The sequence below is a fragment of the Podarcis cretensis genome (genome assembly GCF_951804945.1).
Source record: "Podarcis cretensis genome assembly, chromosome: 2".
Classification (NCBI taxonomy): Eukaryota; Metazoa; Chordata; class Lepidosauria; order Squamata; family Lacertidae; genus Podarcis; species Podarcis cretensis.
In genome coordinates, this window is record NC_137171.1 from 18,477,203 (window position 1) to 18,746,929 (window position 269,727).

Sequence of the window (269,727 nt, forward strand, 5' to 3'; positions counted from 1 at the left end):
TAAGCAGCTTAGGGCTTAGGAAAAGGAGGGAAAGGGGGGAAAAACCCCGCAGGAACTCGCAAGACATTTTCGTCTTGCGAAGCAAGCCCATAGGGAAATTCGTTTTGCGAAGCACCTCCAAAACGGAAAACCCTTTCGTCTAGCGGGTTTTCCATCTTGCGAGGCGTTCGTCTTGCGGGGCACCACTGTACAGTGGTACCTCGGATTACATACGCTTCAGGTTACAGACTCCGCTGACCCAGAAATAGTGCTTCAGGTTACGAACTTTGCTTCAGGATGAGAACAAAAATCGTGCTCCGGTTAAGTACTTAACCTGAGGTACCACTGTATATATTGTGGGTGGTGGAGCGTTGAAGCAAACAAGCTTGCACTGCTTTCCTACACAGTAATTACAGAGCGTGGGAGGTTGTGATTTTTCATTTAGTCGTTACTCGTGTCCTGGTGTTATTGGGTTCAGACCCCAAAACTGATTTAAAATTTTCAGCCTGTTGTACGCTGAAAGAAGATTGTATGAAGATGATGTATCGGTGGTATTTGACACCTAGTAAGTTAGCAAAAATGTATAAGACAAGTACAAGTATTTGCTGGAAAGGTAAAGAAGAAGGTACCTTCTATCACAGGGGTCAGCAAACTTTTTCAGCAGGGGGCCGGTCCACTGTCCCTCAGACCTTGTGGGGGGCCAGACTATATTTTGAAAAGAAAAAAAATGAACAAATTCCTATGCCCCACAAATAACCCAGAGATGCATTTTAAATAAAAGCACACATTCTACTCATGTAAAAACACGCTGATTCCTGGAGAAAGGCTTTGCATGTACGCAATGACTGCCGTACAAATGCTACTAGCCCAGAGATGGAAAGAAGATAAAGTCCCTACCACAGAAGAATGGCAAATTAAACTGTTGGACTATGCTGAAATGGCAAAACTGACATGAAAGCTCAGGAACCAAGAAGCCAAATACTTCAAGAAAGAATGGGAAAGATTTGTCATTTATTTAGGAGACCACTGTAAACAAATGAAAACATGAGCAGGATTCTAATGATACTTGGAATGTAACAAATACTATATGGAGAGATTTAAAATATGGAAGATGAAATAATGTGCGGTTGAAAATGTTGACAATAGGATGCATGGAGCGGATAGTGGGAAGTCTAGAGATTCAGAGAAATCTCTAAATAAGAGTATGTATTTGGTATTGTTATAACTATACACTTGTAAAATCAAATACAAATTATTTATTAAGAAAAAGACCCCCAAAGTGGCTTGCAATAGCAGAAGGGGTTAAAGGATGTGTCCATAGTCTGTCCGTCCCCCATCTCAGGTTCAGTCCCCTGATCCTGAGGGTCCCTCAACCATCATGAATAGTTGGGAGCAGGGGGAGTCCAGGGACATGCACCAGGAAGTAGGCAGGAAGGTCCATTCCCCATTCAAAAATCAGGTCTTTGGGATCCAATTCATTTTCTTTAATTTCATATTGTCATATTTTATCTCCAGCTTTTCACTGTACAATCGTCCTCTGCCCTGAGATATGGGATTGGCAGTATGTGGGGAGGAAACCAAATCAATAAATAAGTAACACAATCGGTTATAGGCTAGGAATAGAATTTTAATGTCATTTGAAAATACTTCATTGATTTTAATCTGTATTCAGTTTCCTTTAAAAAAAAGGGTGGTGGAAATGAACTCCAAATACCAAGCAGACTCTGAAATATACTTATTCCTCTTGGAAATGCCTGAAATCTCACCAACAATGCCAAGCCAAGGCATATGAAGTGCAATCGCAAGGATGTTTACTCAGAAGTAAGTCACACCAATTTTAATGGATCTTACTCCCTTGTATCTGTAGATTGGGTTGTTGCCTTAATAATACAGTTTTCATTTTGTCCTTCACCTGTCCCACGTATTGCAGTTGCTCATGCTATAGATTAAATTGTGATTTATTGACACCGTCGCGTCTGCCGGTCTAATCGTGACACAGCTGAAGAACATAATCAACTTTTATGGCAGAGCTTCTACAAGGTGGTTAGCACAGCCTGTCAGCATGGCTGAAACTGTTTTGCTAATGACCAGCCTGGAATTCTTCAACCTACTATGAGACCCAGAGCAGTATCGTGGTTAGAGCAGGCATAGGCAAACTCGGCCCTCCAGATGTTTTGGGACTACAACTCCCATCATCCCTAGCTAACAGGACCAGTGGTCAGGGATGATGGGAATTGTAGTCTCAAAACATCAGGAGGGCCGAGTTTGCCTATGCCTGGGTTACTGTTGGACTGGGACGTGGGAGACCAGGGTTCAAATCCTTGCCCAGCCATGAAACTCAGTGGGTGACTTTGGGCGAGTCACAGTCTCTCAGCTTAGCCTTTCTCTAAGGATTGTTGTGAGGATAAAATAAGGAAGAAGAGAACCATGTGATCCTTGGAGGAAAGATGGGAAATAAATGTAATAATAGCAAAAATGTTAATGATATGGACTGGTAAAAGGGTATTGGGAAATGATCCATAATGAATTGCAAAAAAAAAAAAAAATGTTTAAAGGTACTTTCCCCCCAAAAAACGGAGTCCTTTCTGTTGAGGATAATTCAGACTGAAATTTCCAGATGTCATAAAAGGGTTATTTATGTATGCCACTACTGCGGCCCGTGTTTTGTTAGCCCCCAAATCAAAAACTAGCGAGGTCCCAACCAACGAAGAATGGCAACTTAAGTTGACAGAATATGCACAACTTGCAGACTTAACATATGGAATAAGAGAACAAGAAGAACATACGTTTAGAGAAGATTGGAAAACGTTTATGGAATATATGAAAAATAATTGTGCACAACTGAAAATGCTGGCAGCATTAAGATAAATTCAATGCAATAAGGATGCAATAAGGGAATAGTGAATGGTATAAAAGGTAAAGGTAAAGGTAACCCTGACTGTTAGGTCCAGTGAATGGTATAGTTTTTGTAAAATATGCAGGGATTTATGATATGTAAAATGACTTCCCTCAACTGTCTCCTCTGGTTTGTTGCTGTCAGGGAACTGCCATCAGTGCCGGAGGGAGAGAGCAAAAGCCAGAGGGATTCCAGAGAGTGTCCAGGGATCGGGAGAAGCAGCCCATCTTCTGGGGAAGAGAATCAGCGTAGCACCAGTGGAGAAGTGGGGGAAGTGGTGAGGCGGTCCCATGACTCCTTGCCTGGGACCAGCGGGGAGAGTAGGGGTCCTCCACTGCCCACGCCCTCCTTGAGCAGAAGGCTTTCGCGCAGAGAGAGTAGGAGGAGACTAGGCGTCAAAGAGCTTCTTTGCTGGAAGAAGTTTAAGAAACGCCCACTGACGGATGCTGCCAGCGAATGAGTCAGCCATGGGTGAGTGGCTGTCTGGACAGAAAAGGTTCACTTAGGCAACCCAGCCAGGGAGATAAGCACCGGCTTACGCACGAGCAACCCCTAGAACCATTACAGCAATCCGTCAGTCCCTGACGTTGCTTGTGCGCAGCCCCGGAGAGGCAGCACGATGAGCCAAACAGGGCCGGCTGGAGAGACAGAGCAAGAAGCCATGGTGTGAGGTCTGGTCGAGAGGAACCGAGACCTGGAGGCACATGTCACTACCCTCCAGCGCGGCTGAAGGAGAGGCGGGCTCAGGATGCACAGGTCAGAGCCACCCCGATAGGGAGGAAGGTCCCGGGGCTGGTAAACAAGTTTGGTGGAAAGCCCCAAGACTACAATGCTTTCCGAACGGAAATTCAATACGCTTTGGAATTGCAGAAAAATGACTTTGCTGATGACGGGGAGAGGGTGGCTTACATTGTTGGACATCTGCAGGATGGGGCACGGGAATGGATCAGGCCCTTAATGGCAACGAGGAATGATGCATTGAAAGATCTTAAGAAATTCTATAAGGAAAAATAAGAATATGTATGAAGGGATTGATATAAGATGAAAATTTGAAATTAGAATATGTGAAGATAAATAATTAAGGTTAAATTAAGAGGGTATGAATTTGCTGAATAAATTTTTAAATGGAATACAAAAAAGGGAGGTGTGAGGAAGTCAGGAAAATAAGTAAATGATTGGAAGACATCAGAAAGAAGGATTTTTATTTCTTTTTATTTCTTTTTTCTTTTTATGTTAAATCTTGTTTTTTGTATTGTATTTAGATCTTCTTTATGTGATTTTTGTTAACTGCTTATTCTTTTTCTTCTGTTTGTTAAAAAAAACTTTTAAAATATTATAAAAAAAAGAAAGATCTTAAGAAATTCTACCAGGCAATGGACGCGATGTTCTCCAGCGAGGTTGTGCAAAGCGTGACACAGAGGGAGCTGATGGGGTGCAAGCAGGGGAGCCTGTCCGTCAGAAACTACTGGTCGCGTTTTGCGATGTTAGTCCACAAGCTCGGGTGGGATCTGGACTCTGAACCAGTACAAGTGCTGTTTGAAGCGGGTTTGGACCCCGAAGTAAAAGACGAGCTGTCCAGAGCACCCCGCCCACAGTCGATGGATGAACTCACAAAGACTGTGCTTGCGATCGGTGTACGCTAGGAAGCGCGGGCTCAGGAGAAGTGGGAGATAAGGGCGGAACGTTTCCATGGCAACCGCATTCCTGAGATGCCAAGGGAGCCTTCCCAGGCGGCGGAGCCGATGGAAATTGATGGAGCGCGCACGCGCGAAGTTTCAAATGCCAGTGAAGGCCAGAAAAGGGAGGGGAAGGAGTGGGAAACTACCACGAAGTGTTTCCTCTGTCAGCGGCCAGGACATTTTGCAAAGGTCTGTCCTCAACGAAAAGCCTGGCAAGGCATGATGGGGGCTGCAGGCCACGATGGGAAGGGGGAGGAAGGGCCGGTGCAGGGAAATGACAAAGCCTGGCTGCCAACCAGCAGGGGCAGCAGCCAGGCCAGCAACCAATAGAAGTGCCCCAGCCTGACCCTCCCAAGGCAGCTATAGCCATAAGAAGTGGTGCTAGAACTCCCAAATGGGCACCCAGTCAAAGTGGACGGGCTGCTGGATTCTGGCAGCTCGTGTAATTTCTTCAGCAGAGACTTCGCTCTGGAGCACCAGCTCCACCTGTTGCCACTAGATTTTCCCTTGCAGGTGACCAACATCGATGGCAGGGAACTACTGAGAGGGGAAGTGACACACCAGACACCGCCAATGCGGATGAGTGTTTCCAGGCACACGGAAACCATTGCCTTTCACGAGGCCACGCTGGCAGGACCCCCAATAATACTGGGAATGAGCTGGCTGGCAACACATGACCCAGTGGTGTCATGGCATCAGCGGTCGCTCACCTTTGGGTCAGCTTACTGCTTAGAACACTGTCTGGGAGGGAAGGAACCAAGAATGACTGTGGCCCTGGTGGCTGGGGTGGCCCTGGAGGAAAAAGGGCAGGTGCCACCACAATATGCTGATTTGAAGGAGGTCTTCAGCGAGAGGGAGGCAGACAGACTGCCCCCCCACAGGCCATTTGACTGCCAAATCAACCTGCTTCCAGGGGCTCAGTTACCGGTGGGTAAGCTGTATGCCATGTCCGACCAGGAGATGCAGGAGTTGCGGCAGTTTATTGACAAGAACCTGAAGAGAGGTTTCATAAGGGAATCAAAGGCGGTGGGGGGCAGTCCAGTGTTCTTTGTGGACAAAAAAGAGACTAATCAGCCCAGATTAGTCATGGATTACAGGGCTGTAAATCTGGTGTCAGAACATGGACTTTCCCAATGCCCAGGATTGACGATATTTTGACACGTGTGAGGCAGGGGAAGATTTTTACCAAGCTGGACCTCAGGGGGGCATACAATCTGATTAGGATAAGGGAGGGGGACGAATGGAAAACGACCATGTTCACCCCCTGGGGGCTTTTGAGTACTTAGTCATGCCATTTGGATTACAATCGGGGTCCGCCTGCTTTCAAGCCTTCATGCACCATGTGTTGGGGCCCCTGCTGTACAAGAATTGCGTAGCCTTTTTGGATGACGTCTTAATCTATTCGGACAATGAAACGCAACATGTCAGAGACGTCAGGGAGGTACTACAGAGATTGAAGAAGCATCAGTTGTGGGTCAAGCTGGAAAAATGCCAATTCCACGCCAGGGAGGTCGAGTTCCTGGGGTACAGGTTGTCAGACAAAGGACTGGCCATGGATCCGGGCAAGGTGAAGGCAGTGCTGCAATGGAAGGCCCCCCAAAACAGAAAGGATGTGCAGAGGTTCCTAGGCTTCAGCAACTTCTACAGGAAGTTCATAAAGAACTTCGCTCACTTGACAGCACCCATAACGGATTGTCTTAGTAGCAAAAAGAAGTTCGCATGGACAGAGGATGCACAGCAATCCTTTGAAAAACTGAAGAAGGCGTTCGCCTCAGAAGAGCAGCTCCTGCACGTGGATCCGGAGAAGCCCATGAGACTGGAGACGGACACGTCCGACCGTGCGATTGGAGTGGTACTTTTGCAACCCGGGTCCAAGGAGAACTGGAGACCGTGTGCCTTTTTCTCTAGGAAGCTGAGCAAGTCGGAGCAAAACTACACGGTGTATGACCGAGAACTGCTTGCGATCTATGCGGCATTTTGGCAATGGAGACATCTCTTGATAGGGGCGCGGCACAAGATCCAGGTCTGAACTGACCACAAGAACTTGGAATACTGGCGGACTGCGCGAGTGCTCAACCAGAGACAGATCAGATGGTCCCAGGAGTTCGCCAAGTTCGCCAAACGTAAGGGCAGATGCACTCTCCAGGAAACCGGAGTACATGGAAGGAGAGGGGCCACCAGAGACCAGGCACGTGTTCCCCGAGACTGGTGGGTGTGTGGGGGAGCGTTGGTTGGGAAACGAGAACTGGCAGGGCTCAACAGAGACGATGAGTTTGCTCAGACAAAAATCAGGGAGCTCAGGGACGGAAAGGAAGACAATGGAGGGTTTGAGGAAAAGGAAGGGCTACTGTACTATAAGGGGGCGCTGTATGTACCAGGGGAGACCTTGAGGGGGAAGGTACTTAGACAGCTTCATGACAACCCAACAGCTGGGCACTTTGGACAGCACAAGACCATGCTACTTGTCACCAGGCAGTTCTGGTAGCCAAAGGTGAGGGAAGACGTGCGAGAATATGTACGAGGGTGCGACCAATGCCAGAGGGCAAAGGGGGAAAGGACTGCCCCTGTGGGGCTACTGGAACCCTTACCTACACCAGAAAGGCCCTGGGAGGTGGTGTCCATTGATTTTATGACAGATCTGCCCAAGTCAAGGGGCAAGATAGAGGTCATGGTAGTGGTCAATCTACTGACTAAAATGTGCCATTTCGTAGCTTGCTCGCATGCAGCAACGGCAGAGGAGACAGCCAGGCTGTTTGTGGACCACATTTTTAGACTGCATGGGGCCCCATTGAGGGTAATCTCGGATCGCGGGAAACAATTTACCTCCCGGTTCTGGCGGAGACTCATGAGCTTGCTACAGGTCGAGATGAGCTTCTCGACGGCGAGGCACCCAGAAACCAACGGACAAGCCAAAAGAGCGAACGGTATACTCCAGCAGTACCTACGCTGCTATGTCAGCGAGAGGCAGAACGATTGGGTAGAGAAATTAGCTTTGGCTGAATTTGCGTACAATAACGCTGAACACGTATCCATGGGAATGAGCCCTTTCATGGCCAATTACAGGTGTCACCCCAGGGCCTTCCCGGGGCGGGGGAGGAAGGATGGAGTGTACCTGTGGCTGAGCAATTTGTGGAGGAAATGGAGGCCTTACACCAGCAACTCAGGCTGAACTTGGAGTGGTCCAAGGAAGTTTACAAGAGGCAGGCAGACAGGCACCGTCGGAAGGGGGAGGCCATACGGGTGGGAGACCGGGTGTGGTTGTCATCCCAAGGGTTGCCCCTAAAGGAAGGGTGCAAGAAGTTGCAGCCTAGGCGGCTGGGGCCTTTTGAGGTAATACAGCAGGTCAACCCAGTGGCATTTAAACTCAAGTTGCCTGACAGCATGAAGATACATCCGGTGTTCCATAGGTCCCTACTTTCACCTTACAGGGAGGGGCGGGGATTCCCGGGATGGGAGGGAGGGGTTACCACCCACCTGCGGGTAGAGGAGAGGGAACACTGTAACGAAGCTACGGAAATACTCCATTCGAGGTGGCGAGGTCGCCAGGTAGAGTACTTGGTAGCCTGGGAGGGGGAACCTAGGTCTGAAAACCTAGGGTCCCTGCAGAATCAATCACTGACGGGTATCTGGTGGAAGAGTTTCATGGTTTGTTCCCGGGTAAGCCCAAACCATTAGCTAGATTCTGGGAGGAAGAATTTGGACCCACAGACGACGAAGGGGACTTTGTGGGTTTTCTTGCCTCCGAAGAGGAGGGAGGGGAGGTGTCCGAGGGAGAAGAATCAGACTGGGAGGTTCAACCAGCGGGAAGAGATCCGAGCGGATGGGAGGCTGGTTTTGAATCCTCAGAAGATGATGATGACAGTTCTTTCAGGGGATTCCCCGCATCGTCGGTCGAAGAGAGAGAGGACGATGTATCGGAAGATCGCGCCAGGGGTGGGGGTGGGGGTCCTGAGGAGGAGGTGGATGTCAGGGAACTGCCATCAGTGCCGGAGGGAGAGAGCAAAAGCCAGAGGGATTCCAGAGAGCACCCAGGGATCGGGAGAAGCTGCCCATCTTCTGGGGAAGAGAATCAGCGTAGCACCAGTGGAGAAGGGGGGCAGATGGGGGAAGCGGCGAGGCACTCCCATGACTCCTTGCCTGGGACCAGCGGGGAGAGTAGGGGTCCTCCGCTGCCCACGCCCTCCTTGCGCAGAAGGCTTTCGCGCATAGAGAGTAGGAGGAGACTAGGCGTCAAAGAGCTTCTTTGCTGGAAGTAGTTTAAGAAATGCCCACTGATGGATGCTGCCAGCGATTGAGTCAGCCATGGGTGAGTGGCTGTCCGGACAGAAAAGGTTCACTTGGGCAACCCAGCCAGGTGTTTGCACCCAGCCGGGGAGATAAGCACCGGCTTACGCACGAGCAACCCCTAGAACCATTACAGTTGCATATTAATTTCTCCTGGTTTTTGATTATTCCTTAATATCATATCCTCTAAATTGAGTCCTTTCTATATTCTGTTTGTTAATTGTAAGTTTAGTCAAATCCTGCTAGTGAGTTCATTTCTTTATTTCTGGAGATACATCACAAATGGTTCCCACTCCTTTTTAAAGTCTCTGTTGTCTCTATCTCTTAATCTTTCAGTCAGTTTGGCCATTTTGGCATAGTCTGTAAGTTGTCTTGCTATTCTTCTTTGGTTGGTATTTCATCGCTTTTCCACTTTTGGGCTAGCAGTATCCTAGCTGCCGTTGTACCATACACGAATATTTTCTTCTTCTCTTTCGGCATGTCTTGACCTGTAATGCCTAATAAAAAGGCTTCTGGGCTTTTGACAAAAGTTATCTTAAACATCCTTTTCATTTCATAGGTCTGCCAAGTCTTCTGTCTAGTGTCATTTTGGCTATATAGTATAAGTAATGACATGCACAACTAGAACATAAGAAATAGAGGGAATTATTAAATGAGACTCGCTATTAGGTATGCATGCCAAAGACACAAATCATATTGCTTTACACAAATGGTGATTTGCACTGTGCTGATAACATGATAGGCATGCTATACTTATTCTAAGGCTGTCCTTTAAAAAAAAAATAAGGTTGTTTGTGTTTCCTTCCTTCCCTCTTTTTTAATGTTACTTTGAATTTATCCAGCAGCAGACCTTAAATTTGTGGAGAATCTCCCTCCATCTCACTGAACCCTTCCCCTACTGAAATCTAAAGCTGCCAACTTCAAATTTTTCAGATCCTCCTATCGCTTCCCAGAGCTTCCCACTCATGGAAGTCAAAGAGTTATCAGTCATGTTTACAAAACAGGAGTTGAGTAACTTTTGCCTGTTGTATCTCAGATAGCAAATAAATTACACCAGCAGCAGGTGGCCTGTTTCTGATGCCTTAGGAAAGATGTCATCTGCAGAAGTCAGAAGGTGAAGATTTTGCTGGCATGGACATTTATGTTCTCTGGAAGCCGCTGAGTGCTATGGATCTCCAACAGAGGATTCTAACACCTGCATCAAACAAGTCACAATTCCCAGGATTTTTGGACAGGAAATCCTGGAAATAATAATACAGTCATAGCTTGGATCCTGAATGCCACAAACCCAGAAGTGAGTGTTCCAGTTTGCGAACGTTCTATGGAAGCCGAACGTCCGACGTGGCTTCTGATTGGCTGCAGGAGCTTTCTGCAGCCAATTGGAAGCCATGGCTTGGTTTCCAAATGTTTTGGAAGTCGAATGGACTTCCAGAATGGAATCCGTTTGACTTCTGAGGTACCACTGTAATAATAATAATAATAATAATAATAATAATAATAATAAAAATTTATACCCCTGGGTTGCCCCAGCCACTCTGGGCAGCTTCCAACACATATAACGGTAAAGGGACCCATGACCATTAGGTCCAGTCTTTGGCCGACTCTGGGGTTGTAGCGCTCATCTTGCTTTATTGGCCGAGGGAGCCGGTGTACAGCTTCTGGATCATGTGACCAGCATGAGTAAGCCGCCTCTGGCAAACCAGAGCAGCGCATGGAAACGCCATTTACCTTCCCGCCAGAGCGGTGCCTATTTATCTACTTGCACTTTGACGTGCTTTTGAACTGCTAGGTTGGCAGGAGCAGGGACCGAGCAACGGGAGCTCACCCTGTCACGGGGATTCAAACCATCGACCTTCTGATCGGCAAGTCCTAGGCTCTGTGGTTTAACCCACAGCACCACCCGCGTCCCAATTTCCATATAGTAGGTACGTAATTCAAAGGAATGTTTTCCTTTGAAAATTTAAACTTTTTTCTGCATGGTCATGTTTTTGCAATCTAATACTTTCTCCCAAAATTTAGGAAGTGAAGGACATTGTAAAAACAGGCGTTTCAAAGAAGCATGATCCTTATTGAATCTCCAACATCATGCTGCCTTCGACTGTCCTTTTCTATATAACAGTAATGGAGTCCAGTAAATTCTAAATATTATTTTCTGTTGTAGAAGAAGAAGAAGAAGAAGAGGAGGAGGAGGAGTTTGGATTTGATATCCCGCCTTTCACTCCCTTTAAGGAGTCTCAAAGTGGCTAACATTCTCCTTTCCCTTCCTCCCCCACAACAAACACTCTGTGAGGTGAGTGGGGCTGAGAGACTTCAGAGAAGTGTGACTGGCCCAAGGTCACCCAGCAGCTGCATGTGGAGGAGCGGAGACGCGAACCCGGTTCCCCAGATTACGATACTACCGCTCTTAACCACTACACCACACTAGGAACCTTCAATTCTTTGTTCCAGTCATTTCTTAAAATCTTACACCACTTTAACACCCAAATGATCCTGGGAACTATAGTTTGTAAAGGGAGCTAGGAATTGCAGGTTTTTGAGAGTTCTCCTAACAACTGTCAGGAAGGTTAGCAAACTGCAGTTCCCAGAATTCTTTTGGGGGAAGCCATGGTTGTTCAAAGTAGTGCAAGAATGCTTTAAAGTAACACTGTGGTTGTGACCTAAGATGATATAGAACTGACATAGGTTTGTAACATAGATATAGGTTTGTAACATAGAGGTTTGTAACATAGACATGGGTGGTGCTGTGGTCTAACCACTGAGCTTCTTGGGCTTGCCGATCCGAAGGTCGGCGATTCGAATCCCCGCGACGGGCTGAGCTCCCATTGCTCTGTCCCAGCTCCTGCCAACCTAGCAGTTCAAAAGCACACCAGTGCAAGTAGATAAATAGGTATCACTCTAGCGGGAAGGTAAACAACATTTCCATGCCCTCTGGTTTCCATCATGACACCCCGTTGCGCCAAAAGCGGTTTAGTCATGCTGGCCACATCACCCGGAAAACTGTCTGTGGACAAACGCCGGCTCCCTAGGCCTGAAAGTGAGAGGAGCGCCACAACCCCGTAGTCGCCTTTGACTGGACTGAACTGTCCAGGGGTCCTTTACCTTTACCTATTATGCCTTTTGTCATAGCTTAGGCTGTTTTATCTGATTGTGTTGATGTGATTTGATCATCATAGGTCCAATGTTTGGGTTGCATGTGCTTAAATCAATATTTTTACGGAACTTTTAAAAATAAAACCACTATATTAAATCACAGAAGTCTCATATTTTCCATTGCCTTCCTCCCCTGGTTCCCCAGCATTTGTGGTTCAGATGGAAGCATTCCTGTTGTGCAAACAGCCAAGAATGTGACTAGCAAAAACCGCAACCTCTTAACACACACACACACACTACAGAAAAGGGAAGGGCAGAGGAAGTGTCAACAAAGGAGTGACAGTCAACAAGGAAGAACGAGATGTTTTCCTCATTCATCTCAAATGCATCTCTCTCCTAAAAACCTCATGCTTGGATGAGATCAAGATTCAATAGTCTGCAAGCCTGTGTTTTCTTGACAAGACAGGATGCTTCAACGGTGTGTCACAGTGACATTGTGGTTGTGAGATCACCTTACTGAAGATATTGAAATATCCAGTAAACCCTTCGGCTGTTAGGACAGGGCCATTTGTTCCCCCATCCCCTTGACCTTGACCTTGACCTTGACACAATATTGTGTGTAACACTCCCCTACAGAGCCAGCAGAAAAACAGTTCTAAGCAACTTGCGTGAGCAGAGTTCTACAAGCTTCAAGGGAAGGCCAAGACACATGCTGTTGCCATCTGGAAAGTCTTCTAAAAGTGGATTTCATTAGGAGGAAGTGAATATGTGCAGCTTGCAGACTTAACATATAGAATAAGAGAACAAGAAGAACATATATTTAGAGAAGATTGGAAAATGTTTATTGAATAGATGGGGGAGGGAACTTGTGTACACTTGAAAACGTTGGCAGAATTAAGATAAATTCAACAGTGTAAATAAGTTGTGATGGATGTAATAATGGAATACTGAACGGTTTAGTTTATGTAAAATATGCAGGGATTTATTATATGGAAAATGAACCATGGAAAGAGAAGAAGGGAACAGTGGCGTAGCGTGGGTTGTCAGCACCCGGGGCAAGGCAAGTAATTTGCGCCCCCTAACCCGTGGATTTGCGCCCCCTAACCCTAACCCCCAGATGTTGCGCCCGGTGCGGCCGGCCCCCCCTGCACCCCCCATGCTACGCCACTGGAAGGGAAGTCATAGATATTCTAAGGATGTTTAAATGAGTATTTTAAATTGTAAAACAGAAAATTTAATTAAGAATTATATATTTTTAAAAAGGTGAAACCCAGAGGAGGGAAGAAATCAGAGATTTCCCCCAAGATGTGTTTTTGATGTTGGATGATTACCGAGATATAACATCATGAGCGTAGTCAGGAATTATGTTGCGAGTAACCACGGTTTATTGGGGAGGGGGGGCAGGACACGTCTAAAAGATTCGGAATGAAATGTCTCCACAACAGTTGCTTAAAATTTCTTTCTTTCTTTTGACCCCAAGTGCTCAGAAAAATCTGTCAACATCCTTTCTACAATTTCTACTTTTAGTTACGTATTTTTATTTATTTATCTGATTTATTTACCGCTACACCAATGTTAACATATGTGATGCGCTTCCAACATGCAAGCTGAAGCCTGCCCCGTACGGCGCCGTGAGTTCAAATGCCAGGAATCCATCAAACCAGAGCTAACTTGGAAGCCGTCCGGGAAACTTTGGCCGCCGCTTCGAAAGCATGCAGCGGCACTCCTTTCCCGGAAAGTTGCGTTAAAAGAGGGGTGGAAGCCGCAGAAAGTCCCACCCCTGCCCCTAGACGAATCCCCTCCGAAACGCTTGGCGCATTTGCGCGGAGGTTTGCTCCGGATCCGAGGGCGCCTTCGGGAAAGGACTGAAGATGCGCGTCTGAAGGAGACTCCGCCCAAGGGGAGCGCAGGCTGGCGACCTTCCCCTTTGCGCCTTTGCGCCTTTGCGCGGCGGCACTTTCGCTTCCAAGGCAATTCCCTCCCCGCGCGGCGCGTCATCTCGACGAGGAGCTCGTGGGACGGCGCGGGGCGAGCACCTGGAGGCTGCCGGGCCCCTCCTCCCCTGGCCGGGGAAGGGCGTCCCTCCGGCGCGCTGGCTGGCTGGAGCGCCACAAAGCAGAGAGCTCGCCGGCCGGTTGGTGGGGAGAGCGAGCGCGGATTCTTGCTTGGCGCGCCTGGAGACCCGGCACTCGAGCATGGCTTTTGGCAAGAGTCAGAAGGATCCTTTCGGCACAGCCGTGGGGCATCTGATCGGTAAGAAGCGGCATCTCTTGCCTCCCCTTCCTGCCAGCCTGTGGGTGGCTGCCCCTGAACTGAACGGAGCGCCAAACTTTCCCAAGGCACCGTCCCATTTTCAGACGGGGAGGGCGGGCAGCCGCGCGGTAGCGGAGCCAGCCTTTGCGCGCCGAAGGGCTCAGGTGTCGTCTCCAGGTCTGGAACCGTTGGGGAGACGCTACCTGCCAGTGCCTGCAGTACTAAGCTAGCCTTGCCAGTGGTGTGACTCGGGGCAAGACAGCGTTCCCATATGGATGTAGGCGGAGAAGGGGGGAAAGGATAGTTTCTGCTGAGTTCTGGAAACCTAACAGGCTTCTGGGTCAGCGGGGCAGGTAAGGGGATATTCAGCTCTGTGTTTAATGTTTTTGCACCCCCTCCTAGTGGGCTTAACCAGGGTTTATTTTGGGGGGCAGGCTTTATTTTAGAGGTTCCGGACCTCAGTTAAGTATTTTTATTGATGGGGGGGGGCAATTGCCCCCCTTGGCTACACCCATGCCCCCCTCCTGTAGATGGAATTGTGTATTACCTGCCTGGCTAGATGGCTTTTGGAGTTTCCTTTGGATTCTGCTTCAAATCTGATAGGCCAACTTTGCTGTATTTTTTTATTGGGTGGTGATGGCTTCTGCTCATTTTGCTGAGCTAGTCTCCTGGACTCCTGCCTCAAAGTCCTACTTTAATGGCACTGCTGTACTGGGTGATACACTTGGTTAAACTACAGTACTGTGGTTTTTCAGCTCCTCCAGGCCCATAGAAACCCAAGAGCTACACCAGCTACTCTTGCCCCTCTAGGGGGTTCCAATTCCAGGTCCCTTACCAATTTGTTTGCTGTTGCCATGCTAACTAGTCTCCTCCCACCCACTGTGGGAGCTGTCCCATGAGCAAATATCAAGCAGCTGCATTTTATTTATTGCTATTATTTTTCAGAAAATTTATATGCCGCTCAATTGTAAAGGAAAAACAAGAGCAACCCACCTTAAAGTGATTTACAGAAAAGAACAGAACCATGACATTATCAGTAAAAACTGATATTTGAAACATTCAAACTTGATTAAAACCAACCATAAGCTAAAAAATACTGATTAAAATGCATGTGTTGTTATTGATGAACACTGTATCTTGATGCCAAGATAAGATTCGCCTGCTGAAATTTTGATCACGGAAGGCAGAAAAGCCTCACCAGGAAAGAAAGAGAAATCTTTGATAGCCTTATCTCTGTTTTGGAGGTCAGACATCACTAAGCTTTAGTCAGCCATAGAGGATCAAAAGGTCTCCTTGTTTGGCTCCAGCAGAACAAAACACCACCCAGGTTGCTGTTTGTTCAGAATATTTCTTAACAATCCATTATCAATAGAAGCCAAGCTGGTGTGTGCACTGCATTCACACAACATATACCGTATTTTTCGCTCTATAAGACGCACCAGACCACAAGACGCACCTAGTTTTGGGAGGAGGAAAACAAGAAAAAAATATATTCTGAATCTCAGAAGCCAGAACAGCAAGAGGGATCGCTGTGCAGTGAAAGCAGCAATCCCTCTTGCTGTTCTGGCTTCTGGGATAGCTGCGCAGCCTGCATTCGCTCCATAAGACGCACATACATTCCCCCTTTTTAGGAGGGAAAAAGTGAGTCTTATAGAGCAAAAAATACGGTAAATGCTGTGTAAAGTTGACAGGCGAGCTTTACTGCATCAGAACACAATAAAGTGAAAAGCAGAATGGGACCTGATCCCAACAACCCCCTACAATCTGAAGTGCCAGTAGAAAAGTGTTTCGGCTTTTCTGATACCTGTGGACTGCAGTCCCCAGCCATGGGGTGCTTTTTACTCATGCTTTTCTTAGCCACTCTGTGTGACAAGTGTGGAGGCTGGAAAATGTGGCGGATTCCCTGCCGTTGTTAGACATGTGTGCCTTTCCTTTGAACCAGTGTTCAAAATTAGCCGGGCACCAGGTGCGTTTTGTGACTGGCGCGGGTCCATTTGCTAGCATATTAAGTTGGTGACAGACATCCCCATCTGGCTGGCCCCTCCTCAGTTAACCTCTACAACGACCCTGTGAGGTAGGTGAAGGGGTGGTGACTGGCCCAAGGTCACCCAGTGAGCTTCGTGACGGACTGTGGATTTGGACCCCGATCTCCCAGGTCCAACACTCTAACCACTGCACCATGCTGCCTTCCTTGAGTTCTTCTGCTATATCAATTAAGTAGGCAGATAAATATGGGGAAAGCAAAACGTCACTTAGAGAAGGATCTGAAATATTTTCCTTGAAGCTTGAGTTTGTCTTATTCTGGATTGCTTTATTTGATGTTTTAACGTGTTGTGAACTGCTTTGAGATTTTTTTTTTCTTTACTGTATAAAGTGGTATACTGTAGAAATGAACAATAACAATAATAGCTCTCATTAGGGAGGGGGGATGGCACCTAGACTGTTGTGGCAACCATAGCCTAAGGTTTAAGGTGCCATTTGGCAATTAGCTTATACAGTGGTACTTCGAGTTACAAACACTTCGGGTTACAGACTCCGCTAACCCGGAAGTAATACAGTGGTACCTCTGGTTGCGAACGGGATCCATTCCGGAGGCCCATTCACAACATGAAAAGCCCACAACCTGAAGCGCTGTATCTGCGCAGGTGCGCAGCACGATTTGGCGCTTGTGTGCATGCGTGAAGCGTGATTTAGTTCTGCGCATGTGTGAGCTGCGAAACCCAGAAGTAACCCTTTCCGGTATTTCCGGATCGCCACGGGACGCAACTTGAAAAAACGTAACATGAAGCAAACATAACATGAGGTATGACTGTACTGTACCTTGGGTTAAGAACTTTACCTCAGGATTAGAACAGAACTCACGTGGCGGCAGCGGGAGGCCCCATTAGCTAAAGTGGTACCTCAGGTTAAGAACAGTTTCAGGTTAAGAATGGACCTCCAAAACAAATTAAGTTCAAAACCAGAGGTACCACTGTATATCTGAGTTCCTAACACTGCTTAGGAACCCCTCTTACCTTCTCTCCCTCAGTAACAAGGGAGGAATAACAGTTCTACATCAGGAATGCCTCCTCTTCTCCAAGAGGCTGCTGGAGAGGCGGCGTTGCGGGGGCTGCCCCCAGGAGACATCAACTCCAGCCTCCAAGGAGCACACCGCTGCAGCAGCGGGTCAGCGGGTGATGCTTTCTTTGGAGGCCAGATCTGCTGCCCCTGTGGATTCTGCCTCCCGAGGCAGTAACCCCACCTTGCCTTACGGGTGGGCCGGCTGTGCTTCCTTAACACTGTTGACTTCCAGTTAAGCGCTTGGAACCTATCCGTCAATTCCCCCTTTCCCAAGCCTGTGTGCCTCTCTTCCCTTCATTTGGAGCGACTGCAGCCCATGTTCCCTCCTGCCATGCTCAAAATAATGAATGTTTTGCATGTTGGAATTCCCCGCTTCACCCAGACACATGTGTCGAGTTGGGGGTGGAGAGAAATGCATTCCTTTAGCTGCTCTGGATTGTGAGGATGACGGGAGTGGTTGCAGACTCACTAACTGAGTGACTCATCAAGGTTTAAGTGATGCTAGTCAGTTTCAGTCCATTCTCCCCAGGGAAAAAAAGTGAGTTTTCCCCTTGTACAATGGTACCTCGGGTTACAGACGCTTCAGGTTACAGACACTTCAGGTTACAGACTCCGCTAACCCAGAAATAGTACCTCGGGTTAAGAACTTTGCTTCAGGATGAGAACAGAAATCGTGCTCCGGTGGCGCGGCGGCAGCAGGAGGCCCCATTAGCTAAAGCGGTACCTCAGGTTAAGAATGGTTTCAGGTTCAGAATGGACCTCCAGAACGAATTAACTTCTTAACCCGAGGTAAAGGTAAAGGTAAAGGTAAAGGTACCCCTGCCCGTACGGGCCAGTCTTGACAGACTCTGGGGTGGTGCGCCCATCTCACTTAAGAGGCCAAGGGCCAGCGCTGTCCGGAGACACTTCCGGGTCACGTGGCCAGCGTGACATCGCTGCTCTGGCGAGCCAGAGCCGCACACGGAAACGCCGTTTACCTTCCCGCTGGTAAGCGGTCCCTATTTATCTACTTGCACCCGGAGGTGCTTTCGAACTGCTAGGTTGGCAGGCGCTGGGACCGAGCAGCGGGAGCGCACCCCGCCGCAGGGATTCGAACCGCCAACCTTTCGATCGGCAAGCCCTAGGCGCTGAGGCTTTAACCCACAGCGCCACCTGCGTCCCGTATAACCCGAGGTACCACAGTATTATATAAGGGATAGGGAACTTCAGGCACTCCAGTTGTTTTTAGGGCTAGAGCTGGGCGATATATGAGTAAATTGTCTCAAACCAGTATGCTGTTCAGGTGGCAATACTGGTTTCAGACATTTGGAGCTGGCGATACATCGCTCCAGCTCACATTGCCTGCAGAAGGCAAAGGCACAGGCAGATGGAGCCTGAGAAGGTTCTGGGAAAAGGTAAAAAGGTAAAGGACCCCTGGATGGTTCAGTCCACTCAAAGGCGACTCTGGGGTAGCAGCACTCATCTCGCTTTCAGGCCGAGGGAGCCGGTGTTTGTCCACAGACAGCTTTCCGGGTCATGTGGCCAGCATGACTAAACCGCTTCTGGTGCAATGGAAGACTGTGATGGAAGCCAGAGCGCACGGAAACATCATTTACCTTCCTGCCACAGTGGTACCTATTTATCTCCTTGCACTGGTGTGCTTTTGAACTGCTAGGTTGGCAGGGGCTGGGACAGAGGAATGGGAACTCACCCTGTTGTGGGGATTTGAACCGCCTACCTTCTGATAGGTAAGTACCTTCTCCGGCTCTGCCTGCCTGCTTGCACCGTTGAGGAACCCTGATGCTCCTCCGGCTCGTGCAAGCTGGAGCGGTATTGGGGCTCGCTTAGCTGAGGAGCGAGAGGCCTTCCGTCTCCCAGCTGAGCAGTTCAACATAGCCCCAGTGCCCCACCAGCCTACGGGCTTGCTTGTAGGGCTGGGCAATGTATATCGGCTGCTTCTATGGTGGGGAAGAAGAAGAAGGCGAGATACAGACATTGTGAAACATCAGCATATTGTGGTACAGTCATACCTTGGATCCTGAACGCCTTGCAAGTTGAACGTTTTGGCTCCTGAACGTATCTCCCACACGGATCCAGTTTGAGAATGTTCTTTGGAACCTGAAGGTCCGATGCAGCTTCCGTGGCTTCCGATTGGCTGCAGGAGCTACCTGCAACCAATTGGAAGCTGCGCCTTGGTTTCCGAAAGTCGAATGGACTTCCGGAATGGATTCCGTTCAACTTCCGAGGTTCCACTGTATTTAGCTGTTGATATAAAAGGTAACTCCTGCCAACCTAGCAGTTCGAAAGCACATCAGAGTGCAAGTAGATAAATAGGTACCGCTCCAACGGGAAGGTAAACGGCGTTTCCGTGTGCTGCTCTGGTTCGCCAGAAGCGGCTTCTTCATGCTGGCCACATGACCCGGAAGCTGTACACCGGCTCCCAATAAAGCGAGATGAGCGCCGCAACCCCAGAGTCGGCCACGACTGAACCTAACGGTCAGGGGTCTCTTTACCTTTATAAAAGGTAAAGACTGATGTATCACAATCCCTGGCATATGAAGGGAGCGGGGACCATTTGTGGAAAGGGTGCCATCACGGCCACCCCCTTGGGACGCGCAACCCTGGGACACTTGCCACACTCACATGGGTGACGCCCCACACCCCCAGGACGTACACCATGCGCCCGGGATGTGCGCCAGCCACGCCCCCACCTGTTCTCCCCTCCGGGGGCTGCAGCATGTTGCTCCACCACTGATCAAATGCTGAAAAACAGATCTTGCCCAGCCCTAGTTAAGGCTGATGAGTGTTGAAGTCCAGTGACTTTTAGAGGTCATCTGTGTATTAACAGAGGCAAAGGTGGACAGAGTTTCAGTGTCCTTAGGCAGAGGAGGAAGTTTCAGCGAGGGCAGCTAATGTCACCTTTGCAGGATAAACATCACTTGCTAACATTCATACTTTGCCTAACAGTTATTAATAAAGTTGCAGAAGTCTGGTCCTCCTTTGCAACAGGTCAGCTCAGCCTTCCACAAACTGATGCCCTCTACAGTGGTACCTCTGGTTAAGAACTTAATTCATTCCCGAGGTCCGTGCTTAACCTGAAACTGTTCTTAACCTGAGGTACCACTTTAGCTAATGGGGCCTCCTGCTGCCGCCACGCGATTTCTGTTCTCATCCTGAGGTAAAGTTCTTAACCTGAGGTACTACTTCCGGGTTAGCAGAGTCTGTAACCTGAAGCGTTTGTAACTTGAAGTGTTTGTAACCCGAGGTACCACTGTAGATGTTTTTGACTACCACAGCCCCTGTCAGCTGCAGCCAGTAAGCTGAGTGGTAGCCAAAATATCTGGAGGGCACCAGCTTGGGGGAAGATTGTTCTAGCCCTAAGTCTTTGTTTGTTGATATCTAGTAAGCCACTTTCAAAGCATTTCATAGAATCTGAATGCTGGAAGCTGGATATCCTAGGTGTTTCCTGACATTTGCTAACTGGTTTCTTTTGTCTTTTCTTTTTTATAAAGGAAGGAGATTTAAGACTCAGGGTACTTCAGAGGGAATGACCATTTTAAATCAAAACTCTTTATGCCAGTCATTTGAAACAACCAAAATTATATTTCCTGTTTGTTAGGTGTCTGTATTGTGTCTGCATAGCTATTTTGGATGGGAAGAGGTATAAATAATAAAATTATTATTATTATTATTATTATTATTATTATTATTATTATTTACTGGAAGTAAATATTTGTCTTTGCAGAAAAGGCTACTTTTGGAGCACTGCAGACAGAAGAGTGGGGTCAGTTCATGCACATCTGTGATATTATCAACACAACTGAGGAAGGGTAAGCTGTTTCCTGTTCTGCAGAATTCTCATGGAATTTGGTCTTACTGATAAAACATACTGGCCTTCCATGTTAAAAGTCTAATCCTGTTTGTATGACGATAAAGGCACTCCCTACCCCGGTATAAACCCTTTGTCCTCTGTTGTGCATGCGTATAATTTTATAATTTGATCATCAATAATGCCACATGTGAAGGCAGTAGGGAATCTGATTTCAATGCATATTTGTTGCTACTTTTACATCTAAAGTTCATGTTTACCGATACATGTTTGTTTATTTAACGAAATTTATATGCTGTTTGAGTGTAGCGGTTTTTAGAGTTGCTGACTTTCAAACAGTACCTATAGCTGTGCCTTTAACTGAAGTGTGAACAACAGCAGTTACACAGGGGGTGTATTTATCACCATGCTGTCAAAAGCTTTGCCTGTGAATTCCTGTTAAAGGCACAGCTACAAAGGCTGGTTTAAAAGTTGGCAACTGTACTGCATATGCATCTATAAAACATAACCCATGAAGCAACCCTAGAACGTCTGGTTCATGACTGTGTACAGTAGGTAATGTTAGGACCTTGGTTGAAAGCGAGATGAGCTCCGCAACCCCATAGAGTTGCCTTTGACTGGACCTAACCATCCAGGGGTCCTTTACCTTTTACATTTACCTTTGTTTCTCTCACCTGAATGGGTCTATCTGCCAGCAACTTCTAACGTCAAATTGGTAGATGCTTTTGAAATTTACTGTAACAAAGTAAAGAAACTACAGAATTTAGAGATGGGATCAAGACTGCAATAATGGGAGGCCCATTCGTTCTGCTAAAATCCATGGGATCCTTATTCTGAAAAGGGAGCGTGTAAGTGCCTTTTTTAAAAAGAAAAGAAAAGAAAGAATTCTAAAAGTTCAGTTTCTTTGCCTGGGGGTGGAGCGGAAGACTGTGTTTTTTTCTGATTCTCCCCCTCCCCAGCCTTCACATTTCTATGAGCAGCTGTGCTGCGTGATAAAGGAAGGGGTCATTACAGTTGCAATATTCACATGGGGCAAGCTGGTGGAAGCAGAGCAAGGGTTAACGAACCCTTTGCTTGTGACTCACATCATGAATGATCCAACACCTTGAGCCCTCCAGCTCTTCCCCAGTTCCAAATAGGACCTTATTCAAATTAGTCACTGACCGTATCTTCAGAAACAATATTCGGACGTGGATAGGTGATCTCCACTTTTTGGTTGCAAGCGAAGTGCTGTGCTGTTTTCCCGGAACAGCAGAAAGCATCTAGCTACTGGAATGAAGAAACGACGTAGCCAAAGGCTGGTCACTTACAGTGTAATGATGATGATTGTGTGCGTTCCTTGATCCTAACATTTAATTTGGATGAGCAACAAAGACATCTACTGTAAAGAGAAGAGTCATCATTGGCAGTCGGTTGTGCTCAGTTAGCATGAGCTAAAAGCAACAGGCTTTCTTCCTAGAGAAAACTCAGCCCTTGTAACATGGGAGTCCTTATCTTAAGACAGGGACAGGTGCCTGGAGCCATCAAGGTGTCGCTGGACTACAATTTCCATAATTTCTGAGCAGTGGCCACGTTGGCAGTTGACCCAACGTTTGCTCCTGTAACGCAACATATTGAAAAAAAATGAAGAGCACTGCCAGTGTTAGAAATGCACGTGTTGTGTTAATCTGCTTGGAAAATGTATCCCCAGCATTTATTGTAAAATTCTCATGATGGAGGAGCAAAGGTTTCTCCTTACTTTTCCTCCTTCGCCTCACTCCCATAGCATGGATTTATAATTAAGGTAAAGGTAAAGGACCCCTGGACGGTTAAGTCGAGTCAAAGGTGACTATGGGGATGTGGTGCTCATCTCGCTTTTCAGGCTGAGGGAGCTGGCATTTGTCCGCAGACAGCTTTCCGGGTCATGTGGCCAGCATGACGAAACTGCTTCTGGTGCAACGGGACACTGTGACAAAAGCCAAGTGCATGGAAATGCCGTTTACCTTCCCACTACAGTGGTACCTATTTATCTGCTTGCATTGGTGTGCTTTCGAACTGCTAGGTTGCCAGGAGCTGGGACTGAGCAACGGGAGCTCACTCTGTCACGGGGATTCAAACTGCCGACCTTCCGATCAGCAAGCACAAGAGGCTCAGGGATTTAGGCCACTCGCTCCCATGGATTTATAAATATGGTGGAAAGCAATACCCCACCCCATCACTCAATAGTGCATCCACCTATGAGGTGTACTTGTTTATCTGCTAGCATGTGGGGAAAAAAATATCTAGATTGTTTTGAAGCCTCCTATAATTAGACTGGAAGAGAGCCAAGAAGCTGATGTGAACACCCTTAGTCTTGCACAATTTGCCACAGGATTTTCGATAGGGTAATCTAGTGCTATTAGTGTTTGGGCTCAGATAATGGGTGAGACTATTTAGGCAGTGTCCTCATCTTCTCCTTTTAAGAAAAGGTTTGAGGATCTGACGTGAAAACAGAGGCGGCAGCAATAAAACAATCTCCTTTGAGTCTCTGGCTCCACTGTGCAATATTTAAATACTAAGCTGCTGCTTCTGCTGCTGCTAAATTTTGCTTATAAATGGAGCACATTGAAGTGCTAGATGGGGAAGAAAGAGAGGAATGTTTGGGGGGAATTCAGTTCGGGGTCGGGGGAAGCTTCACATTGTACGATACAAAGAGAATTCTTGTTTGAAAGTTTTGTAACCCGCTCTGAGATCTGTGGATGGGGGGCAGGCTAAAAATGCTTTTAAATAAATGAACAAATCTCTGCGGTTGGTTTATCAGCTGCAGAAATAATATGGCCTGCTGCTTTGTGTGTTTGGGGCCGCATGAAAGGTGAGATTGGTGCTTTCAGGATTCAGTGACTGTAATTTGTTTTTTCTGATTTTAATACCAAATTTAAACTTCTTGTAATTTGCCTTGGGACCTGCTGGTGAAGGGTGGATAATAAACTGAATAATAATAATAGTATCTCCCCAGGTTCCAGCATTCAGTCATACTCAAGCATGACCAAGAGATAGCATGACCATTGATTATGCAGTTGAAGCAGTCAGAGTATGAGGATAGGAGCAGAATCCATTGACCAAGACTGGGGGACACTGGAAGTCACGTGGAACAGAGGGCGTTCCCACTGAAATATGTCTCCCATATAAGTGGGGTTTTACTTTCTCCCATATAAGTGGGATGGAGTTAATTAATTAATTACAGTGGAACTTCGGGTTGCGAACATGATCCATGTGGGAGGCACGTTAACAACCCGCAGCGCCACATCTGCGCATGTGCAGGTTGCAATTTGGCGCTTCTGTGTATGTGCAAAGTGCAATTTAGTGCTTATGCACATGCGCGAGCGCCGAAACCTGGAAGTAACCCTTTCTGGTACTTTTGGGTTCAGCGCGGTGCACAACCCGCAAACATGTAAATTGAAGCGTCTGTAACCTGGGGTACCACTGTACTTGGTTTTATGTCTACCCTGCCCATAATCCAGCCAGGCCACATGGTGGTTTTTCGTGTTTCTAGAGAAAAATACCATATTTTTCACCCTATAGGACGCACTTTTTCCCCTCCAAAAATGAAGGGGAAATCTGTGTGCATCCTATGGGGCGAATGCAGGCTTTCGCTGAAGCGTGGGGAGCGAGAGGGGTTGGTGCGCCTCCCCACGCTTTGGGCAGACATCCGCACACTAGGCTGCAGATAGCAGCCTGCTGCATGGAGCGCGGGGCGCGCTGAAGCAGAGCGCCCCGCGCTTCAGGCAGATATCCGCGGCTGGGGGGGGGAATAATTTTTTCCCCTTTATTTCCCCCCCAAAAAAAACTAGGTGCATCCTATGGGCCGGTGCATCCTATAGGGCGAAAAATACGGTAAAGCATTGCAATTGGGTACCCTCTAGGGACACGGGTGGCACTGTGGGTTAAACCACAGAGCCTAGGACTTGCCAATCAGAAGGTCGGCGGTTCAAATCCCTGCAACGGGGTGAGCTCCTGTTGCTCTGTCCCAGCTCCTGCCAACCTAGCAGTTCGAAAGTGCAAGTAAATAGGTACCGCTCCGGTGGGAAGGTAAACAGCGTTTCCGTGCGCTGCTCTGGTTTGCCAGAAGCGGCTTAGTCATGCTGGCCACATGACCCGGAAGCTGTACACCGGCTCCCTTGGCCAATAAAGCGAGATGAGCGCCGCAACCCCAGAGTCGGCCACGACTGGACCTAATGGTCAGGAGTCCCTTTATCTTTATCTTTTTACCCTCTAGGAAATGTGAGAAAAACCTGCCTACCGCCCTAGATTCTTGGTGACCAAGACTTTCAGATTCTGAACATCCATCTGTTCACACTTTGCAGGGTATCTCTGCACACAGCCCACTTGCCACGAAGACAGTAATCTTGCCGCTGCTGAAATACAGTGCATTATTTCAGTTTTATCTGGATTTTCTTCCACGCAAACAGTGGCTGCAGTCTTTATCTCTCTGGTTGGTGTCGCAGGGAAAACGGCATGTTAAGTCATTGCTTTTATCTGGTTTCCTTTCTTTGAATTGCAGACCCAAGAATGCGATCAGAGCACTAAGGAAAAAGCTTTCCAAAAACTGCAACCATGTTGAGATTCGTCTGACGCTCTCCGTAAGTATGATACTCTTGGTCCTCATAAAAATGAGTCTGCTAAACACAGAAGGGGACACATTGGATTTCTCTGGATCACAGCCCAGGGAGGAACCTGTTTGAGCAGAACATTTTACTAAACAACAGCAACAATTTTCCTGACACACCAAACATGAACTTCGGGGGAAGGCAGTGCTCATTTTCTGGGTCATGTTTAGGTGAATGTCATCTGGATCCTTGTCTGGGGTTTCTGAGCACTATTCTTTATGGACAGAGGTCAATTGTTCTTCACCGTTGGAGATTGTCCAACAGATTCACCTCTGCTTTCCACCTTCAGGGCTTGCCGGGGGGGGGGAGGATTGAGCCAATATTATGAAGAAGACAAGCAATGGCATCTGGACATAAGTTTTTGCTCATCTTCTGTGCCCCACTTGGGTTCTACCAGGGGCCGCCTCCTCCTCCTCCTCCTCCTTCTTCCTTGGTGATCACTCATAGCCAAGTAAGATTGTCTTCCATGAACACGGTCTTAACAGTGAGTCTGTAAGCGACTCTGGAGGCCAATTCTGGATCCACACGTCCTTCCACAGTGGAGACATAGGTTTCCGGGCAGGAGTTGATCCCGGTCAGGGTTTGCCAAGTGTGCCTTCAACTTGGCACGTTTCTCCCTTGCGTCCTGAGTTTTAGCATCTTCAAAGCCCATGACACCTTTGGTCAAGGCTGTTCTCCAATTGGAGCGCTCACAGGCCAGTGTTTCCCAGTTGTTGGTGTTTATGCTACATTATTTATTTTTTTAGATTTGCCTTGAGAGAGCCTTTAAACCTCTTTTGTTGACCACCAGCATTACACTATCCTTTTAAGTTTGGAATAGAGTAGTTGTTTCGGAAGACGATGATCAGGCATCCGCACAACATCACCAGTCCAACGAAGTTGATGTTGAAGAATCATTGCTTCGACGCTGGTGATCTTTGCTTCTTCCAGTACACTGGCATTAGTTTGCCTGTCTTCCCAAGTGATGTGTAAAATTTTTCGGAGACGTAGTTGATGGAATCTTTTGAGGAGTTGGAGATGGCGTTTATAAGTTTATAAACCAGGCACCACCACCATCCCTTCTAAGGTGTGAGCACTGCTTCATTGTAACCTGGGCAGGTGGTGCTGGGTCTAGTTTGGGACCTGAATCTCCCACACTACATGGTTGCTGGACAGGGGAAGGCCTCTCAGCCATGGGCAGTCCTCATAACTCACATCATTACCCACAGGCGCCTCATAAAATGGTGTTTAGCATGTTACTCAGAAAATTGCTTCTTGGTTTTCCTTTTTGAATTAACGCACTCCGGTTAAAGACTGGTTAAGAAGGGAAAGAGTAGCATCTTGTTCAGTGTTGAGTTATTCCAACGGCATTTTCCACTTTTACAAAGTGGAATATGCGATTCCATATTCATTAGTGCAAAATAAAGTCCTTTGTGGCAAATGTTCTTAACCATACACAAACACTGAGGGCTTCTAGCCAGAGGTAGGGGAAGAGGTGTTGAGATCACAAAAGAAAGGTCACTCAATCAGAGCAAGCAAGATACTGTCTTTTATTTTGATTGACAAACTTTGGAGTTGCATAGATCTCTGTTTGTGGTTTGCCATTCAAGAGAGGCTTTGGAAACAACAGCAAAGAGTCTTGTGGTGAAATAAAGGTTCACAAATGTATCATGGAATAAGCTTTTGGAGAGAGAGAGAGAGCGAGAGAGAGAGCGCGTGCGTGCGTGCGTGTTTGAGCCAAGTCACGATGTGTACTTGCTTATCTGCAGTCTTGTGTTGAAGAAAAATGAGTTGTGACAGAGGATTAATGAGAAGGGGATTAAAATGAAACAGTAGACATCATAAATGCTATCACATGAACAATTGTATGTCTTCCTGGTTGCCCCACCTCAAAAAGGAATGAAAGGGCAACTAAAAAAAATAAAGAACAGCATTTTTTTTTAGGAAATAAGAGGATTAAGCAGAGAGAGGGCTTGGTTAACTAATGTAAAAGAGAATGGAGACAGTTGGCATGGAAAGAATGAGTAGGAAACAGTATCTCCTTTTCAAAATACAACTCAGGATTATTTATTGAAGCAGTTAGAGCATTTTATGATGAGCTAAAGGATAAGCTTAGTTATACAATTGGTAGTTAACTTACACCATCGATTGCCCCCAGGGTGTTATAAGGAAATGGCGTGGGATTTCTAAAGGATTAATGGAATGTTTTGGAGAAATGGGAATATTGGGAGGTGCAAACTAACACTGCAACCTGTGTGTTACCAGCCACGGGCAACAAATAACAGGAGATGCCTGTCCCTGTCAGATGTTGGTTATGATTTCTTGGATGGTCAGAAGCGCTTCCAGTTTAGATGGATCATTGTTCTGACCCAGAATCACATTGCTTGTGGGTATGTTGACCTCCCATTTCTGCCCAGGATCTAATCTAGGTCAGTGATGTCAAATGGTGATATGGGTTAGACTGTTTGGTGCTATAGGAAGCAGTCCATTGGTTAAAACTTACATAACTTAATATTTCCAGGGCTTGTAATAAGCAGAAATGTGTGGCTCCTTTTTGTTTTTGTTTTGTTTCCAAACGTCAGCCAGTGCAAAAGTGACTTGGCAGTTCTTGTACACAGAGTTACCTTGTTGGTCACGGTGTATTATGCTGCTGCTGTGGAATTTGTGGAATTCGTTTTGCAAAAACATTATCACCATAAGCTAGGAAGTCATTAGGGCAAACAGGTGATTCACAGTGCTCTGTTATGAGTTAAGCTGCATAAATATGAATCACCCCAAAGTTTTGGTGTTCAGGTTCTTTATCCAGAAGTCGCAGAATGTCAGAGACAGGATGAATTGAGTATGGTTCTGAATGAATACCTCTCCCCTTATTTTGCAGCCATGTTCCTATTTAACTTGAAAACATTCCGAAAGCATGTAAAGGTTTGCTGAAAAGGTTCTGGGCTGGGTCTCATTCTAGTTCCACAGAGCTTTTTATCCTGTTTTCCCTCTGTGTTGATATTGTGGATCTGAGTGATAGAGGATGCATGTTTCAGCAGAGCTCAGCTGCTTAGAGCATGGTGTTAATAACATCAAGGTCGCAGGTTCAGTACCTGTTTGGGGCAGCTGCATATTCCTGTGCAGCAGGGGGTTGGACTAAATGACCCTCAGGGTCCCTTCCAATGCTATGATTCTATGATTTAATTCAGTCTGTTGAAGTCAAAAGGTAAAGGTAAAGGACCCCTGGACGGTTAAGTCCAATCAAAGGCGACTATGGGGTTGTGGCGCTTATCTCACTTTCAGGCTGAGGGAGCTGGCGTTTGTCCACAGACAGCTTTCCGGGTCATGTGGCCAGCATGACTAAACTGCTTCTGGTGCAGGAGGACACCATGATGGAAACCAGAGCACACAGAAACGCCGTTTACCTTCCCGCCACAGTGATACCTATTTATCTACTTGCACAGGCGTGCTTTTGAACTGCTAGGTTGGCAGGAGCTGGGACAGAGCAATGGGAGCTCACCCCATTGAGGGGATTCGAACCACCAACCTTCCGATCGGCAAGCCCAAGAGGCTCCATGGTTTCGACCACAGTGCCACCCATGTCCCTCCTCTGTTGAAGTAGCCAGTGCATCACCTATGAACTGTTCTTTGTGTTAAAGTCAACAGAGGTCTGTTAAGATGTTTTATCTGATGAGAAAATGTAGAGAAAACTCCATTGGCAATTTTTTTGACTCCATGGTAACTGGCACCTCAAAATTAAGTGGAGATATTGGAGCCAACTCCCAGCAGCCTTGGGGGCTTCAGCCCCCACAATAAAATATTTGAGGGGTAGAGTCCAAACAAAGTTGGTGGGCATTTCCATTCAAATGGGGGGGGGGTGCACTGCATCTTGTGATCGATTATTAGGGGCAGGGTTTACCTGGGCTTCCACAATGTTTTATTCAAGTTGCACCCCTGTGTGGACATGCTACAGGTTCATCTACCCTGCTAAAAGTCTCCCATCAGTACGGTCCAGCATGGTCAGTCATGAAATATGTGATGTCCTGTCATCATCCCCAAATAATATTCTGCTGTTGTAAAGACTAGCAGATTTATTGTATCCAAAGCTGTTGTGGAGTGGAGCCTTCAAGGCATGAAGAGTCCATATGAGCTGGGTCTTGCTCATTCGCTGTCTTGACAGCTCTGAGGAGTAAAAAACTGGTGCAGACTAGAGAATGGTCTGCAGGAACATGAGACCAACACCCTGCTGAAGCTAAGCAGGTCTGGATCTGGTCAGGACCTGGCTGGGAGACTGCATGGAAACAACATATAATAGGTAAAGGTAAAGGTACCCCTGCCCGTACGGGCCAGTCTTGACAGACTCTGGGGTTGTGCGCCCATCTCACTTAAGAGGCCAGGGGCCAGTGCTGTCCGGAGACACTTCCGGGTCACGTGGCCAGCGTGACATCGCTGCTCTGGCGAGCCAGAGCCGCACACGGAAACGCCGTTTACCTTCCCGCTGGTAAGCGGTCCCTATTTATCTACTTGCACCCGGAGGTGCTTTCGAACTGCTAGGTTGGCAGGCGCTGGGACCGAGCAGCGGGAGCGCACCCCGCCGCAGGGATTCGAACCGCCGACCTTTCAATCGGCAAGCCCTAGGCGCTGAGGCTTTAACCCACAGCGCCAGCACCACTCTATTCTGCCTCGGTCCGACCACACTTGGAATACTGTGTCCAGTTCTGTGCACCACAATTTAAGAAGGATGTTAAGCTGGAACGTGTACAGAGGAGGGCGACCAAGATGTTCAGGGGTCTGGAAACCAAGCCTTATGAGGAACGCTTGAAGGAGATGGGTATATTTAGCCTGGAAAAGAGGAGATACGATAACCATCTCCAGATATCTCAAGGGCTATCACATGGAAGAGGGAACAAGCTTGTTTTCTCCTGCTCTGGAGGGTAGGACTCGAACCAATGCCTTCAAGTTACAAGAAAGGAGATTCTGACTGAACATATATGGAAAAGCTTTTTGACAGTAAGAGCTGTTTGATGGTGGAACAGTCTCCCTCAGGAGGTTCTGGACTTTCCTTTCTTGGAGTTTTAAAGCAGAGGTTGGACGGCCCTCTGTCATGGATGCTTTTGCTGAGATTCCTGCATTGCAGGGGTTGGACTAGATGACCCTTGGGTCCCTTCCAACTCTTACAATTCTATGTCGCCTTCGGTTCCATGATAAAAAAAAGGCAGGATTCTGCCTGGACACTGAGATCCAGCGCTGAGGGCCTTCTGGCGGTTCCCTCGCTGCGAGAAGCCAAGTTACAGGGAACCAGGCAGAGGGCCTTCTCAGTAGTGGCACCCGCCCTGTGGAACTCCCTCCCACCAGATGTCAAAGAGAAAAACAACTACAGTGGTACCTCAGGTTAAGAACTTAATTCGTTCTGGAGGTCTGTTCTTAACCTGAAACTGTTCTTAACCTGAGGTACCACTTTAGCTAATGGGGCTTCCCACTGCTGGCATGCCGCCGCTGCGCAATTTCTGTTCTCCTCCTGAAGCAAAGTTCTTAACCCGAGGTACTATTTCTGCGTTAGCGGAGTCTGTAATCTGAAGCGTCTGTAACCTGAAGTGTCTGTAACCCAAGGTACCACTGTACCAAACTTTTAGAAGACATCTGAAGGCAGCCTTGTTTAGTGAAGCTTTTAATGTTTAATAGACTATTGCATTTTATTATTATGTTGGAAGCCGCCCAGAATGGCTGAGGAAATCCAGCCAGAAGGGCAGGGTATAAATAATAAATAATAATAATTATTATTATTATTATTATTATTATTATTATTATTATTATTAAATAAAATACAAAGAAAGAAGAAGAAAAAACAAGTTCAGAAAGCCTGATGCTGTGCCCTAGCCCAGAATCCACATTATCACCTTAGCTTTCGGTTGTGTGGAATATAAAAACCAATATAGGTGTAAACAGGATATGTCTGTTAGCCTTCCGGGAGAGTAGACAGTTCCCCTGTGTATTCTGTGCTTAAGCACCTTCTACAGCATAGGCTGATTGTCATGCATGCATGACTGCGATTGCTGTTTGCATATTCTGAGTTGCTTCCTGTATCTTGTTGCGCAAGGCCATTAGCAGCAGAGGTGAGCAGATAAATTAGGCTGATAGGTGACCGACTTTGGTCAGGCATCAGCTAGGTTGCCCTGGGGCTGACAACCTGGGTTGGGGATAGATCAAAAGTTGCTGGAATACTTGTTTCCGGCATGCACACCCCCCCCCCCCGCTCCTTCGCAACCCTGAGTCGCACAGTATTGCATACTTTGGTTCCTTGGTGTGTGTGTTTGCCAAGCAGAAACAGCTCGGGTTTCCACTTGGCATGCAGGTTTTGTGTCAGATTTTTCATTTCATTTCTGTTTACCATCCCTGGGAGCTGAGCGTTCTCTGTTCCAGTCAGTCGGAAAAGCTGTGATAACAGGACACCGGGCTTTGAGGTGTTTTATCTATTAATTCGTTCTGCAAACTTAAGGTTTCTCCGCCGTTCAAGTTTTTTTTTGTTGCTGTTGTGGGGGGAGGCGTCGCTATGCATATGTTCCTGTTGTTACAGGAGTTGCAGATAACATCCCTGACCTTCTGCAAATGGATTCCGTTTGCTTATGGTAAAGAATATTGGCAGCTAACACAAACAGCTAGAAGTATTTTCTTCTCCCGCTCTGCTCCAAGCTTTTTTATTTGTGGATCTGTCAAAGCCAGGAATCTGGAGGCCAGCTGAAAACAGAGGATGAAGTCTGAGGAGATACCATATTTTTCACTCTATAGGACGCACTTTTCCCCCTCCAAAAATGAAGGGGAAATGTGTGTGCGTCCTATGGAGTGAATGCAGGCTTTCGCTGAAGCCTGGAGAGCGAGAGGGGTCGGTGCGCACCTACCCCTCTCGCACTCCAGGCTTCAGGCAGCTATCCGCAAGCCTTCTGAGTGTGGCAGGAGTTCCCGCAGGGCTCCAAAGGCTTGCGGATAGCAGCCTGTTCTGGGGTCAGGGGAAGCTTGGGCTTCCCCCGCCCCAGCCCCATGGCTAAAAACGAAGCCAAGACAGCGAGCGGGATGAATCTTGGCTTCTTTGCTCTTTGGGGCTGGGGGGGGGGAATCATTTTTTCCCTTTATTTTCCCCCCCTAAAACTAGGTGCGCCCTATCGTCTGGTGTGCCCTATGGATCGAAAAATACGGTAGATCTGTGGTGGAACAAAGCCCAGCAAAGGCAAACTGAAGAAGGAAAGTGCAGAGCGATTTGCCAACCAAATGTTTCAGTGCTCACCTGACCTGGAGGGGTTCCAGCCAGGTTGGGGGAAGGTTAGGCTGCAAGCCAGATGAGGGTGCCCTTGGGAGAGAAAACATAAAATGCTCAGTATTTTACAGGCCTCCCAAGCTGTCTGACGGGTTGCAGCCTCTATGCCCAGAAGTAAAGAATGGAAGTTTTATAGCCCTGTAGGGTCTGATCTGCCTTTAGGCAAGGCTGTTGGTGGTGAAACTTGATGTGAAACTGTAATCCACATCCCTTCCTACACTGCACGATGTGTGCAAGAAAAGCAGATTGGTGTCAGAAATTCTGTTCCTGTATGAATACAGTGGTGCCCCGCAAGACGAACGCCTCGCAAGACGGAAAACCCGCTAGACGAAAGGGTTTTCCGTTTTGGAGGCGCTTCGCAAAACGAATTTCCCTATGGGCTTGCTTCACAAGACGAAAATGTCTTGCGAGTTCCTGCGGGTTCCCCCCCCCCTTTTTCCTCCTTTTCCTAAGCCGCTAAGCCGCTTATCAGCTGATCCGCTGATAAGCCGCTTATCAGCTGATCCGCTAAAAGCCGCTAAACCGCTAATAGCGCTAATGCGCTAAGCTGTCAATGGGCTTGCTTCGCAAGACGAAAAAACCGCTATACGAAGAGCCTCACGGAACGGATAAATTTCGTCTTGTGAGGCACCACTGTATATAATAATGGTAATTAATAATAATCATATTTCATTTATACGCCGCCCATCTGGCTGGGTTTCCCAAGCCACTCTTGGCTGTTTCCAAGACATAAAATCATAATAAAACATCAAACATTAACTGCAACAATCTGATCCAATGTAAAAGTCACAATAACTTTAAAATAAACAATTTATATCAAACAAAGCAACATTCAACAATCCATCAGAATCTAGTAGTAAATGGTAAAATTAAACACCAGCTAGTTCAGCCACAATAAAGAATTACCAGTAACAGCAAATCATAATGCATAAAATAAAACATACAAAACCATGTAAAAGAGTCAAATTGAGAAACAAAGAAGCACAGCTTATAAAATATATACAGTGGAACCTTGGTTCTCGAACGCCTTGGTACTCAAACATTTCGGCTCCCGAACGCCGAAAACTCAGAAATAAGTGTTCCTGTTTCTGAACGTTTTTCGGAAGCTGAACATCCAATGCGGCTGTCGGCTGCTGCTTCCGGGGTGCCTGCACCAATCGGAAGCCACACCTTGGTTTTCGAACGTTTCGGAAGTTGAACGGACTTCCAGAACGGATTATGTTTGAGAACCAAGGTACCACTGCATATATATCCCTGAACTTCTCTCTTTCCTCCACCTGCTGCTGCTGCTCTCAAAGTCATAGTCTGGGAAAGGCTAGTTGGGGCAAGGCAGGTGGAAAAGCGCCATTTCCTGATGAGGAACAGAAAGTCTCTCTCCACTTCCCAGTGGTCAAAACAATGAAAGTTTCTTCTCTGGTGGTGGTTCCTGGCACCTACTGGAACCACCTTGTTCTTTTTCTGTCAGGGAACTGCCATAGGCTCAGGGGCGAGAGGGGAAAAGCCAGATGGATTACAGAGAGCCCCGAAAGATCGTGGGAAGCAGCACCTCCTCAGCGGAGGAGAGTAACCACGCCTCCAGTGGAAAGGAGATACAGGGCTCAGAGAAGGCAAGGCAGTGACAGGACACCTTGCCTGAGCAAAGCAGGGAGGAGAGAGGTTCTCCTTTACCCAAGCCGTCCTTGCGCACAGTGGCTTCCACACAGAGAGGGGAGGCGCAGACTGGGGGTCAAGAAACTACTCTGCTGGGGAAGATTTAAGCACCGCCCACTCTCAGATTCTGTCAGTGAATGAGCAAGACACGGAATAGAGGCACTCTGCATTCTAAAGGTTTTTACCTCTAATAAGAAAGCTTTAGAACAGACTATTGAAGCATATTGCCTGATTGCTCTTGAGCAACCAGCCAATACCTCTAACATTTTCCTTGAAATAGAAGGCAGTGTAACCACAACAAAAATGAATAAGTTTTAGGCGGTCTTAGAAACTCAGATATATAAGTTAGGTGCCAAATGGCACCTTAAATCAGGGTTATGGTTGCCACAACGGAATATCTATTCACCAGGGGGTTGTAGTAGATGATCCTCAGGGTCCCTTTCAATGCCAGGGGTGGAGGAAGGGGGGTGCTGTGGGGGCGGGCCACCCCGGGTGTCACCACTAATGGGGTTGACAAAAAGCTGGGTGGCACTCACCATGGGGCCTGCAGCGCGTCTGAGCCACGCGTCTTTCCTGGGAGTAACGCGGTGGCTTGGGTGCTCCAGGCTCAACGTTGCCTCAAACGGTCTGCCCGCTGCCTCCCCCCCCCCCAGCTGTAGGGCGGCTGAGTGGGAAGAGGCAGGCAGACTCCTCGGAGGCCCCACAGAGCGTCCTGCTCCGACTGGCCCTGGCTGGCCCCACCCCAGGCACCCAATCGACTTGCTCCGCCGTTGTTCAATGCTACAGTTCTGTGATTCTATGATCTCGACTACATTGCTTGATTGTCGCTTACTCTCACAACAGTTCACTTGTCCCAGTATGCAAGAAGGAGAAACGCACACAGTGGAAATGGAAATGGAATTACAGTGGTACCTCAGGTTAAGTACTTAATTCGTTCCAGAAGTCCGTGCTTAACCTGAAACTGTTCTTAACCTGAAGCACCACTTTAGCTAATGGGGCCTCCTGCTGCCACTGTGCCGCTGGAGCACGATTTCTGTTCTCATCCTGAAGCAAAGTACTTAACCCGAGGTAATATTTCTAGGTTAGCGGAGTCTGTAACCTGAAGCGTATGTAACCTGAGGTACCACTGTATTCTTATTCTTATAGTTAATACCATTTCCATTTCCACAATCAGAGAATACTTAACAGAGTGGGATGGAGTGAAGGAATACATGAAAAAATACAGTTCCGGAACTGGAATATTAATAGATAATGTGTAAAATGTGCAGGGGTAAGCAAGGAAAAAATAAAAGAATAAACTGAATAATTATTAAAACTACAACAACACAACAAGATGGAAGAAGTTAAAAAAATATTGAGATCACACATGGGTGAAGGGCAGTGAGGGGTATAGGGGAATTTATAAAAATTTCTAATATAATATTTCTAATTGTGTTGCATTTATATATAGCAAGGGACACGGGTGGCGCTGTGGATTACACCACAGAGCCTGCTGATCAGAAGGTTGGCGGTTCGAATCCCCATGACGGGGTGAGCTCCCATTGCTCGGTCCCTGCTCCTGCCAACCTAGCAGTTTGAAAGCACGTCAAAGTACAAGTAAACGACGTTTCCATGCGCTGCTCTGGTTTGCCAGAAGCGGCTTAATCATGCTGGCCACATGACCCGGAAGCTGTACGCCGGCTCCCTTGGCCAATAAAGCGAGATGAGCGCCGCAATCCCAGAGTCGGCCACGACTGGCCCTAACAGTCAGGGGTCCCTTTAACCTTTACCTTATATATAGCAAAGGGAAGTCTATAGCAAGTTGGTATATTTTAATCTAGTCCATTATGTAATAGGTTTATGTTACAAAACGAATATTGATTTTGAATTTGATTTTTGTAATTCTTTTTCAGTTTTGGAATAAAGTTTTTTTAAAAAGGAAATTGTATTAACTATGCACAAAGGCAGAGGTTTTTAAACTGTGGGCACCAACCTGGCACCCAGAAATCTCCGTGTAGTTGAACCCGTGCCAGTAGCAAAATTAGCCAAGCACCTGGAGAACGTCAAACACTGGATGTATGTGCAGATAGCTTAATATGTATACATTTAGTAAACCCCTTCTTGGATGGGGTTTTATAGTTCCCAAGGTCCAGGATCTGTTTTATACAGTATAGATGCAAGAGCTACTCAGTCGAGAAATATCTCTTTTAGACAACGTAAGAAGGAATACAGCTTTTAGGCCACAAGGCAGCTGCTTAATAGTTAACCTCGTTTCGTATTAATCGACTCTGGGTGTGTCAAACCTGTTTTTATGAGAAGCTCCTGGTTTCGTGTGTCGATAAAACAACCTGCCAGGTTTACAGGAGCCTTAATAGTTCCCTGGACTTTGGCCAGTGGGGTTTGTGTGACATCTGCATGGTGGAAATGCAAGAGCTAATTGAAGGGTCAGGGAACTGCTGGTCTTCACGAAGAAGATCTGCAGGAGTTTATCATCTGCCCACACAGATCTGATTTCAGAGATCCGGGTATCAGTACTGTTGCGACTTTCCCAAGAGACGTTGTACAATCTCCATAATTACTGAGTAGTAGGCCCGGCAGAATTACCAGGGCTTTCTGTTGTAGGACATGGGTGGGATAGCAGATTAAGTCACCTTGTAAATCCCACAAATGCATTCCACTCTGGGGAACAGCTGCATATAAAGTGGGGCCCATAACTGCAAGTCTAGGTGTGGGGAAAACATCTTTCAGTTAGCCACACACACTACCCTCTTTTTAATGAGCAGAAGTTTATAGACTCTAAGCCTGCTTCGTTTCCCCCAGATTGAAATGGATGGGGTTTAAGTTTTTAACCTTTAGAAGACATCTGAAGCTTTTGAAGGTTTTGAAGCTTTTGAAGGTGGAACCTTGGTTTTTGATCGTTTCGGAAGTCAAACATTCCGGCTTTTGAATGCCAAAAACCCAGAAGTAACTGCTTCAGTTTTTGAACGATTTTCGGAAGCCGAATATGCTACTCGGCTGCCGTTTTGAGTTTTTGGTTTTTTAACTTTTTGGAAGGGATTATTTTCAAAAACTGAGGTTCCACTGTATTAGTATGTTTCTATATATGTTGGAAGCCACCCAGAGTGGCTGGGTCAATGCAGTCAGATGAGCAGGGTACAAATAATAATAATAATAATAATAATAATAATAATAATAATAATAATAATAATAATACTTTTGCTTGATTTGTTAAGCTTAGCCCTACTCTTGGTCCATTAGGCAGGAATGGGATAGGTCATATGACTGAAACCTTGTTCTCTCTCATCGTTATATGTGTTTATGTGTTCATTTAAAAACTCCCCGCACATCAGCTCTGTATATTGTCTTTTCCGTATGCTGGACCTCCTGTATTTTCTGTGAAATACTAATTAGAAAAGGGGATAGCACAGTACAGTTGGCCAATAGAAGAGCATATCCCTAGGAAGATGTAGAATTGACTCCTTTGGTGAAACCTGTAAACAGACCTCAGGGTTCAGGGTCTACCAGAGCTGTGCAGATCCTTTTCGCTCCTGCCTTAGTGCAGATTGTTAGTAGCCCAGGAGGCTGCTTCTAGCATCTGCAAATCTTGATGGTGCAACCTTAATTTCCTTTTGCAATTTGACCTGCGGGCAAAATGCTCTTTGCTGAATGTTTGCCGTGTTTCCCAAGGTTTCAGCAACTGGGTTGCACAGTTAAAGACTCTGCTTCCTTTCCATAAGCTCCATCCCTCTAAACCCCTGCCTTGCCTGGGGCACAGAAACTGCACCATTTTTTTAAAAAAAAGAACTGTGCAAGGTGCTGCTGAAAGAACCTTTATGGTGCTAAAGAAAATAGGGGTTTATTTATTTATTTATGTTAAAGACTGGTGGTTGCAACCCAGCAAACAAGTGCTGTAACTTTGGAATAAATGACTCAGTTTGCTATTCGGTCATCAGTGGCAGGAGTGGGGGGGGGGACTAGTGGGCTCCGCCGAATGTTCTTGGATTCGAACTCACAACACCACTGACCATCGGCCATGATGGCAGTTGAATCTCACTTTGACGCTGGTCTTCTGTTGCACCTGGCAACAGCAAACTAGCTTAGGGGAGTGCACAGCAGTCTGTGTGGCACACACAGCTCTGACTGCTCCCCTCCCCTCAGTATTTGCCACCCGAGGCGCCTGCCCCCTTTCTCAGGGGACCTTTTCTTCACAAAGCCATTCAGTGTGTAGGACAGTACAGTAACGTGAATGTGTAATTCACATTATACCTGAAGGAGCATCTCCACCCCCATCATTCAGCCTGGACACTGAAGTCCAGCTCCGAGCGCCTTCTGATGATTCCCTCACTGCGAGAAGTGAGGCTACAGGGAACCAGGCAGAGGGCCTTCTCGATAGTGGCGCCCGCCTTGTGGAACGCCCTCCCATCAGATGTCAAGGAAATAAACAACTATCTGACTTTTAGAAGACATCTGAAGGCAGTCCTGTTTAGGGAAGTTTTTAATGTGTGATGTTTTGTTGTGTTTTTAATATTCTGCTGGGAGCCGCTCAGAGTGGCTGGGGAAACCCAGCCAGTTGGGTGAGGTATAATTAATTAATTGCCATGCTTTCATCCTCACATCAAAATGATCTATCCGAAGACCAGGTTTATGGTGCTGGTGTGACCTCTGAAGCCCATCTCTGAGGAACTAGCTCTTCATCCGTATCCCATGGCAGCCTCCATACACACTTGAAAATAGCTTCTTGTTTATTGTACATCTGGGGATGATGATTGCTGACAGCCTTCTGATCCCTGTTCGAAATTAGCCAGGCGCCAGGTGCATTGTGCAAGTAGATAAATAGGTACCGCTCCGGCGGGAAGGTAAACGGCATTTCCGTGCGCTGCTCTGGTTCGCCAGAAACAGCTTAGTCATGCTGGCCACATGACCCGGCTCCCTCGGCCAATAAAGCAAGATGAGCGCCGCAACCCCAGAGTCAGTCACAACTGGACCTAATGGTCAGGGGTCCCTTTACCTTTTTATCAGCCACTTGAGACCAAGTGGAGGTGCCCGAGTGTCAGGATGGTGCCTGACATCTCCACCATCTGGGGATCATTGAATCTTGACTGTTTTCACACACTAATACCATATCCTGTAGAATTCTGTTATATTTTATCTGCACAATCAAAATGAATTTCAGGAACCAAATTGCTTTTCCCCCCGTGCAGCCTGAGCAGGAGCAGTGAACAACATTATAGTTAATTGTTGTCGCTTGTTTTCACTTCCCCCATCCAACTGCCCTGTTCACAGTTGTGAATAATATTCTCACATTATGAATGATCCATCTCACCAGTAAGAAAAAGAGGTTGGAATAGGCCAATATATATGCGGACTGTCCCTGGATCAAGCGACTTTTCTTCTTTAAGTCATCAAAGTTCTTAACTGAGCTCAAGGTTGTCATCTGAACTAGCCAGATGTTTAATAGAGAATCAGTCACAGTCAACCCATCATTTAAAAAAAAGACTTTAGAGCCGTCTTGCCCCAAAATGGTAACTAGACATTCTGTTTTGATGACTGTAATCTTGGAATGAGGAGTCATTTGGCAGCTAGCTTATATACCTGAGTTTCTAGAGGAGAGGTAAAGGTAAAGGGACCCCTGACGGTTAAGTCCAGTTGCAGACGACTCTGGGGTTGTGGCGCTCATCTAACTTTATTGGCCGAGGGAGCCAGTGTACAGCTTCCGGGTCATGTGGCCAGCATGACTAAGCCACTTCTGGCGAACCAGTGCAGCACACGGAAACGCCGTTTACCGTCCCGCCAGAGTGGTACCTATTTATCTACTTGCACTTTGACGTGCTTTCGAACTGCTAGGTTGGCAGCAGCTGGGACCGAGCAATGGGAGCTCACCCCGTTGCGGGGATTCGAATTGCCGACCTTCCGAGCGGCAAGCCCAGTGGTTTAGACCACAGCGCCACCCGCGTCCCCCAGAGGAGGGGTAGCCAATATGAAGCTGTCTAGATGCTGTTATCCTTGTCATGCTGGTTGGGGCTGAGGAGACCTGTGGTCCAACAAGTGGAGGTCTTTACATAGAAATGAGCTGTCGGATAATTACGCTTGTGGGGTCCCCACATTTTGGATCCATCCTGCAGCTTTCTCTGCATGATGGGCATACCAATCTTGGCTTTAAAAATGCAAACGAGTGTAGTTAGCTTTCAGTAGGCTTCTTCCACAGCATGCTGCTGATCTGCTCACTCCTTATAAAAGAGCTTCCATTCCAGGAAGAAGGCCTCTGCCATTAGGCAGCCAGCCAGCTTCCGAAAACGTCGTTGAATGTGCCCGATGAACGTTTACATTTTCCGTGAATTTAACAGTGGCTCCAACTCAGTTGAAGACCTAATTGCAGTCCTGTTCTGCAATCAAAATAATTGTTCCTGTTGGAAGTAACTTTTACCAGTTAGTTCACAAATGGGAGGGACACACACACACACACACACACACACACACACACACACACACACAACTCCATTCAGATGCTTTGCCTAGTTGATATACCTCATTGAAATCAATGACAGGGTTGCACCAATCTAATTGAGTTCAAGATCTGGCCCATTAACTGCATTAGCTCTCTTCAAAATCATAGCTTAACTGTTTAGCCCTCGCTTGTCTAGGGAAAAGGCACTAATCGGAGTTTTGTTCTTAATTCCTTCGCATAATTTAAATAAGACTGTCTTAAGTGGGCAAGATCTCTTTGAAGCGCTCTCTGCAGGCGATGGGGTGAGCTGATTAACATGTCTTTCATGCACTTTGGTTTTTAAAAGGCCCCATTCAAGCCAAGGCTTTTTGGCAGATGTGGGTTGCTTGGTTTCTCAAATGGCAGTATACCCCCCTCCCCATTCCCCCCCTCTTTTTTTAAAAAAAGTGGAAGTTCTGTATCCTGTGAGTGGTTTTCTCCTGCCATCCTTGCACATTTCTTCTCCCAAGAGCCTGCGTACACTGAGGGGAAGCTGCTTTTTAAAACAGTTTTAAAAATGCTGTTTTCAGTTAAGCCTAGGTTAACTTAGTTAGCAGTTAACTTAGAAGAGAAGACTCCCTGGAAAAGACCCTGATGTTGGGAAAGATGGAGGGCACAAGGAGAAGGGGACGGCAGAGGATGAGATGGTTGGACAGTGTTCTCGAAGCTAGCAGCATGAGTTAGACCAAACTGTGGGAGGCAGTGGAAGACAGAAGTGCCTGGCGTGCTCTGGTCCATGGGGTCACGAAGAGTCGGACATGACTAAACGACTAAACAACAACAAAAATAGTTGTTAAAATTCTGTTTTCAGTTAAGCCTAAGTGGTTGGCATGTGCCCAATGCTCCTATAGCTCAAGCTTTTACTACAGTGAATCCACTTTGAAATATTTATTGGCACTTCAATGTAGATGTAGATCACTCTCTTTGTGTTTCTGTTTATCCTAGCTTTGCAATATTGTAATATTGGTACTAGATTTGGGCAACTGCCATAACTGAAGAATCGGAATGATCACTATTTAGCTAGGCTGCTAAATTTGACAGCTCTCAGGCCCCTTGCACCACACTGTATATTTAAAGCCACATCCAACCACATTAAACAGTAATAGCTTCGCCCCAAGAATCTTCACTTGGTCACAAGTGGCTTATAACCAGGTGCAAAATGCACCTGACACCTGGCAAATTGTGAATGCTGCCCTCACAGAACTGCAATTCCCAGAATTCCCTGGGAAAGGTGATTGGCTGTTAAAGCACCCTGGGTACTGTAAGTCTGTGACAGTACTAGGGTGTCTGCTCTCTCAGCACCCTTAACGAAAGGACAGCTCCTATGAGTCTTCGGGGAGAGTCATTATCATTGAAAGTGGTGTGAAACAGCTTTAAATGTGTGGTACAGATGGGACCAGGATGAGAATGCTCAGAGGCCTGATGTGTAATAATAATAATAATAATAATAATAATAATAATATATTATTTATACCCGCCCATCTGGATGGGTTTCCCCAGCCACTCTGGATGGCTCCCAACAGAATATTAATAATAATACAGTGGTACCTCGGGATGCGAACGGGATCCGTTCCGGATCCCGTTTGCATCCTTAAGCGAACGCAACCCATGTCTACACGGGTCGTGTTTCACTGCTTCCGTGCATGCGCATGACGTCATTTTTACTGTCTGCACATGCACACACGGCGAAACCCAGAAGTAACGCGCTCCGTTACCTCCGGGTCGCCGCAGAGCGCAACCCGAAAATATTTAACTTGAAGCACATTTATCCCTGGGTATGGCTGTAATTTAAAAGTGATAAATCATCAAACATTAAAAACTTCCCTAAACAGGGCCGCCTTCAGATGTCTTCTAAAAGTCAAATAGTTGTTTATCTCCTTGACATCAAATGCGAGGGCGTTCCACAGGGAGGGTGCCACTACCAAAAAGGCCCTCTGCCTGGTTCCCTGTAGCCTCACTTCTCGCAGTGAGGGAACCGCCAGAAGGCCCTCGGAACTGGACCTCAGCTTCCAGGCTGAAAGATGGGGGTGGAGACGCTCCTTCAGGTGTACTGGACCGAGGCCGTTTAGGGCTTTAAAGGTCAGCACCAACACTTCGAATTGTGCTCGGAAACATACTGGGAGCCAATGTAGGTCTTTCAGGACTGGTGTTATGTGGTCTCGGTGGCCACTCGCTGACACAGTCTAGCTGCCACTTTCTGGATTAGTTGTAGTTTCCGGGTCACCTTCAAAGATAGCCTAACGTAGAGCGCATTGTAGTAATGGTCATGATGGGGAGAATCTCTCTCTCTTTCTCTTTGCAGCTCCTTGACATGTGCATGCAGAACTGTGGCCCAAGTTTCCAGGCTCTGGTTGTGAGAAGGGATTTCTGCAAAGACAGACTCGTGAAGCTGCTGAATCCAAGGTTCAACCTCCCTGTTGATATGCAGGAGAAAATCCTGACCTTTATCATGGTAAGTGCTTCTTTTCTATCTTTCCCATTTTTCCAGTGTTGCCAGGGTAGTAAATGGTTCGTGAGAGCTGTACTGTGAAGCGAAGTCTCTGCTAGTTCACCTTCCTTTTTATCTTAAGCCATGGTTGGAAAGCAGCAAAGCTATAGGGACCGTAAGAGTAAGTTGGGCAAGAAGATAGCTGGCTATCGGCCTTGCTTTTAAGTCATTCCTTTGTTGTCCTGTCAAGTTCCTTGGCTGCTGCTATTGAGAAAAAGGAGGGCTTTTGCATAGTGTTAGCTCTGTTCTCAGTGTCTCTATTAAAAAAGCAAACAAAAGAATTGCCATCCTGCCAATCAACCAACAAAAAGTTGAGTGTCTTTGCTTTGTGTGGGTGGGAAAGCGAGAGTTTGTTTACACCACCAGTTAGCTTGAAATCACAAACCGGTGAACTCATTTCTGCCCTCGACTTGATCAGCTTCAAACCTGTTTGCATTGTACAGCGGGGCAGCCAGCCTGACTTATCTCCCAGGAATTTTTCCTTTTCCCAGGGATTTTTCCTTTTCCTTTTTTATAATTAGTTTTATTCAATTTTGAAAACTTAAAACACTAACTACAAATTCAATTCAGTGATACCATGGTTCTCAAACTTAATCTGTTCCAGAAGTCTGTTCCAAAACCAAGGCGCGCTTTCCCATAGAAAATAATGGAAAACAAATTAATCCATTCCAGACTTTTAAAAGGAACCCCTAAAACAGCAATCCAACATGAATTTTACTATCTAACGAGATCGTTAATGAATAAAATTAAAGCAATAATCAATGCACTATAAAATAAATAAGACAGTATTGTAGATGATAAAAATTAGAATTAGAATTATTATTTTTTCTGACCCGCACTGATGATAGCCATTGATTGAATGGGGGGAGGTCGCTTTTATCCATTTCCACAGTCACACAATCAATCAATCAGTCGTCGAACTGGGTTCCACACAGTCACAAAAACAGATTAACCAAAAAAGCCTCAAAAACAAAAACTCAAAAAGCGCCAAACTTAATCCGTTCTGGAAGTCTGTTTGACTTCCGAATTGTTCGAAAATCAAGGCGCAGCTTACAAGTTGTGACAATTTGCTATGCAGTACAGTGGTACCTCGAGTTACATACACTTCAGGTTACCTACGCTTCAGGTTACAGGCTCCGCTAACCCAGAAATAGTGCTTCAGGTTAAGAACTTTGCTTCAGGATGAGAACAGAAATCGTGCTCCAGCGGTGCGGCAGCAGCAGGAGGCCCCATTAGCTAAAGTGGTGCTTCAGATTAAGAACAGTTTCAGGTTAAGTATGGACCTCCGGAATGAATTAAGTATACTTAACCCGAGGTACCACTGTAGGCAAAAAACCAAATGGCACCAGCCGATCAGCCAAATAATAAAAATTCCTACCAGGCCCCTGCTCCAAAGCAGACGACCCCATGACAGGCATAGCAAGGTCAGCACGAACAAACCCTAAATATAGGGAGGGTGGGCGGGTAATCCGATGTGCGCAGCGAAAAGAGGAAGCTCAACGCTGCGCACAGGGAATAAATAGCAACCCCACCAATCAAACAATTTTGCAACATCTCTCCAGCAACAATTGGAGGTGCCCTATCAAATTCGTGTCCATTCATACTAAACCTGCCCAGCAACAGGGGATGTCATGGTTGCCCCCACCGCAACATGTGCTCCCCATGAAGGTGAACCCGCTTTGTTCAAACAAGACCTGAGAGACACACACTCTTTAGTTTCAACCCTCCACTAGCTTCTACGGTTTCTTCGCATGCCATCCACCTACTCTAAGTCATACCCGCCTGAGATCCTGTCAAACTAGACAGGCGAATGAGGAATGAGGAAGAGATAGGAGAGTTGCAGAGTAGCAGAGTTGCGCTTTAATGCGTTGTGTCGCCTGAGAATGGGATGAGTTGAGACAGCACCTGTGAATGGATGGGACCAGGTTGTGATACGGGGGGGGGGGGGGAGAGAGATGAAAGAAATGACAGCATTTTCTTTGTTATAGGGTTGCTGTGTAATGCATCTCTCACTGTGTATTCCTACCATTGCTATGCCAACTTTGAAACTATTTATTTCATTGGGTTTCAAACAGGGTAGATTTGATTTAAATCAAATCAATTTAAATCACTAGTCAGCAAGACTTGATTTAAATCTCTTTTTTTGACAGAAAGACTCATTCTTGCTGGTATAATCTTAATATTTACGACCAGATGAAGGTTTCATTTTTGGAATAATAAATTTTCAGAGTAGTTTTTATAGTTCTATCCAAAATTACTGATTTGGTTATACTATTAGAAATACAGTGGTACCTCTGGTTACGTACTTAATTCGTTCCAGAGGTCCGCTCTTAACCTGAAACTGTTCTTAACCTGAAGCACCACTTTAGCTAATGGGGCCTCCTGCAGCTGCTGTGCCGCCGCCGCACGATTTCTGTTCTCATCCTGAAGCAAAGTTCTTAACCCGAGGTAATATTTCTGGGTTAGTAACCTGAAGCATATGTAACCTGAAGCGTATGTAACCCAAGGTACCACTGTACATAGACAGATAATTATGAAATTATGGTGAGGTTTAATAAGTTAACTGTTTATAGTTGACAACCTTTCTACTGTACTTTATTGGAAGGAGAAAAATAAACATGTCCTTAATAACATTTTAAACAATTTATTTAACTAAAACAATAAAATTATAGCATATGCATCCATGTTTGTTAACTGATGTGGTTCATTTTTTTTAAATAAAAAAAACACACCTTAGACTGAGTTTTAGCACACATGAAAAACTTAAAACAAATCCTTATTTCCTGATGAAATATAGCCTTTGGACTATAATGTAACTTAATTAGAAAACTACCTTTCGAAAGATTTTTCCTCCAAAAGCATTTTATTTTAAAAATCCAATTTAAATTTTAAAAAAACCCTGATTTAAATTTTAAAAATCTGATTTTAAAAAAATAATTTATTTTTATCCACCCCGGTTTCAAATTCCATTTTGTGCAGAATTGCCTCCCAAATTGCTTCACAGCCGTATGCAATAATGCAACTATAAAACTTTCTTAAAGGGGGAGGGAAAACCAACTGCAATTGTTTTTGTCTTATCCCCATTCTGTGAAAGAGAAACTGTGTCGAACCTTTGGCGGATCATATCTGTTTCACTGGATCTGTGACAGACCTTGGCAAATGTATCGTTGGACCAAAATATGCTTTTTGTAAATACAGTCGTACCTTGGAAGTTGAACGGAATCCGTTCTGGAAGTCCAATCGACTTCCAAAAGTTTTGCAAACCAAAGCGCGGCTTCTGATTGGCTGCAGGAAGGATCTGCAGCCAATTGGAAGTTGTGGAACCCACGTCAGACGTTTGGGTTCCAAAGAACGTTTGCAAACTGGAACACTCATTTCTGGGTTTGCGGTGTTCAGGAGCCAAGGTATGACTGTATTGGCAGTTGTGGGGGTATATGTGTGTGTGGAAACCTTAATTCTGTTTCAACAGCTTTTCTCCCCCCCCCTTTTTTTTTAAAAAAAATACTTTTAAAAAGACTTGGGCCCGAGGATTTCAAGGAGGTGTGGATGTCAGTGATGTCAAGGAGGTATACTTGGAGCTGCTTAAGAAAGGAGTCGAGTTTCCATCCTTGGGAAGCAACAGTGGGACCAAGAAGGTAGGAATGCTCTTGTGGCACTTCCCCGATTGGAAACAGGATATTATCCTTGCAAAATCTGCATGTGTGGCAGAGTTGTGCCAGTTAATTAAAAAACAATAATGCACATTTGACAGAGTGATTTCCATGCTTAGGAAACCAGTCATACGTTTCTGCCTTGGAGCATTTAAAAATCCTAGAGTGGGAGGAATTGTTTTTTTTGAAACAGGAAATGTCGAGGTTGAGGTGCTTAAAACTGCCCACGAGATCCAGAATCCCAGTTTCATCTCTGTGGGTTAATGCAAATGTAGGCATCCGGATTGCCTTCCGGGCTTTGTAAATTTCCGCCAAAATAAAAACAAATCTCAACACGTGCAGGCAAAGCACAAGGCATATTTTGAAGGTGGGATAGGAAGGAGGGAGGAGTGTAAAATTGGTTATAAAGAACATTATGGACTTAAAAAAAGAAAGTAAGGAGCCTTTTACTTTAAAATGAGGCTGCATTTTAATGTTTTAATGTTGTAGCTCAATCTTGTTTTTTAAGTTGTATTTCAATCAACTTGTTTTTATTATTGGTTGTTAGCCGCCCTTGGGGGGACGTGGGTGGCACTGTGGGTAAAACCTCAGTGCCTAGGGCTTGCCGATCTAATGGTCGGCGGTTCAAATCCCCGCAACTGGGTGAGCTCCCATTGTTCGGTCCCAGCTCCTGCCCACCTAGCAGTTCAAAAGCACGTCAAAGTGCAAGTAGATAAATAGGTACCACTTTCTAGCAGGAAGGTAAACGGCGTTTCCGTGTGCTGTGCTGGTGCTGGCTCGCCAGAGCAGCTTCGTCACGCTGGCCACGTGACCCGGAAGTGTCTCCGGACAGCGCTGGCCCCCGGCCTCTTAAGTGAGATGGGCGCACAACCCTAGAGTCGGACACGACTGGCCCGTATGGGCAGGGGTACCTCTACCTTTAGCTGCCCTGAGCCCGGTCTTGGCTGGGAAGGGCGGGGTATAAATAAATTATTATTATTATTATTATTATTATTATTATTATTATTATTATTATTTTCCAGGCTTCATGGTGGCTGGGAAATACCCTCACACTTTCACCTGATTAACTTAGGCACAGAATAGAATGCAGAATAATATTTATTTGACAAGTGTAGTACTAATTTCTCATTTTAACTATTGTAGAGTATGGAGTTATGTGAGCCCCTGAGCCAAGGCAGCCCTGTAAAGGGAAGGTTTTTTTTAATGTTTAATGTTTCATTATGTTTTTTATATATGTTGGAAGCCGCTCAGGCAGCAGCTCAGCCAGATGGGTGGGGCATAAATAATAAAATAGGAGTAGTAATAATAAGAATTGTTGCTGCTGTTAAATAGGGCGTCCCTATTTTCATCGGAGAGTATGAAACAATATAACGGGTTTATGGTTCCCCAAACAACAACACCCTAATATCTTATTGCATTGTGTATCCACAGCCTTTGCCTCTGGTCTCCACAAAAGCATCATATGGTAGTCCTAGGAGGGGCATTTTAGGATCCCTCCCCCCATCTACAGTCATAACACTGATTCCCGAACAGGTAAAGTGCCACTATTCTTTTTAATATTTTGCAACTCAAAGAGTTCATTGTCATAACCCGCTGGCTTGACAGTAGAGCTTCTAAATCTTTTATTTACTTACAGTAGCTGCATGTTGTCCAATAACAGTGTTTCTCTGGATAGCTTAGAACAATAACCCACCGAAAATGTGATGGCAGTCAGCAGAACAATTAAAAAAAACTACATAAACATATTAACGGCAGCAAGGAAAACAGTACTGAGGGAGCCAGTGTTTGTCCGCAGTCAGTTTTTCCGGGTCATGTGGCCAGCATGACTAAGCTGCTTCTGGCACAATGGAACACCGAAACCAGAGCAGCGCACGGAAACGCCATTTACCTTCCCGCCAGAGTGGTACCTATTTATCTACTTGCACTGGTATGCTTTCGAACTGCTAGGTTGACAGGAACTGGGACAGAGCAACGGGAGCTCACCCTGTCATGGGGATTTGAACCGCCAACCTTCCAATTGGCAAGGCCAAGAGGCTCAGTGGTTTAGACCACAGCGCCACCCGTGTCCCTTATAAGAGGGTGCCACCCCCCAAAAGGCCCTTCGCTCCCTAGCACCTTATCAGACCACTGCTGGCAGAGAAGTAACTCCAGAGATGCTCTCAGAGTCTAAGTAGGTGCAGGAAGATCAAGTTGGACTCCAACTCAAATCACCCCTGACCCTTGCCCATGCTGGCTGGGGCAGATGGGAGTTGGAATCCAACAACATGGGTTCCCTATCCCTTCTTTAAAGTTACAGTCTCAAGGCTTTGAAAGTTGCAACTAGTGAGTTGGGGGTTATTGTTTTGTTGTTTTTGCTTTAAATATTTACTTGTGTTTTTACCTTGTGATGAAGGGTGGTATATGAATCTAATAAATAATAATTATTAATAAAAAAATAAATCATTTACAGCTGAGCTTTTGACAAAGTGGCACTGCTTTGTGTTGATGTTTGGTTGCCATGCATTCTTTCTGCAGTGTCAGCACTCTGCAAAATTTGCATATACAGTGGTACCTCAGGTTACATATGCTTCAGGTTACAGACTCCGCTAACCCAGAAATAGTACCTCATAATAGTACCTCATTTTGACCGTCTGTGCATGCGTGAGCAGCGAAATCCGGAAGTAACAGTCAAAATGACGTCACGCGCATGCGCGGAAGCAGCAAATCGCGACATGCGCAGACACGCAGTTGTGGGTTGCGTTCGCTTCAGAATGCGAACGGGGCTCCGGAACGGATCCCATTCGTATCCTGAGGTACCACTGTATAGCTCTCACTAGATGCCAGCAAAAGCCCTGGGACTGTTAAATTCATTTATGCGCATGTTTGTGTGTGTGATTATTTAATTACTCCTCCTCTGTATTGCTGTCTCCAACCAATCCAACACCGCTCTCTGCCAGGGCAGATGCTGGCGGTAGCTGTTATTATTTTTTACTTTTTGTGTGTGCTGTACCAGCTCCAGGCTAGCACATCGCAGGAGCCTGGGTCATGTCCCTCCCCAAGAAATCACCCGGGTTTTGATCCAGTGAATTTGTTGCCTTCCCTGTAAATACTCCATTCTGGGGGCCTTATGGAGGCTAGTTCTGGCCATCGCTGGTGGTCTGGCATTCTCTGCCACACTCCCAGCCGGGGTCACAGTAGCCTCTGATCTGGGAAAGGAGCATGTTGACTTGACAGCACATTTCTAGGCCTGTTGAAATCAGTCCCAGTGAATTCAGTAGGGCTTACTCCCAAGTAAGCAGGATTAGAATTGTAGCCCTACGGTGCAACGCCAGACCCTCCAAGTGTCCCTATTTTCCAGAGACAGTCCCAGATTTACAGAAGCCGTCCTGGTTTCTAATTTGAACCTGGAATGTCCCGCTTTTCTTTAGGATGTCCCTATTTTCATCAGAGAAATGTTGGAGGGCGTGGAGTTATGTGACCCCTGAGCCAAGGAGATAAGTAACTATATGACCTTGAGAAGAAATCTGAAGGCAGCCCTGTATAGGGAAGCTTTTTAATGTTTAACTACAGTGGTACCTCGGGTTAAGTACTTAATTCCTTCCAGAGGTCCGTTCTTAACCTGAAGCACCACTTTAGATAATGGGTCCTGCTGCTGCTGCCGTCGCGCCGCCGGAGCACGATTTCTGTTCTCATCCTGAAGCAAAGTTTAACCTCAAGCACTATTTCTGGGTTAGCAGAGTCTGTAACCTGAAGCATATGTAACCTAAAGCGTATGTAACCCGAGGTACCACCATATGTTTTTATATATGTTGGAAGCTGCCCAGCGTGGCTGGAGCAACCCAGTCAGATGGGTAGGGTATAAATAGTAAAATTATTACTATTATTATGGAATAGGAAGTTCCTATTCTCACCAGGGAAATGTTGGAGGGTATGCAATGTTTATGCATTCTCACAGAGAATCTGGGTGGCACTTAATCCCTGGTACCATTCATTTAGAATTGCAGCCTTAGTTCAGCATTGAATTTTCTAATAGGGGTAGCCAATGGCCCCTAAGAAACTTACAACCAGATATAATAATAATAGTAATAATAGTAATAATTTTATTATTTATTCCCCATGCATCTGGCTTGGTAAGCCAGCCCTGCAATAAATATGTCTCTGCTGCAAAGCTGGCAGGACTTTCAGAGCCCAAACCACGACATGCAAAATAATTTTTCCCTTGTGTTTTGCTCCATTATGGTCCTGAGCAGATTGGAAAGCTGTACAGCGAGCTGGATATGGTAAAGATGAACGTGAGAGTCATGTCAGCCATCCTGAAGGAAAACGTACCTGGATCAGAAAATCCAGATGATATGGAGCTTCTCCAGGTACAGTACACCCTTTTGCTGGGATAGTTAATGAAAAGCAAAGGTGTGTGTGGATGTGTTACAAGATTGTTATTGTACTTCACCAGATCTTAACCTATTACAGTATTTGTACGAATGGATTCCAAATATCATTGACTTTGTCCATGGAAAGTCTGTGTTTATATGCAAGTTGTTCATATGTTGCAAGTTTGTATAAGTCTTCAATACAGTCGTAGAAGGGAGCTGCGTTTTTATTTTTCCAATTCATCAGTATCAGTCTTTTTGCTGTGATAAGGGCATGGAGAGTCTACTCGTATTGTCCTTTTGTAAGGTTCCATGTGCTGGGTATATAATTCAAGAGGATATTTTGCTCTGTGAATGTAAGGTTGTTCCGTACAGTTCTGTTGATGGTTTCAGTTACCTTCTGCCAAAAACCTTTCAATATAGCACAATGGAAAAACACATATTTTAGAGGAGCATTATCCCACTGCATCTCCAACTGTTAGATACAGTGGTACCTCAGGTTAAGTACTTAATTCATTCTGGAGGTCCATTCTTAACCTGAAACTGTTCTTAACCTGAATCACCACTTTAGCTAATGGGGCCTCCTGCTGCTGCTGTGTTGCCGGAGCACGATTTCTGTTCTCATCCTGAAGCAAAGTTCTTAACCCGAGGTAATATTTCTGGGTTAGTAGAGTCTGTAACCTGAAGCGTATGTAACCTGAAGCGTATGTAACCCGAGGTACCACTGTACCTTAAAGAGCAAAGGGACCCCTGACCATTAGGTCCAGTCGTGGCTGACTCTGGGATTGCGGCGCTCATCTCGCTTTATTGGCCAAGGGAGCCGACGTACATCTTCTGGGTCATATGGCCAGCATGACTAAGCCACTTCTGGCGAACCAGAGCAGTGCACGGAAACACGCTTACCTTCCCGCCGGAGCGGTACCTATTTATCTACTTGCACTTGCTTTCGAACTGCTAGGTTGGCAGGAGCAGGGACGGAGCAACGGGAGCTCACCCTGTCGTGGGGATTCAAACTGCCAACCTTCTGATCGGCAAGTCCTAGGCTCTGTGGTTTAACCCACAGCGCCACCCGTGTCCTGTTAGATAGCTTAGCTAGCCCTTTTTTAAAAACAAATGTAATGGGGTCCAGTATATTCTAAATCGGACGCGGGTGGCGCTGTGGGTAAAACCACAGTGCCTAGGACTTGCCGATTGTATGGTCGGCGGTTCGAATCCCCGCGACGGGGTGAGCTCCCGTCTTTCGGTCCCAGCTCCTGCCCACCTAGCAGTTCGAAAGCACCCTTAAAGTGCAAGTAGATAAATAGGTACCGCTTTATAGCGGGAAGGTAAACGGCGTTCCGTGTGCTGCGCTGGTGCAGGCTCGCCAGAGCAGCGATGTCACACTGGCCACGTGACACGGAAGTGTCTGCGGACGGCGCCGGCTCCTGGCCTCTAGAGTGAGATGAGCGCACAACCCTAGAGTCTGTCAAGACTGGCCCGTACGGGCAGGGGTACCTTTACCTATATTCTAAGTATTATTTTTTTGTTGTATGAGCCTCAGTTTAAGCTCCAGAGACACCCTTGCTATATCAGTTAAAACAGTAGTTAATGAAAAGCAAAGGTGATGGAATATGTGGAATCTCAAGGCATTAATTTGCACTCTGGATTATCAAGGAGCGGGACCCAGAACCAGTGTCTAGTTTCCCTGTCCAGTTCCACCTGATGCGTATACTGGGGTGGAACACTGGGTCCTGCCACCATGGGCAGCTGTGGGGACAGGCAGGGGCAGCCAGTCTAGGACTGTGAGAAAACCCCAGGCAAAGTAACTGCAGCTACCATCTTGATTTCCCCAGAGTTCTATAATGGGGTCCAGATATATTCTAGGAAAATTAAGATGGCAGTGTCTGCAGCCCCTTAGCCCATTCCCGTTCCTTTTAATCTGTGCCAGTTCTAAAATGTAAAAAGAGAAGAAGAAAAAGTTGAAAAGAACCGAAGAGATCCCAGCATCATTAAGCCTATCATCATTAAGCTGATCAAATTTGCAGATGACACAAAACTGGGAGGGGTGGCTAACACCCCAGAGGACAGGATCACACTTCAAAACAACCTTGACAGATTAGAGAACTGGGCCAAAACAAACAAGATGAATTTTAACAGGGAGAAATGTAAAGTATTGCACTTGGGCAAAAAAAAATGAGAGGCACAAATACAAGATGGGTGACAGCTGGCTTGAGAGCAGTACATGTGAAAAGGATCTAGGAGTCTTGGTTGACCACAAACTTGACATGAGCCAACAGTGTGACGCGGCCGCTAAAAAGCCAATGCAATTCTGGGCTGCATCAATAGGAGTATAGCATCTAGATCAAGGGAAGTAATAGTGCCACTGTATTCTGCTCTGGTCAGACCTCACCTGCAGTACTGTGTCCAGTTCTGGGCACCACAGTTCAAGAAGGACACGGACAAACTGGAACGTGTCCAGAGGAGGGCAACCAAAATGGTCAAAGGCCTGGAAACGATGCCTTATGAGGAACGGCTAAGGGAGCTGGGCATGTTTAGCCTGGAGAAGAGGAGGTTAAGGGGTGATATGATAGCCATGTTCAAATATATAAAAGGATGTCACATAGAGGAGGGAGAAAGGTTGTTTTCTGCTGCTCCAGAGAAGCGGACACGGAGCAATGGTTCCAAACTACAAGAAAGAAGATTCCACCTAAACATTAGGAAGAACTTCCTGACAGTAAGAGCTGTTCGACAGTGGAATTTGCTGCCAAGGAGTGTGGTAGAGTCTCCTTCTTTGGAGGTCTTTAAGCAGAGGCTTGACAACCATATGTCAGGAGTGCTCTGATGGTGTTTCCTGCTTGGCAGGGGGTTGGACTCGATGGCCCTTGTGGTCTCTTCCAACTCTATGATTCTATGATTCTATGAGAGAATGAGGTAATCAGGTTTAAAAACAAAGCACAAACCCATTTTAAAACAAACAAATGACAAACTCTTTTTTTTTAAAGCAAATTACATGCCCATTTTTAAACAAACTTTTTGGTTAATAGTTGTATACCCAGACTCCTTTTGCACCTGTCTACCACAGATGGAATCCATAATGAAGAAAACCACGATCCTTGAAGTAGCTTTAAATGTAAACAAATTACTTTGGAGATTTCCTGTAGAACTGATTTCTGTTTTGTAACACAACCTAATCCTTAATAAAAACTTTTTTTTTTTTTTAAGTGAAATTATGGGAGGTAGTCTTGGAAAAGGAAGGGGAAAAGGGAGATTTCCCTAATAACATGTTTCCTTGTCAAGAGAAAATCCCATCCAAGTCTTTTTCTTTGAGTACTTCAGTAATGGGAAAATGTTTTTGCCAAACCCAGTGGCTCTAGATAGTATAATGTGGATTTCCATAAACAGACCAAGCCTTCATACTATTCTCTCCTAATGCCAAGTGCATGTAAAAAAAGTAATTGTTTTCTCAAGAACACTGCATATACGACTAGATTCCACCAATACTGTCTGACTTGGCTTCTTTTTAATAGCTGCCCTTCCTACTTATTTTATTAAGCATTTACAACACGGCACCCCATAAAGATTTGGCCATGTATGGAAATCTAAGAAGCTGTTTTGGGCAATACAAAATATCCATTTCAGAGAAGAAAAACAGACACTTCTCCAAAACACCCCCTCAAGCAAAACACCTAAGACATATATTACCAAGTTGATGGACTATGCTGGAATGGCAAAATTAACTGGGAAGCTCAGAAACCAAGAGGACAAGAACTTTAAAAAAGAATGGGAGAAAATTATAATTTATTTAGGAGACCATTGTAAAGAGATGAAAACATTAGCAGGATTTTAACTGTCCTTGTAAAGTAACAACAACTATGGACAATTTAGATGGGTAAAAAATTTGGTTAACTGATTGATATGCAGTTGTAAATATTGTCACTAGGACCCATGGAGGTGATGGAAGGGAGATTCAGAGATTCAGAGTAATCTCTTTATATGGTTTCTTAATTGACTTTGTTAGCTGTTTATATTCTTTAAAATTAAGTTAAAAATATTAACAAAAAAGAGAAAACCTTAATACACACATGCACACACACAGGGGTTGGGCTATTGACATTCACCGACAAAACCATGGTGAGGAATCCAGATTTACAGCATGAGTCCCTTTTCCCTCCAGCGCCTTTTGATACTTTTTAATGGGATGAATTTTCCACTTTTGTGTGGCTTTTGCTGTGCCCTCATGTGGCAAGATCTGGTACTTGTGGCATGAGGGCATGAGTTTCGCTCTCGTAGTAAAATGCCGGATCTCTCTCGCCACATGAAGGTGCATTTGGAGGAATTAAATCACCACACAAAATCGTTGTGGTAAGCCAACTCATAACAGAAACAGTAGTTGCTCCAGAAAGCCACGTGAGACATGAGACTGAAGAAATGATCTGTGGGAGAGCTGTGTGGCATAAATGCCGTCTCAAGAGCCCAAAGATAACATCATTGGGTTGGATGCAGTCTTAGTCAGAGGGAACCCACTGGAATCATTAGGATGATCTCTAAGTCTGACAAAGGCTAAATCAAACGCATCGTTTCCTTTTTTTTGGTCTGCTATTTTCAGTTTCTTTGTACTTATTTATTTAAAGACTTCGTCTATCGTCTCATCAATATCCAGGAGGCAGGTAGTTAATTTGAAGGTGCTTCCCTTTTCCTCCTGTACACTGTAGACATGAACTGTGTACAACTGAGATGTCTAGAGCAGTGTTTCCCAACCTTGGGCCTCCAGCTGTTTTTGAACTACAATTCCCATCATCCCTGACCACTGGTCTTGCTAGCTAGGGATGATGGGAGTTGTAGTCCAAAAACAGCTGGAGGCCCAAGGTTGGGAAACACTGGTCTAGAGATCTCACATCTTACGGATTTAAAACTCTGAGAAGATATGCTTCACTACTTTGTAAATCTGTGGGAGGTGCTGGGAATCCGTCCATTCACATGGATAAGTTTAGAATCAGCCTTGTTTCTCAAAAATGATTGAGTTTTTTTGCTCTTAGTCAGAGATGGGTGGTTTTTTTATATTATAATTTATGTTGTGAACCGCCCTGAGATTTGCAGGTATAGGGCAGTCTACAAATTTAATAAACAACAACAACATTACTTAGTGTGTTAGGTCGACAACAACAACAACATTAATTAGTGTGTTAGGCTCCCAATATCTGGAAGGCCATCTCCATCCATAGTGACCTTCTCTGGCACTAAGATGTGCAGAGGGGAATATTTTGGTAGCTCCATCACTCTCAGATGTGCGGAGAATGGTGTCCTGGGAAAGAATTTTCTTTGGCAGCCTCTGAATTGTGGAACTATCTCCCCACAGAGATGCATCCCAAATCTTTATTGTACAGATTTCACCGTGTGCCGAAGACGCAACCACTGTATCCTGACCTGCAGCGTGAAAGGGCTGCATCCAATTAAGTCCTACTCAAGAGTAGACCCACTGGAATTAACAAACCGAACTTGGTTGTGACCATTAACCTCAGTAGGGCTCAGGTGCGCCAACTCCATGGGTCTCTGTTGTCATTTAGTCGTGTCTGACTCTTCGTATACCCCATGGACCAGAGCACGCCAGGCACTCCTGTCTTCCACTGCCTCCCGCAGTTTGGTCAAACTCATGTTCGTAGCTTTGAGAACACTGTCCAACCATCTCGTCCTCTGTCGTCCCCTTCTCCTTGTGCCCTCCATCTTTCAAATGTCTGCTAGGACAGGGCTCACCTCTTCCCCAATTTTGAGGGGACACAGGAGGCCGCGCGACATTGGGAGACACTGAGCAAACCTAGTAAGCCTCTCCCGATGTGACAGTTGTCACGCACGCATGATGTCACACAATGTGCGATACACATGATGTCGGCCCCCCAATGTTGGGCGCAACTCAGTGCTTGTGGTAGGGCTACTCTTGAGTGGGACTAGCATTTGATATAACCCAAGGTATTTTGCTGGATTCATACTGTTCTGTTCGATTTAGAATAGCTCTGCTTGTTTTATAATGTTCATGTTTTCATAACTGTATATTTTGTTGTTGTAACCTGGCCTTGTACCTTATGGTGAAGGGCGGTTAGCAAACCTTATAAATGAATAAACAGGCAAGGTCTGCAATCTGGTGAATGGTGATGCTGCCATACGAGTTTTGCAAATGCCCAGAAATGCAAACTCCTCAATTTTTGGTGGACACGCAACGGTGACAGCTTAATTTCTCTTGTGTTTTGGGGCGTTCCCAATTTTGATCTGGGGCTATCATTTCTTCCCCACCATGCAGTTTTAAAATGATATAGAGCAGTGCAATTAACAACATAATGGCGCAGCCACCTCGTAAAAACAGCCATAAAAAAGAGGAAGCCAATTATATGCACTGATTTATTGTAATTTATCTGTAGAAACTCAGTTTCCTCCCACGCATGCATCTTTTATAGGTTGGCTTTTGTTTGTTTGTTCCTTCCGCCAAAGCTGAAGGATTCTTTCTCGGCTATGAATTGCCTGCAGTTTTGTTTTGTTTTTATAAAAACAGCCCATACAACCTTTTCTAAAGCATCTCCAAGCTTCTGGCTTTTGGTGATTTGGAGCTATTTTCTAACCTTGAGGCACACCTCAAGGCTGTTGCAGCATCAGGTGTTGTGATGTCATGTTGTGTTTTGTTTTTAACGATGAGACTCATTAATGGAGGACATGATGACTAAACACGAGAACACCATTAATGGTTACCAAATGCTATGCCATAGCTGTCAACTTTTCCCTTTTCTTGCGAGGAATCCTATTCGGAATAAGGGAATTTCCCTTAAAAAAGGGAAAACGTTGACAGCTATGCTATGCACAAGCAATCAGGGATGGGGATACTGTGACCCTCTCAGATGTTACTGTGCTACAATTTCCACCACCCCACTTGACTACTGACCCTGCTTGTTGGGGCTGATGGGAGTTGGGACTCCAACATCATTTAGGGGGCCACAGGCTCCTTGCTCCTGTGATGAAGGATGGCTGTCCTCATCATGCTTTACTTGTTACTTTTCCAAGAAGATGATGATAGATAGATGAGAGAGAGAGAGAGAGAGAGATAGAGAGAGAGAGAGAGAGAGAGAGAGAGAGAGAGAGATCTGCTAGACATAGAGTGGACATCTCCATGTTCAGAGACTGTATAAGTCACAGTACAGTGGTACCTCTGGTTACATACGCTTCAGGTTACAGACGCTTCAGGTTACAGACTCCGCTAACCCAGAAATAGTACCTCGGGTTAAGAACTTTGCTTCAGGATGAGAACAGAAATTGTACTCCGGCAGCGTGGCGGCAGCGGGAGGCCCCATTAGCTAAAGAGGTGCTTCAGGTTAAGAACAGTTTCAGGTTAAGAATGGACCTCTGGAATGAATTAAGTACTTAACCCGAGGTACCACTGTACTAAATCCTGTTTACTTCTTGTGTTGGGGCTCCTCAGAAGGATCTGGTTGGGCTCCGTAGGGAACAGGATGGTGGTGTAAATGGTCTAGTTAACAAGCTTCCTCTGTTGTGAATGGTCAACGTATATATAATGTCTTATTGAGAAACAAAGTAGGCCTGTGGCAACTCAACTCCAGATAACCCAAGCAGTTGAGTCAATCTGCAGGACACAGTAGCAGAAAACAGATTTGACCAATTGTCCCCAGGCAACTGCTTCAGAAAAAGAAGACTCTGGGAAGACTCACTGAAATCAATGGATACGTTAGTCAGTTGCTGGTTTTACTTCTCCGAGTATGAGAATCCTATGCACACACAGTGGCTTGATTCAGACAGCAACAGTACAATGAAGAAACTCATCTGAAGGATTTCCAGGGCAGATTGTGGAGAGTGCAAAGACTTCTTCCTTCTTTATGGTAGTCGCCGGTATCCAAAAAGAAACCAAGGGAAGAGGATATAGCAGATATAGCCTTCCTTTTTTATTGCATCTGCTTTCAGGGCAGATCAGTGCTGGACCAAGACATTTTGGTGCCCAGGCAAAGACAAAACACTGGGAGCCAGTGTGGTGTAGTGGTTCAGAGCGGTAGTCTCATAGACTCCTTAGGGTAGTGATAAAGTGGGATATCAAATCCATACTACTACTACTACTACTACTACTATTCTTCTTCTTCTTCTTCTTCTTCTTCTTCTTCTTCTTCTTCTTCTTCTTCTTCTTTGCTTTCCCCTTCCTTTCTAAGTCCCAATGAAGGAACCTGCTTCACCTCGCTACATGGAAGGGCTAGCCCTGTATGTGGTCACCAGAACAGTGAAGAGCCTCTGATTGTGTGCCTTGGATACAAACAATGTGTATTTGATGCCTGTTGTTTTTGCCTTTCAAATGCTGATAACAAATGTCTTTCCTTTCATCCCTTGGCAGAAGCTCTATAAGACGTGTCGAGTGATGCAAGAGAGAATTATGGAGCTGCTAGCGACTGTGCAGAATGAAGACGTGATCACAGAACTGATACAAGTGAATGAAAATCTGAATAACGTCCTACTGGGACATGAAAGGTAAAGCTGTTCTATATATGCTGGGGACTCGTTGCTTATATATACACAGGTTATGCCAGTTTCAGGGGTGGGGAAACTGGCCCTTCCAACTCCCATCAGCCCCAGCCAACATTGGCTCAGCGGTCATGGATGATGGGAGTTGTAGTCCAACAATATTTGAAGGGCTTACAGGTTGCCTGCTCCTGCAATAAAAAAGTTGTGATTGAGCTTTATCCCCTTGCAGTGTTCCTTGGGAGTAGGCCTCATGTACACTTTCCCCTTCCCCTTCTGCTTTGGAGAGAAGTGAATGTCTGACCAGTGGAACCTATGCTTGGCTGGTGAGCATAGGATCTCATCCTGACCATGCAATATTTGCATCTCAGCGACTGCAGAGTCTGGCATTCCATTGTTCAGTTCACTTTTCACCCCACAGCAAGGAGTAGGGGAGAAAGCCTCTGATCTACTTTTGATCCCACCCTCGGGAGAGGTCCTTAAGGAGATAATCTCTGAATAGACTAAGTTACAAGTCTCTGTTGTGACGCTTACGTTGTTTTCCGTGTCCGTTTAGGTTTCTTTTGAGACACAATTCTCTGGAGAGAAGTGAACATTGTTGCTTACCTGTTAATCTGAGTGGCACAGTGCAATTCTTTCCCTTGGCACATAAATGCTGTCCAAATGTAATGTTTTCATTATAGAATAAATAAATAAGTAATCAAAAGATAAAATAAAAGATAAATAGAAATTGGCCCCATTACTCAAGCGCCCTAGAATAATGGGACCAATTTCTTTCTTACTGTTTTCTCTTTGGCTTGTTTATTTATTTTGAAACAAGCAAGCACCCATTCTTGAGTGATGGGGCTAATTTCTCTTCCCCCTGGGAGGGTTTTCTTGTAAGAAGAAACACTGGCAAAAGCTGGAAGCAGGCAAGCTAAAAAATATCCATAACTATCTTCCTTGCTAGCTGAGGTTAAAAAAAGAAGGAAGATAACATCCCCTCGAGGTCTGCTCAGAGACTGTGAGCTTTGCCTCCTTGGTGATTCTCAACTGACTGGCCATCTCTGGAATATGGCAAACATTGCACACACATCTTTCCATTGTTCATCGTAACTGCATGGCTTGAAATGCAGGTACTGACCGTACCATTTCATACAGGTTCTCTCGAAACAGAGTACGCTTCTTGGAGAATCAAAGGATTCAGAACGAAGGTGCAGGGGTAAGTAATTAACAGCCCGTCCTCTAGCCTGGAAAGAGCCTTCTTTTGTTAGGAAAAGAATTCTGGAACCTCTGATGCTGTTAGGTTCTTGGGTCTCTTGAGTCGTTTTGCAACGTTTATAGTTCATGCCTTCTAAGTCTAGGCATGTTGACTCAGAAGCAAGTCAGAAGCTAAGCTTGGTGGTGCTTACTCCTATGTAAGTGTGCGTAAGATTGCAGTGCGTAAGATTCAGTGTTCCAAGGAGGACAAAGCATAAATTGCTAGTTCGCCCATTACAGAGCAAGTAGCCAAATATGTCTGGGTGGTGGATGGGGGAGAAATCATTTCATTTTGTGTGTGTGTGTGTGTGTGTGTGTGTGTGTATATATATATATATATATATATTACTCCACTGAAAAACGGCTGCAAAAGAAAAGTGGGGAAGCAGGGAGGAGGAAACCACAATACCATCCCTAGTGCTTCTTACACAATTCTTGCTGAAGATAATTCTCTTAATGAATTTTGGCTGCACTTCGGGATCAATGCAAAATTATATCCTGCTCATTCTATTACTTGATCTGAGAACCTTCAGATTTTACAGATATAGCTGGTGAATCATAGATGGTCACACTGGTGACTTGAGGAGACCCTTACCACCAGCCAAGATCTGCTTCCATAAGAGAGCAAAAAGGACCTTGTTGGCAATTGCTTGTTGCACACTGAATGTTCAACCTACACCTAAGAAGGAACACTAGGTATAACCTCTGATCTCTTTCTTTCCTCTCAAGGTCAATGGCAACCAGCCATCTGCTCCTTCGTGTGATTTGCTTGACCTGTCTTCAAGCGTTTCCACTACTGTGCCAAAGCCTGGGGAAGCTGGCCCTGCACCTCCACAGTTTTCAGAATTGAGTGAGTATGTATGTATGTACGTACGTATGTTTTAATGGAATGCTATGAACCTTGTGGGAAAATATGGAAACAGACTTATCCTTGTACAGGTCCTATGGATTTGGACTGGAGAGCTGCAGTATGGAAGATCTCCAAGGTGTCGCACAGGAGAGATTCTTATATTATTATGGTTATTGTTATTATATTTGTAAAGTGGTACCTCGGGTTACATATGCTTCAGGTTACAAACTCCGCTAACCCAGAAATAGTACCTCGGGTTAAGAACTTTGCTTCAGGATGAGAACAGAAATCGTGCTCCGGCGGCACAGCAACAGCAGGAGGCCCCATTAGCTAAAGTGGTGCTTCAGGTTAAGAACAGTTTCAGGTTAAGAACAGACCTCCGGAACGAATTAAGTACTTAACCCGAGGTACCACTGTATACTGTCCTATACCTGTAACTCTCAGGGTGATTCACAACATAATATAACATTATAAAAACCACAAAATATATGATAAAAACAAATACAGTAATCCCCCCTCCACAACGTATTTTAAAAGGGCATTGGGTCTCATCAGCCAAAGGCCTGGTTGAAGAGGAACGTCTTTGTCTGGTGTATAATGAAGGTGTCAGCCAAACCTCCCTGGGGAGAACATTCCACAAATGGGGAGCCACTACAAAGAAGGCCCTTTCTCGTGTTGCCACCCTCTGGACCTCTTGTGGAGGAGGCACATGAAGAAGGGCCTCAGAAGTCCGGGAAGGTTCATAGAGAGGCAGTCCTTGAGGTCGTGTGGTCCTGAGCCATTTTATAGGTCAAAATCACCACTTCCCTCTTATTAAAGTTAGGGAAGTGTTCAGTGTTAGAAAGTCTCTGCTTTGAAATCAAGAGGCCCCAATTCAATTTCCAGCATCTGCATGCAGGGCCAGGAATATCTCCTGTGTGAAACCTTGGAGGTCTGCCTCCAGTGTAGATGGAGCTAGATGGACCAAGTGGTCTGATTTTACATGTTTTGTTCTCAGATGCATTTCAGACACCATACTTAAGAGATGCAGACTGTGACCCAGAAGCCAGAGGCACATACATGGAGGCAAAGTACAGGCAATTCCACCTTTGGGTGTTTTGGATCACTAGCATTGTTCCTGTACGCATCAGTAGCCAAAATTCTCCACTTCGCATAGGGAACTCTGGCTTAATCAAAGCCAGAATCTTTGCACCAGAGCTGGCATATGAAGGGAAGAAGCGAGGGAGGAGTGCTCAGTCCCAACACGTATTACCAGCTTGGTGAACCGTGGCTTATAAAGCCAGGGAAGATCATCTGAAGAAGGCTGTTGTGAACTGAACTTCACATGAACTCCCAAATGGTGACTGGATAATAGAAGACACACATCCCCACCTTCAGTTTATTTGAAATAATGTGTTGCTGAATTCTGCTTATTGATCTATACCCTGGGCCAATGTCTTGATCAGAGATCACCACAGTGATATCGTACCTTAAAACGTTGCCTATATTTTATTTTTTGTGTTTTAAAGGTCTGCAGAAAAATCACAATCATGCCTGTTTTTCTTTCTTTTTTTTAGATTGCCAGCCACAAAGTGTTGCTGTTCCAAGTCCCTATCCTATTCAGCCACCACTTTACCCTCAACTGAATTCACTCGCAACTACAAATGCTGCACACACTCCGTAAGTAACAGTTTTTGAAGCTATTTAAACCTTTTAAATGGGGTTTAAAGGATGATAGGCAAAGTTGAAAACCAGGACATGGTCATGCAAACGTCCCATCTCTGGAAGCTGGCAAAAATTAAAAAGACAGGCAAACATTTGTCAGATTCTGTCCTTCATTTTGTAAGGTAATTTGTGGAAGGGCAGTACGGACTTTTGTGAACCGAGACAAATTGAGAACGCAGGGGTTTAACAATGCGGCCAGAAGCTTGGATGCTGAAGTTGGAAATTTCATGTATGGTTCCTTGATGGGTTCCCATTCATTCTTTCCTCTCCTAGGTTCACATCAGAAGCACAAAGTACATGCCAAAGCTTTCCAGGTAGCTCCACATACATCAATGTAAGTAGCAAATTGTTTCTCAGTCCTTCTTCAGTAGCAAGTATCACAGAGAGATAGCTTTGCACATGTTTTCTGTTTGCGTAAGTGATGTTGGACCAAAGCTGTCAACTTACAGATTTGAAAATAAGGGACCAGCATCCTCGAAAATAAGGGATCAGCAGCCAAAATAAGGGATTTTCCAAACACAGGTATGTTTGACTTCTGAGCCCCTCCAAGCCAAAGGCAGAAAGCCCAGCCAACAGCCAAACGAAGCCTCAAGCGGTGGTTCCCACAGCGCAGCAACCCGGCAAAGGGGATGCAGCAAAGAAAACCACTGTTACCTCTCCGCTGGGAAGCGCTGAGCAAAGGCGAGTCCCCAGGCAATGCGGCCAATTTGATCGGCACAAGGCATGCAAGCTCCACCCCCCAGTCATTCTTAGACTCCTTATTGGGTGAGCAACACAGCCAAGCAACACAGTTGGAGCCTCCCTCCTCCCTGGCCAGCAGGGAGGGAGGGAGAGGAGCTGCTTCCTTTGAAACTCGGGAAATTTAAGGACATCATCAATAAGGGACAGCAGCGGGACACAGCGCTGGGATAAGGGACTTTCCTGCCAAATAAGGGATGGTTGAATGCTATGTGTTGGACTCTGGGTCCCACCAGCTCCAGTCAGCATGGCCAATGGCAATGTTCAAGGATGATGGGGGTTGTAGTCCCGCAACTTCTGGAGGGCCACAAGTTCCCCATCCCTGTTGGTCCAGCCGCACAGTGTTTATGGTGTTAGTTATAGGAGTTATTCGTCTTAACACTCTTACCAGTGCCAAACTTAACCTGAGTCCTTATGCAGCTGAAGCAATGTCATCCATGAACAAGAGGGAAGGATCTTCTCGCAGGCTTAGGAGAACAAACAAACAAAGATATTTAGGAAATATTTAAAGAAGGGGGAGGTTCCCCAAATGGCCCAGCAAGTACTGAGCAATGGGTGGCTGTGGAATTAAATTGGCTGGAAGAGAATTCCACTGAAGAGGAAGGTGTGGCCGAAGAAGAAGAAGAACAGGAGGAGGAGGAGTTTGGATTTGATATCCCGCTTTATCACTACCTGAAGGAGTCTCAAAGTGGCTAACATTCTCCTTTCCCTTCCTCCCCCACAACAAACACTCTGTGAGGTGAGTGGGGCTGAGAGACTTCAAAGAAGTGTGACTGGCCCAAGGTCACCCAGCAGCTGCATGTGGAGGAGCGGAGACGTCAACCCAGTTCCCCAGATTACGAGTCTACCACTCTTAACCACTACACCACACTGGCTCTCAGAGCCAGAACATGGTACTTCAAAATGTTCACTGATCTGCCGGGAAGCTAGGAGAGAAGGGAAGGAGCCACAGAGCAGAACTGAGGAGAGTGGAAGTTGAGGATTTGTAGCTCTGTCTCAAATTCTTTTCCTTCTCTGGAGGTTATGGGCTCTTCTACCTTGAAGGTTTTAAGGCAGAGTTTGGATAGTCATTTGTCATGGATGCTTGAGCTGAGATTCCTGCATTGCAGGGAATAGGTGATACTTGGGGTCCCTTCCAGCTGTACTATTTAATTATTCTATTGCCCTTTGCTTCATTTCTCCTCTTCATCTATACCGCCCTGCATCTGCAGATCTCAGGAGACTCATAACATAAACATACAAGATACAAAACACATGATGAAAGCAAGAACAAAAACAACAACAAACCAATATCCCCCTCCCACAAGCACATTTAAAAGGGCTATAGGATGTTAGTTCTCATCCTGGGTTTCTCCAGCTGACTTAACTTAAAGAAAACAAAAGAGATTATTGTGGACTTTAGGAAATGTAAACTGACTATTCAGCCACTCATGATTGAGGGGAAGTGCGTGGAACAGGTCTCGGTGTTTTGATTTCTGGGAATGGAGTTGAGAGATGACCTAACCTGGGGAGAAAACAGCAAAGACCTGATGAAAAGAGCACAGCAGAGGTTATATTTTCTGAGAATACTCCGGAAAAAAATAATCTCTCAAAGGACCTGTTGCTGGCATTTTACCATTGTACTGTTGAGAGTGTATTAACTTATGGTCTGTGTGTGTGGTTTGGGAGCTGCACGGTCAGGGGGGGAAAAAAGCTGTCTAGGGTTGTAAAGACTGCGGAGAAAATAATTGGGTGCACTCTTCCCACCTTGGATCAAATCTATGCTTCCAGGTGTCATAAGAAAGCTGCAGAGATAGTGCAGGATAGTGCACACCCCAGAAATGATCTCTTTCAGTTTCTGCCTTCTGGAAGAAGGTACAGAGTTATAAAGACTAGGACTAGCCGCCTGAGAAACAGTTTCTATCCAAATGCGATTTTGGTTTTAAACGCAATGTAAGGTAGTCTCTATGAGAGTATATTGTATTTAATTATGGGGTATCAGGGTTTTTAGGGGGCTAACCAGGCTGGGATAGCTGGGATAGCAGGCTTGTTGGTTTTTGAATGTCTGATGTAGATTTTTTTGATTTTTTTCAATTTCGTTGTTCTGTATGGGACAATGACAATAAAGATTACGGTATCGTATTGTATGTGAATATAAAAAGGATAAGGGGAACCACCTTGTTCCCTGGAGAGGTCATCTCCTGGTTCATGCCAATCAACCTGTTTTTAAATGTTCCAGAAGTGGGTTACGATGCAAGATTGACTATAGGAATTGAGTGTGAGCTGCCCATAGAGATTTATGTAGCTGGTATTCGGCATCCATGTTTCCATCCCCACCCCTCAAAAAACCAAAATGTAAGAGCAAAGAATAGAGTAGAGAGTAGCTTACAACAAACCTCTAGCGTCATCAGTTGTTTTCATACACTGCATTGAAGGTTGAACTGAGTGTGGTTTACAACAACCTTGCAGTGTAGCTAAAACAGGCGAAGGGAGGCTGGGTAAACAGGATATCCGCATTCTACAGTAATCCTCAAAAATGTATTGTCTAGAGGCCAGTGAACCAACAGGTTTGCTCCATGAGTCCGAGAGGAAATGAAATTCCACACACACCCCTCTTTAAACAATACTCTCGTGGCTGTTGCAAGGGAGATTGGGAAGAAGCTTGTGTTACGACTTGTGAGCCAGCAATTATTAAAAACTCCCCTCCCCCATAGAAATAACCCAAAGGTTAGTGCATGTCTAAGTAGCTCTTTGGAGCCCAGCTGAACCACTACAGTGGTACCTTGGTTCTCAAACTTAATCCATTCCGGAAGTCCGTTCCAAAGCCAAAGCGTTCCAAAACCAAGGCGCGCTTTCCCATAGAAAGTATTGCAAAATGGATTAATCTGTTCCAGACTTTTTAAAAACAACCCTTAAAACAGCAATTTAACATGAATTTTATTATCTAACGAGACCATTGATCCATAAAATGAAAGCAATAAACAATGTACTGCAGTCACAGAATCAATCAGTAGCTGAACTGCGTTCCACACAGCGACAAAAAAAGAAACAAAAAAGAGCCACAAAAATGCAAAAACAGACAGACCTCAGCGTAACACTCAAAACAGAAATGCGGCACTCAAATCAGAAGTGTGGCACTCAAATTGGAAGCATAACACTCAAAACAGAGCACGCTCGACTTCCAAAAAAAGTTCTCAAACTGGAACACTTACTTCCGGGTTTGCAGTGTTTGGGTTCCAAGTTGTTTGAGTACCAAGGCGTTTGAGAACCAAGGTACCCCTGTAAACGCTTTCTGAATCACAGAGAGAATTGTATTGCAAGCAGCAACAGGGTTAAAGGATTTCTGTCTCTGCTGATACTAACTTTAATCCTCACATTAAGACGTAAACAATGCAAGAATAAACCAGCATGTGAGGCTAAACCAGTTTTTTCACAAAGCTATCTTCCTACATACCTGATTTAATTCATTTCATTCCCTTAGGTGAACACCTATTTAAATCCAGTACCTGTGCATCCCGTAAGCCTTCAGAGTAATGGCTCGAGAGAGGTGCCCCCAGCAGGTAGGTCTAACCAACTACAGTTGACATTACCTAAGTTGCGACTGCTTTCTTATATGTCAGCAGGATTATGTCCAACTTGGACTATGACCTGTTTTGGATAGGCTTCAAGGCCAAGGTGTGAAAGTGAGACTGTGCTTTCCCAAGGGAACCAACTGCATAATGCAAGCCTGAACATGTTGGTTTTAGATAAATTATTCGTTAATTTTATCTCTGGAGAGGCCGTGAATGCTGGCCCGGGCCTTCCCTGCCCTAAATGACTTGAATTGAGCCGGAAAGGGGGATTTTAAGTAAGCTTAGCTTAATGCGTTTTCCACACTTCAGGGAAGAAATAAGTGAGTTCCCTTCAGCCTTTCTCAGATGTTGTTAAACTACAATTCCCATCACCCCTAGCTAGCAAGGCCAGAGCTCATGGATGATGGGTGTTGTAGTCCAACAACATCTGGGGACCCACAGGTTGAGAACCGCTGCAAATTCAGACCTTCCTGCACAATGTTGGGCGATGCGAAGGCCTGGGAAATTTAAGTGCAGCTACAGTTCTGTGTTCTACTAATACAGTGGTGCCTCGCAAGACGAAATTAATCCGTTCTGTGAGGCTCTTCTTATAGCGGTTTTTTCGTCTTGCGAAGCAAGCCCATTGACAGCTTAGCGTATGAGCGCTATTAGCGGTTTAGCGGCTTTTAGCGGATCAGCTGATAAGCGGCTTAGGGCTTAGGAAAAGGGGGGGGGGAAACCCCGCAGAAACTCGCAAGACATTTTCGTCTTGCGAAGCAAGCCCATAGGGAAATTCGTTTTGCGAAGCGCCTCCAAAACGGAAAACCCTTTCGTCTAGCGGGTTTTCCGTCTTGCGAGGCGTTCGTCTTGCGGGGCACCACTGTACATTTTACTAGGGAAGGACCATTGCTCAGTGGAACATGCAAAAGGCATTCAATCTTCAGGAAAAGCTGGGAGCATATTCCCTGTCTGAAATCCTGGAGAGTTAGCCTACCAGTTAATGCAGAGAATACCAAGTTATGGACCATTCGTCCAATAAGGCAACTTCCTATGTGGTTAAATATATTTGAATCCATAAAACCTTTTCATGCTTGTATTGTGCTCTTTCCTATTGCTATGATCCACTTGTATAATTTTGCCTTACCCTAGAATTACAGAAGAAGGTGGTATTAAGGATAGCTGGGACTTTGGTTGGTTATAATTTTACATTAGCAAAGCAAAATGATGCTAACTATTTTTTTTTTAACATCTCTGGGTTTCCTTCTTCCACAGACGTATCAAAAAGCAGTCCGCCTCCTCCCAATTATTACGAGCTAATGGAATTCGACCCCTTGGCTCCCAGTGACAAAACAGAGTAAGTAATTTTGAGAATGACAAATTTACTGCTTGTCGATACACCAGATTTATAATACAATTCAGGGTGTTGGCAACTGAAGGTAAATGAGTGATTTGATTAAATTTGGCCAAAAAACCATTCTTGGAGGCACATTTGTTGTTTAATCAGGACTATTTGAAAAATATATTGTCGTTAGTAAAAATACGTATTTAAGTAAATCCCTAGGGTTGGATCCAGAGTATCATTTCTGCTTGGTGAAAGGGACAGAGATCCAGCAGATTTCTGCAGGACAAGGTGGCAACTTTTTCAGGAAGCTGCAGGGGAAAGAATTGGCAGATATTGCCTCCCCCTCCTGCCTCTGCTGGGAGTGTCTTGTGATGGAAGTCCTACTAATAGGAACTCTGGATCCGAGCCATGGAAAAGTAATTACAAAGCTGAGAGCATGGATTCAAAGCTGGCTAAGCAGCGAGGGCCTCACAGATCTGAATTACGTGAAGTAAAACACTGAAAAAGCATTACATACAAAATCCAAAAGAGAAGATAAACACGGTGAGCAAAATCCACCATTGGGTGAGCAACCCTCCTAATCAGATTTTCCATGTGTGCAGGGGAGAGGATAGTGCATTCCCACTGCAGAAATGGAAGTCTGCTCTGCTCACACATTTTGAGCACGGGGAAAAACCCAATTATCTCCCTCACACATTGAGATTATTTCTGTTACTAGGGAACCTGTGGGCAGACTCATTGACCATTCATTTTTGCAGACATTCATTGAAGCTAAGTCCGTTGGGGTCAAAGAAAATTGTTTGAAAGGCTGGATGTGGGCTGCAGACCACGAGCTGGCCATTCTTGCTATGAGGAATTGGATACCATGGATAATGAAGCAAAATGAGTTTTAGGCTATGTGGGGCTCAGCCTCTAGCTCTCCTGTAATTGTTTTGTTGACTAATCCTTGTTATTCATGTCACAAAAGAGTGTTTTATCTTGTGCTTTTGATTTCAGACCTATATATGAAGAAATTGATGCATACCTATTCAAAGCAAGTGTTAGAAACAACACCAGTTGTTAAAAGCAGAGGTCCAAGAGAACCAGTACTTTACCAGTACTAGAGACTATTTTGATCACTCAAAACCTGTCAGTTCTGTGACGAAGAATAGGAGGACAATTTTTGGAAGATGATTTGGATACGTCACACCCTTCATATGAAGAGATTCAAAACCTATCCTCCCTTAAGTGCATTACATTAAGTTCAGTTGATCGTTAAGAATGCAAGGTTCTACTTGTGCGTATACTTTGGACCAAAGTCTACAAATTCTATACAGCATGCCCCCCCCCAAAAAAAACCATTCTTTCTAGGGAGCAAAATACCCAAGACTAATTATAAAAGAAACTTTGCACTTAGAAAAATAAGGTACTTTTATTTCATGGTACATTCTGTTTAGTTATAAAAGCAAACAACTTTTTCCATAGGTAGAACTACATAATGGAACTTGATTTAAGTTGATGTGCATCATTGTGCTAGAGGTCCAGGACCAAATCGAGGTTCTAGCTAGCCTTCAAGCTGTTATCTGGGATTTAGTGCTACATTTTGTGGGGGTGGACCTTACCCCTCTATCCTCTCAGTATAATCTTCCTGTAAAACTATTTGCTAACCAGGCACATAGTTTTGAAATCAGATGTTTCATAGCAAGTTTCTTGGTCTTCTGATGACTAGTCACTATAGCACTTTTCTCTAAATAGTTTATGTAATCCACTCATTGTATCAAGACTTGCACAATCTATTCCAAAGCAGAGGGGAATGTGAAAACAGTTTTACCTTGGTTTTTGAACAGCTTAGTTCTCTAATGTTTTGGCTCCCGAAAGCCGCAAACCTGGAAGTGAGTGTTCCGGTTTGCAAACTATTTTTGGAATCCAAGCATCTGAAAGGGCTTCTGATTGGCTGCAGGAAGCTCCTGCAGCCTTTCAGATGCTTGGATTCCAAAAATAGTTTGCAAACCGGAACACTCACTTCCAGGTTCCAGGAGCTTCCTGCAGCCAATCAGAAGTTGCGCTTTGGTTTCTGAATGTTTGGAAGTCGAATAGACTTCTGGAACTGATTCCGTTTGACTTCCGAGGTATGACTGTAGTCTCATGAGGGTTTGCTGTAGTAGAAGTCTTGCTCCATTTCTGTCCTAACATTCTTTAAAGAGCTGCACGTGTGATGGGAAGCCACAAATGCTCTAGTTTTCATGGGCTTCATTGGGAGCAGCTAAACAAGGCACTAAGCAGATGGATGGGGGACAGCAAGAACATAAGCACACTCCTCTTTAAGGTATTTTGGAGCAACTCTGCCATTGTTTGTTACTGTAGCTGTTTTCCACATTAAGCAGGTACTATTAGCAACTAAAGTTATCTTTAAGCATGTAAGGACAGTCACTTGGGTCATAGGATCATACAATGTAAAAGGGTGATGGGAGGAAGTGCCTTCTTTCTGATTTAAAGTAAAATATGTACTGCTCTGAGACTGTGACTGCCAAACCTATTTATAATGAATGTCATTACAATCAGCTGTTCAAATCAATGCTTGCTAACTGCAGATGGTACATTTTAAGTCTGATTGCTATGTAGTATTTAATTATGTTTTACAATTCCTATGCTGTTTTTATACAATCCAAATAAAATGCGGTCAGAAACCAGCTAATGGGTGGTTTCAGTAGCTGCACAACTCTCCAGTTTAACACAGCTCTTTCCTATTTGGTTTTATAGCTTGCCTCCTGCATTTTATGTCAAATGTTTGCATGCCAGTGTTAAGTAAGGCATCGCACCATTGCTGCTTTATTTATCAGTTTATTTGCTCTGCAGCTATCCAGCTTTGAGGTGAAGTTTCTGTTGAGTCTTCACTGCATTTTGGAATCATACATTTAACATCACTGTCAGTTGTAGTTTAGATATTTTGAAACTAGCCGATGTTTCTGTTTGCCATGACCAATACCTCTTCTGTCTTCTGCCTGCCCACCCCAAGGTACATCTATCTTTATTGGGAGTTCTATTCACATTGGCTAGGAATTTCACCCAACAATATACAGGGCACAGAAAATTGAGGTAAAACTGTTATCAACCCAAAGTGCCAGAATCCCTAGAAATATTCTGTCATTTGATCTTTATTTTTTAAAAGGTGCTTTCATGTACTTCAAAGAATAGCTGAAATACATGCAGGAAAAGTCCCTCTGCACCCTGATATGTAAACTATATTCAGAATAAATGTCCAAAACAGTCATGATTTTTTTTTAAAAAGGCAGATTTAAATTTATTTATTTTAACTCCGCTTTTCACCATCTGGGTACCAATGCAGCTCTAAGGTTAGTACCAAAGTTTAATATGCTAACCTTCAATGTCACTTTAACAGAAGGGAATAGTAGGAGGAAAGAGTTACGGCTAGGAGGAAGAAAAAAAAATAGGTCTAAAAATAATAATCAGGGAACTTATAAGAGGTGAATTCCTTTGATTCTGGGTTGGTTACAGATTCTTTTGAGTTCAGTTTATGAGAATAAGAACATAGATGGCAAAGAACAGGTGAGTTTCAGCATAACATTTCATATGGCATCTGTACTTTGGTTACAAACCTTCACACAATTTATGGAAGAGTGCTACCTCTGATATATTGCAAACAGCTAAAGGAGCTTTAGCGGTGTCTAAAATTAAATTAGATTTGAAAATACCACCCGCCACATGCATTTTATAATTATTATTCATAATCATGGTTCCTGTGTGCAAAATTAAATGTCACATCTTCAAATCTATATGATTCAATATCTAAAACAGAACTTTTACAGTTTTTAAGTATCTTCCTACTGAGTTAAGCAATGTGCTTTTGCAGTCTGTAGATCACAATTATTGAATAGCAGAGGAATCTCCACTGCAGTGTCCATCTGCTGTACTATTAGTTATAACCCGGGAGTGGCAGTTTCTGTCCTTCTTTTGCTTCAAAAAATGTGTAAGAAAGAGTGATCAAGTCAACACTGGCCATCCTTGGGTCTTCTGCAAATTCAGGATCAATGAAGAAAAATACCGGCATGTCCACTTCTTCGTGGGGATTAAGTCGTTGTTCTTCAAAACAAAAACACTGTAAATGTGGGGGAAAGAGGGTTTAGAATTGTTTCTGAAGTTTATATTAAGCCAACAATATATCCACAATCTAGTTTAAGGGGGAGGGGAACCTCTGTGCCTAGTTCAATTAAATGTGGCAAAATGCTATTTGTGATATTTTCCACCAAAGGACATGAAAAATCCATATACTATTCACTTTGCCACTGTCTTGTGAAAACTGTAATACCCGCTTTAATGCAAAGGGTAATATCCAGGGTTAGTCATACTCGTAGTACAGCAACTGAAATTAATGGACTAAACTCCATGAATTTCAATGAGTCTATGCTGACTATAACTTAAATGGAGATCACCCCAAGGATTTAATATGAAGCGTTGGCACCATTGACAGCAAATTAAACCATATTATATCCACACTTTGGGTGTGTGTGTGTGTTATATTTTGAACTATTCAAAATCACACAGGTTTACTTTGTCTTAGAAGATACAGCAGATATTAAAGAAAAAAACTTTTTCTTTAATAGCTTTTTCAGAGCAAAGGGTGGCGCTAGATTCTGAGTCTGGAGGGTAAGTTTTCCTTGCACCAATGACAAGGAGAGTGGAGGGCATATACCTACATCTTGGATATTGCTGCTAACATGGATTAAAACAGAATCAGGCTTCAAAAGTAGGAGAGTTCAGTTAGCAGCAGCAGCAGTCCACTCTTAGCGCGTCATACTACACTTACTTGTATCTTGTTGAAATACTGCCCAGCTTCAAAAGGTACCACATTGTAGGTAGAGATTCCAATTATTGGTTTATCAGTGGGATTCTTTGCTTTATAAAATGCCAGTGCGGTCTCTCCTGGAACCACCTGTAAAAAGAAGTTGCTCTAGTGATCTTTCTTGCTTTCCCCTATGTCACTGCCAGCCAAATTGCATTATGGTGGGTAAGTTTATAAATGGCTAGTAGTCACAGTATTGCCTCTGAACCAAAGTTGCAGGTTGGGAGAATGCTGTTGCACTCAGGTTTTGCTTGCGGGCTTCCCATGGGCATTTGGGGGGGGGGGCGGACTATGATAACACAGTGCTGGACTAGACAGTCCCTTTGCTCGATCCAGCAGGGCTTTTCTTCAGTGTTTAGGTTTTTATATTGCTAAATTTGTACAGCTGATTCAAATTATGCTAATGCTGGGGTCGCCAACCTGATGCCTGCAAAGGGATTTACTGATGCCCCAGTTTTCTTCCTTTTTAAAAAGTAAGTATCCAGCCCTCTTATGCAAGTTAAGGGGGAAATGTGCAGGTCCCCTTTAAGCAATTTCTGTGAAATGAAAGTGTGGTGTAGCCACCTTGTAGATTTTTCCTGGGCCTGGGGAATGCTCCCTGTTGCTACTAGACAGCAACAACATCAGTGTGCATGCTTGTACCTGTGTAAAGTCAATCTCCACAATCAGGCATGTTAAACATAAGGTTGTTGGGGATATCTCTCAAATTCTGTGTTATGCCACGTCCCCCACAGCTATTTTGTGACTGGTGCCCCTAGCACACTCTGAAAATTCAAAGCATGCCCAGTGGTCCCAAAAGGTTGTCAACCCTTGCGCTAACTCACCTGAAGTAGACAACACCTGTACCTTCATCAGCATTCTGTGTTGGAATGCTAACAATGTTCCCATCTAAAGTAGGTCTAAATCAAGAAACTGCCGAAAGCTCAAAGGAAAGCGAGTTTATTTCTCATGCAGATGTGGCATGGAGGGCAGATTTACATAATAGTAAGGTCTCCAGCAAAGAGGGTGTCTCTACAGCATGCTGCTGTGCTCTTCCAACCAGGAACTCAGAGAAGTGCACTATGGCTCACTCAACGCCTCTGACTGATTCAATATGGCATAGCAGTTAGGGTCAAACTGAGATTGGGGAGACCCAGATTCAAACTCCCACTTGGCAAAGAAGCTCACTGGGTGACTTTTGGGGCAGTGTTGTTGTTTGGGGGTGGGGTGGGGCAAGGACAGAAAACACACAGTGCCTTTTGCTTGGTGGAGAAAGGCAAACTAAATGTAGTAACTAAATAATAACTTGAGTCCACAAGCTGATTCGGTAGCAGCAGCAGCAAGATATTGCATTTCCCTACGTGTGGAAGCACAAAAGGATAACTGTATCTGTGCTCAGAGCAAATAGGCAGCGTGGGGTTGTGAGCCTGTTTGCCAGGAGGTAATCTTTACCCATCACTGGCAATAGACTAACTGCATCCTTACCCTGTATAAGGGCCAATCAGAATTTAGCCTTTGATTTGTGCTGTTTAATGTTATTGTTTAATTTTGGTTTAGACTGCGTTTATTTCCCGCCTGGGACTTTTGGGTGAGGATTATAAATATTTCCAACAAAATAAGTAAATCCAAAGCAGAGTATTTTCAAACATTAGCAATAACAGGGATATCACACCAACAGCAGCATTTGTGCAAACAATATATCCTTTCTCCTCCTACTTTGCCCCATTTCAAATTAATTTTACTTTGGGATGCGGATAGGTTCAGAATGGTAGGTTCAGAATTCTATGCAGATGAAAAACCGCACCAACTTCTGACTCTTACAGGTGAACAACTGCTATACTGCAGTCTGTAGACCTTAATGCCCGACAAAGCAGATTATAAAACAAGCAGCCTCTCATTATGATTACTGCAATTTAGTGTGGCTAGTTTACAACCCTTGCCCCTCTGTCTATCAATAAACCACAACACCCCCAGACATATATGAAACCCATCTCTACAAAATTTTAATAACTTACATATACTTCAGTCTGCTGAGGTCTGAAATTCCACTGAAGGCTTGCATGTACATCTGCATTGAAGGTAACCTTAATGATGCGATCTTTAACAGGTACCATTGTCTCAATCTCTCCTGAACCATGGCCTGCCACCGCTGACCCTCCAAGTCCAGTAGCCTTAAAGGAAAAGAAGCTGTAATTAACAATAGCCTGATTAAAAACAAGAAATGGTATCTGAGGCAAGAATTAAACAGAAACAATCTCTTTCAAGAAAACTTTCACAAGACAACCAACATAAAAGCTGCTACTTCTGTGTACAAAAGCTAGACGGGCAACAAACGTGGCAAGAGTCCATTGCCCCCAATTAAACTATCTGAAAAGACTTACTTCCTTACCCTTCAAGTGATTTCTAGGCATGTGCCACATGGCACAGTTATTTGTCTAAATGCTTGCATGTTCAACTAAGATTTGCTTTAAGATCTGCTTCAACTAAGTGCTGTTTTCAAGTAATACCCTCAAAAGTGCTGGATAGGTGTTATAACAAGATCCCATATGTAGGTGTACTCTGTAAATGTGAGCAGTGTTTGAAACTCCCATTGTTCTAGGCACATTATGTGATAGGGCATTTCATTAGCGCGAGCAATATATGAGCTCTGGGCGCAGTACTTTTACCTAAGATTTCAGATTAAACTGCAGGGTGGAAGGAAAGAAGAAGCTTTTTCTGCCTCCTCACTTCCAGCCACTCTCTGAAGACCAGAGAAGAGACCCTCTTAAGACTATTGGGGGGGGGGGCAGGGGAAGGACTAGACAATGTGAAAAAAGAACGTATGATTTTAGCTGCAGTTCATTTTCAGCTCTGTATTCTTGTTATTAAAAAGGACACCTAGACATTCCATTGTTGCACACATCACCTAGTTTAAGGTGGCCATTTAGCTCCTAGCTTTCATATATCAGTTTCTAACACTACGTGGGCAATGACTTCTAGAATGCATTCTTCTTTATTTGTTATATGCTGTCTCACAGGCCCTTCCCCCATGCTTGGCTCCCCACAACAGAAATGGTGAAGTTTACCTGAAGAATAAGAAATCAAGATTACAAACTTTTTATAAAAGAAAGGAAATGGATTATTGAATATTTACAGACAAACTGTAAACAGATAAAAACATTAGCAGGATCATTGCCATAACCTGCAGTTTTATAATAGTATATACTTACAGTAGATAATTAAACGAGCAAGTTAAAACATAGAAGATATTGAAAAATAAATTTAAGGTACCCCAAAAAGAGGGGGGAAGGAAATGCAATTTTGAAGTGTCAAATTGATTGTAAAACTAATGAAAATGTATGAATTCGAAAAGTATAAATAAAAAACTAAAAATAAAAATAAAATAGGTGGCAGCCCCTGCTCATCCAACTTGGGGGAGAGATCCAGCACACACAATCTTCAAACAAAGGGACATCCAGGGACCCGACTCATGCAAACAGTTGGATTTTGCAGATTTGCGAGTCAGGTAGAAAGCAGCAGCAGGTTGCACGCAGCTTGGCAAAGGAAGCAGCTCCGTCGCTCCCCTGACTCTGCAGCAGTCGCTTCCTTCTTTTCCTGCATTTGGGCAACGCTGTCTCGCAGGGAAGCGTGCTTGGCTTCCCACAACAACAACAACCCTGCGAGGCAGGCCCTCTCCGAGAAGCGAGCCCCGGGGCGACCTCTCACCTGGCAGTAGAGGCGGTAAAGGGGCACGGCCGCGTAGGACATGCCCGCCACGCCCACGACGCCGGCCGCCAGGTACGTCAGCACCGTCTTGTTGCGGTGCCTCCAGTCCTCCTGCTGCCGCCGCCGGGCCCCCGCGAAGGGGTCTCCGCCGCTGCCCTTGGCGCGCCGCCCGCAGCAGGCCGCGGCCTCGCCGTTGCCATGGAGACGGAGCCAGGCCCGCCAGGGCCCCCATCCTCGCGCCGCGGGAGCCGCGAGGCAAGCCCAGCCCCGCGCGCAGCAGCCCATGCCTTTCCTCTTTCGCTGCCCCGCCCCGTCCTGTCACGTGGACGCGTTCGGCATTCCTCTCTTCGCCGATACCGCCGCCTGCTCTTCGCGCGCGCGAGGTCGTCAGGTTATCGCGAGAGCTCGGTCCCCAAGGTGGCGAACCCACAGCGCGAGCGACGCTGTCGCTTGGAACGCCGCCTCCTCCGCTTGCGGGAATCGACTACGGCGGCCGCGGGGGGTAAGTCCGCGTTCTCGTTTACCTGCTCCCTCGGCGTCGCCCCGCCTCCTCGCAGGGCAGGGTCTAGCTCCGTTGATACGGCGTGAGGCTCTTGATCGCTGGGTCCTAGGTTCGAGACCCGCGTCGGGCAAAAGGTTCCTGCATTGCAAAGGGTTGGGCTAGATGACCCTGGTGCTCCCTTCCCACTCTACAATGCTGTGGATCCTGTGATTCTACGGACGGAGTAGTGAGAGAGCCTCAGGCTGTGGTTACGTGATGCAAGCAAGCACACACAAGTTATATATATAATATACATACATATATATGTAAACAAGCACCTCTTAGTTTAGCTCAGTTGGTAGAGGGCGGTGCTGTTAGTACTTGCTGTAGAGATTCAGATAAGGTGTGCAAAAGGTTTTGAATTGCTATATGTAGACTTCTTAAGGAAAATCAGTCCTGAGTGCTCACTGGAAGGACAGATCCTGAAGCTGAGACTCCAATACTTTGGCCACCTCATGAGAAGAGAAGACTCCCTGGAAAAGACCCTGATGTTGGGAAAGATGGAGGGCACAATGAGAAGGGGACGACAGAGGACGAGATGGTTGGACAGTGTTCTCGAAGCTACCAGCATGAGTTTGACCAAACTGCGGGAGGCAGTGGAAGACAGGAGTGCCTGGCGTGCTCTGGTCCAGGGGGTCACAAAGAGTCGGACACGACTAAACGACTAAACAACAACCACTAGACTTCTTAAGCAGGGTACTGTTACAGTGGTACCTCTGGATGCGAACGGAATCTGTTCCGGAGCCCTGTTAGCATCCTGAGCAGAACACAACCCGCATGTGCACGGGTCACGATTCACCGCTTCTGTGCATGTGCGTGACGTCATTTTGAGCGTCTGTACATGTACGAGTGGCGAAACCCAGAACGAACCCGTTCCGTTACTTCCGGGTCGCCGCGGAACGCAACTTGAAAACGCTCAACCTGAAGCATCTTTAACCCGAGGTATGACTGTATAAGAATTTGGAGGTCTCAAATATAGAATAAATATTCATAAATGCACACATATCTAAATATATGAACCACGTGTCTGAAATAGAATGGGAAAGCAATCCTGAAGCCATTCTGACTCTCCCAATGACCTCAGATATTCCTCTGCATTAAGGGAGGCAAATGGGGAAAGTCTTCCCATTGTCTTTTCACTTACAAATCCTGTCTTAAGGGCATCTTTGTGTATGAATAGGGTGAGCCTGTGACCTCCATTCAGGAACTAAAGTATTAACCATCACAAAAGAATGGCCAGGCTGCCCAGGTAATGCAATCAGTGACCATTATCGGGTATCCTGGCAGGCAGGATTTCTGCTGGAGACCACCTCCTTCTGTGGTGTATGTCTGATGTTTCAGGGTTACAGGGTGGGCAATTTCAAAAGTCTGTGTAAGGGCTTGTGCACCATTGTTCAGGGTTCTCCTCCCTCCTGCATGTGGTGAGTGGGGACCCTGTTGCAACAGTTCCTTTAATAAAGATCAGGTTTACTAGCCGCTTTGCTTCTCAATATACTCTGGCTGGCCTCTGTTATTTTCTTCTGCCAATAGGGAACCTTCTTCAGGACTCTATACGGGCTTCGGAATACCCCATAAGGGAAAGGGAGCAGTTATAAGAAAAACAGTTCCAAATAAATTCTAAGCTCTTTGGGCCACAACTTATGAAACAATGATTCTGGAGGAGGCTGATAAAAGGTGTTTTATATGATAACTGAGCGGCAAATGCAGGTCTCCTACCACCTGAATATTCAGGGTGATATTCAGGCTATCCACTCCTGCAAAGCACTTCTCCTGCAGGCAAGATTTCCTCTTTGCTGTCTCCCAGTTGAAAACACATCATCTTTAAAAGGACTGAGATGCACTGTAGGACTAGACCTCAAGTGAGAATTTGGAAAAGGGTGCGGCAGTGGCAGACAGTGAAAGTTAGCTGGGTAGATGTAGCCACTTGGCAGGGGAAGCATCACTTTGCCCCAGCCAAACATACAGAGCAAATTTGTAAAAGGGAAACAAACAAATTGCATCCAGTAACTATTTTTTTGTCAACGTTTGCAAAACGCTCAGAATGCATCCTTATTCTGTTTATCCTGTGGGTAACATAATATCTTCTAAACAAAATAAAAGAAAGAAAATTCCTTCCAGTAGCACCTTAAAGACCAACTAAGACCAACTAAGTTAGTTCTAGGTATGAGCTTTCGTGTGCATGCACACTTCTTCAGATAGCTCATACCTAGAACTAACTTAGTTGGTCTTAGTTGGTCTTTAAGGTGCTACTGGAAGGAATTTTTTTTCTTTTATTTTGTTTTGACTATGGCAGACCAACACGGCTACCTATCTGTAACTGATAATATCTTCTAAAGTAGGTTGGATAATAATATTGAAAGTTTTGACATAAATCTGTTTTTTAGAAAAAAAAAAACAAGCTAAGTTGCTGCATTGTGAATAGAGGTACAAAGCCCCTGTAAGAATTGCATATTGCAACTGTTCGTAAATTTGCCATTGCTTTGCTCTCCCCCCCCCCCCACTTCCAAAGGACTTTTATGGGTCCTCATGAAATCAGTCGAACTATATACATCACATTGCATTTCCGGACTGCCCAAACAGATTAGGTAATTAGCTTATGTGTTCAGTTTGCTCTAACAAGCCAGGAGTGCTTCTTTCAGGCCCCTTCTGGGCTCTTGCAGTCCACTCCGAAACAGACAGGAGTTGAGATCTTCATAAAAAGTATTTAGCAATTACCTCGGTATATTTACTGGAACAGAGGAAATGGACCTGTTTATCTCTTGCTGCTTTTGCTTGCTCAACAGGCACTGAACTTATCGGAGGCTATCGGAAGCAATCTGAAGAAGCCTATGGAATTTTCATAAAGAGGATATTACCTTGGGGTGGGGAGAATGGCTGCAGTAGATAGTAAATAACTGCCTTTCATGCTATTGTGGTTGCCAGTACGGCTGCTAAAAACAACTTTATGTATTTGTATTCTCCCCACCACTTTTCATTATAGTTCCATGAATGCACATTAGGCAGAGTAAAGGGAGATCAGGCACGAAGCACACTTGCCTTTTATCTGAATTGCAATCCCTATGGCTCATACGCAGTAATGTTTTGTGAAAGAGCTCAATGATAAAGAGCTCTTTTCCTGGTCACACCGCTAGTTGGGCAAGTGGGGAAAGCTTATCAACTTTCTTCCTGAACAGCTGATCGTTGATGGCCATTTCACATAATAGTTGTACTTACTGGTATATCCCAGCATGCACATTGTGGCAGAAGACAAAATGTCAGCTTGCATTACGATGTTCTCAGGGTGTCCTATTATAACATAAATGATGTGGCTGTATTCATTCAGAACTCAGCCATAAGGGAGCAAATCCGAAAGCTGCGATTTATATATCGCTGGAAGTCTCTCTGGCATCATTGTTGTTGTTGTTGTTGTTTAGTCATGTTCTACTCTTCGTGACCCCATGGACCAGAGCATGCCAGGCATTCCTATCTTCCACTGCCTCCCGCAGTTTGGTCAGACTCATGTTGGTAGCTTCAAGAACACTGTCCAACCATCTCGTCCTCTGTCGTCCCCTTCTCCTTGTGCCCTCAATCTTTCCCAGAATCAGGGTCTTTTCCAAGGAGTCTTCTCTTCTCATGAGGTGGCCAAAGTATTGGAGTCTCAGCTTCAGGATCTGTCCTTCCAGTGAGCACTCAGGGCTGATTTCCTTCAGAATGGATAGGTTTGATCTTCTTGCAGTCCATGGGACTCTCAAGAGTCTCCTCCAGCACCATAATTCAAAAGCATCAATTCTTAGGCGATCAGCCTTCTTTATGGTCCAGCTCTCACTTCCATACATCACTACTGGGAAAACCATAGATTTAACTATACTGACCATTGTTGCCAAGGTGACGTCTCTGCTTCTTAAGATGCTGTCTAGGTTTGTCATCGCTTTTCTCCCAAGAAGCAGGCATCTTTTAATTTCGTGACTGCTGTCACCATCTGCAGTGATCATGGAACCCAAGAAAGTAAAATCTCTCACTGCCTCCATTTCTTCCCCTTCTATTTGCCAGGAGGTGATGGGCCCAGTGGCCATGATCTTGGTTTTTTTGATGTTGAGCTTCAGACCATATTTTGCGCTCTCCTCTCTCACCCTCATTAAAAGGTTCTTTAATTCCTTCTCACTTTCTGCCATCAAGGTTGTGTCATCTGCATATCTGAGGTTGTTAATATTTCTTCCTGGCATTATTTTATGGTAAAACTGATAGCAAAATATTTTGTGTTTCATGTGCTTAGTGTTTGTTTCTACCTGCTAACTCGTACAATCAAATTGCCATTCATTATTGGCCTCTTTCTTTCTTAATGTTGATTGCTTATTGGAGACTTGATTTTAGACGTCAATGGCAAAGACGTGGTTGTTGTAGCTAATGAATGGTTGGCTTTAGACAGTTAACTTTAAGCATGGATCATAATGGCCGCAGATTGAACCACATGAGAAATTTTCCTTCGCAATAACCCTGTGATGTGCACCTCTATGTTGTTCCTATTTTACAGACTCAAACCCCCATGTCTTCAGAGTTTAAACATTTACAGGATACATTGGCTCCCTAATGCTAGCATGTTATTGAAGTGCCCTGCTAATTAATTAATTACATATTCCACTTTTTAAAGCTAAAACTTGACACCTTTAATCTGAAAATTACAGGATTTTCGGCTGGGCATTCTTCCAGCAAGGATTCTTAGGATTGTGGGCTTACTGTGAGAGTCATATTAAAGCTATTCATTGTTAGGCATGCATTGCCTTTCAGCTCATGGAGACAATTTCCTGTTGCATAATAGCAGAGTCCTTGGAGAAAATCTGTATATTTTAACCCCTACATTTTCAACAGAGCTGTTGACATAATTGCAAACAGCATCAGCAACCAGCCACGTGTCTTCACTCATTGGCAGAGCTGAAGAAGCAGAAAGTAAAACATTTTTGTAAGATTTCTTCAAGCCTATAAGGGAGCAAAATGGCCATAGACATTGGCATGATCCCACTGCAACTCTTCACCCCTCCATTTTCTCTCACCTTGCCTTAGCCTTTCCATCACCGTTTCTGTCTAGCAATCAGGGAATAAAAGGTAAAGGTAAAGGTACCCCTGCCCGTACGGGCCAGTCTTGACAGACTCTGGGGTTGTGCGCCCATCTCACTTAAGAGGCCAGGGGCCAGCGCTGTCCGGAGACACTTCCGGGTCACGTGGCCAGCGTGACAAAGCTGCTCTGGCCAGAGCCAGAGCCAGAGCCAGAGCCGCACACGGAAACGCCGTTTACCTTCCCGCTGGTAAGCGGTCCCTATTTATCTACTTGCACCCGGAGGTGCTTTCGAACTGCTAGGTTGGCAAGCGCTGGGACCAAGCAGCGGGAGCGCACCCCGCCGCAGGGATTCGAACCGCCGACCTTTCGATCGGCAAGCCCTAGGCGCTGAGGCTTTAACCCACAGCGCCACCTGCGTCCCACAAAGGTAAAGGTACCCCTGCCCGTACGGGCCAGTCTTGACAGACTCTGGGGTTGTGCGCCCATCTCACTTAAGAGGCCAGGGGCCAGCGCTGTCCGGAGACACTTCCGGGTCACGTGGCCAGCGTGACATCGCTGCTCTGGCCAGAGCCAGAGCCAGAGCCGCACACAGAAACACCGTTTACCTTCCCGCTGGTAAGCGGTCCCTATTTATCTACTTGAACCCGGAGGTGCTTTCGAACTGCTAGGTTGGCAGGCGCTGGGACCGAGCAGCGGGAGCGCACCCCGCCGCAGGGATTCGAACCGCCGACCTTTAGATCGGCAAGCCCTAGGCGCTGAGGCTTTAACCCACAGCGCCACCTGTGTCCCATTAATCAGGGAATGGCTTACAGCAAAAGCCATTCGTTTTTTCCCCAGAAGAACTTTTCTGAAACAGCTTATTGCCGGGAGGGGTGGGTACTTAAAGAAAGCAAAGTGAATTTGTTCCTGCTGAATTTGTTCCTGCTGTAATAATAAAATCTCTCCCCTCACCCTTTGAAATCAAAAGAGAAGTAGAAGTGTGACAAGCTCATCAGTTTATTATCTTTTCCTGAAAAGTGGATAATTAGCTGCTGTCTTTCTCATTTGTGAATTGTAGTCTTGTATTGCATCAGATAGTAGGACGCGAGTGGCGCTGTGGTCTAAACCACAGAGCCTAGGGCATGCCGATCCGAAGGTCGGTGGTTCGAATCCCTGCGACGGGGTGAGCTCCCGTTGCTCTGTCCCGGCTCCTGCCAACATAGCAGTTTGAAAGCACGTCAAAGTGCAAGTAGATAAATAGGTACCGCTCCGGCTGGAAGCTAAACGGCGTTTCCATGCGCTGCTCTGGTTCGCCAGAAGCGGCTTAGTCATGCTGGCCACATTACCTGGAAGCTGTCTGCGGACAAACGCCAGCTCCCTCGGCAAGGGAGCGCCTCAACCCCAGAGTTGTTCACAACTGGACTTAATGGTCAGGGGTCCATTTACCCTTTTTATTGCATCAGATACGGTGGTATCTCAGGTTTGATTTCCTCCCCTTCTTTTATCAGCATTACACTTCTGCTAATGCAGACAAGTATATCAGATCCTCTTGTCTCTAGATTCACACAAGGCACTAGGAATTGGTGGCAGCCATCTGTGTCCAAAGAAAGCTCTGTTAATTTCCCTTAATTTTTGACCTAGCATTGTCCGTACAGTGGTACGTCAGGTTACATACACTTCAGGTTACAGACTCCGCTAACCCAGAAATAGTACCTCGGGTTAAGAACTTTGCTTCAGGATGAGAACAGAAATCACGCGGCAGCGGAAGGCCCCATTAGCTATAGTAGTGCTTCAGGTTAAGAACAGATTCAGGTTAAGAACAGACCTCTGGAACGAATTAAGTTCTTAACCCGAGGTACCACTGTACATCTTTTCACTGTGCAGTTGCCAGCTGTATACATATGGCTTTCTCTGTCTCCTTGTCCTGTCTCTTCCTATTGTACAGATTTGAGGTGTTTTCTTAATCCCCTTTCAGCCAAGGAATGCTGACCTAGTTTTCTCTATCCTTCTTGAATAATTAAAATCCACAAGCAGTTTGATCATTCCGGTAGACAGAATTAAACTCCTTGTTGTATGCTTGCTGTCACTGTGGTATAAATAGCAGTGGGGATTTTTTTTCTTTCTCTTGCAGTAGCGAGGCTGTTCTGTGATTTCCAGCACCTTTTCATCAAGGCCAGCCTAACACATTGTGCTGCCTTAGTTGAAATACAAGATTCCACCCACCACCCACTTCAGTTCTATGTACAAAAGCTGTTCAGGTTGGCAGTAGAACCTTTTCTTCAGCTCTGGCGATGGGATATCCTCCACAGCCTTTGAAATTAGCCAAGCGCCAGGGGCATTTTGATCCTGGCCATCGGCCACTTCTGACCAAGTGAAGATGCCTGGGCAACAGCATGGCGCCTGATGTATCCACCACCTGGAGGTGCAAGCCTGGGGAATCCTTGGATCGTGACTGTTTTCACCCGCTAGCAACACATCCTGTAGAATTCTATCCTTAATATTTTATCTGCACAGTCAGAATGAATTTCAGGAACCAAGAAGTTGTATTGTCAAATGTGGCTTTCGAGCCGTCTAACCCCCAAATGGCAATTAGGCATTTTGTTTTGGTGACTGTAACCCTGGTTTAAGGAGCCATTTCGCACCTAGTTTATATATCTTGAGTTTCTAACACTGGTCCTCCTCTACACCTGAAGGCATCTAGCTAGCTCAGGGAGGTGATGGGCAGGTTGTATAGCAGACATAGCTCTTTCCACAGTATACCAGGGGTTAGCAAACTTTTTAAGGAGGGGTCCGGTTCACTGCCCTTCAGACCTTGTGGCGGACCGGACTGCGCACATGCGTGCACACACACGTGGCGGAGAGGGGCTTCTCTCTCCCCCCCTCTCCCCACCCCCTCCCCTCCCCCTGCTTTCCTACCTCCTTTGCCTGCGGTTGGGAGCTGGCGGTGGTGGCGGCGTCTCTCCTTTCCAGGCCAGTTTTCCTGGGCACCAGGCGCGGGGCCAGCAGGCACGCCAAGCTCCAGCCGAAGCCCCACGACGCACCCATCATGATGCCCACAGTGCCGCCATGGACGGAGAGGCCAGTGGGCAGGTGGCGAGTCTGGGCCATGCCTCAGCATGCATGCGGCGAGGCTTTGGGTTGGCTGGCACCAATCAAAGCCGAGCTCCCTTCCTCCGTAGGGTGGGGAGAAGCCAGGAGGGAGGAGGCGCCGCTGTGGGGGGGGGGAATGGCGGCCGATTTTTTTTTGCAAAAAAAATGGTGCAGCCCGAACGATCAAGCCAATTCAAGCTGCGATTCCAGGACCATCTGCAGGCCAGATCCAGAGGGCAATTGGACCTGATCCGGACTGCATACCTTAGTTTGCTGACCCATGTTTTATACTCATGAAAGTCAGGTGCAAGAACAGGGCAGAGACTTAATGGTAGTGGCTCCAGTATTATGGAAACGGCTTCCCAGTCAAGACTGCCAGTTCCCAAAGAAGTAGGAATTTAGGAAAGATTGTGTAAGACAGGTGTGAGGGACTGGATTTGACTTGTGGGCCATGTCCTGAAACCCGTCCCGCCCCCGTCCACCCCAGTGGGTGGAATCCAAGACTGTTTGCAAAAGAAAAACGTTGTTGTTATACAGATGTGCTCCCAATTGGAACTAGGCCCAGCGGGTCACATTAAAAAGCCCAGTCTGTCTTGCCCCCCCCCTTATGTACATCATTTTCACCTTATTGATGTCCCTATCTAAGTGCAGTGGGTTTTTTTTTAATTGCAAAACCCTTGCAATACACATCCTTTAAACTTCACATAAGATGAGCTCCAGGCTATGCTCATGGCTTTCGGATTTGAGGGGAATCTGACATTGCACAGTAGCAGCCCTATCTGTAGATTATATTTTTTTTTGTTTTTCATACAAGGATGTGCAAACATTACTGATATCCTGGTCTTTCCAATGAGTGGCTCTTGTCCAGGTTTGTTTATTGTCTTACGTTAAATGTTGTGAGGATCCTATGCCCTTTTAAAATGTGTTTTGTGGGGGTGGGTTATGGGTTGTTTTTATTTTGATTATATATTTTATGGTTTTATATTTTGATTTTATTCTATGAACCGCCCAGAAACCTCTGGGTATAAGCAAGTATATAAATAATAATAATAATAATAATAATAATGTGCTCAGTTGTACTTTTGCAAGTGGTGCATCTTAACCATATTTGAAATTGAACTCCAGCTTGAACTGGGGCCATTGATTCTTGTATCATTTGTTCTTGAATTTAAAAAATTGTAGAATTGTAGATTCAGGTACGTAGCCGCGTTGGTCTGACGCAGTAGAAATATATAAAATAAATAAAAAAATTGTCCAGTGGCACCTTAGAGACCGACTAAGTTTGTTCTTGGTATGAGCTTTCTTGTGGATGTGTATCTGAAGAAGTGTGCTTGCACACGAAAGCTCATACCAAGAGCAAACTTAGTTGGTCTCTAGGGTACTACTGGACAATTATTTTTTTATTTTTAAAAATATATTTCTAGTAGGGTGGCGCTGTGGGTAAAACCACAGTGCCTAGGACTTGCCGATCGTATGGTTGGTGGTTCGAATCCCCGCGGCGGGGTGAGCTCCCCTCCTTTGGTCCCAGCTCCTGCCCACCTAGCAGTTTGTAAGCACCCTTAAGTGCAAGTAGATAAATAGGTACCGCTTTATAGCGGGAAGGTAAACGGCGTTCCGTGTGCTGTGCTGGTGCAGGTTCGCCAGAGCAGCTTCGTCACACTGGCCACGTGACCTGGAAGTGTCTGCGTACGGCGCCGGCTCCCGGCCTCTAGAGTGAGATGAGCGCACAACCCTAGAGTCGGACAAGACTGGCCCGTACGGGCAGGGGTACCTTTACCTTAAGGTAAGGTAAAGGTGGGACGCAGGTGGCGCTGTGGGTAAAAGCCTCAGTGCCTAGGGCTTGCCGATCGAAAGGTCGGCGGTTCGAATCCCTGCGGCGGGGTGCGCTCCCGTCCTTCGGTCCCAGCGCCTGCCAACCTAGCAGTTCGAAAGCACCCCCGGGTGCAAGTAGATAAATAGGGACCGCTTACCAGCGGGAAGGTAAACGGCGTTTCTGTGTGCGGCTCTGGCTCTGGCTCTGGCTCTGGCCAGAGCAGCGATGTCACGCTGGCCACGTGACCCGGAAGTGTCTCCGGACAGCGCTGGCCCCCGGCCTCTTGAGTGAGATGGGCGCACAACCCCAGAGTCTGGCAAGACTGGCCCGTACGGGCAGGGGTACCTTTACCTTTACCCTATTTATCTACTTGCACCCGGAGGTGCTTTCGAACTGCTAGGTTGGCAGGCGCTGGGACCGAGCAGCGGGAGCGCACCCCGCCGCAGGGATTCGAACCGCCGACCTTTCGATCGGCAAGCCCTAGGCGCTGAGGCTTTAACCCACAGCGCCACCTGCGTTACCTTAAGGTACTACTGGACAATTTTTATTTTTTAAAAAATATATTTCTAGTAGAGCTGTAGAGTTGGAAGGGACCACGAGAGTTACTAATCCAGCCCCTGCCATGCAGGAAATCTTTGCCCAGCATGGGGCTCTGTGATTAAGAGTTTCATGCTCTGCTGTCTGAGCATTTTTCTTCCAGCATTCTCCTTCTGGTGTGGGACTAGGTCAAGCACTGCTGCAGGAATTCCCTGTCATGTAAGAGGCTGAATGAAAGCAAAGTTTTCGTCCAGAGTTTGGTACAGGTTGCATGCAACCAAGTTGTCCCAGGACTTCTGCCTGAACAATGGAAACTGATTTAGAGGGGGTGCGAGAAGTGGGAGAGGAAGTCCTTTTGCACAAGCCATTGTCGTGCTATACGTGTTCTTCCTAGCAGAGAGCACGTTTCGCGGTGGGGGATACAAGCCACCCCAGTGTTGCTGGGCGGATTTGCAGAGTGACCCCAGGCAGTGAATTGGTTAATTGGGTCGCTGGGGAGAATTGCTTGTTGCCAGTTTTGAAGGAGGGGGTCAGAGGTTTTAAATATTGGTTGCCCAACTTTGGGCGTCCTCTTGGCTGCTTGCACCCGATCACCCTCCCACCCTCCCTGTATTGGGGAGGGGGGGTTGTTCGCTTGACCTTGCTGTGCCTGTCATGGGGTCGTCTGCTTTGAGGCAGGGGCCTGGTAGGAATTTTGTCCATTTGGCTGATTGTCTGGTGCCATTTGGTTTTTGCCTACTGCATAGCAAATCGTCACAACTTGTTAGGTTGGCAGTTAGGCATTGGTTCAAATTGGTTGGTGGAGGGGTAAGTGCCTACCCCTCCAATGGTGGTGCGGAAAGGGAATTCCGTTAAAGGAATCCAGGGGCTTGCCATTCTTTTCATCCTTGTCCCTGGCATCGGACTTGGGCCGATGCAAGCCACCAGGAGCATGAGGGTCGATGCAAGCCACCAGGAGCATGAGGGTGAGAAGTGAGGGACTGAGGCTCAGCTTCATTTTCTCCCTAAAATTGTTTCCCTCACTGGCTTCCGCTGGAATCTGGAAGTAAGTTCTGTCCCTGGGCAAGGACAGATAGTCGGAACAAATGCCTAAGCAACCACTCACTTGTGTGTATTTAAATAAAGTTGTGGCCAAAATCGTGCCAAAAACCCAAACCAAAATTGATGTGTGATGTGTGAATTATTGGGGGGTGGCTTGGGGACCTCGAAACGCAACAGCTTTGTTGGATGCAATCCTCGGTGCCATTTCCTTGAAAAGCCTTGGAACGAGACGTTCAGAAGTGACATCGATATATAAAACACCTCTTCATCCTCTTTGTTCCCAGGGTAGAATTTCTGAACCTGATGGAGAAGTTCAGCTCGCATAGCAACACAGACTCTGTGAGGAATTCCCCGACACAACTCCTAGCTGGTGAGCTGCTGGTTATATATATATTCTTTGTGCAGCGTAGAATATGTTTGGTGGCCTGGTGGCCTCCATTAATATTTCAGGTCGGTAGGAATGCTTGCATGAATTGGAAAGTAGACCCTTAACCCAGATTTTACGTGTGGGTTGATGTTTGATGGACAGAAAGGACACCTCTGTTCAATCGATACTCCCTTAAAAATCAGTTGAGCAAGAGAGAAGCGTGGCAGTGCCCCCTAGGGGCTCATTTCACACATTACAAAGCAGTGTCTTGGTCCTCATTGGTTTGTAATAGCATAAAGTCCCTTTCTTGTACAGTGGTACCTCGGGTTAAGTACTTAATTCGTTCTGGAGGTCCGTTCTTAACCTGAAACTGTTCTTAACCTGAAGCACCACTTTAGCTAATGGGGCCTCCTGCTGCTGCCGCTGCGCTGCCGGAGCATGATTTCTGTTCTCATCCTGAAGCAAAGTTCTTAACCCGAGATACTATTTCTGGGTTAGCGGAGTCTGTAACCTGAAGTGTCTGTAACCTGAAGCATCTGTGACCCCAGGTACCACTGTATAGGGTGCCAACATTCTGTATGTGCAAATGGCTTTAGATACCTATTAGGTCCATAAATTACCATATAGCATATATTCAACACAAAAAACAGTGACAATTTGTTGTTGACAAAGGACAGCTGGACATATAAAGGGCCCCATTAGCTTCAGTAGCTTAGGGCCTCATCAAACCTAAATCCGGCCCTAGAGCACGATTTCTGTTCTCATCCTGAAGCAAAGTTCTTAACCTGAAGCACTATTTCTGGGTTAGTGGAGTCTGTAACCTGAAGCATATGTAACCTGAAGTGTATGTAACCTGAGGTACCACTGTAATTTGGGAACACTCTGAGCTGCATAAGTAGTTACTATACAAGGCAATTGCCACTAAATACAAGGTGTAACTGGAATGTTCGGCGAATGGTCACAGAAATCTGACAGCGAGAAATATTAAGACATACAGTCGGCATCGGAAACCCACGAAATGCGCACTGTTGTGTATGGAGATGAAGCCGTAACTCGAAAGACAGTATATGAGTGGTTTAAGCGTTTCCGAGAAGGGTGGCAAGCCATCGAAGATGACCCTCAGTCTGGCAGGCCGTCGATGAGCAGAACGGCGGCAAACGTCGACAGAGTTTGTGAGTTACTGATGCAGAATTGGCGTTTTTCCGTCAGAATGATGGCGGAAGAATTGTATATTCCGCGTGAAATCGTTACTGAGGTTACTGAGTTGTCCCACCCTCCATATTCTCGCGATCTGGCCCCGCTGGATTTCTTCCTTTTTCCCAAACTGAAATCTGCACCGAAAGGGCACAGATTTCCCAACATTTCACACGTCCAAGCTGTTGTGACGAGGGAACTGAATGCAGTACGAAAAGAGGATTTCTCCAGAGGTTTACAACAGTTCTATGAATGTTGTCAATGGTGCATTGTATCAGAGTGGGCCTACTTTGAAGGCCTGTAAGGTATGTATGTTCAAATATTTCTCACTGTCCAATTTCTGTGACCATTCACTGAACTTTCCAGTCACACCTTGTATGAACAGCAAATCGAGACAAAGACCAGCAAGCCAACTGCTCAGTACTAGTCCAGCCCCAAGAAACCTGTATGGCTCTTCTTGCATCAGTTTTGATCACCTGTGTTGCAAATTGCAGATTCAAGGTTTCCAGAAGGTAACTGAGGATATACAGTGGTACCTTGGTTCTGAAACTTAATCCATTACGAAAGTCTGTTCCAAAACCAAAGCGTTCCAAAACCAAGGCGTGCTTTCCCATAGAAAGTAATGCAAAACGGATTAATCCGTTCCATACTTTTAAAAACAACCCCTAAAACAGAAATTTAACATGAATTTTACTATCTAATGAGACCATTGATCCATAGAATGAAAGCAATAATAATGCACTGCACTATAAAACAAATACAGTCGTACCTCTTGTTACATCAGTCTCTGGTTGCGTTTTTTCAGGATATGAACGCAGCAAACCCAGAAGTGCATGCTTCCAGGTTTCACCCCGCGCGCATTTGCAGAAACACTCTACACATCTTGCACATGCACAGAAGTGTTCTGTGCGTCTTGCACATGCGCAGAAGTGCTCTTTCACGCCATGCACATGTGCAGAAGTGGCGCTCTAGTTGCGGACTTTCGGGGTTTGAAGAGCACCCTGGAACAGATTGAGTCTGTAACTAGAGGTACCACTGTAAGAGAGTATGGAAGATGATAAAAATTAAATTTAATTTTTTTTCTTACCTTCACCGATGATGGTCATTGTTTGGATAGGGGGCTTTTATCCGTTTCTGCAGTCACACAATCAATCAGTCAGTAGCTGAACAGGGTTCCGCACAGTCACAAAAACAAATTAACTGAAAAAGCCTCAAAAACAAAAACGCAAAATAAAAAGTAAAAACAAAAGTGCCAAACTTAATCCGTTCCGGAAGTCCGTTTGACTTCCGAAATGTTCGAAAACCAAGGCGCAGCTTCTGATTCGTGCAGGCACCCTGGAAACAAAAGCCAACAACCACATTTGAGCATTTGAGAACCAAGGCATTTGAGAACCAAGGTACCACTGTATGTCCTTTTGCCTTTCTCTCTCCTTCTAAGGTAAACCTGCTGACAGCCTCTCTTTGGGATCATCTTCGAGGTCACTAAGCCCACAGCTGCTGTATCCAAGCGACATCATTGCAAACCACCTCGGAAAGCCCCTGACAGCAACTTCTCTTCAAGCCACCGCAAAGTAATGTTTGAAATCGTTTGCAGATTGTTTCTCCGTCCTCCTGCTCCCAGAATTTGTGGGAAATACCTATTGAAAGCATGACAGTGTTAGCGTTCCAGAAGCCATCTTACCCACCCTGAGCTGCCAAAAGCGAATGGAAGCAATCAAAGCAGAACTTGTATGAATTCTGACGCATTCATTTATTTCATGTTCTGTTTCTCTGCAAATCTGCTCGGAAAGCAAGTTGGCTGTGGAATTCATCAGGCGTGGGCATCCATTTCGCCCTGTCTGGTCTAGCACTGGTGGTTTTTTCTGTAAATGTGAATACAGTGGTACCTCGCAAGACGAAATTAATTCGTTCTGCGAGTTTTTCCGTCTTGCAAACTTTTCGTCTTGCGAAGCACGGATTTTGGAAAAGCTTCAGAAATCACCAAAGTCTTCAAAAACCTCAAAAAAGGCTACCACACCGCGTGTTATGAGTTGCTCCTCGAAGTCAAGTCGCAACTGCACCCCCTGAATGCACGGTTTCAAGAAAAAGGAAACAAACTTGCAAGACAAAGGATACAAACTTGCAAGACATTTTCATCTTGCGAAGCAAGCCCATAGGGAAATTTGTCTTGCGAAGCAACTCAAAAAACGAAAAACTCTTTCGTCTTGCGAGTTTTTCGTCTTACGAGGCATTCGTCTTGCGAGGGACCACTGTACCTGCAGCAGCCTTCTACCATGTTTGTGTGCTCCAGGTGCTGTGGACTCGAATTCCCATCAGCCCTTGCCAGCTTATTGGAAGGAGAAAAATAATCATCTCCTTAATAACAATTTAAACAATTTATTTAACTGAAACAATAACATTATAGCATATGTATCCATATTTGTTCACTGATGTGGTTACACTTTTTTTAAAAAAAAAACACCAACAACTTAGGCTGAGTTTTAGCACACATGAAAAACTTAAAACAGATCCTTATTTGCTGATAGCCTTTGGGCTATAATGTAACTTAAAACTATCTTTAGAAAGATTGTTCCTCCAAAACCATTTTGTTTTAAAAATCTAATTTAAATTTTAAAAATATCCAATTTAAATAAAATCTAATTAAATGAAAAAAATATCAATTTTTAAAATTATTTTTAAAAAACCATTGATTTTTATCCACCCTGCCAAGGTATCTTCCTTTGACTGCTTTATTATCAAAGGCAGATTGTATAGGGATTCCTCCTGGGCCGACTGAAGCAGATTTGTCTTTTATGAGAGCAGGAGGTTGGATTCGATGGCCCTTGTGGTCTCTTCCAACTCTATGATTCTATGATTCTATGATAAAGCTCTGCTCCGAAGGTTCCCGTCCGCACAGCAGTGCTTGATTCAACCTCTAGTTACACAAACAGCCACCTGTAGCTGCATCTTTTACACCGAAGGCAGCTCCCTCAATTAAGATGTAAGCATCGTGGAGCAACCTTGATGCCATAGCATCCTTAGGAGAAAACAAAAGGAGATGTCTGCTTCAGGCTGATCCTGGTGTTCCAGCCGCTGACCTTTGAAAGCTAACTTTGTTTTCTCTTCTTGTCTAGTGACAGCGTGTTTCAGATCATCACTGTTTCCAAGGGAACAGGCCTTGGCTTGAACGTTGTAGGAGGCATCAACAGGAACGAAGGGCCCTTGGTGCATATTCTGGAAGTTATTCCTGGAGGTGATTGTCATAAGGTAGATGAAGGGAGGGACATCTCTTCGCTCCTTTTCCCCTTTTTCGAGCTGGGGGTATTACTTAGTATCTGCTCAGGTATCTAAGAGCATTTCAAAATCGGATCTTATTTATTGTATTGTGGCGCTTTTAAAAATCAACTCCAGACTTCTCTGCTGTTCCCTTCCTTATGTTTATTTGTCATTAAACCGGACTTGAGAAAGGCAATCCTTTAAATACAGTGGTAGCTTGGTTCTCAAATGCCTTGGTACTCAAACAGCTTGGAACCCGAACGCTGCAAACCTGGAAATAAGTGTTTCAGTTTCCAAACTTTTCTCGGAAGCCGAATGTGCTCCGATTTGAGTGCCACACTTCAATTTTGAGTGTTGCACTGAGGTCTGCGTTTTTGTTTTTGCGGCTTTTTCGTTTTGTTTTTGTGACTGTGTGGAACCCAGTTCAGCTACTGATGGATTGATTGCATGACTGCAGTACATTGTTTATTGCTTTCATTTTATGGCTCAATGGTTTTGTTAGAGGGTAAAATTCATGTTAAATTGCTGTTTTAGGGGTTGGATTAATCCATTTTGCGTTACTTTCTATGGGAAAGCACACTTTGGATTTGGAACGCTTTGGTTTTGGAACAGACTTCCGGAACGGATTAAGTTTGAGAACCAAGGTACCACTGTAGAGGACTGCCCCTTGTAAAGTAGGAGACATGGCCATCCTAGTGCCAAGGTAGGCAGTTCTGCACCATAAACATCCCTGATAAATCTACCTGTCCATATGTGTGTGTGTGTGTGTGTTGTTGTTGTTGTTGTTGTTGTTTTTTAGTCGTTTAGTCGTGCCCGACTCTTCGTGACCCCATGGACCAGAGCACACCAGGCACTCCTGTCTTCCACTGCCTCCCGCAGTTTGGTCAAACTCAGGCTGGTAGCTTCGAGAACACTGTCCAACCATCTCGTCCTCTGTCGTCCCCTTCTCCTTGTGATCTTTCCCAACATCAGGGTCTTTTCCAGGGAGTCTTCTCTTCTCATGAGGTGGCCAAAGTATTGGAGCCTCGGCTTCAGGATCTGTCCTTCCAGTGAGCACTCAGGGCTGATTTCCTTCAGAATGGATAGGTTTGATCTTCTTGCAGTCCATGGGACTCTCAAGAGTCTCCTCCAGCACCATAATTCAAAAGCATCAATTCTTAGGCGATCAGCCTTCTTTATGGTCCAGCTCTCACTTCCATACATCACTACTGGGAAAACTAGAGCTTTTACTATACGGACCTTTGTTGGCAAGGTATATATATATATATACCAGGTTTGGCAAGGTTTATATCTATATAAAAACTTACTTTAGGGATGAAAATTAACTCATTACGGTACTTGGGCAGTCTGTTCCACTTCAGAACCTCTTTCACTCAAAATATTTCCTGATGTCTACAGCAGATGTCCTTGTCTGTCCTATAGGCAGTGGACAGAGTAAGCAATAATGCCCACTCATCAGTTGTATGATCTCATAAATACTTGTAAAATAGCCCCTTTTTTAAACCACCCTTTTCTTTGCTGAAATGCACCATTCTTCTTAGCTCATAAAAAACTGCCCTTTGTCATTTTCGTAGCTCCTCTCTAAACCGTTCCCAAGTTTCCATCATCCTTCCTGAATTTTTTATGCCCACAACGGAACAGGATGCTCCAATTAAGTCCTACCAGCACCAGATTAATTCCCTAAATCTTTGAAACCGCACTCCAGTTTCCAATCGCCTAAAATGGTGTTATTGCCTCATTTGTTACCCCCTGCTAAGAAAAGCACGTTCAGTCCTATTTAGTTACCGTGCGTTGTGTTTTCACTTAATTGCTACCGTTGAAACTAATGGGAGATATCTAAGAAGGAATTAAAGAAAAAAGAAAAAGCTATGGCTTTTCATAAATCTAATACAAGCATTGATAGAGAGAATTTACAGATGCTTTTTTTGCGCTCCCTCAAGCCCTGGTTGGATCTAGAGACATCAGAGGAGCATTTCAGTTTAAAGTGTTGTCACCTTAAACAGGGAAAACAGGTAGGGGGGAACGGGACTGCACATCGCCACCTGGTGGCACAATGTTATATCGTACATACAACGCATATAAATCGCTTTTTCTTTACCAGTCTAGCCGAGTCCCCCTTGTGTGTAAATAGAGAACATGCCCTGCCGGGCGTATTGTTTTCATCCCTGTCCCCTGAAATATCACCTCTCTCTTTATCTTCATGCTGCTTTACAAGCAGTGAAGTGTGAACCCCAGCGCGGCTAGATTCATATACACCTCGAGTAAAACAAAAAGGTCACATAGAGGTTCAAAGTTGACTTGCTTTTAATTTTAGCCCAGTCTGGAAACTGGGCCGTAAAACACAACAAGAAGAGCACAGCACTGGAAATAATGAAGGCTCTTAATGGCCTCCTGTTACAAGTCTCTCTCCCTTCTCCCCTTTCTCTTTATTGAACTTAGCAGCATGGAAAGCTTGTGTTGGGACTTCTGTTAGGCTTCTTTTTTGGTGAGATTGTATAGCAGAAAAAGCTCTGTGGCATTCGCATATAACCTTTTGACCTTCATTAGAAATGCTTTGTTTGATGTGCATGAGCCTAGGGCTTGCCGATCAGAAGGTCGGTGGTTCAAATCCCCACGACGGAGCGAACTCCCGTTGCTCGGTCCCTGCTCCTGCCAATATAGCAGTTCGAAAGCACGTCAAAGTGCAAGTAGATAAATAGGTACTGCTCCAGCGGGAAGGTAAATGGTGTTTCCGTGCAGTGCTGTGGTTCGCCTAGACCTGGAAAGCTGTCTGCGGACAAAACGCTGGCTCCCTCGGCCAGTAAAGCAGCATTGTGACATTTCTGTATGCAATACAAATGGTTGTGTGTGTGTGCATGTGTGTGCATGTGTACATGCGTGCACATAAAACTAGAAACTAAGTTTACAGATTGTGGTCTGTAACTGTAATTTCCAATTGCTTGGGGGGTGATCAGATTGCAAAATATGTCTGTGCTCTCTCTGCTCCTTTGTTAGCCATGTTCATATGAATGGTGTTTGTGCAGGAATAACCCTTGAGCTAAAGGCTGCACACTTGCCCATTGTTTCTCACACTTTCTCCATTGAGACAAAGTTTTGCATCATGTGCAAAACTGGAACTAATGCATTTCTTGATGGCAACATTAAGTGTCCCTAACCATGTCCTCAAGCAGTGAGCGGTTTAGGAGCAGGGCTTAGTTTCTACAATGTGCTGTTTGATTATAGCAGAGCTTTTTTTCTCTGAGGACTGTTCTTTCTCTTCATCTCCATCTCTCTCTGTGTGTGTGTGTGTGTATGTGTGGCTTCAGCGATAGCTGTGCAGCTTGCTCTGGCTTTTCCGGGAGGTGGGAGAAGGGACGGAGGGCAGTTTGCCAGTCCCTTCTCCCACCTCCCGGAAAAGCCAGCAAGAGCCACTCTGTCTTTAAAGAGCAGGCATGTCTGCGGCTTTTGCTGCCTTTTTTTGTTTTCCTCCTCTAAAAACTAGGTGCATCTTATAATCGGGTGCTCCTTATAGAGCAAAAAATACGGTGATTATAGCACAGAGAGAGAATACGCACGGCTGTCAAATTTTTAACTCCTCCTTTTGAAAGCGTGCCAATCTAAAGAAACCTGCTTATGCTTGTTTACGCTTTTCTCAAATTTAAGACCCAAGTCCCACCCCCTCCAAATCGATTCTACAATTTATAGGCAGTTCGGAGCTTTAGCTGTGAACTAGCTTCAGATGCGGTTTGTGTGTGCCGTTTGGCACCAGTGCCACCAGAGGCCACTGTTGCCACTTGTGTTGCTTGCCACCACCAGCTATGAAGTATTTTAGCCTAGTCGGAAAAAATAGTAAGCACCGAGGAACAAACGAGATGCTGTTGCTCAGTGGTATAGCATCAGAAGTTATAAACTGGCATCTAAGAAAGCAAACCAGGATTAGCTTCTTGTGGAATAGGTTGTTGCATTCTTTTTCATATACAGTGGTACCTTGGGTTAAGTACTTAATTTGTTCCGGAGGTCCATTCTTAACCTGAAACTGTTCTTAACCTGAAGCACCACTTTAGCTAATGGGGCCTCCTGCTGCCACTGCACGATTTCTGTTCTCATCCTGAAGCAAAGTTCTTAACCCGAGGTACTATTTCTGGGTTAGCGGAGTCTGTAACCTGAAGCGTATGTAACCCAAGGTACCACTGTATAGTCTGCTGGAGTGTATATTAAAAAGCAATTAATGGTTTAATCCTGTGCATGATAAAATAAATGTGTGACATCCCTTCCTTTCTCTTGCCATAGGTGAAGTGTCAAGTAATCACTCTTTTCCTTATCCATTGCCATATCTGGGCTCAGGGTGGGGAGGCGTCTTAGCCCACAAGCTCACACTCTGGCCTCTGCCTGATTTCCTGCTCTCTCTTTCTTTTTCTAGCCATCCTTTCCCCAGTGGTGACAGCGGCCTTCATTTGATTAGTGTCGGTTTATTAACTCGTGATATTCCAACCGGGCATCCCTTTGGGATAGCCTCCAGGCATTGCGAAGCAGAGATTCTTGTGATTGATTTAGAGCAGGCATAGGCAAACTCGGCGCTCCAGAGACTACAACTCCCATCATCCCTGACCACTGGTCCTCTTAGCTAGGGATCATGGGAGTTGTAGTCCCAAAAACATCTGGAGGGCTGAGTTTGTCTATGCCTGATTTAGAGGATCTCTCAGTGGTTAGGGAGGAAGGAGGGGCATTTGCCTCCTTATTGACGCATTCTGCCCTGAAAGTTTCGGTTCAGATCCTATACCTCAGTTCTGTGTCAGTAAAATGGGAATAATCAGCCTCTCTAGTTTTGTCAGCCTGGTACACTCATAGAATCGTAGAGTTGGAAGGAACCCTGTGAATCATCTAGTCCAACCCCTTGCAATGCATAAGGATATGTGTGGCTGAACATCTTTATAGAGTATTTTCATGCCTTCAGAAGTGACCTATATGCTTAGAATTCCTGTTGTTTTCAGGCTGACAGCAATTCCATACCCTCCAATATTTCTCTGATAAAAATAGGGGTGTCTTATTCCATAATAAGACAGGTCAAATCTGTGTCCAGGGCAGCTGTTTACCAGCTCCATCTGGTACGCAGGCTGAGACCCTACCTGCCTGCAGACTATCTCACCAGAGTGGTGCATGCTCTGGTTATCTCCCGCTTGGACTACTGCAATGCACTCTACGTGGGGCTACCTTTGAAAGTGACTTGGAAACTACAGCTAATCCAGAATGCAGCAGCTAGACTGGTGACTGGGGGCGGCCGCCGAGACCACATAACACCGGTCTTGAAAGACCTACATTGGCTCCCAGTACGTTTCCGAGCACAATTCAAAGTGTTGGTGCTGACCTTTAAAGCCCTAAACGGCCTCGGTCCAGTATATCTGAAGGAGCGTCTCCACCCCCATGGTTCTGCCCGGACGCTGAGGTCCAGCGCCGAGGGCCTTCTGGCGGTTCCCTCATTGCGAGAAGCAAAGCTACAGGGAACCAGGCAGAGGGCCTTCTCGGTAGTGGCGCCCACCCTGTGGAACGCCCTTCCAGCAGATGTCAAAGCGATAAACAACTACCTGACATTCAGAAGACATCTTAAGGCAGCCCTGTTCAGGGAAGTTTTTAACGTGTGGTTTTACTGTATTTTTGCTTTCTATGGAAGCCGCCCAGAGTGGCTGGGGAGGCCCAGCCAGATGGGTGGGGTATAAATAATAAATTATTATTATTATTATTATTATTATTATTATTATTATTATTATACTAACAATAGTTTTATTATTTATATCCCCACCTATCTGAGTGTGTTGCCCCAGCTTCTCTGGGCAGCTTCCAACATACATAAAAACAAAATCAAACATTAAACATCACCATCGGCTGGGTGAGGACTGCAGGGCCTGCTCCCTTCCAGGGCCTTTTCCAGCTGGCCCAGGGGGCGTGGCCCAGGCACTTATTTGGAACAAACTTTTTGGGAAGGGTGGGAAGTGTTCTGCCATTCTTCCCTGTTCCAGGTGGTTAATGTGCTTTAAAATGTCCTCAAGCAGTCGGTGGCAATTTAAATTTAAATTTAAATTTTTATTTTTATTTTCCCTTTTTTCCATTGTTGGGGGTGGGTGGGATGGATATTTAGTTGGGGATTAATTTTAGTATAATTGTTCTTTTTCTTTTTGTTGTTGTTGTTTTATTGGTTCTGTATAGTTTGTGTTTTGTTTTTAAGGGGCGGGATCAGGGCTGCCTGGGAGTGGGGCCCCAGCCAACACGATGGCTGGGACAAGTTCCACAGGGGGGGAAGCACTGGGACATCCGATCTTGGTGATCATGGGCAGGAGGCGGAGTTACGCTAAGACCAGACCATGTCATTACCGAGGAGGCAGGTTTAGTCGTTGTTTGAAGACTATCCCTGCCTCCAGGTCTGGCCTTGACCAGATGCATACTGGAATCAACAGGGGAAACCTACATGACCTGAAGGTGTTGCTGTGTAATGCCAGGTCAATGATAAATAAAACCACTGCCATCCACGACCTGATTGTGGATGGAGGATTTGACCTGGCATGTGTGACAGAGACCTGGTTGGAGGAAGCAGATGGGCCTGTCCTTGCCGCTGCTTGCCCACCAGGTTTCTCTTACGCACAGCAACCCAGGTCATGTGGGCGGGGAGGGGGGGGGGGTTGCAGTGATTTTTAGGAAGTCACTAGCTTGCACCAGGCGTCTACTGGGATGATCCAGCTTTCTGAATGCATGTTCTGGAAGTTGGGCAATAGGGGCAGTACAGGATTCCTTTTGGTGTACCGACCTCCCCACTGTACCAAGGACTCCCTGTCTGAGCTGCTTCAGGTCGTGGCGGATTTTCTCCTGGAGACACCTAGTTTGGTTGTCCTAGGAGATTTTAACATCCATGCCGACACGACCTTACAAGGGGCTGCTCGGGACTTCGTGGAAAGCATGGCCTCCATGGGGCTGTCCCTGAATAAGTTTGGCCCAACTCATAGTCATGGACATGCCTTAGACCTGGTGTTCACCTCTAGTGACGTGGGTGATCTGACACTAAGTAAAAGTGAAACAAAAGAAGTGCCATGGTCAGATCACTTCCTGGTGCAACTGGACTTCTCCGCGACCCTTCCCCTCTGCAGGGAGGTGGGACCAATTCGGATGGTCCGCCCCCACCACTTAATGGATCCAAATGGTTTCCAGAGAGTGGTAGGGGATGCTTTATCCCATGTTGATGGCCTTTCAGCTGATTCCCTGGTGGCCCGCTGGAATGCGGAGTTAACCAGGGCTATCGACTGTCTGGCTCCGAAGCGCCCTCTCCGACTGCATGGAGCCCGGACAGCTCCGTGGTTTTCTTCGGAGCTGAGGGCGATGAAACAATCGCTGAGACGGCTAGAGCGTCGGTGGCAAAAAACTCACTCCGAATCTGACTGGACACAGGTTAGAGCTCAACTTCGAGCCTACCAAGTGGCGATAGTGACGGCGAAGAAGACTTTCTTCACCGCCTCTATTGCATCTGCAGAAAATAATAGCAGGAGACTCTTTCAGGTGGTTCGTAATTTAACAGAACCACCTTTACCACCGGGGCCTTGTAAAGACCCCAAGATCTCCTGCAACGATTTTGCAAAGTTTTTTGCAGATAAAATCACTCATATTCGGAAGGAGCTAGACACCACCGTGGGAGCAGTGCCGGGGCGGGAGAGTGCTAGAGCTCTGTCTGGTCAAGTTGCATGGAATCAATTTCAATCCGTTACCCCCGAGGATGTGGACAGGCTGCTTGGACGCGTGAAACCAACCACCTGTCTCCTGGATCCTGGCCCATCCTGGCTAATAAAAGCAAGCCGGGAAGGGCTGGGCGATGGGCTCTGCGGGGTGGTGAATGCTTCCCTCTGTGAGGGAACATTCCCAGATCCGCTGAAAGAGGCGGTCATTAAACCGCTTCTTAAAAAACCATCTTTAGACCCGGCCAGTATGGCCAACTATCGCCCAGTCTCAAATCTTCCTTTCTTGGGCAAGGTGATTGAGCGCGTGGTTGCTGAACAACTCCAGGCACGCCTGGAGGATGCGGACCATTTGGATCCCTTCCAATCGGGATTCAGGCCTCATCATGGGACTGAAACTGCCTTGGTCGGGCTGGTTGATGATCTCCGCGAGCTAGGGACAAAGGTGAGAGTTGTTTCCTAGTTCTGCTGGATCTCTCAGCGGCCTTTGATACAATCGACCATAACATCCTTCTGGACCGTCTAGAGGGGCTGGGAGCTGGGGGCACTGTTATACAGTGGTTTCGCTCCTTCCTCCTGGGCCGTGTTCAGAAAGTGGTGGTGGGGGATGAGTGTTCAGACCCTTGGGCCCTCACTTGTGGGGTGCCTCAAGGTTCCGTCCTCTCCCCCATGCTTTTTAACATCTATATGAAGCCGCTGGGAGAGATCATCAGGGGGTTTGGACTGGGTGTTCATCAATATGCAGATGATACCCAGCTCTACCTCTCTTTCAAATCAGAACCAGTGAAGGCGGTGAAGGTCCTGTGTGAGTGCCTGGAGGCGGTTGGAGGATGGATGGCGGCTAATGGATTGAGGTTGAATCCTGACAAGACAGAAGTACTGTTTTTGGGGGACAGGGGGCGGGCTGGTGTGGAGGACTCCCTGGTCCTGAATAGGGTAACTGTGCCCCTGAAGGACCAGGTGCGCAGCCTGGGAGTCATTTTGGACTCACAGCTGTCCATGGAGGCACAGGTCAATTCTGTATCCAGGGCAGCTGTCTACCAACTCCACCTGGTACGCAGGCTGAGACCCTACCTGCCTGCGGACTGTCTCGCCAGAGTGGTGCATGCTCTAGTTATCTCCCGCTTGGACTACTGCAATGCACTCTACGTGGGGCTACCTTTGAAAGTGACTTGGAAACTACAACTAATCCAGAATGCGGCAGCTAGACTGGTGACTGGGGGCGGCCGCCGAGACCATATAACACCGGTCTTGAAAGACCTACATTGGCTCCCAGTACGTTTCCGAGCACAATTCAAAGTGTTGGTGCTGACCTTTAAAGCCCTAAACGGCCTCGGTCCAGTATACCTGAAGGAGCGTCTCCACCCCCATGGTTCTGCCCGGACGCTGAGGTCCAGCGCCGAGGGCCTTCTGGCGGTTCCCTCATTGCGAGAAGCAAAGCTACAGGGAACCAGGCAGAGGGCCTTCTCGGTAGTGGCGCCCGCCCTGTGGAACGCCCTTCCAGCAGATGTCAAAGCGATAAACAACTACCTGACATTCAGAAGGCATCTTAAGGCAGCCCTCTTCAGGGAAGTTTTTAACGTGTGATTTTACTGTATTTTTGCTTTCTATGGAAGCCACCCAGAGTGGCTGGGGAGGCCCAGCCAGATGGGTGGGGTATAAATAATAAATTATTATTATTATTATTATTATTATTATTATTATTATACTAACAATAGTTTTATTATTTATATCCCCACCTATCTGAGTGTGTTGCCCCAGCTTCTCTGGGCAGCTTCCAACATACATAAAAACAAAATCAAACATTAAACATCACCATCGGCTGGGTGAGGACTGCAGGGCCTGCTCCCTTCCAGGGCCTTTTCCAGCTGGCCCAGGGGGCGTGGCCCAGGCCCTCTCTCCCGGCTACAAAGGGACTCCTGCTGCAGTGAGGCCTCGGACCATCGGCTGGGTGAGGACTGCAGGGCCTGCTCCCTTCCAGGGCCTTTTCCAACTGGCCCAGGGGGCGTGGCCCAGGCACTTATTTGGAACAAACTTTTTGGGAAGGGTGGGAAGTGTTCTGCCATTCTTCCCTGTTCCAGGTGGTTAATGTGCTTTAAAATGTCCTCAAGCAGTCGGTGGCAATTTAAATTTAAATTTAAATTTTTTCCCCCCTTTTTTCCATTGTTGGGGGTGGGTGGGATGGATATTTAGTTGGGGATTAATTTTAGTATAATTGTTCTGTTTCTTTTTGTTGTTGTTGTTTTATTGTTCTGTATAGTTTGTGTTTTGTTTTTAAGGGGCGGGATCAGGGCTGCCTGGGAGTGGGGCCCCAGCCAACACGATGGCTGGGACAAGTTCCACAGGGGGGGAAGCACTGGGACATCCGATCTCGGTGATCATGGGCAGGAGGCGGAGTTACGCTAAGACCAGACCATGTCATTACCGAGGAGGCAGGTTTAGTCGTTGTTTGAAGACTATCCCTGCCTCCGGGTCTGGCCTTGACCAGATGGATACTGGAATCAACAGGGGAAACCTACATGACCTGAAGGTGTTGCTGTGTAATGCCAGGTCAATGATGAATAAAACCACTGCCATCCACGACCTGATTGTGGATGGAGGATTTGACCTGGCATGTGTGACAGAGACCTGGTTGGAGGAAGCAGATGGGCCTGTCCTTGCCGCTGCTTGCCCACCAGGTTTCTCTTACGCACAGCAACCCAGGTCATGTGGGCGGGGAGGGGGGGGCTGCAGTGATTTTTAGGAAGTCACTAGCTTGCACCAGGCATCCTACTGGGAAGATCCAGCTTTCTGAATGCATGTTCTGGAAGTTGGGCAATAGGGGCAGTACAGGATTCCTTTTGGTGTACCGACCTCCCCGCTGCACCAAGGACTCCCTGTCTGAGCTGCTTCAGGTCATGGCGGATTTTCTCCTGGAGACACCTAGTTTGGTTGTCCTAGGAGATTTTAACATCCATGCCGACACGACCTTACAAGGGGCTGCTTGGGACTTCGTGGAAAGCATGGCCTCCATGGGGCTGTCCCTGAATAAGTTTGGCCCAACTCATAGTCATGGACATGCCATAGACCTGGTGTTCACCTCTAGTGACGTGGGTGATCTGACACTAAGTAAAAGTGAAACAAAAGAAGTGCCATGGTCAGATCACTTCCTGGTGCAACTGGACTTCTCCGCGACCCTTCCCCTCTGCAGGGAGGTGGGACCAATTCGGATGGTCCGCCCCCGCCACTTAATGGATCCAAATGGTTTCCAGAGAGTGGTAGGGGATGGTTTATCCCATGTTGATGGCCTTTCAGCTGATTCCCTGGTGGCCCGCTGGAATGCGGAGTTAACCAGGGCTATCGACTGTCTGGCTCCGAAGCGCCCTCTCCGACTGCATGGAGCCCGGACAGCTCCGTGGTTTTCTTCGGAGCTGAGGGCAATGAAACAATCGCTGAGACGGCTAGAGCGTCGGTGGCAAAAAACTCACTCCGAATCTGACCGGACACAGGTTAGAGCTCAACTTCGAGCCTACCAAGTGGCAATAGCGACGGCGAAGAAGACTTTCTTCACCGCCTCTATTGCATCTGCAGAAAATAGTAGCAGGAGACTCTTTCAGGTGGTTCGTAATTTAACAGAACCACCTTTACCACCGGGGCCTTGTAAAGACCCCAAGATCTCCTGCAACGATTTTGCAAAGTTTTTTGCAGATAAAATCACTCATATTCGGAAGGAGCTAGACACCACCGTGGGAGCAGTGCTGGGGCGGGAGAGTGCTAGAGCTCTGTCTGGTCAAGTTGCATGGAATCAATTTCAATCCGTTACCCCCGAGGATGTGGACAGGCTGCTTGGACGCGTGAAACCAACCACCTGTTTCCTGGATCCTGGCCCATCCTGGCTAATAAAAGCAAGCCGGGAAGGGCTGGGTGATGGGCTCTGCGGGGTGGTGAATGCTTCCCTCTGTGAGGGAACATTCCCAGATCCGCTGAAAGAGGCGGTCATTAAACCGCTTCTTAAAAAACCATCTTTAGACCCGGCCAGTATGGCCAACTATCGCCCAGTCTCAAATCTTCCTTTCTTGGGCAAGGTGATTGAGCGCGTGGTTGCTGAACAACTCCAGGCACGCCTGGAGGATGCGGACCATTTGGATCCCTTCCAATCGGGATTCAGGCCTCATCATGGGACTGAAACTGCCTTGGTCGCGCTGGTTGATGATCTCCGGCGAGCTAGGGACAAAGGTGAGAGTTGTTTCCTAGTTCTGCTGGATCTCTCAGCGGCCTTTGATACAATCGACCATAACATCCTTCTGGACCGTCTAGAGGGGCTGGGAGCTGGGGGCACTGTTATACAGTGGTTTCGCTCCTTCCTCCTGGGCCGTGTTCAGAAAGTGGTGGTGGGGGATGAGTGTTCAGACCCCTGGGCCCTCACTTGTGGGGTGCCTCAAGGTTTCGTCCTCTCCCCCATGCTTTTTAACATCTATATGAAGCCGCTGGGAGAGATCATCAGGGGGTTTGGACTGGGTGTTCATCAATATGCAGATGATACCCAGCTCTACCTCTCTTTCAAATCAGAACCAGTGAAGGCAGTGAAGGTCCTGTGTGAGTGTCTGGAGGCGGTTGGAGGATGGATGGCTAATGGATTGAGGTTGAATCCTGACAAGACAGAAGTACTGTTTTTGGGGGACAGGGGGCGGGCTGGTGTGGAGGACTCCCTGGTCCTGAATAGGGTAACTGTGCCCCTGAAGGACCAGGTGCGCAGCCTGGGAGTCATTTTGGACTCACAGATGTCCATGGAGGCGCAGGTCAATTCTGTATCCAGAGCAGCTGTCTACCAACTCCACCTGGTACGCAGGCTGAGACCCTACCTGCCTGCGGACTGTCTCGCCAGAGTGGTGCATGCTCTAGTTATCTCCCGCTTGGACTACTGCAATGCGCTCTACGTGGGGCTAGCTTTGAAGGTGACTCGGAAACTACAACTAATCCAGAATGCGGCAGCTAGACTGGTGACTGGGGGCGGCCGCCGAGACCACATAACACCGGTGTTGAAAGACCTACATTGGCTCCCAGTACGTTTCCGAGCACAATTCAAAGTGCTGGTGTTGACCTTTAAAGCCCTAAACGGCCTCGGCCCAGTATACCTGAAGGAGCATCTCCACCTCCATCGTTCTGCCCGGACGCTGAGGTCCAGTGCCGAGGGCCTTCTGGCGGTTCCCTCATTGCGAGAAGCAAAGCTACAGGGAACCAGGCAGAGGGCCTTCTCGGTCGTGGCGCCTGCCCTGTGGAACGCCCTCCCATCAGATTTCAAAGCAATAAATAACTACCTGACATTCAGAAGACATCTTAAGGCAGCCCTGTTCAGGGAAGTTTTTAATCTGTGATATTTTAGTGTATTTTTGGTTTTTATGGAAGCCGCCCAGAGTGGCTGGGGAGACCCAGCCAGATGGGCGGGGTACAAATAATAAATTATTATTATTATTATTATTATTATTATTATTATAAAACCTTCCCTATACAGGGCTGCCTTCAGATGTCTTCTAAAGGTTGTATAGTTACTTATCTCCTTGGCTTGAGGGGGGGGGATCACATAACTCCATACTCCCCAACATTTGTCCAATGAAAATAGGGTTGTCGTACCGTACCCTTCAACGTTTCTCTCATGAAAATAGGGACATCCTAAGGAAAAGCAGGACATTGCGGGTTCAAAGCAGAAACCGGGATGGCTTCTGTAAGTCTGGGACTCTTTCTGGAAAATAGAGACACTTAGAGGGTCTGCAATTTTCACGGACTGAATTGCTGCTTGCATTGAATTTTTTTAAAAGAGTCTCTTTTTTAATTTTAAGTGTAGAACTTGGCAAAAACAGAAATGTGATGTGCTGAAGGCTAAAAGTTGGTTTGAGCTGAGTGCAAAAGCACTTTTTCTGGCCTCGTTCTCCACCTCCCCAGCCATCCACCCACATTTTCCTGAACTGTGCGCTAAATTATTGGTGCCAAAGTCTTTGCGCTCTCCGCTGTTGCATTTGCTCGGTCCAAATGTTCGCCAAGGTTGTATGTATAGCTGTTTGAAACTGGATCCCTTACCCTCACCCCTCTGGTGCGAATTAATCCAGCTCAGAGCTGGATTAACTGGTACAGAAACTTCTCACAAACTGTCTGTGGCTTAATTCTAAAACAAAACGACCATCTGTGTCCAATTTTGTGCCCAGTGAAATTCCACTGATATCTCTCGCTGATCTGTTACTCTGTTCTGCAGCAGCAAAGTAGTTCAGCTCCTAATGCCAGCTTCTCCTTTCCAGGACATCTAGTACTGCCTGATTATCCCCTTCCCTGTCCCTTATTCTTTTTTAAAATTTTTCATCCCCTGGCATCCACGTGGCTGTCCAGTCCATCTATTGCTGATTTCGACAGCTCTAGCTATGAGGACTTGGTTCGCGTCATCACAGTGGCTGTTGCCAGTGGTGTAGCATGGGTTGTCGGCACCCGGGGCAAGGCAAGTAATTTGCGCCCCCTAACCCATGGATTTGCGCCCCCTAACCCGTGGATTTGCGCCCCCTAACCCTAACCCTCAGATGTTGCGGCCGGTGCGGCCGGCCCCCCTGCACCCCCCACACTACGCCACTGGCTGTTGCTCCCCATCAGGATAAAATACAGTGGTACCTCGGGTTACATACGCTTCAGGTTACAGACTCCGCTAACCCAGAAATAGTACCTCGGGTTAAGAACTTTGCTTCAGGATGAGAACAGAAATCGTGCTCCAGCGGCGCAGCGGCAGCAGGAAGCCCCATTATCTAAAGTGGTGCTTCAGGTTAAGAACAGTTTCAGGTTAAGAACGGACCTCCGGAATGAATTAAGTACTTAACCCGAGGTACCACTGTAGTGGAAATAAAATACAAGCTTCACCTACAAGGACCCCTTCTGTTCCACAACTTGCATTTTAACACACTTTTGAGTTTATTTTGCTCCCTGTCCTAAATCAAAAGCAGAGTTATCGGACTGAAGTGCGGGTGGCGCTGTGGTCTAAACCACTGAGCCTTTTGGGCTTGCCAATCAGAAGATCTGCAGTTTGAATCCCCGTGACGGGGTGAGCTCCCGTTGCTCTGTCCCAGCTTCTGCCAACCTAGCAGTTCGAAAGCATACCAGTGCAAGTAGATAAATAGGTACCACTGCACCAGGAAGGTAAATGGCATTTCTGTGCGTTCTGGTTTCCGTCACAGTGTCCCGTTGTGCCAGAAGCGGTTTAGTCCTGCTTGCCACATGACTTGGAAAGCTGTCTGTAGACAAACGCCGGCTCTCTCGGCCTGAAAGCGAGATGAGCACCGCAACCCCATAGTCGCCTTTGACTGGAATAAACCGACAAGGGGGCCTTTACCTTTATTTTACCTCTACAGACAAACAGACACATATAGTGCAGTACTGCTGCGACCCTAGTAGTTCAGAATGGATGTAAGGGTACCAACATTTTTAATAGGCTCCCATTTCTACAACCTCTTCCAGGGTGTCCTGTCTGCTGAATAACTGTAGGAATGACGTTGTGGAGAATTTGGCGAAATTTTTGAGTGACGCCATGAAATAACGTCACCATATATCTTTAGAGCCACCTTTGTTTCTCATGATGTCTGGATAGTTTTACCTAAAAGTACCTCCTACTTGTGGTGTGTTCTGATCCATGTATACAACACACTCATTCTATGCCAATAAAGGAGACTGAATTGATAAAACCTGCCTGCATGTAGAAAACTTGTGCATCTGGGACAAGGCTCTGCTCGAATTCCTTCTTCTAATATGCAAGCTGAGAGTTGAGGTTTTTTCTTCTTCCTTTGTATTCTGTAGAAGGTTTTGCACTGTTTGCTGCTGGTGGTGGTTAGATTCATTAGTCACTTGTCACACACTTGACCTACCACATACTTAAAAAACAGAAACACAAATACAGCATAGTACTAATTTATCCTGGAGAAGAGAAGACTGAGAGGAAATATGATAGCCTTCTTTAAATATCTGGAGAGCTGTCACATGGAAGATTGAGCAAGCTTGTTTTCTGCTGTAGGACCCAAACCAGTGAATTCAGTTACAAGAAAGAGTCCAACATAACCATGGGTAGGCAAACTAAGGCCCGGGGGCTGGATCCAGCCCCGTCGCCTTCTAAATCCAGCCCACAGACGGTCCGGGAATCAGCGTGTTTTTACATGAGTAGAATGTGTCCTTTTATTTAAAATGCATCTCTGGTTTATTTGTGGGGCCTGCCTGGTGTTTTTACATGAGTATAATGTGGGCTTTTATTTAAAATGCATCTCTGGGTTATTTGTGGGGCATAGGAATTCATTCAGTTTTTCCCTCCGAAACATAGTCCAGCCCCCCACAAGGTCTGAGGGACAGTGGTGTAGTGGTTAAGAGCAGTAGTGTCGTAATCTGGGGAACCGGGTTCGCTTCCCCGCTCCTCCACATGCAGCTGCTGGGTGACCTTGGGCCAGTCACACTTCTCTGAAGTCTCTCAGCCCCACTCACCTCACAGAGTGTTTGTTGTGGGGGAGGAAGGGAAAGGAGAATGCTTTGAGACTCCTTAGGGTAGTGATAAAGCGGGATATCAAATCCAAACTCTTCTTCTGCTGCTGAAAAAGTTTGCTGACCCCTGAACTAAACATTAGGAAGAACATTCTGATGGTAAGATCTGTTAAGCCGTGGAACAGGCTACCTCAGAAGGTGGCAGACTCTCCTTCATTGGAGGTTTTTGAGCAGAGTCTGAATAGCCTCCTGTCGACCTGTGATTCCTGCATTGCGGGGGGTTTACTAAATGACCATTTCAGCTCTACACTTCTACACAGTCATACCAAAAACCACATACAGTTCATAAACTGAGCAGAGCAAGGGGCAGAGAGCAGCCTGCTTCAGTCAGGCAGTTATTTGTACCAGGCACTCTGATTTGTTAGTTATTTGTACCAAGAGTCTGGCACTCTTATCAGATCAAATCTGGCCCTCCCCTTCTCTAAAAGGCAATTTGACAGACTGAACAACCTTGGGAGTTTATAAATTTGGAGAGTTTGCCTTGACCTCTTAAGGCAACTTGATTGCAAAAACAAGTGCCAACGACTGCCCTTGTTCTTGCCAGGATGGTCGGCTGAGAGCTGGGGACCAGCTTGTTTCCATTAACAAGGAGTCATTGATTGGAATCACCTATGAAGAAGCAAGAAGCCTAATCAACAGAACAAAGCTGAGGTAACAACTGCCCTACAAAACAAGTCCTGGACACCTCATTTTACATCTGTCTGTCTTCCCTAGTATAGATTTGGTCGATTTATGTCTCTAGCCCTCACGATGAGAAAGAGGATTTTGGATATGTATTGTTGGAAATGCTAAAATACAGAGCTGTTAAAAAGAACTCCCTGTCTTGCGGGCATAAATCCTGATACTTTCAGGCGCTGTGATTCTCCTGCGGTTTGACCCCAGCCCCATAGATGCACTCCATTGTTTCCCAAAACAGATGCCATCTAAGCCCAAACATTCTGGGCTGGTAACAGCACATTAAAAATGTAAGAACCTCACAAATTTGACCCTCTTAGCCATCAAGAACAAGGGCAATAATTAAAAAAAAGTTGCAGTTACAGATAGGTAGCCGTGTTGGTCTGCCATAGTCAAAACAAAATAAAAAAATTCCTTCCAGTAGCACCTTAAAGACCAACTAAGTTAGTTCTTGGTATGAGCTTTCGTGTGCATGCACACTTCTTCAGATACACTGAAACAGAAGTCACCAGACCCTTCTATATAGTGAGAAGGTGGGGAGGGGTATTACTCAGAAGGGTGGTGGGAATGGGTGATAGGCAGATAGCTGTGATGAGCCTGTTTCCCACCACCCTTCTGAGTAATACCCCTCCCCACCTTCTCACTATATAGAAGGGTCTGGTGACTTCTGTTTCAGTGTATCTGAAGAAGTGTGCATGTACACGAAAGTTCATACCAAGAACTAACTTAGTTGGTCTTTAAGGTGCTACTGGAAGGAATTTTTTTATTTTGTTTTAAAAAAAAGTTGGTGCAACAGATTTCTGTCCCACTGAATTTTATTGACCCTCTAAACGTCACTTGCTGCCTGACATATTTTGATGATTACAGGGAGGTCTTTATTATTTCAGGGAGAATGCAATGTACAATACCTGTGTCCAACCTGTGACTTCATTTTTAGATCTAGCTCCTCGTGGGAAATCGCTTTCATTCGGCGTGAACCTCTTTCCAGTCAAGCGGAAACTGTGCCGCCCCCCTCCAGCCTGTTAACTTTGGATGGATACGGACTGCAGCTTCCTCCATCTTCGTCTCCGAATGAGAGCATTGACTCAAAGATGTCTATTCTGAATGTGGCAAGTACTCTCTGAAAACCAATTTAAGGGTCGTCGGTTGACAAAGGGGCAGAGATCAGCAAGCAAACTGCTAAACTGGATAGATTATCCAAGTCCTGCTTGTCGCAAATTTCACAGGCAGCCAGTTGTTTTAGCAGAAATCAATTCCTTGACCACCTCACTTACACATCAGTCTATATGTTCTTTCAGAAGGCACAAGTGACTGGCAGTGAGTCCTATATATGCCTAGCTTGGAAGTGAGCCCCGCTGGCAGGGCCGGATTTAGGTTTGATGAGGCCCTAAGCTACTGAAGCTAATGGGGCCCTTTATATGTCCAGCTGTCCTTTGTCAACAACAAATTGTCACTGTTTTTTGTGTTGAATATATGCTATATGGTAATTTATGGACCTAATAGGTATCTAAAGCCATTTGCACATACAGAATGTTGGCACCCTATACAGTGGTACCTGGGGTCACAGATGCTTCAGGTTACAGACACTTCAGGTTACAGACTCCGCTAACCCAGAAATAGTATCTCGGGTTAAGAACTTTGCTTCAGGATGAGAACAGAAATCATGCTCCGGCAGCGCAGCGGCAGCAGCAGGAGGCCCCATTAGCTAAAGTGGTGCTTCAGGTTAAGAACAGTTTCAGGTTAAGAACGGACCTCCAGAACGAATTAAGTACCTAACCCGAGGTACCACTGTATATAGAAATGAGCAAACCAGTGATATTTTAGGGAGCAGGCTAGCAGGCGGGGCCCATTACTTACATCATAGGAGCCTACGCAACACAAAACATTGTTGCTGTATGTAGGTTTTATTTTGTTTTTTATCTTATATTTTGGAAATGTACACCCAGTTTTTCCCCCTTTGTTTTTTTTTTGGGGGGGGGGCAAGAAAGTGGGACCCTAAGCTATAGCTTGTTTAGCTAGTTTGTAACCTGAAGTGTATGTAACCCGAGGTAAAGGTAAAGGGACCCCTGACCATTAGGTCCAGTCGTGACCGCCACTGGGGTTGCAGTGCTCATCTCGCTTTATTGGCCGAGGGAGCCGTCTTACAGCTTCCGGGTCATGTGGACAGCATGACTAAGCTGCTTCTGGCAAACCAGAGCAGCGCACAGAAATGCCATTTACCTTCCCCCAGGAGCGGTACCTATTTATCTACTTGCACTTTGACGTGCTTTCGAACTGCTAGGTTGGCAGGAGCAGGGACTGAGCAACGGGAGCTGACCCCATCGCGGGGATTCGAACCGCCGACTTTCTGATCGGCAAGTCCTAGGCTCTGTGGTTTAACCCACAGTGCCACTCGCGTCCACCACTACATAAATCCGGCACTGCCTGCTGGGTTCAGCGGGACTTGCACCCACCCACGCACACATAGCAGTGATGGGCAGCTGGAGAGATGTAGCTCTCTGTGTAATTTTATGCAGCTGACAAAGAAGGGAGGAAGTTGTGTTAGGGAAAGGAGGAAAGAGAGGGAAAGGGTGGCCCCACCTGCTTTTAGCTCCAACCTCGCCCAGTTTTGACTTCAACCAAGCACCAGTGTGCATTTCATAAATGATTGGCCCTTGACAGAAAAGAAAGGTTGCCCATCCCTATTATATAGGACAGCAGGGGACCCCAGTGGTCATCTAGACCAACCCCTGCAATGCAGGAATCCTTTGTCCTATGTGGGGCTCGAACCCACAGCTCTGAAATTAAGAGTCTCATGCTCTGCTAACTGAGCTATCCAAAGGTTGCGCCGCCCCCCCCCCCCCCCGGTCAAAGGCTGACTTTCATTTATACCGTGTGTGCCCCAACACACATATGTTCCTTATTTTGGTACATTTTAAAAAAATATTCAAATCTTCCTTTCCTTAAGAAAAAACTTACCTCTATTTATACTGAAGTTTTCTTATCTGTGTTGGTCCGATGGAACATAAGTGGCAACCAGGGTTTCTTTTTGTATGTAGGCAAATTCATGAGCTCCACCAGCTATTGAGATATGTTAATCTTTTGTAACTTATAAAGTAGCACTATATGCGTTGGCAGCTAAGAAGATCAGGAGAAAAGAACTAGATAAAATAGTAGTCAGTTGCAAAGGTGATTCGGACATTTAAGCTGGCACATTCTACCTGAGAACCCCTTGCTATTCTATCCTATGCAACAAATAATTTTTAGGAGACGTGATTGTGGTTTATTGTATGTGCAGTGCCTGATGTTTTTATGGTTTTTTATGGATGCAGGTGGCATTGTGGTCTAAATCACTGAGCCTAGGGCTTGCTGATTGGAAGGTCGGCGGTTTGAGTCCCCGCGATGGGGTGAGCTCCCGTTGTTTAGTCCCAGCTCCTGCCCACCTAGCAGTTTGAAAGCACGTCAGAGTGCAAGTAGATAAATAGGTACCACTCAGGCAGGAAGGTAAACGGCGTTTCCGTGCGCTGCTCTGGTTTGCCAGAAGCGGCTTAGTCATGCTGGCCACATGACCCATAAGCTGTCTGTGGACAAACGCCAGCTCCCTCAGCCTATAGAGCAAGATGAGCGCTGCAACCCCAGAGTTGTCCGTGACTGGACCTAACAGTCAGGGGGTACCTTTACCTTTACCTTTATGATTATTGTTGCTTTTCTCTTTGTTCCCTTTGTGAATGATGCCATGGCCTTTGGCTAGTGCAATAAAGTTGATGATGATGATATGTTAAGCTCTTCCTCAGTTCAAACAGTCGAGAGGAAAATACATTTTTTAAATTAAAAAAGGAAAGAAAGAGCAAGGAGAATTTCTCTGCCAAGCGTGCTGTGTGGCTTCTTCCCACAGCCAGCATCCTGTCATCATTCTTAGTATGGAGGAAGTAAGGAAGTTACAGACACATGATTCCTCCTTCTCCCCACCTCACTCCCCCCCTCCCAATAAAACCCCAAAGCTCTGCGTGAAAAACATGCTCTTCTTTGAAATATAATGCTAATACAGCTGGAGAAATTTTAATGAACTGAATAACATTTTTATACCATTCTGTTGCAGGTCCTCTTTTCTTTTAAGCATTATTTCGATGAACTGGGAGTCCATTTGGATCCTAAGCATGCTTTCTTGGGAGTAAACTCCCATCAGACACAAGAGGAACATAGATCTGCATAAGACTGTACTCTTTCTCAGCACTGTTGGGAATAAACAGCTCCCTCGGGAAATGACAAACAGATGGAGGAAAGCAAAACACGATAGGTCATACGTTACATTGCGTTAGATTTGCAACCTGAATTTTTCAGGAGTCTGGCATGTCGCTGAGATGTGCCTGCACTGTAATGTATAAAGCAGAGTCCTTTAAAAGCCACGAACACGTGGGAGCCAGTGTGGTGTAGTGGTTAGTGTGTCAGACTAGGAACCTGGGAGACTAGGGTTCAAATCCCCACTCAGCCATGAAAGCTCACTGGGTGACCTTGGGCCAGTCACTCACTCTCAGTCTAACCTACCTCGCAACGTTGTTGGGTGGATAAGATGGGGAAGAGGAGAACCATACACACCACTTTCAGCTCCTTGTAGGAAAGGGTGATATACAAATGAAATCAATCAATCAGAGCTTCCCTGGGACATGTGATCAAATTGCTCCTTTTTTTTAGCCATTAACACTTCCTAGAATTCTATGACACGGCATGAAACAGTGGAAATTTTCAATGCTACTGATTGTTGTTTTTTTGTCAGAAAAGGACAGGGATCTGTCTGGCAAGAGCTATACGCTCCCTGATGGAAAACCTCTACGTGCCTTTTGCGTAATAAATGGCACCTAGTTCCTGCTTTGGATCTCCTCGTTCTCGGGACCACCACCGTAGCCACTGTCTGTGTAGAGCTACTAAGAGAAATTGGACATTTTTAAAAAGCCGTGTCAGGGATGTAGGAGTGTATTGAAGCCTTTTTCCAGCCTTGGATCCAGCGTGGAATTCCTTAGCTAGGGGCCCTCCATTGGGAGTGCGCTTTTACCAGTTGCGCAGTACTTAAGGTTGCCCACATATCTGATGGAATGCACCCTCCCGTTCTTTGTGGCTGGCGGTTTGGCTTGGTGTCCACAGATTGGTCTGGCCTGCCAAATTAAGTTCCTTTTGGCTTCTATAGCTTCTCTCGCTCTCTGCAGCTAACAGTGTCCCTTCTAGTGTGGTTGTATCACTGCATGAGTTGATAGGGTGGGGATGAATTTCTTTGCAGCGGCAGGCGGAGAAAAACTAAATAACCATGGTTTATTCCAGCTGTTCTGGGGCTGCTTGAAGAACAGTCAATACAGACCACTCTTCCAAAGCTGCTTAACATAATTCTATGGGCGCATGTTGCAAAGGGAACCAGTTTCTTTTAAAGCTTTTGCTATGTATTGTATATTCATCTGAAGTTTAGATAAAGTATTAGCCAGGGCTTCTTTTCTGTAATCAGCCTGTGTGTGTGTGTGTGTGTTTGGTTTTTAATGACATTTGTTTGTTTGGTCCTTGACCTACTTTACCCGAAGGCACCTCCTTATTTTGTGTTTTTTCTTTCATAGACGAAAGCCGGATTCAAGAAGAGAGAGCAATCTCCCGCATTTTCTGCAAACAACAGTACCGCTGATGCATCTGCTGGGGGTAAACGCTCACTTCCTTGCTTTCTCATCACATAGTTGCCATTACCTTTCTCACAGGAGTAGCATTTAATGTGTTTACTTTTCCTTTAGAAAAAGCCTCTATTATGCACCAATTGTTCCCCTAACACGAATGAATGGATTGTCTAGCAGTCCCTTTCCAATATAATGGCCATTGACTATTTTGTGGGATGGCTGAACAAGGATGGATTGTCCTTGCTTGTAACCAGCAAGGACAATGCACCCTTTCCTTGCTCATTTGTCTTCTACAGCTATAGGATTGACACCTGGGGTTTGGGGCTGTGGGTGCCAGGGCCTGGTCCAAAGCTCATGATGTAGCGACCTTTCTGAAGCTAAACATATCTGGGTCTGGCTAGTGAAAGGATGGGATACCATCAAGGAGGCCCATGTAAGTCACCTTGAGTGCCATAATGGAAAAGATGTGAGATATAAAGGGTGGTGCTGTGGTCGAAACCACTGAGCCTCTTGGGCTTGCCGATCGGAAGGTTGGCGGTTCAAATCCCTGCGACGATGGTGAGCTCCCGTTGCTGTCCCAGCTTCTGCCAACCTAGCAGTTTGAAAGCACGCCAGCGCAAGTAGATAAATAGGTACCACTGCAGCGGGAAGGTAAACGGCATTTCCGTGCGCTCTGGCACTCATCACGGTGTCCTGTTGTGCCAGAAGCGGTTTAGTCATGCTGGCCACGTGACCCGGAAAGCTGTATGTGGACAAACACTGGCTCCCTCGGCCTGAAAAGCGAGATGAGCGCCGCAACCCCATAGTCACCTTTGACTGGACTTAACCGTCCAGGGGTCCTTTACCTATAAAGGGAGTAATAAATGGTTTTCAAAGTCTGTTTCAGGGAATACCAAGGTTGCAGGTTCGATCCCCATTTGGGGTAGCTGCGTATTCCTGCATTGCAGGGGGTTGGTCTAAATGATCCTCAGGGTCCATTCCAACTCTACAATTCTATGAATATGGGGTTGTTCATAAGCTTTCTCCCTGAGAATATCTGTAATGCTGGACAAGCTTGCCCTCCATTACAGCTCCTCCCTAGAACACCCTCCTCTCAGATGTCAAGGAAATAAACAACTACCTGACTTTGAGAAGACATCTGGAGGCAGCCCTATATAGGGGAAGTTTTTAATGTTTGGTGCAACTGGACTTCTCTGCGACCCATCCCCTCTGCAGGGAGGTGGGACCGATTCGGATGGTCCGCCCCCGCCACTTAATGGATCCAAATGGTTTCCAGAGAGTGGTAGGGGATGCTTTATCCCATGTTGATGGCCTTTCAGCCGATTCCCTGGTGGCCCGCTGGAATGTGGAGTTAACCAGGGCTATTGACTGTTTGGCTCCGAAGCGCCCTCTCCGATTGCATGGAGCCCAGAGAGCCCCGTGGTTTTCCACGGATCTGAGGGCAATGAAACAATCGTTGAGACGGCTAGAGCGCCGGTGGCGGATAACCCATTCTGAATCTGACCGGACACAGGTTAGAGCTCAACGTCGAGCCTACCAAGTGGCGATAGCGACGGCGAAGAAGACTTTCTTCACCGCCTCTATTGCATCTGCAGAAAACAGCAGCAGGAGACTCTTTCAGGTGGTTCACAATTTAGCGGAACCACCTGTAACATCGGGGCCCAGTACGGGCCACATGTTCTCCTGCAATGATTTTGCAAAGTTTTTTGCAGATAAAATCGCTCAGATTCGGGAAGAAGTAGACTCCACCGTGGGAGCAGGGCCGGGGCGGGAGAGTGCTAGAGTCCTGTCTGGTCAAGTTGTGTGGGATCAATTCCAATCTGTTACCTCCGAGGATGTGGACAGGCTGCTTGGACGAGTGAAGCCAACCACCTGTCTCCTGGATCCTTGCCCATCCTGGCTTATAAAAGCTAGCCGGGAAGGACTGGGCGATGGGCTTCGTGAGGTGGTGAATGCTTCCCTCCGTGAGGGAGCCTTCCCAGACCCGCTGAAAGAGGCGGTTATCAAACCGCTTCTTAAAAAACCATCTCTAGATGCGGCCACGATGGCCAATTATCGCCCAGTCTCAAACCTTCCATTCTTGGGCAAGGTGATTGAGCGAGTGGTTGCTGAACAACTCCAGGCACGCCTGGAAGAAGCGGACCATTTGGATCCCTTCCAGTCGGGATTCAGGCCTCATCATGGGACTGAAACTGCCTTGGTCGCACTGGTTGATGATCTCCGGCGGGCTAGGGACAAAGGTGAGAGCTGTTTCCTAGTTCTGCTGGATCTCTCAGCGGCGTTTGATACCATCGACCATGACATCCTTCTGGACCGTCTTGAGGGGCTGGGAGCTGGGGGCACTGTCATACAGTGGTTCCGCTCCTTCCTCCTGGGCCGTGTTCAGAAAGTGGTGGTGGGGGATGAGTGTTCAGACCCCTGGGCTCTCACTTGTGGGGTGCCTCAGGGTTCTGTCCTCTCCCCCATGCTTTTCAACATCTACATGCAGCCGCTGGGAGGGATCATCAGGAGGTTTGGGCTGGGTGTTCATCAGTATGCAGATGATACCCAGCTCTACCTCTCTTTTAAATCAGAACCAGTGAAGGCGGTAAAGGTCCTGTGTGAGTGTCTGGAAGCGGTTGGAGGATGGATGGCGGCTAACAGATTGAGGTTGAATCCTGACAAGACAGAAGTACTGTTTTTGGGGGACAGGGGGCGGGCAGGTGTGGAGGATTCCCTGGTCCTGAATGGGGTAACTGTGCCCCTGAAGGACCAGGTGCGCAGCCTGGGAGTCATTTGGGAGTCATCAAATCTGTATCCAGGGCAGCTGTTTACCAGCTCCATCTGGTACGTAGGCTGAGACCCTATCTGCCTGCAGACTGTCTCGCCAGAGTGGTACATGCTCTGGTTATCTCCCGCTTGGACTACTGCAATGCGCTCTACGTGGGGCTACCTTTGAAGGTGACCCGGAAACTACAACTAATCCAGAATGCGGCAGCTAGACTGGTGACTGGGAGTGGCCGCCGAGACCATATAACACCGGTCTTGAAAGACCTACATTGGCTCCCAGTACGTTTCCGAGCACAATTCAAAGTGTTGGTGCTGACCTTTAAAGCCCTAAATGGCCTCGGTCCAGTATATCTGAAGGAGCGTCTCCTCCCCCATCGGTCTGCCCGGACACTGAGGTCCAGCTCCGAGGGCCTTCTGGCGGTTCCCTCACTGCGAGAGGCCAAGTTGCAGGGAACCAGGCAGAGGGCCTTCTCGGTGGTGGCGCCCGCCCTGTGGAATGCCCTCCCATCGGATGTCAAGGCGATGGACAATTACCTAACATTCAGAAAACATCTGAAGGCAGCCCTGTTCAGGGAAGTTTTTAATATGTGACATTTTAGTGTATTTTTCATCTCTGTTGGAAGCCGCCCAGAGTGGCTGGGGAAACCCAGCCAGATGGGCGGGGTACAAATAATAAATTATTATTATTATTATTATTATTATCATTTGTTGGAAGCCACCCCGAGGGGCTGTTGCTGTTGTTTCAGTGTATTCTAGGATAAGCCCTGGTTTCTGCAGCAGTAGTTCCATTCAGTAGGCCTGGCTGGAGCCCTGCATGAACTAACACTCCCAGAATGCTTTGCAATGCCACACCGGGCACCTGTGGCAAACAAATAGACATGGACAGACTTCCCTGGAAGTAGGCAGATTGAAAACCTGTCAAGCTTATATAATTAGTAATCAATAGGCTCACTTTGGCACAGCATGGTGAATAACACCGGCATATCTGAAGATCCAGTTGCCATAGAAACTTAAGTATTTTCCAGTGCTTATAGGACTCTGCACTTAACATATGTTTGGCACATGTATATTAAGGATATAAAATGAGTGAGTGTAAAAGCACCATGCATTTTGTTTTCACATTTGCCGAAGGTTGGGTAGGAAGCAAGGGCTCAGGCATAGGCAAAATCCTTGTTTTGCCTCAAAGCCGCTTCTCCTGTATGTATTAAACAGGCAGTAGGCAGTTCATGTATGTATGTATAGCTATAGATGCAAAAATATGTTGGGGTATTCTAAAAGCACGTGCACCTTGGGTGGTAGAATACTGTATGGGTTGTCTAGTGTTGGTACAGCCATGCTTGCTCAACCATGCATATAACACACTGGTCCTGAAACACCTACATTGCCTCCCAGTACATTTCCGAGCATAATTCAAAGTGTTGACGCTTACCTTCAAAGCCCTAAACAGCATCAGCCCCGTATACCTGAAGGAGCGACTCCACCCCCATCGTTCAGCCCGGACACTGAGGTCCACCTCCAAGGGCCTTCTGGCGGTTCCCTCCCTGCAAGCAGCAAGGTTACAGGGAACCAGGCAGAGGGCCTTCTCGGTAGTGGCGCCCACCCTGTGGAATGCCCTCCCATCAGATGTCAAGGAAATAAACAACTATCTGACTTTTAGAAGACACCTGAAGGCAGCCCTGATTAGGGAAGTTTTTAATGTTTGATGTTTTATCGTGTTTTTAATATCCTGTTGGGAGCCACCCAGAATGGCTGGGGAAACCCAACCAGATGGGCAGGGTATAAGTAATAAATTGTTATTGTTATTGTTATTGTTATTGCTATGCAGATATGTAGGCTTTGGGGGATGTTTTAGAAAGCAGTTTTGGTGACTTGGCAGGAGTCCAAAGAAATGCCCCCTCACCACAATAAATAAATAAATTATGTGCATCTGTGCCACAGCCTGTATCAACTTATCTCTCTCTCTATCTCCAACTCCTGTTTCCTTTTGATTGTTTTTTAAAAGAGGTGTCACAGGTGCAAGCCATGTGCCTCTCTCATGATATGACCGTTCATATTTCAATAATGTCTGTTTGATCCACAGCCCATCATTCCCCAATTATCCTCCAGGTTTTTGTGTGTGGTTTCCACCAACACACCCACCCACACCCTCATCTCTTGGCGGGTTCGTACAGGAAGGTCCATCTAGTATTTCAGCAGCATCCATCAGTTTCCATTTGAGATCTGTAATAAACATTTAAATTGCATCTTGCTTACCGTTTAAAGGGGGGGGGGATAACAAACACGAGTTGATTCTGGTATTCAGGTGATTAGCTCCGGTTGTTTGAACAGCAGGAGTTCGGAACATATCCTTCAGGAGAAAAAGTTCCAATTAGATTTCCAATTAATGTGCAACCTGTTGTCTCTTAGCTGTTGGCCCCACGTGGAGCGATGATTATGGACCACAAAGAAGGAAGATTTCCCTAAACCCCACTGTTCGTCTCCAAGCAGATAAACTAGAGATGGTAAATATCTTCTGTCTTATTTTTTACCTTTGTTCCTGTGGCAATTTGGTGACAGAAATTACTATTCCACACGGGTAAATAACACTCGTGAGACCAATGGTTTGCTGTGCTGAATCGACATTTGTTGCCTGGTGAAATTATTTAGCAAATATTGAAATGGTCTGGCTGGATGAAAATGTTTTTAAGCTTTTGATGCTACTCTTTCTGCTGCGATTTCCTCTCCTAGCATCAGAACTGCCTTTTGCAAATGTTGCAGGAACCTTTAGCCCAAATCTAGGGAAAGTCGTGCTTGAGTTCCCATTGACTTTATATCCCATTAATTTCAGCAATTTACTTTGGCTCTAGCAATTTACTTTGGCTCAGGACCCTTGTTGTCTTTCCTTTTAAAATATTTTTATAGTCACACTAGCTTATTTCTAGCGATCTCTAAAATTTGCAGTATATTACTGTAGGTCTCCAGCCAAAGTAACTGGAAGATTCCCATTTTGGCCAGGAGTTATGAGCACTTTGTGGCTATGACATGAACTTGTAGAGCTTTTGTTCTTCTTGCCAAGTAAATGAATTTCAGCAAGGACTCTTTGGACTCACAAAGAGAGTGGCAGGGACTGAGTGCTTGTGTGTATTCAGATCCAAATAGAGGAGTTTACACGTTAACACAGATGAAGAAAAGGATTAGAGTGGGGTCAGCAAACTTTTTCAGCAGGGGACCGGTCCACTGTCCCTCAGACCTTGTGGGGGGCCGGACTATATTTTGGGGGAAAAAATAAAAATGAATGAATTCCTATGCCCCACAAATTGTTAGGATATTTCCGTTCCACCTTAAAAGGGAGCAGGATGTTTGTGTCACAGCCTGCGTATTTCCTGTTCACAGGATGTTTCTGTTGTGTCTATGCTTTTGTTTCTCTCTCTGTGCCTGAGACACCGACGCAGGCAGTCATGTTTTCTTTGTTCTGACCAACGCTGAATAAAATTGTAAATAATGCTCTCCTGCATGCATCTTTCGCTGTGCGAATTCTGCTGATAGAGCGTGCATCAGCTCTGGAATGTGGCAAGCTATTTCTGGAGTTCATGTCGCTAATTGATTGATACTGCGTTTCTACGGGAGGTCGATGGACGTCCGGAGACACTGTGGGGGCATGATGGCTTTTGTCTCCCTGGCTGTATCCCAACACAAATAACCCAGAGATGCATTTTAAATAAAAGCCCACATTCTACTCATGTAAAAACACACTGATTCCTGGACCGTCTGTGGGCTGGATTTAGAAGGTGATCGGGCGCCTGGGCCTTAGTTTGCCTACCCATGTTTTGGAGCCACATTTTCTGTTCAAAATGGTTGCAAGAACGTTCATAGTGGAGGTGCCATCCTGCAAGTCCTTCTCCTTCCTCATTCCACCCTGTGTGCATTGAAAGCGAGTTGCAGGTTAGCTTCCTGAAAGGAACTGAGCAAAGCTCCCCCATCCTGGGTGCATTGCTGCTGAGTATGTTGCAACAGGCTATAGGCCTTGGAGGAGCAGGTGGGTGGGAGACCTTGTGTTAGAGCAGGGTTTCCCTAACTTTGGTCTCCCGCTGTTGTCGGACTACAACTCCCATCATGCCCCAGTGGACGGGGATGATGGGAATTGTAGTCCAAAACAGAGGGAGACTGAAGTTTGGGAAACCCTGTGTTATGGGCCTCTGATTGGAATAAAGAGCTTGGCTTCGTTGAGCATCCTTGTCATGAATGTGGCTTCCCTGAATGGTGGCTGCATGGAAGCGCCAGATCCTACTTAACTCTTATTAAGTGCTACTCCACAATGTGTTCACTCCCTCCATGCAGCGAGAGCAGGATGCCAGCCACAGATTATTTCCCGGAAGAACAATATGGAAGCCTGTGATTCATTGTGAGTTTGGAGCAAGGAAGTATATTCAAACAGGGCAGCCTTGCTTGTACACACATTTATTTGTTTTTAAACAGCTCTCTACTGCTGTTTCTCATTTTTTCTCCCAATCCTAAATTCCGTTTGCCGCATCTCCCTATCAGTTTGCTATGTCCATAATCATATAAAAACCTAATGAAAATTCATCAGTATTTTTGGGTGCCTTTTTCCTCATATGCATGTTTTGGGGGCGTTACTTTGCCCAGTTTGCACATTTTCCTGCAAGCAGCCTTTCATAATGCAGTGCATGCATACGTAAATGTTTGTGCACACTTTTTGGGGGGTGGGGAAACAGCTTTGCAAAATTCAAGTGTGAATTTCAGAAAATAGCTGCATTTCAGCTTGTGTATTCTCTTGGGAAGTGTGAGCTCTTCCCTGTTAGTGAAGATCAAGTCGAGGGTAACGGACACCTCTTGCTCCTTCCTCTTACTTCTGAGTTGGAAAGTTGTGCTAGCAAACTATGGCAGGAATTTGCTGGAGATTTCACGCTTAGGGACGTTTGTAACCCAGCAGATAATAGAGAAGTTGAAGTCTCCCATTAGTAAAATTTCTTCTTTCCCTGAAACACCTACAGTTTGAGAGGAAAATGTTTTGGGTATCAGTGATACATTTTTTTCCCTTTTCAAGTGCTTTCATCAAGGTGCTTTTATCAAAGTTCTGCCGCCGCCTTCTTCCCCAGCTATTTCCCAAAGTTATTTTGCTAAAAAAGATCTCATTTCTCTTTTTTGTGATACCTTCTTCTCTCACTTCATCGATACCGAGAGCAGGAAAATAAGGGGGGGAAGAGCTGCGAGGGGTAGACCACTTAAATATTTATATCATTTTTGTGTAAGTGCTTGAAGATTGGGCTTCCGAATTTGCTCTTTCTTTCCTTTTTTTCTCGTTGTCAATTGTTTGTTTTAGGAGACTAAGTGCTGATGCAACCCACACCGAGTTGCGTTTCAAGCTGCGTATGCCTCTTTTCAAATCTCCTCTCTTTAAAATCTTTGTTTGGGTGCCAGAAAATGGCACTGTGAATCAGCCGAGCTGCTTTATCCCCCTTTATCTTATCTTACTTTAATAGGTAACCCATCCACCCAACACCTAGAAGAAGCACCATCTACTCCCCGCAGCCACTGCACACCTCCCTAACCTTTTCAGTAAGAGCCTGTTGGAATGAATGGAGGTTTCAGAGTGGGCCGCTTTGGATTGTCTCTAAAAAGCACCCGGGACTCTTGCACACGCCCTGATACATCGTGTGCTTACTTGGCCGCCACTAGCAGACCCATTAAAACATTACAAAGAGGATGGGTTAGGCAGCAGAGAATGGATAAACCGGTGCTTATGTTGTTCTGAGATAATGTGCACAAAGCACTTTGAACGCTCCAGAGTGCCACGTAAATGCTTTGTTTTTCTTTCGTGAAGGCATTTTGCAGAATCAGGGTTTCAGTTCCGCCACAGCACACTTACGAGTGTATGTAAAACTTTTCTCTCTGTGGATATATAGGAACAGATCAAGGGAGCCCAACCCAAGGTTGCCAAATATTTGGGGGGGGGGGGTCAGCGTTGCCACACATAGTTGATAATGAAACACAGCATCTGCACACCATTTGAATAGTAAAGGTAAAGGTACCCCTGCCCGTACGGGCCAGTCTTGACAGACTCTGGGGTTGTGCGCTCATCTCACTCTATAGGCCGGGAGCCAGCGCTGTCCGCAGATACTTCTGGGTCACGTGGCCAGCGTGACGAAGCTGCTCTGGCGAGCCAGAGCCGCACACGGAAACGCCGTTTACCTTCCCGCTAGTAAGCGGTCCCTATTTATCTACTTGCACTTTGATGTGCTTTCAAACTGCTAGGTTGGCAGGCGCTGGGACCGAGCAACGGGAGCACACCCCGCCGCAGGGATTCGAACTGCCGACCATGCGATCGGCAAGTCCTAGGCGCTGAGGTTTAACCCACAGCACCACCCGCGTCCCGGTGGGACGTCCCTTATTTGAATAGTAATGCCCATCAACTTTGTGGGGGCCTGGCCCCCTCAAATACTTTATTGTGAAGAGACCTCAGCCATGAGAAATTGGCTTTTATGGAACAGATGCACCCCATAATCCAGTGTTGGAGAGAGGAAATAGGAAGTGTGTTACTGCATTATTATTATTATTATTATTATTATTATTATTTACATGCCACCTTCTTCCCAGACCGGAAAGGTGACTTAAGCAAGTTAAAACAAGACAGATTATTATTATTATTATTATTATTATTATTATTATTATTATTAACATCCCACCTTCTTCCCAGACCGGAAAGGTGACTTAAGCAAGTTAAAACAAGACTAATAATAATAATAATAATAATAATAATTTATTTATTTATACCCCGCCCATCTGGCTGGGTTTCTGGGCGGCTTCCAACAGAATATTAAAATACAATAATCTATTGAACATTAAAAGCTTCCCTAAACAGATAAAAGGAGGTGCAATGCTCCATCATTGTCAGATAGAGAATTCAAACCCCTGTGCTTTCTCTCTCTCACCAAATCCCGCTTCTAGGCTCTGAATTATCTCGGGATTCAACCCACAAAAGAACAGCAAGAAATCCTAAGGCAGCAGCTCCCAAAGGATCCTAAAGGAACAGTGTCTTTTGGAGGTAATGAAGTGAGTTCTAGGCAAATGGTAACAGAGAATGCTGCATAAAAAAAGCCTTCCTCGCAGTGTTTGGGTGATACCTGGGTTTCAACATCGTGATAGATCATCAGCTAAACATCGTGACATACTGAAATATCACGATGTCTGAAAGAAGGATGGAGCTATGGAGAAGCATTGGCTGGCGTCACAGTTTTTCCGCATCACGATTTTTGCATGGCACACACCATGATTTGCGATATACGGTGGTACCTCAGGTTAAGTACTTAATTTGTTCCGGAGCTCCATACTTAACCTGAAATTATTCTTAACCTGAAGCACCACTTTAGCTAATGGGGCCTCCTGCTACCGGCGCGCCGCTGGAGCACGATTTCTGTTCTCATCCTGAAGCAAAGTTCTTAACCTGAGGTACTATTTCTGGGTTAGTGGAGTCTGTCACCTGAAGTGTATGTAACCTGAAGCATCTGTAACCCGAGGTACAGTGGTGCCTCGCAAGACGAAATTAATTCGTTCCACGAGTCTCTTCGTCTTACGGTTTTCTCGTCTTGCGAAGCACTGCTATTAGCGGATTAGCGCTATTAGCGGCTTAGCGGCTTAGAAAAAGGGGGGGAAAGGAAAAAAACTCGCAAGAACTCGCAAGACGTTTCGTCTTGCGAAGCAAGCCCATAGGGAAATTCGTCTTGCGAAGCACCTCAAAAGACGGAAAACTCTTTCGTCTACCAAGTTTTTCGTCTTGCGAGGCATTCGTCTTGCGGGGCACCACTGTACCACTGTATTTGTAGGTCAAAAATTAGGAAACTGCTATCATGATACAGTCATATCTCATGTTACGTCCGCTTCATGTTACGTTCTTTCACTTACGTCCTGCGGCAACCCGGAAGTACCGGAAAGGGTTACTTCTGGGTTTCACCGCATGCGCAGAAGCGCAAAATGACTTCACGCGCATGCGCAGAAGCGGCGATTTGCAACCCGCACATGTACAGACGTGCCTCTGTGGGTTGCGCTCTTTTCATGTTGCGAACGGGTCTCCGGAATGCATCCCGTTTGCAACCAGAGGTACCACTGTATGGACTTCCTACATATGGATGTATGGATGATACATCAATATATCTCCCAGCCCTATTCATTACAGTAATAAACAATGTTTAGGTTTGACCACACAAGGCTCTGCATTGTCATATTGTGGGCTACTCTCACAGTTTGCTTGCTTAGGGCTAGGAGCCAGGGAGTGGAGTCGAACGCAGTGGCAGCACAGCCCCAGTGGCAAGGGAAAGACAGGGGAAGGTGCCCCCCCTCCAGCCAGTTGTGGCAGCAGCAGGAGGAGCTGCCAGCACTGAGCTGCCTTGTACCCGGCTCCATGTTCACCCTCAGAACAATGGGGGACGAGTCGGCCCCCTAAAAACCCCCAAAACATTTGGGGGGCCAAAGTGCCTCTGTCCCTAGTATGTGGAGAAGCGCAGCCCATAATTCACCATCTATTTAACGCAGGCATAGGCAAACTCAGCCCTCTAGATGTTTTTGGACTACAGCTCCCATCATCCCTAGCTAACAGGACCAGTGGTCAGGGATGATGGGAGTTGTAGTCCCAAAACATCTGGCGGGCCGAGTTTGCCCATGCCTGATTTAATGGGAAACTATGGGTTGTTCCGAAGAGGAATTAGCTAAATGAGCTCAGTGCTTGTAAGTGAGAGGAGAATGTGTGTGAATCCACAGATCTCTCATCTAATTTGAGCCTTTTTAGGGTTGCCAGAAGCTAACATAACACTGATGGCAATTAACCTAGCTAACTTGTTAAAAACCCGGCTGTCATTTTGTATGCTTACAGATTTCCCTACGTGCAATTCATAGCTAGTGTTTTATAGGAAATGGGTGATGGGGAGAAACTTGGGGGAACATCGAGAAAACATAGCAATTGTTCAACAGGCAGCTAAAAGTTGGGTGCAATCTTGAAATGGCTTCTTTTGCCATTGATCAGACATGTTCATGCTCACTTAGCCTCTGTTTCAGATTTTGTCCAGGTGGCAAGAAACCTATTCTGTTTACAGCTAGATGGGGCAGGTGGTGCCCAAGGACAGACAGCACTTAATGCTCACGAAATTGCCCAATTACTAGATTCACAGGTAAGTAATGTGTCTACTATGGAGCTCTGTACATTGATCTGGACTTCGTTCATTAATTTATTTAATTATTCATTCATTCATTGAATCCATTCATCTGTTCACTGAATAAATGAATAGATAATAACAATAATAATTCGTTACTTTTATTTCATACAGCTGTCCTGTATTGTCCTTCTCCTGCTAGTATATTGTTGGGTTTTCTTCCCTTTAGTTTTGTGCCTTTCTAATGGTTGATTTTACGAATTTAATATTGCAAACCCCTGTTCAACCTTGCATTTTAAAATGAAATTGTCTTGTTAGCTTCTTCTAAAAACCATCGGCTATTAAGCAATAACTTAGGGCTTTGATAAACACACACACAAATATGTTTGAAGGCCAGCTTGTTGGATTCTCTTCTAATTATTCTGCTTCAATTTGTACTTGCTGATTTTGCAAGTTAAGTTAATTCATTGGAGTAGCAGGCAAATCTCTTAATAAGACTGGATTAAGTTGGTTTATATTATTATTGTTATTGTTGCTGTTGTTGTTGTTGTCTCCGCAAAGCAATAACAATAAAAATAGCATCATTTTATATAATCTTAAAGTATTAATGATTAATGTAGGTGTTATACAATGTAGGTGTTTAAGTATCATCATGGATAAAACTGACCTAATTATTCCAAAATTTCTTTGTTAACAATCCCCGCTCCCCCCCCCCCAATATTTCAATGCATCCAGTTTGTCTCCTGTGATCCTTTGCAAAGAGAGGAATTGGAAGAACTTAAGAAACAGAGAAGTGAAGCTTTACAAGAAATATGCAAATTGAAGGTAATAGTTTGCTTTGCTCATCTGAAACAAAATATACTCATCCCTCCAAGTATAGGGTTGCATACATCTGGAATTTACTGGACATAGCCAGTTAACTGTAAAACAAAACAAGAAACAACAAAAACTCAATAACCTTGCCAAAAAAGGCTCAACAACTCAATTTTCACTTTTTGAAATATGGCACCCCTATAATGCAAGTACGTTTTGGTTTTTAAAAAGTAGATTTTTAAATGGAATGCATTAAAATAAATTTGAAGGAGCGTAGCAACTGGAGTTTGTGCATTCTTTATACCATGTTGACCCCACTGAATTAAAATTATTTGGCTTGATTTTGAGAAATAGATGGGATAACTGTTTCTGCTTCTCCAAGGAAGGTCCAACTCAACCATTGTTTATATGTGTGTGTGTGTGTGTGTGTGTGTGTGTGTGTGTTTGTGTGCGCGCACATATGTATATGAGCCTGCCCCACTTATGGGCTTCAAGTGGCCTACAGCAGTTTTATGTTAGTACAGTGGTACCTCAGGTTACATACGCTTCAGGTTACAGACTCTGCTAATCCAGAAATAGTATCTTGGGTTAAGAACTTTGCTTCAGGATGAGAACAGAAATCGTGCTCCGGCGGCGCAGCAGCAGCAGGATGCCCCATTAGCTAAAGTGGTGCTTCAGATTAAGAATAGTTTCAGGTTAAGAACAGACCTCCGGAACGAATTAAGTACTTAACCTGAGGTACCACTGTAAGTCTTTTCCCTTAGGGACTCTGAGTCTAAGACATTCAAATGGTTTCAGGGGTAAAGGTAAAGGACCCCCTGGACGGTTCAGTCCAGTCAAAGGCGACTATGGGGTTGCGGCGCTCATCTCGCTTTCAGGCCGAGGGAGCTGGTGTTTGTCCACAGACAGCTTTCCAGGTCATGTGGCCAGTATGACTAAACCGCTTCTGGTGCAATGGGACGCCGTGACAGAAACCAGAGCGCACGGAAACGCTGTTTACCTATTTATCTGCTTGCACTGGCATGTTTTCAAACTGCTAGGTTGGCAGGAGATCGGACATAGCAACAGGAGCTCACCCCATTGCGCGGATTCAAACCGCTGACCTTGGGCAAGCCCAAGAGGCTCAGTGGTTTAGACCACAGCGCCCCCTGCGTCCCTTCAGGAGTAAAAGAGACCATCCAGTCCTACAGTGGTATCTCGGGTTAAGAACTTGATTCATTCCGGAGGTCCGTTCTTGACCTGAGGTACCACTTTAGCTAATGAGGCCTCCCGCTGCCACCGCTGTGCAATTTCTGTTCTCATCCTGAAGCAAAGTTCTTAACCCGAGGTACTGTTTCTGGGTTAGCAGAGTTTGTAACCTGAAGTGTCTGTATCCTGAGGTACCTAAGCTTTAGCAAGGTAGTAGCCACATATGCTTGCAGACCATAACCCTGAAGGGCACCACATTGGAGTATTGCTGGGTTACAGTGTGGGACTTGTATCAAGGACTAACTAGCTAACAGCAAACCTAGTGGCTAACCTTTGACCAGATAGTATCTCTTAGCCTAACGTATCTGGCATTACTATTGTGAGAATAAAGGGATGTATGCATATCTGCTTTTTGGGCAAAAGACAGGAAACAAATGTTGGGAAATGCTTTTAAATATCCTCCCAGTTCATCAGGGGCACTTTTTTAAATGGCTCCAAACATCTTTCTAATCCAGAGTTTCCTAAACTTGGGTCTCCATTTGTTTTTGAACTACAACTCCCATCATCCCTAGCTAGCATGACTCAGTGGTCAGGGATGATGGGAAATGTAGTCCAAAAACTGGAGATCCAAGTTGGGGAACCCTGATCTAATCAATTAATCAAACTAAATATTGCAGACCTGCTTTCATCCTGTCATTTTTATTTTCTCATTGTCTTTTAAGGACTCCCAGCTTTTTAAATGATATCTCTTCCTCCTCCATTTATATGTGTGTGTTTTTTTTAAAAAAATATTAACAATTTCAACATAGCAAATTATCAAAACAAATCATTTTCCTTGTTTCTGCCCCATTTTTCCCCTCCCCCTCCCTCCCTCTCTCCCCCCTACGACTTTCCTCAGCTCCTCTCTGATTTCTCATCCAATGTTAACTTCTGCATATTATAAAACTGTATACATTCTTATATTATCTGTCTTCTATGTAGTCCCTCAATAAATGTGTGTATGTTTATTCAAAACCTGCCAGGGAGTCCAATTCATTTTGTTGTTTTTTTAGATAATTTGTAAAAGGTTCCAATTCTTCTTTGAAGTCACAGTTGTCCTTGTCTTGTAGTTTGCATGTCAATTTTGCCCTCCCTTTATATGTTTTTAATCCAAATCTCACGAATCGGTGGTAAGTTCATCTCTGGTAGCTTGGGAAGTGTGTTTGTTCATTTAATTGTCCATTCCATAAAACTGATTTTCTTTTACGTCGCATGGAGATAAGGTTCCAAGCAATAAGTAAGGTATATATTTCTATTCTTACAAGAGTGCTTTTGGAAAGAGAGATTGGGAGGGACAAACCTCTCTTTAAACTGTTACTTATTATAGGCATTCTTTAATTTTCTACTGGCAGAAGGTTTCCTACTCTGTAATTTAGATTTCAGTAGTGCTCTGCCAGCTTCATGGAATAATCACTGTTCCTGTGCGACTGACTGTAGTAAGACTTAATTTGTTCAGTAATAAAAGAACATTTCTGATTATGTCCCTTGGACTCGCCCCCAGGATAGAAGTCTCCGTAGACTTGCACAATAAGTCCTCAGTGCCGGCAACCGCTGTTATTGCCGTTGCTACCTCTGCTACAGCTGAAATGTTTTTAATTTGCTACTACATTGCTTTCCTTTTGATCATTTAGTAGTAGGTCTTCTTGGATTTTGGGGTGTAAGACTTTAGACAGAATTCACAAAGTCAGCTGTAAAGTCAGGAAGTACAGTCTCTCAGGGATTCCTTTCCACTATTTCTGTTGGCGGGGAGAATAAGAAATGAAATCTCAAAAGGTGCACGGGGGGGGGGGGAGTTTATTGGCTCAGCGCATTTTGTGACATAGTTCCTCAGGGGTGCTGTCAGGGGGCTGCCATCGGAACAGGGGAGGGAGGCAGGGGGGGCCGTTGAGATACAGAGAGCCTCCAAAACTCCTAAGGAGCACTTCCTCTTTCAGCGGTGGGAAAAACCACACCTCCAGTGGAGAAGAGAGGGAAGGGGCCAACCAAGTGAGGAAAGGGCTCGAGGATGCTGCGGAGAGCCCCAGCGCCTCGCTGAGCTGGCCAGCTTGCGCAGAGGGGTGAAACGCAAGGAAGGGAGGCGGAGGTTTGAGGTGTCGAAGTTCTTATGTTAGAGGAGAAGCCGGAAGGGGTCACTCCCGGATGCTGCAAGTGACTAAGACGGACATGAACTTTGTAGATCTGCACTGTAAATAGTTTGCACAATAAAACCTGTAAAAGACAGGTCAGAGTCCTGCCTGGTTACTCACGAGCAACCACCAGCAGCATCTGACAGGTGCTTAGATTTTAGGTAAAGGTAAAGGGACCCCTGACCATTAGGTCCAGTTGTGGCCGACTCTGGGGTTGCGGCGCTCATCTCGCTTTATTGGCCAACGGAACCAGCGTACAGCTTCCGGGTCATGTGGCCAGCATGACTAAGCCGCTTCTGGCGAACCAGAACAGCGCACGGAAACACTGTTTAGCTTCCTGCCGGAGTGGTACCTATTTATCTACTTGCACTCTGAGGTGCTTTTGAACTGCTCGGTTGGCAGGAGCAGGGACCGAGCAATGGGAGCTCACCCCGTTGCAGGGATTCGAACCGCCGACCTTCTGATCGGCAAGTCCTAGGCTCTGTGGTTTAACCCACAGCGCCACCCGCTTAGATTATATATTTGTCTAAAAGAATTTTTGCTCCGCTTTTCAGCTGAAAACAGTTTCACAGAGAGGCTTGCAGTGATCAGAAATACAGTCCCTGACTTTAGGCTTGCAATCCGAAGGACACAACACAAAAGGAAAAAGGGATGGGGGGAGAGGAGCAAAAATGAAAACTTGGGCCCTAGTTCTTTCTTTCAAAGTTCACCAAGCCATTCAGGCCTGACTTCAGCTTCCTCTCCCTTTCATGGCAGTTGTTAGCGAGAAGAAGACGACATTGGCTGATGACACAGCGTTTATGCATCAAAGGCTCCGTGATTAAAAACGTGTTTCACGATGATGTCAAGGGGCCAGTTTTACTGCTTTGAGATGCCATTAAGAGAGGAAAGGGCAATAATTCCCTACTCCCCCCTTTTGTAACAGAACTGGCACCTGTTTACATTTAAACGACCTGTGCTCGCTGTTTATTCGTGTGACAGCCACATCCATAAATAAAAAAGAGAGAACGTCTAGGCCATGTTTGCAGAAAGAAGGGGAAAGGAAGAGCAGGAAATACTGGCTGCTCCTCTGTGTGGCTGAGAGGAGCACACTAATTTAATGATTTTTCCTCCCTCCAATTGAAAGCATACAGGTCATCGTCTTCCAACCAATTTAGGTCACCCCTTGGCTTGATTATTTCAGGTGGACCTGTGAAGTAAATAATTGCTATTGATCAGAGGTCTGGACTGACGATCTAAGAGCCTGCAACCCTGACAGTACTCACAAAGCAACTTAATATCCTGGAGCCAGAGAACTCCTGCTTCTGCAAACACATGCACAACACATAGATATTAATGGGAGTGAGTGAAGTCTGTGGTGTTGGTAGCACTGGATTAGTGACCCGGGAAAGCTGGGGTTTGATTTAAATCTGTGCTGAATGTCCTGGGAAACGTGACCCACTCTGGGGTTGCAGCGCTCATCTCGCTTTATTGGCCAAGGGAGCCAGCGTACAGCTTCCGGGTCATGTGGCCAGCATGACTAAGCCGCTTCTGGCGAACCAGAGCAGCGCACGGAAACGCCGTTTACCTTCCCGCCGGAGTGGTACCTATTTATCTACTTGCACTAGCGTGCTTTCGAAATGCTAGGTTGGCAGGAGCAGGGATCGAGCAACGGGAGCTCACCCCGTCCCAGGGATTCGAACCGCCAACCTTCTGATCGTCAAGTCCTAGGCTTTGGTTTAACCCACAGCGCCACCCGTCTCCCTTTCTGCTCTCTTAGAACTGCGCAATCACAACTGTTGCCACCCCAAGCATGTGAGATGGAAGGAAGAGCTGCTAGATTAGAGGGTTAACTTTCAGGACTGAGTTGCCCCCACTCTTTGTCGTTGTAAGAAAGAGGCAAAACCTGCCCTGAGCTGCTTTGTGGGGGTTTGCATAGGACACCCTGATTTCAAAGCAGCAACACAGGTACCCTAACTCAAGCCCGTAAGCAAGAATTGCTGGCAGCGAGTTGCATCCTCTGTTGTAGGACTGGGCGATGCCTGGTTTTCAACATCGCCATATATATTGCCAGCTAAACATTGTGATCTACTGATAAATCACAATGTCTGAAATAAGGATTTAGCTATGCAGAGGTGTCGGCTGACTTCATGGTTTCCCCCACATTGTGATTTTTGCTTAGCACAGACAGACACATCATGATTCACAATACGGTGGTACCTTGGGTTAAGAACTTAATTCATTCTGGAGGTCTGTTCTTAACCTGAAAACTATTCTTAACCTGCAGCACCACATTAGCTAATGGGGCCTCCTGCTGCCGCTGCACCGCCGGAGCACGATTTCTGTTCCCATCCTAAAGCAAAGCTCTTAACCCGAGGTACTTTTTCTGGGTTAGTGGAGTCTGTAACCTGAAGCATCTGTAACCTGAGGTACCACTGTATATTCCCGGGTCAAAAACTATGAAACCGAGATCACGCCATGGACTTCAAACAAGTTTTGGACGATATATTGCCCAGCCCTACCCTGTTGTAGCACCTGGAATTGGTGGTGTCACACTCAGAGTGAAGTCACAATCTGGGGTGGGTGGGTGGTGCAGCTAGGAGTGTTCAGGACCAAGGTCTCCCACCCACCCACTCTGTCTGTCTGCCTTTCTTTCTCTCTCTGTGCATAATTACCGTATTTTTCGCTCTATTGGACGCACCGGACCATAGGACGCACCGGACCATAGGAGGGGGAGAATAGGGGGGGGGTTCTTGTTCTCCCCCTCAGAACCAAGGTGTGTTTAAGGTGCGTTCAAGAGCAGGCCTTGCCGCTGCCCCCCCCCCCCCGAGCTTGTGAGGCTGGCGGTGGGGGGAAGCACTGCTTTCCCCCACCGCCATCCTCAAAGATCCCTGAAGCCTTTGGAGCGCAGCTGCACTCCAAAGGTTTGAGGCTTCGGGGGGCATCCTTTGTAGCCTCCGCAGGGTGGCGGGGTGCCTTCACCCCGCCACCCTGCGGAGGCTTTGTGCAGCCATCCCGAAGCTGGAACAGCGAGACAGAGGGCTGCGCAGTGCCCCGTCTCGCTGTTTTGGCTTCGGGGACAGCAGGCTGCTATCCGCAAGCCTTGGGAGCCCGGCGGACAACTGCCCGAAGCCCAAGGTGTACAGCGCCACCCTCCCTGGGCTTCGGGCTGCAGGCAGCTATCCGCAAGCCTGCGGAGCCCAGCAGGAGTTCCCGCCGGGCTCCGCAGACTTGCGGATAGCTTTCTGAAGCCTGCATTCGCTCCATAGGATGCACACACATTCCCCCTTCATTTTTGAAGGGGAGAAAGTGTGTCTTATAGAGCGAAAAATACGGTACTTCCTTCTGATGATGACTGCCTATAAAATTAGGGTAGTGGGTCACTCTCTCTTGTTGAAGATTCCAAAACATGCTGTAGTATTGTTACATGCCCATTGAAATGTGGGAGGGTAGGGGTGAATGAAGCTGCTGCTGTGTTTCCTTTGGTCTACAGACAAGCCGTCAGATGATAATAGCTTGCTGCAATTAACTGACACATTGATTTGTCTCTTTGGGATTTAAAATGTAAGCCTTTGTGGTAGAATGTGAGCTCCTGCTATTGCTCTCCAAAACCATTTTTTCTTGTTGTCATCTCAGCTTTTATATGCCTGCCATTGCTATTTTTTCCCCTAGAAAAAGAGGTTGCTGGAGCTCACCTTGAACGCTTCCCTTTTTCTCTTATAATGGCAATGGCACCCATCTGATTGGTGCCGGAACTGAATGAATGAATGAATTTTATTATTTCGGTTACAGACCGGTTCCAGCCCACATACAATATCAAGGAAGTCATAAAACATGATAGGACACATTTGAATCTACAATTAGGTATAACAGGGACAATACAGATATAGCAACAGTTAAAAATATATATAAATTAAAACTTAGTCACTAACATATAACCTAAAATTATCGTTTAAAACCTTAATCATTATGATAGCACAGCTTGTTCCCTAAGTTTTATGGTAATCGCGCAGAATTTGGCTACCCTTAATGTGATCTCAGGATCCTTGTCCTCTACCAGGGATTTTAGACATTGAAGTTAAATAGGTTGATTGTCAGATCTCCATTTGTGTCTCATTCTTTTTTTAAGAGTGCCGGAACTGAGTTCCAGGGAGTTCTGCCTGGGGCAGGGTTAAGCCCTGCCTGCTACCACTCCCCTGTCCCGGGGATGGGAAACCTGTGGTTCTCCAGTTGTCGTTGGACTACAACTCCCATGATCCCTGACCATTGGCCATGCTGGCTGGGGCTGATGGGAATTGGAGTCCACAGTGTATGGAAGGCGCCGCTGCACCAGGCTTTGGAACGAACCTCAGGACAGATAATAGGAAGTGCTTCTTCACACAGAGTATAGCTAAAGGAGGAGGAGATAGTGATAGCCACAAACATGACTTTAACAAAGGATTGGACAAATTCATGGAGGTTAAGGCTATCAGTGCCTGAGGGCTGTGCTGGCTTTGCTCTACCTCCATGGTCAGAAGTAGTAATGCTTCTGAATACCAGTTGCTGGTAGCCACAGGAGGGGAGAGTGCTGTTGTGCACAGGTTCCCTACCTGCTGGTTTTCCACAGGCCAACACCCTGTTCATTTTAAATATATAAATAAATAAATATATTTTTTATTAATTTTTTTGTTTTGTAATTGAAAATACTCATTTTACATCCTTAAGATATCAGTGACTTCCCTTCTTCTCTTTCCGTGATTCATTTTACATATCATAAATCCCTGCACATTTTACAAAAACTATGTTGTTGTTTAGTCGTGTCCGACTCTTCGTGACCCCCTGGACCAGAGCACGCCAGGCACTCCTGTCTTCCACTGCCTCCCGCAGTTTGGTCAAACTCATGCTGGTAGCTTCGAGAACACTGTCCAACCATCTCATCCTCTGTTGTCCTCTTCTCCTTGTGCCCTCAATCTTTCCCAACATCAGGGTCTTTTCCAGGGAGTCTTCTCTTCTCATGAGGTGGCCAAAGTATTGGAGTCTCAGCTTCATGATCTGTCCTTCCAGTGAGCACTCAGGGCTGATTTCCTTTAGAATGGATAGGTTTGATCTTCTTGCAATCCATGGGACTCTCAAGAGTCTCCTCCAGCACCATAATTCAAAAGCATCAATTCTTCGGCGATCAGCCTTCTTTATCGTCCAGCTCTGACTTCCACACGTCACTACTGGCCCCTTCATGGATCACTGCCTTGCCGTGGCGAAGGGGCTTGAATAACTCAGAAAAGCTATGAACTATGCCGTGCAGGGCACCCAAGATGAACAGGTCATAGTGGAGAGTTTTGACCAAACGTGATCCACCTGGAGCAGGAACTGGCAAGCCACTCCAGTATCCCTGCCAAGAAAACTCCATGGACAAACGCAACAAAAACTATACCTTTCGCTATTCCATTATTGCATCCATCAAAACTTATTTACACTGTTGAATTTATCTTAATCCTGCCAGCATTTTCAGCTGTACACAATTATTTCCTATATATTCAATAAAACATTTTCCAATCTTCTTTAAATGTATGTTGTTCTTGTTCTCTTATTCTATATGTTAAGTCTGCAAGTTGTGCATATTTTGTCAACTTCAGTTGCCATTCTTCTTTAGTTGGGACCTCGCTCGTTTTCCATTTGGGGGCTAACGAAACATGGGCCTCAGTAGTGGCATACATAAATCACCTTTTATGACAACTGGGGATTTCAGTCTGAATTATCCCCAACAGAAAGGACTCTGTTTTCTGTTGTTGTTGTTGTTGTTGTTGTTGTTTGGGGGGGAGTACTTTAAAACATTTTTTTTCAATTCATTATGGATCATTTCCCAATACTCTTTTACCCTTTTACAAGTCCGCCACATATGAAAGAATGTTCCCTCAGGCTGGAGGATCCTGTTCACACATATATATGCCAGTTTCCTACAGGCCAGCATCCTGTTCTCACAGTGGTCCACTAGATGCCTGTGGCCTGATCCAACAGGCTCTTACAGTCTTCCATTGAGGAAGCTGTGGCGATCACACACAGGGCCCCCAGACGTTTGACGGTCTATTGACCCTGTGCCGCCACTGCAATTGCTTTTTCCGCTGCCACCACCCTGTAACTGACGGGGACACACAGAGTCCAGTCAGTTGTTAACATAAACAAATAATCAAGTTTATTTTTAAATGCAGGAACAAGCTTATGGTTTCAGTTAGTTTTCCTTGACAGTTTCTTAATCTTAGTTCCTAACAACTTCAAACTGATTATTCCCAACTATCTATCTGACTCTACCTAACAATTCCTCTCACTCTCTCACAATACAACTCGACCAACCCACACCTAAACTTCCCTCTTCCTTCTTCAACTCCCAAACCTCAACTGACTTTCAAAACCTCCCACTCTAACTTTTATTCCCCCCTTGCATTCTCACTGGCCAATCACATCACACCTATTTTAACCCTTTCCTTATAACCCATCCTAGGAGGCAAACGCCACATTAGCGAATAAGACTTCATACTGTACATGAGATACGATAGCCACCTTCAGATATCTCAAGGGCTGTCACTCACATGGAAGAGGGAACAACCTTGCTTTCTCCTGCTCCGGTGGGTAGGACTCGAACCAATGGCTTTAAGTTACAAGAAAGGAGATTCTGACTAAACATACAGGAAAAAGCTTCTGACAGTAAGAGCTGTTGGGCAGTGGAACAGGAGGTTGTGGACTCTTCTTCCTTGGAGGTTTTTAAGCAGAGATTGGATGGCCATCTGTCATGGATGCTTTAGCTGAGGTTCCTGTATCTCAGGGGGTTGGACTATAGATGACCCTTAGGGTCCTTTCCAGTGCTACAGTTCTTTGATTCTATTATTCTAGATCATAGCTGGCCAATGCCTTCATTCTGAAAGGCCACTGTCTTATTATTAGTATTTTATTTATTAGTTTTATATACCACCTTTCATCAAAAGATCTCAGGGCAGTTCACAGAATTAAATACAGGGTAATAACAAGTAAGAGAGCCAGTGTGGTGTAGTGGTTAAGAGCGGTAGACTCGTAATCTGGGGAACCGGGTTCGCGTCTCCGCTCCTCCACATGCAGCTGCTGGGTGCCCTTGGGCTAGTCACGCTTCTCTGAAGTCTCTCAGCCCCACTCACCTCACAGAGTGTTTTGTAGGGACGTGGGTGGCGCTGTGGGTTAAACCACAGAGCCTAGGACTTACTGATCAGAAGGTAGGTGGTTCGAATCCCCGCGACGGGGTGAGCTCCCGTTGCTCGGTCCCAGCTCCTGCCCACCTAGCAGTTTGAAAGCACATCAAAGTGCAAGTAGATAAATAGGTACCACTTCGGCAGGAAGGTAAACGGCGTTTCCGTGCACTGCTCTGGTTCACCAGAAGCGGCTTAGTCATGCTGGCCAGATGACCCGGAAGCTGTACGCCGGCTCCCTCAGCCAATAAAGCGAGATGAGCGCTGCAACCCCAGATTTGGTCATGACTGGACCTAATGGTCAGGGGTCCCTTTACCTTTAATAACAAGTAAATAATCAAAACAGCAAAATGATAACCCCCACTCTGTTATATTGGAAGCAGTGGTAGAGATTGTCTTGCCCTCCCCCCTGGATGTTCTGACTCTGCAATAAAACTGGCAAAAACTCAGTAAGAACTTCAGAGATTTGGCTGAAATATGCTCTGGTAGTATGAGGTCAGCAGTCTGGGACAACAAAGGAGCAAATCTGCTTTCTAAAAGGTCCTCATTGGTCCCCTTAAGAGACAGACCAGTAGAAGTTCTTTATTTCTGATACTTCAAATGAGATAGAAATATAGAGAGAAATGCTGCTTTTCCTTAAAAGTAAAACTCTTGAGCAGTTTTGGGTTAAAACGTAAGAGGGTTAAATAGCTGTTTTGGGGAGGGGTGGCTGCAGAATCTGCCAGTATACGATGTCTTTTTGGGGGAGTGTTCTGTACGTTCTTTGAATCTCAACCAAATCGCACAGTCAGAAATAATGGCAAAAAAAGGTGTTCAGGGTGGCTAAGATAAGGAAATGTTTTAAAGAGAGATTGCCAAGGATCCTACAAGATCACTTACCTATAAACCAATGGAGAGAGAGAAAGGTGCATTCAGTTTATTGAGAAAGAAGAGGCGACACAGAGGATATTCTTGTATAAAATGAGCCTGCACACCATACTGAACTCTGTGAATGAAGTCTATAGGGAAATGCCTGTTCGACTCAAATCGTTGGCTGGCAGCTGCTTATGGAGTTCATTGTAGCAACAAGTGACACTCATGATGACATTCGGATTTCCTTCATTCAAAGAGCCTGGGAATTCTTACTGCTTAACTAACGCTTCTCTCTTTTGCATTGACAGGAAGAGTTGGCCGAGTCCGAACATAGGAGAAAACAGCTGGCCGAAGAGCTGCAAACTGCCAAACAAGTAAGTGAAACCGTCCGCCAAGTCAGAGTTGTTGCGGAATTTTCCTTTTTCTTCCCAGGAGGGCACCAGTGATGTGACAGTGGCAACCGTGATTTAGCACTTTTCATCCTTGCGGTTCTCAGTTCAGTGTTTCCCTAGCTGCTGCATAGAGCTGTGGTTCCTGTAATTTCGTATTTCCTCTCAATGACTTGGCAGGGCCAGTTCATTGACCAGAGCAGGACTTGCCAGTTTCAGTGTGTCAGCAGTCCTTGACGTTTTCACTTCCAGCTTTAACCACAATCTGCCTGACGGGACCATATTTTGATTTCAATTTGCAAGTTTTTCACCATGCATCAGCATCTTTCCACTTGCTTTGCTTTGGGATATCGAAATGCAGGGGAGGGGAGGGTCCCTATACTTTTCAATAGCAGCATGAGACCCTCCCATTCATCCTGCTGTGAGAGGTCTAAGCTTTGTCTTCCTTTTCTGAATCTGGAAAACCCTGTTCTCCCACACCCACCATCCATGTCTTCTTAACTCTGAGCTGTCGTGCTGCTTACCTCCTATTATGCTATGGTATCTTTACTGCCGGGACGCGGGTGGCGCTGTGGGTTAAACCACAGAGCCTAGGGCTTGCTGATCAGAAGGTTGGCGGTTCAAATCCCCGCGACGGGGTGAGCTCCCATTGCTCTGTCCCTGCTCCTGCCAACTTAGCAGTTCGAAAGCATGTCAAAGTGCAAGTAGATAAATAGGTACCGCTCCAATGGGAAGGTAAACGGCGTTTCCATGCTCTGCCTCTGGTTCGCCAGAAGCGGCTTAGTCATGCTGGCCACATGACATGGAAGCTGTACGCCAGCTCCCTCAGCCAATAAAGCGAGATGAGTGCCACAACTCCAGAGTCGGCCACGACTGGACCTAATGGTCAGGGGTCCCTTTAACTTTACCTTTATCTATACTCCCATGCTACAGCAGTAATGCTCTGTTGGTTTATTCTCTTTATGAGATCTTCAAAAAAATATTATTATTTTTTAAATTGCCCTTGAAACAAGATCCTGAAAAATCCTCAGTTGCAAATTCACATGTTGCTGCTGCTCCTGATTATATCTATATAATTTTTAATTAATTTTTCTGTTTTACAATTTAATGTACTCCTTTATACATCCTTAAGATATCAGTGACTTCCCTTCTTCTCTTTCCATGGTTCATTTTACATACCATAAATCCCTGCATATTTTACAAAAACTAAACCATTCAATATTCCATTATTACAACCATCAAAACTTATTTACATTGTTGACGTTATCTTAATGCTGCCAGTGTTTTCAGCTGTGCACAGTTATTTCCCATACATGCAATAAACATTTTCCAATCTTCTTTAAACATATGTGCTTCTTGTTCTCTTATTATGTGTTAAGTCTGCAAGCTGTGCATATTCCATCAGCTTAAGTTGCCATTCCTCTTTGGGTGGGACCTCGCTCATTTTCCATTTTGGGGCTAACGAAACATGGGCCGCAGTAGGGGCATACATAAATAACATTTTTTGAGACCTGGGAATATCCTTCTGAATTATCCCCAACAGAAAGGACTCAGGGTTTTTTGGAAAGGTACTTTAAAACATTTTCTTCTATTCATTATGGATCATTTCCCAATACTCTTTTACCCTTTTACAAGTCCAATTCTGTTTATGAGATCTTAAAAAAAAAAACTCCAACTTTAGGTTTTTCCTTGAAACAAGATCCTGAAAAATCCTCAGTTCCGAATTCGCATGTTGCTGTTGCTCCTGATTTTTAATAAATACCACTAGTGGGGCTTGCTTGTGATATTTTTGGGTCAAGCCTGTAGGTTCTTGCTGAGAATTCCTGGAGTGTTGTGCAGTCATGCCAGGTGTAAACAGGAATGTTTCTGAAACTCTCAGGCAGGCCTTCCCCCCCCCTTTTTTTTCACCAGGCAAGTGGCCGGGGAGCAAGGTTGAAGCCAAAGGGCGTAACAAAAGCATGGCTAGATGTGCCAGCATCTGGCTGATTCATGTTTCTGCCCACGCATGTTTTCAAAGGGTGAGCCCATGGCACGCTTTCCGCCAATGCAGTTTTCAGCATTGCAATATGCCGTGCGTAAGGGACTTGCCAGCTGCTTTTCAAGGCTGATTAGATCATGGGTGGCCAACACTGCTGCACTACAGCTCCCTGTATCCCTGGCCACGCAAACTGGGGCTGATGGGAGCCGGAGGCTAACAACAGGAGATGTTGGCTAAAAAAATCCCAAACCCTTCTATTTATTAAAGAAGAAGAAGAGTTTGGATTTGATATCCCGCTTTATCACTACCCGAAGGAGTCTCAAAGCGGCTAACATTTTCCTTTCCCTTCCTCTCCCACAACAAACACTCTGTGAGCTGAGTGGGGCTGAGAGACTTCAAAGAAGTGTGACTAGCCCAAGGTCACCCAGCAGCTGCATGTGGAGGAGCGGAGACGTGAACCCGGTTCCCCAGATTACGAGTATACCGCTCTTAACCACCACACCACACTGGCTCTCAGTAGAGATTCGTTTTTAATTGCATCTTCAGAAACAGTTTTGCTTCATTGCCCCCACCCCCCACCCCATAAAGTTGGTGTATTTTTTTTTCAAATATTTAGGGGTTTTCCCCCTACAGGAAGCCAAGGCATCGGTAGAGGAGGCGAGAGGCCTGCGTAGTAGAATCCATCTTGCAGAAGCTGCGCAAAAGCAAGCTAGTGGCATGGAATTGGACTACGAGGAAGTAATCCACCTGCTTGAGGTCGAAATTGCTGATCTGAGGGCTCAGCTCGGAGATCATTGTGGTCAAAATAAAGTAAGCACCTCGGGAGCAGCTCGGAGAGTTGCCATGGTTTTTCCTCGCTGTTGTCATGTATCCCGTTTTTCATTTTTCTTCCTTTTGTTCTCCTAAAGTAGGTCACTGTTTGTCTTGTATTATTCAATAGATTGTGTTGTGGAGGCAGCAGAGGGAGGGCGAAACGAAAGCTATGAACTCGCTTTTCTTCGGAGAACTCTTTTTAGTCGGGGAAAACTTGAGCCACAACCTTGCTTGGGTGGTCACTGGCCAGTGTGATGCAGCTCAAGGTTAATTATTGTGGAGCCCACAACTTGCTGGGATTTCACATTTGTTTCCCTATTAACTAATATGTTGCATAAAAGCTTTATAGTTTAAGAGTTAAGTTATTCTATCAGTGTTTAATGGTTTTATAATGATTATTTTTCTATGTTCTTAGCCGTTTTTATCTGTAAGCCACCTTGAGTCTCTGTCAGGGGAAAAGGTGGGGTATAAATAAATACAGAATAATAAATATAGAACAATATTTCAGTTTAAGAGCGTGTTCCAAGACATGGAAAACCAAGGCTGCAATCCCATAGCCACTTAATGGAGTGAGCCTAAACAGTGGTGTAGCATGGGTTGCCAGGGCCGTGCAGAAGGGATGGGGGGGGGGGGAGGGAAACAGACAGAGTACGCATGCATGTTAAATTGCCTAAATTGTCTGTGTCACCCAGGAGATCCTGGCTGCAGAAATAAGAAAAGAATAGCCATTTCATTGTTTGGAGAGGTCACTTTTTGGTTCTCATGGAGAAACTGTTTTCAACAGAGCCCAGCAAGGGAAGCGCAAGTTAATACAAGGCAGCACCACTGAGCCTGAATGAACTCTGTAAGACATATGCAAGAATTGTGCTCTAAAGTTTCTAGGCACCATCAACTACTGTATGGAACCAGCGTTCTTTTCCGCCTTTTCATTTAGGTTAGTGTAGGTGCAGGTTCATAATAATAGATTTGCTGTATCCAGTGGTCTTTCCATATCCTGAAAGACCCGCACATAGCTGGAAGACACATAACTATCAATTCCCATTTATATAACTCTGAAAGATACGGATACCTTGTATGTCCTGTATTTTGAACCCAGTAGCCTTTAGCTGCCAGCTTTCAAAGCGTGAGCAGGTACCACAAATATGCCCGCTTTCCCTTGCAGTAAATCATTCTGAATAAAGAACCAAGGTCACGGGCCCTCTGCTATGGCCAGAACAGACTCCGCTAGGAAATGCCACAATTGAGATGATGCAGAAGTTCTGGCGTGTTCACCCATGTAAATGCCCACTAGATGATGAATCTGTGGCTCTCCTGATGTTCCTGGACCGATGCCCTGACCAGGGTTGCTAGAGCTAATGGGAGTCCAGCAATATCTGGAAGGACACATGTCCTCATGTTGTTGTTGTTGTTTAGTCGTTTAGTCGTGTCTGACTCTTCGTGACCCTATGGACCAGAGCACGCCAGGGACTCCTGTCTTCCACTGCCTCCCGCAGTTTGGTCAGATTCATGCTGGTAGCTTCAAGAACACTGTCCAACCATCTCGTCCTCTGCCATCCCCTTATCCTTGTGCCCTCCATCATTCCCAACATCAGGGTCTTTTCCAGGGAGTCTTCTCTTCTCATCAGGTGGCCAAAGTATTGGAGTCTCAGCTTCAGGATCTGTCCTTCCAGTGAGCACTCAGGGCTGATTTCCTTTAGAATGGATAGGTTTGATCTTCTTGCAGTCCATGGAACTCTCAAGAGTCTCCTCCAGCATCATAATTCAAAAGCATCAATTCTTAGGCGATCAGCCTTCTTTATGGTCCAGCTCTCACTTCCATACAACACTACTGGGAAAACCATAGCTTTAACTATATGGACCTTTGTTGGCAAGGTGATGTCTCTGCTTTTTAAGATGCTGTCTAGGTTTGCCATTGCTTTTCTCCCAAGAAGCAGGCGTCTTTTAATTTAGTGACTGCTGTCACCATCTGCAGTAATCATGGAACCCAAGAAAGTAAAATCTCTCACTGCCTCCATTTCTTCCCCTTCTATTTGCCAGGAGGTGATGGGACCAGTGGCCATGATCTTCAGTTTTTTGATGTTAAGCTTCAGATCATATTTTGCGCTCTCCTCTTTCACCCTCATTAAAAGGTTCTTTAATTCCTATCATTAAGGGTGCCTTATTAACTCCCTCCCCACCCAGAAATCTGCGGGAGCTGTCCACTTCTAAATCAATGCCAGTGGCTTGGAACAGCATCTAGGGACAGGTAATATCTCCACTCTCAGCTGAGGCCCTATCTTTAGAAGTTAGTGAATGTCATGGACCAGTACGAGGAAAAGCAAACTCTGTCCATTACAGTGGCGAGGCAATTCATTTATTTGTAATTCTGAGGAGCCCTGTTTAAATGAACAAAAACAACATTATTATTTATATGCTGCCCATTTGACTGGGTTGCCCCAGCTACTCTAGGCAGCTCCCAATAAAATATTTAAAACATAATAAAACAACCATTAAAAACTTCCCTGAATAGGACTGCCTTCAGATGTCTTCTAAAAGTTGTGTAGTTCTTTATCTCCTTGACATCTGATGGGAAGGTGTTCCACAGGGTGGGTGCCACTACTGAGAAGGCCCCCTGCCTGGTTCCCTGTAGAAGGCCCTTGGAGCTGGAGCTCAGGTTCCAGGCTGGACAATGAAAGTGGAGACTCTCCTTCAGGTATACTGAGCTGAGGCCATTTAGGGCTTTAAAGGTCAACAGCAACACTTTGTATTGTGCTCAGAAACATACTGGGAGCCAGTGTAGGTCTTTCAGGACCTGTGTTACATGGTCCCAGTGGCCACTCCCAGTCACCAGTCTAGCTGCCGCATTCTGGATTAGTTGTCATTTCTGGGTGACCTTCAAAGGTAGCCCCACGTAGAACACATTGCAGTAGTCCAAGCAGGAGATAACTAGAGCATGCACCACTCTGGCGAGACCGTCTGCAGGCAGATAGGGTCTCAGCCTGCGTACCAGATGGAGCTGGTAGACAGCTGCCCTGGACACAGAATTGACCTACATCTCCATGGACAGCTGTGAGTCCAATTTGACTCCCAGGTTGCATACCTGGTCCTTCAGGGTTTTTTAGGACCAGTGTTATATGGTCCCAGTGGCTGCTACTAGTCACCAGCCTAGCTCCCGCATTCTGGATGAGTTGGAAGTTTCCAAGTCACTTTCAAAGGTGGGGCTGAAGGGTGGGAAGAGAGGGAAAGGGCTCCTAGATGCTGTGTTCACACAAACTAGCGCTGCCATATGTGCCCAAGAATCGTCTTACTTTCTCCTGAGAAGGTTTCACAGGGGGTATCTGATTTGTGAACTAGCCTGTCTTGCTGTATAGCGTATGCACCTCTGACACACTGGGTGCAGAAGGCAAGATGGAGGCGATCAATATTAATTCGGAAATATTCACTCCACATCTGCAAAGAGTCTCTGTGGCTAAAATAGCGCAGGTTTGGGGAGAATGAGTCACCTTTAATCACCCCCTGCATTGTGCTGACTTTCTCTGAGGTCACAGTAATTTCCCTGTGTGTGGCTTCATTGATAAAAGATTGGACATAATGCGTGGAATAAAGGTAAAATTTATTATATATCTTTCTGCTTCTGTACAGAAGAGCAGAAAACTGCACCTCCATTATTACATCCATCAAACCATGATTTCTTACATCCCTTTGTTGTGTGCCCTGTGGCTTTTTATTTTTTTTAAGAGGAAAAAGTGGAAATTATATAAAGTGGAAATGCAGCTGCTGTATTGTCATGTAATACATAATTTCAGGGAGAAACGACACACGTTACTGCTGCATGCCACCAAAAGCAGTATCGTGATATCCATTTCTTCACATCCTTAATGTGCCATTATCTGCCTTTTCCTTTTCCCCACCAGCTGCAGCCAAAGGTGTGGAAATTTATAACGTTTGCAATATGGACTACATCAGGGTGACTAACTGGTTCATAGGTCGTTGCACTCCAACTCCCATAATCCCTGGCTATTGACCATGCTGGCCGGGGTTGATGGGAGTTGTAGTTCTGCGATGCCTGCTAGGCTGTGTTTCCCATTCATCCCCCCCCCCCGCCCCCGGAGGATAAACAATGTTTAAAAAGATTATTTTTAAATAAACGTGTATTTGGTTTAATGGGAAGAGAAATACACTTTTTCCTATGTTCACTTACCGTGTTACGGACCTGAACTTGGTTAATTTTTAAGAGACCTATATCTCAGAGGCAGTTTCCTTCGGTTCCTCATGTTTTGCAAGGCAAATAAAAAGTATATAGTGGTACCTTGGTTCACGAACTTAATCCATTCCAGAAGTCCGTTCTTAAACCAAAGTGTTCTTAAACTAAGACGTGCTTTCCCATAGAAGCGGGGAAGATGTTCTGCTTCCAAGGCAAAGTTCACAACACAAAACACCTACTTTGCAGTGTTCTTAATCCAAGTTGTTCATAAACTAGGTAAAGGTAAAGGGACCCCTGACCATTAGGTCCAGTCGCGGAGGACTCTGGGGTTGCGGTGCTCATCTTGCTTTATTGGCCGAGGGAGCCGGCGTACAGCTTCCGGCTCATGTGGCCAGCATGACTAAGCCGCTTCTGGCGAACCAGAGCAGCGCACGGAAACCTTCCTGCCAGAGTGGTACCTATTTATCTACTTGCACTTTGACGTGCTTTCGAACTGCTAGGTGGGCAGGAGCAGGGACCGAGCAATGGGAGCTCACCCCGTCGCAGGGATTTGAACTGCCGACCTTCTGATCGGCAGGCCCTGAGTTCTGTGGTTTAGACCACAGCGCCACCTGCCTCCGGTTCATAAACTAAGCTGTTCTTAAATCAAAGTACCACTGTAACGGACATTATGATTTGGGGTGGGAAAGCAAAGCCTTCTTTTCCCTGTGGTCCCCAGGGACAATGAGCAAGTTTAGGCACATACCCATGACAATAGCCTCCCCGGTTACATTCCACTTTCCTCTTTCTGCATCTTATAAACGCAATGAACTGCATCCAGGGGCCAGCCATGGACATTTTGCTGCTTGAAGGATTAGGTGGGACCGCCACCAGTACAATAGTAAGGGGAAAGCAGCCACTATTACACCCGACACCAGCAGGCTAGCTTAAGGTGCACGCACACAGCTGTGTCCTCCCAGCACCTCTCCAACAACACCTCTCCTTCTCCCAGCATCCTCCACCTGAGGCAAGCAGCTCAGTCTGCCTCATGGTAGGGCTGGCATGCCTGTCAATGAGTAGCTGTACACATGCTGTAAAGGATTCCCCCAATTCTTTTGTGGGCAAACCACAGGCAGGGATCTCCAAACTCAGCCCTCCAGATGCTTTGGGACTACAACTCCCATCATCCCTAACTAACAGGACCAGCGGTCAGGGATGATGGGAATTGTAGTCCCAAAGCAGCTGGAGGGCCAAGTTAGGGGTTGCCCGACAGAGAATATGACTTCTGGCATCCCCGTCCTATGCAGACCCTTTTTCCTCTCCCTTCCGCCTGTCTTCGGCATTTTGTTAGTTGTGAGATAATAATTGGGTCTCATTAAGGGCACGTGATTTACGCTCTTTTTTCCACTTCAGATTTTTATTTATTTATTTATTGTGTATAATTTTCATTAGATTTTCTGTTTTACAATTCAAAATATTGATTTAAACAACCTTAAAATATCCATGGCTTCCCTTCTTCTCTTTCCATGGTCCATTTTTCAAATCATAAATCCCTGCCTATTTTACATAAACTAAACCATTTGGTATTCCATTATTTCATCCACCAAAACTTGTTCACACTGTTGAATTTAGCTTAATGCTGCCAGGGTTTTCATGTGTACACAATCCCCCCCCCCCCAATATAATCAATAAGCATTTTCCAATCTTCTTTAAACATATGTTCTTCTTGTTCTCTTATTCTATAGGCTAGGTCTGCAACCCAAACCATTCAGCATTCCTTTATTACATTGTGATTTACTCTTTTGATGTTCTCTTCCAGTGGCCTGAAGGACTTCAAGCCCATTTGTCCCCTCACAAACCTAAAAACACATGCGCCCTTTGTACTGTACCTGCGATTTGGACCAGATCTTGATACAAGGAGTCTCCCATCTACTCATTCTTGTAGAGTAGACTTTGCCAAACTGGTTCTCTCCAGATGTTTAGAACTATAACATGCTTCGAACTATGCTAGCTGGGAATTATAGTCCAAAACATCTCTTGGGCACCGACTTAGTGTAAAGTTTTCCTGGCCTTTCATCGACACCTCGCTTCCTGTGCGTCTGGTTTGGTGGCCTACCTGAATTTCTTGTTCCTCAGGACAGCATCCAAGATTTAAGGAAGAGGATTACAGTGCTCGATTGCCAGCTGAGAAAATCCGAAACTGCCAAGAAGATGTTTGAGGTGGCAACTGAAAAGCTGCTGCAGTTTGTTGAGGTAAAGGCGCTTTTGGCAACTTCCTTCTCCTGAAAGGAGCAAGGCGTGCTGATTTATATTCATTTTTTGTTGGGTGTGCGGTTTTGTGTTTTTTTTCGTACCTCAGATCTGACAGTTGTAGCCAAACACAATAAAAGTCAAGAACGAATTCATCATCTGTGGTTTGCAAAGTCCAGATTTAAAACAAACTGCTGCAGCAGGGCCTCTTTAGAAGTAGTAAATCTGTAGCCAGAAATTTTGTGGTGAGCAAAGGAGGGCTTTTTTGAAGGACAGCCAGAACATAAACATAGGTAGTGTGGTGTGTTTAAAAGTTACTTAATTACATTAAAGATTTCAAAGCAAAATCTACTAGTAGATCTCTGGGTCACTTTCAGTAGCTCCATCTCCCAGCTATTTAACAAAAGGAACCAAATGACTTTTCCCAGCCGAATTTGGCTGTTGAAACAAATAAATACAATGAGTGGACTCTTGTGTGAGATGACGCTCAGTCCAGCTCTGATACTGAAAGCCAGCTGAAGGATGTGCACCGAGGAGCAAAATTATTGAATTATATGTCATTTGCACCTGACTCTGACATGAAGCCCTTGGGTTTCTAGCAACAAAGAAAAGAAAAGTACCGTATTTTTCGCTCTATAGGACACACTTTTCCCCCTCCAAAATTAAGGGAAAATGTGTGTGCGTCCTATGGAGCAAATGCTGGATCCTTGGCTTCAGTGATAGCAATGCAAAGCCTCTGAAGCACAGAGGGAGCGCTCCCTCCATGCTCCGGAGGCTATGCGTTGCTTTCACTGAAGCCTGGAGAGCGAGAGGGGTCAGTGCGCACCGACCCCTCTCGCTCTCCAGGCTTCAGGGATAGCCACCTGAAGCCTTTGGAGCGCAGTGGGAACTCGCGCTGTGCTCTGAAGGCTTCAGGTTCCTTTTGCTGAAGCCAGGAGAGCAAGACTCTCCTGGCTTCAGCAGAGAGGGAGAGCTGTGCAGCACCCCTTCAGCGAAGTGGGAGGAGAAATGGAAGGGGCTCCGTTTCTCCTGCCGCTTCGCTGAAGCGGCGCTGAGCAGAGAGGGGGAGAATTTTTTTTCTTGTTCTCCCCCTCTAAAACAAGGTGCGTCCTATAGAGCGAAAAATACGGTAGATCCAACAAGCCAGAAATCTGCTCGCCACTGGTTTAGATTCAAGCCACAAGTATAATGTGATGTGGGCAGAGAATGTCAGCTAGAAGCTGAATGCCGCCTAGCTTGTGTTGATGCAGCAACAACTCTTCCAGGCCCTTGTAGGATCAGGCTAGCAACCATTAGGATGAACAACAACTTTGCTACCAATTCAAGTCAGATGTGAATTTCAGCCAATAGGGCAAAGGTCATCTTAAGTGCAAAGTACACAAGTCTCAATGTTTCACGTTTAGCAACCTATTAAGCAGAGAAAAAGATGATGCTGTAGCAAACTTTCTGAAACCGTATTTCTTGACTATCTGCCAACAGGTTTTGCCGGAAGTGCTGTTGGATACCTCTACTTCATTGACCAATTTAAGGTGAGAAAACCTAAGACTGGTATGTGCCACTGCAGCTTGTTTAGTGAAATTATCCTAAGTACGCAATAAATATTTATAAATAAATATAAATACATACTGAAACACTTCCTGAATCTTACAATTACTATTTCTGCTAGTCACCTCTTGTAGCGCTTTCAGTTTGCAGGACTTTTATCATCTTTATTGTCAAAACAAAAAAAATTCCTTCCAGTAGCACCTTAAAGACCAACTAAGTTAGTTCTTGGTATGAGCTCATACCAAGCTCATACCAAGAACTAACTTAGTTGGTCTTTAAGGTGCTACTGGAAGGAATTTTTTTTGTTTTGACTATGGCAGACCAACACGGCTACCTATCTGCATCTTTATTGTGTTAATACTAAGAATGTCCTGTGTGGCAGGACAATTAGTCGTGCTTTTTTTTAAAACCAAGAGTAAAATGAGGCTGGGAAACAGTGACTTGCCCACAGCCGCACAACTGAGGCTGTAGTAGAGGGGGTGCTTGACCCCAGTTCTCAGTTTTGAGTCCAGCTAACACAGGCGTCCCCAACCTTCGGGCCTCTAGATGTTTTAGACTACAATTCCCATCATCCCTGACCTCTGGTCCTGTTAGCTAGGGATCATGGGAGTTGTAGTCCCAAAACATCTGGAGGGCCGCAGGTTGGGGTGCCTGAGCTAACACTTGTTCCTTTTCAGGAACGTTGGAATTACAAATAAAGCCACCAGTTTGGGGTTTAAAAACCCCATTATTGACCACTCACCACGTATTAATAGAAACCTAAGAGTTGGAGGAATGCTTGCAGGCAATCTAGTCCAGTTCTTTGTTCCATTCCAGGCAGTGCTCCAGCCAGTGGACAAATGGAGTGGGGAGCTGCTAAGCATAGATGACAGGAACCGCAAGTCAATAGCCCCAGTTTTGTAGCCAGTAAGTCAAGCCTAGACCAGTATAAAGTAAGCAGCACATAAGCGGCACACAAAATGCTACCAAACCATTCTACGTTCTAAATCTTATATTAATGATCCAAAAATTGAGAGAGCTATGTACAAGATCTACTACAGAAGCCACAAACAGAAAACTCATTCAAATTGTGTCCAAAAGGAAGATTCAGTCTTTAAAGTTCCTTTAGCCAGGCTCCTGTAGATATCAACAAAGGTAAGTTTGATCAAACGAAGTGTTGGCGATGTTTTGCTGAAGGGTTAGATATCAACGAGGATAAGTTTGATCAAACGAAGTGTCGGTGATGTTACGCACAAGGGTTAGACAGGGTGCTGGCGTTTGTCACCTGTTTTGCCCATGAAGAGTCTCGGGCTTCTTCAGTAAAATCTCTCTCACGGTTTTGATATATTTATAAACATTCAACTTCATATGCGAAGTTCTTTCTTGACTTAAGCATTTATTCATTTACTAGATCTTGTACATAGCTCTCTCAATTTTTGGATTATTAATATAAGATTTAGAACGTAGAATGGTTTGGTAGTGTTTCGTGTGCCGCTTATGTGCTGTTTAGTTTATACTGGTCTACTACGAGAATTGGCAGCATAGGTTCATTTCTTCAGTAAGTCAAGCCTAGCAGAATTGAGACCATATCAAAGGAAAGTGAGGCAAAGCAGAAGTCCATGCCCAAAAGATCAGCAGGGCAGGTAGCACCCTGGAGAGCTCCCAATGTTGCTTTGGCTAGTTGCTTGACTGTCGCTCAGAAAACCAATCAAACCAGCCTGAGGCTTAAGCAGGACAGCAGCTTCCTCTTAGCAGCTAGGCCCACTCTTGTTGAGTGGATCCTCTACTCTTAAAGGAGCCCTGCCAGTTTTAGGAGCGGTGGTATGGTGGCAGCCAGATTTTGCTATGAGCTCTGAGCTGGAGTCCGAAGGAAGGCAATATGACCTGTTCAGGCTGGAGGGGTGCTGGCATCATGGGTTCTTCCCATGTTGAGACTTCAAGGAAATGAGGGATGTCCAAAGATGGTTGTGAGGGCAAGTCTTCCAGGGAAGTTGAAGGACATCCTGCACCACTAGGGTCTCTCACAACTTCCCAACTCATGTGCGTCTTTGTAAAGTCAGATTGCAGGATGCCCCCACCTCCCCTCCTTTCTCACGCTTTAAATTGATGCAAGCCGCTTTTGGAGCAGACATCTGAATCGCGGAATAACATAAATGAATAAATTTGCAATGAATGGACCTATGGCCCTTGGGATGCAAAGCATGTTCATGCCACCGGGCTGTGGCCCTTTTTCTCCCCCTCTCCCCCCCCCCCAAAAAAAACCACACCAACCAGAAGTAATAATAATAATAATAATAATTTATTATTTATACCCCGCCCATCTGGCTGAGTTTCCCCAGCCACTCTGGGCGGCTCCCAATCAGTGTTAAAAACAATACAGCATTACATATTAAAAACTTCCCTGAACAGGGCTGCCTTAAGATGTCTTCTGAATGTCAGGTAATTCTTTATCTCTTTGACATCTGATGGGAGGGCGTTCCACAGGTCGGGCGCCACTACCGAGAAGGCCCTCTGCCTGGTTCCCTGTAGCCTCACTTCTCGCAATGAGGGAACCGCCAGAAGGCCCTCGGCGCTGGATCTCAGTGTCCGGGCTGAACGATGGGGGTGGAGATGCTCCTTCAGGTATACAGGACCGAGGCCGTTTAGGGCTTTAAAGGTCAGCACCAACACTTTGAATCGTGCTCGGAAACGTACTGGGAGCCAGTGCAGATCTCTCAGAACCGGTGTTATGTGGTCCCGGCGGCCACTCCCAGTCACCAGTCTAGCTGCCGCATTCTGGATTAATTGCAGTTTCCGGGTCACCTTCAAAGGTAGCCCCACGTAGAGCGCGTTGCAGTAGTCCAAGCGTGAGATAACCAGAGCATGCACCACTCTGGCGAGACAGTCCGCGGGAAGGTAGGGTCTTAGCCTGCGTACCAGGTGGAGCTGGTAGACAGCTGCCCTGGACACAGAGTTAACCTGCGCCTCCATGGACAGCTGTGAGTCCAAAATGACTCCCAGGCTGCGCACCTGGTCCTTCAGGGGCACAGTTACCCCATTCAGGACCAGGGAATCCTCCACACCTGCCCGCCTCCTGTCCCCCAAAAACAGTACTTCTGTCTTGTCAGGATTCAACCTCAATCTGTTAGCCGCCATCCAACCTCCAACCGCCTCCAGGCACTCACACAGGACCTTCACCGCCTTCACTGGTTCTGATTTAAAAGAGAGGTAGAGCTGGGTGTCATCTGCATACTGATGAACACCCAGTCCAAACCCCCAGATGATCTCTCCCAGCGGCTTCATATAGATGTTAAAAAGCATGGGGGAGAGGACGGAACCCTGAGGTACCCCACAAGTGAGGGCCCAAGGGTCTGAACACTCATCCCCCACCACCACTTTCTGAACACGGCCCAGGAGGAAGGAGCGGAACCACTGTATAACAGTGCCCCCAGCTCCCAGCCCCTCTAGACGGTCCAGAAGGATGTTATGGTCGATGGTGTCAAAGGCCGCTGAGAGATCCAGCAGAACTAGGAAACAGCTCTCACCTTTGTCCCTAGCCCGCCGGAGATCATCAACCAGCGCGACCAAGGCAGTTTCAGTCCCATGGTGAGGCCTGAATCCCGATTGGAAGGGATCCAAATGGTCCGTTTCCTCCAGGCGTGCTTGGAGTTGTTCAGCAACCACCCGCTCAATCACCTTGCCCAAGAATGGAAGATTTGAGACTGGGCGATAGTTGGCCAAATTGGCCGGGTCTAAAGATGTTTTTTTAAGAAGCGGTTTAATGACCGCCTCTTTCAGCGGGTCTGGGAAGGCTCCCTCACAGAGGGAAGCATTCACCACCCCGCAAAGCCCATCGCCCAGCCCTTCCCGGCTCGCTTTTATCAGCCAGGATGGGCAAGGATCAAGAAGACAGGTGGTCGGTTTCACTCGTCCAAGCAGCCTGTCCACATCCTCGGAGGTAACAGATTGGAATTGATCCCATATAACAGGACCAGACAGAACTCTAGCACTCTCCCGCCCTGGCCCTGCTCCCACTGTGGAGTCTACTTCCTTCTGAATCTGAGCGATTTTATCTGCAAAAAACTTTGCAAAAGCATTGCAGGAGATCTTGGGGTCCCTACCAGGCCCCGGTGGTACAGGTGGTTCCGATAAACTGCGAACCACCTGAAAAAGTCTCCTGCTGCTGTTTTCTGCAGATGCAATGGAGGCGGTGAAGAAGGCCCTCTTCGCCGTCGCCATTGCCACTTGGTAGGCTCGACGTTGAGCTCTAACCCGTGTCCGGTCTGATTCAGAATGAGTTTTCCGCCACCGGCGCTCTAGCCGTCTCAACGATTGTTTCATCACCCTCAGCTCCGGGGAGAACCACGGGGCTGTCCGGGCTCCATGCAATCGGAGAGGGCGCTTCGGAGCCAGATAGTCAATAGCCCTGGTTAACTCCGCATTCCAGCGTGCCACCAGGGAATCAGCTGAAAGGCCATCAACTTGGGATAAAGCATCCCCTACCACTCTCTGGAAGCCAATTGGATCCATTAAGTGGCGGGGGCGGACCATCCGAATCGGTCCCACCTCCCTGCGGAGGGGAAGGGTTGCGGAGAAGTCCAGTTGCACCAGGAAGTGATCTGACCATGGCACTTCTTTTGTTTCGCTTTTAGTTAATGTCAGATCACCAACATCCGTAGAGGTAAACACCAAGTCTAAGGCATGTCCGTGGCTATGAGTTGGGCCAGACTTATTCAGGGACAGCCCCATGGAGGCCATGCTTTCCACGAAGTCCCGAGCTGCCCCTTGTAAGGTCGTGTCGGCATGGATGTTAAAATCCCCCAGGACAACCAAGCTAGGTGTCTCCAGGAGCATATCCGCCACGACCTGAAGCAGCTCGGGCAGGGAATCCTTGGTGCAGCGGGGAGGTCGGTACACCAGTAGGAATCCTGTACTGCCCCTATTGCCCAACTTCCAGAACATGCACTCAGAAAACTGGGTCTTCCCAATAGGACGCCTGGTGCAGACTAATGACTTCCTAAAAATCACTGCAACCCCCCCTCCCCGCCCACATGACCTGGGTTGCTGTGCGTAAGAGAAACCTGGTGGGCAAGCAGCGGCAAGGACAGGCCCATCTGCCTCATCCAACCAGGTCTCTGTCACACATGCCAGGTCAAATCCTCCATCCACAATCAGGTCGTGGATGGCAGTGGTTTTATTCATCATTGACCTGGCATTGCACAGCAACACTTTCAGGTCATGTGGGTTTCCCTTGCTGATTACTGTATCCTTCCGGTCAGGACCAGACCTGGAGGCAGGGATAGTCCTCAAACAACGACTAAACCTGCCTCCTCGGTAATGACATGGTCTGGTCTTAGCATAACTCCTCCTCCTGCCCGTGATCACTGAGATCGGGTGTCCCAATGCATCTCCCCCTGTGGAACCTGCCCCACCCAATCTATTGGCTGAGGCCCACTCCCAGGCAGCCATGACCCTCCCCCTTAAAAGGCAAAATACAAACTATATAATAATTTAACAGAATAATAATAATAAAACAAAACAGAACAAAACAAAACAAAGCAAAACAAGGAACAATAGTGCTGACTCAGTGCTTATCCCACCCCAAGCAAAAATAAAATAATGAAATAATATAATATTATAAAAAACAACAACCACCATTTAAAGTGCTGCAAATTAAAAGCGATTAAAACATTTAAAACCATTTTGTCCATTGCTGCCGGTAGCTGCTCAGGCCTCTAAACTGTAGTGGTAGTGCAGCAGCAGCAGCCGTGTCCCGGAGGCCTCTCTCAGGCTCTTATGCTGTGGGTGTGAGTGCAGGCCCCGCCCCCTAGGCCGGATGGAGTTGGCAGGAGAGGGAGCGGTCCTCCCAACACTCACGCAAGCAGCAGCAGTCGTGTCCCGGAGGCCTCTCTCAGGCTCTTATGCTGTGGGTGTGAGTGCAGGCCCCGCCCCCTAGGCCGGATGGAGTTGGCAGGAGAGGGAGCGGTCCTCCCAACACTCACGCAAGCAGCAGCAGCAGCAGCAGTCGTGTCCCGGAAGCCTCTCTCAGGCCTCTTATGCTGTGGGTGCGAGTGCAGGCCCCGCCCCCTAAGCCGGATGGAGTTGGCAGGAGAGGGAGCGGTCCTCCCAACACTCACGCAAGCAGCAGCAGCAGCAGCCGTGTCCCGGAGGCCTCTCTCAGGCCTCTTATGCTGTGGGTGCGAGTGCAGGCCCCGCCCCCTAGGCCGGATGGAGTTGGCAGGAGAGGGAGCGGTCCTCCCAACACTCACGCAAGCAGCAGCAGTCGTGTCCCGGAGGCCTCTCTCAGGCCTCTTATGCTGTGGGTGCGAGTGCAGGCCCCGCCCCCTAGGCCGGATGGAGTTGGCAGGAGAGGGAGCGGTCCTCCCAACACTCACGCAAGCAGCAGCAGCAGCAGCAGTCGTGTCCCGGAAGCCTCTCTCAGGCCTCTTATGCTGTGGGTGCGAGTGCAGGCCCCGCCCCCTAGGCCGGATGGAGTTGGCAGGAGAGGGAGCGGTCCTCCCAACACTCACGCAAGCAGCAGCAGCAGCAGTCGTTCTAAATAGCCAGGGTTCATTGGATTTAGCTGCCCTCCCTGTTTGTGTTCAGGACATACCCAAAAGAATGGCCGCCAAATACCAAATGGCCATAGAAACTCATTACAACTCCAAATGCCAGTTGGAAGGGATTCAGCCAAGAGTGAGTGCTTCTAGGGGCCCATTCCAAAGGACCAGAATGTATTTGTGTAGTCCGATGGAAGGAATCAATGTCTCTTTGCTTTCTTTATTATTGCTATTGTTATTATATCCCAATGATCTGCCTGGGTTCCATCACATTCTGTGTGGCTTCCATCACATATAGAAACATAATGAAATATCAAACATTAAAAACTTCCCAATACAGGGCTGCCTTCAGATATCTTCTAAAAGTTGTGTCATTCTTTATCTCCTTGACGACTGATGGGAGGGCGTTCCACAGGGAGGGCACCACTACCGAGAAGGCCCTATGCCTGTAACTTCACTTCTCGCAGTGAGGGAACCGCCAGAAGGCCCTTGGAGGTGGACCTCAGTGTCTGGGCTGAACCACTGGGCTGGAGACTCTCCTTCAGGTATTCTAGGCCAACACTTTGAATTGTGCTCAGAAGCATACTGGGAGCGTACTTCCATATAATTGCTGCCATTCACTGACAGATGGAAAATAGTAAAGCACTGTGCTTGATGACAGTGATGCAGTGATGTAAAGCCTGCCCTTCAGTACTCATACTGGGTGGTTTGGCCTTCACACACACACACACACCATTAGCAGTTTCCTAGTTAAAAATAAAAAGCTATGTTGAAGGCTCAGAACAGTGCGTTCTTCTAACTCACTCTCTTGACTTCCGTTGCAGCATAGTTATAGCTGAAAATGATCATGCATTCAATGCCATGTGCAAGAATGCTGCAGTGTTGCAACTATAACGTGGCCATTTTGTGTGTGTCTCCTTCAGTGACAGCAAAGCCACATTCTCCTCTAAAACACTCATCGCACGCCTGGGACGGAATGGACGCACTCTGCCAGCATCTCTTGCAGCAGAAGCTAAGGAACTTACTAAATCTGTCCGTGCCATTCTAGAAGCAGAGTGTGAGTCTTAAATGTTTTCCCCCCATTTCTCTCTCTCTCTCTCTCTCTCTCTCTCTCTCTCTCGAAAAATGTTTAGCTAATTGTGGGTTGTGCCATGCATCCAGTGTGCGGTTTGTCAAAAGGAAAAGAAAATAGCAATCAGTGAGATGTTCAAAGGGTGAAAATAAATATAGCAATTCAGGTAATTCTAGTATTTGTGCTTCGGAATTAAGAATTCGGTTATTGAAATAGAAAACTGCTGATATGGAATGCAAACACCCCTGTTCCGTAATTGTGCCTATTCTAGGGAGCAGTATTGTTCAACGCGGGCAAAGCAAGTGAAAGGCAAAAGGTTGAGAAGAGCAACTTGTGATGAAAATGTTGAGATTATATAGTGCTTTCTGAACTGGTCAGATGATGGTGGCTTCAGAATTAGCAGTGACTAAAGCTGCATGGGACATCTCTGCAGCTGTCCTTGTCCTTGAAGTGTGGATGGTATGGTTATAAGACTATTGTCAAACTTCCTGAGCAGTCGTCTTCTGTTTCCTTGAAGCAGAGGTGTGATCTTGAGCGAACGTGAGGCAAAGGAAAAATGTTTCTGAGATACTCAGTGCAGTCTGAAATTGGTCACCTGGAGTGAGCCTGAATTGACCCCAGGTGACCAGGTGTCCTTTTCTTTGCAGCTCACCTCCAGCATTGGTCTTTTAACACCAAAATATATCCTTTATACATGTCCAGTCCAATAGCAAACGAATTTTCGGTGCCTATTAGTGAACGTTGACTTGTGGGCTGCTTTGACTTCCTGAGTCTTTTCTCCCATGAATAAATCGCCAGTCGGTGCTTTGTTATCTGCCAAAGTTTTATTTTGGTGGGCTTCTTTTCCTGTTCTGACACACCTTGAAGGGACAGTCAGTGAATGAAAACAACGAAGAGACTTAAGGCTGTGTGATATTTTCAAAGCAATCAAACCAACAATGCATGCTTGATTGCTAGATAGGCACATGATAGGAGCTGAAGCTCACAGAGTTTTCCTGTAAGTTTTGCTAGAGAGGACTCCGAGAGCCACACCCACTGTCTGTAGCCATTCATCATCTCGCCTGGCTGAGCACTTCCTCTTTGCTCTTTCACCTCATTCCAGCAATGTAGAACAATTCAGAACCCCATTTCAAACCAGACTAAAGTGTGTCTTTGTAACTGGATTGCCATTTTAAGCTTGCCTGAACAAAACTGCCGTTATCTTTTACTCATCAGCGAGCATTCTGAGTGGGTAAATGTTACTTTTAGCTTTTACAAGGTTGTTTTTGTGAATATGTTTTTAAGGGGGAGGAAAGGGGGAAACACCAGGAGAATCCAGTCTTCCTTAAATCATCCTGGATTATTTAAACTCAAAGGCTAAAACTAGCCTATCTAAGCTTCCCTTTAAAGCTGCAAAAGGGATGGCACTCTGCTGGACTCACAAACATGAGGAAGGAAGGATAATATCTAATAAATATATCCTCTCCTAGCAACTATAAACATTCTTAAAATGGCACCTAAGGCTGCCAGATTAACTGTGCTGTAAGCTTTCGTAGGTAAAGGTAAAGGGACCCCTGACCATTAGGTCCAGTCGTGACCGACTCTGGGGTTGCGGCGCTCATCTCGCTTTATTGGCCGAGGGAGCCGGTGTACAGCTTCCGGGTCATGTGGCCAGCATGACTAAGCCGCTTCTGGCGAACCAGAGCAGGGCATGGAAACACCGTTTACCTTCCCGCCAGAGCGGTACCTATTTATCTACTTGCACTTTGACGTGCTTTCAAACTGCTAGGTTGGCAGGAGCAGGGACCGAACAACGGGAGCTCACCCCGTTGCGGCGATTTGAACCGCCGGCCTTCTGATCGGCAAGTCCTAGGCTCTGTGGTTTAACCCACAGTGCCACCCACATCCCTAGCTTTCGTAGACTAGTGCCCATTTTGCCAGAATCTTCTGTCTATCCTCTCTTGTATGGACTAAGACATTTTAAAAGTTGGTGGTTGTATATAAAGTCACTATAGCCACCTCCCCCCCCCCCCCATGCAACAAAATGCAGTGTCTTCCCTTGGGTGTGGGAAGCAGCTTATTTGCAGGCTTCTCATTGCTAGGTGAGTGAGCTTCGGTTTAAGCTACGTTGCCATAGCTTCCGTAGCTTTGTTTAACAAGCTAGACCAAATTAAGAGGTAAGGGAGAGAATGGGAATGTCTAACAGATAAGTAGTGCTCTTACCACAAGAGGCAGTAAGAATAGCAGGAGCCACTGTAGAATTCTGGAAGCGGTTATCATTGCTCATAACTCTGTAATGTTCAGACACTGTTGTTTCAAAACAGGGGCAGGCAACCTTTCATGGGCCCCACAATGCCGTCAGGGTTGGGCTTGGATTGATGGGGTCAGATGGAGGAGGAATAGGAAGAAATGATGGCAGAGGGCTGGAGGGTAAGAACCAGGGTTAGAGGAAAGATGGTCTGCCCTCTCCAGTGTGAAAGCCAGTGTGGTGTAGTGGTTAAGAGAGGTGGACTCGTAATCTGGTGAACCGGGTTCGTGTCCCCTCTCCTCCACATGCAGCTGCTGGGTGACCTTGGGCTAGTCACACTTCTCTGAAGTCTCTCAGCCCCACTCGCCTCACAGAGTATTTGTTGTGGGGGAGGAAGGGAAAGGAGAATGTTAGCCGCTTTGAGACTCCTGAAGGGGAGTGATAAAGCGGGATATCAAATCCAAACTACTCTTCCTCCTCTTCTTCTTCTTCTTCTCCACCCTGACTACCCTGGTTTGGAGAGGGAAGCAGAGATACCAGCTCTCGCCTCCAATCCTTCTGCAGATTAGATAACGGCTTAGGACCGCAATACCTCAAGGATCGCCTCTTTCCATATGAACCTACCCAGACCCTGAGATCATCTTCTGAGGCCCTCCTTCGTGTGCCTCCTCCTTGAGAGGTCCAGAGGGTGGCAACACGAGAACGGGGCCTTCTCTGCAGTGGCTTCCCCAGGGAAGTTCGCCTGGCACCATCATTATACACCTTTATACACCTGGTTCCTTTTTAACCAGGCCTTTGGTTGACCTGATCGACATCCTATACCCTTTTAAAATGTGGCTCTTTTTTGGGGGGGGGGGTATTGGGTAACTGTTTTGATTTTGATTTTCTATATTGTGATCTTTTCTGTGAACCGCCCTGAGACCTCCAGGTGTAGGACGGTATATAAATTCAATCAATCAATCTCCTCAGTGAGAATTGGGGGAAGGTCTTGATCAGTTGAGAGGGGATACTGAACATCTGGCAGCAGTGACTGAACTAGAGGGCATGGTCATGCCGCCCAGAACCAGGTATCTCATTTGCAGATGAGGACAGCCCCACCCCGCTAGAGCTCACACTTGTAAGTCCAACATTCCCCCAAGGGAAGAGAGTCTAACAAGTGAGTCACCCTATGTCGTCGTTAAAAGTTTGGCAGGGGCGTGGAGAAACTTGTTGGGACACTTTGGTTACTTCTGCCCAGTTCTGAACTACTTGCCCTGCTCCTGAATTACTGAATCGTGACTCCTGAGCATTGTTTTTTTTTTTTTAAATAAATTTTTTATTAATTTCCAATTTTTAACAAACACAAAAACAACATAAAAACAAACACAAAAAATCATAATTTCTTTACCTTATTTCCATAAACCTCTTTTCCCGGGCTTCCCCATGCCTTCCCCTTTTTGCATCCTTTATTTTAACAATTGTTCAGCAACCCTTCTTAGCCAATTAAATATAAATTCATTCTCCTTTTCAATTTCACCCTAAACTAAACACAATTTACCGCTGCAATTCTACGTCTTCCTCTCCCTCAGCATTTTAGCACTCCTCAATTTTATAGTAACTCTTAAGATATATTTTAAACTTCTTCCAATCTTCTTCCACAGTCTCTTTCTCTTGGTCGCGGATTCTGCCGGTCATTTCTGCCAATCCCATAAAGTCGATCACTTTCGCCTGCCATTCCTCCAGCGTGGGTAACTCTTGTGTCTTCCAATACTTTGCTAGGAGAATCCTTGCTGCCGTAGTAGCGTACAAAAAGAAGTTCTTATCCTTCTTCGGCACCAACTGGCCAACCATACCCAAGAGAAATGCCTCTGGTTTCTTGTGAAAGGTGCACTTAAGCGCTTTCTTAATCTCATTATAAATCATTTCCCAGAAGGCCTTAATCTTTGGGCAGGTCCACCAAAGGTGGAAGAAGGTACCTTCAGTCTCTTTACATTTCCAACATTTGTTATTGGGCAAATGATAAATCTTCGCAAGCTTGACTGGGGTCATGTACCACCTGTAAATCATTTTCATAATGTTTTCTCGTAGGGCATTACATGCCGTGAATTTAATACCTGTGGTCCATAACTGCTCCCAGTCAGCAAACATAATGTCATGGCCTATGTCCTGTGCCCATCTAACCATAGCTGGCTTCACTGTCTCATCTATTGTATTCCACTTCAACAGCAAGTTATACATTCTTGATAAATTCTTAGTATTGGGTTCTAACAGTTCTGTTTCTAATTTCGATTTCTCCACCTGGAAACCAATTTTCCTGTCTTGTTTGTAGGCCTCCATTATTTGAAAATAATGGAGCCAATCCCGTACCTTGGACTTTATTTTCTCATAACTTTGTAGTTTAAGTTCACCACCTTCTTGTTCTAAAATTTCAGAATATTTCGGCCAATTAGTTCTCATATTGAGTTTCTTTACCACATTGGCCTCCATTGGTGAAAGCCACCTGGGAGTTTTATTTTCCAGTAAATCTTTGTACCGAATCCAAACATTGTATAGTGCTTTCCTAACAATGTGATTTTTAAAACCCTTGTACACTTTAACCTTGTCATACCAAATATATGCATGCCAACCGAAGTTATTATCAAATCCTTCCAAGTCTAGAATGTCTGCATTTTCAAGAAGTAGCCAGTCTTTTAACCAGCAGAAAGCTGCCGATTCATAGTACAGTCTTAAGTCCGGCAGGGCAAACCCCCCTCTTTCTTTAGAGTCGGTAAGTATCTTAAACTTAATTCTGGGCTTTTTGCCCTGCCAGACAAATTTAGATATATCTTTCTGCCACTTCTTGAAACAGTCCAATTTATCAACAATTTGTAATGTCTGAAACAAAAATAACATTCTAGGCAATACATTCATTTTAATTACTGCAATTCGACCTAACAAGGAAAGCTTCAGGTTCGACCATATTTCTAAGTGTGACTCCTGAGCATTGTTGCCGAGCCTGTGCCATTACTTTCCTTAACAAAGGTCTCTTTCTTATGTGACAGGCAAGAGGCTCTGTCTGTGTGTTTTGGGTGGAAACCAGGACACAACCTGGTTGTGGCCTGTCCAGATATTTTTGGACTTCAGCTCCCAACATTGGCTGTGCTGATGGGAGCTGGGAATGTAGCAACATCTCGGTGGCCACAGGTTGCCAACCCCTGTTCTACAGAGGGAGGGAAAAGTGAAACATGACGAATTAATATTTCTCTGAAAAACAAAGCAACGGCGCACACAATTTTAATGAAGTGTACACTTAGCAATAAACATTTTACTTAGCAGGTGCCTAAAATAAAATATCCTTTGTTGTCCAACTCTTCTGCTAGCTGATGCCATCTTTGTGCTGGCAGTTAGGAAGGCAACAGGCATAGATTGCAATGGCTTAAAAATAATATTTTTTAAAGCCCGCTTCAGGGGGAAAAAACTTCCACCCTCCCAAAATCTGAGTTTTTCAACTAAAACATGGAAACTGGGGAACACTGGCAAATGTTGGTTGAAGGTATTTCGATGGAATGAAATCACTTATTGTTACCTTTAATGTCTCTTTAACATGTTTCCCCTACAATTTAGCTGTTGCGGATGTTGTTCTGAGAAGTGTGGCCCATTCTTGGTACTAGTTGTTCACAATTTGCTCAGCATTTGAGGCAGCTGTAGTAGCAGCATTTCTGGAGAGAGAAGTGTATAATTTGCCTTTTCAATTAGCTCCTCCCCCCCCCAACCAATCTTTGCTAAAGTCATAATAGTAATTATCTGTTCGCTTTAAGTTGGGAGAGAATAGTTAATTGCACTCATATTCTAGAGTCAACTGAGAGAAATAATAGTTGACCTCAATTATGCAAGCAGGATGAGTTTCCCAACTCACTGAAGGACATAAGCGATAGCAAAAGGTTTACAGGAGACTGATAATTCTGCCAAAAAAGGTAAATTCTATATAATACAATCCCTTTAAAAACTTGGTTAAAGCAAGATGCAGGCCAACTGGTACTTCCATAAGAAAAAATAACTGAATATTTCTTAATACAGTGGTACCTTAGCTCTCAAACGCCTTGGTACTCAAACAACTTGGAACCCAAACACTGTAAACCCGGAAGTAAGTGTTCCGATTTGCGAACCTTTTTCAGAAGCCAAACGTGCTCCATTTGGAGTGTTACACTTCCGATTTGAGTGCCACACTTCTGTTTTGAATGTTACACTGAGGTCTGTCTGTTCTTGCTAATTATTTTGCATTTTTGTGGCTCTTTTTTGTTGTTTTTGTGATTGTGTGGAACACAGTTCAGCTACTGATTGATTGATTGTGTGACTGCAGTACATTATTTATTGCTTTCATTTTATGGATCAGTGGTCTCGTTAGATAGTAAAATTCATGTTAAATTGCTGTTTTAGGGTTTGTTTTTAAAAGTCTGGAACGGATTAATCCATTTGGCATTACTTTATATGGGGAAGCGTGCCTTGGTTTTGGAACGCTTTGGTATTGGAACGGACTTCCGGAATGGATTACGTTTGAGAACCAAGGTACCACTGTATTGTAGTCACTTTAGGCCAGATTCTTATGTCCCTTTACAACATGGCAAAGTCGTGATTGCTAGGTGACTGTTACTTAGTCCTGGTGTGATGTCCCAAGATCTAGACACCAGTTTTCATGGTTCTACCACCACAGATAATTTTTAATGAGTCCAGAAGCTCCCAGAAAGAGCCCAAGTCCATTGAATCTGCTTTGAAGAACACCTTGATTCTCTCTAAAGTGGTTCACTTCACTTTGGGATTAATCCAAACCAAATGCGCGCCACCGCAGTAAAATGCACTCAAGTTAAATCTGGAATGTGATACCTGCAAAATCCTCTGTAGCTGTGGTGGTGGAAAAGGAGACGCACTCTACAAAGTTCTGAGTCCTTGCGGATTTAGCTGTGCATGCAGATTCAATGCACTGCAAAGCCTCAATAGCTAATATGATGGATCATTAGGAAAAATACACTCCCTCAAGACTGCGTAAAGCTTCAGTTATCAGAGATTCTGGAAGAATATGATGTTTACGCAATATTCAGTGCACCTTTTGTTTTCGTTGTGACCTTGCTGAAATTTTCAACGTCACTAGCAGCTGGGTGGAAGAAAGCTGCAAATGCTTTTACAGTACAACGGCAAGGCCAGGAAATTTGCTTTGAAACATGCGCTGGCAAATTTTTTGAAAGGCTGATGTCTTAAACTCAAGAATAGGAAGTGAATAGCATGGCTGCTAACTTTCAATGCCAGAGTGGCTAACAGGGGAAATAATATACCTTCTTCCCTGGATAAAATCCAACCCTCACTCATTACGATCCATACTCAGAATATTACATCATGAAATTAAGACAGCCATGATTCAACAGACGTATTTTCATATGAGACTGATGGGAAGATAGAGTGGTATCTCTGGTTGTGGACTTAATCTGTTTTGGGGTGTTGTTTGCACCCTGAAAAGTCCGCAACTAGAGCACCTCTTCTGCGCATGTGCGTGGCGCGATCGAGCGCTTCTGTGCATGCACGAAGCGCGCAGATTGCTTCTGCGCGTGCCGAACCCAGAAGTAAACACTTCTGGGTTTACCGTGTTAGTAAGCTGAAAGTCCGTAATGAGAGCGTATCGCAACTAGAGGTAACACTGTACTAGTACTGGCCCCCTACACTCATAAGTAGCACTCCTGCATATAAAAAGTAGATGATAATTTGCCCAGCCTACTCCGAAATCCTGATCCCTGAAAGGCGATTCTGCACGGAAACCATGTCATAAGGCTTTGAGGTGAGCTCTTGGTACACTTCCTGAAGGAGCGTCTCCACCCCCATCGTTCTGCCCGGACACTGAGGTCCAGCGCCGAGGGCCTTCTGGCGGTTCTCTCATTGCGAGAAGCAAAGCTACAGGGAACCAGGCAGAGGGCCTTCTCGGTAGTGGCACCCGCCCTGTGGAACACCCTTCCACCAGATGTCAAAGCGATAAACAACTACCTGACATTCAGAAGACATCTTAAGGCAGCCCTGTTGAGGGAAGTTTTTAATGTGTGATATTTTAGTGTATTTTTTGTTTCTGTGGAAGCTGCCCAGAGTGGCTGGGGAAACCCAGCCAGATGGGCGGGGTTCAAACAATAAATTATTATTATTATTATTATTATTATTATTATTATTATTCCATGGCTCCAAATCTGCAGATCTATCCTAAGGCACCAAGCGGATTTGGCTCTTCCCTCTATATAGCTTGCTCCCTGTGTAAGTTGTGACAGAAGGGAAAACTAAAGGTGTGTTCACACAATCACAGTTTTCATGCAAGTTGTTTCCTTGCAGTCTCTTCCCAGTGGTCATATGCCCCATAATTTATTTAAAATAATAATCATGCACTGCCATGACTAGGCAACTAAACGGAACTCATTGATAAAACCAGGCTCCGTGTGAATTTTCATTGTGGGGTGACAGAAGAAAGACACCTTAAATTGGAAAATAACAATGTATAAATTCACCCTAGTCACTTTCTCATTAGGATGGCCATCTGAACAGCTTGCTAAACACGTTCTGTGTTCAGAACGGATTGTCAGGCGATGACTGGATTCGTTTTCTAGGCAGGAAGCAAAATATAATGGGAGTTATAATACTTTCAGTAACATCGCTTTCTGGACATATTCCTGTAATTTTCTTATCCTTCAGAATTACTATAATTTGATTTTAGGTTTAGGTTCAGTGTAGATTATCATGAGATATGAAAACAAGTATGTGAACTTTGAAGGTGCTGAATACACCAGCTAGCTCATTTGGTTAGAGCATGGTGCTGATATTGCCAGGGTTGCAGGTTCGATCCCCTTACAGGACATCTGCATATTCCTGCAATGTGTGGGGTTGGACTAGATGATCCTCAGGGTCCCTTCCAACTATGTGGCTGCCTCCTTGAGGGCTAGAGCAGTCCCTGCTGTCCTAAAGGCAGTAGTCAGGCCTCTGCTGAAGAAGGCAAATGCATGGTTCCTTTAATGTGAAAAAATTACTGCCCTGTCTCTGTTTTGGGGCAGGACGGTGGAGCGAGTGGTGGCTGGACAACTCCAGGCAGTGTTGGGTGATAAGCACATTTTTCCATAGTCAGTGGATGGGAAGAACTTCCCTGCCAGATTCCCTAGACCTCTCAGTAACATTCAGTATTTTTATTTATTGAATTTCTATACAGTAGTACCTCGGATTAAGAACTTAATTCATTCTGGAGGTCTGTTCATAACCTGAAACTGTTCTTAACCTGAGGTACCATTTTAGCTCATGGGGCCTCCCTCTGCCACCACGTCGCCGCCACGCAATTTCTGTTCTCATCCTGAAGCGAAGTTCTTAACCCGAGGTACTATTTCTGGGTTAGTGGAGTCTGTACCCTGAAGCGTATGTAACCTGAAGTGTCTGTAACCCAAGGTACCACTGTACCATCCTACACCCAGAGGTCTCAGGGTGGTTCACAGAAAAGATCACAATATGTAAAATCAAAGTAAAAGCAGTAACCCAATAGGTAAAGGTAAAGGGACCCATGTCCGTTAAGTCCAGTTGCAGATGACTCTGGGGTTGCGGCACTCATCTTGCTTTACTGGCCAAGGGAGCCGGCGTACAGCTTCCGGGTCATGTGGCCAGCATGACTAAGCTGCTTCTGGCAAACCAGAGCAACGCATGCAAACGCCGTTTACCTTCCCACCAGAGTGGTACCTTTTTATCTACTTGTACTTTGACATGCTTTCGAACTGCTAGGTTGGCAGGAGCTAGGACTGAGCAATGGGAGCTCACCCCGTGGCGAGGATTCGAACCGCCGACCTTCCGATCGGCAAGCCCAAGGCTCTGTGGTTTAGACCACAGCGCCACCCGTGTCCCAGAATAACCCAGTAACACCCCCCAAAAAGAGACTCATTTTTAAAGTGTATAGGATGTTGATCAGGTCAACCAAAGGCCTGGTTAAAAAGGAACGTTTTTGCCTGGTGCCTAAAGGTGCGTAATGAAGTCGCCAGGCAAACTTCCCTGGGGAGAGCATTCCACAGATGGGGAGCCACTGCAGAGAAGGCCCGTTCTCGTGTTGCCACCCTCTGGACCTCTCAAGGAGGATGCACACGAAGGAGGGCCTCAGAAGATGATCTCATGGTCTGGGTAGCTTGATATGGAAAGAGGCGGTCCTTGAGGTATTGCAGTCCTGAGCCATTTCATGCTATACAGGTCAAAACTAGCACTTTGAATTGGGCCCAGAAACTAATTGGTAGGCAGTGCAGTTGGACCAGGATCGGTGTAATATGCTCAAACCGCCTTGCTCTGATGAGCGACCTGGCCGCTCAACTCCGCACTGGCATCAATGGTGGTATCTTCTGGATCAGCTGTGTTACCTTTAGGAGACATGGTGCTATGGTTTCTCCACTTCAGACGGGGGAATGTTTCAAAAGGTGGTGCTAGGGGGCTTCTGTTCCATCTCATTGCCAGGGTGGAAGAATCTGGTGTGCATCCACTTAGCTATGTTAGGTCTCGTGATGTCTAATCCGCGAACATGACCTTTCTTGTCCCTTCAGGGTTCTGATGCATGTCTCATCCACTCAAGCAATATGGCAAAGTCCATGTTGATCCTATGGTAGTCTGTACGTCAAACCTGTGCTGGGTGAGATATTATGGAGTTAGCACAAGTGTCATAGCTAATAATAGAAACCTGATCTCTTTTCCGTGCATTGCTTTCTGCATTCTTGCAAGAAACTCACAGGTAGATGTGTCCTTGTGTGCTGCTGGTTACAAAAAGGAGAAAGGTAAAGGACCCCTGGATGGTTAAGTGCAGGAAAAGGTGAATATGGGGTTGCGGCACTCATCTCGCTTTCAGGCTGAGGGAGCCATTGTTAGACCACAGCGCCACCTTCTCACCTAAAAGCAGAGTTATCAGACTGAAGTGCGGGTGGCGCTGTGGTCTAAACCACTGAACCACTTGGGCTTCCTGATCAGAAGGTTGGTGGTTCAAATTCCTGCAACAGGGTGAGCTCCCATTGCTCTGTCCCAGCTGCTGTCAACCTCACAGTTCAAAAGCACACCAGCGCAAGTAGATAAATAGGTACCACTGCAGCAGGAAAGTAAACAGCGTTTCTGTGCGCTCTGGCTTCCATCACGGTGTCCCATTGCGCCAGAAGCGGTTTAGTCATTCTGGCCACATGACCCGGAAAGCTTTCTGTGGACAAACGCTGGCTTCCTCGGCCTGAAGCGAGACGTGCACTGCAATCCCATAGTCACCTTTGACTAGATTTAACCATCCAGGGATCCTTTACCTTACCTGTAGGTTACAGCATTGGGTCTCATCAGATGGTCTGCAATTCATAATATGATTTCAAGGCAAGAAGGTGATTTTCAGGGGTTGTGTCAATGTAAATCCAACTTGGATTGGTACGTTTTCTCAGAGATAAAAAGAAGCAGCTCCTCAAGATAGAATTCTGAATGATTAATTGGAGGAGGCTTCCATCTTCTAAAGCAGTCCCAATGAAAAATGGCTAAGCGTCAATTGAGCGCCTTCGCTTATCAGATATGGGACTTGTTTCCTTATTCTGTGTACACAGAAATATATAAAGAATGTGTTCAATTGTTGCCAGGTTTTCACAACATGTCAGCAAAGCTTGGATCACAGGAGCAGAGATACATTATGACAGGCTAATTTGATTTGTTATCACAGCTTCTGATTGCACACACACACACACACACACACACACACACATACACATATATATGCAACATGTTGCATCACTGGAAAGCAATAGAGAATTCTATCAGCAGCTCACACTTTTCCATAGTCAATAAAGGTAAAGGGACCCCTGACCATTAGGTGACCGACTCTGGGGTTGCGGCGCTCATCTTGCTTTATTGGCCGAGGGAGCCGGCGTACAGCTTCTGGGTCATGTGGCCAGCATGACTAAGCCGCTTCTGGTGAACCAGAGCAGCGGATGGAAACGCCGTTTACCTTCCCGCCGGAGCGGTACCTATTTATCTACTTGCACTTTGACGTGCTTTCAAACTGCTAGGTTGGCAGGAGCGGGGACCGAGCAACAGGAGCTCACCCTGTCGCAGGGATTCGAACCGCTGACCTTCTGATTGGCAAGTCCTAGGCTCTGTGGTTTAACCCACAGTGCCAATAGCTCTTGAGTGACTATTTAGGAACAAAGATTCTGTTTGAGATGAGGAGGGCGATGGAGGGAATGCAGATGGAAATGTTCTGCCACGTTCAATTACTTCCAGCAGGCTGCGCGAAAAGTCATGCAAAAGAAACCTTTAGTCCTAAATGCAGCTGAAGACTGACATCTGGTTGTGTCGACTGTAATAGGTAGGAATTGGTTAGAAAGCTCTCGGGCCAGAGGGTGGATCCATTTTCTGAACCTGGAAGTTAAAAATAGCTGCGCAGAGAAGGATTTAAAGATTGAGCATCATCCCTCTGGGTTCATTCTGACTTGGGAAACATTCCAAATATATGTACAAGCTCAGCTGAGCCTGAATCTGAGATTAAAGAATTAAAGCATCCCCAAGCTTTTTGCAGAGTGATGGGGGAATCACCGTGAAGCAGAGTTTGGAGTAAAACATCTCGGCCTTTAAGAGTGCATGTCTATACACATCAGTGTGGAAGTTAGCTCTGTTGAGTTCAATGGGGTATACTTATAAATAAATAATTTGTATTATTTACAGTATATGCCTTTGATCTGACTGGGTTGCCCCAGCCACTCTGGGTGGCTTCCAGCACAATAATAAAACATAATAAAACATCAAACATTAAAAACTTCCCCATACATGGCTACCTTCAGATGTCTTCTAAAAATCACATTGTTGTTTATTTCCTTGACATCGAATGGGAGGGCATTCCACAGGGCGGGCGCCACTACCGAGAAGGCCCTCTGCCTGGTTCCCTGTAACTTCACTTCTCGCAGTGAGGAGGCCCTCAGAGCTGGACCTCAGATATAAATCCTATTTATATCCCACCTTTTTTTTCGGGTGGGATTCAACACGAATTAAAACACAACAGATAAAATACAAAAAGCTAAAAACTTACGAAAGGTAAGCATTGAAGAGTAATTAAACTCTACAGAATTAAAACAGTATGAAAAAAACCAAATCTATGAAAATACAGATAATAAAAAACATCAAAGCACTATTAAAGCACTTTCACTGTATTTTAACAGTCATTTCCCAGAGACCTGTCAGAATAATTCACTTAACGATACATAAAAAGTATATATTTTTAGGATCCATAAGCGTGTGTAGGATTGCCTGGACAAATTAATCCAGTGTAGAAAAGGATACTAAGCCCTATATCCTTTGAAAGGACAAGCCAGGATCAAGGTGCTACCACAAAGAATCGCTAAGTGTTTTGGGGCAGGTTCTCCCTCATTCCAGTAGTTGCTGTTCCACCTTTCCAAGTGAGAGCTCAGCTCAGGTTGAGACATCCCCACTACCTGCTAATGAATCTGATTATTCATCAGCAGAATCTTCTAACACCCTTTGTTATTGTTGGTCACAGCTATGCTAAATACTGACATGGGAACGCCATTTCCCCTTCCCGTGGAGACGACGTTGCTGGCTGGGAGCAAGCCCTCCCCCCCCACACGGGACAGGATAGCCCCTGCGCCATTAGTTGGTCCTCGGCCATGTCATCCTTAGGCCGTCCAATCCGGATGGTCCGGGGGGCGTGGCATGGGCTATTTAAACTACCTGCGACCAAGGACTCACCCCTGTTTTCTCCCTGCTCGGTCAGTTCTCCTGCCCTCCCTCCCTTAGGTTAGGCTCTTTTATTTCTTGACCTTGCTATGGACCTCGGTTGGTCACCTTGGTTGTCCAAGGGGCCTGGTAGGAATTTTTTCCACTTCACAAATTGGCACCGGCCATTTGGTTTTTCGCCTTCGTTGTTTAGTCGTTTAGTCTGAGAGCCAGTGTGGTGTAGTGGTTAAGAGCGGTAGTCTCGTAATCTGGGGAACCAGGTTCGCGTCTCCGCTCCTCCACATGCAGCTGCTGGGTGACCTTGGGCCAGTCACACTTATTTGAAGTCTCTCAGCCCCACTCACCTCACAGAGTGTTTGTTGTGGGGGAGGAAGGGAAAGGAGATTGTTAGCTGCTTTGAGACTCCTTAAAGGGAGTGAAAGGCGGGATATCAAATCCAAACTCCTCTTCTTAGTCGTGTCCGACTCTTCGTGACCCCATGGACCAGAGCACACCAGGCACTTCTGTTTTCCACTGCCTCCCGCAGTTTGGTCAAACTCATGCTGGTAGCTTCAAGAACACTATCCAACCATCTCGTCCTCTGTCGTCCCCTTCTCCTTGTGCCCTCGATCTTTCCCAACATCAGGGTCTTTTCCAAGGAGTCTTCTCTTCTCATGAGGTGGCCAAAGTATTGGAGTCTCAGCTTCACGATCTGTCCTTCCAGTGAGCACTCAGGGCTGATTTCCTTCAGAATGGATAGGTTTGATCTTCTTGCAGTCCATGGGACTCTCAAGAGTCTCCTCCAGCACCATAATTCAAAAGCATCAATTCTTCGGCGATCAGCCTTCTTTATGGTCCAGCTCTCACTTCCATACATCACTACTGGGAAAACCATAGCTTTAACTATACGGACCTTTGTTGGCAAGGTGATGTCTCTGCTTTTTAAGATGCTATCTAGGTTTGTCATTGCTTTTCTCCCAAGAAGCAGGCATCTTTTAATTACGTGACTGCTGTCACCATCTGCAGTGATCATGGAGCCCAAGAAAGTAAAATCTCTCACTGTCTCCATTTCTTCCCCTTCTATTTGCCAGGAGGTGATGGGCCTAGTGGCCATGATCTTCGTTTTTTGATGCTGAGCTTCAGACCATATTTTGCGCTCTCCTCTTTCACCCTCATTAAAATGTTCTTTAATTCCTCCTCATTTTCTGCCATCTGCATATCTGAGGTTGTTGATATTTCTTCTAGCAATCTTACGAGGTTGGTTTTTCGCCTAAAAAGGTAAAGGTAAAGGTACCCCTGCCCGTACGGGCCAGTCTTGACAGACTCTGGGGTTGTGCGCCCATTTCACTCAAGAGGCCAGGGGCCAGCGCTTCGCCTACCTCATAGCAAATTGCCACAACTTTGTAAGGTTTGGCAGTTAGGCATTGGAGTATTAGGTTGAAGGTGAAGGAAAGTAGTGGCCATCACCTACCACTCCTAATTCAAGGGTGTTCCGTTAAAGGAATCTGGGGTGTGTGGTCTCTGGCTGAAGCCCCACACAGGGGGCTAGGGCCATGGCACGACCCCTAGCGGTGACCCTGGGGGTGTTCCTAGTTTATGTGCATCAGCAGGGCTCCCCCTACTGGTGGTTAACCCTTCCAAGACTCCTGCAGACGGGCAGGAGTCAGATATAGTTGTGTGGTTTCCAATGCCTAAGTCAATACCACTCACATTCTGTAACCAATAAAGTTGTGGCCTTATTTCACCCATTTACCTAAAATACTGTTTCATGTGTCTTTATTCCACTTCCCAGGTGGGTCCGGGACCTTGCCATGCAAATAGATTTATTTTGCCCTGATTTAAAATTATGCTTATAAAATTGTACACGGTTCAAGACCATGTACGTGACTGCCCTGAAGTGACAAATTGACAGGGGAGCTTTTTGCATTTTTGAGAAAAGCTGTTTTTCATCACAACCGTAGACAGGTCTGTTAGTCCAAATTGTATTTCCCTAAGGGAAGTATAGACCAATTTTCCAAAGTCAATCCATATTTCTTTATTGCATAGCCAAACATCAAAAGGACTACAGTGTGTCTCAGAAACATTTTTTCAAAGGCAAAATTGTACACATAAATAAATAAAGGGAGAACGAATCTATGTAGATGAGAATGATGTTGTTTTTCTTGTGGGTGGGTCAAGTGATGCTGGGGATGCATTGTCAACAATTACCCCAGTGCATATGGCTCTGTTTTAAGCTTGCTCTGTACAACAGGATGTCTTCTTCTTCTTTAGCAATTGCTCATAGCCAAGTAAGATTGTCTTCCATGAATACAGTCTTAACAGTGAGTCCGTAAGTGACTGTGGAGGCCAATTCTGGATCACACATCTTTCCACAGTGGTGACATAGGTTTCCAGTTGGGAGTTGATCACGGAGAGGTTTTGCCAAGTGTGCCTTCCTCTTAGCACGTTTCTCTCATTCATCCTGAGTTAGAGTGTCTTCAAAGCCCATGACACCTTTGGTAAAGGCTGTTTTCCAATTGGAGTTCTTGCAGGCCAGTGTTTCCCAATTGTCTGTTTATACTACATTTTTTTTTTAGATTTCCCTTGAGAGAGTCTTTAAACCTCTTTCATTCACCACCAGCATTACGCTTTCCATTTTTAAGTTCGGAATAGAGTAGTCGCTTTGGAAGACGATAATCAGGCATCCATACAACATGACCAGTCCAACAAAGTTGATGTTGAAGAATCATTGCTTCAACACTGGTGATCTTTCCCTGTGTCTGAAAGCTACTCCACTAAACTTAGGGTGGACAGATGCAAGAGGTGGACAGAGCCTGTGTGCCTTTAATAGGGCTTACCCACTTGTTCCATGCCTAGAAAGCAAGGGTCCCATCAGTTTTGCCTTTGGCTTGCCGCTTCCACCCGCTCTTTAGTGCTAAATCAGAACAAACACGCCTTGGCTCAGATTGTGAACCTCATAAAGCTGCTCAGTAGTTTGTGTGTGTTTAAGAAAACACCCTAATCTTAATAGATTTAGCATACTTTTCTGCCTATAAGATGCCCCCATGTATAAGACACCCTCTGTTTTGGGTGATTCAATTTTAAGAAAGGGGGGGAGATGGCTCAGAGTTGTTGATCTTTTTTGGGGGGCATGCCCAGAATTATTTGCCTTTTTTGAGGGGCGATTGCCCGGAGTTGTACAGATTGCCCAGAGGTGGGGGGTTTTTTTTTGGGGGGGGAATTGCCAAAAATCGCTCACATGCAGCACCGACGCTGATAATCACAGGCGGACAACAATAGAACGCCCACTTGCTACAGCAACAGCCAATCGCCACCATACCCTTCCCCAGCAGAAAACCACTAAGCCGCCTGAGAAAAGCTGTCCACTGACAATCACGCGCGTCCCAGAACAGCAGGCGCCACTTGCCGCAGCAACAGCCAATCCACAGCAGTCCTTGCTGGAGAAACCAATCACCAACCCAATTTTAGAGCAGCAGCAGCCAATCCAAAGCAGCCCTTCTAGCAGGCAACAGTCACCAACCAAATCGTCGCTGGCAAGCTCCTGCTTGTGGCTGCAGCCAATCACCCGTTGCCGTCCCCATTCACTATCCGTGTATAAGACGAGGCACGTTTTTGAACATTAGTAAAGGTAAAGGTAAAGGGACCCCTGACCGTTAGGTCCAGTCGTGGCCGACTCTGGGGTTGCGGCGCTCATCTCGCTTTATTGGCTGAGGGAGCCGGCGTACAGCTTCCAGGTCATGTGGCCAGCATGACTAAGCCGCTTCTGGCGAACCAGAGCAGCTCACGGAAACGCCGTTTACCTTCCCGCCGGAGCGGTACCTATTTATCTACTTGTACTTTGACGTGCTTTTGAACTGCTAGGTTGGCAGGAGCGGGGACTGAGCAACGGGAGCTCACTCTGTCACGGGGATTCGAACCGCCGACCTTCTGGTCAGCAAGTCCTAGGCTCTGTGGTTTAACCCACAGCGCCACCCGCGTCTCCTTTTGAACATTATTTTAGAGTAAAAAAAAAAAAAAAAACCTCGTCTTATACATGGAAAAGTACAGTAAATGTCATTGCCCTTGAGGTCTTTATTCTTTTTGAGCCCCTTTAGAATGTGCAGTTGAGGGCTTTGTTTTGCTTTGCTTTGGGAGAAATGCGTTTCCTAAGAAACAGAAAAGCCCGAGGAGATCTGTGAGCTTGCCTGCGTCAGGATCTGTAGTCATCACAGCGTGCTGCTTGAAAGACACAGTAAATTGTTCCTTAAATATTTACGGTCTGCGCAAAAGTTTAAAGAGTGAAGTGAACTGGTGCTTTGCATACCCAGTCAGTATAATGCTTTTTAATCCGAAACCACTTAATGCCCACTGCAGTCTTTTCACCTGGCATTCTGCAATCTGAATTCCTTAGGCTGAGCCGCGGATGATTTTTCTTCATTGGCACGGCTCCCATCAGATTGCTTAAAACAGTTTACGGGCTACATAAAGCGGAACAGATACTGTACAGTGGTACCTCGGGTTAAGTACTGTCAGGAAACTGCCATCGGAGCCAAGGGGGGTGGTGAGGCTCCAAAAGGATGCTGGAGAGGGAACCAGCAAGGAGAGAGAGGAAGCCTCCGCTGGGGAAGGAAATAGACGTGTCGCCAGGGAGAAAGGGGAGTCTGAGGGAGCTGCGGAGAGAAGGCTCCAGGACTCTTCCAGTGAAGCCAGCGGGGAGAGCACGGGACCTCCTCTGGGGACGCCCACTCTGCGCAGAAAGGTTTCGCGCAGAGAAGGCAGGCGGCGATTGGGTGTGAAAGAACTTCTATGTTGGAAGAAATTCAGGAAACGCCCACTGACGGATTCTGTCAGTGATTGAGACAGTCACGGTGTGCTGACTGTCCAGGCTGGGGAAAGTTTTAACCAAACTACTCAGCTCGGAGCAGTTTGCGATTTACTCACAAGCAACCCCATACCCCATTATAAGTACTTAATTCGTTCCGGAGGTCCATTCTTAACCTGAAACTGTTCTTAACCTGAAGCACCACTTTAGCTAATGGGGCCTCCTGCTGCTGCTGCTGCTGCTGCTGCTGCTGCTGCGCCGCCGAAGCACAATTTCTGTTCTCATCCTGAAGCAAAGTTCTTAACCTGAAGCACTATCTCTGGGTTAGCAGAGTCTGTAACCTGAAGCGTATGTAACCTGAGGTACCACTGTACTCGCTTTAAGAAAGAAACGCAAGATGCCATACTGTACTATCAGACTTCGGCATAGAGAGAGTAAGAAGAACTTTGCTATAGTGTCTGCTGTATAGATAGATGTCTCTGTTTAAAGCCAGATGCTTAAGCCTAAGTGGTCTTTTAGCTGGTTCTTCCATGTGAATCAAAGGAGTAGCAGCTCCTGTGGCAGCTGCAAAAGGGTCTCAGCAAAAAAAATTCCCCCACGATGCTTGGAAGACTGTTCTTCCTACTCAGCTCCTGCTTGCAGTGGCTTGACCTCTCCTGCACAGACGAGAGATGCAAAGAGCTTTTCTCATGAGTGAGTGTGGCAGCAGGTGATGGAGGTGCTTGTGCCCTCCACTGTTTTGTGGTCCTGTCTCTCTTTATGCTGTTTTAGATATAGCAGCCATTTTTTTGCTACATCACACACTCCTTAGCAGGGGTCTTGCATTATGCCCTGTCTCCCACAGCAGCTGTTTTGTGACTGGAGGCCATGGCACTTTCTTCAAATTCGAAATGTGCCCTCTGTCAAAAAAAAAAAAAAAAAAAAAAAGATTGGCAACCTCTGCTGTAGAATAACCTTTCCATGGTAGACTAGGTGCCCCACCATCTCTTAAAACCCAGTTTTGCTTAGGTGTAAATGGTGCATGCACACACACACACACACACACACACATTTTATATTAAAAAAATTAAGTAGCACCTTAGAGGCCAACTAAGTTTGTTTTTTGTATAAGCCTTCATGTGTATGCACACTTCTTCACACACATCTTATTTCTCATTTTCTGTATTTTGAATCTTAAGGTAAAGATAAAGGGACCCCTGACCATTAGGTCCAGTCGTGGCCGACTCTGGGGTTGCGGCGCTCATCTTGCTTTATTGGCCGAGGGAGCCGGCATACAGCTTCCGGGTCATGTGGCCAGCATGACTAAGCCGCTTCTGGCGAACCAGAGCAGTGCACGGAAACCCTGTTTACCTTCCTGCCAGAGCGGTACCTATTTATCTACTTGCACTGGTATGCTTTTGAACTGCTCGGTTGGCAGGAGCAGGGACCGAGCAACGGGAGCTCACCCCGCCGCAGGGATTCGAACCGCCGACCTTCTGATCAGCAAGTCCTAGGCTCTGTGGTTTAACCCACAGCACCACCCGCGTCCCATTTTGAATCTTAGCCACTTGTAAAAACCATGCCTTCTTTCTTTCGCTGCCTGCCTTTGAGGACACTTAGAGTTCTCCGTGAATGCTCAGAGTGTAAGAATTTGAAAGAGAATTGGACAGACACACCAGGCTAGCTTCTTACTGCCAGTGCTTAAAATTGCTATTGCAGTGGCACACACTTGCAAGAGGCTTCTGCTATTTTCATCTGTCTTCATGTATTGTAGACTCTCCATGTGAAGCAGATGTTTGTTTGAATCAAGTCAATCTCCTGTTTGCTACACTGAATGTTTACAGCAGTCATTACTTGCCGTTTGATAGGCCTTTGAAAAGGGGCCTTACTTTTGCTTATGAAACATCACTTTTCCTTCTCTGTAATTTTCACCCCTCCACGCTCCCCACAAGCTACCTTTGGTTTAGTTGGCTGAGCGATTTGAAAAGATAAGATGTTCAAATACGCAGTCCATCACTGAGGATGCAGCATGGTGTGTGTCGTCTTCACAAAAGCAACATTGTGGCATTTCTGTATGCAATACAAATGCTTGTGTGTGTGTGCATGTGTGTGCATATGTACACGAGTGCACATAAAACTAGAAACTAAGTTTACAGATTGTGGTCTGTAACCGTTATTTCCAGTTGCTTGGGGGTGATCAGATTGCAAAATATGTCTGTGATCTCTCTGCTCTTTCATTAGCCGTGTTCATATGAATGGTGTTTGTGCAGGAATAACCCTTGAACTAAAGGCTGCACACTTACCCATTGTTTCTCACACTTTCTCCGTTGAGACAAAGTTTTGCATCATGTGCAAAACTGGAACTAATGCATTTCTTTATGGCAACATTAAGTGTCCCTAACCATGTCCTCAAGCAGTGAGCGGTTTAGGAGCAGGGCTAAGTTTCTACAATGTGCTGTTTGATTATAGCAGAGCTTTTTTTCTCTGAGGACTGTTCTTTCTCTTCATCTCCATCTCCATCTCTCTCTCTCTGTGTGTGTGTGTGTTTGTGTGTGTGTGTGTTTGTGTGCTTACAAGGCAGCCCCTCACTTACTGTCTTGCCAAGTGCAAAGTGATTATTTTAGAATGAGATTCAGAAGGTGTTTTTTTAAAATTTGTTTAATCATTTTTTCGATACAAACATCAACCGCAAAAGACACATACAACAAAAACCATAATAACAACACAATTTGACAATTCAGATTTGAATACACTGATATACCTTTACCTTACACCTTTTTAAACAATATTTTCCCACCTTTCTCTCCTCCCCCTACTTCCCACCACAATCCGCCTTATCGCTTAAATATTCGTTCCAGATTTCTTCATATTTATCCATTCTTATTTTGCGTTGACATGCAATTCATTCGTATGTATCTAATTTGTCCATATTATCAATCCCTGTGCTCAATGGAATCTTTTTGCGGCTCTTCCAATTCATCAAAACAAGTTTTTTTTGTTTCTAATATAGCACTGTGCATCCATATTTTTTTTTTGACACCTTGAAATCTCCCACGTTTCCGGAATATAATTTAGAATTAAATTCAGTTCCCCTAAATAACAATTTCTTTTTATTACTCTTGCTATAAATATCCTCACCTCGCACCAAAATGATCTTATCATCGGGCAGTTAATCAACATATGTACTAAGTTCGCATTTTTACTCCCACATCTCCAGCAGTTGTCTGCACTTGTTATTTTCTTCTGGTATAGTTTTGTTGGAGTCCAGTGGACTCTGAATATTATTTTCTGTTGAATAAATCTTAGTCTTAGATCCATAGAGGCTACAACTAATCCAGAACGCGGCAGCTAGACTGGTGACTGGGAGTGGCCGCCGAGACCATATAACACCAGTCTTGAAAGACCTAAATTGGCTCCCAGTACGTTTCCGAGCACAATTCAAAGTGTTGGTGCTGACCTTTAAAGCTCTAAACGGCCTCGGTCCAGTATATCTGAAGGAGCGTCTCCTCCCCCATCGTTCTGCCCGGACACTGAGGTCCAGCTCCGAGGGCCTTCTGGCGGTTCCCTCACTGTGAGAAGTGAGGTTACAGGGAACCAGGCAGAGGGCCTTCTCGGTAGTGGCGCCTGCCCTGTGGAACGCCCTCCCATCAGATGTCAAAGCGATAAACAACTACCTGACATTCAGAAGACATCTGAAGGCAGCCCTGTTCAGGGAAGTTTTTAATATGTGACATTTTAGTGTACTTTTTGTTTCTGTGGAAGCTGCCCAGAGTGGCTGGGGAAACCCAGCCAGATGGGCGGGGTTCAAACAATAAATTATTATTATTATTATTATTATTATTATTATTATTATTATTATTTCTGTTGATTTTATACTTGACTCCCATATATCATTTGTTATCTGTACCCCTAACTCTTCACTCCATTTTTGTCTATCATATTCTAAATCATATTTCTTCCTGTTTTCCTGTTGAGTAGGGTTTTATAGAGTGGAAGTGTAGAGTTTTTTGTTTTTGTTGCAGAGATTAAATCTTGTAGCAGCATGGGTGTTTCCGATGCTGCTATAGCATCAGGGCCAAACTGCCTTTCCAACATATGTTTCAATTTGATGTATTGTCATTGTGTTTCACTGGTTAATCCATACTTTACTTGCAAACTCTTATATTCCACAAATTTATAATTTTCATGAATTAATTGATTCAATGTCAAAATACCTTTTTTCATCCAATTTTGCCAAATTCTTACTTGATTTCCAATTTTTAATTTTGGGTTGGCCCATATTGTTAATTTCTCATGCTGATAGGGGTCATCATTATTTTTATTTATGTTCATCCAAATTTTATAGGTGCTTTAATAGTCTCCAGGATAATAGGATATTTCATAAAATTGGATCCGAGTTTAGTCCACCCTACAAGAGGTTCAAAAAAACTATATTCGAGAGTAGCCCAGTTGGGATTCCTGCTAGCTCTCCAATAATTAGTCTTACTTAGCAGGTAAGCCTGGTGATACGATTCCAGATTTGGGAGCCCAAAGCCGCCTTCCTTAGTTGGAAGTTAGAATGAGATTCAGAAGTAATAAAAAAACACAAGCAATACCATCCGATTTATAGATAACTAGATTTATAGATAAAGGCCATGTGGCTTGCCTGACTGTCTACATGCAATCATACATTACTGGCTAGATTTAATGTTTCCCTCGATGATAGTAAGAGGAAGATGTTTAGCTCCCCCAGAATCAGAGCGTCTCTGTAAATGTAGTAAACAGGAACCTGATACTTTGGAGCATATTTTCTTTTCTTGTAATTTTGGCATTTATGCCAGAAGACAATTATTAGAGTCCTTACAATTCAACAGGCTCAATTCTATGCTACCAACGGTTCAGGACCTGCTCTCGGACAGGAATGATCAAATTACTTTAATAGTGGCTGAATTTTTGAGTGCTGTCTGTGTAGAAAGACTGGGCCATTATAAAGAGATTTAGTGGTTCTTAATTGATCGGTGATGTGGTAGTGTTGTATTGTATTGTATTATTTATGCAAATTGATTTTCTGTGGAGTTAAAAATCTGACTGAGACAAACCTTGTTATGCTGAGCTCGTATTTTGCACAATTTGTCCGTTTGATAATGTGTGGTTTGCTATGCCTAATAAAGGATATTCGAATACATTACTAGCTAGTGCAGATTATTCATTAGCCACCATTTCCCAGTGCTTCACTTTCTCCAAACAATGTCCAACATCAAAGAATGTACTCATCACTATCTCTTCCTTCCAACAGATTACGACATTAAAAGCTGTTCTCAGCCATCAAAGAGCTTAACAAAAGTTAGGGAAAAGGAAGGAATAGGGTGTAGGAAGGAGTTAGATCACTAACTCCTCGAAATACAAATCTCTTCCGCATAGATTGCCCATTTACTTACTTTCTGGGTATCAAAGCTAGCCCTACTGGGTCAGCCTACCAAATCACCCAGGTTGAGTGATGGCTTCTTACCCATTCTGTCCTTGAAGACCATTTCCCTTACTGAAGGTCATCCGACTGCCCTCAAGCATCCAATGAATTTCCCCGCTGCTGCCTTTTGAAAGGTCTTCCAAACATCTAGGACTTCTTCTGCCAGCTTTCACCATTCGCTGGCTCAGCTCTGGGTTGTTGTCCCTTATGCTGCCAGTTGCAAACTCCGATCTACCTCTTAACCCATCTGCCATGAGACATCCTGTTGGCTGGCTCTCCAGCTCCAATGATGTCAACGTGTTACACTGCAAGCTCCTTGCATTGTGCTGGAGAGCTGTTTGCTCTGCCAGCTTCTTAGCTGCAGGATCAGGACCCCAGCCATCTGTCTCCCAGGCAGCTCTTTAACACCAGCCGGCCAGCGACGCCTGCCCCCACCGTCACTGGTGCTCTGCAGCTTGCTTGTGGGCTGGTTGTTGAATTCCAACGCCACCCAACACCTGCCAGGCTTCTTAAATGAATCCTGTTGATGCCAGCTTTGCGCAGGGTGAAATGACTTTCAGTCATAGCAGTTATCAGCAAGGGGGCAGGGAATAGGAGGGTACCAAACACTTCTGTGCCCATGAAGGCTCTGAGGAACAAGCCACCAATACTCCCACCCCCACGATGAGCAGTAGAAGCATATGAACAGCTGATGTAGCCGAGTGTTATATATAAGAAGCAGATACAACCTGTCCAAGAGAAATGTGAAATGCTACGTGAAGAGTTCTTGTAACAAAACAACAACAGCAGCAGCTATGGATTCCAGACTGGCTATTTTCTGGGCCCCGTTTTCTTAACACCTTCTGTTCCTCTTCAACCACTTTTTCAAGCTTCTGATCTATTCCTCATGGTAGTCGGTGGCGTCAAACTCCCAGCTGTCCTGTTTAATTTTTCAAAATAATAATATATTTTATTTTTATTTTTCCAGTTGCATTTGTTCCTCAACAGTTATCTTCCAGTTCAACAAGACTAGCGGCTTCCTGCTCACCCAACTTCGATGTTTATAACCCAAATCGCAAAAATTGGGTTTAAGGTTCCGTCTTATCTAATTTCATCCTCTTTAACATGTTTCTTAATATATTCTGCTATTTTCTTGCACTTCAAACTCCACTGTGGTCTTCACATATGGGAAATAGCTTTTTAAATACTCTAGAAAGGGCTTCCAGTCTTTTTTAAAGGATTCTAAATGTGTGGCTCTTAGTGCCATCAGTTTTGCCATCTCTGCTTCTTCCAAGATTTTCATCAACCATTCTTCCTTTGAGGGCAGTCTCTCCTCCTTCCATTTCTGTGCATAGAGGATCCTTGCTTGCTGTAGTCACATACACAATTCTCTGTTGTATTTCCTAATGGGTACATCAGGGTCACCTTGCCAACAAAGGTCCGTATAGTTAAAGCTATGGTTTTCCCAGTAGTGATGTATGGAAGTGAGAGCTGAACCATAAAGAAGGCTGATCGCCAAAGAATTGATGCTTTTGAATTATGCTGCTGGAGGAGACTCTCAAGAGTCCCATGGACTGCAAGAAGATCAAACCTATCCATTCTTAAGGAAATCAGCCCTGAGTGCTCACTGGAAGGACAGATCCTGAAGCTGAGACTCCAATACTTTGGCCACCTCATGAGAAGAGAAGACTCCCTGGAAAAGACCCTGATGTTGGGAAAGATGGAGGGCACAAGGAGAAGGGGACGACAGAGGATGAGATGGTTGGACAGTGTTCTCGAAGCTACCAACATGAGTTTGACCAAACTGCGGGAGGCAGTGGAAGACAGGAGTGCCTGGCGTGCTCTGGTCCATGGGGTCATGAAGAGTCGGACACGACTAAACGACTAAACAACAACAACACTTCAGGGTACATGAGAGCTGGAACTGGGGCACCAGCATCTACCACAAGCAAAGTCTTGACGGCTCTTGGAGTAGCAGTAGTAGGTCATGCCACAAGAACATCACTTGAGACTTGCTGGATTGGCCAAAGGCCAGTCTGGTCCAGCCTCCTTTTCTCATGATGGCTAACCCGATGCTTCCGGGAAGCCTGCAATCAGGACCGAGTGCAACAGCATCCCCCTTCTTGATATTTTTAGCAACTGCCATTCAGAAGCACACAGTGAAGGGTAGAACATCTTTGCGACTTTGGGAAGCGGTTCTGGCGGTTCCCTCACTGTGACAAGTGAAGTTACAGGGAACCAGGCAGAGGGCCTTCTCGGTAGTGGCGCCCGCCGTGTGGAACGCCCTCCTATCAGATGTCAAGGAAATAAACAACTCCCTGACTTTTAGAAGACATCTGAAGGCAGCCCTGTATAGCGAAGCTTAATATTTTATTACGTTTTTATATGTGTTGGAAGCCACCCAGAGTGGCTGGGGCTACCCAGTCAGATGGCCGGGGTAGCTGTGGCAATTTAGACATGATACAAAACAAGTTAAGCACACTTTTACAATTAGATTAAATAAAGGTGACAGTGTATTCTTTATTTGCTATGAAGTATTTATTATACTTTGTTACTATAAGATTTACTTAGATTTGCTGTAATAAGGGTATATCTTTAAATGACAGTTAGAGGTTTGCATTAGGCTGGTTGATGAAATTTAGTTCCTAAACCTATTTAACTTAATAGCCAGTTACCCTTAGCCTCTCTTTCCCAGTCAATCTCACCAACAGATACAGAGGATTTCAGCTGGTTTCCTTTGGGCCAGACTTGCAGGCAGTTCTCACTCTGGTCAGTCCCCCGGAGATCCTCGCTGAATTCTCACTGGTGCAAGACTCAGATGTGTGTGTAATTTTACAGTCCTTGAAAGCTAGATATTTGTATCAACAATGGTTGATACTGTGTTTGATACTGCTTCTGTGCTGTGCTGATGCAGTATCCGTCTTTAGATTTAAGTTCTGTAGCAAGGGAAAAAATTAATCGTAAGTGAAAACTTACACTTTGCTCATTTATATGCAAAGCACACAGAACACGTCACCATGTAGCAGCAAGTAAAACGGACGGGTTTCAGATGGGAATCAGGACCCTCCAGCTCAGGAAATGTGGGTGGCGTTGAATTTCTGCCTTGAATTGAAAGGGATAATGTTATTTATAAAACCGCCTTCACCACCCACGGCCATGCTCTGTGCAGCATAATAGCAAACAATGTACAGGCGGCACAAACAAAACGCAGTGCACAAGTAACCCATCGAGGAGAACGAGAAAGAAGAGGCCATTTTTGCTCAGCTACCGTACGGAATGCAGTGGCAGGACAATGTAGAGATAGAAATGGTAGCCCTTTCCCCACCCCTCCTCTCTCCTTGGTTCTTGAGATCTTACGTTTTTTATATATTGTGTATATTATTATGTCACGGGTTGCCGTCTCAGGGCAACCTTGCTGGCACATGGGAGAATGGGATAAGGCTCTCCCTGTGCCCATAGCCTTCGGAGACTTTGCAAATGGAAAGCAAGGCTTGGAAGCATTCAAAGTTGGGGATCCCAGTGCTGTCAACTAACGGAGGGGTGTGCAGGCCACAGTTTCCAGCGTCTTCTTCATCAGCCCCCAAGGCCACACACCAGTAACAGGATGAGACTTCTTGAGGATGTGCATGCGCGATCGGCGCTCTAGAAATTGCAACAATGATCAGCTCGCCCTGCTCACATCTCACTATTACCCCAGGGATTTATGGTGTGATACCACAGATTCCTGGGACGCGGTGGCGCTGTGGGTTAAACCACAGAGCCTAGAACTTGCCAATCAGAAGGTCGGCGGTTCGAATCTCCGCAACGGGGTGAGCTCCTGTTGCTCAGTCCCAGCTCCTGTCAACCTAGCAGTTCGAAAGCACGTTAAAGTGCAAGTAGATAAATAGGTACTGCTCCAGCGGGAAGATAAACGGCGTTTCCGTGCGCTACTCTGGTTCGCCAGAAGCGGCTTAGTCATACTGGCCACATGACTCGGAAGCTGTATGCAGGCTCCCTCGGCCAATAAAGCGAGATGAGCGCCGCAACCCCAGAGTCGGTCTCGACTGGACCTAATGGTCAGGGGTCCCTTTGCCTTTACCTTTTACCACGGATTCCTACATCTTCATTCATTTTAGGTCTGTGAGCAGTATAAGCATGAAGGCAACAGGACACCTGGATCTCCAGATGTAGGGAAGGGTTCTTTCCTTGTTTTGCCAGGTTAGGATTGTGTCTGGCACAGCTTTTGATATTGCACAGTAGGGCTGCATGAATCCAGTGATATGTATGTGGAGCTTCTGGGACCAGCTTATGGAAGACTTCTTGTCTTGTCCCCAGTGATTTTCACAGGTATAATAATAATAATAATAATAATAATAATAATAATAATAATTTATTTATACCCCACCCATCTGGCTGGGTTTACCCAGCCACTCTGGGCGTCTCCCAACAGAATATTAAAAACACGATAAAATATCAATCATTTAAAACTTCCCCATATAGGGCTGCCTTCAGATGTCTTCTAAAACTCACATTGTTGTTTATTTCCTTGGCATTTGATGGGAGGGTGTTCCACAGGGCGGGTGCCACTACCAAGAAGGCCTTCTGCCTGGTTCCCTGTAACCTCACTTCTCACAGTGAGGGAACCACCAGAAGGCCCTCAGAGCTGGACCTCAGTGTCCGGACTGAACGATGGGGGTGGAGACACTCCTTCAGGTATACAGGGCCAAGCCATTTAGGGCTTTAAAGGTCAGCACCAACACTTTGAATTGTGCTCGGAAAAGTACCTCTGTATAGCTTTGGTGTTCCTAGGCAGTGAGAAAACTCAGGCTTTTACAAATGGGAATAGGCAAGGTGGTGCTAGTCCCACAACTATCTGACACTTAGAAGACACCGGAAGGAAGCCCTGTATAGGGAAGTTTTAAATGCTTTATTATGATTTTATATGTGTTGGAAGCCACCCAGAGTAGCTAGGGCAACTCAGCCAGATGGGCGGGGTATGTTGTTGTTGTTGTTGTTGTTGTTGTTAATCTTCTTCATTAACTTAAACTAGTTTCTACAGCCTTTAGAAATATAGGCAGAACTGCACAAAATACTAAATTGATCCTGTTTGTTTGTTTGTTTGTTTGTTTGTTTTTTGGGGAGCTTCGGCTGATGGCATGAAACTTATTTACCCTGGCCTTTGATAAAGCCACTCCTGACCTAAAGAGGGGGTGGGGTTGCGGTCGCACGCCCCCATCTACTTCTCGCGGGGCTGGGGCCAGCCCCGCAGGTCGCAGGGATTCCCTTATCATTAATATTCATCGCCCACAGCGTCAGCCAATCGGCTGTCGCTGGGGGCGGGCCCACCAGGGAGCATTTAGGGTCGGGGCAGCCCTGGCTCACCCCTTTTCTCTCTTACAGCTGCTGCGGTTTCCCACCCACCCACCCTCTAGGTTTGCTTTCTGACTTTGCTATGGGCTTCGGCTGGTCGCCGCAAGGGGCCTCGTAGGAGTTTTTCCATTTGGCTAATTGGCTGTATTTTGAAGCCACTTGGTTTTTTCGCCTACCTCGTAGCAAAACGTCACAACTCCTTGGTTTTGGCGGTTAGGCATTGGCAGGGGGTATTGTCATGCAAATGAAGTCGGGGGGGAGGAATGCCATCACCTCCCCCAAATCTTGAAGGGCGGTCTGTTAAAGGACTCCGAGGGGCGTCGCCTCGTCCGAAACCTACGGAGGCGAGGGCCTAAAGCGCGCTCCCGAGCGGTAACCCCTTGGGGAGTGCCTATGGATGTACATTACGGGGGGCTCCCCCTGTTGGTGTTTAACCCTTCCCGGTTACAGTGGCGTAGCGTGGGGGGTGCAGGGGGGGCCGGCCACACCGGGCGCAACATCTGGGGGTTAGGGGTAGGGGTAGGGGGCGCAAATGCACAGGTTAGGGGGCGCAAATTACTTGCCTTGCCCCGGGTGCTGACAACCCACGCTACGCCACTGCCCGGTTAGTCCAGATAGTCTGTTAGGGCCAATGCCTAAAGCCAATACCGCTCTTACCTGTAATCAATAAAGTTGTGGCCATTTTCGCCCATTAACCTAAATTCTTGTGTCTGGTGTCTTTATTTACTCCATCTGTGGGAGGGGGCGGGTATCGCCACGCAAATTTGTTAACATGTGCATGGGTTGCATTGTCAAGCAAGGAAGTTGTATGTGATTTTCCCCCTGTTAGTTTTCGGCATGCAGTCTTTGGAAAAGGGCATCTACTAAATAAGTAAAGCTTGCTGGTTTAAACATTAATGTTCTGGTAATCTCCTGCCCTTTAAATTGTGCTCAGACCAAATAGGAATCTCTCAAAATAACTCTTAGCGGTTATCTCCCAGCTTTTCTGAGCAAGAATTACTGGTGGGGAAGAAATTCAGTTCCATTTGCCTCCAAAGGCTAACCTACCTGATTCACACTTTGCAAAACTGTATTTGAACCAAAACATAGTCATCCATTGAATTTTGCACTTTCCTACATTTTCTAATGCAGTGCTCCAGTCAGCTACAAAACTGCATATACTAGGGTAAAGTATACATTGAAATGAATATATTAGCTTCGATAGCATACAAAAGAGCACTTTTAGGGGGAATTCCTTTGTAAGAATGTGCCTATTGGGAGAAATTCATACTAGAATGCTGATGAATTTTCATGAGGATTTATTACAAACTGGTGTGGAAATGTGGAGAACGGATAGAAGATTGGGAAAATGTGAAGCTGAAATTACAAGATTCGCCCAATTCCTGGGAAGAATTCCCTGAGCATGTCCTAGCAGCCTTTCTTCTAGAAGATAATCTACATTTTAAAGTCTACATTTGTAAGTGTAGGCTAAAAGGCATAATGGAAGCATATGTACCAGAAAAGGCTTCAGAGATCTAAAACTTATGCATAAATGTCTAGTGCAGAACTGGGAATCCTGCAGCTCTCCTAGTGTCACTGGACTCCAAATAATAATAATAATAATAATAATAATAATAATAATAATATATTATTTATACCCCACCCATCTGGCTGAGTTTCCCCAGCCACTCTAGGCAGCTCCCAAACAAGTATTAAAAAGAATACAGCATTAAATATTAAAAGCTTCCCTAAACAGGGCTGCCTTCTGGTGTCTTTTAAAAATAGGCTATTTGTTCATTTCCTTGACATCTGATGGGAGGGCGTTCCACAGGGCGGGCACCACTACCGAGAAGGCCCTCTGCCTGGTTCCCTGTAACCTCACTTCTCGCAATGAGGGAACCACCAGAAGGCCCTCGGCGCTAGATCTCAGTGTCCAGGCTGAACTCCCTAGTCTGGAGAATTCTCCAAAGACCATCAGTGCTAGGAAGAGTACTTGGCTTCAGGGGCAAGAAGAACGTCTCTGTGTATTTACTCCTTCATTGGTTACAGGAGCATGAAATGTTGCCGTTTAGTCGTGTTCGACTCTTCGTGACCCCATGGACCAGAGCATGCCAGGCACTCCTGTCTTCCACTGCCTCCCGCAGTTTGGTCAAACTCATGCTGGTAGCTTCAAGAACACTGTCCATCCATCTTGTCCTCTGTCATCCCCTTCTCCTTGTGCCCTCCATCTTTCCCAACATCAGGATCTTTTCCAGGGAGTCTTCTCTTCTCATGAGGTGGCCAAAGTATTGGAGTCTCAGCTTCAGGATCTGTCCTTCCAGTAAGCACTCAGGGCTGATTTCCTTCAGAATGGATAGATTTGATCTTCTTGCAGTCCATGGGACTCTCAAGAGTCTCCTCCAGCACCATAATTCAAAAGCACCAATTCTTCGGCGATCAGCCTTCTTTATGGTCCAGCTTTCACTTCCATACATCACTACTGGGAAAACCATAGCTTTAACTATACAGACCTTTGTCAGTAAGGTGATGTATCTGCTTTTTAAGATGCTGTCTATTACTCATGTGTGTGATTTTTACTGGGCCAGCTACCTCTGAGCTGGCTACCTCTTGGAGGTAGCTGAAAGGATTGGTAGAAAAAGAAGGGAAGGGATGGTCTTGGTAGAAGCCAGTTAACAGACTCAATCAACTGGGATGGATGGATCTGATCCAGGATGGACCATCACTCAATGGTAGAGCATATTGTGCAGTACATGCGGAAGGTCTCAGGTTCAGTCCCTGGCATATCCATTTTTTAAGACTCAGGGAGCAGATGATGTTGAAAAAAACCTCTCCCTGCCCAAACTCTGGTGAGCTGCTGCCAACCAGAGTACACAACAGTGGATTAGATGCCAAACGATCTGACCTGATTTGAGGCAGACACCAATGCCTGCAAAGCATGGGAACGATTGTTGTCAAGATATTCATTCATTTATTCATTCATTTATTGAATTTATATACCGCCCTATACCTGGAGATATTTTTGTCTGTGGTTCAGCCTTGTAACTGCTGCTGCAAAATATAGCCAGTGTATGCCTCATTCTAAATTTAGATGACACTATTGGATTTGTTAACAATAAATGCATATATATATATATATATATGAACTTGTATTTTAAAATCACATGCGTCAGTGAGCAATAGAAAACGACAATGGCAGAGGTGGGCGGATGGTATAATAAGTTACAAAGGAAGTTACTCCACTAAGCAAAAGAAGCAGATGAATTCCAAAGTGAAATGTGCCAATCAAAATTTTGATGTGTTCTTCTTTTTCATTTTTTAAAGAGAAAAAGAGAGTGCGCACCTGAGAACGTAGGGAGAAATTCAGTGTCGCGCAAATGATATCTACAGTGGAACCTCGGTTTTCGAGCATCTCAGAACCTGAACTTTTCAGAACCCGAACGCTGAAAACCCAGAAGTAATTGCTTCCATTTTTGAATGCACCTCGGAAGTCAAATGGCTTCCGATTAGTCCCCCCCCCCCCCCCCCCGGTTTTCCTCATTGCAATTGTAGACCGCCCTTTGTTCCTCGAATGTTTCGGAAGCTGAACAGTCTTCCGGAATGGATTACGTTTGAAAACTAAGGTACCACTGCATATGCATATGCATTTCTGCTTGCCTGATAGAACGATCTGCCCACTCCCCCATAGAGCTGTTTTGGGGGGTCTCCTGACACCCACCCACTCAACCTGTCTGAGGGGCACACTTCATTCTTTCTTTATTTGCAAAATTTCTTGATCACTTCATAAAAAAAATAAACTCTCACGCACGCACACACACACACAAATTTCTCCTTCTATAAGATGCCCCCATGTATAAGACGCCCCCTAATTTTGGGAACTCAGATTTAAGAAAATGGGGGGAGATGGCCCTGTGTATAAGGCACCCCCTAATTTTTGACATTATTTTTTATAGAAAAAACCTAGTCTTATACATGGTACATGGATATATACACACACACACATACACACACACACAGTGGTACCTCGGGTTAAGTACTTAATTCATTCTGGAGGTCTGTACTTAACCTGAAACTGTTCTTAACCTGAAGCACCACTTTAGCAAATGGGGCCTCCTGCTGTTGCCGCACCGCCGGAGCACGATTTCTGTTCTCATCCCAAAACAAAGTTCTTAACCTGAAGCACTATTTCTGGGTTAGCAGAGTTTGTAACCTGAAGCGTATGTAACCTGAAGTGTATGTAACCCAAGGTACCATTGTATATGTATAAAATGCATTTTTGAATCCCAGAAATTGACAAGAAGCATGGCTTCCCCCCAGGAAGGCTTGTCTAAATAAAAGTTTTCAACAGGTGCTAGCATACCAGTTTGGTTGGCCCTTGTCTAATTTGAACAGGAAGGGAAATCCAGACAACAGATGCTGCATCATTAATGTTTCATGATACAGTGGTACCTTGGGTTACATACACTTCAGGTTACATACGCTTCAGGTTACAAACTCCACTAACCCAGAAAGCTCTGAGTTGTCCCTAGTGGCTGATAGCTAAAATGAGAGGTACTGACCTGCAGTCCTGTTGAGATGCAGCATCCTCTGTCTTGTGAACTGTTGTTTGTGTGTGGGCTGGTTCTGATTACTCGCATAACCCAGAGAGGACACTGTGAATGTGCTCCAAGAGGCTCAACTTATCCCACATCTGAGCTCTGGCATTAAAAATAAGTTTGGTGGGTCTAAGCCCCTGTGTGTCAGGTTGCCAGGAACGGATAAGACAAGGAAAGTTCTCACCAATAGCTTTTTATTCAATATTCACAGAGAGAGGCTTGGAAGTGCAGCCTCTTGGAATAATGGCATTGCCTCGAGTCTCCACCCCTTCCCTCTCTCCCTTCATGCGTCATCACTATGGGTGCTGAGAAGAGCCTTCTGCCTCTGAGCTCTCTGCTCTCCTACTTTCAATGCTCTCTGGGTTCTGGGAGAGAGGGGGTCTGGAATGCTTTCTAAAGACACTGTGTCCGTCAGCTGTCCCCTCTCTGGTTCTTTTGTCTTCCTCCTCTCCCATTATTTCCCAGCTTTTCACCTCATCTGCCTCTGAGCTGTGATCCCCCTCAAACCCCTATTGTCATTCTGAACTGTCTTCTTCTTCTCTGGAAGGGTCAGGCTGGGGAGGCGGTCTCCACCATTCCTCTTCTGCCCAGTCCCTGACACTGTGAGTTCTGATTCAAGTTGAACTATGGATGTTCTCTATCTATCTATCATCTATCTATCTGATTTTTCTTCCATCCAAGAAAATAGGAGGTAGAACAGACTTTCCCATTTCGGTTCCCTCCAGATGTTTTACACTACAACTCGCAAGGTCACCCAGTGAGCTTCATGTCTAAGCGAAGATTTGAACCCTGATCTACCAGATCTAAGGTGGTGCTGTGGGTTAAACTACAGAGCCTAGGACTTGCCGATCAGAAGGTCGGCAGTTCGAATCCCCGCGATGGGGTGAGCTCCCGTTGCTTGGTCCCTGCTCCTCCCAACCTAGCAGTTCAAAAGCACATTAAAGTGCAAGTAGATAAATAGGTACCGCTCTGGTGGGAAGGTAAACAGGATTTCCATGCGCTGCTCTGGTTCGCCAGAAGCAGCTTAGTCATGCTGGCCACATGACCCGGAAGCTGTACGCCGGCTCCCTCGGCCAATAAAGCGAGAGGAGCGCCGCAACCCCAGAGTCGGTCACGATTGGACTAATGGTCAGGGGTACCTTTACCGTTACCTTTACCTACCAGGTCCTAGTCCAGAACTCTAACCACAGCACCACACTGCTACTCTGCTTGTACTCTACAATATCTGGACACTGTCAGATTGGGAAGGCCGGTGTTGAGAGTTCAACAACCGACCTCTGATGCCAATTGTGTTGACTAGCACTGGGTTATGAAGGTTTGGCTTTTCTGCATAATATTAACTATAAGCAAAGGCAGCTAGAGGGTTTTCAACAGAGCGCCCTGTGGCTTACTGGCCCAGCCCCCTGTGTCACTATAGAGAATAAGAGTCAAGCGGGCAAAGAGCTGGGAATAAGGAAAAAATGGTCTTTAATTTAAATTACGTTCTCTTCATGTAAATGTGTACTCAGGGGTGCTTTTTGACATACTTAGCTTTAAGTACACGCTACAAACGTCGTTGGTTTCAGCTTGTTGAATGCAACAGTTGAGTACAATCAGTTGTTTGTGAGTGCCGTCTGTAGAGCAAGAAAAAATGATTTATTGCTCGGTTCTGGGTGTGCTCATTTCTTTCAATTTTAAAAAATTGTCACAGCTGGGGTTTTCCTCCACTTTTGATTTGAATAACTGTCCAGATCTATGATGGATGCTCTGGTTTTAAATTGTGAAAGGCTACTGTTTGACTGGGACACGCTGCCTTTCTAGTCAGCATTTTATTTTATCTTGTTTATGGTGCCGGTGATTTTCTCGGAAGACAAACGCCTCCCTGTTAATATTCAGGACAGTAAGTTAAAGGGACAATATTTATACACATTTTTAAAGCACATTTATGCTCCTCTCAGTCACAGTTCCTCATTAGCAATACTTCTGTACATTGCAAGGCTAAGGGCAAATGAGTCTGAGAACTTTCAAGGGGGAAACTGTTAACTAATGTGCGTTCATGTTCTTTCTCCTTGAGCTGATATGGCTTTGAGATGCATGTTAGCCACAAAACGTGGTTGAGCATAAGGCTTTTCCTGTCCCTCAATGCTGTCTTGAAACGTAAGGCCTGTGGAGATGTGGGTGTTTGGGGCGACAACATCAAACACTCAGACTTGGTGTCCTTGATGTCTCCGTTTGTGACGCACCATCTCCTCCAAACCAGCAGCAACAACAAAGAAGTCAATCCACTGCTTAAAATGGAATTTGCAATGCAGACAAAAGAGAATGGAATGTCCCTTTAGCAGAGCCTTATTAAGATGAGAATACATATTTGTTTAGGCAGAGAGAGAGAGAGATAGAAGCATCTTTTAAAAAACAGAGAGGCACGCAAACTTGCAGGCACACATTTTATTTCTCAAACTTGGATCTTGAATCTTTTCCCCATATCTTGTAATGGTGAGTTGCTCTTAGTGTGAAGTACCTGGGGTTTTGTATGACTTGGCAGCTGTGGTTAAGGGAGAAATTTGGTTCAGCTTGCTTTTATAGGCAAACCTGCCTAACTCACCCTTTTCAAAACCATATGCAAATCAAAACATGGCCATCCTTTGAAACTGACGCTTCTCCGAATTTTGCAGTCCAGCTGTCCCACCAAATAATGTGTGCAAAAATTCATTTACTAGCGTAAAGTGTAGATTGAAATGCATGTGTTAGTGGAAATTACACAAAAGGTTGTTACATTAGGGGGAAATTGCTTTGTTAAACATGTTAGGCCAGATGGCATCCAAATATATGAGGTTAGGAAAAATTCACACCAGCGCGCGGCTGAATTTTCATGAGGTGCTTGAAAAAATATATAGATTGCAAACTGATGTGGGATTGTGGAGAAATCAACTTAAGAGTGGAAAAAAATATCCGTTCAAAACCCAGTCTCCTTGCTGTAAAACCAGTGTAGGCTATGCAGTCTGTCCAGCATAAACGGCTCTATAAGATCACAAAAGGTTTTCCCACATTTCCCTATCAGTGTAGAGCAGCCATCTGTGGATACACTAATAACCATCCCCCCAAAAACAGGGTTGGGTGGGATACCTGTTTTCTGAAGTCAACAAGGTCACTTGCAGTTCTTGCTCAAGAAGACACCAAGAGTCTCTAGCTACATCAGAAAAGGGCTCTGTTCCTTATGCCAACAAGATTCTCTCCCTTGAGAGTTTCTCCAGCCAAATTTGAAGGACCAGTGCAGATGTATTTTGGTTTTCAAACAGCTTAGTTCTCAAGCGTTTTGGCTCCCGAACGCTGCAAACCTGGAAGTCACTGTTCCGGTTTACAAACTATTTTTGGAAGCTGAACATCCGATGGGGCTTCCGCGGCTTCTGATTGGCTGCAGGAGCTTCCTGCAGCCAATTAGAAGCTGCGCTTTGGTTTCTGAACATTTTGGAAGTCGAACACACTTCCAGAACAGATTCCGTTCGACTTCCAAGGTACAACTGTAGATTCAAAAATGCTTCCTTGGATTTATTCAAGCAGCAGTTGTGTGAATCTTTCTGTGAGGAAACAAAAAGCAACACTAATGAGTGTCTGCAAAAACAAATCAATGCCTTAGGTAAGGCTGTTATTTGGTGAGAATTGCACGAAAGGAACAGGTCAGAATGTCTTCTGTGAGATAGATAATGGCTGCCCACTTTTGCGAAAAGTGTGGAACAGGATTCTTGATATCCCAGCACCCATGGTGATTTTCAAACCGGGTTACTGAAACCTTGTAAAACCTTGCTTTAATTGCTACCAAAAACAGTTGCCTGAAGTTAAAATCACCACGGGATTTCTTGGTGCAAACAAAGAACTTTAACCTCAAGGGTTTCCCAAACTTAGGTTTCTGACTGTTTTGTGGGGGACTACAATTCCCATTATCCCGAGTGGCACTGTGGTCTAAACCACTGAGCCTCTTGGGCTTGCCGATCATAAGGTCAGCGGTTCGAATCCCCATGACGGGGTGAGCTCCCGTTGCTCGGTCTCAGCTCCTGCCAACCTAGCAGTTCAAAAGCACACCAGTGCAAGTAGATAAATAGGTACCGCTCCGGCGGGAAGGTGCTGCTCTGGTTTCTTCAGAAGCAGCTCAGTCATGCTGGCCACATAATCTGGAAAAACTGTCTGCGGACAAACGCCAGCTCCCATGGACTGTAAAATGAGATGAGCGCTGCAACCCGAGTCGTCTGCGACTGGACTTAACTGTCAGGGGTCCTTTACCTTTACCTGGTCTAGCTAACTAGGAATGATGGGAGTTGTAGTCCAGCAACAGCTGGAAACTCAAGTTGGAGAAACCCTAGATTAAACAAACTGAAAGCCAGATGTCACAGTAATCCAAAACAGAGTACGTGGGTGTCATACATAATGCCTGGTGTGGTGATCTGCTGCTAGTGATCTGTGTTTTCTTTCAGCATTCTTCAGTGATGTGCAATAGAGTGCAGCATCTGATCTGATACCATCGCGCTATGTGTTCCTTTACCTCAGGCATCCCCAACCTTCAGCCCTCCAGATGTTTTGGACTACAATTCCCATTATCCCTGACCACTGGTCCTGTTAGCTAGGAATCATGGGAGTTGTAGGCCAAAACATCTGGAGGGCCGCAGGTTGGGGATGCCTTCTTTACCCCCTTAGTCCAGAGGCCATTTGTATCCCCTGTTACCCCTAAATTGGAGATTGACCCCATTCTGTGTGCAAATCAAATGCTCTGTCCCTGAATCATAGCTCCCTTTGGGATTGGAAGAGCAATTAATCCAAATAAATACCGTTCACAAAGGAATTGGCAGTTACTGTTTTAATTAAGCACCCCCCTTTTCCTTTTGTGAAATATTTGTAACTGTAGCTGCAATCCTGTGCCCACTCACCTGGGAGTAAGCTGGGGAGGAACTCACTTTAGAGTAGACATCTATAAGGTTGTGCAATTTATCTCATACAAGTCTCATAAATGCAAGCTCTAAGAAATCCATATTCCTCCATAATGGACAGACGTTTGCGTGACATGTGGTCTGTATGCTGTTGGGGTGGGGGTGGGGGTTGAAGAGTCTCTCACCAGGCCCAGAAAACGCACTTTCTCAGTGCCAAGCTCTGACCCACTTTATTAAAGGGAGGAATGCAGCCGAGAAAGTCAACAGGCAGCCAAGAGCAATGGAATCAATAGTGACAAGCCAGGGAGGAACAAAAGGGACGGCTTTCCAGCAGACAGCATCTCCTCCTAGAAATGATCCGCAATGAGCAGGCGTAGAGGCAAGTGGGGAAATGGAAGGAAAGCGTACGCCTCCAAGTCACAGGTCTTCCATGTGGGTGTCAAAGTGGAGTCGTATCCCAGAATAACACAGCTGGGGCAGGAGAATGGAACACCAGCTCTGCTTCCTGGAGTGGAAAGTTGGCATGTGGCGCATGCACACACTTCAGTGGAAGACAAGTACTAGTAGGGGAAGGACAGAGGGAGGGAGCCCTGGAGTTTCGTATTTCTAGGGCTCTTCTCCCTTCGCAGATTGTGGATATTAGCACCGCTCGGCGGGAAATGAAGCTGGAGACCTGCTGGCTTTCACGTTTCCATGGAGGGAGAGCAAGAAGAGAGATCAGCCCAACCCTCCTTTGTACCAGCCGCTTCCATGCTGCGCGGAGCTGTTGTCAGTTTCCATCGAGTCGAGCTCTTAAGCATGAAAGGAGACCAGGATTCTTTCTATGTCGGTTGCTTGCATTCCTCCATTTCCTGCTGTACAAGAAGGCGGGGGGCGTTAGTTGTGCTGAAATGAGGACCTTCCATGTCACTGCAGCAGCAACGGGAATTGGAGAATCTGTGCATACATCCTTGCTGTATTCACCGAGACCTAATGGATGCACTTACTTCTGGGGACATGTCAAATCTAGCCCCTGAGTCTGTGGTCCTCAAGCTTTCTGCCTCCAGGAAGCACTTCCCGTAACTAAGCATCTGCCTGAGCCATCTGCCATGTGCCGTGAAGTTGATTCTAGGGCATGTTACAGGGACACACTCCGATTACTTGGCCTCCTTAGTCCTCTGCTTGAAGAGAGAATCCATCTTAAAATCTTCATCGTCTTCCTTCAGTTTAGCTGCCACGTTCTGGATTAGTTGTAGTTTCCAAGTCACCTCCAAAGGTAGCCCCACATAGAGCGCATTGCAGTCATCCAAGCAGGAGATAACCAGAGCAGTGTACCAGATGAAGCTGGCAGACAGCTGCCCTGGACACAGAATTGACCTGAACCTCCATGGACAGCTGCAAGTCCCAAATGACCCCCAGGTTGTGCACCTGGTCCTTCAGGACCATAGTTACTCCATTCAGGAACAGGGAGTCCCCCACACCTTCCCATCCCCCAGAAACAGTACTTCTGTCTTGTCGAGATTCAACCTCAATCTGTTCACTGCCATCCACCACCAACCACCTCCAGATACCCACATGGGACATTCACTGCTTTCACTGAAGGGTCCATTGGAGTGGAAAGCTGCCCAAAGCGTTCTTAACACAAGGCGCACATTCCCTACATAGGCCTCCTGTGGCCCCAGAAGTGGATTACATTCGTATCCCAGGGCAAAGTTCACAACCTGGAGCACCTACCTCCGGATTTGCAGAGTTCGTAACACAAAGTATTCATAACCCAAAGCGTTCGTAACCCGAGGTACCGCTGTAGTAGGAAATGGTTCTGAATTTGGTCATCAGGTTGCCAATTCAGAGTGGAACAGTGCGGAAAAAGCAGGAAGAGTCTGGGTAGGCTGACGTGTGCTTCTGTATCGTTCCATCTGTCATCACTTATTTACTTGGCAGGTCCAAGCTAAATGTCTGAATCGCCTCTGTCGAAGAGCACTGCGTTTGCAAGGAAATGAAAACACCATCTTCAGCGCTTGGCATGCCACATAACTCAGGCACGCAAGTCACTGCTTCATGTTGCGTTCCTAAGCGAGGGGTGTGCATTTATGAACAGGGTGAAGGAAGGGCAGGCAGGAGTACCAAAGCAGCATTGTGTAAGCAGAGTAGGACGCTTACGTTCAAGGAGTGCAAAATGGGCACAGGATGTATGGATTGTTATTGAAATAGTATTGAATGATGTCATGTGGGGTGTGTTTTCCAAGTCAGTATATTATTAGGGGCTTTTCATCTTTATTTCCTGCTGGAGAAATACAACTCTAAACACCAGAGGGGCAGTAGGCCAAGCAGAGTGGTATAACTTGTGGAACTTCTCATAAAATCTCATAAAATCATAGAATTGTAGAGTTGGAAGGGACCCAGTAGTCATCTAGTCCAACCCTAACACAGCCTAACACAGCGCTCCATTCAGCTGCTGTGTGCTGCTGGCAAGGGAGGAGGAATCTTGTCATGTCCGCAGCACTTCACTAACGTTCATAACTCTCCCCAGCTTGAAGAAGAAGAAGAGTTTGGACTTGATATCCTGCCTTTCACTCCCCTTAAGGAGTCTCAAAGCGGCTAACAATCTCCTTTCCCTTCCTCCCCCACAACAAACATCTGTAAGGTGAGTGAGGCTGAGAGACTTCAGAGAAGTATGGCTAGCCCAAGGTCACCCAGCAGCTGCATGTGGAGGAGCGGGGAAGCGAACCCGGTTCACCAGATTACGAGTCCACCGCTCTTAACCACTACACCACACTGGCTCCCACAGAGAGTGCAGTGCTAAGTCTCGTCAAGGTGGCGTGGAAATGAGAAAGCAGTGCTAGAAACTCAAAATATATAAGCTAAGCACCAAATGGCCCCTTAAACCCTTCTTAACAGTTGCCAAAATGGAATTTCCTAGCTGCCATATTTGGGCCAAACGGCTCGAGAGTCATGTTTTTGGTTCCTGAAATTCATTCTGATTGTGCAGATAAAATATCACGGATAGAATTCTACAGGATGTGTTGCTTGTGTGCGAAAACAGTCAGGATCCAAGCGTCCCCACGCATGCGCCTCCAAATGGTGGAGACATCAGGTGTCACCCTGGTGCCAAGGCATCTTCGCTCGCTTGCAAACAGCCGATAGCCAGGTACAAAATGCTCCTGTCAAATTTTGAACGCTGTGAGAAGGTGGCCCTTGACACTGAAGTGGACTGGTTGCCACACTTTCTTATTTTAAAGAGAGAGAGCCTGATAGATCTGTAGCTTCTCTTGCTTCTGCTTGGCTATTATCTTTCCGACAGGGAGGTAGAGATCTGTTTGGGTCTCTTGTTGGGTCACGACAACGAGCACATCGCTTGCACCAAAAAGTGAAAATACATTAGCTTGGTCACTCCCTTGTTTCATCCTAGGCAACTATTTGCTTTCTCACTTAGCTAACTTTCCCTGAAAACGCTTGCATTGCTTGGTTATTTATAGCCTGTGTCAATTGCCCAGTTGAAACCAAGCTCCTTTCTCCAGACAGAAATTCAATCAAGGCTGGAATATTATCACGGAGGAATTTCTTTTCAAATTGGCACTTGGGGCACAAACCTACAAATTAAGCTGTGCACTTGTAACTCCATGGCTTTGTGCGCTTTGGAAACAGTCTGCGGCGCACAAAAAGCCTGCAGAAGCTTTCAGGGCCCCTTTCCGAGAGTCGGCTGAAAGCAAAGCGGAGGGGGAAAGAGGGTTGTTTTCCATCAACAGGCATTGTATAAGTTGCCAGCATTCCAGTCTGTAAATGCAGCCCTTTGTCGAATGAATAGCAAGCTCGTAAGGAGTCAAGGTCTGGGTTTGTGTACACCAGCTGAAATATGTACGCTCATGAACTGCGCGATGAAACATTTCACTTCATGAGGAAATCCGTGCTCAGTGCAGGAGAAAATTAGATGCTGTCTGTAGAGCAAGCCTGCAATTTGCGTTTCCAACTCTTTCTCCTTGGGAGCAGGATTGGAACTCGAAGCTGGCGTCAGATACCTGCTGGGGCCCATACCCCAGAAAGGGGGCCAAAACAAGCCCCCCCAAGCCTTCTCCTCTCCCTCCTTACTCCCCGTTTGCCTGCCATCTTCTTTTTTATATAGATTTATTTATTTGGTTTTTCAGATTAAAGTTTTACAATCACATATCCAAACATATACAACATAAAAACAAGATTCCAAAGAATCTATTGGACTTCCCTCCTTCCGTTTGTAGGTCGTATTTTTAATCATTTCCTCCTTCATCTTTTCTGATAATCCAAATCTTTTTACATCTCCACTGTGTCCAAAATTCACCATTAAACGACGAGTGTTATTCCAATCCTACTAACGGTTTTAGCTGTTTACAATGGTTTTTAAGATAAATTATACATTTTCCCCATTCCTTATTAAAATTTTGGTCTTCCTGATCTCTGATTCTTCTGGTAGGATTGGAATAACACTTGTAGTTTAATGGTGAATTTTGGACACAACGGAGAGGTAAAAGATTTTGGATTATCACAAAAGATGCAGGAGGAAATGATTAACAATAGGACCTCCAATTGGAGAGCAGCCTTTACCAAATGTGTCATGGGCTTTGAAGACACTCAAACTCAGGACGCAAGAAAGAAACGTGCTAAGAGGAAGGCACGCTTGACAAACCCTAACCGTGATCAACTCCTGCCTGGAAACCAATGTCCCCACTGTGGAAGGATGTGTGAAGCCAGAATTGGCCTCCACAGTCACTTACGAACTCGTTTTTAAAACTGTGTTTATGGAAGACAATCTTACATGTTTATGAGTGATCGCCAAAGAAGAAGAAGAAAGGAGGGAAGTCCAAGAGATTCCTTGGATTCTTGTCTTTATGTTGTAAGTTGGATAAGTAAAGGTAAAGGTACCCCTGCCCGTACGGGCCAGTCTTGACAGACTCTGGGGTTGTGCGCCCATCTCACTTAAGAGGCCAGGGGCCAGCGTTGTCCGGAGACACTTCCGGGTCACGTGGCCAGCGTGACATCGCTGCTCTGGCGAGCCAGAGCCGCACACGGAAACACCGTTTACCTTCCCGCTGGTAAGCGGTCCCTATTTATCTACTTGCACCCGGAGGTGCTTTCGAACTGCTAGGTTGGCAGGCGCTGGGACCGAGCAGCGGGAGCGCACCCCGCCGCAGGGATTCGAACCGCCGACCTTTCGATCGGCAAGTCCTAGGCGCTGAGGCTTTAACCCACAGCGCCACCTGCCTCCCTTGTAAGTTGGATACGTGACTGTAAATTTTTAATTTAAAAAACCAAATAAACTTAAAAAGGAGTCCAACAACATCTGGAAGGCCCACGGTTTCCCCAGCACTGCTCCTAAACTTACCTGTTTCTGAGACCTTTGGAAAACGTAATCTTTGATTCTTCAAGAGAAGTCCACGATAATATTGTTATGGCTGGAGAGGCAGCTACCAAAGAAGCAAGTGTTTGATTTGTAATTATTGGGGGGTGACAGTTTGCCACTCATTTTAGATGACACCGTTATATATGGTAACACCTGGCCGTTTAATAATCAGACAGTTCTCAGAATTCACGCTTCTGGCTGTGTATTGACAGTTTCTGGGATCGAATCAAGTACTTCATTGACAGTACAGTGCTAACGGCTGCTGAATGCAATTACCTTGAAGGACACTTTACTAAAGCATAAAAAAAAACAGGTTTACAATCAGGGCTTTTTCCCTTTCTTTCTTTCTTTCTTTCTTTCTTTCTTTTTTGAGCCAGAACTTGCCGGAACCTAGTTCTGGCACCTCTCAGGTGGGCATCATTGCCATTTTAAGAGAATGAGGGAGGAGTTTGTGGTGAGTTCCGGCACCTCTTTTTCAAGAAAAATAGCACTGTTTACAATTATTAAATGAATTGTGGTGTGTGTGTATACACACATGCGTGAGAGTGCTATTTAATTTATTACTTATACCCCGCCCATCTGGCTGGGTTTCCCCAGCTACTCTGGGCAACTTCCAACAAAAAAAAATAAAATGCATTAAAACATCAGTCATTAAAAACTTCCCTAAACAGGGCTGCCTTCAGCTGTCTTCTAAACATCAGATAGTTGTTTATTTTTGACATCTGATGGGAGGGCGTTCCACAGGGTGGGCGCCACTACCAAGAAGGCCCTCTGCCTGGTTCCCTGTAACTTCAGTGCTCACAGTGAGGGAACCACCAGAAGGCCCTCAGAGGTGGACCTCAGTGTCTGGGCTGAACGATGGGGGTGGAGACGCTCCTTCAGGTATACTGGACCAAGGCCATTTAGGGCTTTAAAGGTCAGCACTAACACTTTGAATTGTGCTCAGAAATGTATTGGGAGCCAACGTAGGTCTTTCAAGACTGGTGTTATATGGTCTCGGCAGCTGCTCCAGCAAGATTCAGCTGAAAAAAGACACACACACACACACACACACACAAACATATGGAAAATCATTCAAATATACATATAGATTCTCTCTCTGTCTCTCTCTCACACATATTTCTTGGGGCTCGGTCAGCTGACAGACCTCCTGTCCCTGCAGAGACTTGTAGGATCACTGAGATTATCTGGGGAAATTTTACTTCAGGCACTACACCTTACAGACTATCAGGGTGGGGACCTGAAAACAGCAGCTTTCTCCTGCTGTCCCTGTACTGCAGAATGCCATTCTCTCTGCCAGTGGCGTAGCGTGGGGGGTGCAGGGGGGGCCGGCCGCACCGGGCGCAACATCTGGGGGTTAGGGTTAGGGGGCCAAATCCATGGGTTAGGGGGCGCAAATCCATGGGTTAGGGGGCGCAAATCCATAGGTTAGGGGGCGCAAATTACTTGCCTTGCCCCGGGTGCTGACAACCCACGCTACGCCACTGCTCTCTGCCATTTGTGAAACAGCAAACATCAGTTGCTTCAGTTGTCTTGCAGAGACTTATCTTTTTGCCCATGCATTCTCTGTATCAATTTCCCCCCTCCTTTTATATATGCCTTTATACTGTTGCATTAGTTTTAGGTTGTGTTTTTTAAAATGCATATCACCTCTATATTGTACCTAATGTATATGAATATTGTCATAAATAATAAATAAATTATTATTTATTGATTCATACCTAACTTTTCATTATCGGAGTGCATATTTATAACAGGTGTCCCTTCAGAAATGCAGATCCATGTTATGCTTGAAAGTGCTGACTGAGATTTGTGATGGGTTTTTATTTTGTTCCCCCCCCCCCCGACATCCATCTAGGTCTGCCTTATGGATGGGAAGAGGCCTATACAGCAGATGGAATCAAATACTTCATCAAGTGAGTAGCGCTATCAAATGTCTGAATGCAATTAATAGCATTATCTGGAAAACAGTGGACAAAAATGAAATGTTTATGTTAGTAGGGAGTGGGGTGGTTAAAAGGCTTCTGGCAATATAAAAATGCGATCTACATGTGAGGTGCATGTTTTAATAAATGTGGTCACTAGGGCTGGGCGATATATCGTCCCAAACCTGTCTGAAGTCCATATCGTGATATCAGTTTCATAATTTTTAACCTGGCAATATACCTTATTTTTCGCTCTAAAAGACGCACCAGACCACAAGACGCACCTAGTTTTTGGAGGAGGAAAACAAGGAAAAAAATATTCTGAATCTCAGAAGCCAGAACAGCAAGAGGGATCGCTGTGCAGTGAAAGCAGCAATCCTTTTTGCTGTTCTGGCTTCTGTGATAGCTGCGCAGCCTGCATTCGCTCCATAAGACGCACGCACATTTCCCCTTACTTTTTAGGAGGGAAAAAGTGAGTCTTATAGAGCAAATAATACTGTATCTCAAATCATGAAATTTTTCTGTGTGTGTGTGTATGCCAATGATTTTCTCGAATCCTGCAGCCCCTGTGACCTCTGCCAGCACAGTTCTCCCCTGCCTCATGCAAGGGGTAGCGGATCGCAGGAGGAGGTGCCACAAAAAATTCACTGTGTGGGAAAAAACGTGAAGCCAGCCATAGCTCCATCCTTAGTTCAGACATCGTGATACTGTGAAGTTTAGCTGTTGATATATCACGATGTTGAAAACCAGATATCGCCCAGCCCTAGTGACCAATGTGTTATCTTTCATGCAGGTAGCAAAATCAGCCTCCAGCTGAACTGCTCTCTGAATTATAACAGCAATACATATCTGTAAAATTAAGGTGCTGAGCTGAAATGTAACTTCTTAAATTTAAGTCGTGACAGTTCAGTCAGCGGGACTTTGGTTACCAAACTGTTGGAGCACGTTCCTTTGAAACACCAAACCATTGGAAACACAGCTCTAGTCTGTTCCTTTGAAGCACCAAGATAAAAACTAATTGAATAATATCTTGCTGGGTTCTATGATTGTGGTGATGTTTTTTTTGTAATATACCGATAGTATAGTCAAAGCAATTTTCTCATGGGGAGACACGAAATCGGAGGGCTAAACACTCCAGTCACATCAATAACAGCTGTGCTAGAATAAAATTGGAATTATGACATATCGTGAGTCTCACTGCCAGATGTGAGGTGCTTTTAAGATCCTTGGCATAACCTGATATCCTAGTTGACCCAGCCTCTCTGTCCCACCTTACCCCTCCTCTAGGTGGGTCAGTATTGAGAGGGCAACTGTGCCTCATCATACACTCCAATACTGGTTGTAGGCAAGGGGTTTTGGCACCCAAATAGTGCAGGCATTGCTATAGGAGTCCAGATTTGTCCTTTCCTTAAAAATAGTGCCAGTCCAAAACATTATGTTGCCTGAAGTGAAGCCCAAATGGTGCACACAGAGAGCACACACTACGTTGCTTCATCTGGAATTATCATAATAATAATAATAATAATAATAATAATAATAATAGTAATAATAATAATATAATAATAATTTATTATTTATACCCCACCCATCTGGCTGAGTTTCCCCGGCCACTCTGGGTGGCTTTCAGTCAAGTGTTAAAAACAATACAGCATTAAATATTAAAAACTTCCCTAAACAGGGCTGCCTTCAGATGTCTTTTAAAAAGAAGATAGCTGCTTATTTCCTTCACATCTGAAGGGAGGGCGTTCCACAGGGCGGGCGCCACTACCGAGAAGGCCCTCTGTCTGGTTCCCTGTAACTTCACTTCTCACAATGAGGGAACCGCCAGAAGGCCCTCGGTGCTAGATCTCAGTGTCCGAGCTGAACGATCCCATTTTATTTGTAAAAGCCTTACTGCATCACTCAGACACCAATTCCTGCCTTTATCTAACACACACGCTCCCATGTTGCCAACTGAAACAGCTCACTTCACCAGATGGGCGGGGTATAAATAATAAATTGTTATTAAATTATTATTATCCTGTGTTGTAAACTCAGCCCTGATTGAAAGGTGCATTGCAGTCACAAACTTGGATATTATTCAATCTATCATTGCTATACCCGAAACTCATGAAAAATATATCTATGCCAGGCATGGCCAAAGTTGGCCCTCCAGCTGTTTTTGGGACTACAGTTCCCATCATCCCTGACCACTGGTCCTGTTAGCGAGGGATGATGGGAGTTGTAGTCCCAAAACAGCTGGAGGGCCAACTTTGGCCATGACTGATCTATGAAGCGGACAAGATCTCGAAACCAAAACAACGTAGCTAAACAAAATGGAAGGAAAACACGTGGAAGAAGCCGAAGAGCAGAACAGGTTTGCTTGGCAAAAGGAGGAAATAATGTTCCTGAGGAAGCTTGCTGAAATGAGTGCCTAAAACTCTCATCCAGCTTTTGTTTCACTCGGTAGAGAATTCCATAACCCTGATGCCACCACACTAAATGCACAATTTATGGTTGAGGACAATCTAACACTGTCAGGGACCACCAGATGTACATCGGTGGTGGATTTCAAAGATCAGGCCACAGAACAGGGAAGAAATGTGGTTTTTAAACCACATTTGAACATTTTAGTGGGGCTAATAATGCTTGTCTGGATACAGCTCCAAGGCTAGGTGAAAAAAGATCACTCAGCTGCTCGGCATCTTTATTTGCTTGTTCCTATAGAAGCAGTGATGCGGGTGGCGATGCGGGTTAAACCACAGAGCCTAGGGCTTGCCGATCAGAAGGTCGGCGGTTCGAATCCCCGCAACGGGGTGAGCTCCCGTTGCTCTGCCCCAGCTCCTGCCAACCTAGCAGTTCAAAAGCATGCCAGTGCAAGTAGATAAATAGGTACCGCTCCAGACTGGAAGGTAAACGGCGTTTCCATGTGCAGCTCTGGTTCGCCAGAAGCGGCTTAGTCATGCTGGCCACATGACCCGGAAGCTGTACGCCGGCTCCCTCGGCCAATAAAGCGAGATGAGCGCCACAACCCCAGAGTTGGCCACGACTGGACCTAATGGTCAGGGGTCCCTTTACCTTTACGTATAGAAGCAGTGATAGCACCTCCTGATATAATAATAGAATTGTAGAGTTGGGAGGGATCCCAAGGATCATCTAGTCCAACCTCCTGTAACACAGGAATCTATTTGCCCAACGTGGGGCTTGAACCCACGACCCGGTAGAAGAAGTTCTTCCTAGGAGGCAGGGCTGGGGTGAGAAAAACTGAGATCTCTGCCTCTTTGCTCGCTTGCATGTTGTGTATGTGTGCCTCCCTGCCTGTCTTTCCTTTGTCATAGTCAATAACAAGGCATCACTTCAAAATGTCCAATATGCTCAGTGTTCTAATAGAAAACTCGCATCATCAAAGAAAAAAAAGGGAAAAAAGATTAAGGGGGAAATATGTATATGTGGGGAAAGTGAGACAATCTGTGCAAACAAATTACTTTTAAAGATCCCTCGTGAGATGCAAGCCAGAGCTGACATTGAGAAGATTTTGCGGTAACACACCATCTGAAACGCAATGTCAGATTTCACAAAAACTTGAGAAGGGACGATCCTCTGGGAAGTGGTTTTTTTTTTTTAAAAAAAAAAAAAAAGAAACCTGCAAAGAATTAAGATCCAGTCCTATTTCCCCATTTGTTCTTTCGTCCTCCCCCAAATTAAAGGGTTTCCTTAATCACTTTCTGATCCTCAATGAATTTCATAGATGCAGGGCCTCTTGAGATGAATCAAATGGACTTGAAAGAGAACTGGCAGCTGTAGGAGGATCTTTAAAGAATTTCAAGCGCCGTCTTTGAAAAGACTTTGTGTCTCATCAGGGCCTGGTAGCAACTTGAAACGAGTAGCATATCTCTGGAGGGTTCTCCACATACCCCAGGACTCTCAGTGCGAGAGAAAGTTTTATGTAGGCAGCCCCACTGAAGAAAATATGTACATGCTTACCTTTGTGTGCATGGGGAAGCCAGGGGATTAGAGTGATGTGGCACCTCCACTATCCTGGTTATTTTCAGCTGTTACTGCCTTGCATTGTCTTCTTAGGATTGCTGCTCCTTAGGATGCCATTTCTAGCATCCTTCTTGCCTTCCTGAGTCTGGTACATGTGCTTCCTTTAGCAAAGAAAGAGAGCACACATTTGGTCAGTTAAAAATGGTTTCCTGACAAACTCTGCAAAGGTCAGATTCATGTGCTTTTCCACGCCGCAGCAGCAGGAAGAAACAGGCAGTATGACTTTGGTTCCCCAAATGGCAAATGTTTCAAAATTATTTGTATAGAAGCACCAATGTTGCTTGCTTAAGCCACGCAGTCTAAACTTGGTGCATCCGGCTTAGACTGCCTTGCTAGTAGCATGTGGAATGTGTGAGAGAACAAAGAGTTTGGTAACCTTTCCTCCCAAGGTGAAATGAAGTGACCTAGCTAAGCCAGGCAGGACAGCTTACTCTGTGGTCTTAACCCCTTCATGGGTATCCCACACACCTACCCACAGGCTCCCTCCATTGACTGGAATGTGACCTGCATCCTGAATGTGTGATCTGTGCCCTGCAATAACCGTGGCTACAGATTGCGTGTTCAGCATCTATGCATGGTGGGGGGGGGGTGAACATATAGGGCTCTGTGCACAGTTGGTGACTGAAAGCCAGGGAGTAGGGTCAGCAAGTTCATTTCCGCCCTGACCCATTGAAGCAAGGCAGCCACCCCACAACCCTAGTGAGTTGTGACCCAGATTTCCGCAAGAAAGCCTCTGTCCGGTGACAAAGGTATCCTTTCTCTGGAGGAGAACATACTTGGAAATGCTTCTGATCAGATGATCCCATTCAATGGGCTTTGATATAACTGTTGTGTATTTAAATAGGGATTAGTGGAATGGTTGGTACTTAACCGCACTCCTGCTAATACTATAACCCTCTTGTACTGCTTGGCTGTGAATTTTCAATCCATTCTTTCGCTCTCTGGTATTTGGAAGAGCGGCAGTCATGAGGAGTTTAGAACTATTTTACCACTGGTTTCTTTCCAGAGCACAAAATTAGATACAGTAACGTGTCTTGGTTGTCATGACAATCATAATTCCCCCAAATCTCTCAATTCCTGATCTGCACTGCATCTGAATCCTCTAAACCTTATTTGGTTCTGTGCTTTGCTCCATATTGCATAGGAACTGGAGGTGGCTATGGAATCATTATAAGTTCACACCATGCCCAAAAAAAGGGGGGGGGAGTATTTAGTTCACTGTGGGGTAATGGGGTCCTTTAAATGTTTGGTTCAGTACCAAGTACGTAGCCAATAGCTTGAATCTATTAATTTGGGTAGCCGTTAATTGAATGCAATAAGTGCTCCAGGAGCATGGCAGCTGAATATCCCATAAGCCTGGAAGAGCATGCTGCTTAAGTTTCTATAAATATCTCTGAAGCAGAGTGGTATAGCAGGATGAAGCGCTGCATGAGAAATCAGAGCTTAGAAGGAGCTCAACCAGCTGGTTTGTGTTGCATGCGACAGTGGAGCACATTCGATGTGGATAACAGACAGGAATGAAACATTTATACAAAGACATGCTGATGATTGGGAAAACATTTCTGATCCATGTGAGCTGGAACTGATAAAAACAATAAAACATTGAAGCATTTTTTTAAAAAAAAAAAAACAACCCAGCTCATCCAGCATAATTCATAAGGTCCCTCGTGAAGTCAGATTCTATCTCTACTTGATCATCCAATTTATGGAACATTATTTTGACCGATTCACATGACAAGAGCCACACAGAAACATCCGAAGGTAACAGCCGCACAGCTCAAACTGGCATTATGATTTCCCCGGTTCCAAGCAGTTTTGGAGGTCAATAATGTGAGGGACGCGGGTGGCGCTGTGGGTTAAAACACAGAGCCTAGGACTTGCCAATTAGAAGGTTGGCAGTTCGAATCCCTGTGATGGGGTGAGCTCCCGTTGTTCGGTCCCTGCTCCTGCCAACCTAACATTTCGAAAGCACGTTAAAGTGCAAGTAGATAAATAGGTACCGCTCCGGTGGGAAGGTAAACGTCATTTCCGTGTGCTGCTCTGGTTTCACCAGAAGCGGCTAAGTCATGCTGGCCACATGACCTGGAAGCTGTATGCCTGCTCCCTCGGCCAATAAAGCGAGATGAGCGCCAGAGTCGGCCACGGCTGGACCTAATGGTCAGGGGTCCCTTTACCTTTAATGTGAGGCAGAGGTGGGGAACTGAACCCAGCCAGCGGGCCAAATTATTGTCTTCCCTCAACCTCTGTGAGCCCAGTTTGACAGGTGGACAAAACTGCATAGTTCAGTAAAGATGGGCTTAGAAATGTGTCATCAGCTCCTTGTGACCTTTCTGAGCAGGACATACAGCTGTCATAGGATAGGTCTTCAGTATCTTAGAGAAGCCTGTGCTTTTCCTTATGTCTAGTAGAATATATTATGCAAAATAGGGATACGGGTGGTGCTGTTGTCTAAACCACGGAGCCTCTTGTGCTTGCCGATTGGAAGGTTGGTGGTTCGAATTCCTGCGACGGAGTAAGCTCCTGTTGCTCTGTCCCAACTCCTGCCAACCTAGCAGTTCAAAAGCATGCCAGTGCAAGTAGATAAATAGGTACCGCTGCAGCGGAAAGGTAAATGCGGTTTCCATGCTCTCTGGCTTCTGGCGTTGTGCCAGAAGCGGTTTAGTCGTGCTGGCCACATGACCTGAAAAGCTGTCTGTGGACAAACGCCGGCTCCCTTGGCCTGAAAGTGAGATGAGCACCGCAACCCCATAGTCACCTTTGACAGGACTTAACCGTCCAGGGGTCCTTTACCTTTATGGTACCTATTATGCAAAATAAGTAAAGGACGCAAATTATGTGCAGATCATGGAAACGGGCTTTTCACGCTGTGGTTTTGGATTGTCTTAGTGGAGATTAAGGTTTCAGACATGTTGTTGTATCAGTTCTGCTCATGTATTCCCCCCCCCCCACAATGGCATCCCCTATTTCTCTCTCTAAGATTTATTCTGATTTGCCATTTCTGTAGAAAATGCAATACGTTAAAAAAAGGAAAAAAGAAGAAGTGCTGGCAACAGTCCATTTGCAAGATCTGAATAACCTGCTGACTATATTAATCTCCCACCTGGACCCACTCTAAAGAGCATGTGGGAGGGAGACAATTGCAAAGCGCACATAGTTTTGAATGGGCTATATTGCAGGCACAGCAGCAAAGAACATAGTAGCCACACCTGCACGTATCGGAGCAAGCCACCGCAGGCAGTCTCTTCTATCCTCCTACCGCATTCAGCTTTGCCATATTGTAGCTCAGCATCATGAGACTAACTCCCGAAAGTAGGCAAGGTCTTGCTATCCTCCCACGCTCGCCCACCGCTTGCATATGTGTAAAATTTCAAAGGATTTTTGCCCCTATCAAAATTTGCTTTGCTATCTGCCTTAACGAAACAAAAAAGCAAGCTCCAGCTCTTTCAAATACACTGTCTACTGTCAGAGGTAGCAATGTTTTAGATGAGTATTCCTTGAAGCCACTGTTCAGAGTAACGCTTCCTGTGACCTGGAAACTGCTTTTAAAGTGAGGCCTTTTGCCAAAGAAAATGTGAGTTGAACCCCTAATATCTTAAGGGTTTTCTTTTCTACACAAACACAAGAGAGAGAGTGCTGGACCTCAGTGTCCAGGCAGAACGATGGAGGTGGAGACGCTCCTTCAGGTATACTGGACTGAGGCCGTTTAGGGCTTTGAAGGTCAGCTCCAACACTTTGAATTGTGCTCAGAAACGTACTGGGAGCCAGTGTAGGTCTTTCAAGACCGGTGTTATATGGTCTCGGCAGCTGCTCCCAGTCACCAGTCTAGCTGCCGCATTCTGGATTAGTTGTAGTTTCCGGGTCACCTTAAAAGGTAGTCAAAGCTTCAATCCCATGCACTATTTCCCACAAGTAACTCCCACTGAATGCGCTGAGACTTACTCATGAGTAAATATGCCTAAGACTGGGCTGTAAAATAACAAACCTGACAGCCTGACAGCATGCAAAACTAGGAATCCAAAGCAGCCTTAACTGACCCACAGCAAATGGATCCCGGTGCTGATTGGAATATGGCTCCCCTTTGGAATCTGCAGCCCACCAGATCACTGCAAGATGACCCAAGGCTTTTATTTCCATTTATTACCTTCCCTTCACCCTAAAGCTCCCACCTCCTTTTCACTCTGCCATAGCCCCCTTGGTGATTCTGAACACTTTGTCATTTATGAACCATCTCAAAATGATTTCACAATTTCAGTAAAACCATATACAGTGGTACCTTGGTTCTCAAACACCTTGGTACTCAAACAATGTGGAACCCAAACACTGCAAACCCAGAAGTAAGTGTTCCAGTTTGTGAACTTTTTTCAGCAGCCAAACATGCTCTGTTTTGAGTGTTAATAGTTGACCTCGATTATGCAAGCAGGATGAGTTTCCCAACTCGCTGAAGGACATAAGCAATAGCAAAAGGTTTACAGGAGACTGATAATTCTGCCAAAAAAGGTAAATTCTATATAATACAATCCCTTTAAAAACTTGGTTAAAGCAAGATGCAGGCCAACTGGTACTTCCATAAGCAAAAATAACTGAATATTTCTTAATACAGTGGTACCTTGGTTCTCAAACGCCTTGGTACTCAAACAACTTGGAACCCAAACACTGGAAGTAAGTGTTCCGGTTTATGAACCTTTTTCAGAAGCCAAACGTGCTCCATTTGGAGTGTTACACTTCCGATTTGAGTGCCACACTTCCGTTTTGAGTGTTACGTTGAGGTCTGTCTGTTCTTGCTGTTTGTTTTGAGTTTTTGTTTTGCAGCTCTTTTTTGTGACTGTGTGGAACCCAGTTTAGCTACTGGTTGGTTGGTTGGTTGATTATGTGACTGCAGTACATTATTTACTGCTTTCATTTTATGGATCAGTGGTCTCGTTAGATAGTAGAATTCATGTTAAATTGCTGTTTTAGGGGTTGTTTTTAAAAGTCTGGGACGGATTAATCCATTTTGCATTACTTTTTATGGGAAAGCGCATCTTGGTTTTGGAACACTTTGGTTTTGAAACGGACTTCCGGAATGGATTAAGTTTGAGAACCAAGGTACCACTGTATAGACAAAAGAATGGATAAAAACATTGTAAAACAGTTACATATATAAAAGTTTCAAATCCAATGCAGGTTCCAACCTGGAAAAATATCTGTTGAAAAAAGAAAATCTTGATAGATACTGGAAAGACAGTAGAGGTTGTGTCTGTCTGATATATTATGGGAGGGAGATTGAAATGGTAGCTGCCACCACACCAAAAGCCCAATTCTGACATCAGGAAGAATGGACAATCCTGATAAGATGCTGACTTCAGCTGTCCTCTCCTGCAGAGCAGAGTGATCAGTTGGGTATACATATTGCATACACTTAAGCAGTGTATACCAAGGCCTGTAAATAAGCATGTATCCCATTTCATGGGAGATTCTGGTTGCAATAACTTGAAAGACCTGGAGCAACCTTATGTATCTTGAGATGCCATTTACAATAGGTAAACAGGCTCTGCAGCGTTAGGCAAAAGAAGAGTGGAGGTTCTGTTGGTCTTCTCTGAACTCATCAGATGCACAGGGTTGTCTCCTGTGCTAGTCTTACCCAGAGTAGACCCACTGAAATTAAAAGTCATGACCAACTCAAGTCCATTCATTGCATTGGGTTTACTCTGAGTGGGACCAGCACTGAACACAACTCATAGCATCTCAGTCATTCTGAACACTTCAGATGGAATCAATGAGCCTCCTCAGCCATTTAGTCTGGTCCTAATCAGGCTCCCTTTGCCCCTCATCCCTACCAATGCTTCACCTAACTAAGGGGTGGAGAAACTATGACTCCAACTCCCATCAGCCCCAGCCAGCATGACTAATGATCAGGGATGATGGGTGTTGTGGTCCAGCCAGCAACATCTGGAGGGCCAGATGTTGGCCTTCCTTAACATAGCTGCTCCAGACACCCTCTCTTCTGTTTATCACAAGAATTGGTGGTCATTGCTGCCACCGCCAGCCTTTTTTCTTTTCTTTAAGTCACTGCTTCCTTGCCTGGCATCTGGTTCTTGAGGATTCCTGGTCCATTTCCCATTCTTTCCCATAGCATTCTGTCCTTCCTTTGTTCCCTTGTTGTGCCAGCACAGCCCAGGTACCTGCACCAAGGTGGAATGGCTAATGGTCAGGTGAGCTTTGCTGGCCTTCTTCATCCTCAACGGGTGTCTCCCCCTTTTTTTTTAAATCCAGAATTCTCCTGTGACCCCAGGCCAACTGGCTACCAAATAAACAGAAGTTATTAAAAGACATGTTGATGTTTAAGGTCAAGCCATCTGGTTTTGATTGTAGAAATAAGTAACTTCCCAAGCTGTCGGCGTGTTCTGGGTCCCTTCAAATTGTCTCTGCCAGCTGCTCCTGAGAGAGATTTACTGTACTTGCTTCGTTTTTTGTTCTTTTGCTTTCTTTGGATCTTACATCCCCCTGCAAATCTGGAAAGCAGAAACATTGCGATGAAGACGAAAGTGATTTAATCCTACAAAGGGTAGCAAAACCAGCCCATCTCTTGCTTTTTCATAAGGCAATACTATGTTTGTTTATCACTTTTGGATCTCACCCTTTCTCCCAGGAGCTTAGAGCTCTTCCATAAAACGCTCCATAGCACTAAAAGCCAAACTACCCAGTTGTTGTGCAACTCTTGCTGAATAATATTTCTGTAGTCTGCAGGAGATGCACTACATGTTTCAATGATCCCTCCCATCAAGCTCCTTTTGTACGGAAACTTCCCATGTAACACGTAACACATACTGTATTTTTCGCTCTATAGGACGCACTTTTTCCCTTCCAAAAATGAAGGGGAAATGTGTGTGTGTCCTATGGAGCGAATGCAGGCTTTCCCTGAAGCCTGGAGAGCGAGAGGGGTCGGTGTGCACCAACCCCTCTCGCTCCCTGGGCTTCAGGCAGCTATCCGCAAGCCTTCAGAGCGTGGCGGGAGTTCCCGTTCCCAGCCCCGCAAGCTCCGAGAGCGGCGGCGAGGTTGCGCGCAATCTTGCTGCCGCTCCTGGACCTGTTTTGGGGGCTGGGGTCGGGAGAAGCTCAGGCTTCCCCCGCCCCAGCCCCACGGCTAAAAACGAAGCCAAGACACCAAGCGGGATCCATCCCGCTCGCTGTATTGGCTTCTGCCAAAGCCGTGCGCAGCCTCTCCTGGCTGGAGAGGTTGCGTGTGGCTAAAGCGGAAGCCAAGACAGCCAGCGGGGTGGATTTTTTCCCTTTATTTCCCCCCAAAAAACTAGGTGCGCCCTATGGTTCAGTGCGCCCTATGGAGCGAAAAATACAGTAAGTTCTCTTGTAGCCTTCCTGATATTTAGGGTGACATTAAGTGTGCTCCTCAGACCGGACCCACTGAAGTCAATGGACATGACTAACTTGTGGTCATTGATTTTCATGGGTGGGATTCATCTATGTTGTTGTGTGCATGGAACAAGGTCTGCTCACACAACAGGACTTCTTCTTCCCCTGCAACCCATAAATCTGCTCTGGCAGGTTGGGGGGAAACTCCAGAACTGGTCTAGGGACTGCACAGGGAGGAAGGCTTGTTGAGGAAGCAGACCTTGTTCCCCACATGCGTGCCACACTTGAATCGCACCCTGTGGGTCTGCTCTGAGTAGGACTTCGTTGACTACAACCCTTGGTTTTATTTTTATTTTTTTGAAGTAATTTTTATTTGGTTTTACAAACATGAAATTATAACAATACAAAATACATCTCCATACTTAGAGATTCCTCCAAATCTCTGAACTTCTCACCTTCCCTTCCATGGGTCCTATTGTCAACCTTTTCAACTTCATATTATTCAATAATCCATATTTTAAGTCACTCCATTTTGTCCATAATATTTGCCACATTACAAATGTTATTGCAATCCTGCTAATGTTTTCATCTGCTTACAGTGGTCTCCCAGATAAGTTACAAATTTTCCCCATTTTTTCTTGAAGTTTTTGTCTTCTTGGTTCCTGAGCTTTCCGGACAGTTTTGCCATCTTAGCATATTCCAGCAGCTTAATTTGCCATTCTTCTCTGGTAGGGACTTTGTCTTCTTTCCATCTTGGGGCTAATAACATCCGTGCAGCTGTCGTCACCTACATAAAAGTCTTTTCTGCTCCTTTGGAATATCGGTACCTATAATTCCTAATAGAAAAGCTTCTGTTTTTTTTATAAAAAATATTTCAAACATTTCTTTCAATTCATTATATATCATTTCCCAGAATGCTTTTATTACCTTCCACATCGACCACATATGATAAAAGTGCCTTCTTTTTCTTTACTTTTCCAGCAGGTATTTGTACTTGTCTTGTACATTTATGCTAATTTACTAGGAGTCAGGTACATCATTTTCATATAATTTTATTTCAGCATACAGTATGCCAAGAAGATAACCCTTAGTTTTCTAGAAGGAGGGTTTCATATTGCTTTACATTTGCCCATAGATAGGTGCACAGAGAGCATTTAAATATGCAATGCAAATCTATATAGTCTGACTAGCTCTATGCCACATGATCCCATTGATTTTGCAGCTCAGTCCTAGGCTTGGGGGCGATGTGGTGCCCCAGCCTTGGTTTTCTGCTTGAGAGCAGGCATCATTCTCTACCAAGCTCCGATAGCGTGTGCCGTGATGCTCACCAAGGCACAAATCGGGTTGGCGTTTTGTGAAGCATCAATACACTGTAGCACTGCAGCAAGTTAAGTGTTACTAGCAAACCCAGCGTTCGGCTTACAGAAAATTAACAGTGTAGCAAAGGACAGTTGCTAGCTAAAGACTGGGTTTCGGGATGTGTGCTTCGGGAGAAATAGAACAGTTCAGTTTCTAGCTATTCAGCTTTAGCAGGAACCTTGGTCGATCTCGACTTACCCCTTTGGTCCCTACACGAAAGCCAAACATGTTTGCATAAATAATCAGTTAGACTTCGTTCAGTCTTCAGGATTTTCTTCCTCCCGATTCTCTGGTTCGCTTTTGCTAATATAAAATCACCGTGCTGTGCTTTTTCTGCATGTTGAACTTTCCTTCTGAATTTCCCATGTGTTGGAGAATTTTAGCTTTTTAGAGACACAGCTTTGCCACATTTGAACCTCCACTAAATCCCTTTTTTCTTTTTTGTCATTCCTTTTTCCTCTCTTGGCATACTTCAGACATGGCCAAACTTGGCCCTCCAGCTGCTTTGGGACTACAACTCCCATCATCTGTAGCTAACAGAACCAGTGGTCAGGGATGATGGGAATTGTAATCCCAAAATAGCTGGAGGGCCAAGTTTGGCCATGCCTGCCATACTTGATAGATGGTCTCACGATAGACGTGACTTCGATGCAAATACATTTGGGATTAATACAATAATAATTTTATTGTTTATACCCTGCCCATCTGGCTGGGTTTCCCCAGCCACTCTAGGCGGCTTACAGCACATATCAAAACATATATGGCAAATGAAAACGCAGGATAAGCGTTGCATCGCAGTGTGGCTTGTCACATAAAAAATATTTATCAGAGCCAGTTCTTGGAGTCAGTAGCTGGAGGGTTTGCCATCTTGTTTTTTTCTGTTATAGTCTGAACTCTTTGGTGCAAGCTTATTTCATTTTCTGAAATACAAACATTTGCCTCTGGGCTTCATCCCTCGTTGCTTTTTACAGTCCAGTGTTGGCAAATACTTGACAATATACAGTACCATAAGATGTACATCTGCTTCGGTGCCCAGATGCCTATGCAGAAGTGATAGCCCATAATAGTCCCATGCAGCACTCGACCATCAATTCCCTTGTTTCACTTTTCAGAAGCCGTATTGTCGTGCATTTGCCTGCAGCAGAAAACCTGTTGCTTTCTCTGATCTTTCCAATATTTTTTTTCTTCTAACTTCACTATAGCAGAGGATTTGATGAACTTATTTGTAAATTTTGACAGCAAAGCAGACCTTATAATTAAATTAACCTCTGAAAAACAAGGCCTTTGAAAATCCACCCGGTGCTTCAAATAGGTCTGTTGATTGTTCCGGTTATTGCCTCTGCTCAGACTATTTTCCCAAAGCATGTTGTTAAATGGAAAACATTTTTATTTGTTTTTGCTCGGGGAGGTGAGGGTATTTACATGTCGGAATTTCTATTTGTCGCTGTCCAAAGCTCTCTGGGTTTCCCATTCAGTTCCCTGATATCTCCAGTCACAAAGACCTCAGGTAACAAAATGATTCAGAAAGGCACTTCCTGGGAGTCAGGAATTTATTTGATGGGATTGTTAAATGTGTCTTTGCCTCTTAATAAGCAGGGTTTTTTTTTAAAAAAGCAAAATGCCTCTGCTGTGGGGACTAATAAGGAGGAGTTTAACCCTTTTCTCTCCCACTGCAGCCCTAAGAAATATCACTCATCAGATGTTAGTATTTTGTTGAGTGGAACTGAAGAGGAGCACAAGGGAGAAAAGGGTTAAATTCTCCCCTGCACATCGGCTTGGATTCTATTAAATTATCAGTGCCCCCCCTCCGATGCAATTTGCATTTTAAATGTGTGGACGTGCATTTAACCATCCGCAACCTTTGGAGAGACTCTCAGTTAAAGTAGAAAACAGTGGGCTAGCTGGACCCGTGACAGATTTGCACATTTCTAAAACACGTCCTCCCACTAAATGCAACCTTAGAGGGAAAATTTGAACCCTCCCTCCTCACACCCATGCATGCACACATCCTCACCACCCCAGACTAGCTCTCCTCACTGATGCTCCCCACATGCATGTCCCGGGGGACGTATTTCCAATATCACAATGTTCCCCCCAAAACAGTAAATCTGGGATTATCTCATTGGACTGATTATGTCAAAGCTCTTTAGCCACAGCACTCTCAGAGGGCTATAAATAAGTGGCAAGGCAGGCGGTAATCATTTCTGTGCGTAAGCCGTCTCTGCTATATTGTGTGGCTGGGTCCGTGATGTTGGGTGGACTTAGGGTTGACCTGTAAGCATTTGCTTTCCAGTGAAGAGGCAGGATCAGGGTGGAAGAGACAAAAGGCCCCGAGCCAAAGTACTGCAGAGGACACACACCTGTAGCTCCATGTGCACAAAGGTTTCATCCAAGCTAATGGCAAAAGTTCTTCAAACGCGCTAAAATTCAGCAAGCTTATGTACACATTGGTGTGTGTCCCCCACCGGCTGCCTGAGACAAACGATTCACCTTTATTTCAAATGACAGCCATAGCAGCTGTGGTGGGCAGTTTGTTTTTTAAAGTATTTTTTATTAGCAATTTCAGCATGACAAAATTTCAAAACAGATCCTATTCATTATTCCCCCCCCCTTTTTCCCACCCCATCAAACCCCCCTCCCCCCCGAGACTTCCCTCAGCTCCTCTCTCTGATTTCTCAACACATGCTATTCTCTACATGTTATAAAATTGTACATATCCTTACATTATCTATCTATCATGTTATCAACCAATAAATATGTGTGTGTTTATTCAAACCCTGCCAAGGAGTCTAGTTCATTTTGTTGTCTTTTTAGGTAATTTGTAAAAAGTTCCCATTCTTCCTTAAAGTCACAGTTGTCCTTGTCCTGCCGTTTGTATGTCAATTTAGCCAGTTCTGCATAACTCATCAATTTTTCTTGCCACTGTTCTTTCGTTGGAATTTCCTTGTTCTTTCATCCTTGTGCTATCAAGACTCTTGCCGCTGTTGTAGCATACATAAATAAGTTTTTTTTATTTTTCTTGGCAGGTCTTGTCCTAGAATCCCTAACAGAAATGCTTCTGGGTTTTTTTACAAATGTCATTTTAAACATTTTTTTTTCAGTTCATTGTATATCATTTCCCAAAAATTTTTCATTTCTCTTCATTTCCAGCTGTGGTGGGCAGTTTGATGTGTAATAATGGCACCATCTTCTTTTCCCTCTCCCTCTCTCTTTCTCTGAGAGTGGCAGATGAGGCGATGATGGCAAGCCAGTCAGTCCCTGAGGCAGAAGTGCTGTCTCTCCCCCTCCATTATATTTCAGTAAGTTTCAGTATTTTTAACACACACAATCAAAACACAATTCCATCTTATTTTTGTCGATTTCCCGCCCTGCTTTTCATTTTTGTTTTTCCCCTTCTGCTACACCCTATCTTCTGCCTATCGAATCATAACCCCAATATTACACTCTAATTATTTCTGCTGCTCATATCTCAAATCCTGCTTGCGAGTTCATCATACTATAATATTTCTTTAAGTTGTCCAAAAAGGGCATCCACTCTTCCATAAAACGTTCATCATTAGATTCTCTTAATTTTGCTGTTAATTTTAGCAGTTCTGCATAGTCCATTATCTTACTTATCCATTCTTCTTGGGTGGAAGCTACTTCTTCCTTCCATTTTTTGCACATAAAAAATCCTAGCTGCTATTGTTGCATACATAAACAACATTAGCATGGTGGGGGAGATTTCTGCCCCTATAATCCCTAACAGAAACGCTTCGGGCTTTTTAAATATACTCATTTTTAACATCTTTTTTATTTCATCTTGTAACATTTCCCAAAATACCCTCACATTCTTGCAAGTCCACCACCTATAAAAAAAGATTCATCTAGCTGTTTACATTTCCAGTGATGGATATGTAATTTGTTAGATAATTAGATAATTTGTTAGGTGTTAAGTAGCATCTATACAGTGGTACCTCTGGTTACATACTTAATTCATTCCGGAGGTCCATTCTTAACCTGAAACTGTTCTTAACCTGAAGCACCACTTTAGCTAATGGGGCCTCCCACTGCCGCTGTGCCACCGCCACGCAATTTCTGTTCTCATCCTGAAGCAAAGTTCTTAACCCAAGGTACTATTTCTGGGTTAGCGGAGTCTGTAACCTGAAGCGTATGTAACCTGAAGCATATGCAACCCGAGGTACCACTGTACATCATTTTCATATAATTTTCCTTTAAAGCATAAAGGTAAAGGTAAAGGAACCCCTGACTATTAGGTCCAGTCATGACCGACTCTGGGGTTGCAGCGCTCCTCTCGCTTTATTGGCCGAGGGAGCTGATGTACAGCTTCCGGGTCATGTGGCCAGCATGACTAAGCCGCTTCTGGCGAACCAAAGCAGCGCACGGAAATGCCATTTACCTTCCCGTCGGAGCAGTACCTATTTATCTACTTGCACTTTGACGTGCTTTTGAACTGCTAGGTGGGCAGGAGCAGAGACCGAGCAACAGGCACTCACCTCGTTGCAGGGATTCAAACCGCCGACCTTCTGATCGGCAAGTCCTAAGCTCTGTGGTTTAACCCACAGCGCCACAAGCAGTAAATTCCATATGTGCTTTCCACAGCTTTTTCCATGCACTCAGAGGCAGAGGTGCTGTCTTGCAACCAGAATTGGGGAGGGAGGCAATCAGGGGTGGAGGAAAGGGGGCAGTGGGGGAGGGCCATCCCCGGGTGTCACCACTGAGGGGGGTGACCAAATGCCGGGTGGCACTCACCACAGGGCCTGCAGCATGCCCGAGCCAAGCGTCTCTCCTGTGAGTGATGCGGTGGGCTTGGGCACCCACAGGCTCCGCACTGCCCCAAACGGTCTGCCCGCTGCCCCACCCCCAGCTGTAGGTCATCTGAGTGGAAGGAGGCAGGCAGACTCCTCGGAGGCCCCACGGAGCGGCCTGTCCCAGCTGGCCCGGCCCTGGGGCGCAGAGCATGTGCGCTGCCCCATGCGCCCGATCCGCTTGTTCCTCCGCTGGAGGCGATTCATGCACAACATCTCACCCTCAGGAAAAGGCTGAGCGGGGAGCCTGGCATAGTGCGGCCTCCTCTCACATCGAGGAGGAGCCAACCCTTGAACCGCATTGTGCTTGGCCTCCCCCATCCCCTCAACAGGCCCGTCCCCCTGTCAGCAAATATTGAGGGGGTCAAAGACCCCTCCACCCCTAAGAGTTGGCACACCTGACCTGAGGTCCCTTTTGCACCTAATGACTGCTCTGAGCACTGATGGGGCCCCTCTTCATCAATCCAAACAAAACAAGGGAGGAACCTTTCTAGATCTTTAAGGGAAGACGTCCGAACTAAGCCTCAGATTTAGTGCAGTAGCACCGCTGCGATACAGAACATGGACAGTACAGATCAATAGCTTTTGAAATATTATGGCTGGTATTTAAGCCCACTGCATGCCAAGCCCTGATCCTCATAGTGATATGATTAGATATTTGCAGCTTGCAGTAATGCCCTGAAGCTACGAGATGAATGATTTTTGCCTTTGGCTATTACAGCGTTTTAAGTTCTCAGTTGTGCTTCTGTTAATTGTTACCCTATTCGAATGGAGACAGTTGATGTAACAGGGTTTTTTTCTGATTTGTTTATTTGTCAGCAGCTTTTGAGTTGGATGCGAAGGTGAGACTAAAATGTTCTAAAATGAATAAAAATAGAGAAATGTAAACAAACGAAAATATGTGGTGAAGACAGACATAACGTTGAAAGACAGAAATAACGTTTGAAGACAGACATAATGTTCTAAGTGTGATTTGAAATGGAGTGCTGAATATTACACACACACACACACTTTTGCAGGGTCATTTGCCTCTGAAAAGAAGGTTGGGGGAAGGGATATTCATCAACTTTCAGAAGGGGGCTGAACTTAACTGAAATTTCAGTTTTACCTTCAATACAAGGTTGCCATCAGGGCCAGGGGCCACACAGCTGCTTCAGGCGGTGGCGAGGTTTTTTGGATTCCAGAAAGCAAAGTCCTCAGCTACCTCATATCTGAGATTCCTGCATTGAAGGGGGTTGGACTAGATGGCCCTTTCAACACTACAATTCTATGATCAAAATTACCATTAAACTCATCTTTCTTCTTAAGATCACTCCAGTCTTCAGGAGTGGTGTCACCGCTTCCACTGCTACATCCACTACCTGCACCTGAAAATTATGAAACTCACCTGAGCCAAATACTTTGGAACAGCGCTAGTTTGGGGGACAGGGGGCGGGCTGGTGTGGAGGACTCCCTGGTCCTGAATGGGGTAACTGTGCCCCTGAAGGACCAGGTGCGCAGCCTGGGAGTCATTTTGGACTCACAGCTGTCCATGGAGGCGCAGGTCAATTCTGTATCCAGAGCAGCTGTCTACCAACTCCACCTGGTACGCAGGCTGAGACCCTACCTGCCCGCGGACTGTCTCGCCAGAGTGGTGCATGTTCTAGTTATCTCCCACTTGGACTACTGCAATGCGCTCTACGTGGGGCTACCTTTGAAGGTGACTCGGAAACTACAACTAATCCAGAATGCAGCAGCTAGACTGGTGACTGGAGGCGGCCGCCGAGACCACATAACACCGGTCTTGAAAGACCTACATTGGCTCCCAGTACGTTTCCGAGCACAATTCAAAGTGCTGGTGTTGACCTTTAAAGCCCTAAACGGCCTCGGCCCAGTATACCTGAAGGAGCGTCTCCACCCCGATCGTTCTACACGGACACTGAGGTCCAGCGCCGAGGGCCTTCTGGCGGTTCCCTCATTGCGAGAAGCAAAGCTACAGGGAACCAGGCAGAGGGCCTTCTCGGTAGTGGCGCCTGCCCTGTGGAACGCCCTCCGATCAGATGTCAAAGTGATAAATAACTACCTGACATTCAGAAGACATCTTAAGGCAGCCCTGTTCAGGGAAGTTTTTAATCTGTGATATTTTAGTGTATTTTTGGTTTTTATGGAAGCCGCCCAGAGTGGCTGGGGAAACCCAGCCAGATGGGTGGGGTACAAATAATAAATTATTATTATTATTATTGTTATTATTGCTCTGTTCTCAGGTGTTCTGATCATTACAATTTTGCAGATTCAGTCCCTGTATGGGAGAGCTGCAAAAGATTCCTGCCTGGCAGGGGGAGGTCCTCAGGGTCACTTCCAATTCTATGATTTCTCTGTCCTCCCCTCCCTCCCTGAGGGGTTGCCAGCATGCCCCCATGGATACATAGATGCCCACAGAGACCATCCCTGGTGCCCTCATGTTTCTCTCCCCCAGCTGAAGTGAGCCTTGAAAGGAGCATTCTATTGTAGCCAATATATTAGGTGGTGTGGTGGTGCCCACAACATGTACCCTGGTTTGCAAATGTGCCCATAGCCCCGAAAATGTTGGCAACCCATGACGCATTGTCTTATCTTTGATAAGTCCCTCCCCTTGAGGCAGGAACTTCCTTATGTCCCTCTATAACCATCATGCAAATCAATGACGCTGTTCCCTTTAGTTGTCAAAATTTGTTGTTTTACTCAGAGTAGCTCTTTTGAAATTAATGGACCTAATTAATTACGTTCAGTGAACCCTTGGTTTTGTTGGTTTTTTTTTTTTTTAAAAAAAAGACCTGTGGACAGTTACGTCCAGTCAAAGGCTACTATGGGGTTGCGACGCTCACCTCGCTTTCAGGCCGAGGGAGCCGGCGTTTGTCCGCAGACAGCTTTCCAGGGCATGTGGTCAGCATGACTAAACTGCTTCTGGCACAATGGGACACTGTGACGGAAACCAGAGCGCACAGAAACGCTGTTTACCTTCCCTCCGCAGTGGTACCTATTTATCTACTTGCACTGGTGTGCTTTTGAACTGCTAGGTTGGCAGGAGCTGGGACAGAGCAACGGGAGCTCACCCCATTGCGGGGATTCAAACTGCCGACCTTCCAGTCAGCAAGCCCAAGAGGCTCAGTGGTTTAGACCACAGTGCCACCTGCGTCCTAAACCCTTAGTTGGATACCATGTTTTTATTATTGATTATAACCACCCGAAGTAAGTTCCTAATAAATATATTTTCTCCTTGACGGCACCTCTCCCTTCACCGAAGTAGCTTCCAAACCTACAGAAATTTGTTCTCTACTGCCTGGCAACACGTAAGTTATTTAAGGGCTTTCAAAACGCTCTGGAAACAAAAAAAGAAAATGCCTTTCCAATTTACCGAGGTTTCCCTGCCCAGTTGCCTTAATGCAAGGGTTACTTTCCATAACTGTCCCCAAAATTGACAAAGCTGAGCCCAGCTGAGGTCAATGTCATCTGCTTTCAGGAAGCAAGCGAAAGCATGCATTTGAGTGTTGCTGTTGGTTGGTTTGTTACACTCAAGTGACGTAAGAATTTTATGAAATTAATAAAAAATAAATGTTCAGCCTTCTCATGTTTCTAGTCCTTAGTGAGGGGGCAATTTCCCACCAAGGAAAAATGCTTGCGCATTTCTTTGGAAGGAAACATCAGGGGTTAATTGGTTTCCTTTTTTTCCCAATTCTAGTTTCCAGCTATTGACGTTTTTGTTATTATTTAAATATTCTTGGAAGGTAGCATAGCTATTGGCGTTTTAATGGTCATATTGAGTTCGTCTTTACAAAAGTCAGTGCGCTTTGGGCTCTCATCTGAGGTGGAGGAAGAAATGGAATACATATTGAAATTAGTCGTAGCAGTAGTAAATTTTAGCAACTAAATAAAGGTATAATTAGCAGTCATAATTACCTTTACTGTGTGTCTACCGCAGCCTTCATCTGCGGCTTAACATTCATCCTGAGCTCTCCTCTTGAACCTGCTGGCATTAAAGGCTACGGAAAAGTGGAAGGAAGCATCTCAGCCAGCGAAATCCTGATGTTCTTATCCAGTCTACATTTGAGAAGCAATTCTGGCAACAACAACCAAAAACATTCAGCCTTGATTGTAGTAGTAGAGATATATGCGGCCTGTCTGCTCGAAAGATGGGTTAATCTAATTAACACACCTCAGGTTTAAAATGGGAAAGAGTTCCCCCGGTCTGGATTTATATAGTGTTCGCAGTCATAATAATAAGACAACCTCCTTCGTCCCTGCTTTTGCCTGTCATGCTCAATTTAACATTAGCTTGGTACAGCCAGGAGAAAGGCAGGAATAGAGGGGTGATGCCGTCATTCATTCACCCATCATCCTCAGAAAAGAAAGATCTCTCCATCGGTAAGTCAGGGCTATAGCCCTGTGACGCAAAAGCTAGCCTTCAACTATTGAATGGGGGAAACGTGACCGAGCTATTGCTGCAGCGAAGAAGGAATAGCCTTCCCACTGCTCTCAAGGGGCCTCGGGCTGGCTGTGCATGAACACACAGGGGGTGCAATGTGCTTTGCCTCGTGTTTCCCCACCGTCAGTGTCCCCTTGTTTTGCTCCCCCCCCCCATGCTGTCTCGCCATGCAAACTGTTTTCCGGACACAATGGGACTTTTTTTTTTTGCAAAGGAGGCTTGCAGGCTCCTGCTGTGCTCATTTAGCACACATCTCGCCAGGCTTCTTTCGTGGAGCAAACAATGGTACTCCCAGACTGTAGTCAGGTGGTTTTGTATTGTGTCAAGATCCGGCCACGTTGTACTGAGCATGCCAGAGAGTCTCCCCGCCCACCCTGAATCCTGCATCACAGCTGCGCTGACAATAAGATGTCAGGTAGATAAAGAACTCCACAACTTTTAAAAGGCATCTGAAAGCAGCCCTGTATCAGGAAGTTTTTTATGGTTTGTTACATTTTTCTATGCGTTGTCAGCCAGAAAAGGACCTTGACACCTCCACCTGCGTAACCTACTCTGGTGCTGCAGGTACAAAAAAACCCCCAAAACTTGCATGAAGAACCCCAGGAGAAAGATTTGATTCTGTTGAGGAGACAGAATTCGTCCTCATAGACCAGTTTGTATGACACTGAGCACAGTGTTTTTGTGTCACAGACCCTCCAAGTGTCTCTATTTTCCAGGGACAGTCTTGGATTTACAGAAGCCGTTCCGGTTTCTGATTTGATCCCGGAATGTCCCACTTTTCCTTAGGACATCCCTATTTTCATCGGGAAAATGTAGGAGGGTATGGAGTTATGCGAACCCCAAGCCAAGGAGATAAGTGCAACCTTTAGGAGACTTCTGAAGGCAGCCTTATATCAGGAAGTTTTTAATGCTTTACAGTGGAATCTCGGTTGTCGAACGCTTCAGAAGTTGAACGTTTCCGCTTTCGAACGCCGACAACCCAGAAGTGAATGCTTCCATTTTCGAATGCACCTCAGAAGTCGAATGGCTTCCGGGGCGCGTTTCTCAATTTTTTCAATGGATTTTGCCAACCGAGGCCCATTGCGCCTCGGTTGTTGAACATTTCGGAAGTCGAATGGTCTTCCGGAATGGATTACGTTTGACAACCAAGTTTCCACTGTATTGCATTTTTCTATGTGTTCGAAGCCGCCCTGAGTGGCTGGGGCGACCCAGCTAGATGGGCCAGGTATAAATGATAAAATGATGATATTGATGATGTGGGCCTCCAGTCCTGTCTTTCTGGCCCTCAGGGCTATTCATGGGTCATGCCTCTTCCCGTATCCTGCTTCCTGCCCACCTAGGGTGCTTTCATTGAATATACTAAGTCCCCAAAATGTGATGATGTCTCTTGCCAGGTCTGTGTGTGTGTGTTTATGTGTAAGCCTTTGATTTATTTTCTGTAAAGGTAAGAGCCACATCCGTTTCTGCATCCATTTTTGCCTCTGTCCCTAGTTACCACTGGTATGAACCCCCAACTCCCTGAAAATTCCCCATTCGGAGATAGCATTTAACACCCACCAGATTGACAAAAATGTCTTTAAAAAGGGAAAGGTATACAGTCGTACCTTGGAAACTGAACGCCTTGGCTCCCGAACAAACCAGCTCCCAAACGACCAAAACCCAGAAGTGAGTGTTCTGGTTTTTGAACAATTTTCAGAAGCCAATTTTCGAATGGTTCCAGGAGTCGAACAGACTCCTGGAACACATTCTGTTTGAGAACCAAAGTATGACTGTATGTTGGAAATGTAATGAAATTGAGGGATGAAATTGTAGAGGTCCTCTAAAATAATTAAGGAATATTGGGAAACTGTATATAATGAATTTAAAAATATACTTAAAAAAAACTTCCCCTGAGATTTTTCTCTTGGGGGTGGTAACAACAGAGGTCCCCCAAAAACCCCACAACAACACCAAAAGAGTTTATTACTATACATCACCACCACAGCTAGAACCTTATTGGCACAGAGGTGGAGAACAAGTATAATACCTGCTAAGGAAGAATGGCAGTATAAATTGTTCGAATATCCTGAACTGGCTGGTCTGACGAACAGGATAAGAGAAAACAAAGATAAGGAATATAAGGAGGAATGTATAACGTCTATTGAATATTTTAAGAACCAGTATAGACAAATACATAGCTCAGCAGGTCTCAGTCCAGCAGAGTTGAAGTAGATAGAGTATTTAAAAGTAAAGGTAAAGGGACCCCTGACCATTAGGTCCAGTCGTGACCGACACTGGGGTTGCGGCGCTCATCTCGCTTTATTGGCCGAGAGAGCCGGTGTACAGCTTCCAGGTCATGTGGTCAGCATGACTAAGCCGCTCCGCTTCTGGCGAACCAGAGCAGCACACGGAAACGCCGTTTACCTTCCCGCTGGAGCGGTACCTATTTATCTACTTGCACTTTGACATGCTTTCGAACTGCTAGGTTGTCAGGAGCAGGGACCGAGCAACGGGAGCTCAGCGCGTCATGGGGATTCGAACCACCGACCTTCTGATCGGCAAATCCTAGGCTCTGTGGTTTAACCCACAGCACCACCCGCGTCCCTTTCAGATAGAGTATTTAATAGATAACAAATTGGATGATTGAAAATATGGATTACATGGAGTAGCAGAAAAGCAAAAGGAACCAGGAAAAGGGTGGAAGGGAAGTCATGTGGTATATGTATACGTGCTGTATTTGCTACAAAGTTGTAAGTGGAACAGGAGGAGGGAAGGGGAAGGTTTCAATATGTTCTCTGTTCCTGTTTATGAAAATGAAAATTGAAAAGAATTTGGCAGTTGAGCTTTCAGGCCAAAAAGGATTTCCCACTTCTGTGCTAGAGTTACTTTCCACAGCCTGACACCTCCCAGATGCAGTGGACTTCCAGCATCCATCCAGCCTAACTAGCATGACCAATGGTTAAGGATGATAGTAGTCTAGAGGAAGTTTACAACCACCGCCCCCCCCCCCTTCCACCACCACTAATCGACAGAGGCATTTCTTAAAAGTTGTGGCACATTGGCTGCTGGGCTGGAGGTTTCCAGAAAAGGATGTTTCTTCCAATGAAGGAGGCATGGCTTTAAAAAGTAATGGACCATGCAGAAATGTCAAAGCCGGCAGCAATATTAAGATGTCAGAAAGATGAACTTTTTATAGAAGTATGGAGGCCTTTTCTGGACTATTTGGGAAAGCACTACAGGCAAACGAAATTGCGGGCAGGATTTGAGAAAGGGGCAGCGGAAGAAAAATGATCAAGTACCTATTTAGAGGGATTTCTGCAATAGACAAGAGTTGGATATACAATGCAGGAGAAAAGGGTTTGAACGAAACACGGTGGGGGTGGGGAGTCAATACATAAAAAATGTAACCATTTAATTTGAAATTTTTTGGGAAATTCAATAAAAAAATTATATTGAGGGGAAAATAAAATGATATTTCTGAGTAAAACGTGCTGCGATTTATTAGTTCCCTTGTTATTCATTTAAACGGTTTGAATTTATTGACTCAGCTGTTTATTAAGTGTATTTCTCCTGGCCCGCCTTATGCAGTAGGTGGAAACATTACTGAGAGGCTATTGTGGCATTTTAATTGTTAAACCGTCTTTCCTATTGTTGGGTTTGTTGGTTGTTTCCTTCGCTGTTATTGCCTTTGTTGTGGCATGTTATTGTTAACTGACTTTGGACTTCCTGTTGGAAAGAAAAGCAGGTCACTGGCATTAAGATGAAATAAAATGGAAATGAATGTTTCGGGCAAGCACCCTGAGGAAAATAGGCAGTTTTTCAGAGGATGCTAAAGGTGGCTACAGGTGGAAGAATCATCTACATTTTACTCAACCTCTTTGCTGGAGCGCTTTCCCCAACCTTCTCCATTTTATTTAGGTTAATTAAAGGGAATGGCAATGAGACCCCTCTGTGGAGTTGCTGGCTCCCACCCCTATTTAAGAAGCGATGGAGGCAGACTTATGGGAACTCTAGCAGTGGGGCAGAGCCAGGAAAGGCAAAAGGGAGGGATAGCAAGCTGACCAAAAGTCCAGAGGTAGCATTATTATCAATTTACGACAGGGTGGAAGATTCGCAGGCTTTGAAAGATTTGCTCACAAATTTATTGACAGCAGCATGAATTATGATAGCTAGGAAGTGGAAGGGGCAAGCAGAATATAAAATGGAAGAGTGGTATAAAGAGGTGTGGGATATAGCTATTAACGATAAATGTGCCATTAAGGTAAGACAGGGAATATGCAGGAGAAATGATTTTGAGGAGATATGGAGGGTGTTTGTAGAATTTGTACTGTTAAAACGGAAAAGGGTCAAACCATCGCGAGAGGTGTTGAAATTTTGGGAGATTGGATAGTTACAATGTAATTGTCTCAGGGGTGGGGTGCACATTTTGATTCTTATTTATTTGTGATTATTATTACTTTGTCAAGCAAACAAACAAAACAAAAAGAAAATAAAAAAGGGGAGGGAGGGCATAATTCAGCTTCAGAGCCAGTTTGTAAATATGTGAGCATCATTTCGGACAGCATCTTTCCGATGTCCTTATTTCATCAGATTGTTAAGTAAAACTTCTTTTAAAAATCCAAATGAAGGTGTTGACAAAGCCAGTAACATGCTGTTAACTTGGGCTATCACCTTAACAGGACTTCTGGGTTTCATTTGGTGCGATCCGGCCGCCTTATCCTTTTACTTCCGCATGAGCATCATTTGTTTATTGATGGGCTACTCTGGATACTAAGAGGGAAAAAGATAATTTTACATTTTAAAACAACAACAGGAGAACAGCAAATGAAGCCGCTAGGGTGTGTGATGATTAGGGTAGCCGTATGTCCTACTTTCCAGGGACGCAGGTGGCACTGTGGTCTAAACCACTGAGCCTCTTGGGCTTGCTGATTGGAAGGTCGGCGGTTTGAATCCCCGCAATGGGGTGAGCTCCCATTGCTCTGTCCCAGCTCCTGCCAACCTAGCAGTTCAAAAGCACGCCAATGCAAGTAGATAAACAGGTACCACTGTGGCGGGAAGGTAAATGGCATTTCTGGTTTCTGTCAATGGTGTCCCATTGCACCAGAACCAGTTTAGTCATGCTGGCCACATGAACCGGAAAGCTGTCTGCAAACAAATGTCGGCTCCCTCAGCCTGAAAGCGAGACGAGCACTTCACCCCATAGTCGCCTTTGACTGGACTTAACCATCCAGGGGTCCTTTACCTTTTCCAGAGGACAGCCCTTCATTGGAGGTGTCCTCTTCCTGAAGGTTGTCCCAGCCCAAGGTTAAGAACCATAAGAAGGAAGAGCCCCAGGAAATTCCCATCAACAGCACCTGGGCAACAGCACAGAGAGGTGAATTATAGCCTCCCCACCCCCTGCATTCACCTCTGTCAATGCAGATTTTGCGTTCCTTTGCTGATACATATAAGCAGGACCAGGAATACGGGTGGCGCTGTGGGTTAAACCACAGAGCCTAGGACTTGCCAATCGAAAGGTCGGCGGTTCGAATCCCCACGACGGGGTGAGCTCCCATTGCTCGGTCCCTGCTCCTGCCAACCTAGCAGTTCAAAAGCACATCAAAGTGCAAGTAGATAAATAGGTACCGCTTCGGCGGGAAGGTAAACGACGTTACCGTGCGCTGCTCTGGTTCGCCAGAAGCGGCTTAGTCATGCTGGCCACATGACCCGGAAGCTGTACGCCGGCTCCCTCGGCCAATGAAGCGAGATGAGTGCCGCAACCCCAGCGCCGCAACCCCAGAGTCGGTCACGACTGGACCTAATGGTCAGGGGTCCCTTTACCTTTACCTATAAGCAGTGCCACCCTACTGATAGTTCTCTTGAGTCTTTGTAACTTCCAGGACACGCTTCTCCCTTCTCCTTTGAGGGGGGTTGATGGAAGAAGCCACCATTTATAGGGAAGCATGATTTGCTTTATTGTCAGGAAAGGTCTTCAGTTGGTAAGCTTTTAAGTTTCCGAGTATTGGTAAGCAGTACGTTTCTGAGCACAATTCAAAGTGTCGGTTCTGACTGTAAAAAATCCTAAACGGCCTCGGCCCTGGTATACCTGAAGGAGCATCTCCACCTCCATCATTCAGATGGGACACTGAGGTTCTCCTCTGAGGGTCTTCTGGCGGTTCCCTCACTGCGAGAAGTGAGGTTGCCGGGAGCCAGGTAGAGGGCATTATCGGCAGTAGCACCGCCTCGTGGGACAAACTCTTATCAGAGGTCAAGGAAATAAAGAACTACGCAACTTTTAGAAGACATCTGAAGGCAACCCTGTATTGGGAAGTTTTTAACGCTTAGCATTATGTTTTTATATGTGCCAGAAGCCTCTGGGGAAACCCAGCCAGATGGGTGGGATACAAATACAGTGGTACCTTGGGTTACGTACGCTTCAGGTTACATACGCTTCAGGTCACAGACTCCGCTAACCCAGAAATAGTGCTTCAGGTTAAGAACTTTGCTTCAGGATGAGAACAGAAATCGTGCTCCGGTGGCGTGGCAGCAGCAGGAGGCGCCATTAGCTAAAGTGGTGCTTCAGGTTAAGAACAGTTTCAGGTTAAGTACAGACCTCTGGAATGAATTAAGTACTTAACCCGAGGTACTACTGTACTGTTGTTGTTGTTCACTATTTCTTTCTTTTTTAATTTTTTAATTTTTTATTTTATTTTATTTTATTTTGCTCCCCTCCAGCCACGTGACTCAGACAACGTCCTGGATCCATCCTGTCACCCATGTACTGGCCTTGCCACGGTCCGAAGAGAACGAGGAAGAAGAAGAGAGCTTCAGAGAGCTTCCGGATCCCAAAGGCTGAGAACATCAGCCGGCAAAAAACAGATGCAAATGGTGGTATCATCCCAGTTGTCAAGAGATGACCCACTTCCAATAGTCTAGCTCCCATGAACTAGTTCCGTCTGAAACAATTTATCAACGTTCCTCTCGCTTGTGTGGTTTGCCGGCTAAATAAGGCGCTGCCTGCGTCAACAGACTTTCTCTGGCGTATAGATAAACCCAGCCGCACAGATCAAGCACCTGTGACGATTTGCAGCAAGTATTGCAAGCACATCTGGGTTTTAAGGAAAACAACAGGAATTCACACCTGCTTCTCCATCTAATGCTATTGGTCCTTTGTATATCTATAGCCTGTTTGTATAAAAGGCAATCCCCAACATTCCACCAGTAGTATTTAGCTCATATATGAATAGATGGTTCCTATTAACGGAGAAAAATAAAGCAATACTATCATGGGCAAAGTTGTGGCTTGCGCAAAATCTGCCCTCCGCCTCTAATGCTGTGACCCAGCCCTCAGCGACCGTGGTTTTTGGCAGATTTTGGTGATTCTGCCCGAGCGGATGACGCTCGTCCACTTTTTGTTCCAGCTGTATCAGCAGAGGAAGGCTTTAAGACGACAGAATCTGCTGGAGTTATCAAGAGATGATGGAACCACAGGGGTGTTCAGGCTTGTTTCAACAGATCAAGAGAGTATCAGCTTAATGACTCAGCAGCATACTTCTTGAATGATTTGGACAGAATAGCCCAGACTAGACATTCCTCTTTGGCAAATTAAACAATCTATGGCCTATTAAACTGTGGGGAGGGAGGGGTTATTGTTATTGTTTTTTGTTATGCTACCTATTTTTCTGTTCTTATATTGTACACCGCCCTGCGATCTTCGGATGGAGATTTTCATCATCATTAGCCATTTTGCTAGGGGATGATCCAGAGTCTCAGTGGGTAGCAGGGCTGCACTGTATGGTGGTACCTTGGTTCTCAAACTTAATCCGTTCCGGGAGTCCATTCGACTTGCGAAACCATTCGAAAACCAGGGCTCGGCTTCCGATTGGCATTCAAGCGGAAGCCGTGGAAGCTGCGTCAGACGTTCAACTTCCAAAAAACATTCGCAAACCAGGACACTTACTTCTGGGTTTGCGGCGTTCAGTAGCTGATTTGTTCAGCAGCTAAGCCACTCGGGAAACAAGGTACCACTGTACTCCGAATTATTGCCTGAAACCAATATGGTGTTCACATCTCAATAAAGGTTTCAGACTTTTTGAGCACCCCAGCAGCTGTGATGTATCAGCGGCTCAAATGGCCTTCGCCCGAGCGGCTGCGCAGTGTATTTCCATTTGGGGAAGCCAGTTGCTCCAGAAGGAAAGACTCAGCCTGCCCGCTCGGGCAAAGCCAAAGGCAGGCAGATGTACGGAGCCCGAGAACGTGAGCCTGTGACAGATGTGTGTGAGACAGAGCCAGAGACAGACACACATAAGCCAGAGAGGCCAGAGAAGCATTGGAGCACGCTCAGTAGGCCTGGGATTGACTGCTTCTTCCTACTCTCCTAAGGTGGGGAGCATATGGCTGTATTTAGCTACTGATATATCACGTTGTTAGGGACGCAGGTGGCGCTGTGGGTTAAAGCCTCAGCGCCTAGGGCTTGCCGATCGAAAGGTCGGCAGTTCGAATCCCTGCGGCGGGGTGCGCTCCCGCTGCTCGGTCCCAGCGCCTGCCAACCTAGCAGTTCGAAAGCACCTCCGGGTGCAAGTAGATAAATAGGGACCGCTTACCAGCGGGAAGGTAAACGGCGTTTCCGTGTGCGGCTCTGGCTCGCCAGAGCAGCGATGTCACGCTGGCCACGTGACCCGGAAGTGTCTCTGGACAGCGCTGGCCCCTGGCCTCTTAAGTGAGATGGGCACACAACCCCAGAGTCTGTCAAGACTGGCCCGTACGGGCAGGGGTACCTTTACCTTTACCTTTATATCACGTTGTTGAAAACCAGATTTCGCCCAGCCCTAGTGGGTAAGACTCAGTGGGCTCCAAGTGGCTAGTGGGTTGCCTTTTGGGGGAACATAGAGCTAAGGGCATCCTAGTTGCTGGGAATCACAAGTGGAGAGAGGCATCTGGTTGGACTCGATGGGCCTTTGGTCTGACCCAACAGGGTTCTTAAGTCAACACCTATAATCCTAAATCACTTCCCCTGCCATGGTTTCCACACACTGAGGGACCCTAGAGAACCGTCACTCCTTAAGGTAGCAGGGATCTCGGTATGATCCTGCAGCAAAGGTTCCCAGGGTCCTTGAGAAATGCCGTGGCAACTAAGCTAGCTCAAATCTGTAGCCCAATTCAGACAGCGTTGCTTCAGGGCAACCCAGCACAGTGGTCATGGCTCTAATCTGAAATGGTCTTCTGTTAAAGGAAGCAGAAGCAATTCTTGCTTCTAGCAAAGAATGGATGCATTTTCCTCCCAGACCCAAATCTTCAGTTTCATTGCCTTTCCAACCAAGGCATAAACTGAGTCTAATTAGGTCAAGGTTTTTATCCCGCTAATGGCCATAGCTACAATCTTCATCTCCACCTGATCATGTTTCAGCAATCTGGAGATGTTTTTGTATCTTTGCTTTCTAGTTAATGGCTTTTCTGAAGTGGATTGCTATTCCCGCTTCGCCGCTTCTTAATTCTAGCTGGTCACATAAGCAACCACCGGATCACAATTTTTACTACTACGAATCGATACCTGGAGTGTATATTAAAGCAAATTATGTTTACAAGCATACGACATTGCAATCCTGCCTTGCTTGCTTTCTGTGTTAAGTCACAAGGTAAATTTGATTACGCAGAGAACTGTAAGTAGAGATGACAGATTGAAGATACAAATCCTCAGCAGTTTGTAACAGACGTCAAACAAGAATGTCCTTTTAGAAGTTTGTAATAAAATGGATTGTGCTAACTTTTGGTTTTTATTCTTTGCCTTTCCCGTGCTTTGGTCTTCTGGGTGGCTTCTTTTCCCAAACCATTCAGGGCTTGTGGCTTGTGCAACATACCCACTCTTCCTCTCTGCTTAAGGCATATCATTGGCTGGGGGGCAGGGAAATAGGGTACTGTCCTTGCATTTAGTCATAGTCTCTGGATAAATGCCCCCCCTTCTAAAAAGTTACCTGTTGAATCTCTGGCCAGCCTCACTAAGATTTGCTCTTACTGAGCTGCGTTTTCATGCTATGCCCTCCACTGTCCTAGGTGGACGATATAACAGGGTACCATACGAAGACAAGCTCTGTATCTTCTTCTTTGTCGATCAGTCGTAGCTGAGTAAGATTGTCTTCCATGAACATGGTTTTAACAGTGAGTCTGTAAGTGACTGTGGAGGCCAATTCTGGATTCACACGTCCTTCCACAGTGGGGACATAGGTTTCCGGGCAGGAGTTGGTGAGGGTTTGCCAAATGGGCCTTCCTCTTAGCACATTTCTCCCTTTCATCCTGAGTTCGGGCGTCTTCAAAGCCCATGACACCTTTGGTCAAGGCTGTTCTCCAGTTGGAGCACTCGCAGGCCAGTGTTTCCCAGTTGTCAGTGTTTATACTACATTTTTTAAGATTTGCCTTGAAAGAGTCTTTGAACCTCTTTTGTTGACCACCAGCATTACGCTTCATAATTTTAAGTTCAGTATAGAGTAGTTGCTTTGGAAGATGAAAATCAAACATCCACACAATGTGACTAGTGCAACGAAGTTGATGTTGAAGAATCTCTGCTTTGACACTGATGATCTTTGCTTCTTCCAGTACACTGGCATTAGTTCGCCAGTCTTCCCAAGTGATGTGTAAAAAAAATTCGGAGACACCATTGATGGAATCTTTCGAGGACAGGCTCTGCATATGTGGGTAATCACAGCCGGAAGACATATTACACTATTTACTACATTGGCCACTATACATTGGACCCAGAAGGCGATTTCTCACCTTACCGTCTGTAAAGGAAAGATGTGTTTCTCCAGCAGAGAATGTCCAATGGCTTCTTAGCAATGTAAACACTTCAGTGACTCATAAAGTCACCCTTTTTGCTTTAGCGGCCAGAAAGAAGACCCTGAGCAATATAGCAGAGAACTGTAAGGGAGACGCAGAGATCTAAATAGAGACTATTATTTGTGACATGACACCCCTATTGCTTGTGTTAATTTTTGATTCAGATTTGTCATGTCCAGTGGCTAGCACGATAAAATTATTTGGATTGGATTGGATAAATGAAGTTTTCGAAATTTGGGGCAAAACTATCATTAGCAATCATGAGGACTAGCCTCATTCAATTGTGTCTGAAAAACAGCTGCAGACAATCCCCTAAAGATCCTCTGTGCCTTTTTTGTGCACTTCAGGGGGAGTAGAGGTTGTTAGCTCAACACACCCCTTTGCACTTGCACAGACATTAGCACCATTGAAGTTAGCAGGGTATCCACTGGAGAAAGGAGACTTCTGTGTCCACAGAATCTGCAAATCACCGTATCGCCAGTTCTACATATATCTGTGCTGCCTAACAAACAAGTTTGAGCCAACAGAAAGCTGTAAAAGGAAAGGAAGTTATCTAACCCCAAAACGCACTTGCCATAGGTAAAGGTAAAGGTAAAGGGACCCCTGACCATTAGGTCCAGTCGTGACCGACTCTGGGGTTGCAGCACTCATCTCGCTTTATTGGCCGAGGGAGCCGGCATACAGCTTCTGGGTCATGTGGCCAGCATGACTAGGCCGCTTCTGGCGAACCAGAGCAGCGCACGGAAACACTGTTTACCTTCCTGCCAAAGCGGTACCTATTTATCTATTTGCACTTTGATGTGCTTTCGAACTGCTAGGTTGGCAGGAGCAGGGACCGAGCAATGGGAGCTCACCCCGTCGTGGGGATTCGAACCGCCGACCTCCTGATCGGCAAGTCCTAGGCTCTGTGGTTTAACCCACAGCGCCACTCGCGTCCCGCGCTTGCCATATCTTCTTCATATTAATCAGATCTTTGCTTCAGAATATACCGTATTTTTCGCACCATAACACTCACTTTTTTCCTCCTAAAAAGTAAGGGGAAATGTCTGTGCGTGTTATGGAGGGAATGCCTATGGGTGGCATGCCTACGGATTTCCCTCCTCTAAAAACTATGTGTGTGTTATGGTCGGGTGCGTGTTATAGAGCGAAAAATACGGTAATTAGATCGTGGGAGCGGTGGATTTCCAAGCACATTGTTTCTGCCAGAAAAAAGAGGCAGCAAAATTTGGAATAACGATAACCCACTAGAATGCTTTTCAGCTGCAATCCTGTACACTGACATGGGAGTAGGTTCCATTGGACCCATCAGGACTTACTTCAAAGTAGATCTGTTAGCTGATAATACAGGATGGATCTTTGCAGTGTGGTCCTCTGTCTGTCTGTCCGTCCGTCCGTCTGTCTCTCTCTCTCTCCCCTCTCTTGTTCACTCTCTCTGCTTTTTCCACTTAATAGTGAGGCAAGTGGCCAGCAATTTCCAGAAGGCCCGTTCAGCCGACTCTCACCACTGCTCCCCATGAGGTCAGCTCCAGAATCGTCATTCTTTCCATGCAATCCACTCCATGGTTCACAAATTTGTGGTTTGTTATTTTACATCAGCTTCAGGCATGCAGACGGGAAGTATGTCACAGTGGGAAAGAGGTGTTTTTGGAGGGGGGAGAGTGAATCAAGTAAATGAACATTATTTTTAAAAGGGAAAAGAAAGAAAAACTTTCCCAAGGTGAACAGTCCCAACTGGCTAACTTTAAGAAGTGGAGGAGCATGGCTGCAATCTCGCCTCTGGAGAAATCGTAGTTTGGCTTCCCGCGTTCTGTGAACCAGCCCAGTGTCTCAGATTACAGCCCAGCTGCTTTGCTCTACAGAACCCAATAGCAGCCACTGATAACAGAGCTATCTTCCATAGAATTGTACAGTTGGATGGCATGTCTCCTCCAGCTCAATGCAGGATGCAATTGCACAGCCAGCCTCTGCTTGAAAGAAGACCCCCAACACACCCAAGAGCATTTGTTCTGTTGTAAAGCATCTCTTAACTTCTCCTAATGTTTAACCAGAATCTGCTACCTTGCCATTGCGATCCATTGATTCACCTAGTCCCATTCTGCACCTGTATTGCAATTGCTTTTAAGACTTTTGTTGTTGCTTTTGTTCCACTGCTTGTTGTTTGCTGTCCTGGGCCTCTTTGGGTAGGGTAAGGTATAAATGTAAATTCTAAAATTATATATATAATTTATACTTTTCAGATATATATACATTTCACTCATTTTACATTCATGTTGACATTTGAAAACTTGACTTCCTTTCCCCTTACTGCGGTTCCTTGAATTTATTTTTACTATCTTCTGCATATCCAAATTAACTTAACTTCCTCATTTATCTCTCTCTCTCTCTCTCTCTCTCTCTCTCTCTCTCTCTCTCTCTCACACACACACACACACACACTTATATAGCTGCAGGTTATTACAATAATCCTGCCAGTGTTTTTATCTGTTTACAATTTATCTGTAGATATTCAATAAACCATTTCCATTCTTTTATTTAAAAAGTTTGTTATCTTGATTCCTTATTCTTCCAGTGAGTTTTGATATTTCTGCATATTCCATAAGTTTTTGTATCCATTCTTCCTTTGCTGGGACTTCTTCTTCTTTTCCGTTTTGGAGCAAGTAACATTCTTGCCGCTATTTCTATACAATTTAGGTAGGCTTCTGGGGTTTTTACAAACGTTATTTTAAACATCCTTTTCATTTCATTATATATCATTTCCCAGTAATAAACAAACAAACAAACTGGTTCTTCTTCTGCCCTCTGGAGCATCTAAGCTGTCTTCCTCTGTTTCTCCCCTTAGCTCTGTTCTTTTGCTTTGAGTGCAGTGCTAAGAATGGGAGGGAATGTTACGTATACAAAATGCATCACATCTCAAGGGTCCAGGAAGCAGAACTCTGTTCTATTGACAGTTCTTGGAAGTTGTTGCCCTGTGAGCTTTTACATGACACTCTAGTAATCATAGCACTGCAGATTTTCTAATGAGGAGGAAGATGAAATATCTGATATGTAAATGATTAATATGAAATTCTGGGATGCTCCTAAAACCCAGCATGTTTTTGCCTAGTAATGTGCAGCTGTTCTACCCTCCATAATTTTTCTGAAGAGTTTTAAAGAGGAAACTATCCAGTGTTGAATTTAAGCCCTTTGAAGTCTTTCATATTAAATCCCTTGCTCATTTTTTCCTGCTTAGTATTCACAGTGGTTTGGGGGCTGTTTTCAGGAGACCAGTGGCAGATTTTAAATCCATTAATCACTTCTGGGCAGACTGAGAAGAAGGCTAAGGAGAGATGATGGCAAGGATTATTTGCTCATCAACAAGATGGTTTGGGTCCCTGGAGGTGAATTAGAAGCATTGCATAGCTCCAAAATCTGTTTCACTGCTGGGGCTCACTCCCAGAAACTGTAAAGTAGGATTAGGGGGTATGTTGATGGGTATCAGCAGAATGAATGAAGGAGCATTTCCACAGCAGTCGTGAGAGGGAGTCTGGTGCACTGCAGCATATCTGAAGGAGCATCTCCACTTCCATCATTCAGTCCAGACACAGAGATCCATCTCCATGGGCCTTCTGCCAGTTCTCTCACTGAGAAGTGAAGTTAGAGGGAATCAGGCAGAGGGCCTTCTCGGTAGTGGCGCCCTCCCAGCAGATATCAAGAAGATAAGTAACAATACAACCTTTGGAAGACATCTGAAGGCAACCCTGTATAGAGATTTTTTTTAATGTTTTATTATGTTTCTGTACATAAACTGACTGGCTGAGGGAACCCAGCCAGATGGGTGGGCTACAACTTCTTCTTCTTCTTCTTCTTCTTCTTCTTATTATTATTATTATTATTATTATTATTACATGGTGTGCATACTAAGTGCACTGCCATCTGGTCACATTCCCCAGATCTCGCAAAATCAACTTCAGCAGATTGGGACAAAAGGAAAATGAATGTGTGCATAGCATGGAAAGGATGATTGTCCACTTTTAAGTCCTTCTAGCAACAGTCTTCTGTATTTCACTGCTATGCTGTGGCTAGTTTGATTAAAGACTATGTAAACCAGTGAGACAACCGTCAGATGATGGGAATGCATATGAAAATGTGGCCATGAGAACAGACTATAACTGAGTGAGTGCCGGCCTAAACTTCCCTTCTCGTGGCATTTCTGAACAACCCGTTCCTTGAGCAGCCATTCCGATTTGTTTGAGGGAAGGTTAGATGATGGGTAAAAGCCAGTGTTGTCATACACTTCGTGGAACATTTCCCCATCACTTTCCTTACTGCCCAAATAAAAAGTGGTATTTCGGGGAAGTGGCCTTGATGCTGTACAAGACTTTCCAATAAACGGTCACTTCCCACCCTGAATTTTCAGTATGTGATTGAAAATAATGTCAGTCTGGATTCACCCTTGGTTGACGTTGACCTGCTCTTCTTTCCCTCCCTCCCTCCCTTCCTGTTTGTTTTTTCCTGTTTGCATTTATTTATAGTTCCAAACAGTTGCTGCACTGGCTATTGCTCAGCACTGTGTCCCCATCTGTTTTGGAGTCTTTGCTTCAGGGTCTGGAAGAGGAAGGTAAGCTTCACCTATTTCCTTACAGCGAGTTGTGTTGGTTGCTAGACATGGAAATAGACGTGAGATTAAGCTAGTGATTGGTGGCTTCTGATGCAACAGCGTTACTAACAGTGTTACTAACGCTGTTGCATCAGAAGCCACCAACGTTGTTAGTAGGGACATACTAGGGATGCAAGTGGCGCTGTGGTCTAAACCACTGAGTCTCTTGGGCCTGCTGATTGTAAGGTCGGCAGTTCGAATCCATGCAATGGAGTGAACTCCTTCTGCTTTTACATTCAGGTAGGTAGCCGTGTTGGTCTGACAAAGTCGAAATAAATTAAAAAATTTAAAAAAAAATTTAAAAATTGTCCAGTAGCACCTTAGAGACCAACTGAGTTTGTTCTGGGTGTAAGCTTTTGTGTACATGCACACTCCTTCAGATACACTGAAACGGAAGTCACCAGACCCTTATATATAGTGGGAGGGTGGGGTGAGGTTTTTCTCAGAAGGGTAGTGGGAGGTGGGTGTTTGACTCAATGGGTATGGTAAACCTGTTGACAACTGTTAATGACTGCAATTAGTTCTACAGGAAAAAGCATGGGATATTATGCAGATGACCAAAAATAGCTTTAGCATGTGTAATGAGACAAGAATCCAATATCTCTATTCAGACCTATCTGTAGAGTTGGAACAGATGCGGCTGTAATGTAGGGCCTGGCTATATACAATTGATTGCTGCTTTGTCCCAGCTCCTGCCAACCTAGCAGTTCAAAAACATACCAGCACAAGTAGATAAATAGGTACTACTGTGGCGGGAAGGTAAACCATTTTCGTGAACTCTGGTACTCGTCACGGTGTTCCATAAGGCAGAAACAGTTTAGTCATTCTGGCCACATGACCTGGAAATGTCTGTGGACAATCACCGGCTCCCTTGGCCTGAAAGCCTCCCATAGTCAAATTAAACTGGGCTTAACCAGTTGACCTTACTTACGTATCCTTTCAGCAAAGAGAAAACTCTTTCCCTATGAGGTTCTCATATGGAAGAGGGTTGTGGATGTGTGTATAGTCTTTCCTATTCAAACCATTTCCCCTCCAAAACACAGTGTATTATCTTCCCTTGCCTCTCAGTTTTCAGTCAGTTATTTTCTTGCCCGAGCCATCGGTAGTTCTACAACAGAAGGATGAAATATGGGCACTTCCAGAGATGTGCAATACTGTTACATAAGATGCTCCCTTCTTTTCATTGGGTGTTGTTTCCTTTTCCATCTCAATGCCAATATTTAAAATCTGAGCAGTTCCTCTTCCTGTAACTGAGCTTTCTTCCCTTGCACCCAGCGCCAGGGTCGAATGGCAGCCAAGACTTACAGAACTTGTTGGACAAGTTCAACAGGGAAACCAGCAGGTGAGAGGTCAACAGCACAACTATGTCCCAAGACCATAATTACTGGTATTGTTGGGAATAGTCACATATGAGGACGTGAGTCAGGTGAGCCATTCAAACTCATGCGTCACTTCCCATGAGTCCAGCTAAGCTTGAGTTGATATTGGTTTTCCTTGTTCAACTTCTGCATCCAGTCACCAACTGGACAGCCACCAACCATGCAACACAGTCTTAACGTCAATGTGGAAGGTAAGGCACATTCAGCAGACTTCCTGGCACGGGACAGGCAATAAAAAGGGGACACCATGTGTGCCTATTGAATCTCCATCAGATTCTCAGGATCCAGTGCACAACAATGTCATGATGCAGAAGAAAAGAGCCACACTAGACTCTCATCACCTTGGGTCATGCTGCTGCCAACGACTCACAGCTGGTTGCCCAGGAATGTACAAAGACAAGGAAATGTTTCTTGCCTTCCGTTTTTTATTCAATATTTACAGAGAGAGGCTATAGAACCCAGCCTCTTGGATAATGGTGTTGTCCTATCCACCCTACCCCCATCTCTCCCACTTCCTCATCCATCATTCTCATTGTCTCTCCTATGGGTGCTGCTAAGTTCCCTCTGCCTTTGAGCTCTTTGCTCTCCTACTTTCAAGGCTCGCCAGGTTCTGGGTGAGAGGGGTCTGGAATGCTTTCTAAAGACACTGTGCCCATCAGCCGTCACCCGCCTAGTGCTTCCTCCTCCTCCTCCTCTCCAAAAACAGCTGGAGACCCAAGTTTGGGAAACCCTGGTTTATTGTTTATAATCACAAAAAACTATGTTATATATTGTGACTGGATTTTGGGGTGTGTGTGTGTACACACACAAACATGGTTTAACGATGGAAAGGCATTATGGAAATAAATGGTGATGGTTAAATGTAGGGGGGTTCAGGATTGGTTTTAAACTGCACACACAAGAATTAGTACCATGATAAGAGATGATGGGAATTATGGTACCATGGGGATACCCAACACAGTTCCCTCCAGATGTTGCTGGAATACAACCATAATAATCATAATCATAATATACCCCACCCATCTGACTGGGTTGTCCCAGCCACTCTGAACAGCTTTCAACATCATAAAAACACAACCAAAAATCAAACATTAAAAACTTCCTGAAATAGGGCTGCCTTCAGATGTCTTCTAAAGGTGATATAGTTACTCATCTCCTTGACGGAAGGACATTACACAGGGCGGGTGCCGCTACCGAGAAGACCCTCTGCTTGGTTCCCTGTAGCTTCACTTCTCACAGTGAGGGAAGCACCAGAAGGCCCTTGGAGCTGGATCTCAGTGTCCAAGCTGGATGACGAGGATGGAGACACTATTTTAGGTATACGGGGCCTAACCCTGTATATCATCCTTAGCCACAAGTTCTACTGGCTGGGACTGATGGGAGTTATAGCCCAACATCTAGAGGGCACTGTAGCATAGCAACATCTGGGGCACCACAGAGCCTCCACCTCTGCTCCAAAGTCTCATTTTTGTATGCTCTAAAGTGCAGTTGTGTCCGCTGTGGCATGCTTTTGCCGTTCCTGTTTGTGATTTTGACATTGCATTTGTTATGTGATGCACACATTTCAATACAGTTGTGTTCACTGCCCCTTGAGAGCCTCTTGGCTGGGATAAAAATCTTAAGAATATATCTTAGGTTCTTCTCTCTCTTTTTCAATATATTGCAGACACGAAAAAAAGGTTCATTTAAACTCCTGCTGCAAAGCTATTGCTTTGTTCTCCTACAACATAATCTTATGCATGACTCTGAAGTTGGTCCCACTGTGTGTAACAAAATGAAAAAATTCCTTCCAGTAGCAACTTAGAGACCAACTAAGTTTGTTATTGGTATGAGCTTTCGTGTGCATGCACACTTCTTCAGATACACTGAAACAGAAGTCACCAGACCCTTATATATAGTGAGAGGGTGGGGAGGGGTATTACTCAGAAGGGTGGTGGGAATGGGTGATTGGCTGATAGGTGCGGTAAACCTGTTGACGACTGTTAATGACTGTAATTAGTCCTACAGGAAAAAGCATGGGATAGTATGCAGATGACCAAAAATAGCTTTAGCATGTGTAATGAGACAAGAATCCAATATCTCTATTCAGACCAGGTCTCTCCATAGTTTTCAGTTGAGTAAGAAGTTGTAATTCAGCAACTTCTCTTTCCAATCTGTTTCTGAAATTCTTTTGTAATAAGACAGGTACTTTGAGATCTTGTACAGAATGTCGTGGGAGACTGAAGTGTTCTCCTACTGGTTTCTGTGTCTTGTGATTCCTGATATCAGATTTAGGTCCATTTATCCTTTGGCGTAGGGTTTGGCCTGTTTGTGCAATATGGATAAATGGGCATAAATCTGATATCAGGAATCACAAGACGCAGAAACCAGTAGGAGAACACTTCAGTCTCCCAGGACATTTTGTACAAGATCTCAAAGTACCTGTCTTATAACCCCTCCGCTCTCACTATATCTAAGGGTCTGGTGACTTCTGTTTCAGTGTATCTGAAGAAGTGTGCATGCACACAAAAGCTCATACCAATAACAAACTTAGTTGGTCTCTAAGGTGCTCGCTCCCTGCTCCTGTCAACCTAGCAGTTCGAAAGCATGTCAAAGTGCAAGTAGATAAATAGGTACCACTCCGGTGGGAAGGTAAACGGCGTTTCCGTGCGCTGCTCTGGTTTTCCAGAAGCGGCTTAGTCATGCTGGCCACATGAGCCAGAAGCTGTACACCAGCTCCCTCGGCCAATAAAGCGAGATGAGCGCCGCAACCCCAGAGTCGGCCATGACTGGACCTAATGGTCAGGGGTCCTTTACCTTTAAGGTGCTACTGGAAGGAATTTTTTTATTTTGTTTCAACTACGGCAGACCAACATGGCTACCTACCTGTGACCACTGTGTGTAAGCGTGCTTGTAGCCTTGTTCTCTCCCGGTTTGATGTATATAGAACTCTTTCCTTTCTGATCTTCCTTTCTCACTGATTCAGGTCTCTTTCGTCTAGCCTCAGTTCTGCCACCTGTTCAGTTCTGCCCGCAGTTCTCCTCCCTTTTTACACGCCCAACACTTCCTCTCGCATTTCCATAACTCATGATCTCGCATGCCAGCTCCCCTGCCATTTCATCCTCAGTCTTCTTTCCCTCGTTTGCTCCCACAAGGTTATCATTCAACCCTGTGAAAGTGACTTTTTCCCCTTAAAGAAAGTTAGAAGAAATACATTAGATTGCCTCGTCTAGAATACACCCAAAGGGCTCTTGAACTATTCTGGGCAGCGTAATGCAGTCTTTGGAGAGCTTCCAAAATGTCATAAGACTTCAGCAAAACCAAGGAATGAAGTGGCCGCATTCAGTTATGACCCGGGAAAAATCAAGTATCTTTTCATGTGATGGTTCTCAGACTTACAGGAGCATCAAGAGTTGTAACTCTGCAACGGCTGGTGCTAAGTGCCCTGAAAAAGATATCACTGATTCGCTGTCATCACTGATTCGCTGGCATGATCAGCATCAATCAGGATCAGGCCTCTAACACCTGCTTAGAACACAAACAATGGTAATCATTGCTAACACACAGCTGCTTCCATGTATCTCAAAAGGCTAACATCAATGCCATTTCCGTTACACAGTGATCTTTAAAGCACTCTCTGACCAGAAAAGGTCATGGAAGTAGATGGGACTTGAACCAGGAGAACAGCACTGAGATCTGAAGCTGAAGGCAACCAGCCTCTTTGTTGTTGTTGTTGTTTAGTGGTTTAGTCAGGTCCGACTCTTCATGACCTTTTCTGGTCATGACCGTCATGACCCCGTGGACCAGAGCACGCCAGGCACTCCTGTTTTCCACTGCCTCCTGCAGTTTGGGCCAACTCACGTTGGTAGCTTTGAGAACACTGTCCAACCATCTCGTCCTCTGTCATCACTTTCTCCTTGTGCCCTCAATCTTTCCCAACATCAGGGTCTTTTCCAGGGAGTCTTCTCTTCTCATGAGGTGGCCAAAGTATTGGAGCCTCAGCTTCAGGATCTGTCCTTCCAGTGAGCACTCAGGGCTGATTTCCTTCAGAGTGGATAGGTTTGAGCTTCTTGCAGTCCATGGGACTCTCAAGAGTCTCCTCCAGCACCATTCTTTGGCGATCAGCCTTCTTTATGGTCCAGCTCTCACTTTCATACATCACTACTGGGAAAACCATAGCTTTAACTATACGGACCTTTGTCGGCAAGCGATGTCTCTGCTTTTTAAGATGCTGTCTAGGTTTGTCATCGCTTTTCTCCTAGCATCTAATTATATAAAGAGGATTGACCTCCTACAGAGCTGTTTACAAATGCATCTTTGGCGGCCTCTGCGCAAAACCCTAGTGGTGTATTATCAGTACAACAGGAGTGCTTTGCATCAAGAGATATATATATCTCTTTCAGATAAGGCACATTAAAAGGTAAAGGTAAAGGTACCCCTGCCCGTACGGGCCAGTCTTGACAGACTCTGGGGTTGTGCGCCCATCTCACTTAAGAGGCCAGGGGCCAGCGCTGTCCGGAGACACTTCCGGGTCACGTAGCCAGCGTGACATCGCTGCTCTGGCGAGCCAGAGCCGCACACGGAAACGCCGTTTACCTTCCCGCTGGTAAGCGGTCCCTATTTACTACTTGCACCCGGAGGTGCTTTCGAACTGCTAGGTTGGCAGGCGCTGAAAGGGAACAAGAACAGGAAAGGGAAATATTTGCTTATTGAACTAGCAACTGCTTTCCTGGGCAGGTGTAAAGATTTATCATTAGGCCAGTTGAAGAGCTTGGGCTTTGCACTTAAGATGGCAAATACAGTGGTACCTCGGGTTACATACACTTTATTTATTTATTTTTAAATAATATTTATTAAGATTTCAAAAAAGTTACAATAATAAAAAAGAAAAGAAAAAGAAGAGAAAAATACAAAACACAAAAAGATAAAAAACAGTTAAAAACAAATCAACCTTTCCATATCTTAACTTTCATTTACTTGTTTCCCTGACCTCCTCGCACCTCCCTTTTTTGTATTCTAGTTCAATTAATTATTTCAGCAAATCCTTTCCATTTTTGCTTTTATCCTAATAGTTTATCTTAATATATTATAACTTTACATTCTCACCTGTTAACAATCCATCTTTAAATACTCCTTTATAACATTACTGCTAAAGCCACATAACTTCATTGGGTTACATACGCTTTAGGTTACATACGCTTCAGGTTACAGACTCCGCTAACCTAGAAATAGTATCTTGGGTTAAGAACTTTGCTTCTGGATGAGAACAGAAATTGTGCCATGGCGGTGCGGCGGTAGCGGGAGGCCCCATTAGCTAAAGTGGTACTTCAGGTTAAGAACAGTTTCAGGTTAAGAACGGACCTCCGGGAAGAATTAAGTACCTAACTCGAGGTACCACTGTACCATTCAGCTCCCCGTGGAACTTGAAACCCAGGAGGCGTTTGCCACAGCAAATGGTTCCCTTGGACTAGATCAGTGTTTCCCTAACTTAGCTAGCAAGACCAGTGGTCAGTGATGATGGGAATTGTAGTCCCAAAACAACTGGGGACTCAAGTTTGGAAAACCCTGTGGCAGAGCAACTTTTTAGCTGAATGCCGCCCACATACAACACTCTGCAAGAGAAAAGCAGCCGCCAGATGTGTCGATCAGCTGTTACTTACATTCACTTAACAAGGAACGGTTGAAAGGGTATCCAAGCAGTGAGTAGCGCACCAGGATAAACACGGAGGACAAAGCTAGTCAGTTCGAAAATGGAAAGGAGAATGAGTCATACTTGCCTGGATGTGCAAATCCTCTTAACAGCCGTATCTCTTGAGTAGAGACTCTGGACCCAGCCAGATGTTGGAGTGGAGCTGGCAGCCAACACTTCAAAACACGAGGGACGTCTCTTGTAAAAGCCAGTTGAAGTAGCGAGTGGGTTTTTCTGAAAATCTCACAAAACAGTATTTTCCTAGCAGCATCAAAAGACAGTTGAATTGTTTGTTTACAGTGCGGGCTGCCGAGAGTCACAAAACGCCGTCAGAAGTCCTATCCACAGCCCCTGTGCAACATTCAGTGGACTTTGTTGTTGTTGTTTAGTCGTTTAGTCGTGTCCAACTCTTTGTGACCCCATGGACCAGAGCACGCCAGGCACTCCTGTCTTCCACTGCCTCCTGCAGTTTGGTCCAACTCATGTAGGTAGCTTCGAGAACACTGTCCAACCATCCTGTCCAGTGTCGTCCCCTTCTCCTTGTGCCCTCCATCTTTCCCAACATCAGGGTCTTTTCCAGGGAGTCTTCTCTTCTCATGAGGTGGCCAAAGTATTGGAGCCTCAGCTTCACGATCTGTCCTTCCAGTGAGCACTCAGGGCTGATTTCTTTGATCTTCTTGCAGTCCATGGGACTCTCAAGAGTCTCCTCCAGCGCCATAATTCAAAAGCATCAATTCTTCGGCGATCAGCCTTCTTTATGGTCCGGCTCTCACTTCCATACATCACTACTGGGAAAACCATAGCTTTAAGTGTATGGACCTTTGTTGGCAAGGTGATGTCTCTGCTTTTTAAGATGCTGCCTAGCAGAGTTAATTGCATTAAGCAGGGACATTTGTGATGTCGTGGCTATCAATAATGTTCTTCAGCTGGGGGATATAGGTTGGCATTTCCCGCCACAATAATGCAATGCTCTACCAGTCAGCATGACGCTCTTCGAGGACCGATTCCCATTTTCGTATTGTAACTTGTAACCAACTATGCTGTCCAGCTAGGGTGTTTTTTCTGTGTGCCACAGTGTAGCTTTACCATATGGATAGAATTGTTTGTTTGCTTATTTCTTTATTAATTGCATCAACATCCCACCTTTTTTTCTCCTAAGGAGCTCAAAGTAGCAGGCACGGTTCTCCCCCTCCTCATTTAATCCTCACAACAACCCTGTGAGTTTTACCTTAAAGGTAAAGGTAAAGGTAAAGGACCCTGTGAGGTAGGTTAGGCTGAGAGCGACTGGCCCAAGGTCACTCAGAGAGCTTTATGGCGAAGCGGGAATTTGAACTCTGGTCTCCCAGGTCTGAGTCCAACGCTGTAACCACTACCCCACACTGTCTCTCATGCTCTCTATTTCCCCTTTAAACTATTGCCTTGGGGTAATAGTACACATTATGCAGGTGAGCGTTTTAAACACGCATCTTCTGGTTCATATGAATGCAGGGACAGAAGTGACAGTCGCAGTGAGAAGTACTAAATTCTCCCCATGCCTTCATATTCTCCCCTACAAATTCTATGGGGTTTTGTTTTTTGCTGTAGCTGTTTGTTTGCTACTTCTCCCAGAGCTTTGCTGTGATAAATAATAATATATTTATTTATTTATTTATTTTTGCAAAGCTGGAGAGTCTTTCCTTGGGAGAATTGGCAGGTGGGAACAGCGTTTAGTACAGGGCCAGGTGCATCTGTCAAGGCTGTTTTCTCTCCATTTCTCCTTTTCCCAATCTTAAATTCAGTTCTCCACGTATCAGCTTGTGGGTTTGTTTTGTTTTTAAAAGAAGTCCTTGTGAAAACGTCTCAGCATTTTAGTATGACTTTCTCCTAATATACCCCTAAAAGGGAAAGGGAAAGGACCCCTGACAGTTAAGTCCAGTCACAAACGACTCTGGGGTTGCGGCGCTCATCTCGCTTTACAGGCCGGGAGCCGGTGTTTGTCTGCTCCACAGAGAGTTTTTCCAGATCATGTGGCAAGCATGACTAAGCTGCTTCTGGCAAAACCAGAGCAGTGCAAAGAAACACCGTTTACCTTCCCGCCAAAGCGGTACCTATTTATCTACTTGCACTTTGACGTGCTTTCGAACTGCTAGGTTGGCAGGAGCAGGGACCGAACAACAGGAGCTCACCCTATTGTGGGGATTCAAACCGCCAACCTTCTGATCAGCAAGCCCTAGACTCAGTGGTTTACACCACAGTGCCACCCGTGTCCCTATATATACCCCTATATGTATGCAATTTTGTCATATACATTTTCCCCAAATATAATACATATTGGAATCTACTTTACACCCATTTGCATGCCATTTTCACTATATTTTGAGCACACTTTAAAGCAGCATACACATTTTTTTTGTACACCTTAGTTGGCTGGAGAAGCGCATTGCAAAATTCAGAAACGTTTGGAGGTTGGCTGAATGGCTTTGCTTCCATTCATTTTGTTTTGGACAGCACGAATTAGGAAGGTCTACCTTAAAGTGTGGACTGCATTTCTCCCCAGTCCCTTCTTGCTCCTGCAAATGAGAACCCTCCCTTTGCCCCCGTAACATCTAGTTCCACCTTTAAGTAATAAAACACAGCTGCAAATCATTCATTTCAGAGTGCCTAGGCCAGAAACATCATGTAATTATTTATCAGAAGGTAGTTTGTCAGAGGGGCCCAGGTGGCGCTGTGGGTTAAAGCCTCAGCGCCTAGGACTTGCCAATCGAAAGGTCGGCGGTTCGAATCCCTGCGGCGGGGTGCGCTCCCGCTGCTCGGTCCCAGCGCCTGCCAACCTAGCAGTTCGAAAGCACCTCCGGGTGCAAGTAGATAAATAGGGACCGCTTACCAGCGGGAAGGTAAACGGCGTTTCCGTGTGCGGCTCTGGCTCTGGCCAGAGCAGCGATGTCATGCTGGCCACGTGACCCGGAAGTGTCTCCGGACAGCGCTGGCCCCTGGCCTCTTAAGTGAGATGGGCGCACAACCCCAGAGTCTGTCAAGACTGGCCCGTACGGGCAGGGGTACCTTTACCTTTACCTTAGTTTGTCAGAACTAATGTTGTTGCCCCCTGGTCCTCAGTCATTCACAAAAGGCAGACCCTCCAAGTTCCCCTATTTTTCAGGGACAGTCCCAGATTTGCAGAAGCTCTCCCATTTTCTGATTTGAGCCAGAATGTCTCGCTTTTCCTTAGGACATCCCTATTTTCACTGGATAAAGATTGACCGGTATGGTTGGATGTCCCTATTTTCATTGGAGAAATGTTGGAGGGTATGCAAATATTGTGTGCAATCTTTGTATATTCTGTGCGCATGAGACCTGCTCGGTATTCTACCATGGAGAATATCCACCTGACTGCAAGCCAAATACCAAATTGCTCATCTGGCCAACAATGACAAGATGTCATGACAGCCACATGGAAGAGGGAGCGTGGTTGTTTTCTCCTGCTCTAGAGGATAGAACTCAAACCAATGGCCTCAAGTTACAAGAAAGGATATTCCGACTGAACATCAGGAATAACTTCCTGACAGTAAGAGCTGTTTGACAGTGGAACGGACTCCCTTGGAAGGTGGTGGATTCTCTTTCCTTGGAGGTTCTTAAGCAGAGGTTGGAAGGCCAGCTGTCATGGGTGCTTTAGCTGGGATTCCTGCGTTTTTTGTGGTTGGACTAGATTATTTTTGGGTCCCTTCCAATTCTATGATCTGGTGGGTCACAGCTTAGCCACTCCTGCCATAATCCCAGGCAAGCTGACATTCAAGCACATGAACATCTGGAAAGAGTTATCAAAATTCCATTCTCATCCTCTGACTTGGAGAAAGAAATAAAATAAAGATCAACTATTTCTAATACAAATGAGCTAAAGCCCTGTCCAGAAAGTACACCAAATTATCCTGTCTGGCCCTGTCCTGTTGCTCTCTCTTATTTTTACAAGCATGGTGTCAGGGAACTGCCATCAGAGACAGAGGTGGAGGGAAGGCTCCAGAGCGATGCTGGAGAGGGTCCCAGCAGGGAGAGAGGCAGCCCAGCTGCTGGGGAAGGAAATCAACGTAACACCAGGAGAGAAGGGGGGCAGATGGGGGAATCGGAGAAAAGGCTCCAGGACTCTTCAACGGAGACTAGTGGGGAGAGCACAGGTGCTCCGCTGCCCACACCCTCCCTGCGCAGAAGACGTCCGTGCAGGGAGAGTAGGAGGAGACTTGGCGTCAAAGAACTTTTTTGCTGGAAGAAGTTTAAGAAACGCCCACTGACGGATTCTGCCAGCGACTGAGACAGCCATGCAGTGAAGGGCTGTCCAGACAGAAAGGGTTCAACCAGGCAACCAAGCCAAGAGTGGCGGCAACTTACGCATGAGCAACCCCCTAGAACCATTACACATGGCAAACACAGTATTTACACAGCTGAAGAAATGTACACACTGCCATATGGAAATTGAAATGCAGGCCTGTCATCAGCACCCGGTTCTGTTAGGCAGCTGCCAGGGCTGTGATGAACCCTATTGGCACAAATACATCCCAAGCTTCTGGGTGTGGGAAACCAGAATTTGAAATTCCCACAATGCCCCGAAGGGATGCTATGTCAGGCACTCCTGGACATTGTGGGAAATTCAAAATGGCAGCTTTCTGGACCCAGCCACCGGGTAAGCCTGTAGCATGAGGGCCAGCTAAAATAAGGGGCCCCACCAGATAGCATGTTATTGGTGACGTCAAGCCAGGACTGTTTAAGAGCAGTGACGTCTCCATTCGATCAAATGCTGTGACTGTTTGATGAAATAATTCTCTGGATGCATCTGGCACTAAGAGAAGATACAGCTGCCCAAATTTCTCCCTTGCAGTGGTGTAACATGGGTTGCTGGCACCCTGGGCCACATGGAGGGGGGGGGGATTGACACAGTATGCATATGCATTCAACTGTCTAACAGTGTCTGCACTACCCAGGAGGTTGCAGTCACAGAGAAAAGATAAGAAGAGTTGTTCTGTTGTCTGGAGAGGTCACTTCCTGGTTCACATGGAGAAACCATTTTCAACAGACCCCAGTGCTGGAAGCATGCAGCTGTACTGAAGCAGTACCAGGTGTTGAAAATTTGCACCCCTAATAATTCCGTGCTTGGGGCAACTGCTACGCCACTGCTTCCATGTATGCTAGAAGGAACAGGACACAACGCAGCTGTGGTCCCAGTCAGTGTAAACCAAGACTGGGGAACCTGTGACTGTCCTGTTGTTCTTGGATTCCAACTCCCATCAGACTCAACCAGCATGGCCAATGGTCAAGAATGATGGAAGTCAGAGTGCGGCCACATTCGGAGGCCCATGAGTTCTCCAGCTCTGGTGTAAACAATACTGAGAGAGCTGGACAAATAGTCTGACTTAGGTGGAGAGCCAGTGTGGTGTAGTGGTTAAGAGCAGTAGACTTGTAATCTGGTGAACCGGGTTCGCTTCCCCGCTCCTCCACATGCAGCTGCTGGGTGACCTGGGGCTAGTCACACTTCTCTGAAGTCTCTCAGCCCCACTCACCTCACAGAGTGTTTGTTATGGAGGAGGAAGGGAAAGGAGAATGTTAGCCGCTTTGAGACTCCTTTGGGTAGTGATAAAGCAGGATATCAAATCCAAACTCTTCTTCTTCTTCTTCCTACATTCCCCTTAAAGCCTGAACGTGTTTCTAATCATATGTATTTCTTTGTCGTGCTTTTCATCTCTAAAGGCTGTGAATAGCTGCCAGTTTTCCCCACCCCCAAATGTACGCATAGACTTTTGGCTGCTCAAAAATATCCGTACAATAACAGCAAGCTTACTCGTTGACATTGTGTACCCACCTTTCCGATGCTGTTCCCCAACAGGTGGTTTGTTTTTGTTTGCGAGGCAGAAGAGAGAAAGTGAGCACAATAAACTTAGCTTTGAAAAAGAAAACCCGACAAAACTTTCCCCACCAACACATAGCACTAACAAAATATCACCTCAGCCTACTCTGTGTCTTTCCTTGTGTGGATCCAACACAACATCAACACCTTGGTTCATCTTGCAAGAACGTGAGAAAAAGAGAGGAGGGGCATCTTTCCCACACACAGAACAATACCAATAATTTAGGAGCTTTCACCACTGAACTAAGTTTTCCTGCCGTGCAACTTTTTCTGAATGCTGTATGAGAAAGCACATGCATCGGACCTTTGGAGGTTTTGTAAGTAAACCAAACGTGTGCTCTTTTTCTATGCTAAGGGAAGAGGGGAGTTTTGGTACTCACGTGGGCATATTTTAAAGATCTAACAGCCTAGATTTCCATGCTTTGCTTTGTTGCATGTTTTGTGATTTTAAATCTCTGCCAGGAGATTTTAAATATCAACAAAGGGTGTGTGCCCCAAACCTGGATCTAGGTCTCCAGAGAATTTTCCTTTTAGACCTATATTTTTCCTTGCATCAACAGGGACGGGGAAGATGAAGCCCTTCAGATGTTGCTGTGCACCAACTCCCAGCCAGCATAGCCAACAGTCAAGGGCAACATCATCAAACAACATTTGGAGGGCCACAGTCTCCCCATCCCTTTTCTTGGCTTGGTGCACCTACACCTTAGGTATAATTGGATCACACTGTTTTGATGCAGGGCTTCAGCCCAAATTACCGGTACCTACCCTTGAAGAAGGCTGCCCATGGATAAATTGCTGCTCTGGGCTCCCCTCCTTCCAAATCAGGGGTCACACATTCAGAACACCAACTCTTTTAGAAAATACAAGAAGCTGAGCACCTCTTAGAGCAGCTAATTCTTATGCTCCCACTGGAAACATTTTCAGGCTTAAGAGCGAAGCATGCCTCCAATTTTATTGCAGGAAGCAGGGAAATGCATACTTCTGGTATCAGAGGTTTGTAGGGGTGACACTGAAATATGGTATGTGTGACCACTTTACAGATATAATCAAAACAACAACAATGTAGATCCACATAGCTAAAGGCAACGTTCTTTGGAGCAGATCAAGCAAGATGTCTGAGTACAGTAAATTAAAAGTGAGCATATCAAGCTTCTAGCTGACATTTCCTCTAGGAAACAGATACACATGTAAATTCTATATAATTAGCAGAAAATATAATCACTTCTCTTCGTGGCATAGAATGTTTGCTTTGTACACGGTTAATTGGACTTAAATTAGGCCTCATTTTTTAATTTAAAAAACCCTAATTAAAAACCTGATTAGTAATGTTGGCAAGCAGCCACGTAAAAAGTCTTCTATTTCTGCCTTTGATAAGGTTTAGGAACAGCCTTCATAAATGGAGAAGGAGGGAGACTACAGCTTGATTTCCTATGCCTACCAAAACAACGTGTTCTTTAACACATTTCTCTGTTGCACATTTTTGTGTCGTGCTCAGTGCTGATATCTCTGGTCTGAGTGCAAATCTTGATTGGAAGGAGGCGAACCCAGAAAAGCGTCTCACCCAGAGAAGCAAACAAGGCCAACTCCTCTCCAAAAGAAAATTATTATGCTCCATCCTTGTATCAAAATAGCATAGGAGGAGCTCAGGTATGTTGCAGAAGGCTTATGTCCAAGTCCCTAGACTCAGCAGAGTCCAAAGCTGGGGTGCGTTAGCGTTGCCGCAAACAGAATCCCTGATTTGGACCTTGTGCTCATCTTGCTGAATCTGGTGAAGGTGGCAGAGCAGCTCAGGCCCATGGACAGAGGGCGGCAGGCAAGGTGCAGCACAGCCATTCTTGGCTCTGGAGGGCAGGGGTGCTCTGGCAGATTCAGTGGTTTGCCCACCCCAGACTCTGGCAACCCATGCCATGCTGCTGCACAATACACATCCGACGTATCCGTTGTAGCTAGCAGATGCCAAATGAGAATTGTTGCCACACTGAAGCACATGGCTTTCCCCAAAGGATGCTGGGAACTGTAGTTTTCTCAGAGTGCTGGGGAATGTAGCTCTTTGAGGGGTAAACTACAGTTCCTGGGAAAGGGACATGGGTAGCGCTGTGGTCTAAACCACTGAGCCTCTTGGGCTTGCCGATCAGAAGGTCGGCAGTTTGAATCCCCGTGACGGGGTGAGCTACCATTGCTCTGTCTCAGCTTCGTTCAACCTAGCAGTTCGAAAGCACACCAGTGCAAGTAGATAAATAGGTACCGCGGCAGCAGGAAGGTAAACAGCATTTCTATGTGCTCTGGCTTCCATCATGGTAACCGTTGCACAAGAAGCAGTTTAGTCATTCTGGCCACATGACCCGGAAAGCTGTCTGTGAACAAATGCCGGCTCCCTCAGTCTGAAAGCGAGATGAGGGCCGCAAACCCCATAGTTGCCTTTGACTGGGCTTAACTGTCCTTCACCTTTACCTTTTTTGGGGGAAGCCATGCACTTTAAACGTAGGTTGTGGATACTATCCTCCCACTGTATTGCACCCCCCACGGTCCAGCTCCATCACTGGATATGAAAACAGTGGCTCTGCATTCCAGGTGTCCTCCTGTGGAATTAATGCTTTCATAATGCTTCCATAGTGAGGACTCTGAGGATTAATCCATGTCCTTACTCCACTTTTGCTCCTCTCGCAGGGTGGCTGTTGCGCGCCCTGCCCACTTCCGAAGCGCTGCTCTGAAAAGGGAGTTACTCTCTGGATCATGATTCTTGCACAGTTCAAACAAGGTCAGTCGCCCATGAAAGTACATGCACTCCTGTTGCTGTTGCCTCAAGCCCGACCGTAAACTTTGGCAAGGCAGGGAGAGTATGGGGGTGGGGACACCCTATTAATCTTTCAGTCCACGGGCACTTAAGTGATGACTAAGAACACCTATTTTTCTGAGAACAGGAATGCAGCTTGGAACCACGCCAGGAGCCACTCTTGCCATTGGCCCGGGAACAGCTCCAAACTTGCCTCTCCCATATTCAATTGCTCCTCTAAGCGCAGGTGGAGCAGGGGTAAAGGAGGGAGGGAGGGAGAGAGAAGGAGACAGTTCATTCAACAGTTATTTTGCTCTCTGCTCATGAGGGTTCATGTGTGTTTCCTTTGCCACAAGCCAAGCAGAGGAAGCAAAGCAACAATTAAAAATTCTGGAGCAGCTCAGCGGTAGGGCTTGCAGAAGGTGAGTGGTTCTGTCTTCAGCATCTCCAGGTAGTCTGGGAGAGACTCCTTCCTGAAACCTTGCAGAGGCACTGCCAGCTGCAGTAAACAAGCCTGACCTAGATGGTCCTATGCGCTGACTCAGTAGAAGGTAGCTTAGCGTGTTGAAAGCAATTCAAGGCCACCAGTGACAAAGTCAGGCTGTGACTAATAACACCGGGATTTCTGCCTGTAATAGGGGAAGACTGCTTTGTGCTTCTATCGGCTTGACATGGTCAAAGTCTCTGCTCAACTCTCACTGTTGATGGGGCATAAGGATGAACTCAACTGGACTGTGATTTTATAGAATAATAATAATTATTTATTTATTTATACCCCAACTGTCTGGCTGGGTTTCCCCAGCCACTCTGGGCAGCTTCCAACAGAATATTAAAAACACAAACATCAAACATTAACAACTTCCCTGTACAGGGCTGCCTTCAGATGTCTTCTAAAAGTCAGATAGTTGTTTATTTCCTTGACATCTGATGGGAGGGCATTCCACAAGGCAGGCGCCTCTACAGAGAAGGCCCTCTGCCTGGTTCCCTGTAACCTCACTTCTTGCAGTGAGAGAACCGCCAGAAGGCCCTCAGAGCTGGACCTCAGTGTCCGGGCTGGATGATGGGGGTGGAGACGCTCCCAGTGGGCTGAGTCCATTTAGGATTGCAACCCTAGGATTCTCACCCTGGAGCTTCTTCAGAGATGGGTACCTGGCCTTACGGTTTGACTTTGAATCTTTCTCGTTGCATTAGACCTGAACCTGTATTTGACCACTGGACTCCTCTCGAGCATTGCCCATGGGACTGTGTACACTATTGGGACTTACCTCGGGGTATGCCTGGACTCAGGACACTGTATCACAGTCCATCTGTAAATTAGACTCACTGGCACAAGTCGATAGTTTGCTATTTTTACAATGTAGATGCTAAACAAAATCACGATATATTGTGTACAATATTATTCGTCCTTGAAAATATTGTGCTTTGTTACTTTCAAGTGTTGGGAACGCAGGTGGCGCTGTGGGTAAAAGCCTCAGCGCCTAGGGCTTGCCGATCGAAAGGTCGGCGGTTCGAATCCCTGCGGCGGGGTGCGCTCCCGTTGTTCGGTCCCAGCGCCTGCCAACCTAGCAGTTCGAAAGCACCCCTGGGTGCAAGTAGATAAATAGGGACCGCTTACTAGCGGGAAGGTAAACGGCGTTTCCGTGTGCGGCTCCGGCTCTGGCCAGAGCAGCGATGTCACGCTGGCCACGTGACCCGGAAGTGTCTCCGGACAGCGCTGGCCCCCGGCCTCTTGAGTGAGATGGGCGCACCAACCCCAGAGTCTGGCAAGACTGGCCCGTACGGGCAGGGGTACCTTTACCTTTACCTTTTTACTTTCAAGTGTAGGTGACCTTTCTGCCTAATGGCACTTGAAGTAGCATTCAATAAAAGCAACAGGCCAACAGAAAACAGCATAAAAACCTTAATGGATACATACAGTTGTAATACATAACAAATCAACCTTTAAAAGGGAGCAGGAGTAAAACTACCACAAATTGTTCAGCAGCAGAATTAAAAACTGGGTGTGTGCACCAGTCACGACATTTTGTTCAGACTCTGATGCAGTGCTTTGGAAAACACATTGGTGTCAAGGTGTTTTGTAGGCTGCCTAGTTTGGCTTGAGTTCTTTCTCTTTTTTTCTTTTTTTCTTTTTATATAATATTTATTAATAGTTTTTTTTTTAAATTATAACATAATAAACGAAACATACAAAAAACATCACATTTCATAACATATTTTCTTATCCTTTTTGGACTTCCTCACATCTCCCTCTCCTACGTTCCAAAATATAAAAATTAATTCAGCAATTTATCACCTTGTCCCCACCTTATCTAATTTTCCAATGTTATATCTTAAATTTTAGATATATTCATTTGACTTTTTAAAACTTTTTAGTTTAGCCTAATCATTATCTAAAAATTGATTTTTTCCTAAATTTAGCTTATCTTCATAGTTCAGTTTATCTAATTCAATGGTGCCAAGTTGTTTATGATCAAGCATCCTCCTTAACATTCATACAGTTTACAATATTTTTGCAAATAGTCCTTAAATTTCTTCCAATCTTCTTCCACCGTCTCCTCTCCCAGGTCTCGAATTCTGCCAGTCATCTCAGCCAGTTCCATATAGTCTATCAGTTGCATCTGCCATTCTTCTAGTGTGGGTAGATCTTGGGTTTTCCAATGCTTCGCAACGAGTACCCTTGCTGCTGTTGTTGCATACATAAAAAATGTTCGGTCATTCCTTAGCACCCTCTGGTCAACGATGCCCAAAAGGAAGGCCTCTGGTTTCTTAGGGAAGGTATACTTAAATACCTTTTTCAGCTCATTGTATATCATTTCCCAGAAGGCCTTAACCCTAGGGCAAGTCCACCAGAGGTGAAAGAACGTTCCTTCACTTTCCCTGCATTTCCAACACTTATTATCAGACAAGTGGTATATTTTTGCAAGTTTGACTGGGGTCATGTACCATCTATATATCATTTTCATTACATTTTCTTTCAAAGTATTACATGCAGTGAAATTCAGCCCAATGGTCCATAACTTTTCCCAGTCCTCAAACATAATATTATACCCAATGTCCTGTGCCCACTTTATCATAGCCGATTTAACCATTTCATCTTGTGTGTTCCATTTTAACAGCAAGTTATACATTCTTGAGAGTACCTTAGTCTTAGGCTCTAACAGTTCCGTTTCTAACTTCGATTTTTCCACCTGGAATCCTAACTTTTTATCAAGTTTAAAAACTTCTTTAATCTGAGCATAATGTAACCAATCTCACACTTTGTCTTTCATTTTCTCCTGACTCTGCAATTTCCAATTATCTCCATCTTTTTCTAATATTTCCCAATACTTCGGCCATTTGGCCTCCATATTGAGTCTTTTCCGGGCCTTAGCTTCCAATGGTGAAAGCCACCTTGGAGTTTTGTTTTCCAATAAGTCTTTGTATTTTGTCCAGACATTAAACACTGCTTTTCTGACAATATGGTTCTTGAAATTCTTATTGATCTTAACCTTGTCATACCATAAATATGCATGCCAACCAAACGCATTGTCAAAACCTTCCAGATCTAGTACATCAGTGTCTTCGAGAAGCAGCCAATCTTTCAACCAGCAAAAAGCTGCTGATTCATAGTACAGCCTTAAGTCTGGCAGGGCAAAGCCCCCTCTTTCTTTCGCATCAGTTAATATCTTAAACTTAATTCTGGGCTTTTTGCCCTGCCAAACAAATTTAGAAATATCTCTCTGCCACTTCCGGAAACACTCTGTTTTGTCCACAATCTGTAATGTTTGAAATAAGAAAAGCATTTTCGGCAATACATTCATCTTTACAGCAGCAATTCGGCCTAACAAGGAAAGTTTCAATCTTGTCCAACTTTCTAAGTCTCTCTTAATTTCTGCCAAGCATTTCTCATAATTATCTTTAAATAGACTCAGATTTTTTGCTGTTATATTTACCCCTAGGTATTTTACTTTTTTAACTACGTTCAACTCTGTCTCTTTCTGAAACCGTTCTGACTCTGTAACTGTCAAGTTTTTCCCCAATACCTTAGTTTTCTGCTTATTTAACTTAAAACCCGCTACCCGACCAAACTCTTGAATTAATTGTAATACTTTTTTCGTGCTAGATTCTGGCTACTGAAGGGTCAAAACTAGATCATCTGCAAACGCTTTAAGTTTATATTGTTTCGCTCCGACCTGAATACCTTCCACCAGCCGGTCCCCTCTGATCATGTTCAAGAGCACCTCCAGAACAGAGATAAATAACAGTGGGGAAATCGGGCAGCCTTGTCGTGTTCCTTTTTCAATTTTGAACTCTTCAGTAATCACATTGTTAACTATCAGTTTAGCCTTTTGTTCTGAATAAATTGCGTCAATCCCGTTCCCAAAACTCCGTCCCACCCCCATCCCTTCCAAATTTCCCTTCATAAATTTCCAAGAAATATTATCAAAGGCTTTCTCCGCATCTATAAAAATTAAAACTGCTTTTGTGTTGATATTTGTTTGCAAAAGTTCCAAAATGTCAATTATGTTCCTTGTGTTAGCAAACAAATGTCTTCCTGGGAGAAAGCCTGCCTGGTCTTTGTGAATTACCTGATTCAAGACTTTTTAAAATCTACTTGCTAGTATGTCTGCAAATACTTTGTAATCCACGTTTAGGAGGGAGATGGGGCGGTAGTTCTTAAGTTGAGTCTTTTCAGTTTCCGATTTGGGTATCAATGTGATAAAAGCTTCTTTCCACGATTCCGGCGCCTTTTTCCCCTCCAAAATTTCGTTACTAACCTCCAGCATTGGTTGTATCAAATAACCTTTCAATGTCTTATAATACTTGGAGGTTAGTCCATCTGGCCCTGGAGATTTGCCCAATTGCATATTCTGAATAGCTTGTTCAATCTCTTGTCGTGTTATTTTAGAGTTCAAGATTACTCTATTTTCTTGTGACAATTTTGGTAATCCATTCTTTTTCAAAAATTGTTTTATCTCGTCCTCATCTTGCGGCCCTTGAGTATATAATTTTTTGAAGTATCTTTGGAAACACTTTCTAATGTCCACAGGGTTCTGAATGTTTCTTCCTTCAGTCTCTAAATTTGTAACTGTGTTTAGTTTCTGTCTCTTTTTCAACTGCCATGCTAGCAGTTTCCCACATTTATTCACCGAATCAAATGATCTTTGTTTCATTAATTTGAGTTTCCACTCTATTTCCTGGTTTATCAATTTAGAATACTGTGCCTGATGGAGTTTAATTTCTCTAAGAATCGGCTGTGACTTCGGATTAGATCTTAGCTTCTTCTCAAGTTCTTTGATTTTCTCCAAAATCTTATCTTTTTTCTCATTTTGTGTCCTTTTCTTTACAGCATTCTGTTGTATCAGGAACCCCCTCATCACGGCCTTACTTGCATCCCAGATGATTCTTTTTTCCACCGTAGTGTTCAAATTTATCTCAAAATAGTCCTTCAAAACTTTTTGGGCCTTCCTGGTAATCTCCTGATCTCTAAACAAATTGTCATTCATCTTCCATCTAAAGGAGCCGGCTGGTAGTAGTGTTATGTTCATCTTTACAGCATTATGGTCGGAGCAGGTCTTTGGGCAGATTTCCACCTTTCCAGTCTTAGGTGCCAGACCTCTAGATATCCATATTTGGTCCATGTCAGTTGGGCTTCAGAAAAGAATGTTCCTTCTCTTCCCAGGGGGTTCTTTGTCCTCCAAATGTCAATCAAGTCCATGCTGTCAGTTAGTTCAAAAAAGGTCTTTGGTAGTCTTCCATCTTTTGTAAGATTTTGATTTTGTGACTTATCCATGTTGGTTGATACCACGCCATTCATATCTCCCATCATAATGATGTTGTCATAGTCCAGATAGTCCAGGACATTCTCATGCAACTTCTTATAAAATTCCGATTTCCCTTCATTTGGTGCTTAAATTCCTAGTATCAAAAACTTCTCTCCTTGATAATGTATCTCTATTGCCAAAATTCTTCCTTGCTCATCTTTAAATAAAAATTTAGGTGATAGGCTCTCCTTTGCATAGATCACCACTCCTCTTTTCTTCACTCGGTCCGAAGATATAAATTCTTGGCCTAATCTTTTATTTATTAGCACTTTTCTATGGAGCCTTGTCACATGTGTTTCTTGCAGACAGATAATGTCCAATTGTTCTTTTTTCAATATATGAAATAATTTCCTCCTTTTTTCCGGAGAGTTGCACCCATTAATATTCCAGCTCAACAGTTGCAGAGACATCCTGAGCAAATCTGTTATTTCTCAAGGGGTGGTATCTTTTTCTCTGGATCCTCAGGTTCCAAGGGAGTAGGTACAGCAGATGCTCCAGGCCCCAAGGGTGTTTCGATTCCTTTCTGAAGGTCCTCTCCGTAAGCAATCAAAATTTTATCTCTATCTTCAAGTGTTTTAATCTTGACTTTCTTCCCTCTGAAGGTGAAGGATAATCCCTGAGGAAATTCCCACCTGAAAATGATTGAATTACTCCTTAACAGTCTCACCAATTCAAGATAGGCGGATCTAAGGTTCAGCAGTTGTTTCGGGATATCTTTGTAAATTTCTGCTCTTTTATCCAAAATGTCCAGTGACTTTTCGTAGTGTAATCCCAAAATCTTGTCCCTTTCCTCCCTCGATCTCAAAGTTATCAAGCAATCTCTGGGCTTATCTTTCTTTGCAAATCTTCCAAGTCTGAAAGCCGATACAATTTTAAAACCCTTTTCTTCCTGTATAAACCAGAACTTGGAAAATTCTTTGGTCAGGAACTCAGCTAGGTTTTCTTCTTCATCTTCTGGTATTGACCTTAATCTTAAATTATTTTCCCGGTTCCGCAGTTCTATCATAGACAAATACATCTGATGTTCTCCAACTTGTTTACATAATGGTTTTACCTCTTGTTCTAATTTTTCAACTTTTTGGCTGGTAGCCTCAGCCAATTTACGATTCTCTTCAGAGGCCTCAGTTAACTGCCCAATTGCTTGTACGTTCTGTGCCACCTGTCCAGTTATTCTGTTTAGACAAGCTGTATTTTGATCAATTTTAGCTGTTTGTTCATCCGCTTTCTTGTCCAGAGATTCTACTCTTTTATCCAAGGATTCCAATTTTTCATAAATTTTTTCTAGGATTGAAGCAGTTGCTCCTGAGGCCATATCTTCCAACTGTAACTGCTCAGTTTCTTCTTCTTCCCCTGCCTACGGCAGAGTAGATACAATTTCTTCCTCCCCTACTACCAGCAGAGTAGGTACAGATGATCTACGTGTCTGTAATGCTGAGGTTAAAGTTGTTTGTCTAGTTCTTACTCCCTTTTTTCTTGTGCCACTCATTCCAACTTTATCTAACAGTCAAGGTCAAGCTGAGTTGTTCCCATGAGAATTCCACAGCCCAAGAGTAAACAATCGTATAGGAGGAAAGGAAAGAGAAAGTAGAATAATGTCACTGCTGTAAGTCCAAAATCCTCTAGAGGGAGCTTGCAATGTCTTGAGAGAAGAAGTCAAATCAAATAAAATCAATAAAGTCAGATTTAATGTCCATAGACCTTCAGTAGCTAATGCTTAGCAGAGTTAGAATTGACAGCAAAACATTGTTTCTGACAAGTGTCAACTGGTGTTTCAAAGTAGCAAGTCTTAAAATGCTCTAAGTGTTGCAAGTCCAAATCCACAATAGCCAAGTCTGCAAACTGACAGTTTTACTGTTCAGGCAGCTCAAGTACCTGGGCTTCTCAGTCAAAATCTATAGTTCCCATAGAAGAAGATTATCACAGTCCAAGTAAAGGTTAAATCCAGTAATTACGTTAAATCTTTACTTTGTCTCAAAGCAGCTTCAGTGAGTGCTCAAATCAGATGGTTTAAAAAACCTCTACAGTGGCTCCACTCCTCCAGCTCTTTTTGCTTTGAAATTTAAATAGCAGCGGAAGACGGACTTCCTTTTAACATCTCTCCGCTTTCAGCCAAATTTCCATTAATTTAGACTCCAATTTTAAAAAGTCCTTCCTTACTCACGGGTTGTTGCTTTTCAGTTCCGAATGTTTCAAGGAAAAAAGGTCAGCGCTCACCGGCAGCAGCTGCGCGGCTTCACTCTGCAGAGTAGCGATCGACTCACAGCGCCGCAACCCCCTCCACGATCCGAGGCTCCTTACGGGGTCTCTTCAACATTTTGAGGGTCGCTCCTGGCGCCCGCCGAGTCCCAGGACCACAGGCTCTTGCTGCCTGTGGGTTTCAGACGCGGGTCTCCGCTTCGCCGTAGCGGAAGACCCGATCTCCGCAGAGCTCCCTTTCACTAAAGGAAAAGGACCGCCATTGCCGTTCGCGCCGCCTCCGGAAGTGGCTTGAGTTCTTTCTGAGTCTGCTTCATTTTCGCCGCTCCCACAATTTACTACAGGGAAATTTGAAAAACAGCTGCTGGTTTTTCCTTTGGCAGAAGGGGATGAAATTTGCAGGCATTCTCAGAGTGAATAGAGCCTGGCAAATTACAGGTAAATAGTTTCAGGGGCTTCGTGCAAGCACACTTTCTTAATGAGATGTCTATAGCTTTTTAATATTTGCTGCAAAATTGGTGAAATTTCCAGGCAAGGTTGGTCTTCTGAGGTCACAAATCTTGCCAAATTTCAAGAGAAAGAGCTGCAGTAATTTCCCACGAGGGCAGCTGTTAGAGTTTTAAGGTGTGTGAAAATGAATAACTTAATCTCCTCAAGCATTTTGCAAGTCTGAAAACTGCAGACATGAAAGAGGTGCCCCTGGGTAAAAAAAAACAAAAACAAAAAACACTTCCTGAACTGCAAACATACAGTTTTAGGTACTTTTGTGCCGAGCACATTTAAAACTGATTTGGGCTTGGGAAGGGATTTGCTTTCTGGACAAAATCATTCCTTTTGATTACAAGCTTAACCTGTTAGTCACAATAAAAACTCTCTCTTCCCCCTCTCCCAATTGTGGTATTTGCTCTCTTTTCCTTATCACCCTGGTGCTAGCTCATGGTAAGCTTAGAGACATTTCTTTTGCTTTTAGAAGATGCTTCTCCAAGGCATTTTAAAATTTATTTCAGTGACTGCATCACCGAAGAACCACATCACTGAAGAACCACTTTGTACAGATCCTGCTTCCCCTCTGACAGGCCAAAAAACAAACCCTCCAAGGTCCCCCTTTAACCAAATTTAATGGACCTCCCCCCAAAAGATACTGCACTGTCTGCAGAAAACACTTTTAGTCTGCAATCGTATGCTGGTTGACCTTGGAGGATATTCTAATGTAGGTGCTGGACCCACTGGTGGCCAAAGAGCTTCCCCTGTTGTTTTTCTTTTAAAGAAACAAATTAAGATCTTTATTGGGTTATGAAGAATGGGTGGTGGAGGAGGACGTCTTATTTTGGCTTCTGTCTCGACCTTAGTCTGTGCTATGAAGTAGGAAGGTGGATTCTTTCCAGTGACAAGCAATGGAGCCTCCATCTTCAGCAGTAGTTTATCCCTCAGTAGAGGGGTGGTGCAAGAAACCATTTCATCTTGCTCTGCTTCTGAGCTTCCCAGGAGCATCTGACAGGTCCCTGTTACAGGGGGACTGCTACATCTGATTCACTGCCGGCTATTCATATGAACAAGGGACACAGGTGGCGCTGTGGGTTAAACCACAGAGCCTAGGACTTGCCGATCAGAAGGTCGGCAGTTTGAATCCCCGTGATGGGGTGAGCTCCCGTTGCTCGGTCCCTGCTCCTGCCAACCTAGCAGTTCGAAAGCACGTCAAAGTGCAAGTAGATAAATAGGTACCACTCCGGCAGGAAGGTAAACGGCGTTTCCGTGTGCTGCTCTGGTTTGCCAGAAGAGGCTTAGTCATGCTGGCCACATGACCCAGAAGCTGTACGCCAGCTCCCTCGGCCAGTAAAGCGAGATGAGCGCTGCAACCCCAGAGTCGGCCATGACTGGACCTAATGGTCAGGGGTCCCTTTACCTTTACCTATTCATATGAATTTTGTAGGTCTCTCAAATTGCTCTTCACCGTTAAGAGTCTCCCCATCCATCAGTTTTCTGCCAGGGTGTCTGAAAAAGAATACTGTTTGGCCAGCATGTTGTCAGAACAGAGCCAGTTTGGCGTGTGAAAGTCTCTTTGTGCATGAGCATCAGGAAAATCTGCCCCTCCTCACCCCCATAGGTGGAACATGACCTGTGCTACCTCACAATCTTGGCTGGCAAATCAGTCCATCAATAAAAATGTAACAAGAATGTGTGGCAATAATGTATAAAAATGAGTTTTGAATCTACTTGTTAATCAATACAAACTGATGTGGAGGTTTCATCATTGCAAGAAGTGATGCTACAGGGAACTAGGCCGGGGCC

At 45.5% G+C, this 269,727-nt stretch overlaps 3 protein-coding genes across 3 annotated transcripts; 2 read left to right on the forward strand and 1 right to left on the reverse strand.

Moving 5' to 3' along the window:
* The first annotated feature begins 13,589 nt into the window (after positions 1-13,589).
* TOM1L1 (target of myb1 like 1 membrane trafficking protein) lies at positions 13,590-71,377 on the forward strand. The gene is made up of 15 exons (XM_079965532.1): positions 13,590-14,181; positions 20,966-21,050; positions 25,569-25,647; positions 43,357-43,506; positions 47,058-47,177; positions 48,624-48,725; positions 51,422-51,538; positions 59,895-60,028; positions 61,160-61,220; positions 61,988-62,108; positions 63,665-63,767; positions 64,086-64,146; positions 68,011-68,089; positions 69,353-69,434; positions 70,419-71,377. Exons 1-15 carry the CDS (start codon positions 14,124-14,126, stop codon positions 70,483-70,485), a joined length of 1,419 nt encoding a protein of 472 aa, XP_079821658.1. The 5' UTR covers positions 13,590-14,123; the 3' UTR covers positions 70,486-71,377.
* An 849-nt stretch (positions 71,378-72,226) lies between these two features.
* Positions 72,227-78,246, reverse strand: COX11 (cytochrome c oxidase copper chaperone COX11). Its single transcript, XM_079965686.1, has 4 exons — positions 77,947-78,246; positions 76,257-76,412; positions 74,227-74,352; positions 72,227-73,518 (listed from the first exon to the last, which is right to left on the reverse strand). Exons 1-4 carry the CDS (start codon positions 78,229-78,231, stop codon positions 73,336-73,338), a joined length of 750 nt encoding a protein of 249 aa, XP_079821812.1. The 5' UTR covers positions 78,232-78,246; the 3' UTR covers positions 72,227-73,335.
* Positions 78,247-78,303: 57 nt separating this feature from the next.
* STXBP4 (syntaxin binding protein 4) lies at positions 78,304-236,656 on the forward strand. The gene is made up of 18 exons (XM_079965479.1): positions 78,304-78,448; positions 90,264-90,349; positions 92,979-93,111; positions 94,654-94,786; positions 111,563-111,669; positions 112,631-112,802; positions 117,270-117,348; positions 122,496-122,590; positions 127,035-127,131; positions 129,135-129,247; positions 129,965-130,054; positions 141,725-141,790; positions 144,417-144,593; positions 150,895-151,011; positions 152,488-152,537; positions 159,995-160,128; positions 206,278-206,335; positions 235,022-236,656. Exons 2-18 carry the CDS (start codon positions 90,283-90,285, stop codon positions 235,140-235,142), a joined length of 1,809 nt encoding a protein of 602 aa, XP_079821605.1. The 5' UTR covers positions 78,304-78,448; positions 90,264-90,282; the 3' UTR covers positions 235,143-236,656.
* Positions 236,657-269,727: the final 33,071 nt, after the last annotated feature.

Coding starts and splice junctions, on each gene's coding strand:
- TOM1L1 (XM_079965532.1), top strand. CDS start 14,124: ATGGCTTTTGGCAAGAGTCAGAAGGATCCTTTCGGCACAGCCGTGGGG. Junction 25,648..43,356: donor AGATTCGTCTGACGCTCTCC/GTAAGTATGATA, acceptor TTCTCTTTGCAG/CTCCTTGACATGTGCATGCA. Junction 68,090..69,352: donor GAGAGAGGTGCCCCCAGCAG/GTAGGTCTAACC, acceptor CTTCTTCCACAG/ACGTATCAAAAAGCAGTCCG.
- COX11 (XM_079965686.1), bottom strand. CDS start 78,231: ATGGGCTGCTGCGCGCGGGGCTGGGCTTGCCTCGCGGCTCCCGCGGCG. Junction 76,413..77,946: donor TTTACCGCCTCTACTGCCAG/GTGAGAGGTCGC, acceptor TTTTCCTTTAAG/GCTACTGGACTTGGAGGGTC. Junction 73,519..74,226: donor AGTATTTCAACAAGATACAA/GTAAGTGTAGTA, acceptor CCACATTTACAG/TGTTTTTGTTTTGAAGAACA.
- STXBP4 (XM_079965479.1), top strand. CDS start 90,283: ATGGAGAAGTTCAGCTCGCATAGCAACACAGACTCTGTGAGGAATTCC. Junction 117,349..122,495: donor CGCTGATGCATCTGCTGGGG/GTAAACGCTCAC, acceptor GTTGTCTCTTAG/CTGTTGGCCCCACGTGGAGC. Junction 127,132..129,134: donor AGGAACAGTGTCTTTTGGAG/GTAATGAAGTGA, acceptor CCTCTGTTTCAG/ATTTTGTCCAGGTGGCAAGA.